Source organism: Pseudopipra pipra, chromosome 9 (assembly GCF_036250125.1).
Source record: "Pseudopipra pipra isolate bDixPip1 chromosome 9, bDixPip1.hap1, whole genome shotgun sequence".
Classification (NCBI taxonomy): Eukaryota; Metazoa; Chordata; class Aves; order Passeriformes; family Pipridae; genus Pseudopipra; species Pseudopipra pipra.
This window is the reverse complement of record NC_087557.1, coordinates 3,830,493-4,094,919: the sequence shown is the minus strand read 5'-3', so window position 1 is coordinate 4,094,919 and position 264,427 is coordinate 3,830,493. Positions and strand designations below refer to the sequence as shown.

The 264,427-nt window shown below is 46.2% G+C and overlaps 2 protein-coding genes and 2 long non-coding RNA genes across 17 annotated transcripts; 1 reads left to right on the top strand and 3 right to left on the bottom strand.

Moving 5' to 3' along the window:
- Window positions 1-24,539: 24,539 nt before the first annotated feature.
- RASAL2 (RAS protein activator like 2) lies at window positions 24,540-189,456 on the bottom strand. 13 transcript variants are annotated; one of them, XR_010432617.1, is made up of 20 exons: window positions 130,918-131,734; window positions 107,292-107,419; window positions 100,074-100,197; window positions 73,103-73,209; window positions 61,930-62,039; window positions 53,299-53,452; window positions 51,637-51,735; window positions 50,278-50,832; window positions 48,463-48,607; window positions 45,742-45,886; window positions 44,637-44,873; window positions 43,701-43,902; window positions 41,182-41,381; window positions 39,048-39,909; window positions 35,607-35,741; window positions 34,047-34,249; window positions 33,512-33,599; window positions 31,462-31,492; window positions 28,508-29,548; window positions 24,540-28,051 (listed from the first exon to the last, which is right to left on the bottom strand). XR_010432617.1 is itself a non-coding variant. In XM_064664159.1 (19 exons), the coding sequence occupies exons 1-19, from the start codon at window positions 189,373-189,375 to the stop codon at window positions 29,418-29,420; spliced, it is 3,816 nt and encodes a 1,271-aa protein (XP_064520229.1). In that variant the 5' UTR covers window positions 189,376-189,456; the 3' UTR covers window positions 24,540-29,417. The 13 variants fall into 13 exon arrangements, 12 of the variants coding, with proteins under 12 accessions (XP_064520229.1, XP_064520233.1, XP_064520232.1 ...); XM_064664159.1 differs by lacking the exon at window positions 130,918-131,734 and adding an exon at window positions 189,216-189,456 and having other exon boundaries at window positions 24,540-29,548; XM_064664163.1 differs by lacking the exon at window positions 130,918-131,734 and adding an exon at window positions 160,255-160,603 and having other exon boundaries at window positions 24,540-29,548.
- A 300-nt stretch (window positions 189,457-189,756) lies between these two features.
- Window positions 189,757-208,055, bottom strand: LOC135418672 (uncharacterized). Its single transcript, XR_010432620.1, has 3 exons — window positions 201,493-208,055; window positions 197,350-197,451; window positions 189,757-194,253 (listed from the first exon to the last, which is right to left on the bottom strand). It is a non-coding gene; the product is annotated as an uncharacterized LOC135418672 (long non-coding RNA).
- Window positions 208,056-209,130: 1,075 nt separating this feature from the next.
- Window positions 209,131-214,900, bottom strand: LOC135418669 (uncharacterized). The gene is made up of 3 exons (XR_010432616.1): window positions 214,769-214,900; window positions 210,829-211,015; window positions 209,131-209,413 (listed from the first exon to the last, which is right to left on the bottom strand). It is a non-coding gene; the product is annotated as an uncharacterized LOC135418669 (long non-coding RNA).
- A 6-nt stretch (window positions 214,901-214,906) lies between these two features.
- SEC16B (SEC16 homolog B, endoplasmic reticulum export factor) lies at window positions 214,907-237,122 on the top strand. Of its 2 annotated transcripts, none has more exons than XM_064664154.1 (26): window positions 214,907-215,040; window positions 216,319-216,653; window positions 217,881-217,987; window positions 218,519-218,624; window positions 218,741-218,855; window positions 219,986-220,115; window positions 221,045-221,202; window positions 221,784-221,845; window positions 223,537-223,672; window positions 224,227-224,457; window positions 225,123-225,220; window positions 226,170-226,251; window positions 226,366-226,483; window positions 226,782-226,893; window positions 227,081-227,186; window positions 227,852-227,992; window positions 230,862-230,975; window positions 231,645-231,717; window positions 233,864-234,115; window positions 234,574-234,644; window positions 234,973-235,098; window positions 235,265-235,372; window positions 236,192-236,273; window positions 236,376-236,473; window positions 236,585-236,662; window positions 237,004-237,122. In XM_064664154.1, the coding sequence occupies exons 2-26, from the start codon at window positions 216,385-216,387 to the stop codon at window positions 237,070-237,072; spliced, it is 3,042 nt and encodes a 1,013-aa protein (XP_064520224.1). In that variant the 5' UTR covers window positions 214,907-215,040; window positions 216,319-216,384; the 3' UTR covers window positions 237,073-237,122. The 2 variants fall into 2 exon arrangements, with proteins under 2 accessions (XP_064520224.1, XP_064520223.1); XM_064664153.1 differs by having other exon boundaries at window positions 234,970-235,098.
- Window positions 237,123-264,427: the final 27,305 nt, after the last annotated feature.

The window sequence follows — 264,427 nt, the reverse complement described above, 5'->3', positions numbered from 1 at the left end:
GAAAGGTCCAGTGTTTATAAATGTGACTTAGCTGGAGACAGTTGCTGAACTTCTGAAATTCTGAAGAGATTTTTCCTGTGTACTCTGGAAAGGCTTCAAAGTTCATTCAGGAAGCACATTCCAAAAATACAATGGGTATATTTTAGCTTGTGTTCACCTACAGTTTTACTGCAGTCTGACTGATTCTGCAGCCCAAACTGATGACTTCTATAAGGTAATTTTCATTTGCATATCATCCTTTCCCATTGAGATCCCAGGGCAGAATAAAAGAGCTATTTAAATATTGAAATCTGAGTCTTACAAACCTAAACCAGATGCATGCTGAAGATGTGAGAGGATGAAATCTCTGTTTCCAGAGTTTTCTTTTACTTTTCAATAGAGGACCCATCCATCATGAGGACAAGGAACTCGATCTGTGATACTAATTGATAGGAGTTTCTGACTCTTAGTTTGTGGTTACTACTTTCTGTAAATATGTGGTAAATTCTAAAAAGGTAAAAACATTAAAAGTAAACATACAACACTGCTAAAATCTAAGCTGGTCCCTTACAATTTCCTCTCCAGCTACTGCTGTATGTCACGTAACGTCAGAAAAAACACCCAAGGCTCAGGAGAGTATTATTGCACCTTGAAAAACTAGACAGCCATTATAAATTATCCTTTGAGAGTTGCAAGAGAAAATACTTTACTGGTTATTCCAACATAATGTAGTATTGGAGTATTTTATTCTATACCACAGTTTGTGACATCGCTTTTGCCAACACACCATCTGAACACTTTTCAGCACTTTATGAATAGCAACTAAAATTGGACCAATTTATTGTCGTCTTCTCTCCCTGCAGAAGTGTAAATAAGCTACGCTGTTTTGCTACGCTTTGTGTTTTAGTTGTATCTAGAGGTATTCTTAGTTTTCCCTAGAGAAGATAATACTGAAGAGGCACATATTGCACTTGAGTCAGAAATCAGAGAATTTCCCCAGGGTCCTTCACAAGGACCATTATGACTTCTGCATACTATCCAAACAAACTGAACTTAGGACCCCCTGTCTGAATCAACAGCAGCTCAGGTGGGGTTTGTGAGATGAGAAAAATATGATGAAATGTACGTTTGGTGGTGGGGGCAGATTTTTGGAGATGGACTTAAAATCAAGCAGTTTGCTCAATTACAGGCATATACCAATAAAAACTGAATAGGGTGCCAGCACAATATAACCAAACTGAACATATGGAAAACACGGAAAATATGACAATATTTTCAGCAATAGATCCTTAGCTTAAATACTATTTTGTGTTTGGGCTTCTGGCTTAAAATATATACATAAATATATATACATAAATATAGATATACACATATGTAAATGAAATAGGATTAGGAAGACTCTAAAAGAGCACAAGAGAAGACTGTAAAACAAGAGAAACAGTGTGTTTAAGTGCTGTGTTCTACAGGTGAGAATGAGAGACAAATTTCTTATCTGGGTCATCATCATCATCCAGTGAGACCAGGAGGCCAACACACATCCATTTGTAGACAGTGACAGTTTCTACTCTCTTTAGATGCATATTAATGCAGTGTACTTTGGCTCTGGGATTTTGTGCTAGAGAACAAATAGTTCAGCAAAGGAAACAAAGAGCTTAGAAGATTTTTTTTTTAAATGATTAGACATGTACATGTATAATAGCAACATGCTGACAGGGAGAACAACTGCCAGCATTAGTGTCAGTGGTGCTTCACAGCATAAATTGATTAGTCACTGGAGAAATTTCTCTCCTTTATCTATTTTGCATAAAGTTCAGGTTCATTATGCCTTGGTTCTCGTATTTGGGTGTTTTTATAATATATTTTTAAAAAGTCAGACTGTACCAATTTTGTTTTGAGGCAGATGGAATAAGCATGTGCATATGTGAAATTTATGTCACCGTGCATTTGGAAAAAAGAGCATTAAGGAAGGATCTTAAGAGAAAGTCTTCTGTTTCTCCCTTGTATCCTCTAATCCCATCTGAGCTAAGTGCTTACAGGTTGGATTTGTACAGGTAGGAAACATCTTCCAAGACTTTTCCATTTCAATATAATCCATTTCTTCTGTTGGTTTCTTTCTATTAAGTAACCAGAGACAGGTATTTAGAGCAATTGCTGCACAATGAGCCACGAGAAAAGGCAGCAGGTCGGATGGATGCTTACAGAAGTGCACTGAGAAGATATTACCCAGTTTCCAGCTCTTATCTTTCTAAAGCAGCAGAACAGAATGAGGGCAATTTGACTTACTAGCTGGTCTACTGACCTGCGAGAATAAAGGGAATAAAAATGCCACTGTGAGATAAAACAGGCAACACTTTCAAAACAATAAAAGAATATGCATAATAGCTCAAGAAACATCCACAGGAAAAAAATTAATTACCTTTATACTTCTGTTTTTACTAGGAAAAATATAAAGGGAGAGAACTGCCAGCAGCATGGAACAGAGCAAGCTTTTCAGGAAAATACACAGGGCCAGATCTTCCCTCCTACTTCTTCACATGTCTTCTGCTCTTCAGGCCCATGGAGACATGCCAGGAAAAATTAATTGGCAGAGGACCATATTATCTCTTCTGCATAGTTCCCATGTAGTGTCTCAGGGAAAGACCATGCAGCCAGGGAGCTGGCTGGAAAAGCTGCCTGCCTGGGGAAAACTGTCCTTGACTCCCACAGCTCCCAGAGGATATGCCAGATTGCAGCGGGACCTCTCTTTCTTGTTGATCTGAGGCAATCTGAAGAATTCTGCCGCTGGGATTTCCTTCTATAGATGAAAAGCTGGGGCTGATTTGGGTGTCAGGGTGTTTTCCATGTGGAATTGTGGAAGTTCTGGGCAGGAGGACAAATGCTGATTTAAGGACAGCTCTCTTAAACCGAGCAGTACTGACGGGTCACCGATTGAATGCGAGGTCAGTAAGTCTGCAGCTGCCTCACAAATGTTGTAGAAGAGGATTTGATCTTGGATAAAGGAAACAGGGAGTGTATAAAGTCCTGGCTTGCTCTCACACAATGCACCCCCTCCCCTACTGCTTACCCCTCTCCTACCTTTCATTTTAGGAGTTTCCAGGCTCTTGGTGCCTAGGGAGGAGAACTCATGTAGTTAAAAGTAGCTGATTCCTCGCTTCAATATACTATGAACATAAAGCTATGATCCAGCCTGCTGATTTACAGAAGAAATATCAACAACCAACCTTCATTTCAGTTTCCTATTAAGTAATGCACATCCTTCTTGTCCAGTGGAAAATCCCATGAAGTAAGAAAAAACCATTCTGGAGTTCACATTGATAAATTACTTAAAATGCCTCTCCAGTTGGGGTCTGCAAGGCATGTGGAGGGGTCACAGCCTCCATGTCCTCATCCCCTCAGCTCCTCGGGGGATTTCGGCATCACTTCCATGAAGTGTCACTGGAGTCCTGTCCCCTCCTCCCTCATTTCCTGCTCCCTGTGCTGTCTCCAGCACTCCTGCAGCAGGGCTCAGTAAGAAACTGTTCTGCCTGAGCTCCCTCCCATATGGCCATGCACTAATCCCTGCTCCCACACACAGCCATGCAAAGAGAGGAGAAACCATGGATGTGGAAGCAATGCTTCCCTGAGCAGCAGTGTCTGCTACCCACATTATGTTAGGCAATTAAAAGGTGAAAAAGAATCCTGCTGAACAGTTGCTGTTTTCTTCACCTTTCTTTGCAACATCTGCAGAGCTCTCAAGTATCCTGAATTTGCAAAGAAAGATTTTTTTTTTTTTAAAGGGAGTATTAGAATTGGGAGCCAGCTTGCAAATGTCTTTCCTCTCCACTTGCAACATCGAGGTACTTTCCAAGGTACTTTTAAAATTATTATTTTTGCTCCCTTGTCTCTTCCGTTTAATCAAAAGAAAAATCAACCCTGGAACTTACTGAAGAGTAAGAGAAGATAGAACTGACATTGAGATTCGGGAGACTTCTTGAAAAAGCTCTGCTCCTGTCTATTTACATTGAAGCTTTTTTTGTTGTTGTTTTGGATCCTGAGAAAGGACGTCAAGAAACATACCATTTGTCAGGTCGGGCTGTCAACTCAGTGCCCAGCAACCCCCTCTCCCTGCGCAGGGACATCCTGGCATTACAGGCACTGTCACATCTCATTGCCTAATGCCCTCCCTGACGCCCTCCCTTGCTAACAGCGTGTTCCATCAGGCTCCTCACTTGGGAAACACGGACTGCCTTTCGGTGCCACCCGCCCCACTGAGCTCACCTGATGACACCGATTGGATCAGCAACATCTGTTTTCTCTAGGTTGGCAGATTTACTACACTACAGACGTCACAGTGTTTTTACACAGAATCTTATGTTAAGCAGAAACTCAGCATTGGTGCAGCATGAACATCATGCTCCTTGAAATGTCAACAAGCATTTTGAAACTTATTTCTCAACACTATTTAGTGATTCCTATAAATCCATTCTTTATAATAGGAAAAAAACACAAGCATATAAATAAACCTCTTTTGCTTTACCCACACCAGCAGCTTGGTAGTGTGGTGTGGTGACTGAATGAAGTAACTTTGACTCAAGAGCTCCTGGGTAGGAAAATCTGAGGTTCCAGCCTCATCAGTGACAGCAAGTCACACAGTGAATCTGGGGCCTCAACTGACTGTCAGATGCTATTGATTGTCACCGTGCAGGTCGTGGCTTCCCCTCCCAGGGATTCTGTTCTCCAGACCCTCTGCTATAATACAGTGCAACAGGAGGAACAAAAATGAGGATCAGAACCCTCTATTATTAAAAACCTTTAAGAACACATGAGAAACCTGGAGCTGAACTCTGTAAATAACAGCCAGATCTCAGAGGTCACAAAAATGCCGATTTTGCAGGTGAAGCTCTTTGAAAAACCCACTGTGCTGTTTCCAACACAGCTGTGTTCAGGCCTTTTTAATTCCCAGAACTGAAGCATCTCAATGAGATTGGCAACTGTTACAAACAGCTAATGCTTTTTTACTTAAGTCAAGAGTTTTGAAATACAGCCTTTAATATAATACTGAAGAGATGACTTCAGTAAAAACTGTACTAGGTGAAATAGAGGTCTTTTCTGACTGCTTCTTTCACCAAACACACAATCAAGAAATATACTCTGAGCTTGTGGATTTTATGTACATACACAACTCAGTGTGTGCACATTTTTAACTGACTACGCATTTCTATACAACTGTATGGGAAAGAAAAATACAGAACCTTTCAAACATGCATTGGGAACAGTATCATGAGTGTTCAGGAAAAGAAGCATCCCTGACCAAGAGACAAAACCTGCATATTAGAGCAGAAGACTGTCTGAAATGAGTTCCTCCTGTTGGGACAGGGAAAGCTAGACAATTTTTAGGAAGCCAGAATCCTAATTAAAAGGAATCTTCCTCCCCATTAATTCTTTTGGAAATTACCCAAATATGTGCATAAACTCTTAATTATTTTCTCAGTAAGCTGTGTTTAATACAATTACTCTGAAGACTACCGTGTGCACAAATGGATTTCCCATGGGAAAATTGTTATTGATAATTATAAATTTTGTATTGATCATGTTATTTTTTATCACTTTGATTTTCAACTAGGGATTCAGTGGTACAAATAAGGGAGGCAGACACACTTGAAATACTCAAATTAAGGCTGAAGAATTATCCATGACAATGTATAACATTTGCCAGAAAATAAACGCAGGCGGTACTTGGACTCCAAACAACAAAACTGTCTCACAGATCATTCATCACTGTGCTAACCCAATTCATTTTCCAATTCCATAAATGTTGATGGTTTTTGAGCTTGTTAAAGAGACCATCAGATTTAGGGTGTCTTGAGTCTGGTGCAACTGCGTTTCAGTGGGCAACCCATCATGCTGTCCCTTCAGTCTCCCTCTCCTGTCCACTCAGAGGAGCAGGCTGGGCACTGAGGAAGAATTTTCCACCTCAGAACCCTTCGGCATCACAGAGCCTTTGCTGCTGAGCAGAATCAGAGCACACAGAGTCCAGTGGCAGCTCAGAGTGCTTGTCTAGATACCCATCACCCAGCCCCACCGTGCTGTCCGGTCTATCTCCACACAACAGACAGGCCCCTCCGTGATAACTTGATTCCTCGTGTCCCAGACAGCAGATGGGACCCAAGGAGCAAATTAAAGTTGTTTTAGCTGCAGCAGCCCCAAGGGATCTGCAGAACACAGCAGTGCTCCAGCCATGCCCTTTTCCCTCCCTGCCCTTTCCTGTGTTGGAGGAGAAATGAGGGTAATTCCCAGCTGTCCACACAGCTGTGCCCTTTCCAGGGCTCCCCTGACACCTGGGAAATCCTCCTGCAGCCAAACAGCTTTGCAACTGCTCAGCTTTATCCTGTATTACTTGAGAGTCTTGGGGCAGGATTATTCCTGCTGAACTCTGCTTCCCACATGGCACCTTTGCATGTGGCTGCAGTGGAAGTGGGGAACCCTCCGCGGGCTGACAAGGAATCCGGGCTGGGACGTGGCAGCGGCGTGACTCTGCTTAGGGCTGGCAGAGGGACAGAGCCCAGGCCTGTGCTAAAGCGCTGTGCTGGTGTGTGAGGGCTCTGCCAAGGCTTTTCTCCTGAGCCCGGGCTGAACACGGAGCTCCGGAGGCGCGGCCGGGCCTCCCCGCAGGCCCAGGCCTGTCCCTGGCACAGTGCGCACCCCACTGTGCCACAGATGTGCCCATAAACACTGCACAAACACGGCAAAATACCTGCCAACCCCGGCTTCTTGTTCTGCTGTTGCCAGAAAGAAAGGGGTGGTACATGTCTTTGATGGCTTCTGCAGCTTTTGTTTCGTGAAGCTGTGAAATTTTCCAGCGTTTTCACAAAATGATGTCAGGAAAGAGGAATATGAATATTCTCAAGTCACGCAAGAGTAAGGACCCACACCCCCTGCAGCTTTACCAAATAAGCTCACAACTGAAGTCTTACGCCCTTGCCTACTCCAATTGCTAACACAGCCAACAGTTCCAATCTGGAAGGAATTTCCTTCTCTTTTATCTTCCAGACTCTGAGCCCTCATATAGGTTACTATGCTTTCTCTAGCTCAGGTTTCAGAGATAACTGACTCCTAAAGATTTCCCAGGATCCATTCAGTTCTTGAAGAACCCACACAACTGGGACTACACCATGTTTAACTTAGAAGGAAGGGTAAAGTGTAGATTTTATATTATGTGGGTCACTCCTGTGAGTTTCCCAGTTTGGGTTAACCCAGATTTCAAGGATTGCTTGCTTATTTTAGAGAAAATTGCAACCATCAATAATAGTAATGGGAAGTTCCTTTATCTCATTTCTTCTGTATTTTTCAATTCAAATAAAAGCTTCACAAAGTTCTGATTCACAGAGCTGGAATCCATAACAACAGAAAACCATCAAAAGCACCTCTAAACCTGATCCAGAAGTGGTCTTCCCTGCAGTTTTGTCCATGACAGCTTGGCCCAAAACCATGATGGATGGTGGTGGGTCTTGTGGCTTCTGACAGTGGGTAATCTCTCTTGGAAGCACAAAGATGTCTTAATTTTTTTTTTTAAATAAACTATAAATGTTTTAAACAAAAGTTATATGAAACAGAACAATGAAGAAGGCAACACAGAATCACAACACAGCAGGATTAGGCCTTCAGATGATCTTAAGGCTGCATGGTAATACAATGGCTTTAACCCAGCAGTATGGTATTAGCCCCTTCTTATCTCTGCTATGCAACTGCAATTACAAATAGCCTTAGAGGATGTGCTCATGCTCAAGGAACAAACTGGATTTTTGAGTCGCAGAAGAAGGATATTTGCTTGGCTAGTTCTGTATTTGCCGTGCACTCCAATATGCACCCGTTGCTTACAGGAGATAAGAATAATTACTGATAAAAGTTGCATAACCCAAAAGAGTCAGTGTTTGTACAGAGGAATTATCAGGTCAGTAATGTGAAGTGAAATTAACAATTTGCCTTAATTATTTGCTGCACTTTTTACACTTTAAAACATGTGAACAGAGCAGGTTTGTTTATACAACCTGAGGTGTTGCCAGAAGTCACCTCCTCAACACAAGATGTCTGAGCTGCTGGCTGTGTGCCCTTTATGTGACAGAGAGAAGTCTGACACTCCGAAAATATCACAGGACACAGAATTTGATAAGATGGGTTATCCAGGAGTAATGAGACTTTAAAATGGGCAATTTTCTCATCCGATTTTCTCATTTATAGAAGTTATTGTGCAATTTTAAAACCATACATTCATACTCCTTACACATTCGTATCTTACAACTATTCACTTTTTCACCTATCTTAATAAAACAGGTTAAATTTGCCAGAGATGTTTAAAGTACCATATAAATTGCCACATTTCCTGTTGGCTCTGATCCCGCCACACACAGGAGAAATTGTTACTGCGACCGCAAGCTGGACAATGAGGAATATCTAACAAGAGCTAAGGGAAAGACAGTGGTTCTGGCTAAAAACACATACCAGTGTATGAAAGCAGAATGTAAGAATGTAGCTAAGCAAAGGGAAAAAGTTTTATTTGCAATGGAAGCAACAAAAAATTGTAACACATGGAAAAGGAGCAGCACAAGGGGTTCAGTGTCACGCCTGCCAACAGCCAGCAATGTGCAGTAATGCACTGCATTCACTACAAATTGGAAAGGCATTTAAGACCAAAACAAATACAGCCAGAAGATGCTCTATTTATGGTAGAAAGCATTTTTTTCTTGGGTATCCTAAAGAGTTTAAAAAAAAAAGCTTTATAACCACATAAATAAAAAAACAGGAATGGACAGAAATACAGCTACTGCAATGGCAGGGAGAGCAATTATATCAGGAGTATAATAACATTACTGGGGGTCTACTTTAAAACAAAAGAAGCCCTAATGCCCTTTCATATGTGAGCACATGGCAATCCCTGCTCCCAAGAGCAGATGTACCTCCACAGGATTTGTGAGAGCAGAACAAACAGTCCCATATGTGCTCAGGTTAAAAGCACTCCCCAGATAAAGATGATCAAATGGGTACACAAACCTGCCTGCAGAAGGGGATGCAGAAGATAATCCTAAGGAATTTGATTAAGTGCTTAAGAGCCTATAATGCATTCAGGAAGTAATACACCACATTATTGCAGGTACCAGTGTATTTATGTATTATGTAAACACTGCTGGCACTCAAAGTTAACCTAAGGAGTGAGGCTGACCTAACTCTAAAATAAGACTTTATTGAGATAATGTTAATATTGACTGGAAGAATTAATGGCTTGTAATAAAACATACAAATAATGTTAATAGTTCCACTACAATAAAACCAAGCAATACTGGGTGTTCCTTCACGGGGCCAATTAAAAATACTGATATTTTTGGATACAGAGTTATTCTGGTACATCCTCTGAACAGAGAAGCTGTAAACGTTGCACTCACAACTCACTTCCTAGAAACTTAAAGAAAGGCATCTCAGAATCTTAAATTTTGTACAATAGCACTGAAACAACAGCATGGTTAAAAAAAAAAATAAAAGCAAGCCTAAGATCTCTATCATTGTAAACACACGTGTTGGAAACCATCCAGCAGGAATCCTGCCCACCAGCTTCTATGTAAAACTGAGGTTTCAATAACATACAACACTTCCTGCTGCTCAGAACTGAGGCTGGAAAAGCACATATCAGCTGTGGAAATACAGCAGCTTCTAATATTCCCCACTGTAAAACCCCAAAGCTGCAGGACAAAAATGGGGTCTTTTAGAAATACGACTCAATACTGTTATATCTTTCTGAAACTCAAAGTAATATGATTAACTCAAATATGAAATACGAAGTGACTCAAGCCTACCAGTGCCTGGGAAAGTAACTTCCAATGCAGTTATGGATTGCACTAGTTTAGGCACTGGAGTAGAGGGAAAAACCCTCTGTGATGTGCTCTTTTACCCCAGGAAAAACATCCCCTGGCCTATAAAGGAAAGACGATAGGAGCTGGCCTACCTTCTAAACTTGCTCTATCTCCACACTCCATTTGCATTTGAGCTCTCTAGTTACAGTTATTGTGCCACCCTCTTTTTATGCAAAGAATAAAAACTTCCTACATTAGTACCACTCCAAACACCAGCCATGTTTGGAGTAATATTCACCCTGCATGCACCTAAATACATACAAACTTCATGTTGCTGAGATGTTTTGGGATTGAAGAAAAAAACCAATCAACATCAACACCTGACATCCATAAAAACACGTAAGGTGCTCCCACAACTACTTTTCCAGAGATGGATGTGCTGCTTTTATGGAGGTGAATGCTGAGTGAGAAAGGCATGTGGCTTCTATTTTGGTAATAAGTGGTTTGGTAATACACAGTTTGACCACAACAGCCCCACTGGCCACAAAGCACTAAAGGAACAGTTGCAAAGGTCCTTGAGCTATCCAGGAAAATAAAAATTGCACACAAGGCAGAGCAATTAATTGGCTGCTATATCCATGTTGTACTGCTGTATACTGAAAAGTGATTGAGCAGTGTGATTTAAGCATGTTTAAATTTAAAAGCGGTCTCTCCTTAGCTGGAATTGTGATGACATGTTTTTACAAATTGAAGTTTTGCTTTTGAACGTGATCACTGTTGAGGGATGCCAAACATACACACCCTGTGTCACAACTCTTCAACTCGGCTTCACATTTCAAAGAGTATTCATACATATAAACAATATAAATGCTCTGCTGAAAGAAATTTTAAATACCCATGATCCAAACTGTCAGCCTGAAGGGAGATGGGGGAATTAAAAAACTGAAAGGGAGAAGTATTTCTGTAATAAAAGCTACAGCAGAATGGACAGCACAGAGTGCAGCATTTTTAGAGCTGTGTCTGTCACAGCCTATACAACTGTGTATCAGCATAAACTTCCCACATTAGAGAGAATTACAATCCCTCTGAGCCAAAAGGAGAAAATGCAGATGACACTCAAAATCCCCACAGACAGACTGGCAGCACAGGGACACACTGACCAACTCCTGAGAGTGCCTGGGAGAGCGTCAGCGACCTGTCAGGCCCAGACCATCATCAGTGAGAAGCTTCATCTCTCACAGGCACCTACTTGTGCTGCAGAGCCAGGCAGAGAAAGCATTTTCTTCTTGCTAAAAATACTTCCTTCCCCTCTCCAAAATGACAAAAGTATAACTGTGCCTGACCTATTTTTCGTCCTTATTCATTCTGTGGAAATCCTACAAAATTGACACCTAATTTCCAGGTGCTGTTGCTTAGCTTCCTAAATTATTAACAAGTGTAATAATTATCCCTTTTCACCATCACCTGGGCCAGGGAATAGATGCAAAGATTACAATCACTTCACCACCCTCACATATGAGCACGTTTACAATATCAGAAGATCCCTCTACCCGTTTCAATCAATAAGCTGAATTACACTTGCATTTGATGTCATGGTCTAATGACACGTTTTGCTGGTCTACTCTAATTATATCAGCAGTGACCCAGGGTCGAGCACAAAAAGTACGGGGAAACAGGGACTAAAATGAGGCTTGTCTGACTTGTTTACTGTGGAGCCAGGTGGAGCAGCACTCTGTGTGCTGATTCTGGCATGGGTTTACAAAGGAGAGAAGAATGAGGAGCAGAGGGGAGGTGGAACTGGTAATGGGGTCTTGTCAGGGAGGTACTGACTAAGAGGAAAACATAAGACATCTTGAAAATATTCAGGACTTCAAAAGTGAAAACAAGGGATATTTCCATGCCACAGTTGTACCTGTACCAGCAGAGCTGTGTCAGCAGGGTTTCCTATTAGAATGTGGCCAACAGGAAGAGCTTTTCTGCCAGATTAGCTGTCCAGCCTCCGGAGGCCAGTGACTGACATCCTCATCCAGCAGTTCTGGCTGAGCTGAATGAAGATGTTCTGCTTCACAGGTGTCCATCAGCACCTGCCAGCTGGGAGTTACCACCCCCCAACTGGGCCCACAAAAGAAATCCTGTGAGCACTCTCTCACATTTTGGACAAAGCTGGATGAGGAAGCACTAACCACTTTCATCAGTACCTGAAATCACTCCATGGATCTCACCTGGAGCAGGCCAGAGCACAATCTCTGCTGCCTGCACATAAAGCGGGCTGGAGCCTCCAAGAGAACAGCAGTAACAAGCCATGAGAGGAGAATAAGGTCTTCATTGGTCACAGCTGTTGGCAATGGGAATATCTTCTATGGTCACAGCTGTTGGCAATGTGAGTGTCCTTTCATGGCCTGAACAAAATCGAGGTAACAAAAGCACAGGTTGTACAGTGGTCCATTTACATCTATAACTTTCCCTGGTATCAGCAAACCCTCACAGGACTAGAGCTTGGAGCCACAGTCCCTGCTGGATTCAGCTCTATCTGCTGAAGATGGTTTTGCTCTCAGAGCTGGGGGCACTGAGACATTCAGCCACCACAGCTAAATTCAACAGGCATCATTAAATGGAGCTCCTGACCAGCAGGACTCACATCTCGGGAAGTTCAGCTCACTGGTGTTATGAGCTGCTTGTCAAGGTGCTGCATGAAACAGAGACACAGCCCACGGTGCCACCTTGGCTGGGCATCTGACACCCTCTGGGAGAGGGGCAACAAGGACAGGCAGGGCAGAAAGCTCTTAAATAGCCACCCAGCAGTCAGGAGACTGGGCTCTGGTACAAGCCAGCTGTGGGAAAAGAGGGCAGTTGGCAAAACACTGAGAGGAGGAATCTATGAGATAAGGGGAGTCTGGTTGCAGGTGGAAAACAGGGAACTGGAGCCCAACTAAGCAGGACGGGACAAAGAGCAAGTAATGAGCACCAAGTGATCTGAACAAATGCCTTTGCCCTCCCGCTGCCCTGCCCATCTGCTTGGAATTTGCTTTCAAAACAAGTCCTATTTTCCTTCTATCTGTCCTGATCCAAGCTCCCATCTTGTCCTTTACGGATCCGGTGCTGTCACTCAAAATCATTTCGAGCAGAAGAGCCGCACGGAGAAACAAAGAGAACTTATTGTTTAACGTACACATTCCTCGCCCCGATAAGTTTCTTTCAGCTGTGCTTTCCCTTCGCCTATTCAGGTCAGAGCCTTTATTACGGGCACTTAAAGACAATGATGATTTCACATGACCGACTGCGCTACGAATTCATCACAAGTCCTGGCGGTGCCTGACGCGTCGGTCCGAACAACTGCGCACTGTTGGAGCACCTCCACCCCCCAAAATACATCCACTGACCTCCCCTTCCAGAAGAATGAGGTCACCAGGATAACAAGCGCTCCAAATCGATCTGTAAACAGCCCGATTCACAGTTTTTCCTCAACGAAAGCCAAGTTACGAAAGGAGCGGTACGAACAAAAAGGGCTTCAGCTCCACCCTGTGGTCATGAGGAGGTTCCCACACCATTCCTCTGCCCCTGCCCTGGGCACCTGGGACCGGGTAAACCCCGGTGGTTTGTTAAGCTCTGGGTGGACACTGCTGTCTTACAGCTGGAGCTATTCCAGGGCAGAGCGGCGTTTCTTTAGTGGCCCGTGCCTTCAAAAGCTGGGGATTAATCTTTACTCCGAGGTTACATACACCAGCCATCACCATCCTCTTTGGGATTTGCAAATTCTGGACATTTCACACACCATCTTCCAAATAACCAGCTGGTTGGGCTTAGCACCACGACCTCTTCTCTCTCTGCAGTGATTTTGGGAGCCATTAAGATGTAAAACTTCTCTTTTCTAACCCCTGTGCTCTTTAACCAGTTTTTATATTTCTCTGATGAGGCACCGCTTACTGACGTAAGTTTTGCAAATAACTTTAGGAATTGGGGATGTTTTAAGGCCAAGTTTTGAAGAAAGGAGTGGCTTTGTAAATGAAATTTGCAATTTGAATGACGGGGACCTCGAGGAATTCAAGGCCAGCTCCAGCTCTGTTGGCTGGCCAATAATTAAATAGTTCACGTCTGACCTAATTAATGCTCAAATACACATGAGCAACTCTCAGGCTCTGAGGCACAAATTTGTGACAAGTGAGGAGAGTCAGGCAGACACCATCTCCTCACTCACCCCAAACCCCCCTCAGTATCCCCATCAGCTACACACGGTACGCTTTGGGGTGGCACTGAAACTCCACTTTTTGTGACTCTCTAGGGAGCAGGTTCTGGATTACACAGACTCAAATCCTGTGTAAAATGTTAGAGCCCTTCACTCTATTTCTCATCACTGTTCTGGTCCTGCTTACCTGCCCCAGGTGCTCTTTCTTAACTTTTCAGAAGGCATGCCACATTTTTACCTCTTTATTACCCCCATATCAGTATCATTACTCTGGTTCTATTTACATTTCAAAGTGTTGAGCCTGTAGCATTTGTCTGTGAATTTTGAGATTATAATTAGATGCAGAGCCTCATTTTCAGCTAAATAGTCAAAAACATATGCAAAGGCTGAAATATATTTTAAACCAATGTGTGCTGCATGTAAGCAAAGCTGTGGGGTTTTTCCAGTCTGAAAAGCTTCCAAACCTATTCACTTCCAGCATTCCCTTGTGTGTTCTCTCTCACCTACGTAGAGAGGCCCATATTTATTTTCATTTTAATAACATTTTCACCACAAAACTGGTTTGATATGTTTAGCTATCAAATGATACCACATTCATCAATTAAGGCTTGAAAATGATACACAAACAACACACACACAAAAAAAAATTCAGCCATCTTTGCTTCTCCCACGCAAAATCTAACTTGTAAAACCAGAATTTCACAACGTTTTATAGCAGCTATTTAATTTTTCAGCTCATCCCAGATAGAGCTAGTTTTATACTCAGCAACAATTTGTAAAAAATGCATTGAATAAAGCCCTCATATGGTTTTACTTACAGGAGAAAGGGAAGTGTCCAATTCAGGGGGGCTCTGGCACACACCTACCACTGCCAGTCCAGGAAGTGGGAGGAACGTGGAGAAAAGGTGGGTTGTGCAGGAGAGGTGAAATGAGGCTTCCTGAGGGGACCTAAAAGAGAAAGTCATGCCCTGGCTGCAGCTGTGCCCCCACACACCCAGGTTGCTTCTGCTACCAGAGGCAAAACTGCCTCCATTTGAATTCATCATTTTATCATCAAAAAACCCTCAAAATCTGACCCCTTGGTAGCACAGATCTGCAATGTCAGGGGAGTTTGTGAACCCTGTGCTTCGAAATAACACTCCCTCAATCTGTGTCCATCTCCCCACCTTTTAGTAGTGCTATTGGTGGTTTAGGAGAATCCTGTCAATTGAAAGTATTTTTATAATGCAGGAATTTTATTTTTATGGAAGGCGTTTTCTTTTTCCCCAGGTTGTAGAGGGAAAACAAAACCTGTAAGAGATATGGCAGGCAAATTTCCAAGGAAAAGGATTCTTTTTGCAGCCAGAACAGTTATTATTGCAGTCTTCCCTTTGCTATGTCATTTAGCAAAGCCAGAGGATAAATATTTTGGGTTTTGCCATTTAGTCACTAGCACAAGCACCTTGCTTCTGGCCTTTAATTGAATCTTTGGCTAAACACAACCTGATGACACAGCTCCAAATATTGCTTGGAGAATTTTCAAGGAGAAAAAGACATTTCAGAGCCCCTCACCTTTCAATAAATTACCACACCTACAGTTCATATTTCATTTAAGTTCTATCAGGTAGGTTAAACTCCGGATAGAAACAAACACCCAGCTGCCAAGCAGGCAACTGTTAGACCACAACAAATGAGGAAAAAAAAAATCTCCAAAGTGAGCTGAGGGGCAGAAATGCTTTGATATTTTCATGAAACATTAACCTTCAAACATAATTACCACAGGCACAGAGACTGCACCTGAAGGCTGCACTGTTGGGGAGAATTGCTGTAGAAGTGGCCTGCAGGGCAGGAACGTGGCAGGTAAACACGGAATGTCTGCGCAGAGATAATGGGATACAGGGCAGCAGGAAGAGCGTGGCTTTAGGGGATGGAAGTGCTGCCACTGACACTTTCCACATGCCAGCAGAGGTGATGGTGACTTGTTTGACATTGCATGAACAGTAATCTTTGAAAACAGACACTGAAGCATAAACTGAACAGGGGAGCAGGAAACCAATAAAATATTGTAATGGCGAAACCACTTTAGTAGCTGGAAAAAAAAACTAAGCTAAATTTCCTCTGAACAGTTCTACATCTCTGCCTTGAGATCAGGGGTAAAAGGAGAAGATATTTCAGTCTTTGCAAGATTTCCAGCCCTATTTTGCAGATCCATGAGTTAAGGAACAGAAGTAAGCATCCAAAATCTTGTGTGGTTATACGATCCCTATCTTCTGCCTGCATTACCAGGTATCTGTAAAATACAGTGGCTGAGACTGTGCTGTTTCTTCTGAAATTACAACATGGGGAGGAGAAGACAGGACTGAAAAGCAGCTGAAAATCAGCTTTTTTTTTTTTTTTTTTTTTGGATTTCTGGACCACTGCAGTATTCACTGTGATGCCCTTCACGATGCTGGTACACTTAGATGTATACCAGGACAGTATCCAGCCCAGAGTGGATGCTTCTTCTTCAAACACAGGGGATAGAGAGGTGAGTTTAAACTCCCTGCACTTCACCACTCAGCCTGACCTTTAAAATGACTCCATCAGCTCAAAAGCATCCAGAAGGTGCATGCAAATATAAAAAGAGGTAATTGTTGAAGCTTGCATTTCAGGGAATGCAAATAAGAGTGGCATGGAAGGGGGCCAGGTCTGTTCAGGGTGTGATCTGCAGAAGCAACTGGAGTGGAAGATCCCAGTGTTAGCAGGCACGGGAGAAATGGGACACAGCAAATTCGGAACTGCAGCAATTTCCACCAGAGTTCTTCTTGGCCTTCCAACCTTTTGCTGCCTGGGGTAAGTTTTGGGGGGTGTGCCAGGGAATAAGGGCCACACAATGGGCTGCCTAAAGCTCCATCTGGGGAACACAGTGCTCTGGAAACGGAAAACTACATGAGCACACAGACCTACTTTTAGTGTTTTAGAGAAAACGTCACCACAACAGCTTTCTCCAATGCTCCACTGAACCAAACATAAAGGATCTGTGCCCCTGACAGCCCGAGCTGTGTGTCCCAGGCTGCAGGGACACCGTGGTACCACTTTGGATTTGCTTACGTCACCTCACAAATCTGCACGCTCTGATGGCTCCGATAAATTTGTGCTTTAAAACCACTAATGCTCCAGTCAGGGCTGAGCCCGGGGGATTTTACAGCACTATTCCTGTCTGCCTCCAGCTCCACAGGGGGCTCGTCTGGCTCCACACCCGAGCGTGAGGAGAGAGGCACCAGCAGCAAACACTGTCACTGGGGAGGGGACACGTCTTGCCTAATTTCTTGCCTCCACAATTTGCAGCATCTCATCCTGAGATTTGCTTCTGTGTTGCTGTTCTGTTCCTGGCAAACCGGGAGTGAATACACAAATTCGGTAATGGATGTCCTTGTGCTGTAGCTCAGCATGAAGCAAAGGTAAGCCCCACAAAGCCTCTGCTGGGAACATGCTATGAAAATCCTTAGGTTTTTCTCCTTCATTCAGGGTTTGATCTGTCCTGCTTGCCTATCACACATTTTGGACTGAGCCTCCAAGGCCAATCATCACAGGATCCTGCCCTCTTGGAATGACACACTGAAATGTGCCATTAGCAGCCTCCAAAATGTTGCCTGAGGTGGCACAAAAGCCTAAGTCTCTTTTTTAGCCCTGTTTCCAGTGAGCAAATCATCCAGCCCACGTGACTGTGTAGTTTATTCTACTCAGGATTTCTGTTGATGGAGCACATGGGAGAAATTAGAATCCCTGATATGGGTAACAAATTCCTGTCCCTGCAAAGGAGATACAAATTGGGTATTGCTCCCATGGCCCATGGTTTGCATGGCTGCATGTGGAGCAGCCTTCCTGTGCCTACTGTGTGTGTCTGTCTGATGGGCCAAGTGGGATTCCATCCCACATGTCTACGCAGTGAATCATTAATTATAACATCCAAACCCAATCACAGCATTCTTACTATCTGTACTTGTATTCTAAGTATCTGAATTTTCAGGAGTTCCCTTCCTTTTCCCCCATCTGACCCGTTCTTTCTATCCCAGCCCATTCAGTTAATTTTGCAAGATACTTTGATCCTCCCGTGTTTGAAGATGGCTCCCAAACTTGTATCCTCCACAGTCTTGCTGTCCATCCTGAGGCCAACATAAATAAATGCTAATCCAGGTTTTGGAACTGCAGTTCATGACAAATTACTGCCCTCCTTTCCAGATGGATTCTTACCTCCCAGACTGGTAGTGATCTTGTGACCTCCATTTTAAGCAATGGCTTTCCATGTGTTATCCAGCATCTGTCCCATGTTCTGGTAGCAAGATGTACTGCATATCCCTCATGGGGAAAGCCCCCAACTTCCAAACAAGAGATATTTCCACCCCTTTTTTACAGAAACATGAGGTTCTTTACTCACAGTCTCAACACTTGATCTTGTTTGTTGGGTTGGAAATCTGTCACAGGAGAGCAGGTTACATGGTGAGGCACCTTCCAAAATGTGTGGAGGCCACAGACACAAATACTGTCCCCTCTTTAAGAATTAAGATTTCTCCCGAGTTTCAGAGTGATGGCCTTGCAGGCCCAGTCAGTGAGGCTTTCTCAAAACAAATCCAAAGAATTTGGATTTATCACTAGTCTGTTAATGTGGAACCTTCACGTTATATCTCGGACCGAGTGCGTTCTTTGCACAGACGCACTGCTGGGAAGCTCTGTTCCTTTGGATCTTTTTCCCTAACAGTTTCATACAGGTCCATTTGTCCTTATTCCTGGCATATCTCCTCAAACATCAATGAAGAGCTGGGGAGTAGAAGTCAAGTGGGAAGAAAGGCATTGCAAAACGGAGGTCGGTTTGAATACTGGATACCTACTAATTCCTGGAGAGCCCGAGTTCAGAGTGACTGGAAACCACAGCATTCCACAGCGGCTGTTTGACAGCCCGAGAGAAATCCTTCACCACAGCTCCTACCAGACAACTTCCCCACACAAATCCCTGCTGCTGCAATGGGCTGTTGTGTTCTCTGTGAGCAGAAGGACTGAAATGCCCTTTAATTCTCGATATGGTTTTCCAGCTCATTCCTCCTGACACGACCGAAGCCTGTGATTATTGCTGTGTGTCCACTCCTCACATCGAGCTCTTTGTTTACATCAGTGCATTACTGCACATCTATTAATAATTAGCTCATTTCTCCTAATAAATATCACTTCTGTAAGAGAAACATTTCAGCCCAGTCTTTGGGTGGGAGGGAACAGATCAGCTGTTTAGCTGGTCAGCATCTGCTCTGTCCTGCTTTTTATGTTTCTTGTACTTCATTGGGACATAAATTAGAGGCCAGCCTGTGTGGGAAGTCTCTGTGGACTTTGTCACAGTGACAGATCTTGATGTGGTCTCAGAGAGGACTGGAATTAGCAGGGATGGCCTAAGGCTTTCAGGACAGATGAGCATTTTACTGAAAGGATTCCAAGTGGATTGAATTGCAAATGTTACCCCTGAACCAGTTTGCTGATAAGGCCTGTAGCTCTCCCAGCACTTGCACAAGTGTATTTGTCCAAGATACTCCACATACTTGTTTTTCAGGCTGATAAGGGAGCAGTGGTTAAAGAAACACTTGTAGCAATGAGTGTGTTGGTGTCATGCATGCGTAGGATCCATTTATCAAACTCATTCCAGACTCACTCTAGTAGAGGCCTCTCCAATAGCTGTGACCCTTAGAAGCCAAAAAATGCAGTGGGAATGTGAGAAATGAGGAAAAACTGGGCACCAGCGTGGGGTGTACTCACCCACCACTCACAGAGGTATTGAAGAGACTAAAATGAAATTTAAAACTTGCAAGTTCCCTGCGGGGCCCTGACAATGAAAACACCAATCCCCACATGGAGGAACCACAGGTAGGTTGAAATAATAATGCCAGAACTCCTGACTCACCACATTTTCTCCTTTCCCCAGGGGAAGGCAGACAGGTTGTCACAAACTGGGCTGGGGCCAGTTGTAAGTTAAGCAGATTCCACGTTGCTGGGCTCCTCCTCGTTCTCTGTCAGCTGATACAAGACCTTTGTGATAAGCTCACCAGGACGGGCTCTTTATAATGGCACACCTTTCATCACAGTCAACTGCAAATGCTCTACTGGAAGATATAAAAACTTCACTGTCAATATACAATTTTCAAACTGTTTAATTGCGTCCTGCTTTGTGTCTGTGGGGTCAGCAGCCAAAGTACTGAGCTGCTGGTGCTCTGAAGACTGAGGGACCATAAAACCCCTTTTACCTTACGAATGTATCTGGAGCAAAAGCTGCTTTTACTGTTTAGGGTCAGGTAGAGGCCAGGATAGTGTTTACTGACCCAGTCTGGAAGGGTGTGTATTGTTGGGGAGCATGGGCATGGCACATGCACCAGGTCTGTCCCAGTGAGAGAGAATAAATCTGCACCAGCACAGTCCTGCACGTGGGCAAAGTGCAGGGAAAGGTGTGAATCCAGGAAAGCTGCACAGAGCCAAATCACCAGGGAAATACCTGCCCCAGTCTTAGTCTCCAGAACCAGCCAAATGCTTGGATCCTAAAGGCACTTAAATCCATCTGAAATCAGATGTCTGGGTATTCTTGACCCAAGGCCAAGCTTCTTCCCAAGGGGAAAAATCTGCCAAAGCAGCTCATTCCTGACCCACAGCATTGCAGCCATTCCTGCCCTGGGCTGAGGGCAGAGCAGCAGCTGTGCTCCCCACCAGAGTAGGTGACACAACACAAACCCCTGTGTCACACAGGTCTGGGATGCTGCCATTTAACTTCCCTGAGGAATGGCTGCAGCCTGCACCCAGGGTCCAGCAGTGGCTCATGAGAATGAGGTGGGTTTAGTAGTTTTGAATGGCACTTGAAAAGCCACCATCAGCACTATTAACAGTAAATGGTGCTTTTTACCACCTATTTCTGTCTCGGGGATAACTGAGCCTCTGTCCCTGACCAGGAGAGTCCCTTCTGCATCCAGGTGGGAGCAGTAACCAGGAATATGATGCTAACTCTCCAGAGGGCAGTCATCACAGCAAAAAACCCCCTCTGGCCCCTCAGGAAAACTCCCCGGGCACTGTGAGCCCACCAGCACAGAGGGAGAGATGAGCAGAGCAGCCCTGAGTGGGGAGCTGTGAGCAGGACTGAGGACACGGCCTTCTTAGGCCTCCCCATCCTTCCCTTTGGGCACAAGCTCCTTCCAGCAGCACAGTTGTCAAGTCAGCAGTTGGGGCAGATGGACTTTCCATTTTAAGCTCCCTGTTTTTTTCCAAAGCCACAATCTGGAATCTGCCCACAGGCAGCGTATTTCTTCCATGAAAAAAAAAAACCCAACAAACCAACAAAAAACAAAATCCACGACAAAAAATATGTGACCGAGGGAGCAGCAATCTCTCTGCCCTTCAGTCAACCCCACAGGAGATGCTAAGTATTTTATCTGCTTTTTTAACCTTAATGGTTGCTGTAGCAATGACTTGCTAAATGCTCCTCAGCAGAGCAGAGGTCCTGGCACAGCAGGGAGCTCCAGTTTCCCAGTGATGGAGAAAAATCTGAAAGGGGGTGCTCCACTTAATCCCAATTATGAATCTTGAACATAGATCCAAGTTCTTGAGCCATTCCTGATCCTAAAAACCATCCAACAATATAAACCAAAATTCTGTAGTGCCTTCTGGTACTGAGGAAAAGGGAAGTCAGCCCTCCCCTTTCACTGCCTTCCCACTGGGGAAGTCCTGAGTCCTAGAAAGAGTCCTTTGAAAGTGCTGAGGGAACTAATGCACACAGAGATGTTACTGAAGAGCGAGGCTTTGAACAGCGAAACACAGGCTATGGATCCACATCTGAGGTCCAGGGAAAAGGGGACACACAGTCTAGTTATCCAGAGGCCAAAACAAATTCTCTGACTGGTAAGGACTGAAATCCCCCCGGCAGCTTCTCAAGGCCCTCAGAAAGCCATTTTTCACTGGACATTCCTAGTCAGTGTCCCTGGTAAGGACAACTCCTCCCTGCGGAGATGCTGCTGGCTCTGCAGGAGGATGTTCTGCACAGCTGTGGAACGTGCAGGGTGTCACAGCCCAGGGCCAGGCCAGGGCAGGTCCTCTAAGGAGAGAAGGGGAAAACAGCAGAACAGCCCCTCTGACAGGAATAATCCATAAACTGAGTTTCAGGTGGGGTCACGTTGTCTGACTCACGTGAGGGGAGCGAAGGGAGTGAGGCAGGAGGGAAAGGGGTGAATGACTGCATCCTGCAGCTCAGCTGTAACTCCTTCTCCCTCACTGCACACAGGACTTGCTCCTTGCCAAGCAGAGCAGGAACTGCTCCCACTGTCTGCACCCTGCTGCCAACAGAAGCCTGGACAGCAGAGAAAAGGGGGGCAGAAATGTCATTCATCCCTGTGCAGATCACCTTTCACTCTGTGTTAGATGCTGTCATCACTGTATCATCCTTCACTCCTGGGGTCAGCACTGGGTATTTGTCCCTCATGATCCCTCTCTCCCCAGTTGTAACACAACAGCCCTTTGGGTCACACTGCAGCATGAAAGCTGGAAAAACCTGGAGGGTGCTGGGAACATCCATCCCGAGTGCCCTGCCCCTGGCAGCCACCACGGGGTCTGCAATATTGGGAATAATGTTCTCTCTTTCAGCCAAGGCTGCTCTGCTACTGAAAAGTGGGTTCAGGTCCCCAGAACTCGCCTTTCCAGTCGCATCAGCAGGATGGAGCTGATTCAGGACAAGGTATCCCTACTGGCTGCAGGAAGGGCCGACAGGTAGCCAGGTTTCATGCCTACACCCAGGATATTTGATCTGCCTCTCACAGCAAACAGCAGGAATTTAATACATCTTCTGGAGACATGAGGATATCTAATCCATGGGACCAGGGGAGAGGTGAAGGGCAGCAATGTGAGATGGGTTCTAGCAAGACCAAGGGCTCTCTTCTCATGACACTCATATCTCAGTGCAAGCAAATTGCTATTCCATCTGCTAATGAATTTAAGCAGCAGCTGTTGCTTAAGTTGAAGCAGCAGCACAAATTCTTGCACCCCAGAAATCATTCAAGGTTTTACACTTGCATCCCTCGGGCAGGAGGACTCTTGGAGGGGAGCTTCCCCCAAGGAATTTCCCAAGCGAACTGCAAGAGTGACAAGGACAGGCTCTGGAGCCCTGTGCACGCTGTCCAGAATGGCTGGAAATGGGAGAAGAGTTTGCATATTCACAGTTTTACACAGTGGAGTAAAGTGGAATTCAACACCCTCTGCAGGACAGAACACCCAAGTTCGGGACAGAAAAGCCCAGACTTCCCCCAGTTTTAACTGTATTATCCCAGTGCCATCCTCACTGGCATTTGTGCAGGGCTCCTGCTCTACCCTCACCTTCCCCCCTCTGCTTCACTCAGCACACCCTTCACCTGTTTCCCCCTTCCCATCCCTCTCCTGTTGATTCTGTCCCGCTCCCTTTCCCAAATCCAGACTGAGGTTGCCTTCCCTTCTAGGTCTGCATCCCATCCCGTCCCTCTTCTCACCTGCCTCGCTTTGCCTGCTCTCCCAGGCTGGTGGCTCTGCCGGGAAGGGGCAGGATGTGGGAATTTACAGCTCTCCCTCCTGCACAGCCGCTGTCTGTGCCGCCCTCCTGCCCAGGGCATCGGGCACCTGCTGCCGTGGGATCTGCACCGCCCCGCAGGGACACAGCTCTGGGCATGGAGAACTTGCAGCCTGAGCAGGAGCAAGGTGGGACACAGCAGGGCTGGAGCAGAGCACACGGTGCAGGGCCAGGGTGGAGGCACCACACGTTTGCCGTGTGCATCCTGCAGGCTCCAAAGCTACGGAAAGAAGAACAATCGCGTGAGATGAAAATAAAGAGATTTTTCACAAAACATGCCCTTGAGTACAGATTTTACACTCAGTAAGTTCACTGTGAAAGGGTTTCCCACTCATTATATACCAGATTTCATACAGGTATCAAGAATAAATGTAAATTGCTTAGAATCCAGTGTTTTATGTGAACCTGTAAATAACATCCCTCTGCATGTCCGTGCCTCCAACTCTGCAGCTTTGGGCTGCTGGGTGAGAACCTGTAATCTGGGAATGGACTGAACAGGAAAACTGGGCTGATCACATTCACTGGGCTGGCATGAGAGGAATAAACATGTTAATTAATACAAGGGAACTCTCTTTTCACCACTTATACAAAAAAAACCCCCATGGCTAAAAGAAGCAGAGAGCAATTCTCCATGTCTCCACAGATTGTCGCTCTCTCACTCCACAATGCCAGATACTTCCCAGCTTCGGGAAGCACTGAGGTCACAGGCACAGGGAGGCAGAACTCAGGATGCTGCCCTAGGACCTGTGCTGGACAGCCCAGCACATCACACAACCCATAGCAACAGGAGGTAGGAATTAATCCCGCTGCCCCACTTGGTCCCAGACCCCTTGGATTGCTCAGGCAGCTCCAAGTGGGAGTTGCTCCATCCCAGACATTACATTACACTGTCATAGTTCCTTCCCCTCCACCCTCTGCACTTAAACACAAGCACAAACTGAGTGCAGGAAGAGCAGAATTTTAAATCAGCGTAAGTTTACCGAGTCCAAACTGTTTAAAGTTAAAGTTTATTTGTATTCTTTGTAGGAATATCAATAAAAGTCCTCAAATGTATCTATATCTGTACATATTACAAGAACCTTCAAAAATTATTCACAGAACAAAAATAAATCTTCTTTAAAACAAACCCAGGCAATGAAATGCAGAAATGGATCTCAGAGACCAAACAGTCCAGTGCTACGAGCATAAAAATACGCCTTGAAAAACAAGTTTATTCCTTTTTAAGGTGTACTTTGTTGAAATAAAAAATAAATTATTTAGAGCTATCACTGTAAAACAGTTCTGTGTAGTAACACTCTTATTAAGGCCCTTGAGACAGAAAGTCTATTTTTACAGGTAGGATTCCTGGCAGGCATGGTCTGTAAGGACATGCTCACTCTCCTGGGAGTTAACTTACTGTGGAGAAGCAAACACCTAAAAACATTGGCCTAAATTTAACCCTTTTTCCTCCGGCAGACTCAGCTGGATACCTGTGGCTGACCAAGCCAATCACTGATGGAAATACATTTTGTGGTCCAACCCGAACAGGAATTGTTTTCCAGGAACAACACAGACATTTGTGCAGAACACAAGCAGAATTCACACATACAGGGAAGTATTGCTGACACATCCCATGGGCATGGCTGGACAACTGATGGACTTCAAGTCAAAAGCTGGTGGGCTTAAGCAAGCACTAAAACATGAGATTAATATATCATGAGAAATAAAAACAAGCTAAGCCAACCCAAAGCAAATGTATGTACATAAAATAAACCCCATTTCTCAGAGGATTTATTAGATGGATAAAGAATTTGTTAGTTAATACACCTCATACTGTCTAACTAGAAAGTACACACATCCCTTTCCAGGCTCCTGTAGATCCCCTGCCTGAGTTATGCCACTGGAGAGGAACGTGGCAAAATGTGTAGCTGCATGAATCTGTGCTTTTATGCATAGCTGCCCATTTCTGACACAGCAGGGAAAAAACAGCTTGTAATTCCTGGATGTGAAATCTATTTCCCTTAAAAAAAAAAGGTCTGAATTCCTAGAGTTGCAAAGAACAGGGATTTACAGGATGCTGCCCCTAGGCTGTGCTCCCTCTGTCCTCTTAGCGCTTATCCCATGTCACTCTGGCCATCTCTCACACACTCTTGCAGACACCACACACAGTGTGCCACGAGGCCACACACAAGAGGCTGCTCAGCTTCCCTGAGCACTCAGAAGCCTGGGTGGCTTTGAGGTTTGGGAAGAATCCTCCTGGAAAGGTACTAACATGGCCAGCACTGACCGAGACACCAGGATGGGGCGACTTTCCTGTTCAGTCTGAGGAACACACAAATATTCCTTCCTCCTACAGGCTATTCCATTTTTCCTACCCTCCTTCATCTGTTTCCTTGCACAGGATTAGACACGGCCCAGTGCCTTTGCTCAGAGTACAAACCCAAACCCAGTGTCTGTCACGCTCCCCATCACACACATCACACTATTCCCTCCCTCGCTGCTGCAGAACCCACTGGCTACGAGTCTAAACCCAAACGTGCTCAGGCCCAGGCAGGGCTCCTGCTCCCGAGCAGACACGTGGTTTAGTGCCACTTGAATTTTTATCAGTCTGGATGAAATAGGAACTGGCATTTTCACATATTGTCAGCTTGAGGCGGCTGAAAATTTCTCTGGAAAGCTGCTCGGTAACAAACCAGGAGAGACAGCTGCCAGGAGCAGAGTGTTTTGTGCTGCAGCTGATCAATTTTAGTCTTGCAGCACTGAGTCTGCAACCCTCACCCCCTCCGGGGTCAGCAGGCAGCATCTCCTCGGTGGCAGGACTCGGAGGAAAACACTTTGCAGCTCAGGGGAGAAACTGGAATAGGAGAGAAACAACCAGCCCAGCAACGAGCTGTGAGGACCACACTAAAAGACTCTAGAGTCGCTACTTTTTCCTACAGGCTTGAGAAACACACAGAAGGTACATTGTTAGAGTGATGCACGACTGAAACAGGTGATCAGACCTCACCAAAACAAATGGATCTTGGGGCAGGGATCATTTCCCCTCTAAAAATCCAGGCTGGAATGCTGCCCCTATTGCATTTCGCTGCAGAAACCAAAGGGGACACCTCAGACAGAGCCTTCAGCATCAAACCACACAACTGAGCCAGCCCCTCTGCCAGTAGCAGGGCGCTGGGGAGCACAAGTGAAAGGCATTTCCCCAATTAATGCCAAACTCACACTCCCAGAACAACACATCTGCTTCTGCCTCATTCTATCAGTGCAGATCAGCTGTTTTCACGCCTTGGTCACAGCACACCCCACTATCTGCACTATGCAACAAGTCAGCAATGCACATGCCCATCCCAAAAGGCTACTTCTGGGAACACGTTTCCCGTGCTGCAGCTGTGCAATTCCAGCACATAGCTGTGGGGAGATGCGGCTCCCACAGAAATACTCCACAAACAGGGGGTTGCAAAGGTTTTGTGTCGAAGAGCCACTCACACGACAGGTTAATACAGACTCGAGAGGCTTCTACGGCTGTGAGACATGAAGGAAGGAGGAACTTAAAGGCACAGTTTGAGGAAGAAAATATCACAGGTCAGCAAGGACCTAGAGCTGGAAGACAGTTTGGAAAGTATGGAAAAGTAATCACTGCTGAGCAAATGCAGAGCACAACCCTTGGTGTGTCTGTGCTGACCCCAAACGAGCCAGGGCCGCTCCTCGGCCTTCAGCACCAAGTCACAGCCCAGCAGCCAGAACAGCTTTGATCTCAAAGAACCCAGCACTGAACACCAACCCCAACTGGCTGCAGACTAGTGAGCTCTAGAAGGCCTTGCCAGGATTGATCCGCACCCATCCTACAGTGCAGGACACGCTGGGTCTCTGCACTGATGCAGACTCACAGAACACGCTGGGGTGACAATGGTAACTCAAGTACTGTGACACAAGCACCAGGCACAGCAGTTACACACTGCACCCACCAGCTGCATTAACCACAGAGATTCATCCATTTCCAAAAAAACCCCAAGCAAACCTGACAACCAAATCTGGGTCTTAGTATTGTGCCAATAATTCATGTGCAAGAAACTGGCTTAGGAACTCCTGCATTTTTCATGACACATCCCACACCCAGGCACCTCTCGAGCTTTTGTCTCCAACTCAAGTAAACTTTTCCAATTTCCACAACATGCGTGAATGGTTAATCACACTCGTTATCAGCACATTTCTGTAATTCAAAATTTCAATTGCTGCTCCAATAACTTTATTTACTGTGAGTTTTGGGGCCAGAAATGCACAGCAAAAACTGGAAGTGAAGATTCACATGCTATTACATGACTCCAGAAAATGGGGCTTTAAAAAAAAAAAACCCTCTCAGATTAACTATTGTGGCATTTGATGAAATCACGAGAATTGACAATACAAAGTCATTTCCTGCTCACCTGCTGCAGGTTGTGAATGTCACTATTTCCCAGGAGAAGGTCACTTTGGAATGATATCCCATTCACACACAGCCTGTAAGCATGCTCCTATGAAATGCAACTGGAAGGAATTGGAGACAAAAGCTTAGTCAAAACTCCTCCAGGAAAACTGGTGTCTACAGAACTCAAAAAAAAAAATCATTCCTTTAAAGTATCCAGAGAAAGAAAATTTCAGTGGAAATGGAAGATCACACCTTTAATTGGAACTAGACTGGCTAAGCAAGTGGCTGAAACACTGAAAATAAGCGAGCGTTAAAATACAGAAATCCTCTAGAAAAAGGGAATTTTGCATATGGAATCTCCTGTGCTGGGCATGGGCACCCTTTGATTAGCCCTTTCCGAGAGCATTAACCTGGTTGTTCCGGATGGAGTGCAGAGAGGGAATTCAGGGTGCTGCTGCACAGTGTGTACAGTGGGGACTGGCTAGAAATTGTTAAAAAAGTATTTACAGGTCTGTAAATTCTCCAAACAGAAAATATAAAACTGCATTAGTAAAAAAAAAAAGAAATAATCCTACCAGGAAATCCTGCAGATTCACCCTGTCTGACGGGAAGCCTGACTGTGCAAATGCAAGGAAACCAGGTTGCTGCTCCCACTTTGTACCTTGTCAAAATCGTCAGAAAGACTCTTTTTTTTCTGGAGTCCTATTGAAAGCAGGTACAGGACACAGCAAGAGTCAGTTTTCTTGCTAAAATGTTTGCTATCAAGTTTGCGTTCAGTTAAAGACCAGCTGGGGAAGAGGGGAATGAACCCAGCCAATGAGTTTTCCTATGGAATCCATTCCACTCATGTCCTCCTATCAGCCAGCTGCTGTCTCAGGTACTCCACTGCTCACCTCTCTCACCCACAACACACACACACTCCCCTCTTCCTCCTCCCAGGACTGCAGTGCTTTCAACAAGAGAAAAACAAAATAATAATAATAATAATAATAAAAAAAATAGCAATAATTAAAAAAATCTACAGTATTCACCTCCTTTTGGTATTTTACATTGGCATTTTCTGTACACGACCCAAGAGCTCCCTCTATTTACACAGTGATCCGGAAGGACTTGTTCTCGGGAGCCTGGTTCTCCTGGCCCTGAGTGGGGAATCAAAGCCCACCCTTCAGACTCGGTTTTCCAATTTTATTAAACTGAAAAAAAATGTACAATACTTTATTAAATGTACAATACTATCTTAAAACGATTTTAAATACAATTTCTTTAAATACAATCTTAAAACGACTTTAGAATAATTTTAGAACAATTTTTTTTTTTTCCCCAAACAGTACAGTTTTTAACAATACAATTTCCAATGTACAGAACTATGTACAACAATGACAACGGGGAGGGGGGTGGTGGTATCTCGAGTCTGCTCCGTCTTGGCTCTTCCACGGAGCGGGTGGGCAGCACCGGGGGGCAGGTCAGAAGCTGCTGTTCTTGAATTCACCATTCTCCGTGATGGAAAGCTTGGGGGGGTTCCCATTCCGGACGTGCATGGTGTAGCGCTCCTTCACCTGCGTCAGGGCGCTCATCAGCCGCGTGTTGGCCGAGTCCAGGAACACGATCCGCTTCTCCTGCAACAGACACCCCACAGCGTCAGAGCTCCCCCACGCACCCGGCGGCCTCGGCGGGGAGCGGCCCCCGGGGGGTTCCAGGCGGAGGCAGGTGGGCCAACATTCCCTGGTGAGATGGGCTGCCTGCCTCTTTCTGTTTTCCGGGGGTGCCACGGGCTCCGCTCCGGCCCTCCTGGACTTCTGGCGCGACAGCGAGTCCCGGTGACATCGGTGCATTGATCCAGCCATGGGGGCTCCACCCAGCCAGCGGGATTTTGCCACAGGGGAGCCGGGGGGTGTGTGTGTGTGTGTGTTGGTGTTAATAACAACGATAGCCAATTTAAATATTGTTTTTAAAACTGTGTCAGAAAAACAGAAACAGGCAGCAGAAAACAAAAAGTGGTGGGGGTTTCGTCTGGCAGAGAAAACAAGTGGTATCTACCGGCCGTAGTCTCTGTATTTTGGATGGAGTGTGCTCAGAGTAAACTCATGGGATGCTTGAAACAAATAAATAACAATTAAAAAAAAAAAGCGGATAACGGCAGCCTGCGGTGACGGTGCAACAGCAACACAGAGAAGCAGCAGCCAAAAGCTAACGCTCAGGGGTTATTGGAGGTGAGGGGGACAGGGCAGACTGGGTGGGGGGAGATGCCATCGACAGAACACAAAGAACAAACACGGAACACGCTGCTCCTAGACCCATTCCAGCTCAGGGGGCTCCCAGGCTCCACGAATCTGTGTGCCCGGTTAGATTCTCCTTGCACAGAAGGTGCCAGCCTCCATCTTCAGCAGACAGCTCCAGGATGGGGGCTAAATTTATATAACCCATCACCAGCCCCAGCCTGCTGACAGTGGGGTATCTGCAGTGGGATACCGCACTGGAGGGACAAGCCAGAGAGTCGGTGGCACAATCAGAAATGACAATTTTCATCTTTCCTAAAAAAGTAATAACAGTGTAGCCACAGAAAGCAGCACTAGAGTCAGCAGATAGGTAACTGTGCTCTCCATGCTACCAACTGATTGGCTTTTGTTCTTTGAGAAAGGAGAATGCCTAATTTACTCGACTGAAATAAGCTGTGTGCAGGAACTCTTCCCAGTCCAGCCCATTGAGAAACAAAATGGAGGGGAAAAAAACGATGCAGGGAAGGTACAAACATTAAGGAAGCTCAGACACAGTGCTCAGGAGACCCCCAGGAGCTACCACGGGCCCTTGGGATTCAGATCCCAGCCCATCAGGGTGTGGGGTACAGCACTAATCAGCAATGTTTGCTTTTCTCAGCAGGCTCCCCCACAGGGTTAAGTGCTCAGGGGCAAAAACAAGGCAGAATTTAAGTCCTGCTTCTGTTAGGGCCCTGAAGAGACCAAGCTCTGTGTAAATAAACAGAAGAGGAAACACAAGGCACAGAGGCCTGCCCTGGCCCTCATCCTGATCCAGCTGATGGGAGCAGGGAGAACACAGAGCAGGGGAGTTACAGGCCTTTCCTCTCCTGTGCTGAAATGAACCCTGCAGAACACAACTGCCTCAGCAGGAATGTGGTCCTCAGCAAGGCAAAGCTCCTACTCCTAAATTTCACCTGGAATACATAATTTAGAATGAAAATATCTCTTGTCTGAAAATTTTTCTGAAACACTTCTGCAGAATTTTCCCCAAGGGTTCAGAATAAAAGGCTGGTTTGTTTTCTGGCACCGCTGAGCTCTCACTGAGCTGGTCTGCAAAACAGCTGGAAATCTGCACTTGGAAAATCCATCTGAAGAGGATGAGCTTGGTGAGTAGAGGCATCTTCTCACTGAAAGGAAAATTAGATCTACCAGGCACATCTCTAACGTGCTCGGATCCGGCACAGGGAGCGGGAGGAGCTGGAATGGGTAGGAGGTCAGTGAGCTGGGCCAGGACTGGGTACTGCTCAGCTAGAGAACTGAGTGGGTTTACTTGCCTGTTGGAATTATCTCATCCCCATTTATGACCTGTAATTTAACACAGCGGAGATGTCACTTGCAATAGCAACTGGGCCAGTACTCTTTTGCAGCTCCGCTGCTCCCAGGAGAGAGTTTAGCCAGACCTATCCCCTGCTTGGTCAGAGACCCAGAGCCTGGAACCACCCGAGGTGCTGCTCAGGGTCAGGAGAACAGCTCATGTCCTGTGCCAGTGCCACTAAGCACAAAATCCCGGGTCAGTGCTGCCCGTGGCAGCCTTTAACTCTTCAGCCAGGTGTGATGGGCTGGGTTACAACTCCAGGAATGTCATGTAAAAAAACCCTTTCCTTTTCTAGCCACTGAAGGAATCACAGACTAAATAAAATCTTCCAAGCACAACTTCAAGGGATTGCTACAGAACCCAGCAAACACCTGGGCTCCTCCGGCGAGTCTGTTCCGAATCTTTCACCAGTTTCCTCCTCTGCTCAGGTACCCAAGAAAGGGCAATGACAACTACACTTCCCGCATGGCCTGGCATGCCCATGACAGTGAAGCAGTTAAGGTTTGCTGGTGACCTTGCTTGTCCAAGAAAAAAAGAGTCAAATTAAAAGAGGAATCATTAATGCTGCTGGTTTGTTCCTGTTTTTTTTTATCCCCACAATTTCCACCTCAGGTGATAAATGCCGCATCATTTTATGAAGTGTGGTGGAGGATCACCCCCAGTCCTGAGGGTCTGAAGGTCTCACAAGTCAGCAGTGGCCCCTCTGACAGCTGGTGACACTGGGATCAGAGTGGTCCACGCTCCACCTTGCTAGTCCATAACCAACACTGAGGCTGGGAGCCTCCTGGCACGGACAGGTAACAACGGGAAGGGCAGGTTTCTTGCTCAGTCACAATCTCTAAGTCTTCCCCTCCAAAACTCACTTTTTATGTTTGCTCAGTGCCCCTTCTACCTTCTCGAGGCAGTTGAAAAATGTGTCACCCCCTTCGGAATCCAGGCTGCTGTCTGGATCAGCTGCCATTCCATGTGTGGAACAGTGAGATGCCCTGACTGTGCCTACCTCCAAAAAAACTGCCCAGCACATTCACATCTTTCAAAAAAAAAAAAATCTGCTATAAATATGTGTTACCAGGCTTTTAAAAACACAGCTTTTTGCTGCTTTATATTTTCCTCCAGTTCCACATGAGTTCAAACATTTCTAATACCCCAGTGCCACCTTTAAACATGTTCAACAGCCTCAACAGAGGCTCCCCCTCCACCACTCTTTGTGTAGAGAAACAACTTTCTGAAATAACTTGGGTTATTCCTGAAAAAATTATTAAGGGAAGTTTCCAGTTGGAACTCCTGAAAAGCCCAGAAGCAGGAAAGAGACCCTCCAAATGCAAATACCACAAATGTAACACGGCAGGCAGATACAAACCAGTCCCAGGTCCTGTTGTGGGATCAGCACAGACACAGAGGAAAAGCTGGAATGACCCCATAGGATACACCCACATGCACTGCCTGCTGGATCCCCTCCCCACAGCTGCCCTGGGGTGACCAGGGCAGGCACTGCAGGTCTGTGGAAAATGGGCATTTCCCCAGGACTACCAGGGATGGCCAACTGGGGTGAAATGCCACACATGACATTCCCAGAGCAATGCTCTGTTGCAGCATTCTCTTTCCTTGACCCCACTGTCCAAAGCCATGCTTGGAGCTGGCACAGCTGAGATGCATGCACATGGCAGCTGAACTATGCTGGGGTGAGGCACAGCTTTCCCAGAGGTCCCAGGCCCACACTTGGAACAACATCTCCACAATGCACTCCTGCTCCTTTACTCCCTTGGAATCTCACAAAGTAGCAAAGGTTTTGGAGAAGTGATCAGTCCTGGGATTTGTTGCCAGGCTGCCTCAAAGCCCAGGTCAGGCAGGTCTGTATGAATTAAACACCCCAATTCTCTCCCAGAAGGCAGTAAGTGACACCATGGGCTGACCCGGCTTGGGAGATAGGGAACAATGCTGGGGCAGGAGAGAGGGAGAATAAAGGGTTCTACACACGAGTTCTTGGAGATCCCAAGCTCCTTACCTACCTGTGCATCAATGATTTTCTGCTTTGCATCAATGACAGCTTGCATCTCTGCGTGATCCTTTTTCAGCTCCTCTTCAACGGCCATGAGTCTGATGAGCAGAGAGGGACAAATTAGGACAGTTTAATACTATTCCCAAGTGTTTGAGGTACTCTGTTGGTTTGACTTCTGTGCTTGTCCTGGCTCTGGCAAGGGAAGCAGGAAAGAATTCTGCTGCTCTCAGGAAAGATTATCTCTCCATCTGACACTCCCAATTGCTTAACCTTGTTATTCTCAGAATGGACACTGCCAAAAATGCAACTGCTCTGACAAACTGATCTCACGTACAGATTCCAAACAAAGGAAGAAAGATCTGCAATAAGTACAACAGAGACCAGGGTTACACAATTCCCAAACATTTTCCTTTGCTCTCCTGACAATCTCAGGCAAGCTTCCCCACCTGCATCCCCCTTTCTTCACCTCTAAGACAGGACGGGGAGAACACGTGGCACAGGGGAGCTGCTTGTCCTGCCCACTCCCGAACTTCCCAAAGCCTCACCTGCTGATGATGCTTTTCATCTGGCTGTCCTTCTCCTCCTGCTGCCTGCGCAGTCTCTCCTCGCTGTCCTCCAGCCTAGACTTGTACTCCAGCAGCAGTTTCTGCATCTGCTGCTCCTGCACCAGGAGCCGCCGCTCGTACTCCTCCAGCCGGCGGCTGGACACCCGCAGGCGCTCCTTCAGCTTCGCTATCTCCTGCTCGTACTGCAGGGGGGCAAGGAGGGTTACACTGTATTACTTTATAAATCAGATGCAAAGGAAAAGATCAGATCATCGTAATGCTCTGCTGCTCTTAAGAGGATGCTGGGTTTTTCTGGAATGAGAAACAAGTTGATTGAAGTAAAGGAAGTGACAAGCAAACCTGGGGGCAACACAGAGAGGAGCACAGAGGCTCCCACTGGGCATCAAGCTGCTCCCACGCTGTGGGGTGTCACTCTGCAGCACAATTCAAGCAGTCAGGGGGCTCTGACATGGCTCTGACTCGTAACATCTCCTGTTACTCCAGATCTGAGCAGTTCCCAGACAGATGCTGCTAATGGCCTGTCAACTGGCCTGGGGTGCCCAAACCTACAAACCAGACTCACGCAGGACACAAATAATTCACTCTTCAGGACCTAACCAGGGCATGAAACCTCAGGTGAAGTCAGAGCAAACCAGTCACTGCAGACCAGAGCCTGTCAGGTTACCTGGCTGAGGTTTTGGTCTTCTATTTCTTGTCTCTGTGGACAATCACTTCTGCAATAGTGCCATGAATCTAAACATACTCCTTTGTTTTGGGTTCATTCACCTTTCTTAACAATCTTATGTTCCGGCTTCTTTGTCCACTGAATGTTCTTCTCCTCATTCCCTGTCTTCTCAAAATACCAAAACTCTTATACAACTTCATGCCCACAGCAGCATGTGGATGTAACTGTACTTGGAAAAATGGAATCTACTTCTGAAAAAACATATGCTTTAAAAAAACCAGATCATAAAGATTTCCATGCAGCCCAGAAACGTTGCACTACCTGGGTGACAGGCATTTGCCTCAGGGGAAGCCCAAGACAATATTTGACTGCAACTGCTGATGAAGGCTGAGCTGCATTTACCGAGCCCTGTGCAGTCGCTGAGCACATCCTAAGCTATCCTCTGTCAGGTTAACAACCCTGATTTTTTTTTTTTTACAGAGTTAATGATCACTAAAATGTTTTGCAAGCAGAGAAGAATGGCAGAATGTTGTAGCTGTAGTGCATAAATAAAAAATAATAAAAACTAATGACTTGAGCAGGATGTAATACACTCGGGCAGCGTGACTCACGATGCACTAGGTGCCAGATGTGATGTACAAGCTCAGCTCTGTCAGTTTGCCCCCATTTGACATGCTGCAGCCTGTAATCTGTGCTATGGGATGCTGTACTGCAGGAATGTGTGGCAGCATGTACAGCAGGAGCTCTGCCAATACAACCCGAGTGCAAACCCATGACGCTGAGACAGCAGGGCCTGAAAGCCCATCCGAGCTCGGCTGTGGGTGCACAGGACTCACTGGTACCCCTGAGCTGGCTGCACACAGAATAAAATCTACCTTCTCAGCGTGCTTGACATCATCCAAGCTCTGTGCTGTGTCCTTCTTGGCCTCCTCATACTGCCCGTTGTTGAACACCCAGGCAGCCGTCCTTTCCACCGGTGACAACGTGGCAGAGTCCACAGGCGACTGCACCTGGGGCAGAGACAGCTGTAAGCATCCCTCAGAGAAACCACACACAAACCAGCTCTAAAATTCCCCTGATTTGGAGGAGAAAGATGCCCATGACTATCAGTCTCAAAGGATCCCCCAAACCTCTCCTGCAGGGATACACCATCCTCCCTTGACTCTGGATGTGCAGCAACTACCTGAATCCCTCTAAAACCAATGCACTTGAGAAATTTTTCTTTCTCTCTAAGTTCTCGTTTCCCAATCTTGTTCTCGCCTTTGCCACACTGTCAGTAAGGTTTTCTCACCCTGCCATGTCTCCCAGAGAGAAAACAGAGTGACAAAGCTTTGCTCACAGGTAGGAGAGGTTGGTTTCCTTGGAGTGCTGAGGAGCTGAACTTGGGAGCAGCTTCCTCAGCCAGGCTGGGACAGACTACAGAGGAGCATGGGACTGCACAGCTTGGATCTGGGACAGCACAGCAGGACTTTAACGTGGCAGGGGGATGCAACAATGTCATAGTGGTGCTGACTGGGAGAACTGTCCAACCTCTTTGGAGGCTCTCTTTCCTCTTTAAGGGAATCCAAAAAGGGAGCCAAGAAAAAAACCCCAAGAAACTCTCTGCCTGGCTGGGGAAAACACGTCTTGCTACAAATTCCAAGCAATTTTCATGGACAAAGACGAGTTTATAAGCACAGGAATTAGCATAATTACCCCTGAAAGAGCAATACTGTCTCAAGTTCTTGAGAAATGCAAAAGATCAACTCCCCCCCAACTGCAGCTTCTTTTTGTGCCCAGGCAGCTCTTCAGCTCCCTGCCTGGCCCCATGTTGAACCAAAGTGCAACATCTTCCCTGGCTGGGGCTTCTGAAGTCCCAGATTCAGCCAGGAGCTTTCCATGGGGGAGGGACAGCTTCTTTAGGAGTCAGGGATCACGTCACCCTCCCGTTGTGTTTCTCCTCCCAGGAGGACAGGGCTGGCAGGTGCTGCATCTGCTGCCACAGCCCAGCTGTCCTGAGCATCCATGGAAGAAGCCTCAGTAAAGATGGGTGTAAAGGCAAAGGAGAGATGTAGGATTAGCAAAAATCCCTGTATTTAGCAGAGGCCTTTTCCCTAGAAGGAAGTCTTCACAGCAGAAAGGCTAATAGCCCCTTAGGTATAGTGTGGCAGCCTGGCAAAGCTCCTTAATTCAGATTTATTTTTATGGCATTTGCTGTCAGGCAGCCACGGCAAGGGAGACCATGAACTGTGTGTGTGGCTCTGCCACCAACAGGCTCTTCCCAGAGGTAAATACTTTGGCTCTGTGAGTATTTGGAGAAATCAGGAGCAGCGATGGATAAGCATTCACTGGAGCTATGGAGGACTGAGAAAGCAGAAATGTGACTACAAAGTAGTCCATGCCCAGCCATGTTCCAGACTGCTGAGCAGCAGCAAACCTGGCCAAACAACCTTGCAAGTTTAGGACAGATTACTTCCAGCAGCCAAACTCTGAAAGCCAACAAAGAGTAAGTGGATGGCAAGCACTTCACATGCTAATGGGTTATGAGTTATACTCTACTAAAGGGGAAAAAAGAACCAGCCTGCTAGGATCATGTATTAATTCCCTTCTTTGCCTCTCTTCCAAAGGAACACACTGACATTTCTGTTCCCACCTACCTCCTAAATGGAAATGGAAGGCAAAAAGTGACCTCTCCCAGCAAACAAAGGGCCCAGCTCTATATTCAGAAACAAATGGAACTTGTAGAGAACAGAGTCCAACAATTATAACGCCCACAAAACATGCCTAGAAAGAACATGCCCAGAAAGAACATGCCCAGCTTCTCTCTTCTCTTTCTCTTTTTTAAGTAAGAACGGAATTCCACAACAAAATTTGCAATTAAAAGCACGCAATGGAATTTGCCTCAAAAAAAAATGTTGGCCACTTGATTTGGCAACACTTTGAGACGTTGTTCATGGGTGGGGGGAAGGAAAGAACAAATTGATTTCTCTGAACAAAGCAGGAGCAAGTACTCTAATGAATCCAGTGGAAACAATTAGTATAGAAAACAGAGTGGGAAAATAAGTGGGTGCACATCCCTTTCAAATTTATCCTTGTTACTGGCCTAAAAACGCCCTACCACCACACAAGGCCTGATTGTATTCCGTGAACACCTATCCATGCCTCTATGCCCAAATGTAAAACACAGGAGGGCACAAACATACCCACTTCAAATAATACACAATTGCTTTTCTGGGTGTTACTAACTTGGCCTATTAAAGCTTTGCTTTGTGATTCAGTGTTTCTGGTCTCGTACTTCAGTGAGCTTCAGGTATCAAAGTAGTTTTGAAGGCCTGATTGCTCCTGGGTTCCCAGGCATCATTCAGATTTTCTGCCTTTAATTGCAGCATTCAGGAGTTTGCCAAGAACGCTCCACTGACAGGGACAGCAGGAAAACCTTGGGCAGAGGTTGCTCTGCCAGCTTCACCTCACAGCCCAAAGCCTTCCTCCTGCAAAACCTCTGACCTGCACATCGAGTTTTTTACCTTCACTGCACTGCCGAGCATTTAAATTTCTCTTTAAATTAACTCAGGAAAAGATTTTCCTACACAGCAAGTCCCAACAGGATTATCATTATTTCTTTCAAAAATGGTAAAGGAATGTTGGCTTTTTGACAGGAAACCTTTGATTTAGAGTTGCCTATGAACAACTGATAAAGCGCATCAGGAGCTGGTAGATATAAGCACTCATTTCCAGAAAATATCTGCATTATTCATAGTTTGGGATGATTAATGAAAAAACAGCACTTATTTGAGGACCAGCAAGAGATTGTTTCATCATGGTGAAATATGGATTTCTCCACACTTCAGACAACCATGCTTATTTGTTACTTTGGCAGCAGTTTATTCCATGATGTTTTATCTTTGTTCGTTTCCCTGTTTTGAGGCAGCTCTGCTTTTAAATTAGCACCACAGGGCAAACTCAGTCTCACGTGGCAATCTGAACTTCCATTCGGAACAAAGCTGCTCCTGTTTTGGTTTTTTTGTTTTGTTTTGTTTTGTTTTTTTCATTTAATTCAGGGAATGTTTCCAGTTCTGTTTCTTTCAGCAGGCTTGCTGCTACCTTAGTAAATGGAAAGCAGTTCTTTTTAAATGTAGTACAAAAGCATCCCAGTGTAAGAGATAAGCTGGTTTGCCAAGCTTATGATGGTGACAAGCATGACTAGTCCTTACACTTACCACTGGCTTAAGTGCTGCTGCTCTCGATTCAGCTCAACTCCAAGGTCAGAAGGCTTTGCAGCTCAAGGAGCAGTGGGCTGAACCCCCAAGCAGAGAGGCCTGGAGACAGGCTTTCCTTACCTGCTGCGTCTGCTGCCGCTGAATCGCCCGCACCTTCGGGACGGGGCTTTCCCTGGAGGAGGAGGACTGGTGCCGGGAGCGGTTCCCGTTCTGGATGGGTTCAGTGCCCATGGCCCCCGACGCCCCGGACATGCTGCCCGTGCTGCGCAGGGAAGGGCTGTGTGTCAGGGTGTGCAGCGTTTTGGCCCTGGTGCCCAGCACGGTCTGGTCCATTTTGCGGATCTGGGCCTGGCTGCTGCTGTTCTGCCGGGGCAGCACCACCGGGACGTGCTTGTCCGTGCCCGTGGGGCGCCGGGACGAGTCCTCGCTCTGCGAGCTGCGCTTGGCAGAGTCCTCCAGGCTGCTGTTGCTGCGCCCGCTGGGCTTGAAGTCCTCGCTGTTGCTGCGGCTCCGGGAGCTGGCAGTGCTCAGGTTCTCCGGGCTGGAGTCCACAGAGGCCTTGGCCATCGGCGGGCTCGGGTTGTTGAGCTGGTAAACCGGGTTCTGGAATGAGAGAGGCCGGAGGCTGCCCTGTTGGTTCCAAGCTGGGTGCAGAGGCCTCCGAACCTGGGGAGCGCTCTGGGGGGTGCTCTGAGTGTCCCACAGCTGTTTGATGTTGGCCACCTGGGTGACGGAGAGCTGGCTGCCGGCCAGGCGCAAAGGCACGTCGTGCATCATGGAACCAGAGTCACCGTGGGTCGTGTGAGGGTCCTGGAGGTCCATGAGGGAGATGCTACGTCCGTTGGGCAAGACACTTACCTTCTCATCCTTATCCGAGCATGTCATGCTCTGGGTGGATGCCTGCTGAACCAGCAGTAAGGTCTTGCCCCTAAAATGTCCATCTACATTTTCCTGGGTTGGAGACTTCAGTCTGTTTATGTCCCTGTGGAGTGGAAAGGAATTTGGTTAATTTTTGAGCAGCCAAGACCCCAAGAGATGTGTCCCAGAGAAGTCCTTCTACCTCATGTAACCTCCCCCCACTGAAAGCTTCAAGGAACCAGACTTCCTTTTATGAGCATTTTGTGTGCAAGTCAGAACACACTCTTCTTTAATTACAGCTTATCTTGGAGAACTGTGTTTGATTCAAGAAGTGCTTCATCTTTATTTTTTTTTCAGAGGTGAAATCCAAACCATTCCCACCAAGTCCTCCCCCCTTAGCCCCTTCTGCCTCCAGCAGACATCAGATCCCATTTAACCCTTTGCCAGCATTATGTAACAAGTGGAAATGGCCTCAAGTTGTGCCAGGGAAGGTTTAAATTGAGTATTAGGTAAAATTTCTTCACCCAAAGGGTTGTCAAGCCCTGGCACAGGCTGCCCAGGGCGGTGGTGGAGTCACCACCCCCGGAGGGATTTAAAAGGCTTGTAGATGTGGCACTTGGAGACATTGTTTAGTGGTGTCCTTGGCTGTTCTGGGTCAGCAGTTGAACTTGATAATCTTAGAGGGCTTTTCCAACCTTAATGATTCTATGACTTCATGTATTATGGAGGTCTGAAAATTCAGCAGGAGTTGTGTCAAGGCTCCTGTATATCTGGATGTAAGCTCAGAGGGCAGAGAATTCCACATGACAAAACTGGCCCCTGTACCTGACAGCACAAAAATTACTCTGAGACCGCAGCAGCCAAGCTCTTTGGCAGTTCTGCCGTGTCACAGGTCCAGATTAACAGCTGTTACAGTAGAAGAAATGCTGCACTAAACACAGCAGGGACTAGTTTTGCTGTTCCACAAGAAATAAGTTCCACCTACAGCTCAGTTTTTCCATCAGCAGTAAATAAGCAGCCCGATGGCCAGAAGGAAACACAATGGCTGACTGTGCATCTGGACACCCAGGCTGGCAGTAAATCCTAAAATTGGTTTTAGCAGCTTAAGTCACTGACTCCCAGAGATGTGTTTGAGTCCTGGCTAAGTCCAAAGCTTCAGGTCCCCAGTGCCACCTTGTGCACATCTTACTGGGAGCGTGTATTCCCCCGAGAGAGGCCCAAGCTCCCCGTTCCACAGCGGGGCTGGGCAGCCAGTTCAGGTGATGAAGTGCTCGACTCTTAGAATCATAGAGCCACAGAATGGTTGAAAGGGGACCTTGAAGATCATCTTGTTCCAACTCTTCACAGGTTTAACAACGCCCCCCACACCTGCCCTCGAGCCCTGGCTGGGACATACCCATCGGTGGGGTCCTCGGTTATCTTCTGAAGTCCCGAGGAGAGACTTCCCGTGACGTTTGGACTGGAGCTGTGCTCAGTGAAGCGCTTCAGCTGCTGCTGCGTGGGTGTGGGGTTGGTCATTGATTTTGTGATATCCGCAAGAATACGAGGAAGGGGTCCCAGTTTTGCCACGGTTGCCTGTAGGAAGGAATTTTCACCCTAATTGGATACAAGCACCGCGACATCCGCCGGGTTTTTGATTTTTGGTACCGGTGCACAGAGGCGGAGGGATGGAGGTGGAAGGAAGGAGGGTGGGTGGTTGTGTGCGGGTGTGCCAGGATCGGAATGCAGTGTGTTATGGAGCAGCGCAACGACGGCGACCAGATGGATGGAGGAGACGAAACGGGGTGCAGCAGACATTGAGGAAAGAAAAGGAAATAGAAAAGAAATTAGGATTGACCCCCCAAAAATAAAAATCATGCTCAATAAAACAAAACTATTGCCATTCCAGTGCAAAACTATCATGCAAAGCACGCTAAGTCCAGGGTGGGTGAGGTCAAAGTGAAAACTACGGCATCGGCTCATTGAAGGGCATTCAAAGGCTACAGATCCAGCCAGTGTGGGGAACTTTCCAGGCAGGGGGTGTCGTGTGGTAAAGGAAATGCATGCCAACAGACAAGGGGATGCAGCATTCCAGGGGATCATGAGAGGATCACAGGGGTTGCGGGTGATGGGGAAAGGGGAGGTTTTCATCTCATAAGCCTTTCACTTTTGGCATCCTGCACCGACGCCTTCTCCTGGCGCACCGTTATCAACAACGAAGCCATTCTTCCCTACCTACATTGAAAAATAACTGCATGAGAGCACCAAAGATCCTCATCCCAATATCATCCCACCAGCATGGGATTAATTGTGTGGCTGCAGTTACAGTTTAGCTCAGTGCTGGCCAGGCCTGGGGTGAGAGCAGCGGGCCTTCAGCAAGGAAGGCTGCTCCTCCACGCTCTGGCTTTCTCACCCCTTTGGGCCACTGCTGGGATATCAGCTACAGGGCATCTCCAGGCTCTTGGGACTGCAGGAAGAAGGTGAAGGTGCTGCAGGTTTATACAAGAACTAAAACTCTGCTACAAAACCAATGTACTTCTCAAAGATAGCCTTATTTTCCTGTAAGCAGGTATTCAGTTGGGCTCCACAGAGAGGTCTCTTTACAGACACTTCTGTGGCTATTAAAATTGCTGAGGTGACTTCTCTCATCATTTCCCAGTCACTCCCTACAGTAAAGCTGTATTGCATGTAACTTTACCCCTCAGTTCTCTTTTTTGCAAACCCCTATACCAGCTCCCAAGGGCCTGCTAGGATAGATCCATATGTCTAACCTATGGAAAGGGCTATGCAGATCCATACATTTGGAATGTACACTGTGTGCACGTACAAGGGAAATGGAAAAACAAGATCACAACTTGTTATCAAACAAGAGATTAATACATAGTCTTTTTGAGTCAAGGACATTTCAATTTACTCTGATACAACAAGCTCAGTTTTTTGTTTTCTCTTTTAAGTAATGTACTGTGAGAAAATAACTATTTTGGCAAACCTTAATGCAGTAAAAGTATTGAGTGCATTGCCATTCACCTCACCTCTCAAGTTTCAAAAGAAAGAATAAGATAAATGGAATATGGACAAAATAATGCATCTCTAAAAGCTGAAATATGTAACAGTTCCAAGCACTTGGAAAAAAAAAAAAAAAGGACTCACAGCTCAGCTTTTCTGGTCCTTATCAACTACCTTTGCTATCAAGGTTTTAACGATTTTGGATCCTGCAAAGCCACATAGCTAAGGAAAAGCAAAGTCCTGCCTTTCCTCCTTCTGCAGCTAAATGGAAGCAGTGTTTATTGTTGGTGGTGAATGTTGGGATCAGAACAGAACCTGGACACTGCACCTGGACCTCAGCAAAACCCACAGCAGAAAGCATCTTGCTTTGTTACAGGATGACACTCAGGAGTGCATCCAGGTTTTCACATGGCATCCTCTTGTATGCCAAAATCAAAGACTACGGAAATGAGACCATCTCAGCAGGCTTTGGATCAGGTCCTTGATGAGAACAGTTCTGCAGGGCCAACACATTCCTCCATCAGAGCTGGGGGAGGGCCTAGTGCCCAGCAGAGCATCTCCCTCGGCACCAAAAGGGCACTGCAGCGTTGCCATTGTCTCTGTCCAAACACTTCCCTTTCTTCCAGCTCGCTTATGAGAAAGGACTGGCTGCTCAGGGAATTCCAGGTGTACTTTCAAGCGCTGCCTTCACCACCTGACCTTCCTAAAGGCTCCACAAAGTGTTTGCAGTGCTGCCGAAGCCCAACCACTTCACACGCCCCGCTCCAGGCCTTGATCCGAAACCGCGGAAGGAACGGTTGTGAAATACCCCCACCAAACACTCCCCTGCAAAGCTGCTGCCTTCAGCTGCTCCCTTGATATTTCCTGGTGTTTCCTGTTGCTACGATACCATCCCTAGATCCACCCTCCCAGGCCTCCAAAGGGCTTTACCTTATCAAGCTGGGACACAACCTCCCACAGGAGGGAATGCAGCACCGAGAGCTCTCTGCCCAGGTCGATGTAGCCGTCGTATCCAGGCATGTTGGAGATGGTATCCGGGTTAGAGAGCTCCCTCAGGAAACGCTGCATTCCTCCCCACTCGTGCTCCAAAAATTCATTCATGAAGGCCATGTACTCTTCTTTGATGCCAAACCTGCAGGGAAGGGAGGCGGGGGAGGAAACCCAGTCAATAACCTCCACACAAAATACGGAGTACAAGTGCTTGCAGAGAGTTTACTTAAACACTTAACTTTAGACCTGCCTTTCTGAAGATTTGGAGTCTTTAAAAAAAAAAAATAAAAAGAGATTTCAAAATCCGGAGATTTTGACTCCAAAATCTGGAGATGTTGAAAATCTGAAAATTTCAAAACCTTGGAGGAAAAAACCCACATGGACAATTTCTGTTTTCTTGGACTTATTTAAATACTACTGATTCACTGTTCATATTACAATCAAGGGCTCAACACATCTCTTCCCTTTCTCCCACAAGACAGTCTTTCCTTCCCTTCTCTGCACCTGCTCCCCTGTAAGAGATGTGCCATGTCCTTTGTATCATTCAGCTGGGAACTGTGGAGGAAAATCATGATCCTGGGTGGGAACAGGCTTTTTTCCTTTTGAAATAGCATAAACACTGACATGCTAACGCATGACTCTTGTTGGTTTTATATCGTGTCCCCTCCATAGAACTCAACACAGCTCCAATCTGCATGTGAAAAGGAGAAATTATCTGAGGTGGCTCAAGGGGAACAGTGTTCACACCTAAGTGAGAAGTTTCCTTCTTTTCTAAACTGGCTTTAGTTTACCAGAGAATCAGCTGGCTGTGAGCACGACTAGGAATGAGGGCTCTGCTTGCACCCCACGGATTTCAGGTTCATTGCCACCACCTACTTGGCAAAATTGGCGAGGTTCTGTATGACTTTAGCAATGAGGGTGAGCGTGCGGGAGGTCTGGTCGTCAGGGTACTCCTGCATGAGGTTGAAGAGGCTGGGGGACATGATGGCAGGGCACAGGAAGCGGAGGAAGAGAGAGGCACTGATCAGGCGTTCACTGATGTCCTGCTTGCCCCTGTTCAGGCACTGCTGCTTCCAGGATGCAAAGACCTCCTTCAGCTCACGGGGGAACACGCTGAAAGACAAGAAACCAGGAAATAAAATCAGGCTGGCAATGAGATGCAAGAAGTTGAACTGGTGATCAGTCACCTGCAATAATTATCTGTGAGAAAACATCATCAGCTCTTTTTTCCACCTCTCCTTTTTCTCTCTCTAGGCTAGGTAATGTCATTAGGCATCTATTCATAGATCCCCATTTAATCTGGTGATACTTAAGTAGTCTTTAAAGCATCCCTTGTTCATATGAGTTAAGTGAAGCCATTTCCAGACATGCTGATTTGCAAGCTAAGAACTACTTAGCCATTGCTACCCTGGAGCAGACAGGGTGGTGGAGTACTGAAAACAAACTGAACTCATCTCCATAACTGACAGTTTTACCTCGGCTTGTTAAGCTCTCAATACTGTGCATGTGCTTCATTCTGAAGCAGAAAGGCCCCTCTTCTTTCACTGCTCCTCAGAAACAGAGACTAAAAGAAATCTCTCTGCTGATGCTTCCTCCCCATGATTTCCTGTTCAATTCCACACACCTGAAGCATCTAAAAGCTTTCTGTACACATCAAAACTTGGCAGCTTTTTATGCCAAGTTCAATCTGAGCTGCTTTCTTCTCATTTTATTCCCTCCTTATCCAGTTACACTCTGTACGTGTTCCCTTGGCAGAGGATTTGGGCAGAAGCTCCTGTGGGTATGGTGTGTGGGCTGGGACCTTTCAACCTGGGCACAAATTCCACCTGCAATGTGGTGGCACACGTAGGAAGGTGGAGGGGAGGAAAAGAAGATGGATGGGTCTGTGCTCTTTCCCTGAACCACTGCTGTTCTCTCACTGTCAGGGGAGGAACAGGCACCCTCTGAGCAAACAGGGAGAAGGGGAGGGAAGATGCCTTACCAGTAGGAATTGATAATCTTGCAGAAGACCAGCTCACAGCACATTTTCAGGTTGCACTGATGATCTGCTAATTCACTCTGAGAACACCTGCTGGGATCCGCTTCACAGTTTTCATCTGACTCATACACAGCCTTGATAAACTCCCCTGGAAAAAGGGAAGAGGATGAGAAACAGGGGTAGATACAGGAAAAGCCTACTTGACACACCTTTAAATCCTGATTATGTCTTCCCCTGGCAACTGCCTGTCCTGCTGCCAGTGTCTGCAGTACAGCCTCCAGACACCAGATGTTGGGGACATGACTCCTCCCAGCCTTGTCCGAGCAGGGCACGGCCAGTGCTCTGATGCTTCAGCCTCCTGTGCCCTCACTGTCCCCAAGCACAGGTGCAAAAACAGGATGGCTTTGCTTAGCAACCCTGCAGAAACTTCACTTATGGCCTAAAGAGGAGGATCTGACTTTGTATTCAAACCGTGTTATCAACCATAAAATCATCCACAGTCTCAGAAATGAAGCTCTATGTTATTTGTCTTCATAATTTCCCCAGGAAACGCACTTGGCAATGATATTTATTTATATTATTTTTAAATATGCAATTTTTTCTAATTTTAAAAAGTGTCACCTTGCTCTTGAATAAGAGTAATACCTGAGTTCTAGCTAGATGCTGCTAATTTTCACAGCCTCTTATATCAGCACCTTACAGCATTTTTATAGCCTGCATCTTTCAAGCTCCCTGGCATTTGTCACCCTCCCCTTACGGCATCGCAGCAGAAGCTGCACACATACAAACCAGATGAAGTTGCCTTTGTCTGACACAGTGGAATGAACTGCTCACTAGTTTCCCTGTTCTAAATGCAGGCACACCAAGTGGTTTTCAAACTGTTGGTGTTCACTAGGAAAACTCTTTATTCATTGATTCAATGATTCAATGTCTTTCATCTCCTCTGATGATCTCGCTGGCTCCAAGCAAACACCAAGGCTTGTTTGTGCAAAAGGGGTTTGCTTTCAGCCTTTGTTTTCCTTAAACACCTCCCACCCCTCCCCAAATCTCAACTCAGCAGTCCTGTTGCAAGCAAAGCAGGCAGCACATTTTCTTTTATTTTTCTTTTTTTTCTTTCTTTTTTGTGATGGGATCCAAAAAATTTCAGGCTAAAGGCACCTAGATCACCTCTTTGCAAAACTCCTGGCATCACTTTTGTTGAGCCAATTCTGTTTTAACTGTTGTTTACTGGATAGTATTTTTCTTCCTTAAACACATTTGATACTTACTCATAGTGGCCCACAAGACCCTGCCTTAATCATATATAATATGTCCTTACAGACGTGTTACAACTCTAACACCAAGTGTGGTGTCATTAATCCTTTCACAGAACATGGCAGCTGAGCAAAATGACATTTAGAACTTGGTAAAGAATTAGATGGGGATATTGTCATGAGCAGTGTTGCCCCGAGATACAGACAGACTGGACAACCTTAGGGGGATGTTTCCATCTCCCCTGTCTATGATTTACCATCTTATCACTCAGTGCTAAATGATGTATTAGAAGTCATTAATGTTAAAATATTTTTATGCAATTACTGCACATTAAGGAGCTTGCAGTCAGATATAATGGAGTGGTCCCACAGCTGATGGCTCAGCCTGCTGGGAAGCACAGCACAAAGTACCACGCTGCTCGTTTCCCCGTACCAGGCAAGAGCCTACGACTGCCACTTATGCTCAGCGGTTCCACCCAGGAGAGTAAGAGCACCAGAACAGGCTCATTATGCTTCAGAAATGGCCAAACTGGATATAATCACAGACCTGACTATGCTGACCCTTGGAGCACTAATTTAGCCAGCTATCTCCTTGATGCCTTGCCAGTGTCTGGGATTGCTGAGGACAAGCGAGACTGCTGGGAAAGCAAGCTGCTTGGCTTTTTTTTTTTATCTTGTTTTTTTTGAAAGGATGTGGTGTGGGACTTGGCTTTGGCCTGATCTTGTTTCCCTTGTATCAATTTCCAAAGCTTTCCTCATCCCAGAAACAGCAGGGGGATGGGTGGCTCCTTGTGCAATTGTGGATAATGAAGACTGTGCAGAGTTGGTAAAAGCTGACTGCAGGGTTTGTCTGGGAAAGAGTGTGCTACTGCTATATTTGTGTGGACAGGAATTCCCAAGGTAGTGCCTTATGATTAGAGCAGAACCTTTTGATGGAAGTGGGACAATAATACAATTATCAGAATCCACCCCAGCACATAACTGTGGACATTAGGACTCTGTGGGGGAAACAGAGTAGGAGATTCCAGGTTGCCAGGCAGTTTTAATGAGGCAGTGAGTAAGGAGCACTTGGGATAAACACAGGCAGGAGGCTCCCCTGACAGGATACATCTTGATCTCCTGCCCTGGGATGCTCAGCAGCCCTGCAGCCTCACTCCCTGACCTTGTTTCTGTAAGGACTGTCTTTCAAAATCCCCTTTTTAAGCCTGTTTGTTTATCAGATGGAACAATCACCATTGCCCACAAAGAAACTGCAGTGTTATACCTTTTCATCACACTAGAGAAAAGCTACCCAGAAAGATATAACGTGGTAACACAAGCTTTAAGAGGGACTCAGCTACATCAAATCAAGCCTGCCTTGCCTTGGGTGCTACTCCTGCAGGCACCAAAGAGGATCCTCCTCCGTCTGGAGGAAGAGCATTGAGAGCAAGACAAGAGTGTATTTTGCTGTCTGGATACCAGACTTTCTTACCCAGTGCATCCTGAAGGTACTTCTGCCCTACCAACTTGAGGTACTCCTCAATAGCTTTGGTAGCAAGTGTGTTCTCCCTGAAGATCAAGACATCGTGTTCCCCACAACGATCCACCTCAGCCATCACCAAATCCGTCAAGAAGTCCTGAAGAAAAAAGTCAGATGGTAAAGGTTACTTTAACCAGACTCAGTGGTGCCAGGCTAACTGCAGAAGCCCAGAAGGAAGGATAAACAGGGGAGCCAGAGTATTACTGAAAATAATTGCTCAGCTTGGGACAAAGGGTGCAGCTGACACATAAAATAAGGGCCAAGGAAATAGTACAGCTCCTCCTGGGTTTATTATACTGTGGCTTTGACTGCTGAAAGAAACTGTGCTATTATATTTATATTTTTTATACAGATTATTCCATACAAAGTTGGACTTAAAAGTCCAGGTTGGAAGTGAGGCACAAGTTCTTACAGCTTGGTGAAATTTAAATAAGGAGAATGGCATAATAAATTAAATTCACAAAACCACAAAAGTGGTTCAGGATCTGGGGAAAAAGAAATTATCATACTTGCTGTGGATCTATATGACTTAACTTGAACTGTATTCAATTGCCCAGGCAGGAACTATCAGCAAGCCTTGATACAGAGAATAACCTCTTGATATAAGGTCTAATTCTACAGTAATACTTATTTCCTGAAGTGATAACTTTGTGTGAGTCAAGGACATTTAGTACTCCTGGTTTTCAATCCATTATTGCTGTTTCTTTTCAACAAAATCCAAGAGAATTCTTTTCACCTGGTGCCAATTGGGAACATCCAGCTGCATCCCCATCAGCAACTGGAAATGTACCTTCTTGGGAGCTTTAGATTATGGCAGCCTGAGCCACTCAGTGCTTCCCATAAACAGAGGTTCAAATCTTCACACACCAAGAATGCTAAGTTGTAACAGCTGGCACTGCAGGAATCCAGAGCCTGTTTCCCAGCAGGATTTCAATACAATCCCAGCTACCAGCTTCTTTTAGACAACTTGTTAAGGAACGAGCTCCCATCACACACTGTCACAAAGCACCAGCCTTCCTGAGACGTACGTCAAGAGGCAGGTGATTATGCAAACAGAAAAGGACCTTTTTGGAACAGTTAAATGAGGCTGTCCCTTGGATGTTGCTTATGGCCATCCTTCCACATCTCTGTCCCTCTGACTTGTGCTTAGTTGGGCTTAACTTGCTCTAACTGGCTTCACTGCAAGGAGCTGACTTCAGCGTGGTACTGCTCACCCACCCAGCCGGAGGCGGCACCCAGATAAATCAATGTCTCTTAATGCTGCTCAGAATTTCCCAGGACCTGCAGGATAACTGTCCCACAGTCCATTTGAAGGAATCAGTGTGCACCCAGAAATCCTAGCAACATCCTTGGGGTAGGTGGGATCACCACTAACTCAGTATAGATTCTCCAAGTGGCTGTTCAAACGCCGGCCAAATCGATGTCGGCATTGATTCGCTGACTCAGCGCTGACTCAGCACTGGCACCCGCTGCTCGCTGTATCACAGACTTATTGTATCACAGATTCTATTTGGAGAATTCTCCAGTTTACCAATCTCTTGCTTATTTATCTCTTAACCTATATCCTGACTTTAGAAATGCAGGAGGTTCCTGAACATTCAGCTGTAGCCCCTAATTTTTAGAATAACGTAAAGTTCTCAACTCCTCACGCTTACGCTTTGTACAGAGCATCTTCTGCTGTTGCCTATGGCCATGGGCTTCTCAGTTTCCACCTGAAATCACGCATCAGTAGCCAGAGTCACTCCAACAGGAGTCACCTGTGCTTACCTTTGCTCTCCCAGTGCTCTGAAGAATGTGCACCAAGGCACAAGCCATCTCCTCCTTGTTCTTGACGCTGATCACAGGCTCCAGCACGGAGCACAGCAGGGAGTAGTTGCTGGTAACATACTCCCCAAACTCTTTGTATTGCTCCATGGGCAAGATGGTGATGGTCTGGTAACGGGACTTGATCCGAATGGAAGGCCCCCCTGACTTCCCCTTGTTGGCTGTAGGTGTACTCACTGGGTACCATTTCTCCACAAACTGGCGACCGGTCACACTGGCCGTGGGAATGTTGACCAGCCCTATGTAATTGTTCTTGTCCTTTTTCTTTTTCTTCTCCACGTCCTTGTAGATGTGAACTGTGATGCTCTGAACGTGTGGGAGAGTGTAGAACTCAAAGTGCTCCCCCCAGAAGATGTTGTCTGCTTTTGCTTTGCTGGTGGTGCGGGCAAAGAGAGTGTCATCAAGGCACAGCTCACAGAAGTATTTCTTCTTGGGGGTCAGGTCCTTGGCCTCAATGATCCAGAGGCGCAGCACGTTCTCAGCTCGACGGCAATTGTCCTGTGCAGAAGAAAGAGCTCAGTTCTGATCCCAAATCCCCAAAAGTTTTGTCTTCTAAAGCAGCAGCAATGGACTGCCTTTCGTGTCCAAGGTAAGGACAGTGTCAGAATTCAGAATCAGACTGTCTGATCCAGAGAGAATAAGAATCTCTAGAAAAACTGGACACTTTCTAAAACAGAGGCAAAGGGATGTCTTTTGTATGTCAAGGGTGGGGACTAGAACATTTTTCTTCTTCAAAAGCTGTATTTGAAATACCTTGGAAAACAAACATGCAGCACAAGAGCCCCTCATAAGCTGCTGGACTGCTGTGGCACACTGCCTTGTTTACTCTTGTGAGTAACTCCCAGAGCACTGTTTGCCTGTCCCTGGAAGGCGGGATGCCAGCTATGCAGCGACTTATCCGATTCCCCTTCTCGCTTCAGCTCCAATTACTTTTATTTTTGTGGGGGGTTTTTTTGCTTGTTTTTTTTCTTTTTTTTCCCTCCCCAAACTGGGCTCCTGCAGTAAAACACGACCCTTAGGAGGCTATTGCCCCATGCTCAGGGGCACGGCACCAGCAATCCAGCGCGCAGGATCCCAGGCGGGCCCTGGGGCAGGGATGGGGCGTGTGTTTACTCGTTAAAGGTTTGACCTACTGCACTCCCTGGAATGGCACACAGCGGCTTTGGGCACACGGATGAGCGGACGGCTCCCCAGACTAAATTAATTGAGGATGCATCTGTGGGAAGCCCTGGTACACTGGACTAAAATCCAATCATACCACCTCCATTCCCCCACTAATCTTATTTCCGCAGTTTCTGTTACCTTCATCGGCTGCGATATTCGGCGTATGTTTTCCATCCACCAGTCCCTCTCTGCTGCAGAGCAACAACTGAAGCATTTACTGCCCTTGGAGTAGGTTACCTGCAACGAGTAAATGACAGGCTGAGTTCAGGCAGGCCTGGGAGACATGTGAGAGGCTGCAAAAAGCAAGGAAGGAGATAAGCAGTGCTCGAGTAACAAAGTAAATAAGAAAAAGGCAGGTAAACAGCACAGCAGCCTGAAAGGGAGAGAGGTTAAGAGGCCCACAAAATGCAAAGAGAGCAAAGAAACCCTCTGAATTTATATAAAACTAAACAAACATATGAGTAGCAGCAGAGGCTCCTCTTAAAGACTTTTAAACAAAGCTTTAATCAACCAGTTAATTTATGTTTTTTTAAACACTTGTTAATTGATCCATAGCTATTAAAGCTTGCTGTTTTTCCTGTTAAGGCCCAAAGGCAGATGACTCGGTTACCAAGGGGGTAAAGACAGGCAGAATGAACAATGCATTAATATAAGGCAAAACACACTGGCAACGATGATTTCAGTAAATAAAAAACTATTTCCAAGGGCCCACACAGGCAGCAAAAGTCTAAAACAAACTGAGGGAGTTGTGCTCTGCTGCAGCCGTGACACTCACTGCCGTACACAGCTCTGCTTTCCCACAGGAGGGAACCACCTCAGTTTCTTGCACTGTTACGTGGCCTGACAAGCCTCATTTACTCTTTCCATTCATTTGTGCACACAATTACAAAGCAGTTTGAGGCTGCAGCGTCAGAGCTAAGCTGTTGCCAGTATTTTCCACCCAACTCCCCAAACCTAAGCAAGCTGCAAAGTGCTTCCAACCAGAAGAATGAGGCCGAAGCGAACAGGAACAGTTCCTGGATACATCCCGAGGGAGAAGAGCTTGATATGCTGGTTTACTGCCAGAATTTTCCAGGCTGTAAACAGATCTGTGTTCCAGAAGTTTAGACCCATCTGACTAATCCTGCAGAAGACAGGGCCACCCGGCCCTGCCACCGCAGGTGACGATGGCTCAGCTGCATCCAAACACACACATGACTCCATGTGACAATCCCTGCTGGAGCTGTGAGGGGAGGACTGTGCTCACACACACGGCCTGTTTCCGGAGCAGAGCTCGCAGCCACGGCCTGCAGCCTGTGCTGAAACAGCAAAAGGATCTTTGGATCCTGCTCCACAGTGCAAGGGACACGTCCGTGCTTACTGAGGCTTCTCCTCTGGCAGCTGGAGAACGGGCTGAGCTAATGGAAGGGGGCTCTGATCAGAAAGTCCATTTCTCAGTTACAGTAAATTTTCTGAATTTAATTTTAGGTGAATTTGGATGTGAACACACAGTTTATGCCCATACTATTGCAGGTTCATTGCATTGCATGTATCAACCGGACATCTGCATGCAAACCACACACGCTCAGGTATTTATCGAATTAAAGAGATTTTTCAATTAGGAGACCTGGTAATTGAAAAAGATTCCTCTTTGTTGAGTGATTGATGCCATTAGCCTCAAGGACTTTAAAATCACGTGCTGGTTCAACAGCCCCCACCCAAAACTCAGCACGGCAGCCAATCTATTTTCCAGTTCCCAAGTCCCAGAGCAGTGATCTCTGAGGGCTCAGGGAGACCGGGAGCTGCGTGTTTGGAGCTCACCTCAAAGCAGAAGTCTCGCCCAAGGATGCTGCTGTGGAGTGGTTTGACATAAACTGCTTCTTCTGCTGCAAAATCCAGAGTCTCTATGGTGTTGGCGTGGTTCAGTAAAGACTCATGGGAACGGGACTCCTTCAGCTTGGGCAGCTCACGTGGTCTGCAGGACAAGAAGGAAAGGAAACATCACTTTTCTCACAATTACCAAAAGAGCTGGCAAGATCCCAGACAAAGCTGCAGCTTGTTGGTGCTTATTCAGAACAACTTCTGCAATTAGTCTGCAAACCTTATGAAAATAACATTAGGCCAGTAACCCCAGACTCCCAAAGGAATATCCAGCTACACATGCCTTGGAAGTCCATTCCCACTGACCTAGAAATTGTAGTTGCCGAGCTGTCAGTGAAAGAAAAACAGCAAAACAAAAAGTTCAGAATTTAACTGCTGAAATTTAAAGAAAACCCATAGATAGCTTTGGACATATTACTGAAAATATTTGTTACTAGCTAGTGTAGTGGAAAAATATTGTGTATTTGCAGGAAAAAGCACATGGACCTCTAAATCCGTAACCAGTGCAGAATGAGAGCAGATGACCCCCCACAATACACTTGATTTTTAACAAACAAAGCCTTTACACTAAAGTTAAAAAATGCAGATTTCTTCCCACTTCATAATTTTAAAGTCAGTCACCTACATTCCTCAGGCTTCTTCCAGTTTGAACAATTTCCCATTTTCTCCTCACTAACGCACATGGCTTCTCCTTTTCAGTCCACTGTCCTGTAAACCCCTGAGCTCCACCAGAGCTGGCATCTCCCAAATTCACAGCACCTTTTTATCAAGGCAGCCTTCTCTTTGTCCCCACCAGTTCTTGAATATTTCTCAAAGACATATCCCTCCTTCCACCATGCCACAACTTTTGGCAATCAACAGCAGCATTCGAAAACGTGTTCTAACACTTTCTGTTCTCTTCCAGTTTGATTTAATGCAACATTTGTGCATAGTAGGGAGCTCTGCTGTCACACAGTACTACAAAACATGCCCATTTATAGGTGACATGGTTCCATCTCTGCTCCTTCTGACTCCAAACTGACACCTGGACTAGAAGCTCCTGCAGTAAAGTTCTATAATGCTTGAGGCACAACTTGCATCTCAAGGTAAATGCCATGTACAGACACATCTTATTTTTCCTGAGAAAAATTCCTGGCTGGAATCCAGTCAAAGCCTTCACAGCTGACCAACAAGCAGGAAGAGCACAGAGTCCCAGCTTAGCAGAAAAGGAGCTGTTTGCCTGGCAGGTCTAGATTTTGTAAAGGTAAGTGTGACTGAGCACAAGGAACAGATGTGAAAGGAAAGAGGCATCAACCCTCTACACATCATGCAGAGAAAGGTGGTGCTCCTGTGTCCATCCTCAGAGTATTTCCTCTTTTTTTTCCCTAATTTTGAAAAGTAAGTATTTTTTGTATCCTGCCTTTAAAAATCTTATACAAAAAACCCCAAACTCATATTCTGCTTCCTTCGCAAAATCCAAATTCTCCTACCTGTGAGCAACTCTATAGGGAAACAAAGAGGAAAAAAATTCCAAGCATTTGAAAAAGGCTTCTTAACAAAACCTTGGGTACCACAAAGGGTACATGCAGTGCAGCAAGCAGAGCTCACCTGACTGCTCTTTTGTCCAAAATGAAACGCTGAAGGTATTCGAGCAGATTCACACGCGATAAGATTTATTACACAGTAAGGGAGAACTCTGTTCCCTTTTAATATATTGAATGACCTAAGTGCAGCCAGCAAAACCCTTTGATGGGAGGAATATTCCAAAGACACTGATTTCAGATGCAAAGCAGCAGCCCTGGTACGAGGCTGTGCTTTGTTCTAACAGGTTCCAGCAGCAGCTGAACCAATGCAAACCGAAAACCTCAGCCATGTATAATTGAGCACTCGCTGCAGCTAAGGTAGGGCAAGTCTAAAATAAACACACCACAATACACCACTTTAATGCCATCTCTGCAAAATCCTCTCTAATTTCTCTTCTCAGAAAAGCACTGCTGAGGTCACTTGGCTTCTGTCCCTGCCCCAAACTCTCAGTGATTCCAGTCCTTACGAAGCGCTTGGGTGCTGAGAGCCTGCAGCCAGCTCCTGGTTGAGGAAGGAAAGCAAGGAGTGGTTGCACAGAGGGGGAAGAGGAGGGAGAGATAAACAATTACCAAAGAAAGGAGAAAGAAAAAGAGATTTTGCAAATCTCAGTTCAGTGGAGGCTGCACTTGGAGCAAGACAAGGCAAGCAGACCTACACGAAACAATTGCACAGCCACTTAGCAGTGCATCCCCAAATCATTGCGGTGCCACATGCCACAGCCCTTCCCTGCAAACTTCCTTCTCTGGGCTACATCTCAGACAAGAAATTCTGCCGGGGGAGGAAGAAAGGCACAAGACAAATCCAAGAGGAGCTCTTCCTCAAGCCTCAGGTTACAGATTTCAGACGAACATCCTGCCAGGCAGATAGGCTGGGGCCAGGAGTGCAGCCAGTGAAGAAAGCTCTCTCCTCGGCGGCTGCGCTCCCACCGGCCCTGCACGGAGAGGCTCCCAGGAGAGGCTCCCAGGTCCATGTTGCCATGACATAGCCTCCCTTAAGGAGATTAGGGGGGGCTGGCAGCCTGGAGAGGCAGCAGGCGAGGGGAGGCTGCTCCGCAGACGTGGCAAAGGTGACCTTTTCAGAGAGGGAAGTTCCCTCCTCCTCATCCTTTCCTATGAATTTGATGAGATCCGGTCATTAAAGCCAGAGGGAGAGAGCAAGTCATCTGCCAAGAAAGCCTCCAAACAGCCTCTGGGGACAGGGCAGGGGCAAGGGCAGGTACACACAGTGACTGCACTCTGTGTCTCCACATCCCATCCTGCAAGTTACACCTTGTAGTAGCATCTCTTCCGCTCCATTGCTCCTCTGACTAGTCAGCTGTGAGCAGCTGGGTTTGTTGCAGAGCAGCTGGAGCACTGGTCGTTTTGTTGACTCAGGGCCCCTGTTCGAACGATCCCTTGAAGTTACTGTATTTAAAACAGCTCAATAAACTGATTAAGTGGCTTGGAATTGGCACTGTATCTTCCACAAACATCAGAGGCAACAGTCGTAAAGTTGTTGCTTAGATGCAACCACATGCATTTACAAACACAAGTACATACATTTGTAAGCACCACCGTATAGATTTCATCTATTGATAGATCTGCAAAGCAGATCATTGACTTGTGCCTAAATCAGCAGCATCCCAATCGATTTAGGCAATAATTATACAGAAGTAATAGTTCTCTGCAGCTTTAAAGCCTCATCTGATATGCTGAAGCAGTAACAAGGAAAGAAAATTGCTTGCTGGCTTCCCTTTGGCATAGATGCCACGAATTTATTTCCCAATGTCCAGCAAAGGGGCTGGATTAACAGGGTCCTTCCTGTATTAGGTAGGAAGCTACTGGTAAAATGAGTATTGCTCAGTCTCTGTCAGGAGAGAGGTAATCCCAGGGAAGCAGATTACTGTAAACAGGAAGATCACACATGCAAAAGGTGGGGGAAGGGTTGTTTGTACAAATCTGTTTCTGTTAAACAGCTCCATTAACAACACAAATCCTGTTTTAAATTACATTTAACCTCCCGTGGTCAACTTTTTATCCCGCTGCTTTTTTTATCTACAACAGAGGTCAAAAAGGAACTACATGGGCGTTCAGAGCAAACAGTTACCAAAGCACCAAATAATTCTTACACAGGTATTCTCCATAATTTCTTTCCAATAGGAAAAACAGGCGGACGAGAAGCATGTCAGGGAACATTTCAAACTTTTCACATGTTTTGGGGTACTGGTCTTCAGAGCTGCATAATTTCCTTCTAAATCAGAGCCCAGACAATGCCCCAAACCACTGACCTGTGACTGATACTGGAAAAAGAGTTCTCCAACCATCCCATCTTGCTGGCCCAGCCCCCTAGCTGACCCTCTCTCCATTTTCCACGACAGGAAGATCTCAGTTGTAAGCTAGGAACTAGGAACCTCTGGCTTTCAGTGGCCATCCATGGCACACAGCAGCCTATTAGCCAACTTCTATTATATTCCACTGTCTATAAGGCACGTAGGATAAAGGGTTAAAATACTAATTGCTCCGGTTATGAAGCTCTCCTGCTGTTTTTGACCTATTTAAAAGCCAACCTACAAGGCACAAAAGACTTCCAATTACTGAGCTTACCAGGGAGAGCACTACATTGCTTGGAAAACAAGCCTGTGGACAACAATAATCCAAAAGATAAAAAAAAATAACCATTTAAAAATGAACTTTCTTTTACCAAACTGGCGCGAAAGGAAAGAACTCAGCCCAAGCACCCAACTACAGCCAAGCCTCCACCTGGCCTTGCAGGACGCTGTACGTCCGCACGCTCCAAGTAATTCCAGCACAACCCCCATGTGTTCAGAGAGACTCTCCCCGAGATTAGAAAGGCAAATTCAATACTTAGCCACTCTGCCAAGTCACAGGAGAGAGAGCCTGGGCTGTGATGCAGTGGGCTTTCCGCTGCCTTTCCAGCTCCCAGCCCTGCCGAGCGGGACTGCACCTTCCTCAGCATCACCTGCGAGACACCTTTGCTCTGCCAGGGCTGCAGCATCAGGTTTCTCTGTCCAAGCGTTCATTTTGTAGGCACCACACCCTGCTTCGTTTTCCAACTGCCAATTAGCTGAACATCCTATTACCTGGTCAACAATTCTACAAGTCTAACCAGTTTCATTATTAATTTTTTTATTTTTTTTTTCAAAAATCAGAAACTTAGGGTAACTTATTTAGCTGCAAGTTCTACTCAGGTGAGATTAGGCTTTTTCTGAGCCTATTGTTTCGGTCTTCCACTGGGATTCTGTTTTCTGCCAAGGTCCTACCCAAAGCCTCATTGTTTGAATCCTGGATTTGCAAAGCCCTTCCACTGCCTGTCCACTGTCCCTGTGGATCACAGCTTGTCTAACAGAAATTCATGCTGAATTTCACAGAGGGAGAGTTCTCCCCACTCCTCTGTCAGCTGGTCTCTGCTATTAACGTTTCCAATTGGTTTGTTGTGATGGACCAGAGATGCTCAATTGATTCACTCACATTTCACTGCTAAACTATAGGTGAATGCTACGTGGAGGAGCTCAGGCTTTGCACAAAAGCATCAGCCATAAAGAAATATGTTTTTATTAAGGGGTCAAGGCACGCCAGCACCAAGGGGAAGGTTTGTGATAGACACTGGGATCTTGTTCAGTTTTCACTGAAAACCAAACAACTGTGTGAGGATTGAAAAACACTTGGCTGAAAGAACTGTGTCCACCAAATCAGGAGAGAGGCGTCTCTCCGGAAACAAACCACTCCTCCCCTTTCCCCATCCTCCAGCGTGCTGATAGCAACAGATATAGTGAATGAATGCAAGCTCAGAGTGACTCAAGCCCTAATAATGCATTGTGTAACACAGATTTCTATCCTGACATCTAAATCAGGGTGAAAATCCCCCACCCTTTTTCAAAAACCAGCATTAAATTAGCACGAACACGAAAAACCCGGCAAGTTTTGCCTCTGTTACTGACACTATCTGTGCTATTTTCTCACTGCAAAGACACAGGGAGGGAGGAGCGAGAACTTACCGAAAGTAGAAAAAGCTGCTGCTTGAGGAGTGGTACCGTTTCACCATGAACCCCAGAGCCATGGTTACCTGCTGCCCTGCAACCTGCCGGGGCCCATTCCGAGCCAGCACACGGCGGATCCTGCGCTCCACACAGACCCCGCGCCACGACTGTCTCGTAATGCCATGAAATGACTTTCAGCAAAGCAGGAGGATTCCCACGTGGCACTAAATCCCAACAGGGCAAAACCCTCCCAGCTGTCTGCAGGGCTTTACTGCAGTCACTGAGACCATATGCAGCCAGTCCCCAACCATCTTTGCTCCCTCACAGTAAACAAAACTGTTGGTCCTCTTGGAAATACTCTCAAATTCCTGCCCGCAAACTGAAAATATTAATTTGGTCTCTCCTTTCAAATGTAATTTTCATTAAGTCTTTTCTCGTGCTTTTTTTACATGTTTTATATATTAATGACACTCATTAATACGTAACAAACTCATTAACATGTCACAAATTAATAATGACAAACATTAAAGACGAACATGCGAGTTGCAAAGCTCAGAGGATGCAGTAGGAAACAGGCTGGAAAAGCTGTGGAAGATGCTGCGGTGACGCGGTGCCAGGTCACCTCATGGAGAGAGCTCTTGGCAACTTGGTGAGTTGCTGTGCTGGCCACACACCTGAAGAGCCTCATCCACACCTGCCGTGGGTCACAACCCAGCAGAGCCTGAGCTTTTCCATATTAGTGCCTTGTAAAGACAAGATACACGTTTTCAAGTACAACAGACCAACCCGGCAAACAACCTGAACCTGAGTGACAGAAGGGATGTGAATTCCAGATCGAGAGGCTGTGGATTTCTACAGGACACCTGGATGCCGATCCACGTTTCTGGAGGAGCACCACAGCTCTCTCCACTCCCCCATCCACTAACCCAGACACACTGAAATAGAGTTAAAAGCCAGAAAACAGAGGTTGGCCAGTTGCTTTCTGCTGAAACAGAAAATCTGATTATGAAAAATCAGCAACTCATCTCCATCAATGCTCCCTACAGCATTCCTGGCTCCTTCCTATTTTGAATCAACTTGGAACAGACAGCATCCATCCTCTGTTCCCATTCAGCATGGCATGCAGTGTTACAGTATTCCAAATCTTGAGGTACACCAGGATAAATAATCTTCCTTACTCCAGAATTTTAGAGATATTTATCTACAAACATCTCCACTTTCTTAGCAGGACCCAAAGATCTCAAAAGCATGAGAAAGCAATATGACAGTAGCCTCTATTTCCTTCTAATCCTTGCAGGGTTTTAATTTATAAAGCTGTATAATACTTTCTTTGAAGGCAGGGTTCTTGTATTTGTCAGAACAGGAAAAGAGAAATACTATCAGTCAACCTGGCACTAAAAACCTGTGTAACACCATGACATCACCTAGAACCACCTGCTTAAAATGGGAAAGGGCTGACTCACCAGGGTAGGACAGGAAAGTTTTTGCTGCAACAGATCAGGACTCATACAGAACACAGGGAGAACAGAAGGTGAGAGAGTGGCAACTCCTCCTCACCAATTCAGAGTCAGCTGCTATGTTCAATAATGCCACCATGTGACAAAGCACCTGGATTTTATGCTTTGCAGGCCATCAGAGAAAATCCATGTTTCATTCAAGTCTATTTGATAATTTGTGCCAACACCTGCAGTAGAAGGGGACAGGGAGTAGATCTATTTTTAAAGAGACTTTGCTGTGTGTAACATCATGCCTTAAATCAAAGTTGTAGGAATTAATTACAGCTACATTTGTTGGCTTTCCCAGAATGACAGCATTTCCTTGACAGTGCAGAAGCAAGTATCCAGTATAAGTACCAACTTCAGGAAGGACAACCAGACTATTTATGGCATATTTATTACAAAAATTCAAGCAAAGCTGGTTACAAACAACGGTAAAAATAACAGGTACACGTTGTAACACCCTGAAAATAAAGATTTATAAGAAAACTTGACTCAAAGCAGACTGGGTGGACATTACCATGACTACAGGAGCAAGGCCATCCACATGGACAGTCACAGCTGGGAAGCAGCAGGGTTTGCTGTAACTCCTGACGTTAGCAGACCTCCAACAACCCCAGCCTTGCTATCTCCCTGATGTTATGGTGCTGCCTTTCAGATGGAGAAGACAGCACCATTGATTGAAGCAGCACAGCATGACAGATACAACTAATGAATTCAACTCTGCTAAAGGAGAAGGGAAAAGGCACTAAACAATGTAAAAATCACAGAAGCCTGGCGTGGCCTCAAGTACGGGGCAACCTGTTTTTCACTCAGTCTAGTTCTCCTGCTGGGCTACTGTGGAATGTAACACAGAGTAATGGTTAAAAAAACAATCAAGAAACTTTACAAATAGTTAGGAAACACCATGTGTAAGAGCTTTTGCTTGCCTCATATACAGTCCATTCCCAGTCTGAATCGCCAGCCCAAAACTAAACAAGGATATACCAAATGAAGCACTAAAAGGGTCAGAAATTACTGAGTCTTCCAGTTTTCTGCAAAACAGACCGTCTGTTCATTGTAGTAACACTGCAATAATTAAAATACCAGCACTGCAATCATTAGCAAGGATCCTTGGTGTGCCTGAACTGCACTGTGCATCTCGGGGCTCTGCCAGCGCTGGTGGAACCGACCTGCTCACACCAACACAATTCCTCATCTCAGCCACAGCACTATCTGCAGGCAAGCACTGCCTGCAGCAAGGCAAATTTCTGTAAAGCTGATCAATCCCATGGCTTTGTATCCTGGAATTGGAAGTCTGCAGCTTATTTGAGACAGATGCAGCAAAAGGTATTGGAGTCCATCTGCTTAACCCGAACTTACTGACAGCTGTTCAGAGCAGTAAAGTTTGCAGTCCTGTATCAGCAGTACATTGTACACTAAACTTGTAACTTGTATCAGTCCACAAACCACCCATCTGCCAGCTGCACAATAAATCCCTTCCTTGCTCTCCTCCTGGGAGTGCTCACACGTGCTGTGTGAGGCACTGAACCTTACCTGTCCTCGGAATTGTTGGGAGATGGGAGACGGAAACTTATGTTCCTGTCCAACTTGGACTGGCTCTTTGTCCTCTTGATGGATCCTTTCAGGCGTTTACTGAAGAAGCCCTAAAATGAGAAGTTGCAGAAGTGAGGCAGGGAAATTGATGCCGGTAATAAATCAATCACTGCACTGCCTCCGAGTCCAAAGGCAGCGGCGATTCCCGGTGATGCCCATTACAGAACAGCCTGCTCTGGGATTCCTCTGAGCAACAAGAAAGGCAGAGCAGGATTGTCAGTGACAGTTCCAGGATGTGAGAGCTTCCAATTGCAATAATTAGCACTGCTCACATTACGAGGGCACTTCAATGAATTCCAGCTATTATACAAGAGAAACCCCACGATTATAACTCAATAAGGAGTATTCTTCATTATATTTGTTCCTACTTCCCCTTTACATGTCATATTTTTAATTCCTGGTGAGCTTAAGAGTACAGATGTCTTTTACTATAAGCTTCTACTGTGCCCGCAATTGCACTTAGGTTTTCCTTTTTAATTTAGACATAGAACGTTAAATCTTACAGTAATTTGAAGTTTCAATAGTCTCACTTGCCAGAATTGAAAATTTCAAGATTTCACACACCAGTGACTTCAGATATCAATTATGATATTGGTATCAAGGAAAGCTCAATTCAGAAATCTACTTAGGATCTAAAAATAAACTAAATCTTCAAGAAATCTGTCTTCAAAATACAGCTGTTCACCGAACAATTGCAGCCCAAGCCATGTCAGTTGGAGGGAGCCTCTGGGGATCATCTCCTGCTCATTGGGGGTGTACTGCCAACACTAGGTCAGACTAACTCTGACTTGGTCTAGCTAAGTCTGGAAAACCTCTGGAGATGAAGGGAACAAAGGAAAGGCAGTCTGCTTTCTGCATCTGAAGGCAGGGCTGCATTTAAGGCTGCCCTTCAACTTCTAGGGCTTGCCAGCCAGCAGGCTCCTCAGGGGTGAAAGCTGCTATCTTCTCCTGATACAGTGGAAAAGAAAAGGCCTCATATCTAAATATGGGAAAAAAACCCAAGAACCCACCTCCCAAATGTACACAGCATGCTGGGGGAAAAGGTACTGTCAAAAGGGATGAAGCATTTTCAGCGGTGTGTGGCACTCAAACTCTGCCCATGATCTTGCACTTTTCTTAGTCCTGGTATTGAAAAAGTGCCTTTGAAAAACCCCTGTAATCAATAGATGCTTTTGGGCTTCTCTTGGGGCCACTGCTGGAATTCAAGTAGAGGATGCACAGCGCTTTCAAAGGCACTTTCATATATTCTGACCTCTCAGCATAAAAGGTAACAAACCCAGCCACAGGGATTCAGACCTGGTGGACCCTGGATTCAGTCCAGCACCTCTCAAATTGCAAACATGAAATAATATGTTTTTCTCCCCCTAAGGGCAAATAAGACAAAGCTGACACAATTCAGCAGGGGTCCAAAAGTATTTATATCAAATCATTCCAAATCCCGTTCAGAGAAGGACGGTGAATATTCATTTTTGTGTGCATGTACAATTTTAAATTGGCACTGCTTTAGCATTACTGAAACATGTTCTGGGTTTAATTGAACATAATCTACTCCCCAGTGGAACAAACATGCTGTCTGGCGTTGAACAGGGCTATCCAGAGCTGACAGTACAAAAAAAAAAAAATAGGGTACAAACATATTTAAAGATAAAAGTTATTCAAACAAAGGGTGTTCTTACTGGTCATCCTTCAAAGGCTTGAAAACATTTGCAATATTTGCTCTGTGCACCTCGCTGGCAGCTCATGCAGGGCCAGTGCTTACAGATGGACAACCTGGGAGCAGCATGAAAAATTCACATGTGCCAGAACTGAGCAGAGTTTTTCCGACTTCCATTTGCCAAAGGAAATGCTTTTAAATACTGAATGCAGATATAAAAAAGGATGCAGTGATGAAAAATAAACTCCTATCTGCAACAATACCAACTAACTGGAAGTTTTATTTCCTCATGCTACTGTAGAGAAGAAATCCCTGCCAAGGGTTATAATGCAGCTTGTATCATTAAAAAGACAAAACCACCATTATTGCTTTTCTTATTGTCTAGGTATTTCGTTTAAATACTTATTTCAACACAAAACAGACTCCTGTGTGGTTCTTATACCTAAACGGAATGAAGACTCCCAGCTTTAAGAATCATCATGGAATTTCTTTAAAAACAGTGGGAATTTTACTGCTTAAGCATACACTCTCAGACAAAAAAATATGTAATTTTATTACTCAAACTGCCAGAAATGATGAGACGATGTTCTCAGTAAAAAAAGTACAAAATATTTGGTTGGATAAATCAACTAGGATGCAATTTGAAGAGATCAGTACCATGTAAACACAGTGTTTCAAGAAGAGACCAGTGAGAGAACAACTGTACAAGAACTGTGCCTTAATCCCCTGAGAGACAGATTTGAGGGTCACGCGTAGGGGGATGAAGTTCCATACAAATTCCCCTCAGAACCACAGGAGGTTTAGGGGAACAGGGATGGAAAAGAGAGATGAGGAGAGCAAGCAGTGGAACACGAGCACACACAATCTGTGGAACAGGCTCAGGGCAGGTTCGTCATCTCGCCCAAAAGCATCAAGCACTGGGGTGAGAAATCCCAATGATACAACATCTAAAAATAATTCAATCCCACTGAGAATTCTATTTGGAAGTTAAGCAACTTGACTGTCACTCTGCCAAGAATCTCCACAGGAGATGGGATAATCCACCAGGCTGTTGGAACTTCCCTCCATAGCTGCACAGGGAAAGCACAGAAACTCTGACCCCCAAATATTTGCAACCCAGGGGAGGTGGCTGTTGAGGGCAGCTTTGGCTTTAGGAAATGCTCACTCCAAGATGCCTGACAAACAACTGTCTGTTTGTCCTTAACCTCAGAGCAGCACATGAACTGTCCAACAAATTCAGACACAGGCCCAGCAGGAGCTACTCAACTCCTTGGCTGCTGCTCCCCACAGACACGACGATTCCTCGCTCTGGGGAGAACAGCCCATGCATAATAAATAATGATTGTCTTGGTTGTTTTGAAAGAGAAAGGTTAATTCAGCCATGAACAAATAAAACTGTATGTAACCATAACACAAATTATCCATCGATACAGCACAGTGGCATTAGTGGAAGTTTCAAAGCACTAAAACCAGGGTAAAATGGGTGATAAAAAGGTTTATCTCAGACTCAGTGCTGTTACCTACGTTGGCTTTTTCTGAGGACAAACACATTGCCTTTGGGAGCCCTGCAACGCATCTTGAACATCTTTAATTCTCGATGAGGAGCACCAATGCATTATTAATAACACCAGGTGGGTAACTTCATTTACAGAGCGATGAGACTTATTCTCTCTGAGGGGAAGGGCTGGATGGGTACAAAGACAACCCTCAAGTGACTATAGATGACAGCAGAACTGCCTCCCTGCTGCTGTGTGTGGTGAGGACATGAAGCATTTTATTTCTCAAGTTGCTCACAAGCAGCTATCAAGAAAAAAAAATTAATGTCATAGCCAAGTGAAAATGCTCTCCTGTGCCAGCAACATTGTAAAGCTATGGGAGGCAAAGAAGCAGGGGAAGATAGCCAGGTTGTAAAATGGAAAGATAAAACTGGTAGGATATTCCAGGAATGAGCAGCAAACATGGAGAAGTTAACAATTCCCTACAAAACAACACCACAAGGCCATAACTAGCAAGGAGGTGGAGAAGTTTGCTTACGAGCCAGATAACACTCAGTATTAAAATATTAGCAGCGACTGCCTTCAAAAAGTCTCTCAATCACTCATACAGTAGAAAAGCAGAGGAAAACAACTCTAGGTACACCTTGGAGGCAATATACAGAACAAGACAGTGACTTACACAGTCACATTCCACCATCAACCCACCCAAAAAACCTGGCACTATGTCACTGAAGAGGTGGTTTGTGCACAGGCAGAAAACAATAAAAAAGATGTTTGAATGTACAAACAAAGGATAAAGCCCGATAAAAGTAAAGTGCTGTTATGTAAATCTGCCATAGCTCTCACACTAATGCATCACTCTCCTGATTTTCTCATCTCAGCAAGAAAACTAGAACAAAACAGAACTCCAGAAGTATAAACTGATTAAAGGCAGACAAGAGGGGGATTTCCAAATGATATGTTTTAAAGACCAACTATTTATTTTAGGAACAAAAGCAAGAAGGGATTAGGGATGTATAAAACAAATAGAATGGAAATTACCAAAGCTCCTCATGCACCCTGTTACATCAGAAAACCAAGGGGCAATTTCACATGAGAGGCAGCCACGTTTCACTGATTGTCAGGAAACCTTTCCTAATGCTGTCTATAAATGAGCCCATCCAATTCTCCACCACAAGATATTATACAAATTTTTTTCATCAAGATTAAAAAAGGATTATGTGTTTATATAAGGAAGAATAACATATGTAGCTGCATTAGTCAGGTTTAAAAATAACAAGAGTGAGCAATAATCATGCTTCAGGACACAAGCTGATCAACAGCAAGGATCAGGAAAGATATTTTTCCCCTGATGGGACAGCACTGCAGATTTGGCAGGATAACAATTTCAACTTTCCAATGAAAAATGGTCTACAGCCACAGGAGGGATGCAGGATAGGATGAACAAGTTTAGGAACAGTAATAAGAAACCCAAGGAAATGCAGAGGATACTGTAACAGGGTTACGTTGATATTACACCTGTTAATAAAATGCATTATAAGATTGCTTGCATTCTGTGTGATATGCAGTCAAAAGTACTAAAGGAATCACATTTCCAAGTCACTGGCAATTCAATTGGAAAATTCATGAAGAAGCAAGAACTACCTGATAGCCAGGGAGGGCCACATCAGCTTTTCAGATCCCAGTTCAGTACGGTGTTCAGAATGGACACAACTGGGAGCAGAGCCTGGCTGCCCTTGTGGGACCTGCCCACAACAGGGCACAGCAGAAGGAAAGAGCATCCTCAAAAGCCCCTATCCAGGAATTAAGGAGTATGGGGTCAGAAGTCTGGCTGAAGAACAACTAAGGAACGGTGATAGACAACATATATGATAAGAAGCAGGTCACCTGAGCCTGTCATGAAGGGCAGGCAATGATTTCCTGACCCTGGCTCCCTAGTCCCCTGGCATGTAGCCAGTAAGCAGCCCAACACTTCAGAACACCTTCTGATAACACAGCACACATGCTAATTACAAAAATTAATGGAAATGAGCTTTGTGAAAGCTCGTAACACAAACCTGAGAACTGGCTGCAGGAATATCTAAAAAGAGTAATTACAACAAGTGATAAGGTATCAAGGTAGAAGAAAAGGGTCCAATGGGATGTGGTGGGGATAGTGGCACTACTTGCTTCTGCTTAACATCCTTGTTAATCATCCAGAAGAAAAGTTAAACAGCACATTAATTACACTGAGCTGTATTAAATTAGGAGGTGAAGTGAGGGCTGGGGAGGACAGAGAAATGACACAAAGGGTTGGAGCAATTAGAAACTGGTAACACGCATTCCTGTGAACTTCAGTTTCAGAACTTGGAGAATCAATTGAAGGGAATTAAAAGCACAAGAGCAAGAAAAGTGATAAAAAGACCAGAAGGACTAATTTGCAGAGGATGCATTAATTAAACTTTGCATAACTTGACTGTTACGGAGATGAAGAATAGACTGAGTCGGTACGTATTTAAATACTACTAACCCAAGGACAGCTGGAATGTGAGCAGTGTTTAAAGCTATGTACGTTCACAGTTCCCTACATTAACTAAGGAATAAAAGGAATTGGATAAAGTCAGATTTAAACCAAACATGAGAATAATGTTCCTGCTGTTGAGGTCCACTAGACAGTGTCACAGCCTGGATATCTCTATCATCTGACTCAACACTAAAGTTTGATGTAATGAACAAATCTGCTTTGGAGCAAGACAGTGTGAGGGTTATAAATCCTGTGAACAGCACTGTTCCAGAGTGAAGATATGGACGAGAGCTCAGTGAGCACCCTGGAGGAAGTCAGTCACCCATTTGTACCTTCTGACACAAAAATTCACAGAACAGCCACCACATCTAAGCCATCACATCACAGGTAAGTGATAAAAAATTAGACCAGATTCAAACAAAAGTGTCACAGCAAGAAAAGCTGGAAAATGGAAGGAAAAATGTTCATCTCTCTTAAGGGGACACATTTGAGCACAGCCAGCTTTTCAAGGAGGATGCCAGGCTGCCTCACAAAATCCAAATCAACAATTCCATCTCTGCACTGGTGCTGATGCAGAATTAAAAACATGTACTTGTATGCCATGGGGTCACACAGCCAGCACAGCTCAGACTTGTCCTGTCCTGGCAGCGCGGCGGGAGCAGAGCAGAGCTCTGGAGGAACAACAATCTTGCTGACTGCATAAAAGATGAGGCTGGGCAGCCACGAGATCTCATCAAGCTTTGACCTTCACTTGGGCTGGCTGCATTGTCTTCTGTTCCATTTAGCTGTACTCTTAAAGAGCAGAGAGGCAGACAGCATTTCTATAGATCCAATTATACCCTCGACCAGAAACTGACCAAGGAAGGCGATCTGCAAATATCCTCCACCAGGGTTCCTATAAAAATCATTTTATTTACTTCAAAGACTGCGTTTGGCTTTCCTGTCCCATTTGCACTTGTTTCTTTGCCTCTCTCTCATCTTTTTTTTCCCTCTTATTAGCCAGCAGACATGGATGAATCATATATTATTTGCGATAACAACCCTACCCCAAAGAAGCCAAAACCGGGGAGCGCAATGTGAGTCTGAAGAGCGGTTCAGCAATTCCTCTCCATCCTGCCACTGCAGGAGGTCTGAAGATGTGGATAACCTCATATTTACCCCTGATCCTAGATTCCAATGGCAGAGCAATGAGAGAATGTGTCAGGTTGCCACAGTGCTCCACAGTGCCACAGTAGGGAACGGGATGCACGGAGACCGAGACGCTGCCAGGACATGGTGTGTGTGGGAAGGGAAAAGCTGGTTCCTTGCCCACTTATGTGTCACGGTGCCTACTTGTAGCCAGTTCCCTCTGCCTCCCTATTTGTTCAGTCAAATAGTACTCATTGTTAAAAATATGACTTTTTCTATATATATAAACAGAACACATCTGTCTATATGTGAGGAGGCACATTTCTGAAACAGCTGAGAATTGTCAAATGGCAATTTACACAGCTCCTAGATGGAGACTGATGTTTTAACTGAGGATAAGAGTATTTGGGGAAACCGGGAAGAAAAAGAAAGGACAAGCAGTAAGAGCTCTTCTCTCTGCATGCACACCTTGTGCTGTGCAGTGTCAGCACTAGCAGAATCCCCTTTAATCCCCTCAGTGAGATAACCAGAACAAACCATAGAATCATAGAAGGGTTTGGGTTGGAAAGGACCTCAAAGATCATCTCATTCCACCCCCTGCCATGGGCAGGGACACCTTCCATTATCCCAGGTTGCTCCAAGCCCCATCCAACCTGGCCTAGAACACTTCCAGGGATGGGGCAGCCACAGCTTCTCTGGGCAACCTGTGCCAGGGCCTCCCCACCCTCACAAACACATGGCACACACTGGTCCATGTGGTGGTTTGTCCTAGAGAAGAGTATAACTCCTGAAATTCTGCTTTTCACACACTAGTAAGTTTAAACGTACATCTTTTCCTCCAGTGCACATGCAGGAGGTAGAAAGGCAAATTTCCTGAAGTTTACACATCAGCCCTTTAAAATAAATCCTTCACTGACCACAGCCACTGAAGAGACTACTTAAAAAATGTCTCGTTGAGGAAATGTTTGCTTAAAGGCAATTATGCTGTTATAAATCAAAATTCCAGATGCTAAAGCAATGCCAATTAGCAGTATTAAAAAAACAGATGCCTTGTTCTGAGAGAGCACCACTGCCTGGTGTTTGAAAGGAAAAAACCTGCACAGAACGTGCTGGAAGCCACTGTCCTATTGAGAAGACAGCTTTTAAATAGCTGTTCTGAGATGCAAACTTAAAAAGCTGTAAAAGCAACTTATTATGAAAGTCTCAGCATAATTTTCTGTCAGGATGGAAGAAGGTTAAGCTGTCCCCTGCCTTAAGCTGCTTTCTGTTAGAAATCCAAGCAGTGAGTGGAAGAGGTATGGCACAGAGTCAGGGCCATGGAAAGAACAACTGAGACAGCACTACTCTGCAGCTGCCCCTGGCCCTCCAACCTGCACTGGAGGTGACAATGTCTGGAGAAACAAAACAGCGAGTTCTCTTACTATTCATCTCCTTTATATGTAGAATAAATCCCTGTCAAATAAAGACAACCTCACAGACACAAATTCAAAGCTGTTGCAGGCACCTCTTACATCCTTGACTTGCAGCTCTTCCCAGACCACTGATCTGTAACTTCCATGAGGCACCCAAGTCACCTTTCCTACTTCTGAGAGCTGGGAAATTCTTATTATCAACCGAAGGCAGAAACATGATTCCTCCCCACCTTCTCACCCACCTATTAGGTGTGTGCCAATCCACCAAGTTAACAGCGTGTTTGGTTTCACTAGTTTTGGCCTGAGCTCATCCGTATTCTTAAGCAATCTGACTTCTAATTGCAGCTTGCTCTTTTAAGCAGATCACAAGTTGGCATGTTTTAAAACAGGGTGATCTCAACCCCCACCTGCACCACAACCTGCTAAGGAGTAACAGAGTGTAAATGGGTTACTCAGAGCAAAACCTCCAAAGCCAGAAGCCTTGTCCCCTTGAGAAGGACAGGAGGGTGCATTCTGCTCCTGGGCATACAGGTGGTCAGGCAGACAAAGCAGCAGAATCCAGCTCCACGTGGCACGAATAGCTTCTAGCTCTGTGCTGGTTTATGCCCAAAAAAAGCATCCATGTGCTGCCTCCAGAGCCTATTTGCTGGAGTCCTAAAAGCCCAGCACACCACCAGGGAAAATAAGAAACATTCTGCAAGGTCCTTGATTTGAAAGGGAGCAGGAGCTAAGAAGTATCAGAGAACTATTAGACAAGAATTAGAGAACCATTAAACCTTTACTTAAGAGATAGGATCAGCATAAAAAAGTTGTCCCAAAAAAAGGAGGCATATAAAATAAACAATACAGATAGTCATCAAACAGTTCTGATAGGCTGCTTGCAGTTGTCAGACAAAAACTACTACAATGCATGTAGACATCTAAAGGCAAGGGCTATTACTTATACATGAAGGCAGAGAGAGCAGAGAATTTCTTATAGATGAAGAAAAAGATCAGACTTTTGAAGGCTCTCAGAGTTCAGAAATCTTCCTGGAACTCTGTGGACCATGGGCTCAGGATAAAATTCTCAGAACTTGACATAACAGAATATTCGTGTAACAGCTTCACATACAACTAGACCAAGGCCCTTTTCTCCCCAAGTACCACCCAGAAAACAGGTCTCTGAAGTGACAGAGGGCTGTTCATAGAACACAGAATAGCTGAGATGGCAAGACATTCTCTGGAGATTGTCTAGTCCAACCCCCTGCTCAAAGCAGAGTAAACTAGAGCAAGATGCTTAGGAGGATCTGAGCCCAGAGTACTTTGGAATATATCTCCAAGGATGGAGACTCCACAACCTCTCCAGACAACTTGTTTCAGTGCTCTATCACAGTGAAAAAAAAAAAAAAAAAAAGGTTTTTGTTGTGTTTAACTGGGATTTCTTACAGTTCAATTTGTGTTCAGGGGCTCTTGTCCAAAGAGCCTGGCTCCATCGCCTTTACTCCCTTCCATCAGGTATTTACACACGCTGCTAACACTTCCCTCAGAGCTTTCCCTTCCCAAGGCTTTTTCCCTTCCCATTCTGCTTTAACTGCTACTTCAGGTGTCCTTTGAACTAAAGGGAAACGGGATTCATGGTCTTTCAACAAACATCAGTTAGAAGTCCAGGTTTTGTTCTGACAAGGAAGCCTTTATAAAAGGAATATTCTTCCCAAGGAGGACAGTCAAGCACCAGAGGAGGTCATTGAGCAAGACTCTGCATCCTTGGAGGTGTTCTACCCCTCACTGGAGAATGCCCTGAGCACCCTGATGTAAGTTGTTCCAGCTTTTAAGAGGGGATAGATCAGAGATTTCCCTTCCAATCTGTATTATTCTATGACTCTGAAAAGGGACCAAGTAAGGACACCCAGTATATTCACTGCATCCCTTGTCCTTTTCTCCATTCCAATAAATCATGAGTTAACAGGCTGCTTTAAATACCATGTATTCTAGAAACTCTGACCAACATTAATCCTTTAATAATTTAAACAGCTTTCATTAAATCCTTGGCTGTTTCTTCATTTTATTTTTTAAATGACATGATGTAGGATTTATCCAAAACCAAAGTTTCACACACATTTGGATCTAAAGGGAGCTCGGAAGTGTGCTTAGAAGGGATGAGTGTTATCTAAAGCAAAGCAAGGATATATACACAAAGCTGCAGAAATGGTACTTGTGTCCAGAAATGGTACTCATGTCCATAGCGAACATCCAAAAAACTCCAGTGTTCACTAGCTAATTCTTCTCCTGGTTTTCTTCAGGTTTTAAAGTAGGCAGATTACTAGCATTTGTCCTCAGTCTAATAATAGAAATACCTTTGTGCTTTTAAATACACTGACCAAAGACTGAGACAAGCAAGAAAATCCAGGCTGTAGCTGAAAAACTCTCATGCAGACTCAGAGCCAACCAAACTCGGGACAAAACCTGAAGAGCTAAGGAGGAATTAATACACCTGCAGAAATTCCATCAGCTTCTGAATAAACTATAAAGCCATTTCAATTTTCTATGTACTTCACTGGCATGAGGGGAAAATAACACGCCATCGCTAACCTAAAGGAACTTCTTTCCTAGTCAACACTGAATATGGAATGCAATCCCTGGAGGCGACTTCAAAAGTATTTATATAGGTCGCTGCCCACATTAACTCTGATGTTTCACTATCTGCAACTTTAGATCAAGGCAATGAAAAGCAGCAAGCTTGGGATCTACCAGATATTATCATTGATAATACATGACACTTGACAGCAAAGCCCCCTTGGTCAACTAGAAATATTAACTAAATATTCCCTCCCTCCCAACGCCCCCCCCCCCCCCCAGCTTGGTTTACACTGTGATATTTTAATCTCCTCCTCCCATCCCACAAGACAGATCCCCCTTTGCAGGGCAGGCACAGCACACTTACTGGTACTCGGAAGGGAGAGGTGTTGGGAACATCCATGGAGTTGGTTTTCTCAGAGGTGCTGGTCCCTGAGATGCTCCGTCTGCGAGGAGATCTCTCTGCTGGGACCTCTGAGGAAGAGAAGAAGAAGAAGAAGGTGGTGAATGGGTGCCTGGGGGTGGGGAATAGTCAGGTTTTGTGCTCTGCAGGACAGACTCCTCAGCAAAGTTTCAAGTGTGCTACTAAACTGCTGAACTAACCCACCTATTTCTCTATATCATATTTACTTACTAAATTACAGTGGCATTTTCACTGGCAGATTCCAGGTTGTGAATCTGACTTGACTGTAGGCAATTAAAATTAAAAATGCTGGTAAAGATCAATACCTAGACATATTTAATATTCTGTTACTGTCTGAGAGACAGTATTCAGAGAACTTTAATATATTTATTAAATTTAATTTTTTTTTGCGTAAGCAATGCAGTAATTAACAGATAATTACAATCAAGACCCAGGGAAGCTCAATTTTAGTCCCAGCTGAATGCAATTTGACAAAGGTCAAAGTTTGGTCGTGTGTGATCCCACTACTTGCTCAAACCATGCAACCAGCAGAAGACTTAGAAGTGCCTGGGTAATATGACATATATATCTCTGCAGATAAAAAAAAAAAAATAGGTCAACTTCTCCTCATTCTGGCAGTATGACCTTACTAAGACACGACTTTGGCATCTTAAATCCATGCAGGCTGATCTGACGAGCACAATATTCATAAAAGCTGCACTGATATGTTTTTCTAGTATAAATACTAGAATAATAGCATAATAAAGTATACACAGCATTACAACCCTCTCCACAAACACACATATACTGCACATAAATGCATTTTTATATATAGCTAGATATGCATATGTATGCATACAGATACCTTTATCACAAGTGCTGCCCATCTCCAGCTCAATTGCCAGACTTTAAGGAATCCAGCTTCCCAAAACGCCCCCCAGCACGGGGAGGGAAAAACCCACTTCCTAGCAGAAAGTCCATTGTTATCTTCCGAATCTCAAAGGGAAGGAGCGAGCCGTGACTCCAGCCAGTGACATTTTGACTCCTGCCGTTTTCCTTCCAGGAGCCAGCAGCCGCAGCTCAAACTTCCATTCCCGGCCGCCTGGCCCTGGGGATCGGTGCTCCTTCCACTCCCGGGAGCGCCGGGGCTCTGCTCCCCCTCCCTCCCCGGGGCTGGCAGGGAGCAGGCGAGCGAGGCAGCAGCACACAGGACTGCAGCTCTTCAATCAATCGCTCCGGCTGCACATCCTCATTACTTACTTTCAGGCTATTAACAGACGCCCAACTGCCGGCTTCCCTCCGCTCCCGAAAATTTCGCTGTACATCCTGATTCACAGCGGCAAAAAAAAAAAAAAAAAAAAAAAGCAGGGTTTATGGAGAGAGACAGCCAGCTGGTGCCACGAGGAGCAGCGTTTGCCTCCAAAGAGCCGAAGGGGAAAAAAGGAGAGGAGCCTTCCTCGGGGATAACATTACTTGTGATGTCTCTGCACACCGGATTTTGATTTCACCAGAGTTATAATACATCTCTCCCATGGATGCTTGAGGACCGACAAAATGGAGCATTTACCGGAGGGGAGGCTGAGTCGTCTGGACCCTGCAGTATTAGTGTCTCACACGGTAGATATTTATCTTTAAAAAAAAAAAAAACAAACACAAAAAAACCCAAACGGCTGACATTGAGCCTCTCAGTCTGCTGGGGGAAAGGACCAAGAGGGAGAACAGCCTCCTAAACTGGGCAAAGAAAGTGTAACACACTGGGAAATGGGCAGGGCACTGCCGGGCGTGGGGACGATGCACGAGCCCTTCTCACACGGACCAAGCACATCCCGGGCTGTCAGAGCTCATGGTATCCATGTCAGAACGAGACCCTCTGGGAGAGATTCCTGCAGCTGAACATCAGGCACTTTTTCCTACAGCTGAGGAAGCATCACCTGTTCCAGAGCTGGAGGGTAAGTCCCCACCAAGGCACCTTTAGAGAACAAAGCCCTTGGAGCAGGGCCAGTGCCAGCCCAAGGTTTTTAAGTCAGTCCCACCATCTCAGGAGCTTCTGCAGTGCTGCCAGTTTTATCTGAAGATGTGCTTTAGTGTCACCAGCCGCCTCCCTTGTCTATACAAAAAGGAAACTTTATTTTCTGCAGCACCTTTAAGTCCTGCCCTGCCCAGAGAGAGCTGTGTTACACAGGATTTAAAACACTGCCTCTGCAGTTCCAGCTGTCCACGTAAGGAAGGCAAACCGGAGCGATATATTCCCTTGGAACTGGGGGGTAGAGCGAGCACCTTTTATGTTACACTGCCTAGTAAAACATGTAACGTAATAGGTTTGGCTTTATCCACTTCTCACGCGCAGGAAATCACATCAAAGCTGCCCCGGTAATTTAAAACAGTCTGTTAACTTTGCTGAGTCATAAATGAAAACAGGAGCCCGAATTCCCCACCGTTTCCAACCACACGTTCTGCAGGAGGGGTAGTTTGGGAAAGAGTTTTAAGTTTGAACTGAATGGAGTTGAAAAGCTACCACAAGGAATGTGCCTGGCTCCCCTCGCCTTCCCTCTCCCCCCACATGCACCCAGCAGCAATCCAAGTCCTCTGCAAATAAAACACTGAGATTTCATCAGTAAAATGAGTTTTTTTCTTTTCTCAGGCCATCACAGAAATGTAGCATTTGGAGAAGGGAAAATAAAATATTCACTAGGTGCCTGCAACAAAGTAAAAACTACCTTTCCCTCTCTTCTCCTTCTAAAAAACAAGAGTAAATAAACATGCTTAGTCCCTAGGAAAAGGAAGACCCAGATATAGCAAAATTGTCGGGAAATGTTAACTGGAAATCAAAAGCTGAAGCAACTTGCTGTGACACCCGTAGAACAGGATTTTTGCTGAGTCGTGTAAAAGAAATCTATACTGTCACCACCAGGCAAAAAATTAGACAGTTCCCTCCCCTGCTCCACTGGTAATGCTTGGGGCTGCTCTTGCATAATCTTCACCTGCTGTAAAAATCAATGCACCTCTCACCACCTTAGTATTAAATTACAACTGCTTTCTGCATTGCTCACTCTCAGGGACCAAGGCTACAGATAAATCACATTGTTTATCCATCAAAATAATCTGAAACCCTTTTCAGCCACTCGGTTTCTGGGAAGAAAGGTGAAAAAAAAAAGGTAAAAAGGAAAAAAAAAGAAGGCAGATAGATCTTCCCCTTTTCAACCTTCAGCAAATAATGGTAGAATCCTACAATGGTTTGGGTTGGAAGGCACCACAAAGATCATCCAGGCAGGGACACCTTTTGCTACACCATCAAACAAATGAGTCATAAACATCCCTATGGGACACTTTTATCACCTCCTATACTGGTGATACGCAGTAATATTTATGTAAATAAATGTTTATGCAAACAAGCATTTACTTGCTATTACTACATAGTAATAGTCAGCTCCAAAGTAGCTGAGCCAATTACTCTGCAGTGGCAGATGCCTCCGAAGAGGGAACTGCCCAAGGATACAATGCAGGAAGGTCTCTTTTCCCATCCTATTGCACCACTCTACTCTCAGCAATACCAAAGCTTGTTTTGTTGGCCAGAAGGCAGGTTTGTGTAAGCCAGGTGCCATTTACTACTCAGAGTAGTGGTGAGGATTGCCCTCCTTTGAAGGCAACCCTCTCTGCCACAGTGGTGCAGCCTCAGAGGCCTCAGCACATGGCTCTGGGGCTTAACCTAAATTTCCTTTTGCTGGGTGCCCTGGCCACTTGAAATCCAAGCCTTGCTGTGGTGGGAGTTTGTATTCTCACTATGAAGAGCTCTTTCTCTGGGTGGAAGAAGAAGAGACTAAACAAAGTTCCCAGCTCTGCAGGACTAAGCCACATCAGGTAGGAAGGGTTGGGAGACAGAATAGGAACAAGAAGAGGAAGAAATATCTGAACAGCATCTTTCAGATGGGTATTACCCAATGAAATAGGAAGCCTCACATATAAAAATGTTAATGTTTTATCTTGCAGTAAGCACTCCCTCTCATTTTGCTCACCTGGGGAGAATTCAGACTTGGGCCCAATTCACAGACTGTCATAAAAATGTCATTAAATGCCTGTGTAAGAAGCTTAGGGTAAAAGCAAACTCAAACCCCTTGATCTGTTTTAAGTCCTGAAGTCCAAGTTTGTGTTCTGACTAGAACACATTATGCAAATCCTGCAAGGTATAACTTAAAGGAAAAAATGGAAATTCGCAGAAATAGCTTTTCCACATTTATGAAGGGAACTAGACAGGGGAAGAAAGCTACAAGAAGATACATCAGAGTGAATGCAACCAAGTCACAGCACACTGTGCACAAAAAGTGCACAAAAGCTGCCAAGCCTGGGAAGGGAAACACAAAGGGAACCCTGCAAAGCTCACTCGCTATAGAACTCCAGCATCAAACAACTGCTAGATACCAACTATGATCAAAAACTCACCCACTCCATTAGCAGGGGTTTGAAAAGGAGATACTGTGCTTTCCAAGACAAGTCTTGGAAGATGATCCAGGTAACCATAAAAGACTTTTAATTTACAGACAGGTAATTCTGTTGGTGTTAGGCACTTGCATTGTGCTGGTACATTAAAAAAGTGTAATTGAACTAGTGCCCAGTTCAGAAGGTGCAAAGCAAGCAACCTAAATGACACATAAGTCATTTAAAAGACATTTAAGTCATTGATTCCTAAAGGACTTCACAGTCTGAAAGACAAGACCTACCAGGCAAAGCAGATGAATACTAGAGGAGGCTGGAAGAAAGGGCATGAATATCATAGGAGAGAAAAGTTTTTGGGTTTCAAGTACAAACTCACAATTTCTTTTCGCTGAATGTTCAGAGGAAACTGTATATGGCATTTAGTGAGTACAACATCAGCTGTTCTTAGACTGATGCATTCACTTTGAAGGGAGGAATGAATCCTCCAGCTCTGCAAACCCAGTCAGAAATTAAACAGATGCATGTCCCTAAACTGCTCAACAAATCCTCTTGTGGCATGTACAAAATTTGGGATAGTTGTTCCTTTTTAACCTCCTCATGCAGCAGCATCTAAAGCCTCCTTTAATGTTGACTCCACACACAGCCAGACAAATTGCCTGGACAACTGTGCCAACACAAAAGCACACACAAGGAGCTACTTCCCACGACCTGGAGATGCTGATGTCCTCGTTAGTTCCTAATGATCTTGGACTGCCCCTGCTAATTCAAATTACCTTGTGTTTGCTGCAGAGAGACTGTACACACAATTAACGCCGATCAGCTGACTCATGGTAACTTGTTCCTGCAGCCTAATTTGTTTAGAGGCTTATGACTTAGACACACATTAGTATGATATCAATATTTATTGTCCTTGTTATTAAACAACAGCCTTGAGCCACAGCTTTCCAAACCAATCTTTTTACTCTCTGTAAGAGGGCTGTGAGTTGAGGTATTCTCTAAAAAGCAATCCTGTGGGATTGTCTCACGAGGGACTACTGGCTCTTGGATGCAGCAAAGCTCAACAGCTCTTCCCTGTTCCTCTCCGTGGCCCAGGAGTCTGCTCTGAGCCTTAGCACCCCCTTGGCTCACAGTGGCAGGATTTTGCCCCTGAGCAGTAAGAATTATTGTTATGGACACAGGAAAAGTCCCAATGTACTGTAGGCATCCTAGGGATGTCACTGAACCTTAAATACGGTCCCAGAGTTCAGACACCACTTGAGAATTTTTCTTCTAAATGCATCTGATATATTTCTCCTCTTGAGAAGGAAAACTTTGAGCAGTCTCCCCTGATTTATCTCACTGCCATCAATCAGTCCAGGAGTCAGGCAAGCTGACAGAAATGAGTGGAAGTGGGCTGAACCCAGTGATCAGCTCCTCAAAAGGCACAGAGAGGAAAAACAGAGCAGTAAGTAACAGTTTAGCCCAGTTCAGCTCATTTGCTGCCCTGCACGTGCCCATTTACAACCTAACCTTTGCCCAGCGTGTTTGTAACTACTTCAAACAGGCTGTAACCAAGTTTAATTAACAACTGCACACCACTTAAAAGCTTTTAAAAAGAAATAAGGTCAGGTAACTGAAGGACTGAGGAAATTAAGCACCAAAGTAGTAAAGGCTTCCCAGTAAAGTGCTAAAAACCAAAAAAACCCACAAAACACAGTCAGTACCCTACCGTACCAAGAAATGAGAGAAGGCTTTTCTCATCTTCCGTGCTGCTATCCAGCCATTCGGCCACATGCCCAGGAGAAAGAAGACTTATTCTCCAGCCAGAAAACTTTTCCATACAGAACACAATAAGTGAACGAAGCAGGGCAGGAAGGGTGGGGAGGAGCTGATGGTCTTGGGATTCCAGTACTCCAGTTATTGTCTACACTGACAACATGGGAGCGTGATCCTGCTCTGTTCCCTCAACCCTACATCTGACACAGCAGGCATGGGTGGGAGCAGTAAGTGGGATCTGTACTTGTTGTCCCTTTGTGTCAGGTTTCAGTCCAAGCAGGAACAGAAGGCAGGCAAAAAAACAAAAACAAAAACAAAAACAAGAGGAGCAGGGGAAACTGAGGTTTTAAAATCCAAAAGAGGTAGCAGGTTATGATAGAATCAGTTCAAATAAAAAGTAGAAATAGGTCTCAGTGCTGAAGAAGCTCAAAATAAGTGAGCACAATAGCTCACCAGCTACGTGCAATGCATTCCTACCATCCCTCACAGTGTTGGCTTTGTTTGAAGGCTCAGGTATTATGCTTTATGCTGGAAGAAAAAACAGCAAGCTCAGAGGCAATTTAAATCCCCTCCCCATTACTGACGAGCCTGCATTCCCCTGTTTACAAGCCCCTTCCTGCTCCAGCTATTATCCCAGCATCCCAGCCTTCCTTACAATGAATTTGTTCATGCAATGGCAGGTTGATCAATCTGTGGATAGGAAGCTCCCACCCCTCCCTCTCCCCTCCTCCTGCATGGCGGCGGCATTGATCGGCAATAATGGAATCTGCTGCTGGCTGCCAAGGGCAGGAGAGAGGAGGGAACTGCTCCTCTTCCTCAGCGCCGAGCAGCGGGAGAGAGGGAATTGCTCCTCTTCCCCCGCGGCCGCAGCACCGCTGGCTTCAGCCTCGGCTGCACCGGGGCAAAGGAGAGAGAGGTGAGCAGAGAGCAGCATCCTGGGGGCTCAGAGAAGTCATCAACAAGAACGGGTGGTTATTTATTGGAAAAAAAAATAATAATAAAAAAAGAAGATAAATGGAAATAATCCTGCCCTGTCTAGACAGCTCTGCAGTGAGGACTCGTCGCTGTGACTTTATGAAGGGTCACATTTAATTGTGGCATCATTTAAATGTTACAGCATATGATTTATTCTACACAAAAGAGCGTTTTACAGGTTTACACAGGCACGAGCAGAGACGACTCCCGACTCCTGGTAAGTGAGGGACTCCCGGGCCCCACAAATCAAAATTGCCTTTGTCCTCAGGGGATGGAGCTGATGCTCTGATCAAACTGCACTCTTTAAAGAGACAGCCGCCTTTTGTTCACCAGTTTCTGAACCTGTCTTTATTTTAAATAATTTACACAGTTGCCAATCCCTATTACAAACAAGGACATTCCCTGACCACTGAGTAAAAACCCAAGCTAAAACTACGACACCAAAAGTCCATTAGATCAGCAAAGCAAAAAATTAGATACCAACCAACAAATGAAGAAGAAGAAGAAAAAAAAGAGCTATCAAGTCCCAGCAGGGAAGAAAATTCCAATTACTAAGACAACCTGTAGCAAGTATTGTTTGTGCAGGACAGATATTTTCATAAAACACCTGCAAAGCAGGGCAGATGCTCTCCAGAATTCCCAATTAATGAGGGAACATGGGACAGGCTGTTCAGGAGTGAGGTACTACAGCAGCGTGGAAGACTGAGCTGAGCAGTCCCCCTGAACAAGCGCATCCCCCACCCCAACGTGAACTGAGGGATGAAAACCCAGAAACATTCCCTACATCACAGAAAATCCAGCAGTAGAGAGATCTATTTCCCATCTATGCAAAAACAGCTGATTTTTTTTTTTTCCCCAAAAATGAGCTGTTCCAACAAATTTCCCTCTATGTGTGGGAGGATCATGTTTGGTCCAACTTTTACAAGTAGAACCTTTTCTTTGAGACTGAGCAAACTGATGATGTAAATCTACTTGCAATAAGAATGGAATAAAAGCACTTTTAGAGAAAGGATCAGAATGTTATTTTTGTCTATCTGGTTGTTCAATATGAAATGAAAACTTTCAACTTCTTACTTTTAGTTCCCTTAACAAATACTGCGCCCACAACCACCTGACTGACTTCCCATTAAAAACTGGTTTAAATTGCAATATTAACTATCAACTCCATAAATAAAAGGTTCTAGGGAAAACACAGCTAAGAGTATTGATTTCCCATAAATGTTTACCAATTTTGCATCCTTTCTAGGAGTATAAATCATGTGCAAATCCTGTTTTGCCTCCTTAGCTGCCTCATCTTGTATCATAATTTAATTTATTAATTTCTTTCAATGTTCTATAATGTTCACGATAACAGGGGAAGTATATTAAATAGGAAATATGACACTGGCTTATTGGAGTATTTTAAAATATGGGAGCATTAAAAACTTCATAAAAATACGGAGGTAGAACTGGCAAAGACTTCAGTCAGGAGGATGTGACTAGGAACTGAAAGGATACTGAAGTTTTTGATAAGCAGAACACTTCTGTGCATTAACCTTCCTGGGGCAACCCACAGAGGGGGAAAAACATGCATAAATACTCTCCTCTTATTAATCTTCATTTTGTGTGGTTTAACAGCTCACAATACCACGCAGGAAGCCTGTCTGCAATGGACTGTCAGAAGGTGGAGATACACATCAGAACAAAAGCAGGAATTACAAAGTCCTTGTAAGAAATTAAGTCATGAACACACTCCCACTAAAAATCCCGGAGTTTTAAAGTGATAGACAGATGTAGAAGAGCCACTGACATTTAGGAACACCAAATCCGTCTAACCTGACTTGAAACACCTTCAGAACATCACCCAGTGACTTCATCCATTCATTGCATTATTCCTAGTTGAACAAAGACCTGTCTTCCAGAGAACGGGACATCCAATTGTAACCAGCCACTGAAAGACATGAAGAGCCCGTCTGATCCCTTGGTAAGCTGTTCCAATGGTTAACTTCACTCCTGCTTGGCAAATTGCTCCTTAGTTCCAAGACTGAGTTTATCAAGCCTCATCTCCCAACCACTGGGCTCTGGCTGATGCTTGTGTGCTTTGATAGTCCACTATCAAACTCTGGTATCAGAAATGTCCTCTCTGTTTACATCCTTTGAACACTTAGTTTCAAACAGTGCTTTCAAATATATCTTCAAACTCCTCTGGAGCATAGATTTTGATTTTTAAACCTCTTGCTTTGCAAGAAAACCAGAGACTGAAGTTGCTCCACAGCTGCAGGAGGGATGTGGTGCTGCTCACAGTCCAAGAAACACCGTGAACAGCTTCTTAAATTTGTCATAAAGGAGGTCTTGTGCTCTAGAGCTTACCAAAACCTATCCAAAAGTCTTGTCCAAATTTTCCAGGACAGCCAGATTGTGAGATAACATGCAAATTAGCATGAGAGGAATATTCAAAACATGACTAACTTATTTTCATGCTGTGAGACCTACCTACACTTGAGTTGCAGGAGTTTGTTGAACCAATGCAAATCCAGACACAAATTGCTCTATCAAGTGGAATTATGGAAAATATAGAGGGGTGGGAGAGATCAGCAAAGTAGTAATTAAAAAAAAACAACCAAAAAAGCAGGAGCAAGAAGCAGCTAATGTCTGCCTTGAGAGACTGCTTTCCAAAATAAGCACCAGTAGCTAATTTTGCTGTACAGAACAGCAGGTGAGAACGCCAGAAAACTTCTTCAAAGTGTTTGGGTTCATCTCCCTCACCCCTGAGCTCCAAAAGCAGATGAGTCCACAAGGCTGGAAATTAAACCAAGCCCTTCTGCTTTGGTACCTCTTATATAAAACGAATCATTTAAAACTTGTGTGCATCCCTTCCCAGTAATTCCCTGCATTACCCTCAGTGACTGAGCTCCTGCAGTTGTCACAAATGTCCCTCTCCTGCAGTTACGTGTCTGAAACCTGTGAAGTTAAGCAGCTTTGCCATGCTGTGAATTTAAAAATTAGCATTCTTGATCAGTGAAACTACCCAGAAGCATATGAATGCTCGGATTTTTCTATGGGAATTTTAGTAAGTGATAATTCACGATATATGCAAATAATAGAGCACAGATGCCTCGTGATGCAGATGCTTTGTAAGCAAAAAGTCATGGTGGTATAAATCATAATGTATTAATGTTCTCCGCATGAGGCACTTACAAGAGGAGGAAAAATGGGTCTTCCTTGCACTAGGGACAGGCTCTGACAGACTGATTGATGGATATTGCTATAGTCAGTAGATGATGTCCTCACAGCAATGTAGATTAGATATTGTACACCCAAGTCATTCTTATCAAAATGTTTTACAGATAATTTAGGAGTGAACAAGAAACAATAAACATTTGTTTCTCCAGCTCCTGGATCAATGTCATGTGTCAGGCAAAACTACTCACCTTTATACCTGCCCCTTAGGAAATAAGAATAGTTATTTGAGGCATTTTGCCACAGAAAAATGCAAAGCAGTACTAACTTCCCAATCCTATTTTCGAAGCCACAGCACAGAACAAGCAGCTGGCTCGAAAATAAGTTTCCCAGATACCTAAAAATGTCAAATCTATATCCAAAGGGCTCTGTTTCCTGCATTAAATAATTTTAAATGCCTATCCATAATGAAAGTAATTTTGCTCTGAGAAGCAGCACTGCCATGTAACAGCCTTCCAGGCACGCCGTGATCTAGTTCAGGAGCATCCCGATGGACAAGGCTGAGTAATTCATTCTGTGTCAGGAATCACAATGGAAGGATTCACAATTATTTTGGGACGTAGATAACTTTTTTGGCTTAAGCCACCTGAGCAAAGCCAGTGTGCAGAGCTGTGACACAGTGCTGTGAACACGCTGAGTCGTTCTGCTGCAACACAAATCAACGGCAGGTTTTTGTCAGACAGGAGAGGATGTTGGACTGCCCCGGTGGAGCATGGCAAAGTACACAGGAAGCCCTTTTTAATCAGGAAAACCAAAAATGGATGGACACTCAAGTGTCTCTTCAAGCCAGCGCATCTTGTTGTGGAAAGTGAAACCGTGCTGATGGAAGTACCAGCCCGCATATACACATCATAATCTAGTATTTTATCCTTTCAGATTGCTTAATGAAGTGATTGTAGCACAGCCACTGATCTCCAGCAGTCACCCTCTACAGCTGTCCCCCAGCTGCAGGTGACACCCTCAACACGCCACAGCACTGGTGTGATATTGTCACTCACCAGGGCAATGGTCCCCCTCACTTCCAGAGTGAACCCCACCAGCCTTCCCAGCCCAGCTGAGATCACAGACCTTAACTCACTGGTTACCCAAGAGCGGGGCAGAGCAAAGAATTTCCTAAATAACAATTTCTGGAGCAGAGAGGAATCCAGGGGCAGCAAAAGCTACGCCTGATGACAGCCTGGAAAGATAAATATGGACAGAAAGGCTCAAAATGAAGGTGAGAAAAACAACAAACCTTGAAGTTCTCTAGTGTACAATAACACAGGTATTTCTGCTGGGCAGAACTGACAGATTTACAGAACTTCACTGATGAATCAACCATTTTTTTTTTCCATTTCCACACCAATTTAATTACATTTTTGTACTCAATCCAACTTCAGGTATTCTCAGAATAGCCAAGGGACTCGGCTAAGTTACACTGCTAGCAGGATGGTAGGTTTGTAAGTACCTATTAATGACCACTCCAAAAACATTAAGCTAATTTAATTCCAAATTAGGGCCAAGACGTTATTTACAGAGCCATCCACTCTGGAGTGCCTTTCCAGACTGTGAACCATATGCCTCATGTCAACAGACATCTTGTACTGAAGTATGAATACACCCAGCTATATATTTAATGAGCAGTGTGCAAAGGGTACTTAATTCCCGATGCTGGTATTCACACGATGACTTTTTTCCCCAAGAATTTTTCTTGCTCACCTTGCAGGCCACATAGTTTGCACAACTCCTGTCTTCAAAAGTGCTGTATTTTGTGAAAATAATTGATGAAGGCAGTTTTGTTGGCGTGCTTCCATCGTTCCTGTTGCTCTCTAGTATTACGTCCTGACTTGCTGTTTTTCCTTGGGCATAGAGGCTCAACCAGAGCAGGGAAACAGCCAGGAGTGATTTTTCTTATTTAGGGTCATTTGGATGACACCTCCAGCAAGCAAACAAATGAAAGAACAACTCTGTGAGGGTTGGGGTTTGGGAGGTGTTTGGTTTGGAGTGTTTTTGCCTTCTCTGACTAGACATGATCACAGATATAACAGAGAGCTATGATTTTGAGGAAAACTAATGATTTTGAGAGAGAACTAAACATAAGAGAGAACTAAATGTCTTATTCAGTCTGCAATATTCTGGTGCCATCAAAATGCCTAAGACCCACACAGGTGGCTTCCAAGTGTTCTGGGATGTGATTCAACATGATCAATATACAATAGTCTACTGACCATGACTCTCCTTAAGCTTCTGCTGAGATCACACAGCAACTGCCACAACACCCCCTCAATTTAAGCACTATTTACCCTCTTCCTGCAAGGTTTAGCAAAAGGTAACAGCCTGACGTAGCACTCCCACAACGAGTTCAACTTGCTTGTTTTCAGCACAACCTAAATACCAGCGATTCCTGCAGAGCAGGGCTGAGGGTGCTGTGCCAACAGGGAGCTTTACTCCACCCTGAGGTCACTGCGCGCTCCCTCTTTATGCCAAGAAACCGCAGCTTTGCCAACACCACCAGGTGGGAGTTGAACTCTGCTTGACTGGCACAGACCAAAAAGAGTTGCCTGCACTTGTAACACCAGATAATGAGACAGAAAACCACCAGCAAAAGGCTCTTGGTGTCCAGCAGCCCAAAAGCACGTGGCTTGCACTTACCAGGTACGCAGCAGAAGAGCAGGAGCATTCGGAGAACAAGTGGTTGTGACCAGCAGTGATTCCCTACCCCTGCCCGTGAATCATGTGGTCTCCCTCCCTCTTTACTACTCAGTTCCACCTGTGTTTATAGGAAGACTGTGTTAATCTCTACATAAGCACCAAAATAAGGCAACTGCCAAAGCCCAAGGCCTTGCCAAACAACAGAGAAAGTGCAGCACATGGAGGGTTTTTTTTAATCTGTTCCCAAATTAGGGACCAAATTTAGTGATGTAACAAGGAAACACAGCAAGGGAAGAGACTACATAGTTTAGGGAATTTTTACAAGGACATACCAAGTCCTCCATCTTGTGGACATGGGCTTAATTTCTGACTGATGCAATATCTTAAAGCTTCTTCCTGGACACTCTGGTGAGAATGCCCCTGAAGAATACAGCCAACATTTCAGAGTGACCTTAGGACATCCCAGGCCAGGGCTTTAAGAGTGTGAATGACGTAAAAAGTGGCATTAAAATTATGCTGTATTTTGTACAGTTGGCATTTTTTCTGTAGCCATTATTCCTGGAATCAAACAAATGTGGAGACAATTACAGCCTCTATTCTAGAAAAGCGAACTGGCTATCACAGTTTGAGTGCAACTGAGATTGGAAATGTGACTGAAGCCTACTCCAGAAAGGACCAAAACAAGCAGGAAAATGAATAAATAGATAGAAAAAATATTTCCAATCTCCTCTTTTCTAAGCCAGATTTGCATTTTTCCATGCTTGTGGCTGGTGACACTTTTGAAGGTTGCCCAGAGACTTCATTCTGAGCAAATGTGTTGGTGGAGCTGTTTCACTTCTCTGGCAGGAGTCCGTGTCCCAACATTGCCCTCCTAAAGTCCCTGCTGAGCACGCTGCAGGTGAAGAGAAAGAAAAATGCCATGTTGTGTGTCACCACAGCAGACCCACTGCCTAAGGGGCAGTACTGTTCAGCTGTGGGAGAATGGATATCAGTAAAAATCTCTTCACTGAGAGGGTGTCAGGCACTGGGACGGGCTGCCCAGGGAAGTGGCAGAGTCACCATCCCTGAAGTGTTCAAAAAATGTGTGGACGTGGTGTTTGGGGCCATGGTTCAGTGGTGGCCTCAGAGGTCCTGGGTTAATGGTTGAACTTGATGATCTTCAAGGTCTTTTCCAACCTTAATGATTCTGTGGTTCTACACAGACTCACCCCAGCCATTTGTAGCTGCCACCATCTGCTCAGAGAACCAGCCATTTACTCTGCGACCCAATTTTTGCAGTTACCATGAGAATTTCAGCACCATTTCCCATTAAAGCCATAACATATATACTCCAAGTCTGTAGGCAATTTCATATGTGGAGATGATACTGCTGAAACCATAAGCACTGTTTGTGGCTGCATCATTTGCTTCTTGACTTCCTGTGCAGATTTCCCTCTCCCTTACCAGGAGCAGTCACCCATTTATGTAGAAAATTAAATGGAAGGGGATCATTAGGTCTCCCTTCTGCCATTGGCCCAGTTTCAAATCCCACCATTATTAGCTCCCCTTAAAAAACATTTGTGCTGTCTAATGCCAATTAGCCAAGAAACCTTGATAAACGGAAGTATTCCTTTTGTGGAGAATTAAAGCTTGGACAAGCACATACCTCTACAGGCTGGAAAATGAATCGTTCTCTTGGTGCCAACAAGCCATTTACAAATGCCACCCATACCCTGTAACTTGCTGCATCCTAGAATTCTCTGGCTTCCAATATTACACTTATTCCCAGATATCAGAAAATGGCAAAGGGGCAGGTCAAGGCTCAATATACCAGAATGCCTCTGCCTCCTGCTTTCACACAACTTAGGCTGATTTGTTCCCATGAGCTTTAAAGAGCCATGACAGATCTTTCTGACACAAGTCACCTCAAGTATTCATTGCAATTACACCATTTTCCCCTCCCAAGGGATTTCAGAAAGAGGGAGAGCACCCACAGAGTATCAGATAAAGCTGGGCACAACATGAAGAATTTGCAGGAATGTAAGTTGCTGCTCACGTCTGCCTTCCACAACTGCCCAGTATTGTACTCTTAATTCACTACCCTATTAACATGTTAATCGTATGAAAGAGCCCCAAAAAGAAACAGGAAATTCTGAAGGGAACCTCCTGGTAACCACCCCGAAATCACCTAAATGAAACTTGGAAGTGATGGGCCTTGTGGCGCCTTGAGCTTTTCTGAGCAGTTTGCCAAAAGTTTGCTTGTTTTTCAAAGAAACACGTGTTTCCCCCCCCCCAAAAAAAAAAAAAGCTAAGGCAGAAGGTTTTCATTTTCTGATCATGTAATTCAAAGGCAGCTGCAGAACAAGCCCACTGGTTCAGGCAAACAAAAAAGTCTCTCCAAGTTAGTAAATTAGCATTCACCCTGTCTACAGATGAAGAAGAAAATGAGTGAGGAGGGCGTCGTAATCAGCACCTATTAAAGGAGGTTTCCAAGGTAGAAAACATTTGACTCAGGAGATTCCACTCCCGGTTTCCTTAGACAGCATTTATTGCTTTGGTACCTGCTGAAAAATGTTTAACTCTATCAAAAGGCAGGAAATTGAAATGCTTTTCAGCTTGCTATCACTTAATGCATTTTTGGGAAAAAAAAAGCTGCCAGAAAAGCAAGTAGCATTGCTAATATAGGAAAACAAATCCTCTTGTTTCTATGAGCAACCTGTAGGATTCCCTGAACTGCTTTGATTTACTATCCCTTGCTGCAGGACAGGAAGCCAGGTTGGCAATATCCTCTGCTGGAAACATCACGCAATGCCAGCCACAAGTAAACACCAACAAATATCCCCACAGTGTGCCCTGGAATGCTGCTGTCTGGCCTTATCCAGAAATCCAATGCCATTTAAAAACGTACTGACTCGTGTGAGGTAAGTAAAGGCTTATAATGAGAGGGGAAAAAAAGCAGCCTCATGATTTAAGTGGCAATAAAACAGAATTTTAACTCTGAAAGCTGTTACACAAACTCGTTTCTCATCTTAGCATCTACATGATGTTTGAATAGTAACATTTCTGCACCTCTGAGCAAAAAAGTACCAATAATTCACTTTTCCAGTCATCCCATTGAAGCCATGCAAACAACTGTAAGAACTTGCATAATAAAGCTGAAATAACAAAGCAGAGAGTTGCTATATACATGGAACATGGATAAAACCCCTTCCAGTTTCTAGTTTCTTTGAGTTCAGTCACTTTAAATCCCCAGTAAAACACCTCTGTGCCTCCCACCCAAACCTGCCTCGCTGGAAATGCCACCCGGACGGTGTCAGGAGGAATCTGTCTCACCTGTGCACTGCATCCTGTGGGAATCCTGCTACCTCCACCATGGTCCTGCCAGGATGCCGAGCAGAAAGCCAGCGGAGCCTCTGCACGCTCCTGCCCCGCGCTGTTTCCCTGCCTCAGCCGGGCTGGAATGCGGCAAAGCCAGAGCCGGAGCCGGCCAGCGCCAGCCTCTCTATTCAGCTCCTTGGCTCGCCTTGGACGAGAGCCGCCCTCCGCTCGCTCGCCTTCCCCCCCAGCGCATGGGATGAACGCTGCGCTCCCCCAAAACAGCGGCGTGCTCTGCCCGGGATGGGCAGACGCTCCATTTTCCCTGTCCCAAGGGAGCGTGGGGAGCAGGGAGACAGCGCCAGCGCTCAGGTGGGGCGGGAGGAGACGCTCCTGGTCGGTGAAAACCCGCCCGATGCTGAGAAAACTCCGGGATTTCAAGCAGCTGAGTCCCGAGTCTAAAATCAGCTCCAAGGAAACTTAAGAGGGTGATATCACTGCATACACTGCCCGAGCTGAGAGAAGCCAGTCAAGATGAAAACATCTCGTCAGCTGGACGAGGAACTACATTCTGAATGTGTTTGAAAAGCTGCACTTCGTTTGAAGATGTTTCCCCACTTCAAATGCTTCCACAGCTTAGGAAATACACAGCACCAAAAAAGCCCCAAGAGTCACTTAAACAAACAAGGAACTTTCCCCCCCCCTTTGTTTTTTTGCACTGCCTTTTTTTTTTTTTTGGCTTTAAATTCAAAGGTCTGTGGCTTTGAAAGTGAAATGGTGAAGCTTGATACCAGATGCCTTTTCCTGAGCTCTGTTTTTTTATTATTTTTTTTTTTATGTTTTATTTAGAAGTGCTGAGAGCTGAACTTCCAGGCATAGCATTTTTATTTATTTATAGCTCTTTAAGGCACAGAAGCCAAACCCTACAAAGAGTTTGGTTACTGCTGCCATCATACTGTCCTTTACATTATAATACCCCTAACAGAAGAATGTGTCAAGTTGGATCAGTTTAAAAGTTCATGGTTTGATTCCCAGCAGATCCCACCTGCCAGTTGGGCCGGGGGGGAACCAAAGCAGACAAACACACACACAGGAGGAATGCAAAGTTGTTCAGCCTGTTGCTAAACAGGCTAAAATTGCTCACCAAGAGTTAAGGGGCTGCACACACTCTCCTACTTTCTGCTGTTCTTGAGAGCGAGTGATTTGTTTTTCTAATTTCCTGTATTTTTTTCCTAACTTTCCCTAATTTTTCTTTCTAATTTTCTCGGATTCTGCCAGCTGATTGCACTGCAACGTTCTCCTCTGATTCAGTCCTTCTTTGCACTACCTCGTTTGTCACAGGGTTACTTAAGATGAGGTTCTGCACATTCTCTCAGGCCAGCAATTTCCCACACCCTCGGTGTTTCCCCTGGAAGAAACAGTAGCTTTGGCCTCCCTACCTCTTGCCAAGGCTCACGTGAAAAATCTGCGGGAAAAGCACAGCGTAGCCCTCGGGAAAGAAACTTGTTGAATGTGTGCTTCAACAACACTGAGGGCAAAATAAATAACAGAGAATTGCAATTGCTCCCTCGCCCTCCAAAGCCAATCATTAAACTACACCCCGGGATCCTGCACCAAGAGCAGCACTGGAAAAGAAAGGGTAAAAAAACACATACCAGTGTAACTAAACAAACAGACTAAAGGACAAATTGGTTTGACCTGCTGCTTGGAAATGCCTGGAAACAGCAGGAAAAAGGGTCTTGGGATCACAGTGGAGCCAGATTCTGTAGGAGAGCAGCAACAGCTGACAAGCTACTGCATCTCCTCTCTCTCACCGCCCCTGCACCACAAAACCCCATGAATGCCATGGTAATTACAGAGCACACTTCATCCCAGAGCTCTGTACCAGCTACATCCACAGTAGCACCACAGAAAAGCATCTCTCTGAAGGGTGGAGCAACATCAGACAATCCATGCGTACCACAGGGCATGAGGGAAAAGATGGAAAAACTAAGGGCTGGGACATTAAAGTTAACCTGTACATCTCTTCAAGGGTTCTAATGCTTTTATGGGAAAATCCTGTTGTGTTTTCTTTTTTTTTTTTTTAATTTTTTTTTCATTTGTCAGGTTTTGTTTCCATGTTTTCCTTTTTCCTTTCACGTCACTTAGGAATCCTCTGTTTTAAAATCAGGTTCAAACAGAAGGGTTCAAACTTTGGATCCAGCTCTAAAATAAGGCCATCATCTGCCTATTTCTCACAAAGAAGGCATTTTTGGTGATGTGGGAAGGTTCGGTCCTAGTATCTATTTTTGTCAATCTTACAACTTGCTCTATGTACCTCAAAAAAAAAAAAGAAAAAAGATTTCTGAAATGCTGAAGGTTCTGTCAGTCTCAAACAAATACACCTGCTGAAGACTTAAGAAGAGACAGTGAATTTGGGAATTAAATCAGGGAGGAAAAAAAAGGTAGATTATACAAGTATTTGGAAGTATTCTTAATCTAATCTACCCAGATTAGGAAATTTGAAATGTAATTTTCAAAGTCTAGGAATAAAAGTTGTTTCCAAAAGACTATTACATTGAATAAAAATTATTAAAACCCCTTGATAATATTATTTGACTTTGGTTCAAATATCAAGGCTTTCCTGCTACCGTTTTAGCCTGTTCCTGCCACAGAACAGAGGAAAACCATCAGTGAGGAGGATCAAGTGAGATAACTGGAGTTTTTAATGGTCAGACTCTCACCTAAACTGCATCCAACTCACTGAAAGGTCCAGGAAATGTTTGTAGTTCCATCCAGGAAGAATAAATAAAGCAGGAAAACCCTTCAGTTCTTCCCTGGGTGACACACAAGGTAAAGTGGCCTCAAATATGCCTCAGGATATTTATGCCAGAAACGCTTTACTGGACACCAGTTGTATCTCAATGGACACTAATCACTGCTAGAACATACGGTCCTCTCCATCTCCAAGGCTGCTTTTGGGAATCAGGGATTTGCTTGCGACACAGAGGTGCCTGCTAGGAGAGTTCCTGATGAACTGCAGCAGAGTTCAACAGCCCAGTTTTCCTCTGTGGCTTCAGTATTTTTCCTTTAAGTAAATTATCTCCCTGCTGTGCTGCTGAAACATTTTTGTCCGTTCTGCAGATAAAAATCACGGGTCTAACTCTCTCCTCCCCTCGTGCTACAAAACAGGGGTCCGTGACAAAAGGGTGGCAGGTCAGTAAAGCACCCAGTATGTGCCCGTGGGGTGGCTCCTCTCCTCCTGTGAGTGCATTAGATCAAAGCTAACACATTGAGCAGCTTCACAGCACACCCAAGCTCCTCTAACTCGGGGCTGCTACCAGGGGTAATTTGGAACATCCAGCAGGTCAGATTCAAAGCCAACCCACCAACGCCACATGTCTGTGAACACGATTCCGCTGATTCCGCTGCGTGGAGTCAAATTGATCCACCTGGCAAGGAACAGAACCAGCACCGAGGGGGCTGGGAAAGCTGGGAGACAGGAGTGTGCACATCCCTGCACAGCAGAGAAAACTTTCTGTATTTAATTTCATACTAACTGCAAACTAGAGGCACCTAATCCAATCTCATAAATATTTGCATTGTCGAGTATCAATTTATACTAAAGCAATAAACTGATCAGCAACTCATACCGAAGCCTGAACCAGATTTAATTACATCAGGACTTTTAAATTTAGTTCAACAGTTCAAATTAACTCTAGACAAGATAAGGAAATTCAGGCTGCAGGAAGGAAGGCTAATTTTCCATTAAGTGGTAAGCCAGTTGTTACTGAAGGAAAAAAGGCAAGTATACATGGTTGGCTGAAGTGTAATTACTTTTTGCCACAAGATCAAACAACTATAAAAGAGAAGCTACAAAACTGAACAATCCACAGTGAGTTCATGCATGATTTAAGGTAGATCTCTCTAAAGAATTTAATGAATAACTTTTTACTGCTGTTCTTGAGAAAAAGAAGGAAAATTATAGCTTCCTTCAAAATAAACCGAGATTTGGTTAGAACACAGGCAACAAATCTGCCCCAAATGGCCCAAGAGCCACCAGGTCTTAGCAATTACTACATTGCACAACATGCTCTCCTTACAAAGTGTTCTTGATGTTCACGTCACAAAATTTTAATATCTCTAAAGTGATTTTTTTTGTGTGCTCTGGAAGTAGTGGGCAGGGATGTAACATACATTTCCAAGGGGGAAAAAAAAAAAGGCCCTAATGGATTATGTGTCGATATTAGAAAGTTAAGATTATGTGTTCATACCCATGTTAAATCTCTGCCCTAAAAAGGTTTAAGATTTAAACAGATAAAATTTGCTCCATGATGAAAGGTGGCTTTCAGCAGAGATGATCTGTGTGCAAGGGAATAAAATTTCAGCAGCCCTCAGAACAAACCAACATTCTTTGGCTTCGCTTGTGTTATAGAAGAAGAAAGATAGCAGCTTGGCAATTTTCTGTATACAAATAACTCCCATTGCCCAGGGGAATGTCACTGAGATCCAGGCATCCTGTTTGTTACATCCAGCCTCCCTGGAGTCAGTTTTAATTTCAAGCAGAGTTGTCTAAACTCTTCATCCTTCCAAGGCAGGCGAATTGCACTGTACATTGTCCAAATTTCACATTACTTCAGGGCTTTTCCCAAAGTTTCCTAACCTCTTTTGTGGATGCAGAAGATAGCAGGACACTTTTCACACAGTAGCCCAAGAGCAGCTGGATTTCACAGGAGGTTTTTTAAAAGGCAGCTCATGGCTTGCATGTATTTGGATTTTGGGATGGAACATGATGGGTAAACAGTGTCATCTGAAGACTTAAAGTTTTGGAATTTCAATTGATCGTGGCATAGCCACACTCCCTATTAATTATTCCCAAGTGACAGCACTAGGAGACTGTGACCCAAGGCACCAGAGAGTGAAGCAGGCAAAGGATGGAGTTGTTTAGCAAACTCTGTTTGGGTAATTACATGAGCCAAAGGCTTCAGATCCTGGCTCACTGAAGGCTCCCACGCATATGGGTTTGGCAACACTGGCAGGTCCAGGCTGAAGGGAAGCAGAGAACAGAGCCGTGGGGCTCCACATGCCCAGGACCACCTGGAGCCCATGGAAACACCACAAACATCATACCCTGGAGGTGCAGGATGGTTCTTTCTGTACCAACCTCATTAAAGTATCACCTTTCAGCTGCTGGGGACATTTAATTGAGATTTCTGATACAAAGTACAGGTTAAAAAGAAAAAAAAAAAGTCCCCAATCACTCACTGGGGGTTGCTAAATTACACAATCAAGGGAACTGGCAGTAAATGCAGCTGGTCCTTCAGATCCTGGGCTTGCACAGGGGAGGATGTGCAGCTCTCTCACGAGCACACACAAACACGCTCGTGCAAGCCCAGATCGGGCAAACCCAGGGAGCTGCAAACAAGTCAAGTCAGCACATCTGAATCCATCTTCCTGCCAGAGATACTGCTAAACACACCCCTCAATTTGAGGGCTAAACCCAAAGCCCTGTTTTGTATCCCTGCCATGCATAACAGTTGACAGGAGATGGATATTTTGCATATGGCAGCACGGTGAAGAAGCAGGCAGTGCTGTTGGGAAAATTACTTCATCAAGACAAGTCATAAATCTCTACAGCTGAGATACAGGGAGCTGTAAAGTACATTTTTTCATCCCTACTTTCTAACAGGTATTCTTTGTAGGCAAAGTTGAGTGGTGGAAAGTGAAGGACAGATCTCTTGGTCAGCATAGTTTTGTTAGAAGTTATAGGATTTCCATTATTTCAAATTCCTGCATATTGCCTAAGTAAATCTTTACTGAATCTGTAAAAATCTGTGCATTGCAGATTCTTCCACTGACCAGGTCACAAACAATCTCTCTTTTTCTAAAACAGACTGTCTTTCTCTCCCCTCCTCTGAAAGCAGTAGCCCTTTCCAGGTATTAATCCTAAAACTTAGTGCACAAGGATCATAATTATGTGGTGAGCACAGAGTAAATCTATTTATTCTTTCATCACCAACAGTCATTCCAGCTGGAATATAAAGAAAGCAAAGCTCAGCTTTGATTGTTTCAGTTGTAAACAACTTTGTCTCAAAAACAGCAGTTACTGAAATCACCCTAGAAATCTTTGTAGCTCCTGTCTGTTCTCTCCTGCCAAGTTTTCACCTGAAGGAAGAGAACTGGCTGGGTGTTTTCTTGGAGCAATCCTCCCCAGGAGGAGGGCTCAGCAGAGGCTTGCAGGAGCTGTTCTAAGGGATACACACCAAGCAGCAATGAAAACAGATGCTGCTGAACTGATCTGCTCACTCCATTTCCAAGCCTCTGGACTTTTAGAAGTACAGGGAGGCAGGATTTCTGCCCAGCTAACTGCTCACCTGGTAACAATGCAGTTTGGGCCTGGCATCAGAACAGATCAGTGCTTCATTCTCAATGCCAGTGACTCAAGGTGAGGGCAAAACTAAAGGTTGCAAGGAGCATCTTCACCCCCGACCTGCTTTCAGCAATCTCAAGAGCTTCATGTTCAGACTGAGGAAAAACAGGGTTAACTTGTTTCAACAAGTGAAACAGTCTTCATTTTCTTCTTGGATGACTTCGTATCCAAAATACAAAATGAAAATTTATTTGCATCGACGCCAGCCTTTCTAAAAATCAGAGAATCTCAAAAACCCTCTCCTTGATAATGCTCTTTTCTAATAGTTTAACATTTAAAAAAACCAACAAAGACCAAACACAAAGCCTTTCCTCGCTTTCAATCCCTCCTGATATTTTCACACATGCAGGCAAAAAAAAAAAATCTCTTATTAATGCCACAGAGCTGCCAGAATCCAAACTTTTTCTCTGTATTCTCTTTAACAGCTCTCATTTACTGTGAGCAGGTGGTGAGAAGGAAGCAGAGTAAGAGAGAAGAGGATTATTTCAGGAAAGGAAGTGATAACTGTTACTAGCCTGTCTAACAGTATGAATGGTGGAAATCTGAATCATGCTTTTACCGTATGAATGGTTAATTCCAATATGTTATTACAAACAATGATCCTTTTAAAGGATGTAATCTCCCTAACAGGAAAAAATACACCTGTTGGAAAAAGAGCAGGATCTGAAGCAGAAATGGAGGCAAACAGAGATGGACCAGCTTGAGTTCCTCTTCCTGTGACATTTCTTTGCTGGTCTCCAGGGCCTGCAACACACTTCATAAGAGAATTGGCCCATTGAAAATAACACTTGAAAGAAGGATAGAGACTGTCAAGCTGGAGTTAGGGAGAAATTACAGCTACATTTTTAGCTTGGAAGCTCCTCTCAGTAAGTGCTGCCAAGATGAAATCCTAGCAAGTAAATGACATATTTAGAGTGTGCCTGTTCACTCACAGAGGTATTACTACAATGATAGGGATTAGGCACCAAGGAAATTTCATGGCATATATTTAACGGATGGCTTGCTGACACAACTCCGTGTACAGTGCACCTTCCAGACAGGAATTAAGAATTCCAGCATTAGCAACAGCCTCTCCAATGCCTGCAAGCAGAGGGAAAGCTCCTAAGCCACTAGTAGACGCTGAGTGCCTCTGGAGTTAGTTTTTAAATGATCTTATTAGCTTTCAGTGTTTAAACAAGTCTCTCTCTATGCCATGTTTCATCTCTGTGTCCGCCCCTCTGGCTCTCATCCGAGGGTGACCACAGCGGCTTCTGCCTGCACAGAAGGGATGGCTCAGCTGCTCTTCTGGCAGCTGCTGAACCATCACAAATTACAGCTTACTGTACTGAAGTATGTGGAAATTGGTGCCTATCATAGTACAGGGGACTGTGAACTGTGGTGGCTCAGCAGCTGCCTCCCCAGCAGCTGAGCCAACCCTGCAGCCAGGGTGGAAAAGGAGAGAGGCGGCGGGGACGGGCTCGGCAGCCCTGGGGTGAAGCACACTTGACTTAATGCTGACCTTTGGAGGGTTACACATCTTTTCCTTCTGCTTCTCAGCTGTAACGTGGGCAGTTCCTCTCCCACACACTTCCTAGGAATGGTGCTGCAAGGATGTGTGCATAATGCTATAAAGAATGCCACAGAAATTTGCAGAATGGGTTCTGCTGCTGATTATGCAGAGCCCTTGAAGAACATGTGCTGTTCCAGTTTTTCCATTAACAAAAAGATTCTCATAGAAGTTTATTGCTACAGATGAAAAAGAGCCCCACTGCCTGGTTCCCCCCCTCCTTCTATTTATTTTTAATAAATGTATCTATTAATCACAAGAGAGACATGGCAACCTTACACAGGGAAAAAAGCAAATGCCATTGCTATGTCTTCACCTCTGCACTACAGCCATTCCTCAGGAGCTCTTCTGCAAGGATTATTTTCAGATATCATCCTAAGATGCAACACCTGCAGTTGCCATGTTATCCAGACACTTCCCTAGGACGAGCTCAATATTCTTATCAGCCCTGCATAGCAATTTCTCTGCTAGATATTGTAGCTGCCTCTGCTGTGCCTTTCAGCTTTGGGTGTCCATTCCAAAGCTATTTTAGTGCAGTTATCTGTACTGCTTGTGATATGTTCTGGCTGCCACCATCTGTTTCTTTCCCGGTATAAAGATGTTCAATGGTTCCCTCCATTAATGTGTCCTCTGGCTCAGTATCTTGACACAAAGCTATTCCCACTGCTTGCTATCAACCCACTTTTCTCCATTAGCAGGAATTCTGTAATCGTGACAAGAGACATTTTTAACCAAGAGGTGAAAACAAGGGAACTACCCGGGGCGTTGCAATCAAGGATTATATATAACCTTCCCTCCCACTCTCCCTCATCCATCCTCACAGTGTGGGCATTGCTCAAGCTCCCCCTCCCACTACAGGCCCACTTGCTTTAGCTACACACTTTGTGACATCTGTATTCACTGCAGTTGCAGCTCTCACATGGAGAAGACCATATACTCTAGTACTTTTAATATATTTTTGTCAGGCAAACATCAAATAACACACTACAAAATGCCACATGCATTTAAAACTGTAGCAAAATACATAGTAAGGCAGACACGAAATAGCAGAGTCATCCATTCTCTATGGCCATTCGAGAACAAGAATGTTACAAGGTTCCATTTAAAAACAGAACACTGGGATTTACAGCTATTGAGATGCTCAGTGAAGTCTAGAAATTCTTCTACATGTTTTCTGCATGTGGTATGGAAGAAGGCGGCATTGAAATCTCAGATTTTAAAGGCCTTTCTAGCCTATGGAGCTGCAAATAATATTCATTGCCTAGAGCAGGCTGGTTGCAATACATTTCTTCATTCATCTCACTAGCCACACACCTGGAATAAGTACTTTGCTTCTAACACTGTGTGAACATACTTAAAACTGATTTTAGTTCCAAACAAGAATGAATATTTGTTCATATGGCATTTAGAGGTGCATTTGAAATGCCACAAACAAATCCAGTCAGGGTTCTATTTATGTCTCTAATCCCAAAGTATTCTGCAGTTTTGCCTCCTAAATCCTCAACTTGCCCTGTTTCTTTTCAGACTACCAACCCAGGAATCGAAGAAATCAAAAGGAAAAACAAAAAGAACCCTATCTGCCTTTCTCCAGTAAGTAAGAGTTACATAGTGCTACTGGCAAGTACAAATAAATAAGTACTACGGTTGCAATGTGTTAATTAACTATCTACAAGAGTGAGATTTTACTTACTCATGTGCAATATACTCACAGAATAAAATTCTTTGGAAAAAACCCAGCTGAGGCTGTGAAATGCAAGATACCTTACCTGCTCTTCACCTTTAATAGCAGTTATCAAGGCTGATTTATGTTTAGAGATTCATGTTTTTTCCTCATGGCTTACTCTCTCCCGGGAATGACATTTTTCACAGCTGAACTAAGGAAAAACTGCTCCCAGTTCTCACCAGCCAATGCCAAGGAAAGCTTCTTGCACAGGTTGGGAAGAGACAGAAGAGCTTACTTGTGTGTGGTTGCTGCCTCTTCCTTTTTTTCTGGAAAGAGCTGGAATGATGCTCTTTATGCAACCACAGGTGTGGTGGAATAAAGTGGGGGAACTGGGCCAAACCTGGACTTGGGAAACCACTGCAACGAAGCCTTTTTCTCTAATTTTTAATACCTGCCCTTTCTTTTGCTTTCCCTAAATTTCAACATGGATAATTATAGCCAACAGCAGGTAGATGGTTGGTTCTTTTAGGAACTGCACCCTGAACAGGCATGAGGTAAGTTAGAGAAAAACCTGTTATTCGGTGCTTGTTGTGAAAATATGTAGCAAAGGAAATTCCAGAGGTGAGGTAAAACACAACCACCTAACAGTTCTAAACCAGCAGGAACCACTTACAGCCCTCTGCAAAAACTGCACTGCACTGACCTGCATCCAGCAAACCCTAGGGCTGCCCGGTAAGTTTAAAAACACAGCTACAAAGCTTCCTGAGTGCAATGACAGCCATGGTTCTCTGGCATCCCATAACAGTCTCACCGGTGTTTGGATACATCCTGGTGTTTGGAGGTGATTTTGCAGGAGGTATTTACACACAAAGCCTGGGTTGCAGGACCTCCCTCCCCCTCCGGCGGTGGTACCCATCTCTCCAGGCTGCTTTGCCAGGGTGCTGCCCGGGTTGACGTGCCCTCTGACACAACTCGCAGCTATCAATTAATTCCATGTCTGGTTTCTCCTTACCTAGTTGGGCGGCCCCCTCTGCCGGGTACTCGGGGAACTGGCCCTCGGAGGGGACGCTGACCGTCCGGCGCAGGCAGCGCCCGCGGGAAGGATCCTGCGGCTCCGGCATCCCTTCCGTGGGCACCTGCGGAAAACGATGCCAACAGCTGTCAGTGTGCCACCAGGCCACGCTGTTAATACGCCACCTTGATAAGGAACTTCATTTTCTGCTCACAGGGTAGTAATTCTCAGGCACAGTTTGGCATTTCTGGACTTATCACAGAATTCCAGAGGCTCCCCAGGAAAGTGTGGCAGTGATGAGGAGCACATGGTGTACAGCACCCTGTACTCCACAGGTATCCAGTCACAACACAGCCCACCCATCCAAATAACAAGGCAGTCCTGCCTTTCGAGGCTGCTTTCCCAATGCCAAGCGCAGCCTTGCCTGCTTCCACGCTGGGCAAGTCAGGCAGAGGCAGATGGCTACATCCAAAACTTTGGGAAAACAAAACTTCCAACAGCTGCCTGCTGGCCAGTGGTCCAGCATAGACAGGCCCCGGCTGCAGAAAACCTCCTCCAAAGACACAGTCACAGAATAACCTGAGTTGGAAGGGACCCACAAGAATCATCAAGTCCAACTCTTAGCCCTGCACAGGCCCATCCCCAAGAGTCACTTCATGTGCCTGAGAGGACCATCCAAATGTTCCTTGAGCTCTGTCAGCCTTGGTGCTGTGACCACTGCCCTGGGGAGCCTGTTCAGTTCCCCACCACTCTCTGGGGGAAGAACCTTTTTCCACCAAGGTTCTTGTGGTTATGACCATGGTTTTGCAGGTCTTTGCAAGGTCAGATAATAACAGATAATAACTGAGCTCAGTATTGGTGATTTACTGGATTTGCAATTGTTTTAACCTGGACAATTGTGCCACTGAGTTACTGCTGTAAGCAGCCAGGTAATTGTGCTCCTCATCTGTATTTGTCACCACAATGTTGTTTGGAGATAAACTGTTTATCCCTAAAGCTCAACAGTCTGGTGTCTGTTACCATATCTGGAACCTGTAGGCTGGTAGGGTCACCTTAAGCTCATATATTCAACAGCTGGGAGAAACCTCAGGGATGAGGGAGATGTAGAATCCAGGGGCTGGAGGGAGGCCCAAAACATCTCAGTACAACTGCAATACATGCACTACAGCAATTTCTTTTCACATAGACACGTCACAGACCACTTGCAGCTAAAGGAATAGAACCCCCCATCCCATTTCCTGTGCTGCTTATCCTTTCACATCTTACACCATCTCTGAAAAAAACCAGTATTAATAGCAAACAAAAAGATATCATTCATTTGCATTGAAGGCTGTGAAAGATGCACGAGATACTGCACTATTTTAGGAACAGGCTGCACTACAATGGCCCTCACAAACCAGTTCTGGCATTTCCTGACTTCTAAGCACTTAGCATTCTCTTAAGGTCATTTTTTAATGCTATTTATTACCACGCTGGTCTATTTGTCATTTTTCAAAACAAGTTTCCCAAAGCCCCTGTGCTTATTCTGTTCAGACTATTGTCTTTGCTGGTAGATTTTTACAGCAGCTCCTTTGCTGCACGATCTCTGGGCAAAAACACATTAGAAGTTAAACAGAGACTAATTTTGTTAGTTTATGCCACATTCCTTCAATCAAGTTCATATATTAGATTTTCAGTTCTCATATGGAGGCTCCATTTAGTCTCATTCCCTTCTAAACTCTCTTCTGGTCCACTGCCTCTCCCAGTTTCCTTCAGAGCATTTTTGGGATGCTGCGAGCTCTGTTTCCACATCAGTTATTACCAGTACCTGCTGGATGCTTTTAAGGTGTGCTGTGATCCTCCTCTGTCAGTGAACTTGCTGCACCCTTCCCTAACTGCTTGCTCCAGACCAATACAGCTCCTGTGTGATGGATTTCTCCGCTACTGGATTTTTTTTCCACCAAGAAATGAACAGTCCCTTTTTTTTTCCAAGCACACCTCTTCAGTACCTGTGTGCACTTTCAGATATGGGTTGACAGGAACATTCTTTTAATCCACTGACACAAAAAAAAGCACTACTACCACCCTGATGCCAGCAATGATATCCATGGGGACACTGTGGATGTGCTGACTTACTGCCACAAGGTAGAATGAAGACAGGGATTGAGCCTCTTAAGTCTGACTTAAAAATGCTTTGTTATTTTAAGTAAAGCTCCTCCAAAACCGTAGTCTCAATCTATACTGATAAAAAACTAACTCCAAGATTGCAGGACCAGTATTTGTCACTTAGTGTGAGACCATCCTGCTTGTAAAGATACAGCTTTGTGAACATGCAAAATGAGCTTGATCAACAACAGCTCTGCATCTTTGGGGGCTGGACGTGTTTTAAACAGGTGTATAAACTGCTGGCTTGCCTGTGGTCAGGCAAACAGATTCATGGATTGGGAGGCACCAAAACACAAGGAAGTGCACAAATGAATAGCACGCAAAGACTAAGCCAGCCATCTGCAACCTTCCCAACACTCCTCTAGCCCCTGACAGTGCAGCAAATTCGGCAAAGGATCAAAGGGAAGGACACAGTCCTGCAGAGTCAGGACTCTAATGATGATTCAGCCTTTCAGTAGGGTTTTTTTTTAACCCATCCAGCTTTGTTATCCTGTTCTTTGCTCACCAACCTGGGAATTGTCTGACCCTGAGCTGACATGCTCAAGCTGCTGGTTCAGGGCTGGACTCTGAGCAGGGTAACTCTGGGACAAAAAGGTACATAAGGACAGTCCAAATACTGATTATTTTGCTAATCTTAACAATTTTCATCACAGGTTATGTTTCCCTCACAAATTCCACAATTTATCAACGATGGGTTCAGAGCTTGGACTCTAAGCCCTTGGACAGCATCCCAGCTCACCTGACACTGAACATGCTTTTTTAAGTATAAAAAGCCTGTATTGGGGATTTCTAGTAATTTGATGACAAGGAGATTTCAGAAGAAATAGGAGTAAGAGCTTTACAAGCACTTAATGCCTCTTAAAGGCAAGTTGAGATAGTCTCTTTAAAAAAAAGTAGGGAAACAAGTTTCTTCATTGCAGATAACAATTTGCAAGATTTGAAAGAGTGGTTCAAGACAAAAACTTGAGAACTTGCAGACTTTTCTGAACTAATAGTCAGGAAGTTAGGAATCACATCAGCAAAACAGTTAAATAATTTATTTTAATTTTTACCTTCCTCCAGAAAGTCACAAGCTGGCTAAAATTTTGATGTAGAAATCCACTTTAAAAACGTTGATAGCAAACATATCTCTGGGCTTTTGGAAAATAAATGATTAAATTTGTTTGGGAATTGAAGCAAATCTTTTCTTATGACTGGGTTCGGGTTTGAGAAACTCCTGTTTACAGGTAAAACGTATTTGCTGCGAGGTCCCATGGTGACAAGTCCTTAGAGAATGGCAGTGGGCATTTCTGAAGAGCATCCCCTGGGGGCCCCACACATCAGTGTTTGCTCTTGCTGATTTCCCTTGGGATCACTGCTGGCATACCACTACTGTTGTCAGCCACAGGAGATGGAAGAGTAGGAAAATCCATCCCAGTCATCCTGCTGCTGGCCCCTGTCACCAGCCCCAGTAAGCAGCAGATCATGTCACAGCGAATGTAGGTCTTTGCTGTCCTTTGTCCTTGATTAAAATCACCCCTAAATCCAAGAAGAAACACAAGGTTTGGGTGCAGGGGGGAAAAAGGAAGAGTCTAACGCAGTGGAAAGTGTTGTTCATCTTCATTTCCAACCAAACACATGACGACAACACCCTGCAGGACCCACAGCCAAGTTACTGACAAAGACTACCTAAAAAGCAGCCATTTGTCACATCCCTCATAGAAGTGCTGTGCACAGTGTTGTCTGTCTGAAACCACTCTTCATGAACACTAACTCATCCCCAATCCCTGTTTAAATGGCACTGATTTTGCAGACATTTCTATTTGCCCTCACAGCTCCCTCCCCAAGTGGAACAGGTTTCAGACAGTATGAAAACATCTACACCTTCCTGACAGGGGGAAATCTTCCTTGTGTTAGAAATACCTGACTTGTACATGCATCAACCTTAGACCTGTTCTCCTTCCTGTCTTGGAAGATGATGTTAAATATTATCCCACCAGGATGTGTTGTAGTAATTGCAGATCTCTTGTCATTCAGGACTCCTTATTTGCTAAATAGTGTCTCATGTTCCTACTGGGATTCATTTTCTTTGTTCTTACATTTTGGGCATTGATCTCTTCCTTTCATTAATAATTTTCATTCTTCAGTCTCACCTACAATCATTTTATGAAGTTGACAAGGTGTCAAGTAATTAATATTTTCCTACACTGCACAAGGTGATACCGCCAGACTATTTCTGTCTAAGTAATTACAGATATTTTTGGATCAAGCTGTACTTCAAAATGTCTCTGATTTCCAGCCTACTCTTGTTCTTGAACAGCACAAAATCTCTCTTGCACATACTCCATTCAAACTGCCTTGACAAAAAATCCATAGCAGTGGGACACTATGAGAGAAGAGTTTTCTTTACTACATTGTTTCTTTCTGTACTGTTCTTTACTATTTCCTCTTAAAAATCTGTGCAATTCATAATGCTGTATTTTAGCAGCATTAACTGCAAGAAACCAAACTTAGCATTATACCTGAAACCATTAAGACCTCCTTCATTCACCTGTTTGCATTCTCTATCTGTTTTCCTACTTTCTGACTTGGATACACAGATTTGCAGAGTGATTTTACAAAGTACTACAAACTTTAAACATTTACTGTTCTCTTCCAGTTTCACTCTGGCCAAACTTCTTAAGATTTTTATTCCATGAAGTAACAAAGCAGATGCACAGAGAGTACAATGACATGCTTCAGACTTTCACCTCTATGTCAGCCTTGCAGTGATGCATGTGCTCCCTCTGGGCTGCAAGGGCACCCTGCTGGTCACATCAATTCCTTCTTCCCAGCCGACTGCTGGGCAGTGTTCTGTCCCTCACACTGACTCCAAGATCCTCTTCAGCAGTCCAAAGAAATCCTGACCAACTCAGTCTATCAGCAATTATCATGTTCAGAGCAGGAACCTCTCCAGCTCCTCTTGCCTATCACCTTGTTTTAACAAAACACCTCCTCCAGCATCACCTTTACAATAATTTTTCTCTAAAAACAATCTTCAATTCTCTTCTTTAAGTAACCTCCCTCTTCCTCATTCAGCTTGGTCTGTTCCTTAGGCTCCCTGTACCTGTGGTCCCACCCAGGGGCTTTTTATGATTCCCCTCCTACATACTTTTCCATCATTATGCTCTTCACAAGCATCTCTCCCCACTGCTGCCTTAGGCCTTTGTGCACTCTTACTTATAGATCACATTTCATGGAGCCTCTTTCAACTCTGAATGACTTGCCAAGAAAAATTTAACTGTGTTGCCTCCCCTTCCCTTCCTCATGAAAGCTGCAAAGGGATATTTCTACTGCAGAAAAACTAGAAGAAGGTGTAAATCCAGAGTATCAGGTCTGTGTCTCTCTCTTAACTAGCACTTGTATACACTGTGTGTTTCTGTAAGGGGCTGTCTGTACACTGTGTGTACAGACTCACAAGCCAGACTAAACCAACCCTTCATTTTCCTACAGAGCACACCTGACTGCAAGGAGTTCCCTTTTTCCTTTCACTTCACAGTAGTTACAAATTACTTGAAAATCAGAATGGCAAATCTGACTCCAGCTACAAGCTCCTGAAACAAATCACATTATCAGCATGTGGAGTCACACCTGCACCACAGGCATGTCTGCTTGGCCCATCTGCATGCAGCATTTCCCAAAACAAGCTATTTCTCACTGTCACAGGGTAGGAAGCCTCCTTTGAGAGCACACTGCAAAGATTTTCACTACTGCTTGACTTCTTAGGGTTACTGCTGCACTTAGACCTCAGGCTCTCTGTAGTCTGATATTGAATTTCCTCAGGTTCTGACAAAAAGCAGAGTGGTATTTAAACATAGTATATAAGGCCTTAACATACCAGTGCTGTATCAAACTTCCCACATTTATTCCTCAGGATCTAAGTAAAAGACTCATCTTACTCCCAGCAAAATGCTTTTCACTGTCTGTGGCAGGAGAAATTAAGAACCCTTAAGTGCATGATTACCACCTCCAGTTAATTATTTGTGATAGGAGCCAGTGTTTTTCTCAATTACATTTCTTTAATGAGATGAATCCTTTTGGCCCAGCTGTGCCTCTACAGCACAGTTTTAGGAATGATTCTCACATCTCCTTAAGTTCCCTCAGTATATACTTTAATTCCTTAGGTGGCAGTCCTGTCAGACTAGAAGAAGAATTACACAGTAAGCAAATATCATTAAATGGGCCTTCCATTTTCACTGCATTTGATCACCTCTCCCACACATTAGCATTGATGTTGTTCCCTTCCAATAAATCAAGTCCTCCTCTAAACCATTTCCTCCTACTCTCCCCATGAAAGGCAATATTTCATTGTAAAATAAATTGTAAATAACCCTGAGAACAGCTGAGTAATATTTATTGCTACACCAAAACCAGGTCTCAAGCTTCAACAGAATCAAGAAGAAACACAAAAATTCAGGTCATCTCCAAATACAAGAAACTATGGTATTAGACTAAAATTTACAGGTATATAAAAAGCTTTCACTTTTCCCCTACCTTTGTGCCTGCAGTGATGTAAGGAGGCAGCTTTACATAGCTGTGGTGGCTTTAACCACCATTAAAAGCAGCAATAACATAGGAAGACGTAACGGCAGACTTAAAGACAGGCTGTAAAACTCCAGGAGGGCCTTTGCACACAGTTTGCTGACACCTCTTCCATGCACCCGGCATCTGGGCCAGCGGGATTGTAACTGAGCCCCACACCATCCACACAAAGGACAGCTCAGCTCCCCTTTTCATGGAATCATAGGATATTAAGGAGTTGGAGTGGGCCTTAAAGATAATCTAGTTCCAACCCCCCTGCCATGTTCAGGGACACCTCCCATCAGACCAGGTTGCTCAAGGCCTTATCCAACCTGGCTCTGAACACTGACAGGGATGGGGCATCACCAACCTCCCCGGGCAACCTGTGCCAGGGCTCACCACCTACACAGTAAAAAATTTCTTCTTCAATTCCCTTTTTCTCCCTTGCACATATTTCAACAGATTCATGAATGAACTAAGGAGGAGATGAAAAAAAAGCTGTCTTTGAAAAAAGTCAGCGTGAGCTCCTCTCACCTCCTTCTCCCTGTTGAGCAGCACCAGCTGGCTGTCCGTCAGGATGCAGTACTTCCTCTCCCATGTTGTCATGTCAGTGTAGGGGGACTGGCCACAGGACAGTCTATGTGTAGGTGGTCCTTTCACATCTGCAAACAGAAAACCACAATGCCGGAGTCGTTAGCACGTGTCATTAATCAGCTCCTCCGCTCTCGCTGTTCTGCAGCAAGAGGAGAACCAAAACTACACTCTGCACTTGTTTCAGCATTTTAATGAGACAAAATGGGAATCCTGGGAGGCACCCATGTGGAACACTACCTAAGGTGCACTATGAATACTTATTTATCTACAGCATGGCTTACAAAAATGGCAATACCTGAGATGAATATAAATGTCTTTGTCAAAGGCTGAAATATAATGAAAACAAAAGACCAAGAGCGCTTATGAAAACTTAATCTTCTCTCCATTCCCTTCTCAGAACTGTCGTTCAAAGGGGTACAGCCTTGCACGTACTCTAAATCTTAATAAAGTGGATTATTTGTGTCTAAGGATAGAGAGATATAGGAAGGAAGATGGGGATTCAAGGAAGGCAGGCTTGAAGAATGGAAGGAAAAATTCAAGGGGGTGGGCATTTAATTGAGAAGGGCTTACCAGCATCTTTTGGTGGGGAATCTACTCAATTAAATTGTGTATTTTTATTTAGCCACTGCCACTACAGCGACAAAAACTATAACAAACAAACAACCCGAAACAAACAAACAAACACAAACCCAAAAAACGCCAAGACACCAAACCAAAACATAATCCAACTTGTTTGGCTCCCGGTGATGATCTTTCACAGTTTATTTTAAAATCAATTTCCTGCAAGACTCTCAGGCTCGAGCTGCATATGACAGGGTGCCTCTCACTGCTGACAAGTTTCCTCCAAGGCTGGGAAAGCAAAGCACGGGAACAAGTGCAGCAGACAGACTTCACTGCCAAGCAGCTCTGCCCAAAAGCAGAGGAAGCCACGGAACAGGAAGGTACAACTGGGAGCAGAGAAAGCTGCCCTAGGAATTCAGGTGTGCAGCCAACTTACAGAACCTCTTCACAGGAGCTAAAATGCTGTATGAATGATAACGTATGTGACATATCAACTTAGAAAACACTTTCAGAACATTTTGTACAATCGGTTTCAAGTCAGAGGGTGGTGAGGCCCTGGCACAGGTTGCCCAGAGAAGCTGTGGCTGCCCCATCCCTGGAAGTGTCCAAGATCAAGTTGGAGCACCCTGGTCTAGTGGAAGGTGTCCCTGTCCATGGCAGGAGGCTTTGAATGAGATGAGCTTTAAGGTCCCTTCCAACCAAAGCCTTTCTACAATTCTATGATTCATCTCTTTCTAAAGCTCTGAGCTTAAGTCTTGGTTGCTTTGTAAGATTAAGTTTCATTTTTATCTTGCCCTCTAGTTCTACACAATTCTGCTTGCACTGATCTAAAAATCAGCCATTCTCACTGTGGATTCCTGAAGTCCCTCCTGGAATACCTCTAAGGGGTCTAAAACAGACACCGCAAAAATCAAGGGGCTTCCTGCACAGGAGCCCAGGACCTCCTTTAGCTATTTCGGGAGCAAACTGAGTGTTCAAAACCAAAACTTTTTGCAACATTACCTTCCTTTTCGCGCACATGCCAACGTGCACAGAGCTAAACGTGCTGCTTCTCGTATCGTCTCTCCAGCGTCACCACTAGAGGCCAGCGAATCCTCAAACACCCAGCACCTTCCAGGGAGAGCCAGCCCCAACGCCAGCGCTAAACCCGGCGTAAGGAACCCCTCCAACTCACTTCACTCCTTGCAGACCCTGCGTGTGCCAAATCCCACCTCATCACTAATAAGAGATGCAACATCCTTCGTGCTCTTCTCCCACAATTTTGCCTCCAGATTGAAAGGAATGTGTCAGCTTCCAGAGCCAGGGAATTAACTTGGAATATGGCTTTCGGTGCCTTGTTCAACCTACTGTTGCACTAGGATTTTTGTGATCATTCAGAAAAATGCTTGAAACAGCCAACTTGATACCTTTAAGCAAGAAAAAGAAGAGGGCTGCATGGCTCCTACTGCTCTAAATGATAAAAAACTGCACCTTTGCTCCCTTTATTTCAGGTGCAATAATTCAGGGAAGAAGCTGAGATGCAGAATCAGGCTCCACACTGTTACCTGCCCAACACAACTCGGTTTGCAGTTGTGATGAGCAATGCTGTGTCTCTCAAAATTGCCCAAACCTCTGTTTAGGTGTAAACATGATTAAGGAAAACCACCACAACCTCTGTGAAGCAAAAGTGCTTTTGTGTAAACTCCTGGAGCAACAGAGATTCTCTCTCCCACAAGTTATATATTTGTCCATCTTACTGATGTGAACCCTCCAGAGAGATTTTTGGCACAACTACATCTCACCTTTACGTGGCGTCGAACCAAAAACCAAACCAGATGCAGAATAAAACCACCTCCGCTCCTGCTTAGACCTTGGTTTCCCAAAGAGCCCTGCCTGGGCACAACAAATGTACGAGCAATGGGCTGGTAGAGGCAAGATCAGGGAGAAGGACAAAGCCATGGGCACAAGTGTGCAACAGAAATGGGAACATGAGAGCTCTGGGGATCTCATCTCCTGGGTACTGAAAGCACATGATAAATCACCACGGGGAAAAAAAGGCTGAAGGCGTGCGTGCCCTGTCCTGCTCGTGTGGGTGGGCTGGCAGCAAGAGTGCCTCCAGCTGCTATGCTGAGCAATAACCAAGTAAACTCTATTTTGAGCTGCTGGTAGACTTTTTTACGGCAAAAAAAAAAACCCCTCCCTTCTGGACCATCAGCTCCAACGCAGAATCTACAGTCACGACTTGCCCAGCCCCAAAAGATTTTCGTGTTCTAATTTCTACTAACTAGAGGCCTTGGCAGGATACCATCCAACTGATCCATGGGCTGCACAAAGGAATCAAAGAACAGAACGACTTCTTCCACTGCAATAACAACTCCAGGACTGAACTGAGTCATCAGGCACCGCGGGCCAGCCACGGCTCTGTTGCCAAGTGGGTTGGCTACGTCAGAACAGCTTTCCACAGGCTGCTGGCAGACTGACATGCCATCCCAGTGTCTGGAGCTGTCAATCACCACCAGAGAACTCCACAGCATTAACATTTTGTGTTGGTATCGGTATCCTTTTGAACACATGTCGGGACACAGCCTCACCACCTCTGCAAGCCTGACCAAGTGCTCTCTTCAGCAAAGAGCAGTCGTAAGCTGTTTTTCTGATGTATCAGGTCCTATAACTTCAGCCCTCTGCCCAAAGCTGGTGCTGCAAGCACACATTGCAAACCACACAGATGCTGGATGCGTGTTCCAAGAAAGCTCACTGCAACAAGGACGGCAGCGGAGCTTTGGTGCATCAGTCCCACCTATTTGAATTATTTCTCAGCTCACCCTCCTGCATGGCTGATATCTTTGGAGCCTCTTGCAACAGCTGTGACTTCAAAATGTATTCTGAAGCACGTTACCAGTTTAGACAGCAGACTCTTTGGGACTTTGCACAGTATCACATTTACAGTTGGTCGCCTCACAAACCCTGTTCTGCTTTCCGGGACTCTTCATCTTCAGTTTTCACTTTACATTCTTGGCTCCAGCTTTTCACGTGAATGTAATAAAACCCACCGACCTCTTCCACTAAGGCCCCACAAAACTAATTCACCACCACTATGGAAGTGAGTGGCAAAAAGTTCCACATGTAACTAGGAGCACTCCAACTTTTCAGAGAGACCACGAGTCAGGGCTGTCCTTTCTCACTGTGGGGCTACTACCTATCAGCTCATACAGCAAGGCTTGAGCTTTGGAGATGATGAATGCAGTTTTGGACAGGAGCTGGAGGAGAAATCAGGGAGGTGCATCTGAAAGCTCTGAGTTTGCAGATGTTACTGGGATGGGCTCAGGCAGCCACACACCTCAATAGGCAAGTTCTGGTGGCAGAAGATTTCTCTTGGGTCTGATGCAATCCTCTCCATTCTGCAGCATTACAATGAGGCATTCAAGTAAGCAGATCAGCCAGTCTACACACAGGATTAAAGGTCAGGCCTTATGTGCCTTCAGATGCTAATATCAGTTAAGTAACAGCTTGGAAAAAAATCCCCTTCTTGGTACCTCCCTACAGAACTGAGAGGAACGTCTGACACCGCTGAAGACTGGAAACCACGTTGTTTTTCCTCGGGGCTCTGAAATGCCATTAACCATGTTATAAATATCCACAAAGTTCCCTTTTTTTCATCTAGATGACAATTTATACCTCATTATTTTTTAAGCACAGAACTTTTTTTTAAAAACGGGGGTGGGGGGGTGTGTGTTGTGGAATAGAGGGACAGCGATGCCATAATCACACAACAACAGAAGTGTTGAGTGGTGCAGGGCGAGGGAACACGGAAAGCAGGAGCCAGTGCCAAGCCAATCCCCACAGACAGGGTAGGACATTTCATGACAACTGACGGCACTTTAGGAGTATTTAGGGAGCAGTACAGTGCTATCAGATGGGAACACTTCTGAAACTTCCATTGCAAGCACGCAACAATTATTTTTCCTTAAAATTCCAAATGCAGAATCAGAAAATTATTTCCAAGAGATGACGGCCGTTCCAGTGTCATTTAGTCCCCAGCTGCTCTTCTACAACCTGAAGAGCTGCATATTCTCTCCTCAGAGCTAGTGAAAAGGACAGAATTACCAGAAATCGGGCCAACAAAACTACATTAAAGGTAAATTCATGCTTTCAGCCTCTTTGCCAAAAAGCACTCTACTTGCCATCAATAAAAACACAGAAATAACCCTCCATCCCAGTGATGACAACAGCACCCCTGGCACGTCTCAGAGCTTTTTTTTTTTTGAACCACACTCTTCCTATGGTGAAATCAAGGGCTCACTGAAGTACTTGCCAAATTTTCCTCAACTTTATTAGGGTCCGTATTCTGTTCCTAGTATTTCCAACAAGGAGCTGCCAAGCAGCTGAGTAACTAACAGAGTGGCCAAGTTTGTATGACGGGAGGAATTTTTTTCCCCCGAGAGAGATTAGTAGGAGCCCTAACACCTTCTGACAACAGGTCTACTTACCCAATGTCAATGTTTCCATGGTGTTTTATGTACTCACCATAGAGACAGGACTCAGAGGGAAGTGTTTTAGGTGAGTGCTGTCATCTGAGAGCTTGTCAGAACCCCAACCTACCCAGCTGTGCATGACCATGCAGTCCAGTTCAAATAATCATCACTTTGAACCTTTATCAAGCAAGTTGAGCAGAAGCTGAAACAAGCCTTACTATTGACACAAAGCTTCAAAGATAAATAGCAATTATGAGTCCTTTCACTAAACTTACACCACCTCTAAAAGCTCATGAAGGGATTCAAGGGAAAGATATGGCAGAAAGGGAAATAAACCCCATCTTGACATGTTTCCTTCCCCCAAACCTGCATCTGGTACCAAGGCAGGATTTCCACGAAAGAAGTCACTAATGAGAGAGAAAATAAACAGCAACAGCAGTTCTGTGACACACAGCTGTGTGTGCATGTGCAGCTATTTCAGACAGCTGCTGATGCTCAGATGAAGATCTGCGGGGTCTGGATATAGAAGAGAAGAGAATTCAGGCGTCAGAGGAATCCTGGCCCAGCTGAAAGAGGGACGATCTCAACACTGACACAGAGCAGATGACAACAGAGGTCACCCACCGAGGGTCTGTTAGGAAAAGCACAATCAAGACAACTTCCACTTTTTCTCATGCCGATATATATAGATTTTGTTTACATTTCTTATTTCTGAGACCAACTCCCAGTCATATGCAATGGTCTCTGATCCGAGCAGGATCAGAGCAGTGCAGGCAGACACTACAGAAAACAGCTGTTCAAAGAAAAACCTATCGTAGTGCACAAATTCACTTGGAAGAGGAAAGGACATTCCTCCTCCAAGTTTGTCCAAACAAACACCACAATGCCCCACACAGAACACACAAGGCTCATGACTAATGGTATAATACAAGGAAAATTCAGCACATACTGTGTGTGGCAACACAGAGACTCCTGTGCTACAGAGAAAACATGATGCTCTCAAGGTTGATTAATTCTTCTTTGAATCACAATGCACTCAGAGATATAACGAGCACACATTAGAAACAGAACCATTAATCTTGCCCATTTTGTTTCAAACCACAAAGTGGGCACTGACTGCAGGTTTCCTAGGAAGCTTCTCATAGCTACTGTGGGATATGGCAGCGCTCACTTGCCCCTCTAAATCACTCTGTGGCACAGCACCATTTCAGTGAAGAGTTACCTACATTTTCGTGGTCAGCAACAGATCTCTGTGGTGAAGCAGGTGGTATTTTGAGCGTAGAAAGCACGAGCAGATCCTTTGGGATGAGAGGCACGCTATTTATATAGGATGTTATTACAGAGGTAAGTATCTGGTGTGAATTCTTCCTGCTACATTTAATATCCACACTCAACAAAGTTCAGTACACAGGCAGCGACCAGCCCTCAGTTCAGCTGAATCCAGTTGCTCTCCTCCAGCAGCTGCGTGCAATGATAACCAAATTCTCACATGGACATCTAATATCGTGGGTAGGAGGCACAGAAAGCTTAAGTCAAACCATCAGGTTTCAGAGATTCCCCAAAGCTCTCACGCCAACTGGTTACAGCCAAAACGCTACCTGGAAAATCTGTTCTGCACAGAATAAAGCCAGAAAAGGTTTAAGCAGGTGAAAACGGCATTTAAGAAGCTGGCAGAAGCCATGACCAGTGCCATGACTTTCTCAGATTCCAACGTATTTGGCATTGCAACACACATTCCTCACGAGATCTTTAATTTTTCTGGTACAGGCCAATCTTGCCAATCTAAGCTATTAACTTTCCACTGCTCTTTTTTATTGAGTGGCAGTGATCAGACACAGCCTCAAGGCTGGTTTTCCACTCTTCCACTGAAGAATCTCATGAGCCACAGACAGATTAAAACAATAAAGTTCAGTCAGGTGCATTTTCGTGCCCTGTACCCTAAAAGAAAATCACTGTGGCAATTTCTGTGCTTGCTGTGTGTGCTTCCATTTCCCTACAGTCTGCCAGCTCTGGGAGAAGGAATCTCTTAAAATTTAGAGCAGGGGAGTCTGAAGGTATCTGCTGTTCACTGCTTACGGGTAAGGTTTTGAGGATTTTCCCCTCCTCTGAATGAGGACTGTGCATCTCTTCTGCCAACAGCTCAGGGCACAGCTTTTCCCCACCAGCTGCTGGAAAGCTTTGCCAAGATCTGTGATAGGATGGGAGAAGAGAGCCTCACTGCTCTGAATTTCTCACGTGCAGCAGTCTCACCTCAACAGCAAGAAAGAAAAATGAACCTTTAAAGCTCAATGAGCACCAACATTTTGTCCACTATCAGAGCTACCAGCCAGATTCTTAAATTTCCCACAGATTTTCTGCATTAAGGAAATATGTCAGGAGCAATTTTTACATGGGAAGGAATAAGCCATCAGATGAGTGAATACCTAATAGCAGCCAAGGGCTGTCTCCTTTGCAACCAGCAGGAGACAAAACACAGAGCGCTGCTGTTCAACAAACCTGGCATCTCCCAGCAGGATGAGCTCTTGCTGCCTCTCCTCTCCTTGCTGACATCATTCCCACCCCTTCACATCCTTCCCTAGGAGAGATGTGACTTGTTTGTACAGGAGCTGCCGGCAGTGAGCGAGGTACAGACGGCTCACTCCCCCAGCTGAGCTCCCAGGCAGCTCTGCCAACTTCCCTTGGTCCCAAGTCAATACATCTGCCCCGTTCTTGCAACGTCACCATTGAGCCTATCTACAGCTCAGGAGTTTTCACACCAAGGCTGAGACCACGGCAGAGATCAGCCAAGATGTCCCTGTAACACACACAATTCCAAACCCAAACCTTCCCCAAGGCCTGCGCCAACACGTTTGCCACCCTCGGCCCCTGACATTCGCTAAAAGGGCTCAGTGTTCCCCGGTACCCAAACGCTCTGCAGAAGCTCAAGAGCACAAATTCATTTAGGTCACAGCCATGTGAGCAGTTTCACTGGGATCCTGTTTTCAAAAGGAAAAACCATGGAGTCATTCCAAAAGAGAAACCGCAAGTCTTAAAATCTTACGACTAGTTTAGCGAGCAGATGCTGAGCGTGTCAACACTCCCGAGCTTTCTTGCAAAGTCTTAAAAAAAACGAGAGCTAAGGACCTAACAGGTGAAGCAAAAATTAGGCATAAAGCTCCAATTGGCCTGGTAGTTCTGACTGGAAAGCAGAAAGTTGCACCCGCTCGCTGTCGCGGTGTAGCTTCTTTGAGCAAAAGGTGTGGGAGCCCTTAATAGCAGTTTAAAGCTACCAATTAGCTTGAACACTGCTGAGCTCCTCTAAGCTTCTTAAGTGCTGCAGAGCCGATTGTTAAACTTCCAAAGGGTAACTGATCCTCACTTCCCTCAGAGACACGTCCCTGTCTCCATGACCTGTACCCTGCCAGGTTCAGAGAGGCAGCGTGAGGGATGTGCCTGTCAGGAGACATCAGCACCTTCTCAAATGGATGGGTGCCAGCAGCTCCCAGTCGTGTAATCACCTGTGGCTCAACAAGTGGGACCAGCAATCACAGCCCAATCAAGGTGGGGACCTTACAGAGCAGGCAGGTGTGCTCTGTGCTCGGCCCAGCCCCCTGAGCGCCTGCAAACAAGTGGCTCATTGTGCAGCCTCATAAATCTCATGACATCACCACAGCAGAAGCTGCCATCCCTGTAAGAAAACAATTTGGTTCCCAGGATACCTAAGATTTCAAATAACCTGCAGTTGCTCGAAGCCATTACTGTGACCCTTCCTACAATGCTAAGGAGGTTTGCCTTCCTTCTCATTCAGGTCTCGTTCCCTGTCCAGGACCACTCATCTTTGCTCCTGAATATTAAGTACATTTTCCTCTCACAGTTAAATTCCCACTTGGCCTACAAAACACTTTGGAATCTCAAAACAGAAATGGTTATTACAAACCTGTAGAGAGGATTATAAAAGATTACATGCCCCTATTACATAGCTGCCAAGTTCTGAGAAGACTCTCAAGTGACACTTCTCCCCAAAGCATGGAGAGGCTTTCATGAGGGGTTTAGAAAGCAGAAAGTGGAGAACAGCAGAAAAGTTAATTATTCGTGGGAGAAAAAAAAAATCTGCAGTTTTTCTTCTTAATTTATGCATGGTCCTTTTCTTACCCAGCTCTGTACCCCTTCCCCTGTTCTCTTCTCTGCTGTGCTTGCTCTCGCCAACCCCTAATCTCCATCTCACAGCCTCTTCAACAACAGGCATCCAGACTGGGCTGTTCCCTCTTCATTCTTTATTTTTTGCAACAGTGAAGGAATAAGAAGAAAGGGAAAGCATCCTGAACTTAAAAAGGACCTTGGCCCAAGGCAGCTGTGCAAAAAAAAAAAAAAAGCAAAACAATTTAAAAGCATATGCTGCTGGGTTCCTGCACACATTTTGGGTGCACAAAAAAATGTACCGGTGCACTTGGGGTCAAAGCTAAAGATGTGTGTGGCACAAGCAGTGCACAGAGCTTTGGCAAAAGCACCAGCACCAAAGGTTCACAGACAGCTGTACCCCCACCCTTGCCAAGAAGGCATCAGCCAGCTGACATTTATTTGTTTCAGAAAAGCAAGACTCTTTTGCTTTCTCCTGCCAAGGAGGGAGGTACGGGAAGGGCAAAGGTAGAGAAGCGTTTCTGTGGAGGCAACGAGCCACAAAAACAGACCAGGTGATGAGATGACTCTCTTTGTGTGTGGTGCAGTTTATGATGAGAAGGAATAAAGGAAAAACAAAGAATAATAAGAATAAGCCCCACAAAGCTCTCACGTGGTGTTTTAAATGCTCGGTCATACTGCACGGCCTGTCGCTAGTGCACAAGTTTAGTTATTTTCAGCCTGAACCTTTCTGCACACCTGGGTATAGACATGGGCAACTGGGAGCTTCTTTTGGGTTTGGATTTTTTTGCCTCAAGAGACTTCTGGGAAAAGAGAACGTAGGAGTTGTGAGCACTGCTGATGTCTCATAGAGGGCAGCTGATTTCCCTTGTCAAAGGGAGAGTTCACAGGACACTAAAATCTACTACAACGATGTGCATTTTTTTGCATATTGACCAGGTCTTTCAGGCATATAGGCTAAAGTTAGTTTTCTTATTTTAACCATTTAAAACAAATGACTTAGTAAGGGACCACCTCAAGGGATTCAAATAAAATGTAAAAGAAGCCCTGCAGTACTCCCCATGATGTTTATTTAGACAGACCCACTCTCTGCTTCCTTCTGGCATCTTCAGAATGTTTTCTGGAGAACCTGGAACCAGCTATTACACACCAATTCGTTGATTTGACCTACTTAAAGACAAAACCTCACACAAAAGCAGCAGAACACTCCTCATTCCATTTTCCTCCCTCACATCTGAAAAGTCTTCCTGCATCTCAGTGATTCAACACTAATATAAAAAAGGATTGGACTTTTTTCATCCTTTACAGATGGTTCAGACAGAAAACTTTAGAGGAAGGAGACTGGACCTTACATAAATGCAGTGGGGATCCTGAGCCATATTTATATTTATGCAAAGAGATGTCTTATGGCAAATAATCTGCATCCCACATTTAATGCTGTACAGCAACGACCTGTAATACCTCTTATCAGCTCTAGCCTTTAACCTTCAGTTAAAGGTTATGTGAGGTTATTTTCCCTGTGTAATTTAACCCAGGTATTGTATCTGGTTTAAGGAGGGGAAGCTGGCCTGGGGAGAAAAATCCCCTTTGGTTAAGCATAAGGAGGTTACCACCAATGTGGCCAAAGCAGGACACTGAGTGGCGGGCTGGAATCATGGCTCAGGAGCCTCCTGACCTGAAGCACTTTGCTCTCTCTCCACATTGCAACACAACATCAATATCAGCAAATCAAGCACAATTTTGTTCCAGAATTTCAGAATAGTGAGTGATTTCTCTCTTCTTGCCTACTCTGCATGATGTTGCCCAGAGAAGCTGTGTGGAAGTGTTCAAGGCCAGGCTGGAGAGAGCCCTGAGCAACCTTGTCTAGTAGAAGGTGTCTAGGTGGATCTAGATTATCTTTATGGTCCCTTCCAGCCCTGTGATTCTATGTTGGGGGAAACTAACTATGAAAAAAAGAGGCAATATGGGAAGAAATGACAGTGCCAAGGCAGAGAATTGCAAGTGCTGAGCTGACCCCGTGCCGGGGAAGGATGTCCTTGCAGGCCAGCTTGGTCTGGACATCTTTGCCATGCTCAGATCAAGGCTCCTGAGGTACCACCAAAACAGGAGGAGCAGGTTCCCTGTGCTTTTGGCAAACCCAAAGCAGCATGATTAATGCGTCCTTTGAGGATGGGCTAGCTAATTAAAAGGATCTGGAGCTAGGGTGCAGTATTTCAGGTATTCTTCAGCTAGGTTTTCCCTTTACTTAGTGTTTCCTTCTCTTTGCAGTAAAGTTAGGCTGTGAAGAATAAAGGCAACCCCACATGCTCACCCCAAACACTCTCCATCCTTGAGTGGATGGGAAAACCCTAGCCTACTTAGGGTTTTCCTCCTTACTCCTGCTATATTCCCCAAAACCTGTAAAATGTAACGCTGGTGAGCACCAAACCTCTTGATATTCACTATGCTCCTTTTCAGCTGATTTGTATTTTTAAGCCAAACTTTTGTATTGTAAATTTGTATTTAAAATTTTATTTTAATGTATATTTACATTTAATGCCTAAGGATAAACATGCACTTATTCCCAAATGTTCTGCAAACTGACAGCATGAAGCTCCCAGAGCGAATCCAAACCCCCTTCTACCCAAAGGGTAAAGCCACAGGTGCTACTCTCCCAAATCCTAGAAGGAGAACAAATGAACCCAGTAAGGATAAATAATAACCAGTGGAGAGAAAATGTCTTTCCTACAGCAATGCTGAACAGAAATTTATAGGTCACAACCTTGCAGAAACAGGCCTGATAACATCTAATTAGCAGTCCTGCTGCGCAACCGTGTCTCATAACAGTAAATCCAACCAGACCGGGGGGAAAGGGAGAGGGGAGGCTTTATACAAACACAATAATTATAATATTTTGAAGGGATTTGCTTTATGCTGCTGGTTTGTGGTGTTGCCCTCCCCAGTAGGAATAATCAACCCACATAAGTGATTTTATGAATTATTACTGAAATACATTTCACTCCTATTGGGAAACAATTTAGAAGGTCAGCACAGATCTTTATTAATTATTTTATTTTTAAACTGAAATGCTAAGAATTCTGTTTGCTGCCAGAAGACGGGTGGAGAAGGCAAGGAAAGTTCACATACCCAAGAGACTATTAACTAGAACCAACTTGGACAATGCATTTGAGAAGCACTTCCTTCCAGCTACTGTAGAGCGCTGTCCTTAACATGCCTTTACTTAAGCAGCCAATTTTCCACCACTGAGTACAATGAGATTTCAAAACACACACGAAATCAGAGTATAAACAGACACAAACATCCCACTTAGTGACATAACAAAAGAAAATACAGGGCAGAAAACTCGAGCTCCTCTATTTTCTGCTCTTCATAAAATACCTTAGGGTTTTACACACGCTCTGCTCCCCTCTTCCTTTTTTTTTCCCCCTTTAAGTGACAGTACTATCACAAAATACTCTGCTCAGCTGTCTTAGCAATGGTGTTCCTGAACAAAAAAAATTATTCCTGGGAAGTTGAGGGATGAATTCCACCATATTATGGCACAGGGAATGGAGTTTCAGAGGAAGCAAGTGGCCAACAAGGCACGAATGAGGTGGCAGCAGCAGAGACAGCAGGAAGGGCTGGTGAACCGGGCAGAGCTGGTCCCTGCCAGCAGCACAAAGCAAGAATGTTTAAAAATACGTATGAAGATCATGCCACAGACAGCAGGAATGACAAACAGATGAGAGGCAGCACCCAAGAGTGAAAGACTAAGGAACAACTCTCTTTTTCCAAGAGTTTTAGTTTGCTGGAGACAGATGGTGCTGCTTCCACATGGTTAGAGCTGGATGGTACCCTACCCCCAGCCCCTGATGGATGTCAGACTTATTTTTGTAAATCTCTGGTGATAAAAACCATCCATGGCATCTTGTTCATTTCCTCCTTACTACTTTGCCAAAAACTTAAAACTCTGCTTTCCTTGCCACATCTACAGCCCAGTACCATTTGTCCTGCTCTCTGTGACTAATGATGATTGTGCACATCCCTTGTCTTTGCAGAAGCCTCTTTAAGCAACAGCACAAGAGCTGAAAATGATATCTCAGTACCTGGGACCATTTCTGTTAGCCCTGAAGCAATCAGACACAATGATGAAAAGGAAAAAAAAAATCAATTTTTTTTCTTTCCCAAACTCTCATGTGATTAAAATCCATTAAAATGCAAACAGGCTTGAATTTTATTTTATCCATCAGTGACCACACTTTGCTGTCCCTGGGCTATGGCTGTCTCTTTGTGAATTCTCTGCACGTAAGAGGAGCCAAGCTCTAGGTTTAGGAGCAATCAATCTACCAAACCTCGCTAAATATATATGTGTGTGTATATTTTGTAACTATTTCCATTTTTCACGTTGATTTACATTGATCATTGAAAAAGTACATTCAGCTCCATGTTTGCTCAGATCTGAATAAACAAAGTGAAGGCTGTTGGGTATCCAAAGACAAATGAGACATTACAGATGTAGACAAAACCTATCATCACCCTGAAAGCATTTCTCTTTGAAATTATATAGCCATGCAGAAGTTATTTAGAGTGGAGATTGCTGTATGTGTTTTTAATTCAGCCTGGGCCCTGCTGGGGGCAGGGAGGGTGTCTGAGGAGCCTCTACACTGCCACTTTTTTCTCTGTGTGTACCTGACAAAACAGAAATGTCTGACTCAGGATGTTTTCCTTCCCCTTGCATTCTCTAGTTTCCATTTCTCAGGATAGGTCTCCTTAGGTGCATATGTCTAAGTGCACATATAACACACCCACCTGGAATTTCACCATTAAAATAAATACACCGGCATCCATGTGAACACGCGATTCCACATCAAGCACAACCATGAAAATCCAACACAGTCTGTGCCCCAGCTGGGTTCATAATGCACAGGAGTATTTCTTTCTCATATGCAGACTTTGTCTCCTTTTGCAGACAAAAAACCCCCTGTTTCAAGGCCATGTTGGAAATTATAGTTTCCACAGTAACAGCGGGAAGGTGTCAGAAGTCTGGGCACATACACTGCACAGCACAGCCAGGCTCCTGCATTTGGTGGCTCCTGGCTCTACAAGATGCTGCACATGCACCCAGTAAATTGTTTTGGTTCCTGTGCAGACACAAATTTTTCAATTAGTATGTTTAAGCCATTCATGTCTTTTGTCAAAGTAACTCAAAACTCCTGCTCTACACATATAATCCCCCCCACCCCCGACAAACCAAATAGTATTTTACAATTATATTTAAGGGCCTTCACTTCTGCTTACAGGCATAAAGCATTCACAGAAAGCCCAGAAGAAACTCCACAATAAAGAAGGAAAAACGTACTTCCTGGAAAGAAGTCTTTCCCTTTTACAGCTAATAGAATATATCCAAGCAGGAGCTAATGAACTGTCATTACAATGAGCTCCTCGGGCAGGTTCTGTGGCAACCTGCTCCCTGCTGCTGCAGATGCACCAGCTACAAACTACCTTGTTAGCACAGCTAAAACAAGGGCTGCAGCAGCCAGGGATCTGGAGGGGGGAAAAAAGTCATTAGCAGAGTGCTGTGTTGGATCTGGGTAGATCCAACAGCAGTCTCAGCTCCCCAACCCTGTCCCATGCTCACCAGCACCCAAAGAGTGTGTAGGAGGGCACCAGATTGATTTTGAACATGTACAGGATTTGTCTCTGCTGGAGCAAGCCATGGAAAATTTTGCTCCATCTTCTACTGGCACATGTTGGTTTGCTCTTCTCTGATAATTAATCATGTACACTGACTTTGCTGAAGTACCAGGGCGACTATCTCAGCCATTTCCTTGAGATCACGTATTAAAAGATATAAAAAAGACATATGAAAGGTATACAAACCTCTTGAAGCCTAACCCCACAAAGGCACAGGGGCCTCACCTCCTTCCCTGCCAGAGTCTTTGACTCCCTCCCAGGTGCCCCATGCTTTTGACAAGTCCTCTGGATTAAAATGCTTTTACTGACACAGGTCACCCCTAACACTGAGACAACTTAAAAAAAAAAAAAAAAGAGTCAAATCTTCACATGACAGTTACACATGTAAGTGGGGGTGGAAGTCACAGTTGGAATTAATTAAAACTAATGTTAAGAAAACTATTTGTCTCTGTCACAGCAGATTGAACACTTATCCCTTTCTCTCCCATTCCTTTCCAAAACTTCCTTGTATTTGTAAGAGTAGGTCTCAGTATCATTTAGTGGTACCTCAATAAAGGAAGGGACTGTCATTTCAAGACATCAGTGGCTTGAACCACACTCATTTTATCAGGCTACAGGAGGGCAGACAGGAAACATACCACTAACCACAGTGCAGCCAGAGCCCTCCCCTTGCTGAGCACCACACACTCACCACCCCAGCCTGCAAAGGCAGCACTGTGGTACAGCAGGCATGCAAGGCTTCACTGCCTCAGAAAGCTGGCAGAGGAACTGGTTACTGAGACAGGCTATTTCTACAGGGCACAGCCAATATCCTCCATGGGTAATAAAGGAGCTGTTCGGATCCGTGTGTTCACCTTCCTCCCTTCCAGGCACTGCCTGGAGCCCTGTCACCAACACAGCCTCTTCTCCTGTACAAGTGCAGCCAGAGCTAGCAGGAGAGAGAAGGTAGATGGAGACACACTGCAAGAGTTTAAAGTCTGGCAGATTTTTTTGCAGTAATTTGTCAAAACCGCTTGCCAAAGCATCTGTGTCGCTAAATGACTGTTGGAGGAAAATTGCTTTTAAGAGTGCCTATGTTAAAAGGGCTGCTATTTTTTCTGTGAAAATGGATTGTAAATTCACAGACGTAAGTAGAAGGAAATCTATAGCAACTCACGTTAGGATGAGGGAGATGCAGCTAAAACTCTGACAACATCACAGAAGTATGCAATAATCTCAGACTTTACTTGGGAGTAGTCAGAGTATGGGATGCAGGAAAACACTTCAGTACCCATAAAACATGCAAAAGCAGCTGAAGTCAGACATAAAATGAATAAGCAGGTCTGCTTACAACTTGCCATTGGACTTGACAGTGAACTTGCTTGCATTTCACTTTTTACAAAGAGGGATTTGTCTGTGACAAAGGAAAGGCAAAAAGAATCAGAGATCTTTGCACAATAAACAAATCTCAAGAACTAGAGTTCAAACTTCATACAAAGTCTAGAAAGTATTAAAAAAGCACACAACTCTGATCCCCTATGTCTCAAACCTACAGAAAACATCAATAGCAACATGTGGTGACAGCTGACACAAACAGATGCATTTTGAGTTGCAAAATTGGGTTTGTTCATTGCCTGTTCTCACACGTCACTGCCAATCGTCTGGCTCCTCTCTGCATCAGTTTTCAGACAAGTGGTTTTTCATAGAACCACCAAATCCCAGAATGGTTTGGGTTGGAAGGGACCTTAAACCTCATCTCATTCCAACCCCCCTGCCATGGGCAGGGACACCTTCCACTATCCCAGGTTGCTTCAAGCCCCATCCAATCTGGCCTTGGACACTTCCAGGGATCCAGGGGCAGCCACAGCTTCTCTGGGCAACCTGTGCCAGGGCCTCACCACCTTCACAGGGAAGAATGTCTCCTGAATATGGAAACTTCTTTCAGTTTAAAGCCATGTTCCCCTATCGTATCACTACATTCCTTGTCAAATATCCATGTTTTGAGAAGGACGCTCCTATACCAAATGCACACATTAAAATGACCATCTTATTCCCCATAAGGAATGAACACAGAGAATGCCTGCTCTCCAAAACACGAGCTGCTCTGAGTAGCTATTTCAGTAATTTTTTTTTGTCACCTTCCCTGTAGGAAATCTTTTTTGACTGCACTTGAACAAGCGGTCCCATAACTTGCAAAAAGCTCTCTCGCCCACAGAAGACCAGATGTCGAGCTTCAGCTTTCCTCAGAGTAAGAACAAAACCACTCAGGGGACAGTTGGTTTCAATGCTAACATGTCAAGAGTTTCATGCATTAGCCTATTGTTTACATAAACAGCTTCCTTTAAACAAGCGATGTTTTACAGGATTATGAAGTATTTATTTCAGAAGAGTCTAAAGAGTCTCTTGAGTAACCACCACAGAGAAAAATATCACCACAGAAAGCACGAGGCTAAACGATGATACAAGTTAATTAGTTAAGGCAAGTGATCAAGTAACTCTATAGCAAAGCAATGGGATAAATAAGGGCACAGAGAGAATCTTGCACGTGCTTGTTTACTTCTAAAATGCCATTGCTTCGAGTCCCAAATCACACACTGTTAGCATGACAAACCTACCCCATTCGTTATTTGGAAAAAAACCAAAGGCCTAAAACCCAAATACTTTCCTTGGGGTTTGTTATTTTAAGGAAAAAAGGGTCAATGTGCCTAGGAAGCGCTCGTTTTGTAAGCACGCAGGCAATTTGCATCTCGCGCCAAGTTCCATTATGGACAGAATTTGTGGAAATGCAAACCAGGGAGCTTTGCCTGAAGAAAATTTCACCACGGCAGAACTCACCCTCCCGCCACGGGCCCCAAATGTACGTGTCTACAGGAGTTAAGGCTCCCATTTCCAGTGTCAAATAAGCTTAGCAAGGACTGAACCCCTGGGTATAGTTCCCCTTTCTGCACCCTCTGGCAGCTGCGGTTTAGGCCTGTCTTTAGAACAACACAGAATTTTGAGAGAAGTCTAACACAATTTCTTTCATACTTCTTAAGCCTGGGCTCGCCAACTCCTCAAGGGAAGCACCAAGGACCAGTCTGGGCCCCTCCTGGGCTGTGGGGCAGGTGCCAACATGCCACAGACACCTCCAGTCCATGAGCATCTCCCGCTGCCCTCCAGGAGATCCTGCCCCGTTGGGTCTCACAGCTGAAGCTTCTCCTTCTGGAGAGTCAACAGCTGAAACACAGAGCTTTGCCAAAGACTCCAAATCCATCTGCTCCAGACACAGCTTCTCCTCTGGAAAGCCAAGACTGTTTTTCCTCCTCCAGCCACTTCCTTTCGACCCAGTCTGGCCTGTTATCAAAGGAAAAGCTTCTCCCACCAAAACCCCAAAGCTTGACTTCACTGGGAGCCCTTTTTCCTAATCTCTACATTTCCACTCTTTGGCTGCCTCTGAGAGAGCTGCAACTCTTCAAATCCCCTCTCTCCCTGCAAAGAAAATACAGGAGGATAAGATGTCTCTAGAACATAATTACCTTCTCCTCAGATAATTCCTGTGCAGTAATTTCTCATGATCAAGGTAATCACAGACAATATTCCTGCATGCTCCAGCTGTCAGACTCCTCTGCACCAGCAACATAAGGTACAACATCCCGACAGGCCCACGGATACAGACCACAGAAACAACAAACAGCAACCTGGAACACAACACCCTGTCAGTCACTTGTGATTTCATCGAGTCAGAAAATAGCTCTTAAAAATATAAACGTCCTCGTTCATCCCACTGAATGTGAATTTCTGGATTCTGAGGAAGCGGTCTGGGGATTAAATACATGAAAATCACCAGGCAACACTGAAATAACTGAAACTGCCTTCTTAGAGGCACCATTTGTTAAGTGTAATTAAAATCAGATAAGCGTAATTTTATTGGCTTCGGATATTATGGCTAATTATCTTGTGTTCATAAACATTCAGCTGAAGACTATTAGCCTATTGCCCACTTTAAACATTACAATGCCTGGGATGAACCAGGCAAGAGGAAATGGGGGGGGGGGTGTTAAAGTGATACTCAAAGTACTTAAATGCCAGAAATGTTCCCTGCACATCCCCACCCCCCGTAATTTCCAATATACCATTTACACAACATTAACTACCACAAAGCCACACTACAGTTTAAAAAAGAGCAACACTAGACTGCAACATGTTATTTTCATACTTTTAACTACGAAAAACTGCAGTGGTTTTAATGCAATGAGGGATTAGGTAGAAGCAGATATCTTGGATCTGCTCTGATAATTAAAGATGGAGTTTGAACACCTTGTGACACAACACTGGGGATTGCAGCACAAGGCACTTGCACAGCACTTAAATGAACACATGAATAAGCTCAATTGTGTAAAAGTTCACTTATAAAAACCCCACCAAAAATAAACTACTTAAGAGCACAAGTGATTTGGGAGTGGAGGGAGGAACATGAGTCAGTAGAAGGGCTTCTAAAAGGAGAAAGTGCTTTTAAAAACATGAATATAAAAAACCTGCTCCAATGAGTAATAAATACTAAATTCCTACTTGGACAGGAAGAAACAGCTTTGTATTTTGGGAATCGTTGAAAAAATCCGAAAAAACGGAGTTGCCTTGGCTTTGGGAAAATACAAATCTCTAAATAAGTTTCTATGGAAATACATAAGAAATAAAATTTAATAAACCCAGAGTGTAAAGATATTATAAAGAGCATAGGGTTAGGATAACTTCAGTGCATTATAAAAAACCCAAAATCAATTCTGGAAAAGCAAGGATATAAAATATTCTCTCTCATTCACGGCACAAAAACCCTCTATAAAATAAATGAAAGCTTGAAATAAAAATTAAAAGACTGCAGAAACATATTCCAGGTGAAGAAAGAGAAGGAAGTAATACTGAAGAATTGTCTTTATAAAAATATTAACAAGAGAGCAATTGTGAAAGCAAACACACACTAAACAAACAAAATCAGTGTTTATCCTCACCCCCCCAGACCAAATCAGAGACACCCAGGGAAGATATAGGTAATTGATTCTACTGAGGGATTATTTTGTCATCGATCTACAATTAAACTCACACCACCCTGAGATCCAGATAAGAAGCACCAGTGAAATAAATGTTATCTGAGAACTCTCTCACAAACCCATTCTCAAGAGTGTTAAAGGTCACGTAATACTCAGAAATAAGAACAGGTGCAGCTGCTCACCTACCCTGGGATCCAAGGCTTTGTCTCCATAGCTCCTTCCTTATCTTGTTTCTACCTAAACTGTGGCATGTTCACAATCAACAAGTTTATCAGAATGACAATTCTCCCTCCTTAAGCTGATACATTTACTAGAAATCAAAATGCTCTTAGATTTCTTAACTTGCAAATAATAATACCAGGTATAAAACCTTTTACCTTCAGGCTTTGCCCGTTCCAGTGGAAATGCTTGTTCCAAATGCTTGGCTCTAGGAGTGGTTAGAAACAGGCAGACAGGCACCAAAAGCACTTCATTCCCACCCAAACCCGGCCCAGGCTGCTCCTGGGAAGACCCACGCAGCGCACTGGGAAAGAGCTCAGCTCTTCCTGCTGACTGTCCACTCCATCTGTCCTCTTCCTCCCAACCCCACACTGCAGGGGGATGCAGGAAGTCTGCCACGCGCTCCAGGGAGTCTCTGCATCTCGCCAAAGCTCTGGGCAGAGCAGAGGGAGGCAGCTCTCCCGGGGCTCAGCATCCTTTCATCGCCTCAGAGGATGAGTGAGTCCATCCAGGAGGGATTTCCACAGCCAAGAACCGATGAAACAGTGTCTGAACATGCTTCTTAGACTGTGAGACCAACTGGAAAATATTTATCCAGATCTTATTTTTTTTCTTTTCTTTTTTAAATCCCACTTCCCTCTTCAAGCTGCCATAAAAACAACAGACCCTGTCTTGTGAGGCAAGCATTTCCTGAAGAAGGGAACTCCTCTGCCATTCTGGTGCAGAGATGAAGCAAAAAAAAAAGGCCAGCCAAGCACTGGAAGGAAGACAAACTTTTAAAAAGTTGATAATCTCCAAGTATTTCAGAGGAAAGTGGAAATACTTTTAATTAAGTGAGCTTGTGGAAGTAAAGTACTTGGCTCCTTGGATAGAAGGGAGGCAGAAATTCATCTCCAGGTTCTCCTGGCTGAACTCCAAAGTTCGCCTCTCCCACTGTGTATTTCCCAACACAGAGAAGGTCCTCTTGGGTTCGAGTCACAGTGACAAAGAATTTCTGTCCCAACTGATGTTTCCTGGTAGGCTTTTGGTCAAGCTTTCCCAAGTAAAACTGCTGGCATACTTCAGAGAAACCCCAATGTCTTACACCATCTTGTGACTAGTAAAGTGCCTCAGCACTTTTATCACAGTCCTCATCTGGCCTGAGGATTTCCAAATTCTGCTTCTCATAGAGAGGAAAAGATCCATTTTCTTGGATTTTAACCTGAACAGTAAACAGGATGGTAGGCATGGGAAGACACCTTCTGCCCACCCAAGCACCAAAACAGTCACTGGGCAATTTGGTGACACGCCCCCAGAACTAAACTAGTGTGGTATTTGAAAGGAGAACACAAGATTTGATCCCTTCTGAGCATTTAGGCTGCAGCTGAAGAACACGACAGACGAGGCACATTTCTCTCAGCCCTTTTATCCTCGAATCACCTCCCTCAGACCTCACATCTAAACCCCCGGAGCTCACAGCTTTTACCAGTGTTTCAGCAGGTCTCAGCCTACAGCACCGTGTGGGGCAGGAGCCTCTGCCCAGCAGCACAGGCAGCTCTTTAAGGAAAAATAGAACCAGTGGTTAGCAATTAGCTGTCCTATGGCTGCATATCCCACACGGCTGCACAGGTTGGACTAGTTCTCTTAAACACAAGCTGTTCTCTGCTGGAAGGATCAGAGGCTGAACCTTTGAGATGGCAAAGGCTGAAGTGAAACTCCACGGAGCAGTCTGTCCATCCCACCAAAAGCTGTGTTCTCCTGTGACAGTGGCTCAGGACCTCAAGCAGGACCTCTAGCAGGACCTGGCCATTGCAGGTGATTTTATGGGTGACTTCATTTCCCCAAACACCTTCCCAGCTACGATTTCCTCCCTCGAGAGAGTTTGACTTTTAATCTAGAGACCCATTGTTTTTCTCTCAGTTCCTGAATTATGACTCTCTTTGCAAAACCAGTTTTGGCAGGCTCAGAGGGAGGCTTGGCCGACCCCAAAGAGCCAAAAGGCTCAGTCATTGTCCCATATGTGGCACGAAGTATTTACCTAGTGGTGGCTTCTCACAGATAATCCCTTTTCCTCTGTTTACTTTTCAGACTACTAAAAGCAAAGCATCCCAATAACCTAGAGACTGGCAATACTTGCAGTGTAAGAGAGAACCATCAAAGTGCACAAGAACAGAGGAAAAAAAAGGAGCTACAGGATGTTCTGCCCTTCATATACTGTGAGATTTTGATCCACAATGCTTTTAACACATAGAATACCTTCCCAGGAAGTCTCAACAGCAGTGGGAGCCTGCAGGAGAAACCTTTGTTCCTAATCTGAATAAATACAGAGGAGGGGGAAAAACCAACCAAACACTTCAACAGAAAAGGAAAAAAAGTAGTTCTGTTACTTTTTTTTTTCATGTGTTCCACACAATTTAACAAGCATCATCAAGCCAAATTCCTGTTGGGGAAGGTCTTGGAGAAACAAATCAGTGACTGTACATAACTGGGCTCAAACAGATATAGTTCCTCCTTATTTATTTCTCCTTTTTGGCCATTTGTTTTTGTTTTAAAGCAAGGTGACAGCTTCCAGTAGCAAACACAAGCCTGTCAGAGACATTCCACAGGGACTGAAAGACTGAACACCCCTGCAGACAGAGTATATTCTTCTTTCACTACTATTACTACTGAATTTTTTGGAATACTGATGACTTGTCCAGCAGTCTCAACTGGATCCAGATGTTATCAGGCTTTTAATACGATAATCTGAAAAGTGCTGAGGTTTTGGGGAGAAGTAAGGTTGATTTTTGGTTTTGTTACAAATTTAAACTTTGTGGATGTTTTTCCAGGCACCATCAGTTACCAGGTTCAGCCCGGGTAGCCCACCACGGAGTTACAGAAAGCCCAGGAGCAGAAAAAGTAAATTTCTCCCCTTTCCTTCCCTTTCCCCCCCCTGCTTTATGAGTGTTATTATAAGCAGAGTAGATTTAAATGAAATCTCAGACTGGCATCTTGCTGACCTCAATCCCAGCTGGCTAAACCCTTGCAGCACTGCTGTCCTTGGCATCTACCAGAGAGCAGACACCGGTTCAGCCGCTTGATTATGAAATGGAGAATCTGGTATGAGGAACTAGAGCCATTCCACTGTCTGGGACATTGCTTGAAAGACAGCTTAACTTCTCTCTCTCTCTCCTTACTACTTCACTGACAGTAGCAGGCTTGATATCTCAATCAGGGCACCACAACACCACAGAGAATACCGTGCCTGCAGGACTGAGAGCACCACACACAGGGTGCACTTGAGAGGGAAATGCTACTGCTACCACCACGTGATGCTTGTTTTCAAGGGTCCTCCAAGTTTTTAAGCACCCACCAAAACATCTCATACCACTTCCTTATCAGGAAAGGCCCTTTTTCAGTTGCTTTTTAAAAATTAAGATAGAACATCAGAGAGTGACCAATGTCATGTTAATAAAGCCAAGTTAGGAAACAGTTTAAACAACTATTGTACGTCCCAAAGAATGTCCCCCTACACTTGCCTGCTACCCAAACACAAGTAGAACAAAACAAAAATGAGGTCGTTACCTGTACTGAAATCAACTTCATCATCCTCTGCCTTCCCTTCGTTTATGGACTCACGGCCAGGCTCCCCTTTTCGACTCATTATCTTGGAAAAGCCACTTGAGAGAGAGGAGAAGATGCCCCGGATGAAATATCCCTGCTGCTCGGCGTCCACCGAGCGCACGGCTGGCAGGAACGGCTTCGCACTCCTGCTCCCGGTGTGCGGCACGGGCTCAGACAGGGAGCGGCTGAAGGGAACCCGAAACGGTCTGGTCCGTGCCTGGAAAAGCGGCTCAGCTGAGTTTTCATGGAGATCATCGGCACCGGCAGCATCCACGCTTGCAGAACTTTTGGCAAGCCTTGGATCACTGCGCTCCCCTCTCAGACTGGAGGAGCCCTCTCTCTTGCTTATCCTCCAGGGAAGCCAAGGATGCGTCTGCCACCTGTGCACTCCAAGAGCTCTCTCTGAGTCAAAGCTCATTTGTTTATTCAACTTCTTGCTTTTTATTTGGTGGTACCAGTGATAGTCCTTCAAGGCAGCCGCGACAGCATCTTGTTCTGACAAAGATCTTCTGAAGGTCCCGGGAGAGAGACCGTAGTGCTTTTTGAAAGCACTCATTTTCCACCCCTTGGAGTTCAGCACTTCACTTACGTTCCTCGTTGCTCAGTAGTCACGCAGCCGTAGTTCCTCACTCACCATCTTACGTCCCCAGTCACTTTGTTCACCGCTGTGAACTGCAGGACAGCAGAAGTTCTTCCTGAAGACCTTCAGCATCAATCCCCAAACCAGGTATTCCTACATCTCCACAAGAAGGATGTGCCCTCGCCTACAGCACACCGACTTCTAAGGGCACACGAAGCCCCGCCGAGCTCGCTGCCGCTTCCTGCACTGTCACATTTCTGCACCAAGCACTCAGGAAATGACTAAAAAGAAGAGCCCAGCCATGAAAACCCACAGTGCTCTTCGGCTTTTTTCAGTCTACATTAAAGATTTGCTTAAAAAAGAAAAAGGAATGCGAAAGTACTCAGCTCCAGAGACGCAGCAAAGTCTCAGAAAAGGGTTAAAAAATTGCAATACTCGACTATGAGTCATGTACATGTTCTTCAGCTAAGCAGTAGAGCATATTACTATATACAGTTAAATATAAAGTAAAGTTTCTATTTACCACAGGTATGTTGTATCACTTAAGAATACCTAAGAGTTGCCTTTTGGAGAGAGATAAAATAGGCAGATTCATCAGAATCGAGTGCTGGAAGCACCAGAGAGGAAAGCAAAGGGGAGGAATGGAGTAAGGAGAACAAACGCTGCAACTTAATGCAGTGAGAGTGTAAATACACTGAAGGGAAATAAGTAAAGGGGAGGAGAAAAGGGACTGAGAGGGTGGGTGGGACTTTACCAAACGCAGACCAGAGGGAAGGTTTTGAGGCATGGCAAACAGAACAGGGCAGCAGGCAGTTATTCCTTTTTCTCCTCCCTCTCCCTCCTCTTTTAAGCAACAGAACGGGGGTTATTTTTTATAAATCTAGCTGGAATAAATGAGATGGAAAAAAATAGCCCTATCTGTCTAACCAAGAGGAAAAATCCCTCTTGCCTTTGCTACAATTTAAGAAACAGCTGACTGTTTTAAAATCTCATAAAGAAAATATCCGCTGGTGAACAAAGATCACGCTTGCCAAGTTTTAGACCAGAATACTTAAATCTCAAGTCTACTCAAATCTCTGAAAATAGGGGGTTTATAATGGAAACGCTGACAGACCCTTGGCAATAAAGTAACAATGAAAACTACTTCTCTGGTTAAATAAAATGATAATCTTGTCTGGCAGACCAATAAAGCTTAGCCGACCCACTCTGGGATCCTGCCTTTAAGCCAGGCTGAGTTCATCAGCCAAAGTGCATTCCTGACAGTTGCAGATGCAAACACTTCCTTACTTATGTGTATATCTGGAAGAGGGTATCATCGCTGCCTAGAACAGGGATGGAGTTACCCAAAGACCTCCATCACACCAAAAAATAATTTCTCTCTTCAGTAGCAAGTCAGACTTTTCAATCAGAAGCAAAAGAAGCAACAATTTAAAATCACCATATCGTAGAATCACAGAACACGTTTACGCAGTCACAACAAATAACCTCAGACGCAAGAACAGCTCAAGACACTGCAATGCAAATTCTGCAACAAATAATGATGCTGCCTCTTGTGCTTTGTGGAAGTCCTGCTGCTCACAGCATGAGTCCGGAGTGACAAAATGCACCTAAACCAGAACACTGCTACAAGTTCCATCCAGAGCAATGAAGTCTCAAGGAAGCACAAGAAGCAGTGAATACAGAGAGATACTAGTACTCTCAAGGGGAAAATGAGATGGAGACTCCACCAGGAAAAAGTTGGTTGGTTCTCATCTTCTGCTTCTTGATCCTGGGGGTTGCTGATCACCCTCAGATGCAGCACATCTGGCCCCATGGACTCACGTGGGTTGAGTTCTTTAAAGTGACTCCTGGCTTGACCCTTACCCACTGCTGGGAGCTGTTCTCCTTGATGCTTTCCACCAAGCACAGAGGCCTGTGAGTCCACGTTTCCGAAGACTGAGGCAAACACTGTAGCACTGAGGGCCCCAATTTTAACCAGGTCTGTTACTGGATCAGCCACCCCTTCCAGCAACGGGTTCTCCTTTTCCTCGTTGAGCCCATTCCTGCTACTGTGGCAGTGGTGCTTTGGACAAATGCTTTGAATTAGGCAGCCTGGTAAAGGAGGCTTTATGGAACTCCGGGAGTAAGTACGGATAAATCCGACAGATGCCGATGTGGTTCACTCTAATGGCACAGCCCATAATCAGCAGGGAAAGCTGAGAACGTGAGGTGGGTTTCTGGTCAGCTCTGCAAGCCTTGCTTGCACGAATTTCCACTAACACATCAACATCTACTTTTGGTTTGGGAACACAGAAGGGCAGGAGAGGGCAGAAAACGCAGACAGACAGCGCAGTAGCTGAAGTGCCCCTGGGGTTTGCTTGTTTTCTAACTCCTGCTAATATCTCAGAGCCAGGCTGAGCACCCACTCAGACCATGGTTTGAAACAGCATTTGAGAGCCCTTATCTGCCCTATCAGAGGACCTGGTATGACCAAGGAATGACTCAACTCAATATGACACCGGCTGCATCAAGACAATTCTGAAGCAGGGATTTATTACAACAGCACTTTGGACTGGACAGAACTTTAGGTGAGACACTGGTCAGTGCATGAGGAGAGAGATGATCACCAGGCTGCTCTCATCCTTTTCCATCACTATCCTGTGGATGCCTGACTGTATGGAAAGATCCCTTCCCCTCCTTCCCAGTACAGCTGGCGTTACACCGATCACCCAGACCACCCATTTCAGCAAGAGAATACACAGAAAGATTAACCACATATCAAGTTACAGCACAAAGCAACGTGCAAAACCAGTTATGGGTTAACTTCTACTTAAAACTATTTTTATTGGTGTGGCCAGGGGTTGGACCACAGCTCTGTACAGACCTAACAATACACAGAAAGGCTTCAATAAGCACTCTAAGTGAAGCCCGGGAACATCAAAGTCACAGTGTAGCTGAAGTTTGAATAATATTGAGATGGGTCTTTACTTTTTCTGATTTCACTTTTGATTTCATGTTACCCCTGCTCAGACAAATTCATTTTGTGATCAAAGAAAAGTTACCCGGCTGCCTTGGCCTCGCTGAGATTTCCCTGTGTACTCTTCTGAGGGTAAAAGGATCTTTCTCAAAGTGCTTCTAGAAAGGCATACAAGGCTTACATGTTTATCAACATAAAATCACTGATACACAAGTTTGCTTAGTCTACCAATAAGACAATTCTTTTAATTTGCTAACTCAAAAATGTTAGCCTGGGCTTCAAGTCAAACTGGCCTCTCCCTTCTTTATACACATCATCAGTAGCAATGATGATGCCCAAACAAACCCTTTGCCTACACTAATCCAAGGCCACCGAGTCAAAACTGGTCTCAAGTGGCTCCAGCATTTTTTGCGTACACAGAACACACAAGCCAGTAATTCACGTGGCAGAACTTTCTCCTTGATCCGCAGTCCAGTTACTCAGGCAAAAACCCAAGTCCTTCCAGAGCAGCAGTTTATCCTGGGAAGCATTTACATAGTCTCACTATCACAAAGAAATCAGCTTACAGCAGTGACTGCCAGTGGATTAGTGATGTGAGATCCCCAGCCACCCACACAGCTGTCAGCAGGTAGAATAATGTCAGTGGGAGAAAGGAGTTTGTCAATTAACTTGAGAAAATCTTGAGAATATTTCACTCCTGTTTTTAATACCAACTGCCTACAAACGTGATCCTCTGCTTGCAAATTTTCCTCAGATTTTTTTTTGGTAGTGTTTGCAGTTCATTGTGCCAAATCATTCATTTAGCTTTAGAAAATTACTATTTTCTTCCTAACAATCCAGTCACTTAATCATCCCACTTGACATGTTTAACAGCATATATTTCACTACTGCGAGCTATTTAAATAATTTATGCACAAAATGCAGATTTGATATGTTGGAATGGTAGCTGCATTTCAGCTTTAAGATTGTATTGGGAAAACAATCTTTCTTAACTTTGTAACATTTCACAGAGAATGTACACAAGCAGCATCACATTTGCACTGAGCATATGAAGATAAATCTTTGGCAACGGCCTCCTGCGTGGGAAGTCCCCTCTCCACCATTCAGCTTTCCAAAAGAACTACCCAGCTCTGCTCCACGGAGCTTCAGCAATTCCTCAGAGTGTCTGTTGTTTAATAAACACGACCAGTCAATTAAAAAAAATAAAAAAAGCAACACCACAAAAACCCCCAAATGCATCATTGCCAAGCAGCTGGAGGGAGACCCTGTCTCTGATGATACAAATTAATGTTTAATGCTCAGCTGATCTCTGAAAGCTGTGTAATGCTTGAGTAAAGGCACTACAACGTGTAAAACTTGAGTTCATAGCTTATATCAAGAAAAATATGAACTGCAATCACCCATGACCGAGCTGTTCTGTTTTAACTTAGTTTAGGACCAAGCACAAACTTATCACCTTCTCATTTTTAATTTTTTTTTTTGCCAAGACACGTTGGGAGAAAGGGGAAAGAGATTAGAGGTAAAAAAGAAAAAAAAAACAAAACCAAAGCCACACAGCCATAAAATCCATTATAAACCCTGGACATTTATTCACCACACTTGGGTTTTCAACCAAGTCCTCTCTTCTAGTTCAGAAGGACAGTAAGTCAAGCAAACACCACTTCTGAGAAGGTCCCAGCTTAAGTCCCAAATTACCAGCCATTAAAAGAGCTTTAACCTGTAGAAAGCAAATCAAATTGCCTCCTACATCCTCCCAGAAGAAATACAGAGGGACAGGGGATCCTGGATTTTGCAGTTGAGCTCCCCTTAACTCTTAGCCCATTCAAAACTAGCCCAAATACTCACTGCATTGGAACAGTTCACGGAGGAGTAATCAATACATAAAGCAAAAATCACCACAAAAGTTTTCCAATTGACCCAACTTGACATGTAGCTGAACAGCGCAGAAGATGAAAGATTTTTCCTTCCCTTTAAATTAGAGACTTTTCAAAATATTAAGTTTTGTTTACGCAAGGCTAAGTAATTAATGACCTAACATCCCCTTCCCATCTCCTATCACCAAGATCCATCTGTTTCCCCCCTGCAACATTTCCTGCAGGTGGATATCACTTTTCCTCGGCTCAGGGCAGAGCAGTGCACCTGACTTTCTTGACCACTTAAAAGCTAGTGTTAATTAATGTTCAGAAGTTATGCAGAGGACCAAAGAAACAGCACCTTAAAAACTGTTGCATTTGGGACTAGAGTGGCTGGAAAAGCAAGTGTTACTCTGGGATTGGAGTGACTTGGAATTAGCATGACTTGAACACAGAGATCGATTACTGAGCCCAAATTAGAGTTCCTGAGAGCAGAGCTGCCACCTGAGCCTCTCCCAAGCTTTGAGCTGGCAAAGCCTCCCACTGCAGGCTCACCTGTCCCAGATAAATCAAGATATGCTGTTTTCACTATGCTGAGAATGAAACGCCTCTGTGAACAAGCTAAATGGTGATACCAGGGCATTCAAATGCCACAGAGCACGTCGTTTTCCTCCTCTAAATTCCAGGGCCAAGTCGTGCTGTGACTGCTGTACCATCCCTGCCCTATGTTTCCAAGCCCTTTACCTTCCACTACAGCCAAAGCTGCAGAGATGCAGCCTGACTCGGCTCTGCTTTCACCACGGTCCAGTTTCTGAAGGCAGGTACCAAAAAACTTTCCAAGATGCACAGGAATTTCCACCTGAATATGAAGAAGAACTTCTTCACTGTGCAAGTGACCACACACTGGAACAGACTGCCCAGAGACAACGTGGAGTCTCCCTCACTGGAGATATTCCAGGACTGTCTGGACACAATCCTGTGCCATGTGCTTGAACAGGAAGGTTGGACCACATGAGCCAATGTGGTCCCTTCCAACCTGACCCATTCCGGGATTTCTGCTCTTTAATTCCCTCTACAATTTCCCTGCCAATACGAACTCCCCACCTGAAAGTTTCCTGCCTTCGTTTTTCCATGCTGTTCCCGTGATCCACACGAGAAGCTGCTACACCCCTGTCAACTGAGCAGAGCAGCGAGAGATAACATAAATTTATGAGATGCCGGGCTTTGGGTGGACGCCAGGAAAAGTTAGCAAGAAAACCCCATTTCAATACGTCGCGAATAAACCTGCGGAACGGCCGTGCCAGGTTTTAATTTCACCAGCAACCTTCTGTTGTCGTTGCTGACGACCAAACACACCCGTGCCAAGTTTCAAGGGCCATAAAAACGCACATTTAAGAGGCAGCCAAGCTCACACAGCGGCTGAGGGAGCCCACACACAGCTGCGAGCCACCCCAAACAGCCAAGGGTTTACCAACATGCACTGGTGCAAATAAATAAGTGTATGGCCTGAAGGTGAACACTCTGGCAATCTCTCTGCAGCATGGAAAGGTGTAACAGCAAAAAAGCCTGTGTGGAGCGACTGGTGGCACTTGCCTCAGAAATTTGGAGAGATTTAGGGGATTCTGTGAGGAAGGCAAGCCCTCGGCCCTGGCCTGTGACACGGCTGCTCCCACAGGTCTGGCTCCTCCGTGGGCTTAACGGTGAGCCACAGACACACACAGGGAGCTCAGGCTGGCAGGAAACCCTCTGGAGCCACACATCACCAACTTCACCACTGAGGACAGACAGCTACACACTGACTGCTCACTGACAACTTTTGCAATTCCATAAATAAATCGATATATTTATATAAATGCATAAACTTCAACTACATAAATAAAAATGTGCTTATGCCCGCCCTGACATCCATTTCTTGATGATTACAGGTTGGGCTTGGTACCATTGGAAATATCATATACAAGCTGCTGATTTCAGTTTTTAATGGTGTTGTTTTTCAGCAGGCAAAATTACCTTTCCATCACCCCGCTCCTTTCTCAATTGTAGTGTTTGGGATTTTTGTGGAGTGGAAAAAAAAATCATTACTGCTGCAATCCTAAAGCAGTACCAGCAGAACAGTTTTATTGCTATATGTGATCCCTCTGTGTGTCAAACCAACTGCAGTTTAAACATTACTGAGAGGAAAAATAGTTATAGTATATAGGCAAGTTAATGGATAAACATCACAAAAATGGTCTTGGTAACTATTCTTAAATAGCAGGTGCATATATTGGATATATGTGTGTGTAGAATAATTTACACAATAATAATTGCGTAAAATTTCCAGCCTTTATTTTTGTGTAACTATAAAGGAGCACATCCTCAGTGCAGACTGATGCAAAAATAAGACCTACCAGCTCTAGTCTCCACCAAGGATATCAGGAATTGGGTTTATAATTCCATTCTGCATTTTTTTTTTTTTATTAACTGCTGTAACTCTGTTGGCCTTATTTTGTCCTTGTTAGAGTGAATAAACTATCCTTATATCAACAACTCTTTCACACAATACTAGCTTTGTAAATGTATTTTAAAACAAGCTTCTCAAACACTGGAAATCCCGCTATAAAGCCAAGTAGCAGCAAAAGATAACCAGCAGCTAATTGAAAATACTCTCCAAAATCATTGGTGAGTGTACTCTTATGGTGTATATAAATAAAGAACAAACTTCAGCAACATGTAAAATTAAATTCTTGCCTTTACCATCTAAACATCACCAGTAATAGAAACACTGTGTCTGCTGTGATGGCCCTTGAGATTGAATCCAACCATAAGCCCAACGCTGCCAAGTGCACCACTAAGTTGTGGCACTGGGAGCTGGGCACACAACCAACCAGAAGAGAGAATTTACAAATCCACAACTCTTTTAGGCTCTGATTTTTGGTAGGGAAATTCCTTGAGCTGTATGAGAACTATCCTAACACCCACCTTGCAGCCTTTCCAGAATGCTGTGTTAATATTAGCCAATTAAAGCGCAACAACGCGCAACAACTGACAAATCAGTGACACCCAGAGTTTAGGATTAAACCTTTATCTAAATGGAGAAATGAATCACAGGGAGGAATGATGAAACATGCCAGGATCTCAAAATGTCAAAAGTCTGAAGTGAAAACATTTAGAAGCAGCGTGGAAGGAGGGTCTGTGTAAAATTCCAGTTGCTGTAGCACCGACTACTACGCACCACATAGAGAAAGTTGTAAAAGAAACAACCAAAAGAGGAGAAAAAAGAGCATTTACTAAATGTAAATGGCCTTCTAACCAGAGAGTTTTGTCTCCACAGGTTGTCTGTCAGCAACAGTCTTGAATCAGTGCAGAAGCCACGCGTCAGGGACAGTGATGAAGCGCTGAAATGAAGATGTACCTTCTGCCAGCCTGAGCTTGCTGCAAGCCCGGCGCCAGCGCTGGAGGAGACTCCACAACTGGCAACAGTGTGCAGAGCCACAGGATGGAACAAGGTGACCTGCAGGCACCAAAACAGCACAAGGCTCAGGGAGAGAAAGGAGCACTTGACTAAAACCTCCTGTGTTTGTAATTTAAAGAATAATTAAAGATGTCCAGCGTAGGACACTGCTTGCGATGAGCCACGTGATGTCTGAGAGCTGAACCTGTATGTCCTAACTCAAGTCTGGACTGTGAATTTAAATGAAACCCCACAAAAGTTAATATTAACATCTGTCTGATGGTAACATGTACAAAAGGAGTCTCTCCCCAGAAGAGAAAGATACAGAATAACTTCAACCTTTGACAGAGAGGATGGAAGGAGGGAAAGAAAACAATTCCTCTTTCAGAGACTACTTAGGGAACAAATTTGTGACACGTGCTCACACTTCCCCATTAAAGGGCAAAAGAAAGAAGTGAACGTTGTGAAAAAGGATTTGCATGAAGCACAAGGCACTGCATCTCAGGCAGAGTCCCCAGCCAGCAAAGCCATCCCAAGGAACGCTGTCAGTGCCAGCTGTGTAGGGAGGCTGAAGCCCCGTCCTCCAGCAAGCCATCACAACAAGCACTTCATATTTTTTTAATGTCTTTTTATTCATTATGACTGTACCAGAGATCACTTCTCTTTCAAGTTCCAGATTGACTTTGGTTTTGTTTCATTAGGTGTGAATGCTGCCATACCAGACCACAGAACTGCCTGTTTCTGAGGTAAATCCCTTCCAAACTGAGCACGCAAAGTCTTATTTGTAAGCCTGCACAAGCAGCACCTCCAGCAGCTAGCCACTGTTCTGCAATTTCTTAAAAAAAAAAAAAAAATAAATTCTCAATTATTTTCCTTGCAAAAAAAAAAAAAAAAAATTAATTCTCACCAAAAGGTTTGACAGGACCAGGAAAAACAAAGGAAACAAAACCCCCAGAATGGCACACTCTTGCTTAGAGCAAAATCCTCTCCAGCTGACATTTCTGAAATGCCTTTTCTTTTTTTGTTTTCTCACTTCGTCATTAAAAGAGAAAATGAGCTGATATTTGCTATTTTTACCTCGACCACACTAGCACTGTTAGTAAACCGTGCTCCATCCTCACAGAGTGGCACAGAACTGCTGTGAACAATAAACTCCGATTTCAAAATTGCATCTTGAAGTCTCAAACCAACCCGCCAACGAGTCCAGAATATTTGCTTTAAATACAAAACACAAAGGCACTTTGGATTTTATAAACACAAAAGCAACCACCAAAGTTAGACTAAATTAATGAGCGTGTGTATTCCAGTTCCAACAGACAGGACAGTACCCGTCTGGCTTCACTTAGGAACTTGTTACAATCTATGCCTTATAAAAAGGTTTTACACATATGAAACACTCATATACCAGTGAGACATAAAATCAGGATGTAATCAAATCTCCACAGTTTTATGTACAAATCCCTCAGGACTTGAAGCTGCAAAACCGAACGTGAATAATTGCATCTATTTTCTAATAAAGACCATGTGCTTCGGGACACGAGAACACAAGTTTTCAAGAGCTCTGCATAATATTTTTGGAGGTATTTCTACTTCAAATAAGCAATCCAGTTAAGCAGAGATAAACATGCACACACATCAGTGACCTTGTTTAAACAATGCACCAATTATTGCGATAAATCTGGTTGCCAAATCTAAATATAGACTTTAAGGAAAAAACAATGAAGTTTGAGTAGGAGACAGCCTTCTCCTATTTACTGTTTACCTAATTATCCAAATGAATGTGCAGTTTGGCCTCTCTCCCCTTTTCAAGCAGCATGACCACTTTCCACTGGAAGCCAGGAGAGCTCTGGCTGTTACAGGAATCGCAGCGTGATCCGGCACATTCGATGCTCGGAGCGCACTTGGTGCAATTTCAAAGCTTGTCTCACAGTTTGGGTATGTGCACACTCCGCTTCCCCAGACAGCCCCATGCCTGACACAGGGCAGATAGGCACCACAGGACTGAGTCACTGCTGCACAAACAGGCTTTTAAAAAAAAAAAATTTAAAAAAAATAATTTTTTTCAAGTGAAGGCATGGGGGGAGGAAGAAAAATCCCATTCCAGACCCACTCTAAGTTTCCAATTTTGGGTGCTGAAGCAGGAAGCGAGGGGAAGAGGAGGAACAGGGCAAAAAGGAGGAGAAAGTTCTTTTATTCAGGGTTATATTTTTAGACTATTACTAATTTTGTTTTGTCACTGTGCTACAGAAGCCGGACCTGTGTGAATTAATGCAGCATTATCCTTTCTAATTTTTGCTAAGTCCAGGCTGCAGTCTTAACCTAATCTCCTTCCGTGGGACACGGCAGGGCACTCGCTCCCCCTGCCCTGCTGTGGCTCATGGCTTTCCAGCACAGATACTCCTGCCTGCAGCACACAGTCCCTCTTTCCCCAAACCACGCAGGAACACGGAGAGTTCACCCCTTTTGTGCTGGGGAGGGGGGAAAAAAAACCAACGTGCTGAGGACACTGAACCTGAAATGCTGATTTGTTTTGAAGCTCACCAAGGTAACGGATTTATGACCGTAACGTATGGGAAGGAACTCTGCTGAAATGCTTTTCCTCCTTGCTAAAAATATTCAGCACTTGAAGTGCCTTCGCCCTTCTTATCTATTGATATTTATAAAAGTAAGGCCCAATTTTGCTGGGCAGGCTGAGGCTGGAGGAGAGAAATCTGTGCCTACTGTTCCACGCTCTATTTTAGTCCATCACAGTTATGCATCCCATTTATTCTTGTTGTTCCAAAACAAGTTAAAACTAACTTGGATTTTTTTAACAAGTTTCTCTCCTCATGTCATTACGAAGGTTATTGTCAAACTATTTTTTTATTTCCTTTCTCGATGTTTGCACACCACGGGCCAAACCCATTTGCAACTTCCCTCCCTAAATGCAAGTTGCCACCCATAGATCAATTACACAGAAATACAATGACTTACAGTAAAGGAATCATTTGGGAAAAAACAAACATATGGAGCTCAACTTATTTATAAATATCTTCAAAAAGGATCCTGGAAACATCCCACCCCGGGCTGGCCATGCACGAGGCAGAAGTGGTGGGGAGTGGCAAGGGAAGAGGCAGACAGACAAGGATTTTATTTTTTGTCGCATTAAAGTTTTGTTTTCTTCTTTCCAGAAAAACAAGAAAGGCCAGGAAATCCTCAGAAATCGGCATTCCCAACACCACCTCATTAGATGCATGCAAGGCCCTCGCTTCCTGTTCCACACTAAGTGAGGATGGAGCAGGACAATGCCGACCTCAGATTTCACGGGAATGCTACAAACGGAGCAAAAGCCCCATAGGTCAACCCCACACAAAACTGGGGTTATACTGTTCGCTTCTATCCCATACTAATACATCCAGTTTTTAACTATGAAAACCCATATCAGGTCTTAGGGTCAGTAAGACTCCTCCTACACTTATCTCTGAACCAAAGATTAACTGGCCAAGGCTCCTGCAAAATAGGCTGTCCTGTTACCATCATCAGCTAGAAGAATTCTGGGGTAGAGATGATAGAAGTGAAGGACTGATGGAGGGAAAAGATCCCAAAGCTCAGAACAGCTCTCTCCCCACTTGCAACCCTGGTGTAGAGGGAAGGAGTGGGACAGGGATCCAGTTAGTGCTGCTCCTGCTCATACCAGGCATGGAAAGGTAGGAAAGGTGGTGGAACACACACAGAAATCTCCTTTCCAACCCATGCCTTGAGCTCCTGCTTTGGGGCAGCTGTGCCCTCATGAATCCCAACAGCAGAGTGAGCCACGAGCAGCTTCACACTAAAAGGTGCTGGTGCACAGGACTGACACACAACTTGGAGAGCCTGGAGAAGCTGTTGTGAGTTTACCACCTTGCTGTTGGCTTGATGTCCAGCAACAGAGGCCAAAACTCACCTCCCTGTATAAACACACGCAGGGGGACAACCGAAATCAAAACAAAAATCAAGTTCCTCCTGCCTGAAAAGCTGTCAAGCATATCAAGTCCTTCCTTTACCTTCCTGACTGTCGAAAAAACTGACAGAAGAAAACTGATTATTACTCTGGAATAAACTGGAATAAAGAAAAAAGGGATAAATCTGGGCTTATCTTCTTAAAATATAAACCCCTCAAGGAATATAATTTGCTGCAATTAAATACAAAAAGACAATCCTTGAGATAAGCCTGAACAAATCACCTTGAGAGTTTAATAAGCTGTGGTTTGGTTTTGGGGGATTTTTTTCAGTTCATTTATTAATGGTTTTTAACTGACCTGTCAAACCTACTTTGGAACTTCTCACATCCAGAGAACACAGGAGCTAGGACAGAAAGTGTGCAAGACAATCTGCCCATGGCAGGGGGTGAAACGAGATGAGCTCTACAGCCCTTCCAACCCAAACCATCCTAGGATTGTATAATATATTCATCCACCAGACACAGGGATGTCACCATGGGAAGCTGCACATCTGCCATCCCACTTTTGGACTTGGACTCCCACGGATCAGGAAGAAACACTTGATACCAAAGTGCTTAAAAAGAGCTGATAATGCTAAAGGTATTTACTGTCCTACAGTAAATACACTGTTGCTTTTACACTTCAGACAACCTTAATTGTTGATATCTAAAATAACCCTTTATACACTCTTTAGGTAAAAGAGTTATTTTAACAAGTTCTCTTTTGAGCCTTTCCTTTCTGGGTCAGTAAATGTTAGATACAGGCTGTATTTCCAATGCACAGAAGGCATGAGCTCTTCTCTCCCTGTTTTCTTACTTGCTTTGTTCCACACACAGATGATGTTCCCCAAGCAGCTGAGAAGTGGAATGCTCTGTTCCCAGAGCTGACACCGTGATTCACTGTGCATGCACAAAACAGGGTACAAGATCTCCCAACACTTTCCCCCCCAAATCCCAGCCATTTTGCAAACTTGCACTGTGCCTTAATTAAGCAGGTTTATTATCAAGTGAATAAAAATCCACATTTCCTGCCAAACCACTAAACCACATTCAAACCGTGGAACACACACCCATTTTAGCATGTCTTGGTGGTGTGGGTGGAAATTCAGGTACACGGAGACCAGCTTTGCAAAGCTGCAATGGTCAGCTCGGCAGAAGGATAATTAAAGCCTGTCAAGTGCAGGGAGAATCAACTCAACATTTATTGGATCACAGAACTACAAGCAAAGACCAACAAATCCCAAGCTCGCTGCTCCCACCAGGCTGCTGTGGTACCCCAGGGAAGCTCTGGCTCTGAGGAGACCTTGTGGGAGCACTTTGGTGTTCTAAGCTGTTAAAAACCTTTCACTTGGGTGACTCTGGATTTACAGCTCCACGGTTTCAAGTGGCTCATCCAAGGAAAGTGTAAGCAAAGGTGGGAGGACACAGATACCTCTTAAACTGACTTTCTTAATGAAATCAGTCTGCAGTGGGATTTCAAGTCTACAGGAAGTTTTCCAGAAATAGTGCATGATTTATACTGAGGTGATTGCACATCAATTCCTTATTCGGAATCTTTGCCACATTCACTGGGGAAAAAAAGGTTGGGTTTATTTCTGTCCTCCATTCTTCTGCCCTACTGGGCTTTTTCAGTTACTTTTCCCACTCACTCTCCTCTGCTCTTCCCATGCAACAACTATCAAACACAGCCAATAGATGGATTAAATCACACAAGCCTTCCTGTTGTATCCACTGTTTTTTTCACAGTTGAATAGCCCATAGCCATTCCATTCCATTTCAATTTATTGTATTTTAAGAGATTGAATATCACTGAATTGAACAAAAGAGATCACCCACCTGGACCCCTGCTTTCAATCCATTTTTAGAAGTCCTTCTTATAATCACAGCTCTAGACTATCAAATGAATCACAGTTCAGTAAATTTAACAATGCCAAAAATATCTATTCTAACATCAATATACATTTTCTTTTTTTTTTTGAAGTTGACAATGAGAGGAAAATTAAAATACAAGCTGCAGCTCTTTTACCTTTAATATCTCTAAATGTTGTGCTACACAGATATTAAGGAAATTTCTGAATGAACCAGAAGGTGGCAATTTCGGGGTAATCCCACCAAAGCCAGGGGGAAGGGAAATCACTGCTTTCACATTCTTTTCCTATTATTAAATGCAATACAATTAAATGCAAGCATTCCTAGCAAAAGAACTGAAACCAATCACCACAAACTACACTACAGGGAAAATTAGGCAGAATTTATGCAGCAATACAAAAGAGAGTAGTGACACACAACACAATTTCTCACTAAAGGAGGAATAAATGGGCATTTACAGCTCAGAAATTTAGAGTCAGAAACAAAAGGGGAAACAAGACAGAGAGGAAGGGGAAGGGAAGAGAAGGAGCATGTGTTTATTATCTCAAGATCTTAACTCCAGAGATTCCAGAGGGAGTCGAGAAGCAGCAAAGAGATTCCAGTGCTGCTGCTTCTGACACAGACAGGTCTAATGCTGCCATTACCTGGCCTTACACAGTCGAGGACTGATGGGCAGCTCTTGAAATCTGACAGCTAGAAAGCTGCAATTTAGCAAGAATAGTTATTTTGAGCACTTAGTCTGGAAAAAGCTGAATTTAGCTCAGAGAAGAACTAGCTGCTGCCTGTGATTGTCCCAGAAAGTACCTGACGACGGCAAAAGTTTCATACAGGGACTTTTAAAGCTTTAAAATCTACAGACACAAGCAGGAAATTATTGTCTGTATTTTTTCTGACCAGCCTAATTATAACTTTCAGCCCTGAAGTAACCTCCAGCATTCACAGAACTCATTTTAAATTCACTCTTCCCTCTAACCTAAACTATCATCTCATTTGTTATCTCCTCTTATGTCCTACTAAGACTGGAAACCTCATATCCAAAACTAATTCTCTCCTTTACTGTTATTGGGTAACAAACCTCAGGATTATTAATTTAATCATGATAACAACAGAATACACTGACAAGTGAACCCAAATACTTCCAGTGGTTACATCAGTAGTAATAATTGGTGTTTTGTCATGTCAGAAAGTGACTGCAGATTTACCTCCCCAAAGAAAAGTGACTGGATTCCCTTCATCAAGAGGAGATACAGAGATATAAAGAACAGGAGAAAGGTTACATTTAATATCAGGTATCCTCAGAGAAAATATGATTCATTGACAAAGTGATTTATTACTAACTCAACTTTGCTTTTTAGAGGTTAAAATCTTTTCGTTGTTTAAAGAAAATGAAAAGTAAAAGATATATTAAGTTCTCAGCAAAGAGAAATAGGAACTTATACACATTATTTAAGAATTTGTACTTTACACAACTCAATTTCCTCTCCCACCTGCAATTATCTGTCCGCAGAAGAAATAACACACAACGTCCTGTGCCTGCCTAGGAGGTTCATCAGAACAATGAATATACAAGGCAATGACACATTATTTGGGGGGGGGGAAAGAGAAAGAATCTGTTTGAGAACATTAAAAGCTTTTCTGCAGACAGGATTCTGATGGCTCCATGACAGCAGAACGAAGCATTGCTAAATGCAAACCAGATTCAGAGTATTTCTGACACCTGCACTGCAAGATAGTCATTAAGCGAGATGCTTTTGTTAGTAAATACATTTTAAACATGTTCACTTGAACGGGCAGCATAAATGTCACTGCACTCAGGTGATTAGATCAATCCTGAAGCTCCCTCAGCCGTGGGTTCTGATGTGACAGCTCAGGGGTACCACCTTTAAGAGCCACACTATTTTATGTAAATGTGAAGGTCCCTGACACATCACCCTCAGCACTCTCAGATGGAAGATATTCCTCTTGCTCAGATAAAACCCTCCCAGGTACCTGAGACTCCTGCTACTGCCATTACTTACCTGCCAACAGACAGCAACTTTTCAGATGGTGCAACCATTAAGGCTGTTACTTTGCTGCTATTTGAGAGCTTTGATGTGACAACTTTAACTTTCACTTAACAGCCTCTCGCCTTCGCCGCCATCCTGCACAACCTCCAGGTGACATGGCAGCACTTTGTGGAGATGCAGCTCCAGCAATGGGCATCACAGTTAGAAAACAAAGGATATTGCTTAGCTAAGTCCTTCTCTGCAAGCTTTTGCTGCTTTGCTATTCTTTAAAGTGTTGAGTTTTCCATCCAGTCTGCATTTTTATCCTTTTTAAGGAAAACAATGGTGTTAAAGAACAACCAGTTTCAGTTGATTTATAGGGCGCAGCTCAAGCTCATTTCAGTTTATCTCCAATTTAAAACGTGGCTTGCATTTCCTCCTGCAGCCATACACCAGCAGACAGGCCAGCTAAAGAGTGTTTCAAAGTAGCAGGGATCTCAGGAGAGGAGAGATAAATACAACAGTATTTGTTAGGCTGGCAAAATGCCATTTGCCGACTTTGACCATGACACTTTATAACCTTTTTGGTTTAAATAAAGATCAAAAGCTCAGGATGTTGAGTTTCACCACCACTTCATGAAGTGCTCACAAGTTCCCTACCGTAACTAACCTTAAACATATTTATACATTAATAGGAGGCATTAAAAATATTACTTGAAATATTACATTGTATTAAAATATGACGTTATATGGGGGTCGTTCAAAATCCAGCTGTCTCAAAGTATGTAGAATATTCATCTCATCTGTTCTTATACAAAAGTCACCACTTAGAAGTTCCTTCTAAAGACTGATGTTGTTTCATTAATCCTGAAATCTCTAAAAGCTGCTGTGAGTTGTCCATGGCTAACCAAATGCATACATTTGGACCCCACAAACCCAAAATCACTTTCCGATTTCCTCCAAGTAATTATCGCCCCAGCAACTAAGAATGAAAGAAAATATTATTTTTAATGGCATGAGAAGAGTTAATAAGGAAGAGTGGCAATCAAACACAGACTCTACGTTGTAAAGACAAAATGCTCATCCAGCCTCTTCTGCAGCAGTTTTTCTGCCAAAAAAAAGTGAGAACACAGAGTAAGGTGTAGAACTGTATCCTCGCTGCTCCCCTTACTATAAACACTGGAAAATAAATACTGTAAGTATCTTCCATGCTTCTTTCTAACGTTTCCTTCCTGTGCCATTTCTTTTTCCATCTGACCGCTCACTGCAGTGTTCATTCTGTCCATGGTCTAGTAGGAAGATCTGGGCAGCAGGCTGAGATTACAGAACCCAGCACCAAAATTTCCCAAATGAAGAAACCAAACTGGCTTCAAGCCCACGCTTTCCACAGGACAGAATGAGTGCCTGTATTTATTTATAAACCCTATCCAAGTGCTTTTCCCAATAGGTTCTACCTTCCCACCAGCTGTGTTTCATCTCATTCTCCCAGCATCCTCGACTTCCTAACATCCTGCAAGTATTTAAAAAAAATGCATTTAACACACCTTTCCATGGCATAAATAATAAGATTTAAGTAAAAAAAAAAAACCTAACCAACACAACACAACTCTGCAGGGATCCTGAAATCATGCTGAAAATTATAAAGCCAAAACTTTTTACATGTTACCCTCCTGGCCATGTTTCCCTCAACAAAGAATTGTGCTTTCAAACACTGATAGGCTAAAACTTCTCTGAAGAAATCTAAGCAAGGTAAATGTATGTTCTAGTCACTGCAAGACTTGCCTATAAAAAAAACCCCTCTGTTAATTCTCAGACTGCCTTTTTTTTTAATTGAAATTTCAACTGAAATAATTCCCTTCTCCTTATCTCTGAAGCAAGTAAAAGGGGCCTACAAGGGACTTGGAGAAGGAATTTTGACAAGGGCGTGTAGTGATAGGACAAGGGGGAATGGCTTCAAACTGAGAGAGGGCAGGGTTAGATGGGATGTTGGGAAGGAATTCTTCCCGGTAAGGGTGGGGAGGCCCTGGCACAGGTTGCCCAGAGAAGCTGTGACTCCCCCATCCCTGCAAGTGTCCAAGGCCAGGTTGGAGGGGGCTTGGAGCAACCTGGGATAGTGGAAGGTGTCCCTGCCCAGGACAGGGGGTTGGAAGGAAATGATCTTTTAGGTCCCTTCCAAACCAAACCATTCTAGGCTTCCATGACATTTAATTTCCCTCACTTTCTTACTGTAAAGACTGGTTAATTTATCCAGTGTCCCAGGCTATTTACAGAGAGATCAAGGACATCTCTACAGTTTCCTGTATTTGTCACCCCACATCTGTCACAGCATAACCAAGGTGAATACTCTGTTTCAAGTCTTAGCTCCGTTTTTCCTAGAGGCAGAAATTTCTGAGAAATCTTGAGTGAGTGAAAACAGACCTGTATGTTTGGGCTAGAATGGAATAACATTGGACAACAAGACCTTCCCAGAGAAGGACAATGCAATACTTGCCACATCCAGTCCACAACTTCTACACAAGAGATGTGCTTGTGCCTGAACTGTCCCCTCCACAAACACAGAGCTGCAGCCCCAGGAGAGAAAGGCAGAAGCCAGTAATTCACCCTGAAGTCCTAATTTCCAAGAACAACCATTCATTAAAGTTCACACATTGAACAAAACTGGCACTTGCGCAAACTTCACCACATGTGGCTCAGGTTGTACCCTCCAGCCTTTATCACAGCCTGGAGCACGGAAATTGTCCTGCTTGGGGAGGGTGGTTTCAGTCTCCAGTAACTCACTTAATCAGTCCTAATTAGCCCGAGTCATTGAAGAGCCTTCTGCCCTATTAAAGATTCATTCCCTCAGATATGCCACTGCAGAAATTGTTTCCTGCTGAGGCAGTCTCTGATGTCTGCTCTGCAGAGGAGCAGCACCAAGAAGGGCACTTGCACCAGCAAGACACAAGGCTAATAAAATCAATTCTTGAAATTTGAGACAGCCTCCCAAAACCAGTCACCGGGTATGCGTGTAATCACACTCCATAATTATTTTAATTTGCACAATTAAGAGCTGGATAAACACCATAAATTTAAATGAAAAACCCCAGGCACTGGCTGGTGCTGCTACTGGAATATTTTAAAATCCAAAATATCCAACACAGCTGACGACAATTTCGGCAACCATGCAACACAAGAGCACCTTACTGAAATCCAGTTAGATACTTGCCACCAAACCAAAAGAATAAGAACAAAGCAATGAAATAGTTTTTCCTACAGCTCATTAGCACTGTTTTCTTCACAACCTCATCTTTTGGTAGAGTCGCAACCGACACAATGGTTTAAATGCTCCTGAGATGCCCGTCTCCTGCAAGCTCCCCTCTCCCCCAAAAACATCCCACAACAAAAGCCACCCTATTTAGAGAGACTGCTGCTGTTACAGAGCCAGGCTACAGCAGAAATCCCAGGGCAGGCTAAGGAACAGACTTCAAACACACATTCCTCTGGATAAACATCTTGTCCATGGACAAAGGTTTTGGCATTTCCAGGCTGCCATCTCACACTGGAGATCAAAGATGAAAACAACAGCAGCACCCACCACCTCTCTGCCTGCATTTCTCCTCCCAGGCACCCAAACCAACCCTGGGAGCAGTTATCTTTCCCATCAGGCAAGATGCTTCTCGTACTCACCACTCCACGTCTTTGCCTGCACCAGCACCTTCCTCACCAGGCTTGCCATACTGGAATTTTTACCCGTGTTGTCTAAACCTGCTCAGGGCCAAACCAGGGGGAAGAGGTAAAAAGGGACGCCTGCATCTCGTCCCTGCTCCTCCAGCAGCCCCGTGGCTTTTGCTACTAAGGCTGCTCAGCATCTGAAGGAACGAGGCTGAGCACACACACACACACACACGCGTGCATGCACACGCACAGGAAGCTTGGAACTGAATCAGGATTAAAGGGACTGACTTCCTTCTTCATGCTCCAGTATCTCGGCTGTAAACAAGCCCTGCACGTTAGCTAAGCCAAGCCGAAAAGTCCAGCAGCGAAGGACAAAAGCAGGGAGTGGCTCCGGCAAGGAATAACTATTTTAAATACACAAATATCTTCCCATCAGATTAAAACTGGGCTTTTAAATTAGGCAAATTCTGAGGCCATTGTTGGGACAGGGTAACTCAAGACAAACAGGAGACGCTGCTTCCTCCTCTGGAGAGGGCTTCTGGATTTCCAGGACGAAGTGTCCCATAAGCATTCCAAGCGTTTGGGCAAAAGACTCGAAAAGTGTTCATGGCACTCCAGGGCTGGAAGGCAAAGAAGGGAGAGACAGATGCAGAAACAAGCCCCAGAGGAGGCACCAGCAGCTACAACTGCTGCACCTTGTGGGAGTAATGGTAGGAGTCATGGGGAAGCAAGGGATGGCTGGGTCAGCCCACGTGTCAGCCAGCCCCCGACTCTCCAGGAACAAGCTTTGCCTGGCTGGAATGTGTGTGTGTGTGTGTCTGTCTGTCTGTGTGCAGGGGTCAAACACATCCTCCCCAGGTGTGTTTCATGCACAATCTGCTTGTGTTCTGGGAGATCTCCACCTCACCACACACGGCCTCAGGCTCCCTCGGGCTCCTTTAGTCTCCAAGGGGTTTTCCCCACCATTCTGAGGCATTTACCTCATGGCAGCTCCACCTCTGAGCACACAGAACACACCAGCAGCGCGCACCAGGCACACCACCAAACCCTTCTGCACAGATCCAGAGGGCTCTAACATTTGCCCTGTTGCTGGCAACAAAAGCTCTCTTGTCACAGACTGTCCCTCTCCTGATACACTAATGAAGTACTGCCTGACATCTGTGGTAAAGGCTGAGTGAGGAGAAAGCCAGCATTGGGCAATCCTTAGCCCCAAGGTGGTAGGTAACAAGTGCCTCTCTGAAACAGCTGCCATCCTATGCCTTTTCAGACATGTTTTTTATTTATCTTTCTATCAAAGACCACTTATCTTATAAAAGACCTTTATTACATCTAAACTGAAGCACAGAAAGTGCTGCAACTATTCAAACATTCTTCTTATTATCACCTTGCAAAGCTGGCTACTAAAAGATTCTCCATTTTTTCTTACTCTCTTAATAAGGCAACAGCAGATTCCATTGTCCTCCCCTCCTCTTTCCACCTCGTCTTTCAAGAAATCCAATTCTTACAAAAGTAAAGTACGATCAAACTGCTGCTATCCCTTCAGGTAAGTGTGAGATCAAGGGGCTGGGGTCAAAAAAGAAACAGTGCTGCTCTCAGAATCAGAAAGTTCACAGGAACCTTTCCAGGTGCACTGGACGAGGTTCACAACAATCCTGTCCATAAGAGAAGTCCAACTGCAGAGAGGCAGGGGAGCACAGGACAAGCAGTGTGCAAGCTCAGCAGCCTTCTGCCAAAGGGCTCCTTCTCCTTGTTCCACTGTCCAAGCTTGAGCAGCAACACTTCATTACAGAAAGAGCTGCACACAGTTCAAACCTTCATTGCCATTAACCAGGAACAAGCTGCCAGCACATAAGAGTTGGACTGAGAAATCATCCCTCTGTCTTTGCTCCCCTTCACTTGACTGGGTTTGGGTTGAAAGGGACCTTAAAGATCATCTCATTCCAACCCCCTGTCCTGGGCAGGGACACCTTCCACTATCCCAGGTTGCTCCAAGCTCTGCCCAATCCTGGACACTTGCAGGGATGGGGGAGTCACAGCTTCTCTGGGCAACCTGTGCCAGGGCCTCCCCACCCTCACAGGGAAGAATTCCTTCCCAACATCCCATCTAACCCTGCCCTCTCTCAGTTGGAAGCCATTCCCCCTTGTCCTGTCATTCCAGGCCCTCGTAAAAATTCCCTTCCCAGCTCTCTTGTAGACCTTTCAAGTACTGGAAAGGGCTCAGTGGTCTCCCTGGAGCCTTCTCTGCTCCAGGCCGAACAACTCCAGCTCTGTCAGCCTTTCTTCACAGAAGTGCCCCAGCCTCTTCTCCAGATCATCTTCATGGTCCTTCTCTGGACTTGCACCAGCAGGTCCATGCCCTACTTACAGGGGAGAGTCTTGTGTAGCCCAATAGAGCAGCCAACTGACTCAGTACAAGTGTCCATGTTATGCACACATCCACTGAAAGACGCTCAGAATTTAATTCAAGTGTAATGAAATCACTGCTGCAGTACAAAACATAAATCACTTCTTTAATACCCGTCAGCCAAAGAAGGCTTCACATTAACACTCTCGACTCTGCCAAGTACTGAAACAACTACCACATGAATATTAACAGGGGTTCCTTGGCAGGATGACGGGATTGTCACGGGGAATCTCAGGAGACGCAGCAAGACGCCTCAAATTTGTATCAGTGAACAGAGCAATTCCTTCGGGCAGCAGAGGCTCCTCAGCCTGGCTATGAGGGGGTTCCACATAGTAAAAATAACAAGCCCCAGGATGAAACTCCTCGGGAGCAAGGAAAAGAAAACGTGGCTGCTTCCAGCAGCAGCGCTCTGAGGAATCACAGCCCCTCGTGCTTCAGAAAGGGAAAAATGCGGGGGCAGCTCTGCTGCTTCCCACACCCCATAAGGGGGAGAAAAATGGGCTTGAATGTGGGATCTGTTTAAGGTCAGTCAAAAGAAGAGTCTGGTCAGTTGACCCCTTGAAGGGGTTTTCTGGGATAAACCAACACCGTGACATACAGAGATGGGACCGAGGAGAATGGAGAGCAGCACACAGGCTTCAGACCAGCAAAGCTGTGCTCAAACTCTTCCACTGGCTTCCACTATCAACCCCACTTCCCCAATAGCTGGGGCTTTCACCTCTTACACATCAAATTGAACAGTATGTTTTACACTTCTGTGGTGAAAGCTGATTACAGCTCCTCAGCTGGCGGCCCCAGAAACACAAGGAATCATGCAATTCCCTGAGGTGAGCTTAGGATTTTGGCTCTCCTGGCAGCCAAGACTTGCAAACAATCTTCAAAGGTTTAATGCTTTAAACTAAAGTTTCACCAGCAGCACCTTAAATCTAGACACTGTCCCCCTAGCTTGCCATGTGACTATGGACAGTCACAGTAAAAACTGGTTCCTAACAAGGAATAAATACAAGGTCAATGATACTTTTAATGTTACATATAAACCTAGTAATTAGAATTTTTGTTTCAATTACAAATATACTCAAACCCAGAGAGATTATCACCTCGGGTATTTAGGATCCCAGGATATATTTTAAGCTTGGGATCCACATATTCATGATACACGATTCTGGACCAAGACATATACAGAGGGTGTTGTGATTTCAGGTCACATTTGTTCTAAGGATCCACCAGCACCTCTGATTTTACAGGCTTTACCAAAAAGGAAGGACATCCTCTCCCCACCCTTAAATAAAGCTGCTTCTGCAGACTCTTAAAAAAAAAAATAAAGAAGAAAAAAAAAGAAACAAGTTGACACCCAGCACAGTGACCTGATGTTTTCCACGCTTTTGCCCTCTGATAAGCACAAAAATGCCTTCTGCTGGGCGTTTTCCCTGTTAACCTTCCTGAGTAAAACCATTAATGCTTGGAAGAGAACAGAACCTAATGCAGTAGGTAATGATACTAAATATAAGCAGTGAATCAAATCACTTTGTTTCTCGGGCATTCAGCTTAACGAGATGTTTCAGAAGTTCAAAAACCACAGTCCCCGCCTGTGCAGACCCCAGGACAGCTGATCATTCCTCATTTTTATGGGGTTTTTTGGGGGGTTAAGTGAAATGTATTCTTCAAAATGGAGTTTAACAGAACTCTGTGAAACAGATGCAGTTCAGCAGTTGCTGTTAAAAAAACTCATCATCAGTGACCACCTAACAAAACGTTCTTACAACTGGCCTAAGTAAAGAGAAAGGAGGGACAGAAGAAAGCACACAGGGCAGGGAGCGTCCAGGACACTGCTGTGATTCCTTTCAGATCGCTCCTGCCACGGGTTTGGCAACAAAACCATGGAATCACAGCATGCCCTGTTCAGGCAGGACAGATTAACCTGGCTTGGATGGTCATGCAATGGGGAATCTGCTCCCCAACTCCTCCAACTCCAGCAGAAGGACAAGAAGAGTCCAAGTGTTCAACTGCCCTTGGAAGCCAAGGCTCCAGACTGGCAAAGTGACAAAGCCAGCAGGAGATGCTTCCCACTGTGCAAAGGACAGTGGGAGGCTGCTTTTGAAACAGATAAATACACACTTGTCAAAAGGAAGAGATTAAATATCTAATGGACAAGTCAATGGAGGAAATCAATGGTGCATTAATAGTTTCGATCAAAGTATTTGCAGAGTCTGCATTCAAAGACTCTCTTTGTGACAAAAAAACAAAAAACAAACGATCAAAAAACCCCAAACACACTACAGATCAAAGACCCTTATTATTCAAAAAAATAGGAAGCTATATATTTAAAGTTTACCTCTTCAGATAATCACCAATTCCCGACCTCCCACCCCAGCAAATGATGTCCAATCTGGAAAAAATCATTTGACTGAAAAATTCAACTTTTTAAGCCTTTTCAGTGCCACATCTGTCTGCAGATAAACTAGGAATTAAGATAGACAAGGAAAAGAGCACTGAGACTACATGGGAGATCGCTATAAATCTGTCTCCAGAGATAGTCTTCATTTGGGAGCAGAAGTATATTTATTTTCTATGTTTAAATGCCAATACCAGTTCCATGTCTCTGGTTTGCTTTAGAAAAATTTAAAACACAGGAAATTATCATTAACTGCAGGCAGCAATAATGCTGCTGTGACTGATACAGGACATCTATAGCAAGAGGGGAGGAGGGGGGGTGTGGGGAGAACCACATACATTTCCAGAAATGTGCTGATGAAATGACAGATTGTCTCCTTGAATCTAAGATATCAAAACCAAATGTCTCTAATAACTCTTGATAGGACAAAAAAACCCAACAAAACACTGCAAAGAAGTCACAAACATGGAGTCACCCTTTCCTGCAGGATGAATTCTCTAAAATACAGCTCAATACTTTATCTGGATTTCTACTGCCTGCAAAATTGAACTTAACAGCAGCAGCTCTTCAAGTTCTCAGTACAGAGCTCAGCTCCTCCTTCCCCAAACAATCAAGTTCCCCATGGCTGTGGGCTCTGAACACACGTGGCACAGTCCTCACTGAGGTTTCCAAGAGCTGTTTTCTCTCAGCTCTTTCAAACCTCAGGCTCCTTCCCCAAATCCGGTCTCCCTTTCTTCCCCAGCAACCTACATCCTCTGGAAGAAGTCCCCTTCTCCCTGCAGCTTCTCTTACCCATGTTTGCACATTTCACAGTGGGAAAGAAGAGAAGGAGAAAAGAAGAGGACAGGAAGACAAGGTCAGGTCCTTTCACTCACTCAGAGCGAGTCAGCAGAGGGGATCTCATGTCTGTCCTCAGAGAAGCAGTTGTGGGTGTCAGCAGGGCAACACAGAATCCTAGAAAAGATTAGGCTGGAAGGGACCTTAAGGCTCATCTTATTCCAGCTCCCTTGCCAGGAGACCTTCCACTAGACCAAGTTTCTCCAAGACCCCTCCAACCTGGCCTTGGACACTTCCAGGGATGGGGCAGCCACAGCCCCTCTGGGCAACCCGGGCCAGGGCCTCACCACCCTCACAGGGAAGAATTTCTTCCTAATATCCAATCCAAACAGACTCTCCTTCAGCCTAAAGCCATTCCCCCTTGTCCTATAAGCAATTATCTATCTCCACACAAAACCTGCAAGGACGAGGCAAAAAAATCCCCCCAAAATACAGTCTACACAGTGACAAGTGTTTCTCACCTCTGACACGACATTCTCTATGAGCAAATTAACTTTGCTGAAGTTCATCAAGTATTTTAAGGTGCGCTCAAAAAAAGGAGAAAATAGAGTGAGGTTTTAATTTCTGTCAACCAAAGGTTTGGATAAGGAAGAATTTGCAGATTGTTCTCTCCTCTCCCACTGCCCTCCCTCCCTTGGGAGACTGACAATTGTCTGCATAAATGTGCAAGGAAAGACATATTAAAGATTGCTTTTGTGCTGCAATTTGAGCCAGACAAAAAAAAAAAGAAAAAGAAAAGACAAGAAGCTAAATTCAGAAAATGGGAAATCTGAACCGAAAGATGAAAAAGAACCGTGCAAACTGCCAGTGAAGGGGGAAAGGCTTTGTGGCTGACACACAGCCCCTGTGCCAGCCTGGCACATCTCGGCCACAAGGAGCTTTCAGCGGCCTAATTGCCTCCCTTAACTGCTGAGTGAATAACCCAGCACCCGGACAAACAGGAAATCGTTGGGAAGCGAACAACAAACAGCCAGTGGCTCATTCTGCAGGTTAAGGTGCTTTTAAATGAAATGAACTATTAAGAGATCACAGCTTCCTAATCAAACCACGTGTTTGAAAGATGAAGGGAGGAAAGAAGAGGGAGGTCAGGGAGATCGAGGATGGGAAGCTAAAGTAAGATGAGGTATCTACAACGGATTAAATGGGGTGAAAACAGAAGAAATGTGTGCTTGGGTTAGTCTTTACATACTTGCATGGTCCTTACACAGGACTCTGCAGTCCTTGGCCCAATGCAAACAGATGCACATCAGCTGGAAATGGACACGGCATCTCTCTAGAAAAATAATTCTGGGATGTGTATAAGAGACAGGAGTGGACTTCTATAACCCTGTGTTCAGCACAGGGAGGAAATGCTGTTGCACCTGCACAACATCCATCTCACTTCTGATCCCTGTTACCACAGGACTGTTCCCAGTTCTTGCCACTGGCTCTGCAGGGAGGTGAGATTAATGATTTTGTTGCCAGCACCAGTGCAAAGAAAAATACATCAGAGCTCAGCCTCCCCTGCACCTCTTGTTTTAGAGGAGGATTTCCAGCCAAAGGATGCTAAAAAGACAAAAGAGCAAGTGTTTCCTCACCCAGTTTACTTGCTGGTGTGCCACAGAAAGAGTACATAATTCATTAGTATGCTAATAAATTTCCTATTTTATTGCAGGATACTGCCAAGGCAAAATAGAAAAACTGCTATTACTCTGTTAGTGAGCTACCTTATCTTTATAAATAACCAAACATGCAGTTAACTGACAGTAATTGCAGCTTTGGCTGCTCTGCAAGGTAGAAGAGACTCAAAGGTATCCATTTCCCTCCTTCTCAGTCACCCCCTGGTGATATCAAATTTACTCAGTGCAGCTCTATTGGTAATTCTTGAGGTCTGGAATAGGTTTATTGCAGGTGCCAATTCGATAAGAGGAGGATGCAGATATTAATCTTTAACATAAGGGTTTTCTTTACCAAGAAGTTCAGCCAACTAAAACAACCCTTTAAAAAAAACCCAAAAACCAACCAAACAAACAAAACCCAAAAACAAAAACCAAAAAAACAAACAAAAAACCACAAAAAAACCACAAAAAAACCCACAAAAAACCAAACAAAAAACCAACAAAAAACCTAAAAAACCAACCAAACAAAAAACACACACAAAACAAACAAACAAACAAACACCAAAAAAGACTTTCTTTAACCCAGGACAATTTTTCTTCCTCTCACCTGTTGGAAACGGTTCTTAAAATACTAAAATACCGCCCTAAGTCTTAAGCCTAAGTACTAAAATTGCAAGAGGTATGAGCCCTTTTGCCTCCCCAGCTTGTCACCTTTCCAGGGAACTGCACCCTTGAGACAGCTCGTGGCCACCAGACAGTTTGTCCCCCCTAAAGGAAGGGGTCCTACGCTCTGTGCAGCTGACCCCAGTCACTCCTCAGTACTGGAGCATTCCTCTACCTCCCATCCCTCAGTAACAGGGACTACTGAGCTCCAGAGCCAGCAAAAGAGCAATACAGATCCTGGTGGCAGCAGGCTGTGATACTGTTTAGGTGTATTATGTACTCAATAAACAGAACCAACCCCAAAAGGCACCGTGGACTTGCGGGAGAGGACAGTGTGGAGCCACTCTCCACCTGGAGTGGTCCTGCCAGTAGGAATTTACAGTGTGGGAGGCCAGACTGCTTAGGTCCTCCTGGAGAACAGCAACAGAAACTTGCTGGTCTCTGCCTTTCTTTCCCAGGATCTCCCTCTCCCCCCATCACAGACCAGACACGTTTAATGGCTGTGAGCGCGTAAGAGATTGGACCTTTGCTGTTGGCTGCCAGAAACCCACTCTCAATCCCTAAACTTGAGCACATCTGTAAGGAAAACAGAGTTTAGAACTGCACGAGAATCTTGTAATTTGCTCTCCAAAATAACCCTAAAAGCCCATGGCAATCCACGGGCAAAGGAACGCTGTTTTCCCTCAAATGAGCATTTCGATCCCAAGTCATCCCGGGAATCAAAACTACCCTTTTTGAAAACTCATGGATTTACACATTGGCTGTGTGAAAGCCTGAATGTGCAGTTTAATGGAGCAATTGTTTTTCCTTTAGCAGAAGAGAAAGGCAGTTTTTGTCAATTGTTTCACACAACTCTTCCTCATCAGTTTTCCCAGGGAGATCTTTACATGAGCACACACACACCTCTGCCACGGGGCAGGCACTTGTATGTTAGAGTAGGTGAGAGAAAAAAAAAGCTACAAGGCATAGTAGCCCAAAAAAAGCAAATTATATCTTCACACTAGATTCCAGCCATGCTACTGGATGAAAATGTGGGAATTTCCCTTATGCCTGTAGTCCTGGGCTTTTGCTTGAACTACAATTAGAGGCTACCAAGCAAGAAGAAAAACCACTTACCTTTCTCTTTTTCCTCGTCTTGAAATGTTTGTCTGGAAAGGGTGAAAAAGCACGAAGCAGGGTGTTAATTTTACTGCAGAAATTGGAAATATCTTTAAGAGCAACAGTTGCCTTTGTTTATTGAAGCAGAGTTGATCCAAACACTTACTTGTTGCTTTCTTGCGAGTGTAACCGAGTCAACAGTCAGCTGAAAAACGTCAGGGTGCAGCTGATGTTATGCCAAAGTTGCTCAAGTTTTTCTAGGAGGGGGGTAAGTCAGGCATTTGACAGGCTCTTTTGGACTGCAACCAGGGGAAGCAATAGGCAGCCAAAAGTTTAGCTCCCAAGAGACAAGCCTTCCCCACTGGCATAAAATAGCTCTGGGATACCATTTTCGTGCAAGGCAAAAGGCACCCCGGACCCCCAAAGCGTGGTTTCAAAAGCTAATTCACCACTGGCATGTCAATGACCAGCTAGAATCATCTGTGCAAAATGGTTTTATGTAGAATGACTGTTTGAAGGGAGCAGGGGAAGGGTGAGTGATACCCACAAATGCTCTTTTTACTCATTTTACTGTCCCAAATAAAGTACAAACTTGGAAGTTGAGTGGGGGGACAGCAGAGATTGTGCCTTTGGCACAGAGAGAAGAGAAGGGAGAAGGCTTGGCCTCAGTGGCAGCTGCTGCAAACCTTTTTAATTCTCCCACAGACTGAAAAAGAGTGCAGGTAAAAGATATCCTAAAGAACATCACTATCAAAAGGATAGGAAAATCAGTAAGATGGCACCACTGCTGCACCTGGGACAGCAATAAGGAAGGGAAGCACACAGACAAAAGAGACAGGATGAGAAATACCATGAACTACAGAAGAAGGAAATAAGAGAGGAGGAAGACAAGAAAGAATACAGCCAGACTGGTTGTTCCGGGAGTGGGAGAATAGATGAAATATAGGAAGTGTCACAAGCCAAGCCAAGTGCATATTACTGTTTCTTTCCTATGAAACCATAGGGGACAAGATCATACAGGTATTTTCCACCTCAGTTAATAAGCACATATCTCCAGGCTAGTAAGTGCCAGGTGTATTTTTCCAATGACTTGAGGAAATGCTCATATTAGAATTAAAAATAAAAGGGAATGCTCAGTTAATCTGCTCTGCAACCTGAGTCCCACTTACAAACGGCAGGGGCTGGAGACAATGAGGAATTGCTGGATTACAGAGTCCTCTGCAATGCAGGCAGCAACAGCTGAGGGGTAAAGTTGGAACACCACCAGCGGGCCTCAGAATGCCAAATTAAGTTTGCTTGCACAGTTGTTGCTAATAAAAACCACAAAGCCTCTCTCTCTCTGTCCCTGCACTGCCTCATTCATCCCGCTCCATAACGCTGAAACACAACTAAAATCACAGAGTGCCTCAGGAAATAAATCCTGTCTCTAGCACCGTCCAGTATTCCCCACAGTCAAGTGAACGGAGCAGCTGCAAAGCCAGGTATGGCTTCCCATGGCATCCTTCAGCCAGGAAGTTTGGTGAAGTCCATTCCTGATGCAGAAGGGAGTTCTCACTCCAATGCATCCCAGCAGGAGAGGCACTTCCAGAAGGTGTCATTTCAAGCCAATGAAGTCATGACAACACAAATCAGTAGGAAAATATTTTCCTGTCTATCTCATGGACAAACGGAACTTGCTGATACTTATTGAAAGGTCTGTTGGGAGCTACAAAATGATTCCTCCATTTTCTAAGGGCGTCAACTCCTCGCCGAGCGTGAAGGGTTGTCTTGTGATTCCCAGGGATGCAAATGGAAAGGGATAACGTGCACTGAGCTCCAGAAGCTGCTCTGTCAGAGCTTGGTAATTACATGAACGAGCTGATCTATTAACAGGGAGTCTAAATACAGTCCCCCAAGGGGCTACAACTCAATCAATGGCATTTTGAAAGGTACTTCAGTGCTGCGAGGGAGCGGCGATGGCTGAAGGAAGAGCGGCCATGTGGTTATCAGCAGCGAGGAATTACCTACTTACGGAGTAATAAATCATGCTATTAAAAAAAAAAAAACCCAACACATTACACTACAAGGAACTTCATTTCACACAGGCCACATTTAGAAGTACATCAGTTAACTCTAATTTGCCTTTATATAGCAGATTAGCCATAGAAATTCTCAGCTTGCCTTTAAATCGAAGGGTTTCCCAACTGCATTAGCAGAGCAAAAATCTCGGCCCTGCAACTTCCTAACAGTTTTACTGTTGTGAAAATGTTCTGACTTCAGAAGGCAGCTTCTCCCGCAGTAAGGAAGATGTGTCAGGGAATTACTCAGCCCAACAGCCCTTTGACAGTTAACCCCACCAGCCATCCTCCTCCGCACGGGGAGAATCACTACTGCAGCACAAAGCATTTTGTAGAGCAAACCGATCCCAAGAGCCCCCTAATAAAATTCTGTTGTAGCCTGAAGAGTCATCTTTCAAAGAAACATGTGTTCCTCACTGTTTTCTTGTGTAAACAACACTGTAAAACAGATATTTACTTTCTCAGGTCAAGCTAACTTAATCACATAAAATATGTGCATGTTTTCTACAACTTCAGATTGATTTCACTTTATCAGAGTCCCACAATTAAAGACCGTGATTCTGGAGAAAAGAAAATATTTGGGGAAATACTTAATTTTGCTGAAGAACATCACAATCTCTTCTTTCTGCAAGTAGCCACTAGATACAATGAAATCCATGCATGGCTCTCATCCTTGTTTCAACACTCTGTAGCACAACACACTGATCTTCACAAATAACAGCCCTACTTGCATTCTGGACATGTGGATCGTTCCGAGGTTTTTAACAGTGGTTAGAAAAAGAGGAAATGCTTCTCCATTACTCACCTCTCCTCATTACAACAGGGAGAAAAAAAAAAAGCACCTAGCAGGAGCTGCTCTATATTCCATGCAACTCAACACACAGGAAAAGCTCTTTGAAGAGGAGGATTATTAGCATGTAGCAGAGCCCAAGAAGTCAGAGAGCAAACATGAGCAAGGCTGTACAGTCAGAGATGTGATGCTGCATTCCTTAGAAATACTATCATTTTATTACATTCCCCTTCAAGGAATTAGACAAAGCTGCAATACTTGAGAAGATGAACAAAAGGAAAAAGGGATCAAGAAATGAAGGTGTGGCAGACCACAGTCAAAACCAAAATTACTCACAAAGACACTCTCATAAACAAACATGCTTTGTTGACTGCTTTTTATTTTGCAACTTTGACATACTTCTCTGCTTATATTTGTGCATATGTTTGGTTTCTCTTTTAAAAAAAAAAAGAGAACTGCACACAGCTTGGACTGTGCCTATGAAAGTGTAATTCTGTATGAGCAGGGAACAGTCACAGGCCAAGTCAGCAACTTTCAACACAGCTGGCATCAGGGATTCCACACACTATGGTCCTTTTGTTACCAGAGCTGAGGGACGTCAAATATTTCTCTCATTTGACCAGCACACGTTGCTCTACCGTACTTGGATTTTATGCAGCCTAAGCTTTCAGTCTGAAACGGAGAGTAAGCTTTTAAAATTTCTAGTTTTATATTTCCAAAAAAGACTGAAGGATCAAACATTAGTCCACTGCAGTAAACAACCTGAAATGATTGATCTGTCAGGATGTTAATGCTCTAAATTTTTTATCATCAGGTTTGTAGTAAAGTAGAGTACTTGAAGTATAATTTTTTTTTAATCAGCCACTTTTATCACATTTTGTCCGAAGCACAAACACAGGGGAGATGGAAAAGCCACATAAGAATACATTTGAAAGATCAGATATAAAAGAAGTAGCAGCAGATCTTAATGGGAAACCTTTTAAGTGAGCAATGCTGACTGCAAATGAAAACAAAAGTTTAAAGAAAAACGTTGCTAAACACTGTCAAGGGGTTGCTTTATGTGAACTCACATAAGTAAGAGACCTGCTGAAATGCCAGGCTTGGGGCTGTGCTCATGGACATCCAATGCCTCGTGGCAGCAGGTGCTTGCAAAGGAAGAAGTTCACACTCCACTCCTTTGTGTTTTCAGGGGAAAACCCACCCCAAAATCACTTCCTTTCTAACACGCTTGGTGTCAATTAGTGTTTGGAGCAAACAAGATCATAAACACAAAGACCACTCCTTAGGTTGCTGAGAACAACCATCTCCACACGTGGTGACTTGGCACAAGAGGCCACAATCATAAATTATGCTTTTATTAAGTGTGGTTTGCCTTTTATCTCCAGTTATGCTGCACCACCATCCAGGGTTCTCTGGAAAGCCAAAGCTGCAAGATCCCAGGGACTCTCCTACAGTCCCTAAGGCTTTTCTCCTGCATAACACAATCCTCAGGCTTTCCACTAGTCATCCTTGGGCCAAGTCCAGCTATTTTGTTCACCATTTCTCCATGAGGAACGTACACACTGTGCTTACGCCAGAGACACTTCAGACCCCATCCATGGGTTAAAGTCCTAGAGCAGGACACGGGCACGAGCATCCAGTCAGAAACCTTCTGGGACTGCTGCCAGCAAAGAAATGATCATAAAACCAGGTTTACTCAGCAAGAAAAATCATATCACTTATGCAGGAGGCCTTCTTGCCCCGTTTGCTCTTTAGGCACTAAATCTAGACTGATTTTAAGGCACAAGACTGAGTCCTGCATAAAATGCATAAGGAAAAATCTCGGCTTGAAAATTAAAAATGAAATTCAAGATAGATGCAAGCAGGAGTGTAAAACAATGAGGAGGAGGGAGAGAAAGGGATATTGAACATTTCTCTGAGGCTAAATATTGAGGCAACTGCCCAGGGAGGTTCTCCTTTGGAGCAGTCCCTCCTCAGTGCAGAGGAACACTTCAAAGCCAAGCTACCACTTGCTGAAATTATTCAATTAAATTGGAGCAGATACTTTGAAAAGAGCTTCAAATTATAGAGATGGGCCCTGAAGGCTCCTTGTAAAATTACTTTATTTAGATAATCAATAACATAATAAAGGCTGGAGAAAAAGTGGCAAGAGCAGCACAAAAACCCTACTTTAAAAAAAAAAAAAAGCACACAAAAAAAGACACCCGCAAAAAAAAATAAACTACCAAAGCCCACACTTTAGCTTTCAGAAGTCATCTTTCTGCCTGCCCTGAAACAATAGGGCTGTGTTCTCTTTGTACTCCAGAGATGTTTTATTTCAGCCACCACACCCAGTTCTGGGAAGGGCACGGCGATAGCCGCTGACTTGTTTGCAAGATGGTGCAAGGTGAAGTCAAAGTTACTGTATCTTGTTTAATTTATTTTTTTGTTTAATTTCACACTAGTAAATACAGAGAAAAAATTCACTCATACGCTAAAAGGAAAAGGGTGGACAATGGGGTAAAAAGTTATCCTTTTCATGGACAATGGGGTAAAAAGTTATCCTTTTCATGGATGAAAACCCAAAGCAACACTGCAAAGGAGTGCAGCAGAGCTCCGGAATAGCCACAGGCAGCTGCAGGCAAAGGAGACAGAGCAGAGTCCCCTGGGATCCGAGTGTTCTCTGAGTTAACAGGGTACAGGCTGTGGCAGCCCAGGGAAGCACCGCAGCACAGCCTCCACCACGGCGCCTCACCAGCTCAGCCTTCATTGGTACGAGCTTCAAAGAGAGGAAAAATCCTCCCCTCCGTACGCTCGAGCCTCAACCTTTGCAAAAAACCAACAGCAGACACACAGCTCTTCCTCAGGAGGGAACAAGTCAAAAATCAGATTTGCTTTGCTTGTAATACCCCGAGCTTATTTTCACTGATGACCTAGATAAGTTATACAAATCCAGACTAAATGAAAATAAACCAGTGCATGGACTGCCGGGCGGGTGTGTGTATAACATTTAAGTTGTACATCACATGGTGCATCACAACCCTTAACCAAGGCTGAAGACCTGAAGAGGACGAGCAGATAAGTTTTTACAAGTCTGTTGTGTTGTGATCACCGAGCTGGCCACTCAGCCAGAACAATAAAAGGATTTCAGCCAAACAAGCATTACTTCCTCCAGACCATTCTTTAAAAATTAAACCCTGTAAAGATAACAACAGTCATGCTCAGAGCTAATTATAGCAGGAACCTTACAGTGGCTAAAAATGCTAAAAAGAAGTGGTGGGAAAGGAAGGAAGGTAGTTTAAAAGGAAAAAAAAGACCCATCAGGGAACGGCAACGTTGTCATGTGTCTGTCACACTTGGCCTTCGTGCGATGCTCACAGGGAGAGGGCAGGTAGGAAGCAAATGAGATCTGGGGACAACCAATGTCCCAAACCCTGAGAAACAGTCAGAGACAGACTGAGGGCCCACAGATGGTGCAAGAAACCTACAGATGTATGAGTAATGTGCAAATTAAGAGGAAAAATCAGGAAAAGATTCTCGCCCTGGTTTTCCTCCCAGCCGAGAGTGCAAGGGGACAACTATCCTGCTCCCACACTCGCACCCAAATCTCAAAGCCCAGTCTGGACAGAGCACAGGTACTGGGCCACTTCATTTTAGGCTAAAGGAGAAGGTTGCACTCAGGAGCAATTTTAGCAAGAGAATTGTAAACCTGAAGAAATCCCAAAGCCAGCAAACCCCATGAGGAGCAGCAGAACGTGCTGCTGGGCTCCCAGAGCAGCTCAGAAAGAATCTCATTTTCATGTTTAATCTGCACTTGGCATTTTCTTGCTGTGTGATTTTCTTTCTAACCCTATAATCACACTTTAGAAGCCGCTTCGACAGCACACACACTACTTTTTCCCTTCTATTCCTAAACTTTGGCTGGTAAACAGGTGATCCAACAAAGGACAGACTACTCATTTGTTTGGGAGTGGCAAATCAATGAATGGAGTCAAATTCACAGCAGCCTTTGCCCAGCACTAAACCAAGTTAGTACCCTTCCTTCCAGCAGGACTGGCTGTATCTTTGGTGAACCACCTCCTCCTGGGATCAGCGAGTGTGAGAGCAGTAAACTATCAAGAGAAGAATATGAGAAGCCTCTAATTAATGAAGCTTTCTAATGAAGCAGAGCATGTGCACAAACTGACTTACAACGCTGACCTACAGCCTTAAACCAGGTAGAGGATCCAACACAGGATGGAGGGGGCAGAGGGATCCAGCAGCATGAAATGACCATGGAAGTGCCTGATGCCTCCCTGCCCTCCCCCAAAAATCATGGAATCGTTAAGGCTGGAAAAGAAGTGCTATTTTTTCCTGCACATACAAGTGGCTGTGAATTCCTAACTTCTCAAACCCACACACACTAACAACTGTCCTTATTTAAAAGATTCCTCGCAGTTGCTACAAGCCAGGAATAAAGTAGATATAAAAATATTGCAAAAAGCACTGTAACAAGAAAAAAATGTCAGCAGAAAAGATTCTGGAAAGTTACAGAAAAGGTTTTATTCCTGCTAGTTACACTGTAGGATGATTTCCCCCAATATCTGTAAAATCAGGTTGTCAAACTGGAAAATAAAGTTTCACTACCTGTGAAATCAGCACAAATACCAGGGACTCCAAGTTCAGCTCTGTGCTAGGTAGATTAAAAAAGCAGAGGGTTTGGATCACTGAGGATGCCTATTCACATGGTACAGCACTCAAACAATCCGTGTCCCTGAGCTGCAGCATGTTATTGTTCCTTATTCCCCACAGGGGAAAACCAATCTGGGAGACAAGTCAGGAAAAGGAGTTGGGATAGGCACTTGATTGCAAAAATAAAACTCGAAATTTCAAACAAACAGCTGAAACTAAGAAAAAAAAATCATTTATAAACCTGTCATTTTTAGAGATAGAGCAGTGCTGGCTTTCCTCTTGGGCTGGAAGTCACTTTTCCCTGCACTTTGTCTCAAACAGCAGGTGCAGCCAGAAGGGTTATTGCTATGAGCCCACAATAAAATGACATTTATCCCTGCAAATACTAATATTCATCAATTCTCCCTGTAGATAAAACAATAAATGTTTGCTTCCACAAGTGGAGGGAACGTTATTTAAACCATGATACTATTCTAGTAAATCCGAGACAGATGGGCCAGGATTCGGGGGCCACTGAAGTTGCTGTGTTTATGATAAGGGAATTAGAGTGACAGAAAGCCTCTTGCTGGGGAATGGGGGATCTGGTAGATTTGCTTCATAAAGGCAAATGTTCTACAAATACACTGTTCAAGGTCAGTGAGCCAGAACAGTTTGGAGGTAGTGGGTCAATCCTAAAAGAGGGCACCCAAATTTCCGGGTAATTGTCCTACAGAGCACCATCCACGGAGTCTGGCAGGTCACTGCATGCAAACCTGATAAAAGTCTTTGATGTATCCTGTTTATCTCTCAGTGTCTAGGAACAGTGAGAGCCTGGGAGAAGGAGGAAAGCGGGAGAGAAAGAAATACTACACTCTCTCAGATCACAAGCATAAGAAATAGAGGGAAAATGTATTCAAAGTTTAATTTGAAGAACATTATTCTTCAGCATATTAACAGTGATGCAGAGTGTCTGTGATGCATTGATACCAATCAGACAGAGAGCAACTAAAACTTTTCCATCTCATATAACCAAAACACTGTTGAAATGAAGACAGGATTCAAATGTGCTGTACCTCCACCTCCAACTTGGCTACAGGCTACTCAAGTTGTTTGTCTTTTTTTTTTTTTTGAGCCAGCAAAGAAAGAGTCAAAGGTGCTGACGGAAAAGTGGACCTGGTACTCTGTGACCAAGGAAGCAAAATTTATCCCCTTCAGCAAATGTTGACAGAGCCATTACTCAGGCAAGGCTTCAGATAAGTCACCCCTGAAGTCCTGAGCCCTGACATAACGCAGGGGTCCCTCTCTTAGTTCACTTCCCACAGCTGATAATACACTGGGGGAAAGAAAAAAAAAATATCAGAAAATAAAAGACAAAAAGATAAGCTTGGACACACTATTGCCACAAAAAGTAGATCCACACAGGCTATGTGAAGAAGATATTAGAAACCTGGCATTTTTCTAATGAGCCTGTATATTTTAATGATGCTATCTGAAAGAAGGATCAGCTTAACAAGGTTGCAGAGCAAAAATGAAGACATGAAGGAGCCAATCACATGTATATGAACTAAGGCAGCTGCCAAAATTTATTTCAAATGTTTAACTGAACAATCAAAACCATGGTAAAATTTAGCCTAAGTAGCCAGGTTTACTGAACAGAGTCTGTACAATTTCAGGCATAGCAGATGCTGTGCATCTTCCTTCTATCCCTCTGTCAGTCTGCTTTCTGTCTATCCTCAAAACCTGACATCAGTGACTGGATCTTGCTGAACTTCTAACTTTTCCCCTCGAGAAAGATCTTTGAGCACAATAACAAAGTAATTCCTTGACACTCTGCCTATTTCTCACTTAAGTATCATCACCCTGTGAACTTCAGCCTCCTGATAATAATAGCATCAGCGTTACTAAAAGCTTAGAGCCTGCGAGAGGAAAGACAACCCCTTTTTTTTTTGGTGTATTTGAAGTAAATGAGGAGGAAGCTGAGATATTACAAGTTGAAACAGAGGACAGAAAAACCATGGAATGAATATGCGCTGCATAGCTTAAAACAAGCAAAAAATTTTGCTTCCTGATGGTCGATCTCCAAATCCAAGCAGCAGAAGAAAGAAAAAAAAAAAAAAGAGATGTCTCATTCCAACAGGAAATGAAGGTCAAAACCACTGAAATCAACAACTTAACATTTGAGATGGGGAAAAATAAACATATTATTATTGATGTTGCGAGGGACAGGGTCAATAGGCAGCGGCAGCTTCCTACACCTCTTGTTACAAACAGGGAAGTTTAAAAGGCCGTAATATTTGTATGTATTTATGCCTTCACTGATTTTACAAGATGAAATGACAAGTAAAATAAAATGGAAAACCAATGAACAGCTCATGCTTAGCAAAACAACCTCCTAAACTTGCTTCGTCACATCTCCTGACTTAATGGTTGGCGTGACATGTCAGAAGGGAACGAGCTTCTTCGTGTAATTATCACGTCTCCTGCTTTACCTCTGCCTTCCTCGAACGCTTTTTAAAAAGAAAAACGTTGCTTAAAATGCAAGCGCAAGAAGCATTTCATCTTAACAGCAAAACCTGTTTCTTCTGGTCTTATCAGTTTTTTCATTAGAAGTGCTTTTAGCTCCTATCTCCCATCTTTACTGCTTGTATCCACGTCGATGTTGAAACACTTTCAAAGTGTGCAGCAGGTCACAGGCTTAAGCACTGCTGTTTTCTTCCTACATTATTTCAAAAGTTTCTTAGAAACAATTTCTTCCTGCAGGGGTGAACACGTTCCTCTTCATCAGGCTGAAATTCCAAAGCCTTTGTTTACTTCCTCATTTGCACACAATCCTCCACCCCCCCTATTTTTAAAATAGTGCAGTTCTGGGAGTATATAATTTCTTGACAAGCTGTCACTGAAAAAGCCTCACAATAGCAATATTACTGTCACTTACCAGCAGCCGGGTAGCTTCAAAAAAAGGGGAAAAAAAAAACAAAATCAAAGCTTATCTAGGCTTTGCTGTCTCTCCTCAGTACTAACGGATGTAATCACTGCAAAAATGTCACACATTTTATCCTTACTTTATTTCTGCTACATAGGTTTTGATAGGAGGTTTTGACAACTATTAAATTATTCTTCCGTGGTTTTCTTAGGTCAGTAAATGTAGCTACTGCACTTAGTCCATCTTGCTCTGAAAATAGGTGTCCCACTCCCAAAGCCCAAAAAGCAGGGCCAAGCAGAGGACAGGAGTTGAGGGGGAACCGTGGGTGGAAAAGAGACAGGTGAGAAAAATCAGTTTTACATGCTAGCGCTGATGATTAAGACAATATTTTGCTGGGAGATTTTACTCTGATTTCAGACACTCATCTAGGCTTCCCATACACAGCTTTCAGATCTCTCAACCAACGTGCTGCAGCTCCTCTGCTCACTGACAACCAGCTTGGTGGAGTGTCAGACAAAGTGACACTTGAGCAAGAGGAGAAATATTCAAAGCTACTGATGGGAAAGGGACTCACAGGAAGCAGGAGTGTTGGAGTAATCATGGACAACACACTGTACATGAGGTTGTTACAGAAAACTGAGCCAGTAACAAAGAAAGGTTTTGGATGCAAGCAAAGGATCCCAGTAGAAGTATGTTATGACCATGCTTAGATCAGTGTGATATTTTTTGACATTTCCAGTGTTGCTGTGAGTGAAGAAAAGCAGGAGCAGAATGCTGAGCTGCAAGACTAAACCTACATGGTGCGACAGCCTGAAAGCTCACCAGCTTGAAGAAGCTAGCAGTAGTTTTGGGTTTGGAATCACAGAACGGTTTGGGTTGGAAGGGATCTTAAACCTCATCTCATTCCAACCCCTCTGCCATGGGCAGGGACACCTCCCACTAGCCCAGGTTGCTCCAAGCCCTGTCCAACCTGGCCTCGGACACTTCCAGGGATCCAGAGGCAGCCACAGCTTCTCTGGGCAACCTGTGCCAGGGCCTCCCCACCCTCACAGGGAACAATTTCTTCCCAATATCCAATCTAAACATACTGTTTCAATTTGAGCCCATTCCCCCTTGCCCTGTCATTCCAGGCCCTTAGAAATAGTCCCTCTCCATCTTTCCTGTAAGTTCCCTTCAGGCACTGAGAGGCCCCAATTAGGTCACTAGGAGCCTCCTCTTCTCCAGGCCGTGCAATCCCAGCTCTCCCAGCCTTTCCTCCCAGCAGAGCTGCCCCAGCCCTCTGATCATCTTGGTGCCTCCTCTGGACTTGCTCCAACAGCTCCATGTCCTTCTTGTGCCGGGGACCCCAGAGCGGGAGGCAGCACTGCACAGATCCCTAATCCCAACAAATCTCGGCAGTTTAACAGTGCCCCACTCCTACTTTCCAGATTCCCCCAACCTCTCGGTCACAGCATCAGCACAACAGAAAGCTTCACTTATTACTGTCAGCAAATAACACACATACGGAACAAAACACTGCAGCACCAGCCTCGGTGTTCGGGGTGTTGGGTATTTGCAACAGCAAATCGTTTTGCAGACACTTGAAAGATTTAAATACAATAAGATGCAACTCCTTTGCATTGACTACCAAATAAAATTAGAAATTCAAAGATCTCAATATCCCCCCAAGTGTTCTCTGGGAACATCTCAAATGCACTGAGAGAAACTGCTGAAGCAGCACAACCTGGAACATGAAATTAAACTGGAAATACCTATAAGCATTCTTGTAAACAGATCATGCACAGCTGATGGGGATAAAGGCTGCTGTGAAAGACCAGATAACCTACTGAAATATTCAGCTGCTGAGGATATGAGGGAAGGATATTATTAAAATGTTTATTATGGTAATCATAGAAATTAATTTGAAAAAATCAGCTCCCACTACACAAGCCTCATAATGAGCTTACAGCCTAAACACTGATGCTTTGTCAGATTAAGCAGACTTTCTTCCTTTGTGTTTTATGATGTGATGTAGCTACATGCTGGTTTTTTTTCTTTAAAAGACATCTCCTTCAATATTCTATTACCAGAGGAACAGGGCTGAGAGACAGAAGTGTCAGCCTTTGAAAGGCAACAGGATTTAAAAATGAACTGAAGGGGGAAAATGTCCCTTCTGTTAATCTGTTAATATGAGACCTTTTTTAAAATTTTTTTCCAAGCAAGTTAATGTCATTTTACAGATCAGAACTTGCTAGTGTTGGGTTACAGAGATAACAGGATTTACATGGTCGTGACAATTTCTAAAATAACCCATCACTGTTACTAAATTTTACTTGTCCTGCAGACAAGTCAAAGCAATTTTCTACTTGTCAGGGATGATAAATCAGTTGTCTGGTGACACTGACAGGTGGATTTGTCAAATCTCCCTTGAAGAACTTCGGCCTCTGCTTTCAGGCTGCCTGTGAGCTCCTAAGAGTGCAGTAACACGATGGAATAAGGGAGGGATTAGGAGGAGTTTGGATTTTCAGGGCTGCTGCCCATTTCCCCAGCTTCCTTGGTATTTTTCCTTCTGCTTTACCATCAGAGTGGGTGAACAGCATCAAGCTGCTGCTGGGTTTTATTCTAGCACTTCACCCACAGAATTCCAGTTAAAAGTAGAACAGTTAAAAAAAACCCAAACCCTAAAACCAAACACAGTGTATTTGAAAATACATTATTTGGCTCAAAAATACCAATTTCTCTTTTCTTCAAGACAAAGGTACATCTTAGGAGGGACAAAAATCAAACCCCATTTTTTTCTACCCACTCTGCCACTATGCAAGTTACTCTAAAGAAACAACTGGTATTTGAGTGAGAGCAAAAAAGCAGAGATGTGTGAATGGAAGCTCATACCTTGTGCCTACCAGCCACAAAAACATCCACTTGTTAACAATAAAGGTGGAGATGTTCCAGTGAAATACTTTAAGTACTGATGTTAAATAAGGCTGACAAGACAACTAACACAAAGTGTACTCTTTATAATCCTTTCTTCACAAATTAAGTGAGAATGATGTTAATAAGCTGTTTGGGCTGTACTGTAAAAGGAGCCATGGTGGGTGTAGAACAGACAGACTAATTTGGAAAAATAACAAGCTACAGATAAAATAGAAGAAATGAGAAAATGCAGAAGAGGAAATGTTTTTCCCTACTACCCTCAGAAGTCACACCACTTGGGCACTGTGCTTCTCCAGTGGTGGTCCTCTGCACTGAGCTTCCAACATTCTTGATCCAAAGGCCAGACAAATACAAGCAGCAGTTGACACTGATCCAGCGGATATGAAAGGATGGGAAGCCTCAAAGTGAAGCCCAGAGGCAGCATTTCCCATTGAACCCTCCTCCCAAGCAAGGGAGCCTGTTGGTGAGGCCTCTCCAGGTGCCATAAAGCACCTCCTCCTCCAGACTTTTCATAACAAGGTGGATCCTGGAGTTGAGTTTGACCTCCAAGACTTGCTGTGCTCCATCTCCAGGACACTGCAGGTACGGCTTCCCTGGGATTGCACACACCACCAATGCCTTCAGCAGGTACCTCCAATGCTACAAAAAGTTCAAAGAACCAGGAAAAGCAGCAAGGAATGTTCATCATGCCATACAAAATGTGAGCTACTCCACAACTAACAAAAGGCAACTCCCTACTCATGAGCCTGTTATTCACTGGAACACCTGAAAAGAGTAAGATTTTTCATTTCATTTTCTCTCTCTCAGCGAGGAATGCTGCAGAGCTTGCAGCTTTGAGATGGTGCACTGGCTTTGCTGTGTCCTAGGATAACATTTGTCTGTTCCTCTGAATTTTCACATTAAATCCTCAAGCTTAAGGACATTTTTATATCATTCAGACAGAAAGGTAGTTCATCCTTATTCCTGAGCTGTTTGAAAGCAGGTCTGCATGTTACACTCAGTGTGCAATAAGTGGGGAAAGAGACATTTCTGGCCGCTGACAAAGCCTGAACAAATCTCCTGGCAGCGGCTCTCGGCTCCCTGTATCCCCATTTATCCAGGGGCTGAGTCAGAGCTGTCTTTCCCCATCGTGTGCAGGCAGTGTGGAAACAATGACAACCCGTTTTAGAGGCTACAAGATGAACTAAGACCTTTGGCATTAGTGTAACGCAGACACAGTTCTAATTCTAATAAAGTCATTTATTGGAGCTGCTTAGTGCAGCTGTTCTTCCCACACTGCACTGAGAGCAGCAAGAGTGAAGCTGAGGGGTGGGACAAAGAACCCAAGTGGGAAAATGAAATAAATCATTTGGAAAACAGCTGGATGGCAAAAATGGCCAGCCCTTAGGCTGGAGAGCTACTCTAGATCCCACATTACCATTAACTTGAATCTAATTGCCATCTGGGTAAGCGAGCTACATTTTAAAACACACGTAAATTAATCTGCAGTTATTTCTAAAGATAGGCTGTCACTGGAATAATACTCCTGGCCAGAGAATCCAGAGCAGAGTTGTTTAAAATCTTTAGAGGCAAAAAAGTTTTTTTCCCTGGAAGTGCTGTGGTTCCTCAAGAAAAATTTATTGAGGATTTCTTCCTCGCATGAATAATTTATGTGCCTTGCTACTCACAATATTAGACACAATTATGAACAGAACAGCAGATAACTCTTCAATTTTCAAAGCTGCTTCTAATTCAGGCTTCAGTTCTACTGTGAGGGAAGGAGAATCATTCTATCCACTCTCCCCCTTTCTGCTGTCAGAGGAAAACTGAGCAAATCATAGACCCAGCCAATATCTCTTTTAATCCTAAACCAACAGTATTCAGATTGCAATATGGGTTTCAAGAATACAAAAGAGGAAAAAACACAGAGGAATAATACCCACGGTGGCTTGTCAGAATATTAAGGAGATTGCAGATTGTCAAAGCTCTGGAATCAGATGCTGATAATTCATCAGAGCTCCTGCTCAGCTTCCAAGCAACAAAATGCATTTGCACATGTTGGGGAATAGATTTGCATTCATTGTTTCCTATCTGCTGATGAAGGGCAAGATTAGAAAAAAAAAAAAAAGGGGTCTAAAACTCAGTACTATCCCTCGTGGGCGCTGATGTTTCACTTGCATTGGTGGATATTTCAACCGGAGAAAAAGAACATCCTAAAAACACTGCAAACCACTAACAGCTTTCACATGCCATGCCTCTGGACCCGCATGGCCTCTTGTACCGAGGTTGCTTCCAACAAAAACAGCGCCACTCCTCTTTCACCCGGCATCCTGCTGGCGAGAAACGTGGAGAAATAGCTGGTGTATCCAGTAAACTGCTGGGTAACCCAGCTTGGCACCGTCCTGCAGCTGGCACCCCAGCAGCTGCTGAATCCTGCATTTTCTCCCCAGTCCCACGCAGCTCCTTTAACCTCAGAGCCCTGGTCATGCTCAGCCCAATGCCCCAGGTTGCCTTTCGAGGGGAATTACTCCAGTGCAGCTACTTGTAGCTGTGTTTTTAGGCCCTCAGCCTCTTCCAGCGCTCCATTTACAAGCATAACTCCACTTCCAGGTCCAGTTAAACACGATACAAGGCAACAGGGAAGGCAGTGAGGATTATGACTTACACCAATGGGCTACAAGAACTTTCTCCTCCAATTCCTTGCTACTTGCAGCACCAGTGAACATCTCTTGTAGTTTAAGGTCTCCATTCACCTCCTGGTAAAGGTTTTCCTAAGAGGGTTAAGGGCACTGCACACCCAACATCAGTGGAGTGAACACAAGCTCATCTCCAGACCTTAATGGTTGCTGAACGGTCACCTTTGTTGAAATTCCTTTGACACCTCCACACACAAAAACAGTTTCCCTCATGGTTTGCTTTGCTGTTCCAAGCAATAACTGCACAGCTAAAATTAATAGCATGCTCATTTTATAACAGAGGCCCACACACACACATGAAAAAAATAAATCTGGCTACCCTTTGCTGGAAACCAAAAAGCCACCAAGGTTCCAGAAAAAGGACTGAAGTGGATTTTTCTTTAGGGTAACTAGTGTTTATACCAACATGACACCCGAGTGAAATGCAGCAGGAGGGGGAAAAGCAGCCAGTTTTACGAGATGATGATTACAAATGCTACATCCGCTTTGTGAAATTACACAAGTGAATTATTTTTTTCCAATGAGGCATTAAGCCCTCCACACGACTTAGCTAATGTTATGTATCTGCTGAAAACTGCCCATCTGCATCCCAGTAACTGGCCTTTAAGTGTGCCCACAAAGAAGTAAGCACATACCTCCTGCCCCAGACAAAAAGCAAAGGCACCACTAATTGAAGAGAGATATAGCTAAGCCTCAAACTGAATCACCACCACCAATGGAAACTACAGGAAAAAAAACAACACTGGGAGCAATGCAAAGGAAGAATACCCAGAATGAGTAAAAGGAGTAAGAACTGGGATGTTCCTCCCTCCAGCTGTGCAAGTGCTTAAGTAATAAGCACATGACACACTGCTGGCCCCTGCAAGGGCAAGAGGCCAACACAGTGCCCTCAAGAGTCACAGAGCTAACCAATTCCAGTCATGAGTAATGAGAGCTCCAAGGAAATGCAGGCATTTCCTTCCCTAATTCTCCAAACACCCACCTCCAGGGTCTCAGAATGGTCAGCAACAGAGCTTAGGAAGGAAAGTCCCCAAGAGTCAGTCGTGTCATCTATCCTGGGTGTAGGCAGAAGGCCACTCAGCCTGGTCCAGGTTTTCATCTCCCAGTATTAACGACTGCCTAGTGAGCTTCTAACATTTCTCATGGAAGGCACTTCCTTTTGGAAAGGAATGAAAAAAAGCAACCTTAAAGCAGTGCAAGTAGGTCACCAAGAAGCCACATCAATAAAATCTGGAAACAAAACAGGGAGGGATCCTGTGTCAGCTGCAGAATCGAGTTGTTATTATAAATGGAAATCAGAAGTACATTTTGACTGGTAAGCTGATGAAATGGATGAAATTTAAGCACGCTGTAAGTGATACACTGCAGCTTTTCCTTTGTAAGTCTGCAAAGCTCCTCTAAGTTTTAAACTTAATTGCATGCTTTTTAGACTGAACTCGTGATAACCTTACTGAACTCCATCACCAACCATAGCAGACCTGACAGCAAAGATTTATGTTGCTGGGCATCAAACCCCCAATACCCCTCTGTCACCACAGTTTCAATTTGAGATTCACCCCCAAGTTATCTTGAAGCCATCTAGGTACAGAATGATCTGTAAACAGGTGTGCTGGTTATGTTCTACAACTGGCTGGGTCTGTCAGCCAGGAGACCTCATGGTCTGGCCAGCAGATATCTCTGATAATCCTGCAGATCAGCTTGAATGCAGGGAGAACTAGGGCCCAGCAGTCCACTCTCACCTTTTTTTTCCCCAAAATGTTAATGAAACATCAAAGCTAATGTAACCTGCAATCATAGCAAGCAGTTTCTCAGCAAGGAAGAAGCAGGTCAATTTAATTCTTGGCACCTGTTTACAGGAATCTGCTCATATGGGAAACTACCTTCACTCCCATCAGAGCTCTTGCTGTGCCCCAGGCTGTCCGGTTTCCAGCCCATCCCGAGAAGGGGTTTGGATGCAAGGAAAACATTTATGGTCTTTGGATAGTAGTAGCTATTGCACTTCAAATTCTTCATGTTGACAGGGCCTAAACTTTTTTTTTTAAATATAAGTCAAAACATAGGACTATGGAGATAACCACCTTTTTAGTTATGGATAATTCACAGCTACTCACTGGCTAGGGCATGTAATAATTAGGCATAACTGACAATGTATCATTATATCACCATTATATATAAGATCAGGTTAAAGGTGCCAAGAGAGCCATTAAACCCAAATTAATAAAATGCACATTTCGAGATAACCGGCCAAACACCCTGATGAAATCGGGAGCCAGAGAACTTTGAGAACAGTGATTCAGGTGAGTGCTGCTCTTACACCAAACACACATTTATCATTGACAGCCACGCTGCACTTTCAGACAGTTTTTGTATTTTCCCCCTTTTCTGGTTTTTAACACAAAAAAAGCCAATGTGTTCTGACAAAAAAAAAAAAGGCAGAACAAGTTATGCCAGAATTGGGAAGATTAATGCCTTTTCATACTACTTAGGTTTAAACTGTTACTACTGCATTCCTCTCCAATTCTTTTCCAGCAAAGCTTCAGACATATTTTGACTTTTACGACATGAAAATTCCCCATTTCCAGCACCGGTCTGGAATTAAAAAAATATTTGTTTCCTTCTTATCATCCTTCCCTTCTCCTGCACATTCATCATTTCTGCGAACAGAGGCTGTTTACTTCACATTCCTGACTTCCCTATTAGTAAGTCCAAAAAAAAAAAAAAAAGAAATTAGAGCGGAAAATGCTGAACTTCCGTCTGTAAAGCCTGTCTGGGCTGACAAAAAAAAAAAAAGGGGCTTTCTTCTTCAATTTGATTTAATGGCTATAATGATTTAATGGTTATAAATTGAGAAATGAGCAACCACTAGAATCAAAATGAGGATAGCTGAGTTAGAAATGGCCTCTGTTCATACTGCTGTGCTGCTGCTGACAGAGCTTGACAGGAACAACCAGAGGAGCTTCTTCGAGCAGAGGAGTGGCCAGCCAAGGGTATGGGAAAGAAAACTGACATAAATATTTATGGCAAGACTATAAAACTTTTTTGCTACCTCACTATATGGGATATAAAACTCGTTATCTCCAAGCAGTTGAGGCTGTTTGAAAACTTCAGTGAGCAAGGCCTTCCTTAGCTAATGGAAGGATTCAGGGAAGGACCCCATGAAATCCATTCAGCAGGGTAATCCATCACCCCACACCTCACTGGCATCCTAGGCAAGTGCTGTCAGAGACAAAGAGACCCCATAAGCCTATGCCATCTAGAAGATAAATCTTCCTAAACCTGTTTTAGAAAGATGTTGATTACCTTCCTGATGTCTTATTTTCCAAGATAACCTATCAACCACCCAACCACCCTGAACAACAAAAAAAAAAAAAAGATGGAAAATAATTACAGAAACATACCTCAAAATAGGAAATACTTAGTATTATTTGATGAGGAAGTCTAATGATTTCCTAGCAAGTGTGAGCACATTGTTTTTTTGGTGCGTGGTGTACGTGTTCCAGTATATTCAAGAGAGTAGGAAACCCAGAGAAGGCAGCAGCTTGTCTGTACAGCCTGAAATATAGCCTCATAATGTAAATAAACATCTTCTCAGGAAGCTTTTTGTCTCCACTTCTTTCCTAGTGCCTGCACTGCACTGTACTCTTAAGATAAAATCCCTAAGATAGAAAACTACTATGGATCAGTGAAATGTTGGCAAATCAAACAAAACCTGTGTTTCTCAGTGGCACTGGGTCTCAAATGCCATGGGAAGGATGTTGGAGCTTGAGGTGGTTTAATCATTGCTCTGTGGTTTTCCAGTCTCAATCTGTGATATATTTTCTTCCCCCAGTCTACATTGAAGAGTTACTTACTTGAAAATAATGATTTAGGCAAACACCTGACCCTGCTCACAAATTAAGAGCAGTTAATCAGTGCTGGCTATCCAAATTCCTTCATACCAGCAGTCCAGCCTGCTATCACACTGTAGGGAGAAAAATTTATTACATTTTGAAGGTCAGTAAAACTCTACCCTTGGCTTTTTTGGGGAAAAGAAAGAAAAAAAAAAAGGAAAAGAAAAAAAAAAGAAAAAAAAAAAAGGAGTAAGATGTAATCACCTGAATGAAAGTCTCCCCTCTGAGAGCATCTTACCCTGCTGACCTACAGATCTGACAGCTAATAGGGTATTTGAGAGGATTATTAATAGTCACAGAGGATCCAAGTACAGCAGCAGGCTTAAAGGTACCCCAAACACAAAGCAATGCAAGCGAAAGCATGCAAGCAAAGCACTGTAGGTGTCTCAGGAGATCTGGCTTCTCTTGCCAAGTTTCTTGTATGTCCTTGGACAAGTTATCTGACCTACTTGTGCCTCGTTCCCTCACCTTCCCAGGTCAGAGCAGCCCTCTCCCAATAAAACCATTACTGCCCTGGATGTGCTCACACAGCAAGGCAATGAATGGTGCGAGTGAGCGAAGCTGCTCCTTCCTCCTTTGAGCCCGGAATTATTAACGAAGCAGCCACCATTCGCTGGGACAAAATGGAACAGAGAACTGAAGCAAAGCGATCATTTAATTTCTTAATGAGATTCAAGGCCCGGATTCAGCTACTGCTGCTCTCCACACATTTCCCTGGAAGCCTGGTGGCACGCAGGGTGCTGACTGGTGCGGCATTTGTACCCTATCTTGTCGAGGCGGGTATCAGTGCACTAAAGAGTCAGCTAAATGAGGGTGTGAATTACCGCCGCTTATCTCAAGCCAATCCACTGACTCAAGCAATGAGAAGCTGAAGAAAGCAGGCAGGTTTTTAACTCTATCTGCAATTCAAGGACCAAAGATTGAATACAAACCCCTTCAGAAGTACCAAACCCATCTGTGTTTCCTCCAAACCCTCGCTAGCAAAGGAGGATGTGCTTCCCAAGAGGAAAAACGCAGTTATATTATTAAACACTGTTATATTCCATGTAGCCACTGTAAGATCTCCTGTGAAGGATATCCCAAAAAATGGATATGTCATGAGTGTCCAGGCTTCCCAGCTTATTCAGATAAACACGAACGTTGCTATTCCACAGCTAGGGAACATCAGTGCTCTTGCAGGAGAGCTCAAAGATGTTGTTGGTGCAAGCTGGGTCACTGCCATCCAACAACAGCCCTGCAGCCCCCGCTGCCTTAAGAGTGTTTCCCCCCTTTCCTTCTCACTTCCACACCACAGAATACCTTGCAGCTGATAAAAGGACCAAGCTGGAGGTGCTGCATGCAGGCAGTGCTAACTCATCTGGCAGGGTATGCTGCTCCCTCGGGTGCTGGCCAACCCAAAAGTGCTCTGCTGGCTCCCAGGCCTCCACAAAGCCATGGCCAGCAGGAGACACGGAGCACCACAGCTCCAGACCTGCATTCCTCGAGCGTTAAGCTTTGTCTGGAATACTGCTAAACTGCCTTTGGTTCCTTCATGCCAAAAAAAGCCCTAAAAGCAGCGCTGACACAAAACAGCTCCTGAAGCCCCAGCAGGTGGTGGTGGGCTTTGTTTGTTTACATGTGGATGTCATGAACGCAAACTGTCAATTCCCCGGAAGTTTCTCACTCCATATAGGAAATTTCATGTCAAGTTCCTCTCTCCTTGTAGTAAACTTCACATCAAAACACAAGTTCTCATCCTCTCTTCCAATCTCCTGCCTCCCAGTACCTTGCTTCAATTCCCTGTTATCAGAGTATGGAAAGCTCTCTCAGAATTAATGCTACAATATCTAAAAGAGAATTTTCCATGCTTTTTTCATGCCATCCAGACTGGGAACAGGACCGAGGCGAAGAGCTCCTGCTGAATCTTTCGGACTGTTACATGAAAGCCTAACATTGGGAGGGATTAAGTCTGAGATCATTTTTAGTCACAGATTCCTCAACACTTCTCTTCCTCTCCCCACTGTACGGGTTTCCATTCCCACACCTCCTTGGAAGCCAGGACTGAATACACACAATCCCCTCGCAGCTCCTGATACTCCACCGTGTAATCCTCCATCCACTTCCAAACACACTTGCCATTTGTTATGTTTTCTATATCCTTTCTTCTCCGGTCCAGGCTACAAATTCCAAAAGACAAGCAAAGCAGCCTCTGTCTGTACAACACCAGGCGCATCTACAGCGCAGCACCACGTAAATAGAACGAATTATCCCAACGCAGGAGAAAACCGGGGTATTTTCAATTAAACCATTAATATCCAAGAATGCAGACACGGCACTAGGGGAAGAGAAAAGGTGCCTGCAAATTTTAATCAAGCCAGAAACTCACAGAGAAGCATGTGCATTCTTATGCAAATCCGCACCAGACGCACGGCAACATCTGCTGAAATGGGTGTCGTTTTCCCACAGTTCGCAGAATTAATGTGTTTAACTAAGTGCCTGCCAGTGCTTGCAGTGTAAGAGCTAATTTCTAATGGGGTATCCCCAGTTGTAAAAGAAAAAAAAAAACACAAAAATCCCTTTAGATAATAAAGGATCTAAATCCAGGACTTGGTTTTACATTTACTTAATGCAAAGACCCCCTTCACCTCCAAGAGCTCATTACTCGCACTGCTCCCACTTGCTTTATAATTAAAAATAATCCCAGTTCTTGGAGAAGAGCCTTTCTACGTTTTCTGACCTTTTCAAACCCCATTAAAGAGAATTAACAAACGCTGTTCCCTCCTGATCACTTTTATAAAGGCTTTCTGAGACAGGAGGGTGTCAAAGCACTCAAAGGACTTTGTGAGAAGTTTACAAACCAAAATGCAGTAATTTTTCCTTTCACTTGGTTACTTTCCTTGCAGATACAATTTGTATTTCCATGATTACTATGTGTTCACAAAGGATTTCGAAAGAATTCAGATGAGAGCCTAACTTCTGACCCTGGGGCTAAAAAGGCATATACGCCAGAAAACGCTGCAATTTCAGCTATTTTTTTTTATAAAAATCTATAAATATCAGTTAAAAGGAATCCATGATCTCATAATAAGTCAATGGGTCACAGTTACGCTCTTCTTATCTTCCCTTTTTTTTCCCCTATTGTTTAAAAATAGGAAACAGCACCACATGAAAATGTTTAGCCAGAGATAAATCGTGTGACTGAAATACAGGAGTCAGGAAACTGGTGTTTTAAAATAATGTCATCCTCATTTTCCCCAGCACACTCTACTATTGTTGATGCCTCCAAATATTTAAGTGACTTAATAAATTAGTAACCTAGGCAACATTTGCCACAACACAGCCAGCTGAAAGAGTCCAGGTAAAAACTCCTAAAAAATTTTTTTTTAAAATCCATTTGTGCATAAATTAACACAAATGTTCCTTAAAAAGAGGAAGGGCTAGCAGTTTGAACGTCAAAGGGCTAATTTTGCAATAAAGTTTGGGAGTAAAGCAACCAAAAAGAAAACAGGCTGTATCCAGCCCTCAGCTGCCCTCCAAATCACCACTGCCAATGCACAAGAACATGAGCAATTCAATAGCTGCTCTGGCACACGGGACCCATAATTCACCCCCTGCATGCTTGTAAAAATTCCCTGGAGTCACAAAGGGCTATCAGAGGAGCTGCCTCAGAGCAGGCACGAGCAGATCACCTGTAAGAGCACTTCACTCACATCTTTTGATACTCCCTGCTGCTGGCTGGCAAGGGAAAGCAGCATCTCTGCCCACAGCACACTGGACTGTTTTTCATCTGTAGCAAATGCAGTCACTTAAAACCTTGTTTTTTATTAAACTTTGCCTTTTACAAAGGGGCTCCAACTAGAAATCCCTGTCACTTATCATCTCAACAAAACGAACAAAGGCTTTATGCCTTTGGTATTTAGCGTTTGTCCTTAACGCGGTACCTGAAGGCCACGATAAGGTCAGATATCACCACAGCAGGCATTGTCCAAACACACAGGAAATGACATTTCCTAGCCCAAAGAGGTTTATCTCCCAAGCCTGCTTTTGCACCAACTTTCTGGGCGAGTTAAAAATAATCCTATTGATCTGAAGGGAAAGAAACGCTGGTGAACACTGACCTTCTCCACTTTCCAACATGAGACTGGCTGCACTCACCCTGCAGCTCTCCAGCTCCCTTCCAGCCTTCCAAGGGTCTCAACAGGATTTAAGGTGCAGGTGCAGCTAAATCTTGCCTAATAGCAAATGTTCTCCTGCAGGGAACTGCAGCTCCACACAGTCAGAAATGCAGCAGCAGACAAAACCCAGCCCACGCACCTCAAGGAGGGGAAAACCCTCTGTAACAGCCACCTCACCCATCAGCCCGCCTCGTTTACGAGTCTTTTGGGGGTTTTTACATTAAAGACACTGTTCCCACCTCCCCCTTGTCACACAGCTGCTTGTAACGGAGCTGGCAGGGGCCAGCCATAAGGTTTGGGAGCGGAGAGGAGGCGATATCCCAGCGCGTTTCGGGCATCCCGGGGCGTCCCGGCAGGTCCGGCACCACCGCAATGGAGATGCCGCCACCTGGTGGGACCTCCACGGGCTCGGGTGGAGCCCGGAGGGGCAGGCGGGACTCACACCCAACATTCCCGCATGAACACCTCGGAAAACGCCCGCCAGCAGCACGAGCAGGGCTGGGAGGAGAGGATGTGCTGACGAGGACGACGAGATGCTCCTCGTTACCAAAGCCTGTTGGTGCTCATCCAAAGCGAGAGGGTCTTAGCATTTTTAGATACAACTGCAAGACATGAAAGAAAGGAAGAAAAAAAAAAAAACAAAACAAAAAAGAAAAGGTAGGTGTCAAGCTACCTACAAAACCATAAAGAACCGGAAACCCCTGAGAACAGAGTCATTGATATAAAAGAGTTGAGCAAGGAAGACAACGGGTTGCTGGAATGGATAATTCACAGGAATTGGGCTTTTGAACTGAATTTCACTGGGAGATGCTTCAGTGCCTGAGCCACAGCTATTTTTCAGTCTCCACATGACACTGTGTGCATTACCGTGGCTTCAGTCCTGAGCCTGGTATTTTCTGAGGGCCAATACTTAAAAGCCTGGAACTCGGGCTTGAGGCAGCCAAGAGATGTTTCCATCTGGTTGCACAGGGTCTGGGGCTTTTTCTAGAGTCAGAGTCAGCAAAGCTCCACCTGCAGATCAATATCCATGAAAAGGCATGGATCACTTCTAGCCTGTGTTTGAAAAGGCTTCTCTTTCTGTCAGGAGAAAGGGGGATGAGGAAGCTCATTCCGACAGCGAGGAATGTCTCCAGACTGCCCGCAGGATTAGAGGACAAGGTGATGAAAATGTCCATATCTGATCTGCACTGGAGTTTCTACAACAACCATCATCATTTAGCACTGTTGGTAAAAGAGAAAGACATTTCCTAGTCCAGATAAAACCCCAGAGCAACAATGCTTGTTCATAGGACGAACACTCAAGAACAGACCCTTCCCTGTGCTATTTCAGCAACTCTTCTGCAATTTTAGCACAGGAGCGTTTGCAGTGAGCTCAGAGCAGGCACATTAAGAACAAATCTGACAACCACCCGTTACAGAAGTTTACAACCTGTTTAGACACAGACTGTAAGTCAGGCAAAAACCCATTCTGCCCCCATCACATGCAACATTTAACACCAATACTGTGATGCTGGCTTTAGAATTCATTCCTACAAAATCCATGGATGTTCAGTCAGCCACACCAGGCAACGTAATTACTCTGTTTTCACAGTTAGCTCTGAGAATGCTGTGAGTTCAATTATTCCCCTGCCTCCTCCTCCCAAAACCTGTTTCAAAGAGTAGAGAAAAAGACCTTGAAACACGGGTGGGTGCTTTCAAAAGTCAGTTATCCCTTGTGCTGAGAAAAAAAATTCATACCATTAATCCAGGCAAGAGACCTCTTCCCTCCTACCCGTTACACACACGCCGTGAGTCTGAATGGAAGCTGTCACCCAGAACACATGTCAATACATATTTTACAGAAACATTACTTGTGTGTCAAAACCAGTTCTTGGAAACATCATCTAACAGCACTCACATGATTTGTGTTTCATGAGCAATTAAACCTACCACTCCAACGAGCAAATCTGCTGTTCCTGTCCACTACTCAAACATCAGGTTAGAGGAACCTAATTATGTTTCAAACTCTGTCCTTCAGTAAGAAAACTGTATTTCCATGATAATGTCCTGGCTAATTCCCTAAAGCAGAGGCTGTCGAACCTCCAGAACGCAGAATGAAACAGCCACCCTTGGAACTGGTGCAGCTAAGGCAGGAAATGCAAAAATAGCCAGACTGTGATTTAGATCTCATAGTGAAGTCAGACAAGACCTCAGTGTCACACTGAAATCACATCCCAGACATTGTAAAGTCCTACTGTATTCACATCACTGTCATGCTGCTGGCGAGCCACAGAGACCAGTAATGACAGGACTTTACTGCTGAATTCTTTTCTCTGTGCTTACAGACGAAGTTTTACAGGCTCTGCAACCAGACCAGCTCCCCTCGTGCCAGTAATTACCTCCCTGGATAGACACAAAGTGGATGGCACACCACTGCCGAGCAGAGCCACACAGAAATAAACAGCTGTCTGTCTTCAAGCGCCTGCTGAACCCTTTTTCTTTAAAATACACGTTTCCACTCCTTGGGCCACTTTTCAGACAGTCACCTTTCACTTGGGGCAGCTTCCCCAACGCAGTGGTCCACGTTCATAGAGACACGTTGGAAAAGAAATGTGATGACATCAAAAGCTTCATTTCTTGCCGTGCCAGAAAATGCTCCTCCACTTCTCATGTGCTCGATATTCCTTCCCTCCCTCCCCCAGCCATTCATGGTGAAATAATTAGTGTTAGTGTTCTCATTGTTTATCAGACAATACAGACAATAAGGCTAAGCTTTCTGCTCCTGTTTTCTTTCGCTATGCTGCTGTGGTTCCTCAAACAACTGTGCAAGGCTTTACTTTTAATCCTATGAATAACACTTGTCACTCATAGGATTGTAACCCATATTTAGCTGTGCACAAACGTGGCACAGTTTCAGCTTGATTCACTGTCTGCAAACTTCTCCAGATGTGCTCATGCAAAGAAAAAAAAGGCTAATAAGCAGGAGGAAACAAACAAATAGTAGCTAATCCAATGGCAATATCTTAGGGAAGGAGAGAAGACACTACTCCATCAGATTCTTTATGAGGGAGAGGGATAATGAGCTGTTTCTAAACACAGACTAGGAATAATTAGTTATTGTCCTTGGGCTACGAGATGTATTTTTACATGCTTGAAGTCTACCCTGATTTTTATAGCCTGTGAGCTGGCTGGGCCCCGTCACAGGGAATTTTTTTCCTATTTATCTACACGTTAGTGTCAGACTACAAACACATCACAACATATGACTTTATCAACAAGCAATGTTCCTCACTGTGGCTAATTTTGAAACCGCATTCCTGCTTCCACTCATGGAAGATACAACCTTGGGTAACAATCAGATAGCCCAGTGCCAGACAACCTCTTCTTAAGTACATTCTCATTTTACCTCTAGAAAGTGTTTTCAACAAACAAACCACCTGAAGGCAATCTGCTTTCTTTGGAGCAACCCTTGACAGCAGCAGAGAGGTATTTTTGTGGAAAGCTGCATTTTATAGTCTCAGCTTTAGGCTGGGATTAACAAAAGCAAGAAGCAGCGAGCTAGACACAGTAGAAATTACTAAAAATCCCAAACTTCTATTACAATTAATTGTGCTAAGTATAACTTCACTCATTGATGCACCAGACAGAAAGTAGACAGACAACTCTGTCCCACCGCACCAGCTTTTCAAGCTTCCAAAATAAACACAAAGGTCTTTGAACAGACCATGCTCTCCAGAAAAGCTGCAGCCTGATCTTCCTCATTGGATATGTGCAAAGGCTCAGGCTGGTGGTATTCACAATAATTACCTGTCATCAGGCAAGAAACACAGCAGAGTTCTTGCAGATAACTTATTCATGTCATCTTTGTGTTTCAGGAATAATGCAACCAGTAACAGATCAATGACACGGGTAACAGAGAGCATTTGCTTCTAGTTTTACAGGGCAGGGAAAACCTGGGGAATCTCATTGGGATTCAGGGCAGGGGAGGAAAACGACAGGAACAATCATCAGAGTGACAGGGTCTGATGTGAAAAAGTACCAATAAAAAAGTGGTTTTACAGGTTCTCCACAATCATGGAAACACAGAACAGTTTGGGTTGGAAGGGACTTTAAAGCTCATCTCATTCCAACCCCTTGCCAGAGACAGGGACACCTTCCACCAGACCAGGTTGCTCCGAGCCCCTTCCAGCCTGGCCTTGAACACTTCCAGGGATGGGGCAACAATAACAATATTAGACAAAGGTAACACGAGCACACATCACAACTGGCGCCTTTTCAAGGCTTGACCATCAAATTTGTTACAGGAGGGAAAACAAGATACTGCCAGCAGTGCTCTTCACTCTGAAGCCTGGGAGTAATTATCGTTAGATTACCAAGACAAACAAGAGGGAGAGACAAGGACGAGATAAAACAGAATTTCCACTATTTAGGTGCTGATGGAGAGATTAAGCCCGACTGCACTTCAGCTGTGGGAGCCTAAACAAACCAGAGGCCAGGCCACATAAATCAAGCTAATTTTAAAAGGTTACATACCAGGGAGAGTTTGACAAAGAAGGGGAAACAACCCCGCGTCCTGCACTGCTAGAGACTTTAACATCCCTTTTATGAATAATAAACGTGCCAATTCAACACAGACCAGTAAGTCTGGGGCGACGGGACCCACCGTATCAGCACCTCCCAGGCCCTCAGTACCTCATTAATGCTAATTAGAGACGGCAGCGCTCAGCCCCGCCGGCACCCGCATCCCGGGACCGCGGGCACACAAAAGGCTTGGACGCGGATCCCACACCGCAGCATCCCGCACCCCGCCACAGGGGAAGGCGCGGGCTGCGGTGAACCGGCGGCTCCGGGAAGGGAGGTGGGGAGGGTAAAGAGACTCGGGAGCTCCGGCAGCGGGGAGAAAATAAAGGAAGAAAGAAGTTGGGGCCGGGAAGTTTTCCGCCGCTCCCCGCCCCGGCGCCCCTCTCACCGTAGACGCGGACCCAGCCCTGCTGCTGGCAGACCGACTCCCGCAGGACGCGGTCCAGCGCGCCGCCCGCCTCCAGCTCCTCCGCGCCGGGCTCTGGCTCCGCGAAAGCCTCCGCCGCCCATCCCGCCGGCTCGCCCGCCGCTCCCGGGGGCGCCTCCATGCTGGGAACTGGGGAGGGGGGGATGAGGAGGCGCCGCCGCCGCCCGCGCTGCGCCCCGGCCGCGCTTCGCCTTCAGCGCGGCTCCATCCCCGCGTCCCGCCCCTTCCCCGCCCGCCGCGTCAGCGAGGGCGGAGCCCCCGCGCCCGCCCGCCCCGCCCGCCCTGAGGGAGGGGTGGGAGGCGGCGGAGGTTCTGACCCTTCCTCCTCTCAGAGCCGCCGGCAGCCCTTTCCCTTTCCCCTTCCCCCGCCGTCCCCATCCCGGGGCCGCCTCGCTGCGCGGGGCTCCGTGTGGCCGCCCCTGAGGGGCTTCAAAATGGCCCCCGAGCGGCCCCTCCCCTCAGCCGCGCCAGGGCAGCGGTGGAAGGGGAGTTGTGGCTCGGGAGAAGCATCCCAAAGAAGTACTAATCGGGATAATCTCGCGGGGGGGGGGCACGGCCACGCGCGTCTCGCAGCGGCCCTTTCTCCCGATAGCGCCACGGGAACGTGAGGGAGATGGATTTACCGAGATGGGGTTTCCCGGGCGCAGAGCACGTCTGACCGAGACTGATAAATCTTTCATGCGCTTTACGCAGCCTGTTTCTTTCAGGTACACGAGAAGATGTGCTGCAGGGAAAGGAGGACAACTGGCTTGATAAAATCCATTTTATTTAGGGGATTTGCGGGCTGTTTTGTCCTGAATGCCTATTTACCCACCTCCCTAAGTACACCACCTTTTAGTTTTCCATTTCTGTTTTTTATTTTGGTGAATTTCCCAGTGCTTAAGGTACACATTCTCTAAAAATCTAGGATAAAATAGCTGTGAGGGAAGCACGCATCCAACGCTGTCTTTTAAATCATGGCATCGTGACTGGAATTTTCAGGGAAGATGGGCAAAGGGGTTCAGCTTGCTTTGGGTTCCATCCCTGTGATCTCTTGGACTGAATCCATGCCTGTCCGTGATCAGTATGAACTGCATAGGTTCACCCAAGTGCGTAGATTCAGTGATTATCCCCATTAGCACAGGCTGTGTCCAAGGGCTCATCTCTGCACACAACTTCTGCGTTGGTATAAAGGCACTAATTTTTTTCTTTATTGCAATAGCAGTTGAACGAGTATGGATCCCTGGCAGTTACGCTGCCATTCAGCTGCTTTAAAAGAGATCCAGCTCCCACACCTTCTCACCATGCTTTGTTTTGCACTACAGCAGAATAAGAGGGTTCAGACAGTGAGTTACTGCTGAAGAGCAGTAGCTTCCCTCAGAAAGGGCTGTAACTCCCTGAGCTCTGCAGCTTGGCAGGTCCCGATCAGCTGCCTGAGCCTGAATGTTTGTCTTAGGAATTCCCAAAAGTTCCTCTTGGGAGCTGAGGGCTTGCAAAGTGGCAGCGAACTATGCCCTCCTGATGCAACTGGGTTGGAGCACCAGTATAGTTGTGTCCACGATGGAAGGTGTATTAACTATTTCAGTGGAGGAAAAAAGTCCTGCCAGCACTATGATTAATTGATGAAACTTTGTTTCCTGTGGGTTTCTGTCTCATGCTTGGCTGAGAGCTCGACCTGAATCTTGCCCTATAATTGGGTCATTCTCTACCCAATTGGGAGAGAAACAACATGAATTCACATCACAGTTTTTCCATTCTATGTTGGGAACACGCATCCTGCTGCAATTTCCAAGCTGAATTGGAAAATGAATAAACCTCCTTCCAAATGTTTTGTTGTTTCATGATTGGCAAAACAGATGTAACCCAGCTTCCTACAAATTCACACCTGGTGTCTAGCAGAGGGCGGACACCCTCAGTGCAGAGGCTTGTAGGATCTCTCTGCTTTACCTTGCTGCCAATTTTCATTATTCCTGCAGAGATTTATTTAGCTCTTGGACCTTTATTCCTCTGTTTGTTTTCTTTGAAACAGACCAGCAAGTTCAGCACTTCCTGAGGTTGTAGGAGGTAAGAGGCAGGATCTGGGGAAAGACAGATGCTGTGAGCTTGATGGTGTCAGCCTCAATTCTTTGGGAAATAAGGATTTTAAAATTACTCCCACAAACAAGAAGAGTTAAACCAGGATGAAACCTGGTGAGGATTTATCCTTCTACCACTGTGACAGGGGTGATTCTGCACAGAAGCAGCACACCCAGTAACCTCTCCTTCCTCTTTCCCACCCTAAAATATGTTCTGCCTCGTGATTTCAAAGTTCTGGGAGCTGAGGGTGTGTGGGATACTCCTTCCAGAGCAGATATCTGCATAAAAAGCCATAATAATACTGTAAAGGAATAGGAAAAGCAATTTTTCCCTCCTACATTCTCTCTACCCCTGCTCATTCCCACTGCTGCTGATAGTATAACAACGTACATATTCTTCCAGCTTATCATTTAGGGGCCACGATCTGATAAACTCCTCAAGTTTATCCTACTCTCCCAGAGACTTCTCCATCCTTTACACAAGTCTGGGCTGTCTCCCTGCTGTGGGAAACTCGCCCAAGGCACACGGTGGGCAAGGGGGATGAAGCTGCTTTGAGAAGCAGGAGAGGAGCTGGTGTGTTGTGAGGGAAGGATGTGGCTGCTAAGCTACTGCCAAAAGTGGAGTTTTAAAAATCTGCAGCACAATCCTGGGACAATATTTATTCAGGAGCAGTGCAAGACACCAGCAACTGGTTCCCATCAAGTGAGGACCGGTTGTATCTGCAAGTATGATCAAGCCATCCTAGCAGCAAGGTCTGGAAGGACTGGCTAGTGTGGTTTCTGAAATTCACACGGCAGCGGGAGACAAAACCCATTCTCCTGCCCCATTTGTGAGGTTTGGGGCAACACAAACAATAATAAAGGGCAGGGATGACTAAAATAGGAAGGCTCGTTTTGCAGGCATGACAGGAGCAACAATAGACATATTTTATAAATAAAGATGTTCTGGAAATTAGAGACTCCCGAGTTTCAGGCTCACCAGCTCAGCTGTTCTGGCTGTGGGCCTTCTCCACCAGTAGTGCACAGGGGATTTGTGCAGGAATAAATGAGCAGTAATATAAGCACATACATGACATTCCCTTCGTGTAAACCAGACCCATTAGTTGATCTACTTGTGGATGTCACATTAACCCACAGGCTCTAGTTAAACTAGGACTGGAGGTTTGCTCAGAATAGGTCAAATCCAAGTGTTTGAAGAGAGCTGCATATGTATTTCCATTAAGCCTGAGACTGTACGTGTTGTAGAAGAAACTGAACTACACAAGAGTGACTTTAGGAAAAAAAACCTTTTGAGCTGACCTTCTTCCAGCAGAATGAATTCGTGTCTTCAGGAGTGATCAAGTCTCAGTTCAGTGATCTTATCTCAAAAAAAGGCAATAATAAAATGAGAAGAGACGTGGAGGAGGGCGGTAAGGACAGTGGAAGTAATGGGATAGATACCATATGAGGAAGAAAGGCTAGAAAAACAAGGAGCTCCAATTTGGAAGAACAAAACCTTGGGACAAACAAAGACAGAGAAGTCTGAAGAGGTCAAGAGAGGTCTGGTATGGAGCTGGAATTCTTTTCCATTTCCTTCACAACACAAGAGCGAAGGATCACGGAGAGAAATGTTCAGGAGCCAGGCCTAAAGCAGACAAAAGGAAGTACTTTTTCACACAACACATAATTACATTGTGGAACTTATTGCCACAGGATGTCGTGGAGGCCAAAAGTATAAATGAATAATAATAATAAAAAAAAAAAAAAGACAACAAAAGGGATTACACAAATTCATGCAACCTCCGGCTTAGGAAGTCCCTCAACTGCTGATTACCAGGAGCTGGGAGGATATGCCGGAGGAAGGATCACTTTATACTCTCCCTCTTCCGATATCCCTTCCTAAGCATCTGCAGCTGGCCACGGCCAGGCACTGGTTGTTGCCCAAGGTGGACGTTTATTCTGAGCCAGCCAGGCAATGCTTATATCCTCCTGGGAACTCCCTGTGGATGGGGCCTTAGGGACCAGAGGCATCTCCTGGACAGATATGGGACTTACTCCTAATTTTGTTACCTCCAGCCCGACGCGGTCACATCAAAGTCCGTCGTGGCCACTCTTTGCTGATTTAGGCTGGTGTAATTGAGGCCAGACTGAGCCCTGGAACCTTCAGAGAGACTCTTCCGCTTTCCCTGCCCCTGGGATTAAGCACTGAAATCTCTGTGCTAAAACCCTCTTTGAACGGGGATGGCAGATAATGCACAAACTGATTAAAAAAAAAAAAAACAGCACTGGGGAAAGTTAAATATTAAAGAGCCAAGGCCCAGTTTTAACTGCTGCTGCCATCCCTCCTTCATCTCATGCCAACTGCCTCCAGGATACATGTGCTGACACTGAATTTCTACCTCACAAAAGGCAGTCGCAGCATGGGCTTTAAACTCAGCCCGTTAATACCGGGATAGGAAGCAGCAAAATAGAACAAAGGCAGCGAGGGGCTCCTCCAGCTCTCACCCACTCTGACCGTCCCCAATCCATCCCTGCATCACAGGGCATGATATCCCCCGCCCCAGTGGGGCATTTTTCCCCTTTGACTTCCCAACATCAGTAGGTCTAAAACATTTTGCTGCCCGCTTCGCCCTGCTGTAACTAAACTATAATTTTCACTAGCAGAGAGCAGGGATTTGGGAGAAACATCTGGTCTCATTTCATCAGGATAACAGCCCTGTCTCTATTTATACACACACTGGGATCGTTGTAGCTCTCAGCTGTTCTTCCCTCGACAGCCCCTTTCAAGCTACCCTGTCCTACTCTGTCAAGTCGAGGCCAGGCTGCTGTCCCATGAAACAGGAACCAGGGCAATTCCACAGAAAAATGTGGACTTGTGAGAGCTTGTCCTCTCCACACTTGGTGCTTGCTGTCTGCCGGGCTGGTGACAATGTGCCTTGATGGATGGTTGCTCCTGTCCTTCCATCCTGGTGGAGAGAAAACAGGGAAAAGCCATCTGACTAGACAGTTTGTTGGAACGGGATGCTCTCTAACCCAAACCATTCTGTGACTGGGAAAATAATAGCAATTTTCTCAGTAATCCCAGAGATCTTGCAGGGATCAGACCTGCAATGAGCCAGCCTCATTGGCCTGAATACACCGATCTCAATAGCCTGAATTTTTCTCCAAAGTCACAGTGTGGATTTTAGAGGAATATTTTAGAGGAATATTCAGACCATTGAGAAGGTATTAACATTGTAAGGTATTAACAAATAAACTGTGACCCTGTAGAGACACGGGAGGGCCAGAGACTCCGCTTGGGAAAGCAACATGTCCTACTTTATTCACCACGGTGGGAAAAATCCACTCTGCTGCCTCCACTCCAGTGCTCACAAGACATCACATCTCATCCAGCATGTTTAAAAAAAACCCTTGAGTCAAATGGCCAAGTACCTGGAAAATTACCACACTGCACATTCAGCAGTGCAAGTCACTGTCTAAAAGGAACGCTCATCCCTCGAACGATGGTGGTGTGTGGGTCGGCATTAATCATCCCGAGGGAGTCTATCCCACTGCCCTGCTTTTCCCTCCAATGGGCTGTTGTCTCCTCCCATCCCGATCCACTTCTAGCCCTGCATGCCCCCAAAACACAGCTATTTCGCTGTCACTCACCCTCCTCTTTTGAGCAGGTCTGGACCATTTATTAATCATTTTCTGACACAGCTACTAGAGGAGGAACCACTCGAAGACACCGGTTTTTGTAACCCATCTAGACCAGGGTTTTCAGATGCTCCTGTTGATTATACTGAGGTTGCAAACTCCCTGGAGCAGGATTGAATTTCACCCTGCCTTTATAACCATCTGATGGGATTCTGCCCCTTCAATATACTCCCTCAGAACATTGTTTTCAGCTGTGACCTGAGGTTGGGCAGATCAATATTTGTTTACTCAGCTCTAATTTCCATATGAACTTGGTAATCCAAGTCCACCCGAACACAAGAGAAAGGGCCACTCCCGCCTAGTGCATGAATCAGACAGAAACATGGACCCTTCCTGCAACACCAGCCTTTCAGAGCAACTCTTGAGCAGGAAATATGACTCAGTCTTGGGAGAACATCATCCAAAAATAAACCCTGGTGATTCCGTGGACAGCTTGGGGTGAGGGGTGACCAACTGACCCCTTGTGAGCTCTTTACTTCTATGACTCTTCTAGCTGGGAAACATTTTTTTCCTCCTTGGAGCCAGCCCTTTTGCAGCACGTTGGATACCTTTGTAAAATACGTCCAAAGTGCACCAAAACAGCCAATTTCTGTCTAATTGCTAAGAAACATCCTCTCAACCTGAGAAAAACTACTCAGAGGAGACTAAGGGAGCAGCCTGAGATAACAGCACCTTATCCTGCCAATGGGATGCTCTTAGGGTGAAATCTGTCTTCATCCCAAGTCCTTCATGAAAAACAAGTGTGAAGGCATGCACAGCACTGACTTTTTTTTTCCCCCTCTCATGGGATTTGAGGAAGAGGGAAATGAAGAGGCTGGTGCTGGAATACAAAGTTCTGATTCTGGATCTCTTCTTTGGCCAAAAAGCTCAAGGAATGGCTGGATGTGGCCGTGCCAGGGTACCTGAAATCTGATCAAAGGCACTCACAAGTCAGCACAGGGCCTTTGTTAAAGAAGGTGGAGGTTCCTCTCCGTCTGCTGGAGCTGCTCAAATCCTCTGCTCTGACAACACATCCCCTTGCCTTGCAGGTCAGGAATATCCAGACATAAATCCTTCAGCAGTCAAAAGCAGTCAGCTGGCTTTAAAGCCAAAATGGCTTTTTCTTTTTTTTTAATTTCTCTTTTTAATAGTGGCTGTCTGTCTGCTGCTGCCCTGACTTTAAAACAAAATAACCAGCCTCCAGCAACCTTCAGAACAGATCTGTAAAACTCTCCAGCTGACTCTAACAAGCAAAGGCAAGACTGTGACAAACCTGCCAGCTTTCTCTTAGTGGGTTGGATCATCTTCAGGGAGCCCAGGACTGGCATTTAAAAATGTAGCCTTTGAACCAGCTCTTTTTTTGTGATGAAGCTGGTCCCCAGGACACTGGGGAGGTGACGACAGCAGATGCCATGATGAGTCAGTGCAGGGAAGGTCGTGGGATGGACGTGGGGGTCAGTGACAGGGTGCAGTTACTGGACTGTGCTCAGCCAAAGAGGTCTGGGTTTTAACTTTGAGCAAGAAATGAGGCCAACAAGGAAGGAATGATTTCTTTGTCCCTATTTTTCTTGTCAGTCTCCCAGTTAGATGGCTTGAACTTGGTGCAAAGAATAATCACTAGATTTATCTCCATCTCCAGAAACATGGGATTCTTTCTCTGGGCTGCCTGTATTATGAATTTAATCAACTTCTCTCTGCTATATTTTTGTCTCCCTTGCCCAAACAGATGGGTTCCCTTCCTTCCCTATTGTGAACAGAGACAAATGCAAATAACAAGGCACTTGTGCTCTGTTGTGTGGTTACCTAGAGAGGCTGTTGTTTGCAAACAAAGGCTGTACCAGGACACAAATAACCTCGTTTGGTGTAGTCTGGACATGGCTCTTCATTAAAAACACTGCTGTGGGGTTCCCCATGCTGCCCTTCCGTATTTACCATTGCAACCGAGGGGGCAGGCAGTGGAATCATCCACCAAACACGAGTGATCAAGAGCTCTGTGAGATGCTGACATTTCACAAGAAAGGAGGAGCAAACTCCTCCTCTCCCCTCCCAGTCCTCCAACCTATTGTTCCTTTAGATGTTCGAACAAATAAAGGAAGAACACTGCTCTGGAGCTCACAACAGCTCACATACACATGAAGAGAACCTCCAGCCTTCTCCCCTGTCCTGTGAGCAGACCCTGGCAGTCAATGCACATTCCCTTGCACCACAAACAGGAGCTGCTTGTGGTTTTACAGGGGCTGGATGCCAGTTTGGGGAATTTCCTCCTGGACCACACACAAGCAGTTGATTGTAGCTGTCAGCTCTCAAAGCGAAGTCCAGCCCTATCTCCCACCAGGAGGGCACCTGCAAAAATCCTGGGGTGGAGATGCACCCCTGCCTCTCACCTGGGAGCCTCGTGGGAGCAGAGCCTGCCCCACAGGGTTGATGGCCATGGTGCATCTTCACCCAGGAGCAGGTCGCAGTGACAGGAATGAGATACTCAGTCCCTGTTGAAAACACAGAGGTCATTAAAGCTACATGCCAATGCTTGTACTAGTTCAACTTGAATTAAAATAAACCGTAGGAATGCCAGAATTGGATCATACAAAAGAAAACTCAGTCTCAGAGCAGGAACTGCCTTACAGTGAAAAATAGCTGTGTGGTGCTGGTCACAGCAGCACTTTAGCCCAAAGAGTGCAACCAGGATTTAGGGTTGCAGGGAAGAGATCCAGGACATTGGAGGGGTATAGAGGCAGACTGAAAACCATAAAAACACCTTGGGCACTTGAGAAGAAACACCTGAACAGCAATACCTCCACTGAACACAAGGTTATAAACACATGACAATAACAGCCACAATCAGAGCAGTGATGTAGCTTTGCATTTCTGAGGACTGCATTTCTTTGCATTTCTTCTCTCCTGAGAAGGTCTGGGATTCCTTGGTTACCAGGTGAGCCTCAGGTCTCACTCTCCAGGCCTTTGTTTTGCCTGCCAGGGTCTCCACAAGGATTTGATCCTCTCTTTTTCCCGGGTGAGGGAGTACAAACCTACCTGGGTATTTACTTTAATAAAGAGATGGGCAGCAACATCCCTCCAGGGGGTACCTGCTGCTCCTACTGTGCCTACATAGCATTTGGGGCATCAGATATTCTACCTCAGTCAATTAGAAGTGTCCCAGGATAAACATACTGTCATTTCCTTTCAGCTTTTCCAGGAATAAAACAAGCATTTGGAGCGCAGGTGACAGCAGTGCTGTCTGTACAGGAGAGAGTCCTGAAGGTGCTGAGCAGACCAGAGCAACACTCGGGGGGAAGACAAGCAGCATAGGATGGAACCCTTTCTACAGTCCCTATTCTGCCCTTAATTACAAGCTTAAGTGATGGCTAATAAAGATGATCCAAAACAAATAAATTGAGCTGCTGCTCTAATTAAGCAGCTTTTGCTGCATGCAGTGAGCCAGATCCATCTGTGTCATAGTTCAGCAGAAGCCAGGAGGGTTCCACGAGGGATTCATCTCAATTACATCTGAATGGCTTCAAGGAGGAGCTGACCATCCTGTTTCCTACACTGCTGGCCAAGAAACACCAGTTCATCCCCCAGACAGTCATCCTAGGCAGGGGCACAGTGATTCACAGTCATTCAGGTTGGTTACATCTGCCTTTATGGCAAGCAGATTAAGGTGAGTCCTTCCTTGCCTATGGGAGGGAAGCTGGAAGCTGTTGGGAAGCAGCATTTTTTTTCTCTGGCCAGAAAATGTCACAGCAATGACACTTCATGGCTGTGCCCCTGTTTTTTAAGCAGCCCTGTACAGCAGAGACAAGAAGCAATTACCATTGGCCTTATGCTTATGTGATGGATGAAATGAGCTGACAGACCCCCCGTGGCAAAGTGCAGCAAAAGGCTTTTCAAGTTGTCCACTTCAGCGCACAGGTAAGGGCTGATGCCTGGCAAGGGCAGAGGGGAAGGACAGTGGGGAAGGACAGTGTATAATGTGGAGAGAGCCCATGCTGTGACTGCCCTGCAGTTCCACAGCTTTAATCCCAGCAGCCTTAACTCCCAAACCACAGCTAGTGCTCCCACAAACCTCCTCTCTCCAGGTGTGCAGTGCCTGATCACCTCTGCAGGTCCGGACCAAAACGTTTAGGGCTCCCTGTGCACGAGTGCAGACTGACAAACACTGAGCACTCAGGAGATATGTAGGATATTTTCCATGGGAGTGCAGTCTCAGCACTGCATCTTCTATGACCACAGCTGATATTTTAATATCCACTTGCCCCAGAGAAGAGCCAGTTCATGATCCTTTTGCAGGATTCTGATCCAAGCTGTGCACGTCTAGTAACAATACAGTATATCTAAAACCAGTACCAGCACTTAGCTTGAGCCTGCTCCCTCCTCCCTCACATCACCACAATGCACCAGGGCTCATGACCACAGTAGGAAAGGCACTCTCCCTAAGCTACTAAAATACCACTAATTGGAGCCAATCCTAGAAGGAAAAAGGGGATACATGGAAAAATCTCACATCCACTCAGTTGCAGTGCATCCCACGTTGTGGCACATCAGCTGGAGCTCTGATCAGGGCACAGATCCTGTCTGGCAGTCCCGTAGCTGTTGCTTTGGTCTTTGTAGCTCTGGCACGATTTTATTAGAGGAAATCACCTCTCTTCCCCATCCTGAGTGCCAAACAAAAGGATGATGACGTGCAAACACGTGCTTCACTTGAAGATAAAGACACACAGGTGGTGTGATCACCACTGCCAAGCAGGAGCTGCCTCCAACACAGTCAGCCAGCAAAGTTTACTCCCTGTCAAGGAACAGGCATGGCAGGACATGGGATGGACAGCCACGCTGTACACGTGGCACAGCCCAGCCCTGTGCCTCTGTGGGGTAACTGCTGTGTGGAGCAGTAACTGCTGGATGTACCATGGTCTCCCTCTTAGGGTCACAGCTGTACCAGACAGCCAACACAGGCTTCTCCAAACTCAAATTTGTTGTCTCATACTCCCTCCCCTGCATGCATTCCCATCTGCCTTCTGGACAGAGAGTTATTATAAGATGCTTCAGCCCAAGTAGCACATTATTTTCCCTGAAAATAGTTTTCTCCCAAAATCATGCGCAAAAGGCAGCACAGCTTTGGAGTGCGAGATCCCCTGAGGGGAAGGGACGAACTTGTGGTTAAACCATGGGACAGAGAGTCAGCAGATCAGGGATTCTCATCCCCATCTCTCTGTGGCTCTGTGAGCTCTGACTCAACCCCATGGCCCCTGCATATTTGGTTTCTCCATCGGGAAAACCGGTGTGATGACACACTGCGATGGTAGCACGCAGCCCTTTGCTGCTGCTGGGAACCACCACGTGCTCCTGCAGAGGAACACTCTCTCACTGCAAAAAAAAAAAAAAAAAAAAAAGGAAAAAAAAAAAGAAATCTAGCCTTTGGAATGCAAAATGCTCCTCTGCAAAGTTTTCTGCCAGTGTGGTTCACCGGAGCTGCAAAGATCTACTTAGACGCTCTAAATATTTACCCAGCATTTTTGTATTTACCCAGTATTGAAAGCCTCAGTCGGTGTTCAGTGCCCAGCTCCCTGGGGATGCATGTGGGCAGCCGTGTCCTGGGATGCTGTGCTGGGGGCAGCACTGCCAAGAGCTGCAACAACCCTGCTCTGCCTCTCAAGTCCCCCTGAGGTGGGACAAGGCACCTTTTCCTTTTCCCCCATCCATTCCTCTCTCCCCTTCAGCACTCAGTCTCCCCCAGGGGTGCCTGCAGCTCAATCCCACAGCAGGACTTCCTTTGCTTCCCCCCCAAGCCCAGCACTGAAGATCTTTGCTCCTACACCACCATGCTGGAGCACCCCGAAGATACTCCTCAGCTTTATTTGGAAGAGCTTTATGAAACACTGCCCTGGCAAGAGGACGGAGGGTTCAGCCTTACCTCCTGCAGGGTCTTGTGTTTCAGGGTGGGCATCCTGGACAAGCCTCCTGGAGAGGAGATGCTCAGGGCTACCAAGCTGGCAATGCCTCTGGTTATGCAGGATGTCCCATCCCCTCCTCTGCAGCCCCACCAAGTACAGTGATCACTGCAAAGAATTGTGGCATTTGATGGATCCCCGAGAACAATCTAATGCCCTTACACTGGGGAAGTAAATCAATCATGTTTCTCAAGGGATCCTGTACCTGCCCTGCCTGGTCTTATCTCCAGGATTTGCTGTTCCTCTGTTTCCCTCTTTCAGCTCAAATCATCTCCCTCTCCAGCACCCTCTTTTCTTTGGATCTCTCCCGCTGTTCTTGTCCCTCTGCAAACATTGCTGCCAGGGCAGTGGCCACCAGCTCCACACACCAGAGAAAGCCCTACTGAGGGAATTTGACAGTGCCTGCAGTCCCCTCTGTGAAGCCTCTGCCCCGTCCATTTGCCCTGAAACTCTCCCCAACACGAGGGGCTACCTCTTTTTGTAGCATTTGAGCAACACCTTGCAACAGCATAAGCCCTGCTTTCAAATGATGCATTAGCCCCCTAAATGATGCATTAGCAAGAAAAAGTTACCTCTCCTCACCTCTCCAGGATCTTTACAGAGAAGAGGGTCCTTGCCTCCTTTTTACAAGTGTGGACACTGAACTTACACAAGTGACATGTCCAAAACATCCAGGTGGAGAAGCAGCAGCAGAGCTGGAGGATGTTGTAAATCCCATCCTAGCGAAGCGGCCTAAGAACAGGACATGCAAACAAAGGTTACGTGCAGGTTGCAAAAGGTGTAGAAGACATAAGGAAGGAGGAAGATTAAAACCATGATGCAAGGTAGCATGATGTTCAGACCTCACTCCCATCCCACATGTCACTTCCAGTATCTGCCAGCACATCCCAGCACGCACCCCCACCACTGTGGCGTGTTCAGGACCTATCTCCCATGCCCTTGAAAGAGCAGAGCTCTGAAAGTGTGTTTTTTATTTTTCCAAATTATTTGCACTGGGGAAAGGGGATGTCCAACTTAAAATCCACAGGGCCTCACATACCTCACTCAGGAGCTCAAATCCACACAAATCTCCTATAATTATCAAAGACTAAAAGAACAAATATCCCAAACTGAAGCATAGCACAAAACTGTCCCAGCACCACAATGCTCCTCAATGTATGCTGCTCCTTTTCTACCAACTCCCACGGGACAACATCCCATGTGTCAGGAAAACCATGCTTAAAATCTGCCGGGCCTCATGTACCTGCACCCAGGAGCTACAATCCTCAAATGTCTCCGGTAATGACCAACATAGACTGGAAGAACAAACATCTTTCACTGCACGGGTGATGCTTATGTGCTCCTCCTCGCACCAAATCCTTCACGCTGAGCCACCTCCTTTGATTTTCCAGTCTGGGAGCGGCGTCTCCTGTGCCTTGATCACAATTCCGAAGTCCAAAGGTGTGAAAACGACTCCTTTCCTCTGCAAAAACGCTCCGGTATTCCCGACGAAAGGAAGCCCCGTCCCGGTGAGGCAAAGCGGTTGCTGGGCTGTTGCTGCCATCTCCTGCCCACCAGGTGCTTTGCCGCTTGCAACTTCCCCAGCCTTCGGCCCTCGTGCAAGGTGAAGGAGGTAAGAAAATGCAGGAATGCAAGAGTTTGGGAATGGGCTCGAGGTCCCTCATCGGGCACTGTGGGTGGAGAGTGAGGTTCGTGCCACGGAGGTTGCCCCCACCAAGCCTCGGCATCGCGGTGGTGGATGTGGGTGAGGGTTGCCGAGCTCTGCTGATGGAGGAGTCACATTCAAAAGATGAAGGAGATAAATACATGCAGTTAATGCGATTGCTAAGTGGACTGTTACTAGAAATAGCATGAGCTGTTCACAGTTCTTCCGGAAAACACAGGGAAATGAAATGTTTAATTCAGAGAGAACAGCAGGGCTATGTGATTTCTCTCCTGACACCCATCCAATGCGGGTTTTCTGGCAGGGACACAGAGTAAGTGGTGTGACTGGCACTAAAGCTGTGGCAGCAGAGTGTGTCCTTGATCAGAAGGTGAGGATACAGAGTCTTTGTTTTCCAAAATTGCAAAGACTTTTGTCCCTTTGTTCAAGGTTTTTGTTCTGCCTGAACCACTGCCTTGCAAACTCAGATTACTTTTTTCTCTTGCCCTGGCACCACTGCCAGAGTGGGATGCTTGGGGAGAAAGGGGACTTTCAAACAGTGGGCTGTTACAAGATGTAAAAACTATTAAACCAAACTTCCACATACCAGCTCAACAGAGTTTACTTGTGTCCCAGGTCTTCAAGCAGATGCTGTGGCAGATCCCTGAAGGTGTTTTACAAGGACATCAAACACCTGTGGCACAATCTTGCTGGTTCTTGACCACGGGACACGGATTCAACCAGGGTAAGTGGCAGCAGCAGCTGCTCAAAGGGCAGCACGTGGAGTGTAATCCCAAACCTGTGTGTTCAGCTGTCAAAAAAACCTGGCATCTTGTCTCTTCTGCACACATCTGTATAAGCTGGGGGGATCATTTCAGGTTTGCACCTTGATTTTCCCTCCCTCTAAGCAGGGGAAAGCATGCAGGTACCATGGAGGTGAGGACTGCACAGCATCCAGGTGGGATATAACCAGGGAGAGATTCAGTGAACAGCCCTGACCTGCTGAATTTCATCAGTAGGAAGTTGTAAGGGGCTGCAGGAAAGGCAACTCTTATAAGCTAAACCCACACAGATGCAGTATGAGCTTCAACACTCTTCAACACAAAGTTTCTACAAAGAATTTTGACATTCCTGGTGAACCTGTTCAGAGCTGAGAGCCCACGGGCCACACGCAGTGAGGAGTGAATTCCCTGTTCCCCTCCCTGGGAAGCATCCTGGGCAGGCACCAACACAAAGCTGTCTCACCAAAGAGGAGCTGAGCTCAGTGTCCATGTGTGCCTCCCCTGATGGGCTCCAGGACAGCAACTCTGGCTGTGAGGGGCAGGGTCTGTGCCACTCTGCCTTGTCCAGGGAGCTGTAGTGGGGGTGTCCAACTTGTGGAATTTTCCATAGCAGCTGCCAGCTGAATTGCCAAGTTCTCTGCTCCTCTGAAATACAGAAGTGGCCCCAGAGAAAGCCATAGAGATAAAGCTGTGTCCTGATATCCATGCAGAGACAGCAGCAGAGGACGGGACAGGCTACAGGAATCATGTCTACACCTTGATCCATACCACCCTCCTCCCCCTGCTCCACAGAGGAGGCTGCCTGAACAGTACAGGAGTGACATTTCCAATACAGCCTGGAGTTAATGTACTCCTGCTTGTAAAGTCAGCATCAAACACAAGTCCCTACTTAGCAGAAGGTTTCACTTCACTACATCAAAGCTCTGTGCTGGGGCAGAGGGGAGGGGATTGCCCTCCTTCCCACAGCACATCCCTGAGGGCAGGGGGATTCCTATGGCTTAGAAATATATTGTACCTTCCAGAAATGAATGGCATGTTTGTCTGCTGTGCCATCCATGTATTTTAAATATATACAGTGTTTGGCCACTGGCCTCAAGTTCCCACTTGCTATAAATAAAATGACAAACACACCTCCAGCCTGAGCAGCTCTGGGCTTCTCTGAGCAGAGCAGCTTCTGCATGGGGTGGTGGGTATACCTTTGATCTCAGGTGACAGTGGCAGCTGGGAATGACACAAAATATGAGCTGGCTCCGAAGAGCAGCACAAGCCACAACATGAACTGCAGCTGGAGCAGAGAGAGAGGAGGTGAAGATGCTCACAAGCAGCAAAGCAGTTGACATGGCATCAAGGCCATTGTTGGGGACACAGAGTCACAGAAAGCTTTGGGTTGGAAAATACCTTAAAGTCCATCTCATTCCATCCCCTGCCATGGGCAGGGACACCTTCCACTAGCCCAGGTTGCTCCAAGCCCCATCCAACCTGGCCTCAAACACTTCCAGGGATGGGGCAGCCACAGCTTCTCTGGGCAACCTGTGCCAGGGCCTCACCACCCTCACAGGGAAGGATTTCTTCCCAATATCCCATCTAAACATCTTCAAGGCAGCTCTGGAAAGTCACACTGAAATAAAAGCCCTCCTCAGCATGCAGATCATGCCTCAAGACAAGGTGCAAGACCTCTAGTAGATCTGTCTTCTTTCCTCCCTCTCCTTGCAGGTTGGTGTGGGAATGGATTTTTCAAGAAAAAAAATTCCCTCTATTCCCCATAATCTGCTGCTTCCCAAGAATCTGTCTGCCTTTCAAGTCCCTACCAGGAATATGATTTCTCTATTTTTTCCTCTGTCTCCTCCATTTCCCAGTATTGCCAGGAAGAAAATATCCATGCCCATGTTGAAGCACTCTCCAAACTAGAAGGGGTAAGCATGGAGCAGATTCCTCAGAATATTTCAGCAAAGCTCCTTTATTTTGTAGAAGCAGGGTTTTGTGTGCAATTAGGCCCCTGGCACAGAAGTCTCCAGAGTCCTGCTTCTCTAAGAAACAAAAATATTGAATCAAGAAATCCTATTTTCCCCTCACCCTTTTTAATCTCCTTTCATTGGGTTGGAGCCAGGGAGTCATTAACTCCTCGTTGGGTACTGCAAGGCCAGGATTGTGAAGTGCTTAATGGCAATGTCACAAACCCCCACTCCTTCCCTTACCAAAGGGCTTGTGTTCTTAAAGAATAATGTGCTGGGATAATACTTTAGAAGTGGATTAGTGGATCCTGATGTGCCTTCATTTGCATTTTCCCCCTCTGGGCACCTCTGAAGGTGTTAAAATAATTTTTTTACTTATTTGATGGTATTTTAATCCTTAAGTAACAGCTTAGCTCCACAGAAATATTTATATAGCCACCACCCAGCACACTCAGGGATGTAGAATACAGGAATACCCAGGAGCTGGTCTGGTCCTGAGTTATTTCAACAGCAGTAGTGGAAAGCCCAGACTCGGATGCCGAATTCTTCCCTTGCATCAGTCTGCCCTTCCTGCTCACTTACCTTCTGTGAGGTTGCCACAAAAAGCCATCCAGAGGTGACTCTGCAGCTCAACCACTGTCCACAGCCACACAGGTCTCACCTATCCTTCCTGCACCAGTCCCCACTGGCCTTTTCTTCCTATTCCTAAAATTTCTAAAAACAAACTCCAAAACCAGCACAAAACACACTTCCAAACTCCAGGAAGTTACAGCTCTGGCAGGTATCCGAGCAGCTTGACAGAAAGGTCTGATCTGACATGAGGTCCAAAACGAGAAAGGTGACAGAATAAAGGTTTGCTGTGCGTGTTTTGAACAGGGAACGAATTCCCCAGCCCATCCTGCCTCCAGCAGTGATCAGCAAGGAAAGGACACTGCTCTCCTGTCTTCCCTCCCCCTAGCCCACCACATTCCCAGGCATTTCTGCCTGGAAAGAAGGAGTGTGCTCCCGACCCTGCATCAACCCGGCTCGGTCCCAGGAGGGTCGATTGCAGACACTGTTTCCTTTATGAGACTCGCTGCAAACAAAAGGAACCCGAATCTCCGCTAACGAGCCGTCTGTGACTCTTTGAAGCTTAACGAGAGAAACCTGAGCTACAACGGACTGTGGAGTCACCACAGCCGAACAGTTTCATCTGACAGCGCTGCAATTTGTCTGTGCTGTGCCCTGCTGTTCCAGCATCACAAACTCCGGCTACACAAGCTGCTTCAGCGCTGCCTCCGGTTCACAGAGCTTCCTCTGCTGCAATGCCCCTCCTCAGCCTGCCTTGGGTGCAGCAGCGACTCCCAGTCCTGCTCGGCAGCGCCTTAGGCCCTGGAGGAAGTTATTTAACTCCCGTCCATCCTTTAAAAGCTTTGCAAATTCATCACATCACGCACAGCTTCGCGTTGCAGAAGAAAAGAAGTGGGTTTTAAGCTTATTTCGCTGGTAATAGCAGAAAATGGCCCATTGCAGCAAAAAAAAACCCGTGTCCAAATAAGCTGTAAGCCATAGCCATCCTGCAGATAATATCCAGCTCATTTTAGAGCCTTGGAAGCACTCTACAGGTATCCACTATTGAAGCATCACTGTACTTTAGATAAATGTGCTGCTTAAAGATAGCTGTCAGCACAGACTGCTGAATAATGCCTTCATTTTATACATCAAGCTGTCCCCGAGTTATTGGCAACACCTAAAGCTGGTAGTTTGACAGCAGAAAAATAGTCACTGTGATGGTGGAAGAACAGGACCCTGGCCCTGGGGCACTCACTGAGCTTCCAGCAGCATTTAAGGGCTTTTATATGTTATACCCAGGTTACTGCATTTATTAGTCTCCAATCACCATCCTTCTGTCAATTTGCTTTAGAGAAACTGTGTCTTTGGTGTGTTCAGGTCACACCACAGAAGGTTCCACACACTTATACATAGTCCATACAAAAAGCCTGAATAAGCTGATTTCAAGCCTCCTTAATGGCATATATTCTGATATTACTACAACTAGAACAGGTATTTATCAGTGAATGCTACTTACCTCTGCCATGCTTTTTCTTCATCTTCCTTTGCTCAAATAAAAGAATCTTGAAGCCTTGAGAGACTACTATGCATTATAGCATTACCTCTTCAGGGACAGAGAAACTTTTCTAAAGCTCCTGTTGTTTTTTCACACATATTATTTAAGGTGAAAAAACATTTATATTGTCTCACTACTCTGGATTATTTTTTAGGTTTTATACTATACGTAACTGCAACAATTATTTCATTTTAGCTTCCTTTTTAGCAACCAACCCTAGAGCACAGGCCCACCTTTTCCTGTTCCACCTCTTCATAAGCCCTTCCTGGGCCTCTGAGTGTCTTTATAAGCTTTGGTGGCCCTGACTGGCCTCAGCTGAGCATCCCCACCCACGGGCTGGGACTCTATATAAAGTTCCACCTGGCGGGAAGTTTTTCTTGTTTTGTAAGCTCAGTTGCAGAAACAGTAGTCTCTACCTCAGTATATCCAGCATGGCCTTAAACCCTGCTGTTCTGGATGTAGTCAAGCAAGTTTAGCCTGGATGCTTTCCCTGGACCTGATTCCAACCTGTGGACTGACTTGCCAGCTGGACTTAGGACCCACTTCATCCCTACAGAGATGCCTGATGCCTGGACCTGATGCTTTCCATCTCCTAGAGGAGGTAAATCCTTATTTTTATATTCTACTGTTAGTAATGTGTCATAATTTGTTGTTCTTGCTGAATATTTTCTACTGTTTTCCATTTTTCCTGGAGCAGGGCTCTTTAGTTATCCCAGTGTTCTCCCTGTGCAGCAGGAACTGTGGTGGAGCAATGACTCCCTGGTCCCTCTGCACACACACATCTGGATGGCAGGAGGCACCTTTGGGATGTGTTTCCCCCTTGAACTCCTGCAGTCGAGTCCTGGCACCCTACGTGGAAGCTCCTGGGCAGTGTGAGAATCTTGTGCATCCCACTCAGGCTTCCTCCAGCTCAGCTTGGGGGTGTCAAGCAGCAGGTGGAGTGCCATGATGGGTGTCTTTGTTGCTTGCTGAGCACTCCTCTTGAACAGATGCTTGTTGGCCTCACGCTGGGGCAGCTGAGCAATTTGGGAAAAGGAGTGTGTTGTTGGCCAGGGTGTATCACACCCCTGCTAGGTACAGTTAAGTGTGGTGGTGGGGAGAAGCTTGTGACTACCCACTACCTGAGAAAGGTGTTGCCTTTCTCAGGAGCTGTGAAGGATTTCTTTAGCTCCTCAAAATGTCTGGAGTTTTAGTACTTACAATCAGCAAAAATTGGAGTGGAATATCAACAGAGCACAGCTTTCAGAAACTCATTTTCTTTTGCCTTTCAAGCTGACAATAGGATTTTAAGAAAAACTTTGAATAATGGATACACTTTTGAATAATGGATGTTTCACAGCCAAAGTCCCTTGACTTTTCTCTCCGTGCCTGAATGAGAAGCCTTTTAATTGCACAACTTGTGGCGAGGAGGTACAAAATGCTTTGTGTCTTGTGCTGCTGATTAACTGATGCATATGCTCCCATTAAACATTCAGAGAGGGCTGAGTGTATCCCAGCCCGAAGCTGTGTTATACACGTTGGGTTTTTATCAGCTAAGGATCTGGCACGGGTTGTTTTCTGCTTTTCATTGTCTCTGTCATGGCTGCTCGTAATTCTCCTCTTTTTGTGTGTGTGTGTATCTTGGATCCTTCCTGCTTCTAGGGAGGCATTTTTCCACATGGAGAGCTTGTACTTTGTGCTCTGGGCTCGTGTGGTGTGGAATGAGGTGGCCTTGTGAAGGGAAGAAGACTCCTGAGCTTAGACCATGGAATAAACTTTATTTTTTTCTGAAGTAGCGGTGCCTTTTGGTGAGAAATGGTGAAAGAGCTGCTTAGTGCCTGTGCCAGGCTGGATGCTCTGCCATGGTGGGATGGAGCAATTTAAGCTCCCTAAAAATTGGCAGTGTGGGATGCAGGGAAGGGGAATTAGCAGGAACACCAGTTGTCTGGGTCTTCCTTGCTCTTACTCCATCACACTGCTGTCTGTCCCTGGAGCTGGCTCTTCTCCAACTTAATTCAGCTTTCATGAAAGTTTAACTCTGCTGCAGAAGGGAAAAGACAAGTCACTGTTGCCCCTGAAAAATGTAAAGGGTAGGTTTGGGGTCAAAGCTTTTTTTTTTGTCCTCAGTTTCCCCCGTTCTCGGTGCAGTGCCCACCGCTTTGAGTGAGCCCAGATGGGCTCAGCAGAGCAAAACCCTGCTGTGCTAGTACTTCTCTAACTTCTGTCTGCACAAAAAAAGCCCTCTTAAAACAAGAAGCTATGATCCCATCAGCTCCCCAGTTTTCTTTCCAACCACAAATCCAGCCCAGGGAACAAGCCTCAGTGAATAAACACTGCTGGAACCTGGCTCTGTCCTGCTCTCAGCCCTCTGTGTTCTGCCCGTGGGGCCCTGGAGCTCAGTTTATAGAGGGAAATGGTGTGACCTTGGGCTATTTTAACTTACAGAAAAACTATGGAGGCAGCTTGGGGTGGCACAGAGGGGCTCCCTGCTATCAGGCTTTTCTCTTTCACGTAGAGGTTCTTGGTGATCCTTGCCTCTGCACACCATGGGAGGCTGCCAGCCAGGAACCTGGCTTTAAACAGAGCTCATTCTCTCTCAATTTTGCAGCTTCTTGCCTTAGAGGACAAGTGCAATTTAGCTTTATTTCGCAAAATTTGACATGACTTGAGACTGATTTACTGGCCTTGAAGGATATGGTATATGTAACTATGGAGGGCATAAGTGGCTTTTCATGGTAGAGGACTCATAAACTGAGATGAAAAAAAATGAGGGAAACGTTACTGTCCAACTTTACAAGGTAGCAGTGGGAACAGGACACAGCCAGGCCATCTGTAACTGTCACGGGTCTTTATTGTCCCTGATTGTGTGTAATAAAGCTCCTGAATGGGCTCAAATGTGAAGGCAACCAGCGCTTGAGTGTCTGAAAAGACACAAGATGGCAATGTTTTCAAAAGGACACCCTTGGAATATCTCAGGGCTAAAGATTTCCAAGCAATCAGCTTTCCTTGCTCCAGCACTTGGAGACCTCGGGAGAGGGTCTGTGTCCGGCTTGTGGCTTTACTGTGGCCACCAATAAAGCTACCTGAGAGTGAGTGGGGTGGAAATCTCCGAGGGCATCAGCATGAGGAGCGCAGAGCTCAGTATCCCTTCCCTGCTCCTTCATGGCACAGACACCAGGACGTGCAGGAGTTGAACCCACTGGGGTTTGTTTTGACTTCTGCATCCCCCTTTTTGCCTTCTATCCCCTCTGTCCCTTCCGACAGCCACAGATCCAGAGAGACATTTCACATAGCAAGGAGATTTTGGACAAGGGAAAACAACCTCCTCTTGGGTTATTTTGTTTGGTTTTTTTTTGTTTGTTTGATGCCACAGGAAGAGCTGCAGAATTTGTCTCGCTTAAAAATTAATTTTCCCTGGCTAAGCAGGGGGTGGGGTGGGGTGGGTGGAAGAATTACCTCTGCTTGGTTTTCTGCATTCGCCCAACAAATATTTCCAGGTCCCTTGGTTTTATATGTTAATTTTCAGCTTAAAGGTTGTAAGGCATCACAATGTGGCAAGGCAACAGGGGTGGTGTGACAGTTCCCAGGCTGCTCCGTGCTCATTTTGTCTGCAAATGGTTGAATTTGCAATGTGTAATGATCTCTGTAAGGCAGTTAGAAGCGAGATAAACATCAATTTTATGGCTGGGAAAACATAAGGGGTGTTGCACAGGAAAACGAGAGGATCTGAATACTGAAAACTCTCCGACCTCCTCAAGGCTGTTGGGTTTAGCTCTGGAATCTCCAGGGGGCCTTTGTGCATTCCCAATCCCTTCCCATGGTGGGTCCAGCCAGGTGAGGTGCTGCAGAGCCTGCTGTGATGGGATGCAGGAGCAGCACAGCCTTTTCCTTTAGGGGTGGGGGATGCAAATAGCAAGAACTTGGTATTCACAGACAAGAGTTAAGAGGTTTGGCTGAAGTGGGAACGAAGCAAGGCGAAGGCTAGGAAGTTTTCTGGGATTTGCTTTGTAACAGGAGCTCATGCAGGAGGCTGGGGGTCACTATTCTGCTGCAGCCAGACTGGGGATGTGCCTTGATTTTCACAAATAACAGCTTTGTGCAGCTCTGTTTCCTCACCAGATTACAATGCAGGGTATAAAATGCTTTTTCTTATTATGCTGAATGCCTCCGGAATGCAATTAATATTCTTGCCTAAGTCTCCAAAAATTAATAGGCATGTCTGGAAGCTGGCGAAGGTGGCTGTGTGTGTGTGTGCAGAAGGGAGGTGGGGAGGGACAGCTTAGTCCATCCCAGCTGGAAACTACCTCACATGGGGAAGAGGGGTGCAAAACCATCGGTGGGAACAGCCCACAAACTGCAGGAGGATGTGGAGTGATGCTGTGATGGCTGGATCACATCCACGTGGGGGTGCTGATGCAGTGGCTTGCAGGTGGGAGCAGACCCCATCTCGGCTGCTTTAGGGGCCACCCCCCTCCCTCACAGTGAGATGTCCCTGGCCTGGGAAGCTCCAAATGCCACCCCCAGCTGGAGCTGGAGCTCCCACCGCTCCTTCCCTGTGAGCCTGGGAGGGGTGATCAAACTAATTAGTTAATTAGCTGTCATTGAGACTGATTGAGAATGAGGGCTCTCCCCATGCTGGTGCAGGTGCTCAGCCTGTCTGGGGAACCTGAGCCCTGGGTTTCTTGAGTGGGTTTGGTTTCCTTGGTCTGTGTGACATGTAATAGACTGTCAAACGTTGTGAATGCTGGCAGTGCATTCAGGGCTGATGTTTTTGCTCTATAGAATGTTCAAGATGAGTTTTCACAGTTTATGTCGCTCATTTACTGCTTGCATTTCTGCCCTGCATGATTCTCAAGACATCTCCACAAAAAAAAAAGTGTGGTGGGTTTTTTTTATATGTGTCTCACATTTCTAGAGGGCTGAATCTCAGAGATGAACAAAGCTTCCTATCAATGTTGCTTAAAAAAAAAATCTTGTCTCAGAACCAATTAGAAGCAACATAAATCACCTCAAAATAGCTTCAGATTCTGCAGCCATCTGGATTTCCAGTCTTAGGTTACAAAGGTTTTAGATGAGATTGGGTTTGGTGTGTGTGGGGGAACTGACCCGACAGTCTGGGTCTGTCTGTGATCAGGGCCCCAGTGAGCTGCACAGACACCTGGAGGGCACGAAGAAAAATGTTTTCCACCTAATCTTGTTACTGTGACAACACTCGTGAAACCCTTTAAAGCAGAAAAAACGCGATGTTTTGAAGTGATAGTGGTGTCCCTTCAGCTCTGTGACAAATGCTGTCTGTAGTGTGTGCTGCCTGTGTCACACTGCTCCTGTGAGCTCGGTGGCAGTCCTGGGGCTCAGGGCTTGGATTTCCAAGAAAGCTGTGAAACCTTTAAAATAGTGATTTCTCGGCCAGAAGCGATGTAGTTAAAGCGATGTAGATCATTTTCTTTCCCTCTTTCTAGCCCATCAGATCCTTTTATCTCTGTTTTTTCATCTGTCACTTTTCATTCCCCGGCTCCATCCTCTGACTCTCCTCTTCCAGCACACTTTCCTCCTTCTGCCTTTAAATGAGTGCTCCTCTGCTGTCCATTTTAAACTACTTTTGCTCAAAGCTTGGTGTTGCTGATAGCATTTCTTGACTCTTTCCCTAGCATGGACCAGAACAGTTTCCACCCATCTCAGTCACAACCATCACAAGTTGCAGTGGCTTTTATGCAAGTTAAGCTCCCAAATCTTCCTTGCAATTTAAATCCCCCAGGTTAGGCTGGCAACAGCAGCCTGAGGATCATAGAGTTGGAGTATTTGGGTTGGAAGGGATCTCTAAAGGTCATCTAGTCCAACGCCCCTTGCAATGAGCAGGGACATCTTCAACCAGACCAGGTTGCTCCAAGTCCTGCCAACCTAACCTTGGACACTTCCAGGGATGGGGCATCCCCAGCTTCTCTGGGCAAGCTGTGCCAGTGTTTTACCACCCTCATTGTAAAAAAAAACTTCTTCCTTACATCTAATTTAAATTGACCCTCCTTCTCAACATCCTTATGTGATGCTGATTGAACCCTGCAGGTTCCTGGTATAGATTTGTCTTCTTGCTAGAAAACGGGTTGGAAACATCCAGCAGTCACCTCTTGGCTAGAAACCTAAAATTATTGGCCAGAAACTGAGTGGAATTATGATATTTATATGTGTAAAATATCATATCTATTTATATACTTTAAAAGTGGGTTTCTCATGGTCTCTAGGAATACTTTCTAGCTTTGCCCCGAGACCTGATCTGCCCATAATAGACCTTTTACTTCATTCAAAACCTCCCAAAGTTTTGAAGGGCAGCTGTGAAATGGAGAGGAGAAGCTTACTTTCATTCTACTGCAGCAGCTCAGCAGCATGAAGGCAGCACTTCCCTGGTTTGTGTTTCTCCCAGTCGGATCTCGGTACGGCTGAGTGCTAAAGATATTTTTTTTTACTTGAGATCTTGAATTCTGCAGAGACCAAGCACTTATTTCTTAGGATCAACAGGGGAAATTTCTTAGCTCTCCCAGTAGGGTGGAAATTTCAAGGTCTGAAGCTATAATATATGTAGTCTTTCAACATCATTAAAAGAGGGGTTTTCTGACAGAGCCACCGTGATGCAAAGCAAACCCTCCTGCCTGTGAATCCCAAATCAATCAGTGCTGTGGTGTCACGGTGGAGGTAATTTGGAGGTGTTGGAAAAGGAGGGGGAAGTGGCACATCGCTAAATTGCTGGGTGGCAGATGAAGGATCTTATAAGTAGCTTTTACTGCAGTTTTCTGTGGTGCCATTTGCCTTAATTTAGTCCTTTTTTTCAGTTTTTAAGGTGCCTGGGTGAGTTTGGAAGAGGGCCTCCAGGCAGGAATCCCCAGTCACTTATAAAGCAAGGCCATTATAGTGCTATAATGACTTATTTGAGGCAGAGCTGGAGTGGATCCAGCTCCATCCTAGCCAAGTTCTGCCCTGGGCAGCATATGGAGGGATGGATGTTTTTTACTTTTCTTGTGGCTGAGTCTGAATTAAACTAACAACTAGTTAGCAACTAACAACCAGAAGGTTTTATTTATTATTTAGGAAGTGTGAGGATTTACAGGGGAGGGTCCTTCATAGAATTATAGAATGGTTTGGGGTGCAAGACACATTAAAGCTCATCTCATTCCATCCCCCTGCCATGGGCAGGGACACCTTCCACTATCCCAGGTTGCTCCAAGCCCCCTCCAACCTGGCCTGGGACACTTCCAGAGACAGGACAGCCACAGCTTCTCTGGGCAACCTGTGCCAGGGCCTCCCCACCCTCACAGGGAAGAATTTCCTCTTACCATCTTATCTAAATCTCTGCTCTTTCAGTTTAGAACCGTTCCCCTTTGCCCTATCACTATCTGCCTGGACTTACCTCGTGGCATTAAAACAACTCCACAGGAGAAATGTCTGGCTTGTTTTGAGCCTGGAGGGCTGTGTGCTCCTTATCTTGGGTGAGAGGAGTCCCAAGGGGTGGAGAAGGTGACCCTCAGGATGAAGCAGCAGCATTAGATCCCCCAGGAGCCAAGTGAGCAGCCGCTCTGGGGCGCAGGAGCAGGGGCTGCCCTTTGCCCCTGGCCCATGTGGCATTGGACTTTGGAAGTGGCAACAGGGAGTGGAAGAAGAGCCCCAGCGGCCTCTAAGCAGGTGTGTGTGGCTGCTGTGGGGGGTGGATGGTGGTGGGAACCTCTGGCTGAAAACTGGGGGGCCCCTCGGTGGGACTGAAATGGTGTTTATGCCTGGGGACTATTTAGGGCAAGGATTTACCTGGATTTCACCTAGAAGGGCACAGCCTGAGCCACCTCTGTTCAGACCTGTGTGTCTTGCAGTCCTGAAATTACCACAAAGTGCCTTAGAATTTGAGTGAGAGGGGTGAGGAGGGGTTCAGACAGTGTGTGACCATCTGCCAGTGTTTGGGGAGGCTTGTGGTGATGGGGGCAGTTTGAGTACCAATGCTGCAAGAGGAGATGAGGGGGCTCGAGGGTGACACTCCCCCCCCTGCAGCTGGAGCTTCACTCGTGTGCTGACCTGGGTTCTCCTTAGAATCTCCTCTTCTGCATGGAACTGTTATAATTAATAATTAATTCTGGTGTCTACTTGGAATTCTTTCTGGACCTGAAAGGCAGGAGGAGAAATCCCTGTTGCTACCCCATCCCATAGCTCACAAGAGCATAGCTCCACTGCTCCCTGTCTCTGTCCTTACTCATTTCTTTGCACATAACTCCTTGTCCTGCTCAGAGCTTTGACGATATCCCTTCCCTACCACGTATAAAATGGGGTTTCACTGCTGTGTCACAGAGGTGAGGGTGATTTCTCACCTGTCTGGGAGGCCTGTGACCAGTGGTGCTTTGCAGCTGGGAATGCAGGAGGATCCTGCCTGGATGCCACCTATCTAATGGGGCTTTATAAGCAAGATGGGGACAAACTTTATAGCAGGGCCTGTAGCAATATGACAAGGGGCAATGGTTTTAAACTAAAAGAGAAGAGATTTAGATTAGGTTTTAGGAGGAAATTTTTCCCTGTGAGGGTGGTGAGGTCCTGGCACAGGTTGCCCAGAGAAGCTGTGGCTGCCCCATCGCTGGAAGTGTCCCAGGCCAAGTTGGAGGGGGCTTGGAGCAACCTGGGATAGTGGAAGGTGTCCCTGCCCATGGCAGGGGGTGGGATGAAATAATCTCTCAGGTCTTTTCCAACCCAAACCATTCTAGGGTTCAAGAATGCTTCCAAAAATGGCCCATTTAATGCTGGTGTTTTATAGGGACCTTGAAGTTAAGGCAGATGTGGAGATGGCTTTTCCTTGCCTCTGGGCATCTTGGAAAGGATGCTGGTTTTCCAGCACGCTCCCAAAAGCAGAGAGTAGCTGCCATTGGGGACTTGGAGGGAAGTGAAAAGCTGTTGATCAAACACACTGTGGCTTTTCCCTTGCAGGCCGCCAAAGTCGTTTGGGACTTATAGCTCCCCAAAACCGGAGAGGATCTTGCTGGCAAGCTTGTGATGGACCCCCGGTCCCCTGCCTGGCCCCCCCAGCCCCGGGAGAGGCCTCCAGCCTGGGGGGCTTGGGCAGAGGGGCACCACGGCCCCCCCTCCCCGCTCCGGCGGCAGCTCCTCCGCGCAGGGCATCCCCCTCGCCCCGGCTCCTGGGACGGGAGCCACGTCCCGGGATACCCCCGGGAAGAGGGACACCCCCCCCGCAGGGACACCCGCAGACGGGCCTCGGGGGCCGAGCACTACGGCAGCACCTACCCCAGCCCGCCGTACTCCAGGTGAGAGCTGCTCCCGCCGACCCCTCTCCTCGAAAACCTTCCTAAAACAGGGATCGGCCGTGTCACCGCCCGCGGGTCCTGCCCTTGTGGCTGCTCAGGGAAACAGCGTGTCAGCGGGTGATGTTTGGCTATTGAAGCAACCCCTGACTTGTGTATTTAAGGCAGTTGTAGCTCTGATTTCTTCTTCCAGCTGTGGCTTCTGTGGTTGCCGTTTCACACGCTCCGTCTCGGTCCCGAGGTGCATTTTTCCCGCGGATTTGATTAAATGCAGTCCTTTTTTCTTAAGTGCAAGGTGAACAATAAAAATGCAGAGGCTAATATAGGAGCAAGAGGCAGCCTGCAAGCTCAGCTGCTGAAACAGCAGAGGGTGGATGGATAAAATGTGGGCTGGAGGATGCTCTTGGTGCTGAGAAAGAGCTTCAATGCTCCAGCAAATTTGGGTTGATTTTCCTGAGTTATGGCCCTTGGTGAGTTATGGAGTGGGCACGTGGGGTTTTGAGGCTGAACGACGCTCAGGCTGGGAAGGGGGTGTTGCACAGGGCTGACCAAATCCCTGTGTAAACTGGGAAGGGTTAAGCAACCTGAGTGCCAGGTGGGTGGCTTGGGCTGGGAGCTGTGGGCACAGCAGCTCCAGAGCTTGGCAGAAAAGACAAGGGAAGGTTCCAGCAAGGCCTCAGTGCCCCTTCCAGTGCCTAAAGGGGCTACAAGAGAGCTGGAGAGGGACTTGCAACAGGGGCATAGAGTGACAGGACAAGGGGGAATGGATTAACGCTACCAAAGGGCAGGGTTAGATGGGATATTGGGAAGAAATTCTTCCCTGTGAGGGTGAGGAGGCCCTGGCACAGGTTGCCCAGAGAAGCTGTGGCTGCCCCATCCCTGGAATATCTCAAGGCCAGGCTGGGTGGGGGGTTGGAATGAGATGACTGTTAAAGGTCCCTTCCACTCCACACCATTCTGTGATTCTCTGAAACTGGGCATCACCTGAGGCTTCAGGGCACAGCTTTCTCACAGGTGGGGATGGGAAGGTATCCAGACCTCCTACTGCTCCTTCCAGGTGCGATGCTGGATCAGTGTCTGGCCCTGCCCCTGGGCAGGGGGCCTGGCTTTATTTCCATCCCCATTCCTGCCTCCAAAGGTCCCATTCTTTGCACAGGTTTAACCCCAGATGTGGTCCAGAACCCCCAGTGGTGCCCTTCCCTCCTCAGATTATGTTGTGTTGTTTTTCAGGCAAGGCTATGAAGACCCCCACTGGCAGTATCCAGCAGCCAGCTACAGGGATGACTATCCCTACCAAAGCCACCAGAGGCAGCCGGTGGCCTGGCAGGGTGACAGAGGTATGGGCTTATCCTTTGGATCTCAGGATGGAGGCACTTGCTTGCAGAAGAAGTGATGCTTTCTCTGGGGTGGGCTCTCCTCCCAGGGCTTGCACATGTGCAGGGCTTTTTCCTGCTCACACTCCTGGGTGGTGTTCTACCTGTGCAGCACTGGCTGCCAGTTTGCATTTAGGAAACCTGAGCAGGACCTAGGTCCACCCAAGGCATGTTTGATCTTCATTTCCACAGCTAAAATCCTGTGTCATTCCTGGTTCCAGGCTGAGCTTGATGGTGCTGTGTGATCATGGTGGCCAGGGCCTCTTTTCTGTTGTTCCTGGAGTTTTGGGGCTGAACAGAAGGGAAGGGAGGAAAGGGAAGAGGACATCAGTGCTGTGTCGACAGACATGTCCAGGAGGGTGTTATACCTCCAATATGTCAGGATAATTTGGAAGCAAATGGAGTGTGCATGGCAGATTGCCAGACTCGTGGCTTTTCTTTTGCTCTTCATTGTTGCTCTGGAGGGGTGGTGCTAAATCTTGATTCCCTCTCTAGACCCAAGACAGGGAGAGCCTTATGGCAAGAGCACCAGTTACCAGGGCCAGCACTACTACAGGGGCTACCACCCCAACCTGGCCACGGGCCCCCCGGGGCAGGACAGGTAAGGGTGGGCGCTCTGGGCAACCTGGGGCAACCATTGGCCGCAAAATCAGCGGGTTTGTGGCTGGTTCCAAAATTTCGGACCTTCAGGGTGTCTCCCTTTGCTCCCACCTGCAGGATGCAGACCTATGGTTCCCACGAGGAGAACTACACCTCGGCTGCCAGGAGGGAAGGGGCAGGGGGAGAAACCCTCGGCAGCAATTCAGGGGAGGCTGGTGGCCAACCCCAAGAGGTAACCTCAGTATGGGCAGGGGTGGAGGACAAGAGGCTTGGGGAATTTCCCAGAGATTCAGGGAGCAATCCTCACTCCAGCTGAGGAGAAAAGGGACACTTTGCTATGTTGCACTCAGTGTCAAACAGTCCCTGGGGATTATTATAGTGGGTTATTAGTGTTTATGAACTCCATCTCCCGGGCTGTTGTTCCCCAAGTGAGGGGCTGTGCACTGCTCTCTCCCAGAGCCAGGACAGAAATCCAGGCTTGGTGGGATGCTTTTCTGCAACAGAGCTGGGGAAGGGGCTGTAGCATGAGCTGAGGGGGGCTCAGCCTGGAGAAAAGGAGGCTCAGGGGGGACCTTCTCACACTCTACAACTTCCTGAAAGGAGGCTGTAGACAGCTGGGGGTCGGTCTCTGCTTCTGAGTAACAAGTGACAGGACAAGGGGAAACAGCCTCAAGTTGTGCCAGGAGAGGTTTAGGTTGGATATTAGGAAAAAAGTCATCACCAAAAGGCTTGTCAAGCCCTGGCACAGGCTGCCCAGGGAGGTGGTGGAGTCACCATCCCTGGAGGGATTTAAAAGGCTTGTAGGTGTGGCACTTGGGGTAGTGGTGAAAATGGCTAGGTTAATGGTTGAACTCAATGATCTTAGGGGTCTTTTCCAACCTAAAAAATTCTATGATTCCGTGATTCAGTCCTCCCTGGGTAGCTGGCAGCTGTGTGTCAGTGTCAGCTCCATCAAACCAGTCCTGCTCCATCACGTTTGTGTCCTGATTGCTGTTTTGCCAAGAAAAAATTAAAACATCAAATGAAAATATCAAATCAAAGCTGCTGTGGTGATTTTAGTCCTGGGTGATGCTTTTTCGGGTTCCCAAGCCCCATCTCCTTGGCTGTGTTGAGGAGCTCATCTTAGAGCCAGGAAAGCTGTCAGACTAGACCAGCGCCTGATGTAAATTATTTTTCAAAACCTGTGCAAAGGTTATGTGCCAGGATAAACCCAAAATGCTGCAGGAGATGAGCTGGGAATCAGCTTTGCTGCTCCTGTCGGGCACTTTCCTGGAGCAGCAGAGCTGTCCCACTGCCCTGGGAGCAGGAAAGCAGAGGTGTCCCTTGTTCCTCAGCCAGGTTTGTGTTCTCCCTTCCTTGCAGCCCAGCCTGCTCCTGCAGTACCACGAGTCAGGGCTCAGCTCCAGCAGCCATGAGCTCAGCCAGTACATCCGTGACGGTGCCGACCAGTATGACCCTGTGCTTCCAGGGAGCTGGAACGTGGAACAAACAGGTGAGCTGTGTGGGGGGGCGATCTGACAAGGAGGGAGCAAAGGAATAAATGGCTGGGGGTAGGAGACTGGCTGTCTCACAGCTTTGGTCTGTTCCTGGAGGAGGTTTTGCAGGCACAAGGTGTGACTGTGGGGCTGTGGGGTGGGAGCGTGGTCTGGGGGCTCTGCTTGGGTAGGTGCAGGACCTATTGTGCACACCTGCTGCTTTTAGGGACAGTTCTGTCATAGGGGGGTCAAGGGAGAGCTACTGAAGTTGTGGGACAAGGTGGGAGCTGGTCATGTCCTCCATAGTGGATGTGGGGTGGAGTCATGTTTTGATCTGATTGAGAGACACTTCTGCTTGAATTAAGGTGCAAAGTAGACCATATGCTGAAGTCAATAGTATGGATTTTATTTAACAGTAAATGTGAGGTAAAGAGAGAGAAGGAAATAGGAAAGGGCCTGGAGAGGAGGAGATACGAGATACCAGGCAGAAGACAGTCACCACCTGTGGATCCAGCAGCATCCTGTTGGTCCTTCTTCACCCTGGGCTTTTTAGTGGAGGGAGTCCTGGAGTTGTTCTTCTGGGGATACCAACTTTATACAGTCCAAGTTCTGGGTATCCATGAGGTGGTTGCAGATGCTGTTCCCATAACTTGAGGTGATGTGTCTGAGCAGTTGCTTCCTTTCCCACAGCTTGCCACAGTGGAATTTTTGTCTGGATGCATTAACCAGGCTGTGCTAACCAGATCTCACCTTGCCAAGCCTGGAATTAGCACCTTCTCGTTGCAGATTCCTCCCTCCTGTGCTTGTCTTAAGTTCCCGCTGGGGTGGCTTATCCTATGGCAAGTTCTTTCTGTGGCCTTGACAGTGCTTGAGACAGGCAGCTGTGCTCTATAAGTCCTTACAGGTTGGTATGAGGGGACTCACAGTGGCCTGTGTGTCATTGCAGGGGGTCCCTTGGTGCCCACCCCGACCCCGGCCATTCCCCTCAAGTTCTCTCGGCCGCACACGTCGCTGTGCTTCGGAGCTGGAGGACACCTGGTGCTGCCACGTCCCCACCACCCTGCAGAGGGGCAACTGGCCCACGTTGAGCTGCACAGCCTGGAGGTATGACACAGCCTGGACCCCCAGACTCCCCTGGTCCCCTCACTGGAGTGGCTCCTCCTGCCCTGAGGGCTGCAAACACCGTTCATCACCCAAATAGACTCCTTAGCAGCCTTCCTGTCCCCTGCTCCCATCTTCTCTCCATCTCACATGGATTTTTGAGTCTGCATCATGCCAGGCTCTGCCTGGGTGTTGCTTTCAGCCTTCACCTCTGTAACTCTTGGCACCTGCTTGCAGCGACCCCTTCTGATGGAGGGGGACAGATGTGCTCTGTAACTCTGAGGGACAACTCCACTCACCCTCCTGAGGTGCTCCAAATACAGAGGCTGTATCCATCCCCAGAGTCTACCACAGCATTTCAGTCTCCTACTTTTCCTCCCAAAGGAGGCAGACGCCATCTCAGCAGGCATTTCTTTCCTGGACCTTAGCCCTGGGTCCGTGTGATGGTTCAGGGTTTGTGCTTGGGGGTTCCCTTAAGGCAGCACAGACAGTGGGTTCACTGGCACCACGGAGCCCTTGGCCAAGGCACTGGCTTTCAGATTGCCCATCGGAGTCCAGCTGCTGAATTTGCTTCTGTTTTTCAGGCACTCCTTCATGGCACGAAAGAGCTGGAGGAGCTGCAAGCCTTCCCAGGGCCCCTGGCCAGGTATGCTGCACCCGCAGGTCCAGGAGCTGCGTCCTCCTGGCTGTCTCCTTTCGGAGGAGACATGAGCTCAAGGCAGGCTCCAGGGTCCCTGTGGTTTTGAGTTATCTGCAAAGGCCACATCTAAGTTCAGGGTGGGATCCCAGCCCCTTTGATGCAGTGTGGGTTGATTTGGATAAAGGGAGATGTTTTGGGGTCTTTTTTGAATATTCATGGGTTGTGTGTTCTGTGTGGTTTGTATGTCTGACCTTATTTTGTACTGATGTCCCAGAAAAATGATTTTTTTTGCATCTCTTTGTAAGTCTAAAGTCCTGGGTCAACCTGTGGTTAAGCTTTTCCTAAGGTTTTTGTCCCCTGAGACTGTTGAGCACAGAATGTGCCTTCATCCAGTGTGGGCCCTGGTGTGTTGCATCAAGTTGTGTCTGTGTTGTACTGGTTACAACAGTGTGTTTCTGGCCACTCATGATCCAAGCAGGGAGAGAAAAGGAAAAACTGTTTACTGAGCAAAAGAGCTGCATATACACAGAAGCTGGGTAGAGGACCTGGAGGTCCCCCTGCACTGTGCTCTCAGGAGACCCCACTTGGAATACTGAGTATAGTTCTGGTTTCTCCAGCGCAAGAAGGACATTGGAAAGTCCAGGGAAGGCCTATGAAGTTGATAAAGAAACTGGAGCACATCCCCTATGGAGACAGGATGAGAAAATTGAGGCTGTTCAGCCTGGAGAAGACAAGGTTGCGTGGAGGCCTCACATCAACCTCTCAGTCTCTGAAGGGGGACCTACAGGGAAGACAGAGAGGGAATCTTCATTGGGAACTGTAGTGATAGGATAAGGGGGAATGGCTTCAAACTGAGAGTAGGTTTAGGTTAGATATTGGGAAGAAAGGCTTCCCGAGAGGGTGAGGAGGCCCTGGCACAGGTTGCCCGGAGAAGCTGTGGCTGCCCCATCCCTGGAAGTGTCCAAGGCCAGGCTGGATGAGGCTTGAAGCAACCTGGTCTAGATCAAGGTGTCCCTGCCCATGGCAGGGGCTGGAATGGGATGATCTTTAAGGTCACTTGTAACCCAAACCATTCTATGATTCTGGATTACCACTCGTGCCAAAGGGTAAGTTGGGAATCTCCATATAATATGTTGGTTTGGTTGAATCAGGATCAACATCTCCATCCCCAGTCTCTCTCCCCTGTCTCATCCATGCTTTCTTTCCAACTCTCTGGCAATTTTATTGTACAACAGCAATTTTGCCTGACTCGCAACCAGCTTAAAGGTTTCTGCTCGTGTTTCAGTCCCAAAGGGTTTCTGTGGTCACAAGTGTGACCCTCCACTCTGCCAGTTAAGTAACAGATTGTGCCTGCTCCTGCAGCCTTGGACATCCATGGATGTAATGGCAGCCCAGCAAAGCAAAACTGAGTTCTTTGCAGATGGATGGAGGAAAATATTACCAGGAGGGCAGAGAGAGGGCTTGAAATGCACTTTGCATCCCTGAAACACAGAAACCTGCAGAGTCGTAATAATGAGAAAATTTGGGTGGTTTTGAGCTTAAATCTGCTATGTGGTCATTGGCACAGGGGATCTTCTCCAGCTCTTGCTTGGAACCTTTGGCATTCTCATCAGTGAACCTGGGGACTCTTTAAGCCTGAATGATGTCCTAGACTGCTTTGGCTTGGGTTTCTTTGATGCCTTTCTCTGGTGCTGTAGGGAAGATCTGCACAAGGTGGATGTGATGACATTTTGCCAGCAGAAGATCGCCGTGGGCTGTGACCCCTCAACACAGAGGGGCAGAGATTCAGCTCTTCTCTGGAAACTCCTGGTCCTCCTCTGCAGGCAGAATGGGGTAGGTATCCCATGGAAGGGGATGACTTTTTTGATCTGAGAAATGAGACAAGTTGTATATCCCTTAGGTGCCTCTTGATCCAGTAGCTATTTTTAAGGGGGGCATGTACCTTAAGAGAATCCCGTTTCCATAGCACTATCCATCAGTTTGATGCTGCCTGGATATTTGGAGCAAATTCTTCTCTGTGACTGCTTTTGATCCTTGGGAACCATCAACAACCCAATGAAAGGGATTGGTGCCACCTTTGCTGAGCAGCCAGCGCTTGCATGTAAAAGGGGGTTGTTCCCTTAATCTATGGAAATCCACCCCATCTTAATCTGTGGTTGCTTGCTGGAAGCAGGTGGGTAAGATCTCCAGAGAGAGTGCAGTGAAGGTGTTCCTAGTTGTGCTGAATCGTTCTCTCTCCAAACCTGTGTGCTGGTGGCCAAGGCTGATCTGACTGGGGCGATGCGCTGGGATGAGGATGCAGGTGTTGTGAGGGTGTTGGACTGGAAGGGCCATCAACCTTTGCTTGTGGGGCAGCCTCCAAGTGCTTCATTCCTTCCCTTTCCCAGTCCATGGTGGGCTCGGACACGGCTGAGCTGCTGATGCAGGACTGCAGGCGTGAGGAGAAGTACAAGAGGCAGGAGCCTGCAGCCAACCTGGTGGGGCTGATGGACGACGAGTGGGCGTCACGGCAGGCGGGGACGCTGGACCTCATCACTGGGGAGGTCCCTCCCGTGGTGGAGACACAGGCACAGATAGTGGAGAAGTTCACCAAGCTCCTCTACTATGGCAGGAAGAAAGTAAGTGGTGAGTGGGACCCAGGACAGATGGAGCTTGAGGGTTTGTCCTCTTTAGGTGGTTTTTAAAGGGAAGGGTGGCCAAGAGGTGGTTGTGGGATCGACCCTTCAAATTGTGTTTGTATAACAGGGCTTTTGGCAGTGATTTCCCACCATTAGGAACTGGGATGGGGGACCCAAGTGAAGATGCGATGCAGAGGCTTTTACCAGCACTGCACCTTTAGTTTCATAGAATCCTAGAATGGTTTGGGTTGGAAGGGACCTTAAAGATCCTCTAGTTTCAACCTCATCTGCAGCTATGATGTCCAGGGATACCTAAGGCAGAAGGAGAAGACAGGAGGGTTGGATGCAGAGAAATTTGAGTGCCCAGGCTGGGATCCCACAGTGGTGGCATTGAGAGGTAGCAGGCAGCACAGATCGCTGGAAAATCAGGAGTCCTGCAAATCCCCAAGCGACAATATTGACATGAATGTCCAAGTTCTTGTAATTGTTCAAGGTAGAAAGATAAAGGGATCTCTCTGGAAGAGATTTTTGAAGGGTACTAATTACAGCCAGAGCAGTTATGGGCTCTTCTCTGAGCTGGGGGAGCAGAGGGTTCCCTGGCAATGGAGGAGGGCAGGGAAGCAGAGTTAATGCAAACCCTTTTTCTCCTCCCCCTTGACCTGCAGGATGCTCTGGTCTGGGCCATGAGAAACCAGCTGTGGGGCCATGCCCTCTTCCTCTCCAGCAAGATGGACCCTCGGACCTACAGCTGGGTGCTCACCGGGTAAGTGGGAGAAGCCAAAGCAGGGTGTGATGCTCCATGGCTTTGCCAAGCCTGCTGTCCCTTCAGTGCCCTCAGCCCCAGAGCACTGCAAAAAGGGCATTGATTTCAGGTGGAGCTTTTTAGAGGAGGCAAAGAGGGGAGAGAGTATTCATCCAGATAGGCCTGAGTCCTTCAGTCTTCCTGATGGACAGGAGAAACCAAGTGAGGGCTGGAAAGCAGGAGGAAAGCCATTCCCTGGATGTGTGGTGTTGATTTATTCTGAGTCTTTGGCTTCACCTCTGCACTAGCAAAGGCAGCCACGGGGCAGGGGGAGCTGAGCCATCTTCCCTGTGATCCAGCCTGGTCCCAGCTGTTCATCCCACTCGTATGAACATTTTCTGGCAGAATTAATGTACTTAGTCTGGATTGGGCTGATCCCTTCAGGGAGAGTTAAGCAGAAATTTTCTGTCTTGTGGAACCCAAATCCTTTTAAGGAGGTTTTATCCCTTGTTGTCCTGGAGACCTGCCTGCTCTGGAGGTAATGCAGATCGTCATCCCTGTGGGCTGATGATCCTCTCTGCCTCCTTTTTACAAGGCCATGGAGTGATAGGACAAGGGGGAACGCCTTAAGCTGAAGGAATGTAGATTTAGATTGGATATTGGGAAGAAATTTTCCCCTGTGAGTGTGGTGAGGCCCTGGCACAGGTTACCCAGAGAAACTGTGGCTGCCCCATCCCTGGAAGCATCCAAAGCCAGGTTGGACAGGGCTTGGAGCAACCTGGGATAGTGGAAGGTGTCCCTGCCCATGGCAGGGGGTTGGAATGCGATGATCTTTAAGGTCCCTTCCAATCCAAACTATTTTGTGATTTGCTGGAAAGCCCCTCCGGACGTCACTTTTGTGGAGCATTTGGGACATGCCCTTGGAGGTGAATGAAGGTTTGGGGTCCCTATCTCTACTGTCTCCTTGCAGGTTCACCAGCACACTGGCCACCAATGACCCCCTGCAGACCCTCTTCCAGCTCATGTCAGGAAGGATCCCTCAGGCAGCGCTGGTCTGTGAGCAGGAGGCTGCCCCTGGCACGTTCCCCTGTGCTGTCACCTGCCTGTGACACCCACCTTGTGGTGACAATCTCTGCTCACCTTTGCTCTCCTCTGTCTCCCTCCAGTGCTGCGGCGATGCCACGTGGGGGGACTGGAGGCCCCACCTGGCTGTGATGTTGTCCAACAAGGTTGGAGACATGGAGCTGAACCACCGAGCCATCGTCACCATGGGAGACACTTTGGGTGAGCTGAGACCATTGGGAGCAGCTGTCATGGGGGAGTGGGCACCTACAGTATCAGAGTTGGAGCTGCTCAGGCTCCCCTAGTTCTACCACTGAACTGAAACCTAGGTACAGAAATCAGCAGTCAGGGAAAACGGACAAAAAACATGGAGAAGGGAGGGGTCAGGGTCTGCATGGACAGAGAAGGAAGGCAGGGCTGCTGGGTTTGGGCTTTTGTGTGAGCTTGGGGGCCTCCAGCACAACACTGGCTATGTGGTGATGTCTCAGGACTAAATGTTTACTTTTTCACTCCCATCCAGCCAGCAAGGGAGCAGTTGAAGCAGCTCATTTCTGCTACCTGATGGCAGACATCCCTTTTGGCTACTTCGGGCACAAGGCAGCCCGCATGGCCCTGCTGGGCAGCAGCCACCGGTGAGCAAGCCCGGGGGGCTGATGCTCCTGCCAGGGGCACCTGTCCCACCTTCTGCCCACCCCTGGGATCTCACTCCTATGCCAAAACAATCCCTGTTTGGGGTTTTGCTGCTGCGAATGTAAGCTGTGTTGGGCTTTTTGGGCAGGGACCTCTGCTCTTGCTTGCTGACCCTACTCTTCCCTGCAGCCAGGTGTTTGCCCGGTTTGCCAGCACAGAGGCCATCCAGAGGATGGAAATCTTGGAGTACTGCCAGCAGCTACGACAGCCTGAATCCTTCCTGCTCCCCTTCCAGGTAGCAGAGACGCTCAAGTACATTTTGTGCAGCAGCTCAGACCTGCCCCAAAACATGAACCCATCCTCATAAAGCCAAGAATTCAGGCTGCTCCTGGGGCTTGTTCCCTTGCTGGGCTTTGGAAGTGATGGGGAGGCTGCTTTGGCACAGAGGGGGGGTCACCCAGGGCAGATTTTGGGGTGCACAGTGTGTGTGATCAGTGCTTGCTCAGGTCTGGTTGCCTTCCTGCTCTCTGGGTGGTGGATGGGCTTGTCCCGTGGCAAACCAGCACCTGGCTGTTGCTACCTCAGGCACTGCATGGATTGGGTGGATACATCCACAGGAGTGTTCCAGGCCAAGTTGGATAGGGCTTGGAGCAATCTGGTCTAGTGGAAGGTGTCTCTGCCTCCATGGCAGGGAGGCTGGAAAGCGATGATCTTTAATATCTCTCCCAACCATTCTGTGATTCCATGGAGCTGCTGTGCTCTCCCCACCACCTGCCTGGTTCAGGGGGTGGGGATGGATGCCCCCATGGGAACGGCTGGAAGTGCCCCTGAGTTGCAGGTCACGAGACCCATGATCTGGGTGCTCCAAGTCACACTGGGATGATGTGCCATGGCAGAGGGCACCCCCAGGCACATCCCTCTCCCTGCTCCCCTATGGCTGCTGTGCTTCCCTCTCCCCAGGTGTACAAGCTGCTCTATGCCTCCCGCCTGGCCGACCACGGGCTGCCAGCCCAGGCCCTGCAGTACTGTGAGCAGATCTCCACGGTGCTCCTGCACCAGGACCCAGCCACCCACCCTGTCCTGGCCCAGCAGGTGATGAAGGTGAGTCTGGGACATCCTCCATCCTCAGCAGGGTGTGATACCCACTCAGGAGCTGGTGTGGTGGGAAGCATCCTCGGTTTCTCCTGTGGCTGGCAGTGCTTGGCAGCTCTGAGCAGCCCCCCAGGGTTTGCTGCCTGGTGTGGGTGGAGTACAGCAAAGCCAACACCTCTTTGGGGTCTCTAATCCCCACGGATTTAGGGTAGAAAGCAAGGGAATTTTGTTGACTGCCAAGTAGGGGCAGAGTTATTTGGAAATAAAGGATGCTTTTAGTTCTGGAGGGGCTTTCTGAACTTCTAAACGGCACAGACTTTAGAAGCTGAAGTGTGAATGCTTCACATTTCCCCTCCAGTACATCACCCATGACTCTGGTTACCTCCTGTGGGCATTTTTGGGGTGACAGTGAGTAGAAGCATGTCCCAGCTTGCAGCACCAAGCACAGTCCTCTGCTTCATGAGCAGGGTGCTGGGGCAGGGAGGGGTGAAGCAAATCATCCCAGGTTCCCTGGGAAGGTTGGGAGCTGTAGGGAGACCAGGTCTGTCCTCTCTGTGCACATCACCAGGGCAGTGCCAGGGCTGCTTAAGCCTTCCTCCATCCTTTGAGACCAGGTTGGACGGGCCTTGGAGCAACCTGGGCTAGTGGAAGGTGTCCCTGCCCATGGCAGGGGGTTGGAATGAGATGATCTTCAAGGTCCTTTTCAACCCCAAACCATTCTGCGGTTCCATGAAAGGGGCACAAGCTGTGGTGCCCCTGAGGTGAGGGGCAGCAAGGATGCCCATCTGAAGCAGGTGCTGCTGAAATCACCCAAAACTTGGCTGGCACAGCCCCCCTCCTCCCCCAATCATTGAAGCCTATTTACTGTGTAACAGCCTCTCAGATCTGCTGTTCTGCTGGGGATAATGCTTCTCCTGGGAGAAAACACTTTCATCTGAAAAACTGGTGCATTCGTAGACGCTCTTGTCTTTGATGTTTTAGGCTGTGTTACAAATTATGATACACATTAGTGTTTGATTAAGACTTCCCCTCTTTTGAAGCTAGGGACTATATACAACCAGGTGCTGGTTCATTAATATTGGATCAAAGTGCACATTAGCTTTCGGATTAAACATTCCTCCCGTTTAGGAGTAATCATGCTTATAATTTCCTTTTTCCTGCAATTGATTTAGGATGAACATAGGTGTGTTTGTAAAGAGGTGGGACAGTGGGTCTGTAGGGAGTTCAAACTCCTGTCTGGGTGCTGGGTTACTCTGCTCTCCATGGCCAGGCCCTGTCCCAGGCTGGGCTCTGGCTGTGCAGGTCGTGTCTTGCTGTAACATCAGAGTTGGGAAGTGTGTTTTGTGCTCGTTTGGAGTTTGTTTTTAAAAAGTTCAGGAATAGAAAGAAATGTCTGATGGAGAATAGTGTGGAAGGTTTAGCTGAGACCTGTGTGCTGTGGAGCTGCAAAGACCTGTGTGACTTTGAGTTGCAAAGTCACCTCTGGATGGCTTTTGGTGGCCCTTGATACAGCAACCTCATAGCAAAGTGTCAAAGATAAATGAGCGTGAAGGAGCTGGGGGATAACTTGATAAACCTCCAAGAGGTGGGTTGATGCCAGCAAGAGAAAATTCAGTAAAGATGTGGATGAAGAGCAGTGCTTTGAGTGTCATCTCCCATCATCCAGCTGTCTTAAAACTGGACTCTTGTCTAAGCAATTCCTTCAGGCTGGGATTTAGCTCTGCAGGGAGCCCTTCATCTCACCCTGGACTTCTGGGTTGCTCCAAAAGAACCTCTTGCTCCATTGATGGTAGCTGGAGCCCCATGTCACTGAGAGGGCTGCAGCCAGGGCAGCAGGACTCCTCTTTTGCAGGAGGAATTAAACACACAGCAGCAATACTGCAGAGAGGGACCTGGGGGAGACAGTGGAGCATGGAAAAAATACTGAGCAGCAGCATAACAGGATGTTGATACAAAAGGAAAAAAAAAAGCCAATGTTACAGTGCTATTCAGGGTTTTAAGAGCAAAAACTGCATGTCTGAGACAAGGAGGTGATAATCCCCCTCTGCTGGGGTCTCAGGGGTCTTGGCTGGGGCACTATGTCCTGATTGGGAGACAGGGCCAAACTGGAGCAAGCGCAGTAGAGGAGAGTTGGGGTGATAAGAGATTAAGGAGGAAATGACCTCTGAAGAAGGCCTCGGGGTTATTTCTTCTAGGCAAGATATGCTGGGGGGGGGAAGGGGCACGGGGGACGAGATAACAGCCCTCTGGCACGCAGGAGGCTGCTCTTTGGGGATGCTGCCTGTCTGTCCCCGCAGCTTCCACGGGAGCAGGGATAGAGAGGCTTAATTTGTAGCAGGGAAGATTTCACTTAGATATTAAGAAAAAACTCTTTAGCTCTAAGGATGTTAAGCATCAGGGGACAGGCCTGAGAGGCTGTGAAATCTTCTCAGAGATTTGTAAGCACAGATCAGACAACCACCAGCTCCTGTCCATCCTTGTGGGGTAGGTGAGGGGCTGATGCACAGCCCTGGAAGCTGGGCTCTTTCCAGGGCTCCTGGTGGGGTGTCCTGCAAACCTGGCAGTGCCCCAGGCTGGCTGTTAGGTGGGAGAAAGATGATGATAGTTACCTGCCTGTTTGATGTGAGGAGCATTTTGGCCACAGGTATTTTGGCATCTCTGTGGACCTGCTGAGACTCCCTGCAGGGCACAGCATGAGCCAGCACCTCTGTGGCAGTGTGGGCGAGGGAAAAAGTCCTGCACAAGAGGCTAGTGTTACTTTTACCCCCATATTGTGAAGTGATGCTATTTTCCCCTGACCGGTGTGCCCAGCCATGTGCAGTTGATCCCTGTGGATCTGACATGTGTGATGATCTCTGTTGTCCTCCTGGCCCCCCAGCTGGCTGAGAGGCTGAAGCTCTCTGACCCTCTGCTCCTGGAGATGCCGGAGCAGGACCAGACACTGGAGCCCGACTGGCTGGAGCAGCTCCGAGCCTGCTGCCGGGAGCGGGAGGTGAGGAGGAGTGAGGATGGAGTGGGACAGCTGGTCTGTGTTGTTTTGTCTGCAGGAGCATCCTCCTCCTCTGTCCTCAGTCTGAGGGGATGAGGAGGGATGCTCAAAGGTTGTTTTTTCCCCGGTGTCCTCTCTCTCGGCTTGCGAGCCCCGAGATGTGGTCTCTGCTGTAGGACCTGCAGCTTCAGTGTGACCAGTGCCCGAGGGATGCAGAGCTTCACAGGAGAGAAAACACTCTTTCTTTTGGCTCAAGGGGGGCAGGCAGGGGCTAGTGCATGGGTGGGTGATAATCTCCCCTTGCAGGGAGGATATTGCAGAGGACACTGGTGGGGTGTCACCTCACGGGTGTACTCCTGGATCCTTCGGCTATACCTGGTCCTTGGATGAATGCTTTTTGTTCAGGTTTCATGCCTGCTTTTGGTTTTGTGGCCTTCCCCATCTCATTTCTCCTGGCTGCTCCCAGTGGTGCTGCAGCCCACCCTCACTTGCTAGGACAGAGCTGTCTCTGTGCTGGTGTGGGTCTCACCTGCAGTCTGGTGCAGGCTGTGAGGCCCAGACCCACAAGCACCATGCTTTCCTTTACATTGGCCTTGTGGTTTCCTTAGTTTTTGCTCTGTGACATCCTTTTCTCTTTCTGTTTTGTCATGTTTTCCCTCTGACTCCTTGCAGGTGGAAGATAACCTTCCTCCAGAGGTGGTCCCTGCTCAGCCAGAGCTCTCCTGTGCTGTTCCTCCGACAGCAGGTAAAGAAAATGAAGCAGCAGGTTGTGGTCAGCACAGCAGGCTTTTCCATATGTGGAATTGTCCTGTCACGGGCTGGGAAGCAGCTCCCCACTCCCTGGAGTTTTTTCCAGCAGCTGCTCCTTGCATCCCCCCAGAGCTCAAAGGTTGCTCTTGCCTGGATGCATCCCTCAGGCATGGGCTGCAAAGTGAGGGGTTGATACTCATGTCCTCACACAAAATCTGAGTAATTTGGGCCTAATTACCACAGCTTCAGGGGTCCCTGTGGGTGCTGTGGGAGGAGAAGAGGAGCTGGGGGTGGGTGCTGGATGAGGGATGTGCCTCCTGGCTGAGCCTCGGGGGAGATGGCCCCATTCCCAGGCAGTCCTGTGAGGGTGCAAACTGGAGCTGAACTAAAGGGATTTCACACTTACAGAATGAAGGATTCGGCAAGGAGCTCATCCTGCTGTGTGCAGAGCTGCAGGATGCCTGTTGGTGAAGCCCCAGCATTTCCCCTTCCCTGCTGCCTCTTTGACCCCTTTGCTTTGCATCTTGGTGACCCCAAGAGTCCCCTCCAGCATCAGCCCACACAGAGGGCCAAGAGACACCAGGATGAGGGACACAACCCTTCCCTGGTGTCAAGGGAAGAGCTGGAGAGCTTTCCTTTCCCAGCTGGACAGTGCATCCATTGGGATGTCCCACTGAGGAGAAGCTAGGGGCTGGTGACCCATCAGCATTGCTTCACATCCACGTCCATCAGCTGGGAACCTCTGCACAGCCCCCTGCTCCTTGCTGCTGCTTGGATCTAGCTCTCTGCTGGGGATGCTGGCACTGAAGGGTGGAGAACAGAGGCTGGTGCAGACAGGATGAAACACAACTAATTCCTTCAAGATGTTGCTTCCTATCAGCTTCCCCTGCTGCTGCCAAATTCCTTTTCAGAGAGCTTTCCCAGGCAGTAAAAAGGATCATCAATCCTGTTTGCCTTCTGCTGCTATCAGGGCTGAGGCTATGATCTTCCTTCCCTGGAAGGAAGTCCCAGGTGTGATGATCCCGTTGGCTTGGCTTCTCCAAGCAGTCAAGTCTGCTCCATGTGGTCTCTGAGCTCACTTTGCCAATGCTTGGCCCCTTTGTTCATTGTGAAGGGTGCCCAGAGTCACCACCTGAGGGACTCTGCATGCAGAGAAAGCTGGCTTGGGGCTGAATCCATCCATCTTGGAAAGACAAAGCCTGAATGAGGTGCCAGAGAGGGATATCCACATGGTCACAACAACCTCCTCCTCCATCCTTATAGCCTGGGCTGTCCTCCCTGACTTTTTCCAGCTGAGCTTGCCAGGCAGCATCAAATTGAGCATCCATCCTCCTCCCTGTGGATCTTGAGCATCTCCAGGCCATGTGGGAGCAGCTCACTGAAGCCAACCCTGAGCAAGCTGGAGGCAATGCTGGCAGCAAAGAAGAGGGTTTGGTAGCACTGCATCCAAGAGGTGCCATAGTCTTTCCCTATGGGATCTGGGTCCTGCCTGCCATGTTTCATGGCAATGGGAGAGAAGTTTTCCAGGGCCCAGTGTGTTTCTGGCAGGAGGCTGCTGAGCTGGAATAAACAGGGCTCCCACCGGGGACCAGTGTGTGTGTTAAATAAAACAAACCCCACTTGCTCAACCAGCCTTTCAAATAAAAACCCAGCCCTGAATAAATCTGCTTAAAGCAAGAAACTCATCCATGGGCGCTGCTGTGGAGCAGGAATAAAACTTCCTGGTGAATTCTCTTTCCTGCTCAGAATGTGCAGCAGGAATGAAGGAAAAGGCTCAAGGCCCCAGGCTCCTTTGAAATTCTGGAGCATATGCTGCTTGTGGGCTCTTTGCTTCCATATCATTCCCCTTCTGAGCTCCTTTGCAACCTCAGGCACGTTCCCAGGAGGTTTTTTCCCCCCCTGTCTTTCCCAGCCCACCTTCCTTGAGGCCTCTGAAAGGTTCCTGCTGCTGTGCTGTGTCCTACCTCCTCCCTTGCTTGATCCCTGGGGTCTTTCCTCCTTCCCCCAGCTCCTGCTGATGTGTAAGGGAGAAGGGGATAATTCTGTCCAGAAGTCTGATGGAATTATAAACATTATAAAAATTGTAAGCTCCTGAGGTGTGGTTTTGTTGGGTTTTTTTTGTTGTTTTTTTTTTTTTGCAGATGGAGAGCCTGTCAGTGAGCTTCCCCGGAGTGAAGGCTACCAGTATGACCCGTGGTCCCAATCTGTGCCACCCCAGGGACCCAGCTCCCAGGAGGATGTGTCCCCCTGGTCCTCAGCCCCTGCTCAGGCTGCAGAATCACCGCTGCTCAGTGCTGGCCAAGAGCTGCAGCCCCCCCCATCCTCCCCAGGAACAGACACCCCTCCAGGAGGGGGTTTTGCTGAGCCCCCTCCGCAGCCAGTGCCACCAGCAGGTGAGTGCTGCTACCTTGTTTCCCCGAAAAAAAATCACAGAATCCCTGAATGTTTGTGTTGGGAGGCACCTAAAGCTCATCTTGTTCCAGCCCCCTGCCATGGGCAGGGACACCTTCCACTAGACCAGGTTGCTCCATGCCCCATCCAACCTGGCCTTGAACACTTCCAGGGATGGGGCAGCCACAGCTTCTCTGTGCCAGTGCCTCATCACCCTCACAGGGAAGAATTTCTTCCTTAGAAATTGCCTTTAAGATGCACCAGTTCAGCCTTCACCTCCCTGGTGCTGGCAGGGACAGGGACCAGAATGGCCTTTTGCATCTCTTGGGGGGACATCTTGGCCACCACAAGGGCGACTGTGCTCTGGGATGGGATGATAGAAGCACTGGAAATACATGTGATGGATACATAAGAGCTCCTTGGGTCAAACCCTGACTCTGTCCTCCCTTCTGCTCTGCAGGAGGAGGTGGAGAGCCCTGGGATGACCTGCTGTGCCCCAGGAGCATGCAGCCAGCCTTCCCAGCAGAGCAGGTGAGTCAGAGGGGCCAGGGACACCATCCCACTGGGGGTCCTGGGGGAATCTGGGACTTGCTGGCTTATCCTTCCACACACTGAACTTGCACAGAATCCCCCCATCATGGTGTCAGTGGTCCCCATGGGGCACAGCTTCCCACCACTGGAGTGCCTGGCTGTGCCCTGCTGTGTGTGCTCCTGCTTACACCTGCTGTGTAAGGGATGCAGGGTTCCCTAGGGATGCTCTCCACTGATCCTGGCATGGAGGATTCCCGGGGGCACCCTGACCATGCCCCGTGCGGCCCCTCCGGGGACAGCACGTGGCAGCTTCAATCTGTGACAGCAGGAGGAGTTACAGACAAGGACTCGGACTGCCTCGGAGACCTCCACTGTCTCCTTGGATGACAGCCGGCCTTCCTCGGAGAGCGAGGACACTGCCCAGGAGGAGGCGGAGAAGCCGGATGAGGACAAGGTGAGCACGATGTGAGCCTTGAGCTCTGAGCTTGCATGTCCCTTTGCCAGCCCAGCCCCTGGCAAAGTGGTGCCCATTCCCAGCAGGTGTCTGGGGGGGCCCCAGGGCATTCTCACCACCTCATCCCTTTCCTCTCTTTTCCTTTGTGACAACCTCCATTTCCCAGAGCTCTGGATTCAGGTGGTTTGGCTGGTTTCGGTCGAAACCCACAAAGGAAACTTCTCCCAAAGCCTCATCCGAAACAGACTCAGACACCCCCATGTCGGAACCGCAGGTAGGGGACAAAATGCTGTCCTGGCCCTGGTGACACCCCATGTGACACATCTCCCCATCACCTGCTGCTGCTGTACTCATCCAGAGGCTGTGCCACTGCCCAGCTCTTTGTGGCTGTGTCCCTTTCTGTGTGGGGACAGAGCTTGACTGGGAGCCCCTTCAGCCTGGAAGTGAATCCTTGACTAATAATAATTGTAAATTTATAAAGCCTCTTTAATGTGGGAGGTCCTCTGAGCCCTTGGCAAACTCCACGGGGATTGCTTGTTCTGCACTGGAGCGGAACACAGCTGTGAGTGGCAGGTTTTAGGAGCTGAAAGGATGGGAAAAACTCTTTAATTGGAAGCACAGCAGCAAGGGGGAAGCAGCCATGTGTGGTTATTCCAGTCCTGGCCAAGTCCTCAGGGTGTCACATCCCTGAGGGTGGGCTTGGAGCTAGGTCCACCACCCCTGAAAGTTTCCTCCTGGTTGAGGAAGACCTACAGTCCCAGAGCAGGAAATTCTGGGATATTATTCCAAAACTAGCAGGAAATTAGGCACGGAGGGGGATCCATGGACCTGGGTGGCCCTTCATGCTGTACCCAAGCTTGGTGTCCAGCCTTCTGCCTAATTCAGAGCTGTGGGGTGGTTTACCTTTGTGGCAGGGTTGCTTGCCCTGACCCTGTAGACACTCCTTAGCTGGGTTTCCTGCAGCTCCTGGGGCACCTCTCCAGCAGGACTGGGTGCAGAGTGGGACCCCAAACGTGTGGTGTGTGGTACCTGGCACAGGGGTTCTCTCACCACACAAGGAGTTTGTGCTCTAAACGGGTGGCTGTGGTTTCAGGAGCGGACATCGCCATCCCCACCCGATGCCCCTCTCACAGCTGGGACAAACCCTTTGGCTCAGCCTCTCTCCAGAAATCCCGGTAAATGCTGTGTAGGTCCCCTCACCCCTCTCCCAAACAACCTTTTAGAATCTTCTCTTGACTTTAAGGTTTGGGCTTTTTTGTTGTTGTTTCTTGCCCCAGGAGGAACACAGGTTCAAAATACCTTTGGTTTTAGTCCAGTGCCCTTGGAGGTGACAAGCTCACAGGACAGGGATGGAGGGCAGTCAGCAGGACAGCAGGTGAGGAGAGGAGGGGGATGTGTCTGTGCATGATGAGGGGTGTCCAGGACACCTCTCTGCTTGGGGAGGCTCTGAAATTGGGGGGTGGCTGTTAAATTTCTTTCTCTTCAGCCCTTCCAGGCAGGCTACCCCGGGCCTCTCCCACCACTGGGGACAATCCCCCTCTACAACCCTGCCCAGGTCTCTCAGGTGAGAGCATCTTCCTGAGAGGTGGGTGGTGCTGGATGGGGCTGGGAGTGGTTCTTGGCTTTGGGGGGACAGCTTCTGGGTTTGGATGGGGGGGTGTCTTCTGGCTTTTGGGGTGATGCCAGATTGCAGGCTATCTGCTGTGGGCAGGGGGATTTGGGGGACACCAGCCCTGGGTCTGAGGGGTTTTATAAGAAAATAAATTGGTGGAGGACAGTGATGGGAGAGTGATAGAGGATGGAAGTGGTGGGGCGGATACATGTGTGGCTGCATCCTGATGACAGCAAATCCACGTTTTGGGGTACAACCCACCCTTACACCACCTCTCTCTTTCTGTTTCCCAGCTTGCTGCTGCTGCCAGACCCACCCAACCCAGGCTGCTTTCCCAGCGCCGCTACCCCAACCCGCTGTGAGGGGGCTGGAGGGGTGGCACGTATCAATTGCAGGAAGTTTTTTAACCAAATTGGTGTTTGTGGTTATTTTGGGGGGGGGAAGGAGGGTGGTGGCAGAGGTTAGCAGTGTCTGCCAACCATTTGGTGGGGGAATCTTGTAAAGTAAGGGGGAGGTTTGTGGGTTTGAAATCAATACGAGCTGGGGGGGTGGGATGAACAGTTTGGTGACCCAGGTGGGAACCCCACCTGCGAAGCCTCCCTTCTGCAATCATCCAGCTGGCACTGAGTGAGTTCGCCTGGGGTCTTTGGAGCAGGGGGGAGCCAAAGGGTGAGAGTTTAAATTCCCTGAGGAGATTCTGTGTAAGTTACGAGGTGGATTTGTGTCTCCCTGGCAGTGCAGCACTGAGTGCAGATTTGGTGGAGTTATTGGCGCTCAGCTTGATCAGAGGAGGTTTGGAGACCCTCCTAAGGCACAAGGGGAGGATCCATGGCACAAGGGGAGGGGGCACGAGTCTCTTCTATGATGCAGAAGGGTTTTGGAGACCCACATAACAACAAAAACAGGTGTCTGGGGGCTGCCATCCATTTGGGGGGGGTTGTTGTAAAATAAGATTGAGAGATTTAATGTAAATGAGTGTGGGGAGAGACTTGGGGGTTTAAAGTCAACAATTTGGGCAGGATGATTAAAAAAAGGGTATCTGGCTGCTGCAGGCCCAGCCTCTGTCACCCATTTGGTGGGGGATGTTGCAAAATAAGATTTGGGGATTTCAAGTCAATAAATGGGGGTGGTGGTGGTGTTTCACAGGACAGGTCAGGCTGGAAGGGACTGCAGTGGTCCCACCTCCCTGCTCAGGCAGGGTCATCCCAGAGCACATGGCACAGGATTGTGTCCAGACAGTTCTGGAATATCTCCAAGAGAGGGAGACTCGGCACCCTCTCTGGTTTCTGTTCCAGTGCTCGGTCACTCGCACAGGTAAGAAGTTCTTCCTCATCAGTTTCTGTCTGTTGCCTCTCACCCTATTGTGCGGCACCACAGAGCAGAACCTGTCTCCATCCTTTCTGGCACCCCCCTCTCTTTAGATATATGTAGATATATGTACACAGATATATGTACACGCCCCTCTCAGCTGTCTCTTCTCGAGGCTCAGCGGGTGCAGCTCCCTCAGACTTTCCTCCTAAGGGAGATTTTTTTCAGTCCCCTTATCTGTCCCTCCACTGGAGCCCCGGTTTGAGGGTTTAAATTCAATTAAAGGGCGGTGTCCGGGGGAGGTGCGGAAGGGCAGGAACGACGGAAAAAAAAAAAAAAAAACGGCGTCCGGGGGAGAGTAGTCTGAATTGGGTTATGGGGCGCTGCCCCACCTCACCCATTGGACTCAGCGCTGCCGGCCGTGAGTCTGTCTCAAAGCGCCGCGGGGCCACGAGCATCCGCCGGGCACTCCCGCCAGAGAACCGCCGCGGCTTCTCCTGCCCGGGCCGGCCCGCGCGGCGCCCCCCCTTGCTGGTGGCTCACCCGCCCCTCGCGGGCGGGGCCCTGCTGGGGCCGCGGGCGGCCCTTCCCTCAGACCTTCCCCGAGGCGGGGCGAGGGTGACGCGCACCCCGTGGTGGCCTCGGCGGTGAGCTTCCCCCGGACGCCTCAACGTCTGCTTCTCTGGCAATATAAACCCTCAGGGTCTTGTTTCTTTCAGCTCAGGGTGAGGGCCGGCGCTTCCCAGCGCGCACTGCGGTGTATGCTAATCTCGGACCGCCCATTCGTCGGGAGAGGAGCTGGGGGCGTGTCCCCGCGCGGCTCGTGACGGGGCTCGGCCCTTCCCATGAGGGGCTGTGGGGACACGGCCCGCTGGGGAGGGGACACGGCCCGCTGGGGAGGGGACACGCCTGCGGCAGAGGTGTGGCCAGGAACGGCGTGCAGCCGGCGTGGGGCTGGGGTCCCTTTGTGATGGACCGTGGGGCCAAAACCTTTCTGTGATAGGCTTATGGGGTTGGGTCCCACTCGCGACGGGCTGTGGAGCTGGGACTGAAACCTGCCTGTGATGGGCTGTGGGGTTGGGACCCACTCGTGACAGGCTGGGGGATCATGACCAGCCTGTGATGGACTGTATAAGTCCAAGCCCTGTTTGCTGTGGGGGCGGGGGAGCCAAAACCTGCCTGTACAGATTGCTGGGGTTGTGGATCACTCGTGACAGCACGTGGGGTTGGGACCTACTGATGGCAGACTGTGGGGCTGGTGCCCTGTGGTGCCAGGCTGGGTTCCAAGCCCTGTAGGCTGTGGGGCTGGAGCCCACTGGTGATGGGGCTGGAGCCCACTGGCTGTGGGGCCAAACCCTGCCTGTGCCAGCCCGTGGGGTCGGGTCCAGCCTGCCTCGGGCAGCCCCGGGGAGGGCAGGGGGCAGTGGGTGAATGTGCGGGTAGCTTTAAAACTCCCCCAGACCCACAGCCTCTGCAGCGCTGGGGCTGTTGACTTTTAATAAAAACGGAGTATCGAGGTCGATGCAAACTCGGGGCACCTGCCTGGGTAGATATAGGTGCCCCTACCTGGCTTTCCCTCTTTCCAGGGTCGCTTGCCTCCAGGTTTGGCTCCCAGGACTGCAGAGCTGGGAGTGACCGGCTGAGCCCGGGATGCTGTGCTGGTGTGAGTCGGGCTGACTGCAACACACAATTCCGGTGAGTTTCCTGAGGATGGGGCTCTTAGTTCTGGGATGCTTCTGCACTGTGGGTGCAGGGTGAGGGACCCCCACCTTGCTGTGTGTCTCACAGCCCTGTGTGCTGCAGCCCTGCACCCACAAACCTCTATGTCCCTCAGTCCCAGCTGCAGGATGCTTTGGGCAGCCCTTTGGAGGGGGCAGTGTGTTGTTGCCTTTTGGCTTTGTACAGGCTTTTTGCAGCCCCTCAGACCTTTGAGCTGATTTAAAGAGGCTGTGAGTGTGTAAATCTCTCAGCTCGGGCTTTAAACATCCTGCTTTTCCAAGACTGAACATGGTTTGTCCTGTTCCTCAGGCAGTCTCTTTTTTGGAGGAAAATGGTAAATGCAGGGCTTTTTCTTGCTTGAGGAAGTTGCAGATCTGGCAAATAATTTTAGAAATAAATCCTGTGGTTTTAGGATTGCTCCTCAGATCTTTAGTTTCTGACTCTACACTTGATCCCCGAGGTTATAAGGAGTCAGATAGCAAAAGTTTTCTGAAGTAGAGTATAAGTAAGCAAATCCCCATAGAGGCAGCTTAGTGTGCAGCTATGCACACAGGGCTCAGGAGGTTCCTTGCTTGAACGTGGCCTGTTGCACTCTCCATTCCAGGGGGGTTTGGAGATCAAGAGTCATAAAAGATTAGAGGCTGAATCAGCCTTACCTGAGTTGGGGATCAACATCAATGAAGGAACTAAAAAACAAAGAGGCTGTGAGTGACGGTGGTGTCTCGGTTTTTTGTGAGAGGTGATCTTCCATTAGGTTTTTCCTGTGGAAACGTGGAGGTAGTCTGTCTGCTTGGACTAGGAGGGCTGGAGGAGCAGATTTTTTCCTGTGGGGCTTTGGTTTATTTGGAGGAATCCTGGGGGAACCTGGGTGCCTGGAAGGTTTGCCCGTGAGTTGCTTTCTTATGGCCTCCCGGTGAACTCGAGGTAAACCGGGACTAAGATTCCCTTTTTTCTTCCCGTCCTCTCCTGAGAGCTGTGGAAATGCATTAACCTGATGCTAATTGTTACCGTGACTGATGGCAGCAATTAGGGTCTGTAATCCGAGATCCAGTCTCCGCACGTGGAGTGCTGCAGTGCTGCCTGGGGAAGCTCTCTGCTAAACACCCTGAGCTGGGATGCTTCCAGGAAGCCCTGGGGTGCTCCTAAACGCTACCACCCTTAGAGGGAGGTGCGTGTGTTCCCTGGGCTGGGCTGACTGTGCCCAAAGCAGTGATTTAATTCAGAATTACACACCTGGTCTGCTGGAGTTTGTTTCCTCCGGCAGCATCCTGCTGTCAGGGTTGCTGAGAGGAGGCACTGCCGTGCCCGGCATTGCAGTTCGGGCATCTCTGTCCGTGATGCTTCAGTCCCACGTGGGTCCCGCAGGGCACGGCAAGGCCACGCTCATTTAGAGCTGTTATTTATTAAAAGAAGTGCTGGGTGATGACCCTGTCTCTGTCCCTTCAGCTCCCGGTGACATCGGTGACGCAGCTGGTCTTACGAGGTCACTCATTTCCCTCTGTTTAATGATCTGCCGGCGAAAACGAGCTTTCCTTGCTCGCTGGAGTGTCACTGGGACATGAATATTAATGAAACCCCGGTGGTCCTGTGGCGCTGTCACGGCCGTGGAGGGCTCATTTGGAGCTGCTGGGCGGCGCAGGGAACACCATGATGGAGTGATAATAAAGTGTTGGTGAACTTTGCTCCCAGGTGCTGCTCAGGACTCAGAACTTGCAGGCTCCTGTCGCAGCAAGATGAGGCTGGTCTGGTGTTTTCCAAAGCAGGGGCACAGCACCGTGAGCATTAGCAAGGGAGGGATCCATCCCTCAAACATCCATGGGCATGTTTTGGGTGCTGCAGGCGCAGGAGAGTTTGGTGGTTGCAGCTTCAGGTGGCAAATGATCTGGTTAACGGAACTTAAAAGTTTTCCGAGGTGGAACTGGGGAGAGGGCAGATGCAATGCAACTTGTATTAAAAAGGTCTTTTTGGGCTACTGGTATGAAAATCACCATTAGGAATGGGATGTGGCTGTTATATAAGTACAAGTGAAGAGCATGATCTTAAATCTGAAGGCTGCTTTAGTCCAGGCAAGTCCCTTCCAGCTTCTGTTACCCTGTGTGGAAAAGTCAGGATAACTGAGCTTTTGTGAATAAAACAATTGGTTTTTGGAAAAAAGAGGCTTTTTACATGCTATTGTGGAATATATCACAGAGTACACTGTGCTTTTAAGAAGAGTATATATTATATCTGTGCTCGAATGGCAGCAAAATTGCTCCCCAAAAGATAAACAGGGAGAGAGAGCCACAAATGTTGCTCTGAACCCTTCTATGGCTCCTGCAGTGAGGGCCCACGGTCAAGCTGTGTGGGGAAGAGGGTTGGTGACTCTTATTTTCCTGTTTGTGACGAAGGATCTGCTTCTCTCGTGCTGTAATGCAGACCTGACTTGCCTCTGCTTTTGCTTAGAGCAGTATCTTCCCCTCCTGCCTCAGGTGTTCCCTGGCTATGGAGGTTGCAGGGGAGCCCTTTCTGCAGGGATTTCTGCTGAACTGAGGCCATAAGATTTTGGCAGTGCCTGGTTTTAGTAATGGGCACTCAAATATACACGTTTCTCTCAAAACCTTCAAATACTGGTGCCTGTAGGAACTGCCCCTTCCTGACCATGTTATATTGCTGTGCAGCCCCTTGCTGTGTTGAGGGACCATTCCAAACTCCTCTGAATCAAAAGGAGCACTGCCTTTCTGGCATATCCTGCTGGATGTGGCACAACTGAGCTCATTTAGGCTTAAAAAAAGGTGGGTGTTGGCCTATGTGATCTCCAAGCCTATGGCCAGTGCAAGTTGTTGTGTCTTAGCAGTGTGGAAAACCTGCTGCAGTAGGAAGACTAATGGGCTGCATTAGGGAAGGATGCACATGGATACAGATACTGTTGGACTTGATGGTCTAAGAGGTCATTTTCAACCTTAGTGATTCTATGATTCATACTTCTCATCTTTGCTAGGGCACACTGGAGACCCTCAGCCCCCTAAGGATCTTAGGAAAGACTGACCTCCCAAATCCTCTCAGACCTTTTGCCTGTGTTCTGGAGCATAATCCTTATGAGTAAGAAGCGGGAGGGGCTGCTGTACCTGTGAACCCTGAGGGATCTGTGCCACTGCTCTTGGAGATTTAAAGGTCTGAATATGACTTTGAGGATGTGGATTATATTCATGAAGGGGAGAAAAAAGCAAAAAAAAAATAATTACTAGAAGCCTTTGGGTGCATAGGGTAAAAGCATCATCTTTCCTGTCATGCTTGTCTTGAGCAGAGATGGTATCTAGTGGTAGGGTGAAGAGAAGTTGGATGCTGTCTGGTGTTAATTACAGAGGGAAAACCACATGAAAATCAAACGAAACTGAATCCTACTGCATTTGATATTCCCAGAGTTGAAGGCCTTGGTATGTCTCATTAGTTTAAAACCCCTGATGGAGAGAGCTCAGCTTCGAACGGGGAAATTGATATGACACTGAGACCTGGGAGAGGATTAGCTGCCTGCCTCGGAACCTGTCCAGAGGAGTCGAACATGCAAATGTTCCCTGAGAGCAGCTCCCTGCGAGAAGGATGCTGGATAATTAAGGCCCCTGGGACCACGCAGTTGCAGTGAGGGAGGGATAAGGTCTGTGCGTGTGGAAAGTCCTGCCACTGTGTTCTCTCTGTGGGGGAAATACTGCATGGGCTGTACAGACAAGCCCAAAGCTTTGTGTGTGCTTGGCTGCTGGTAAAAGAGATGCTCTGTCTCACTTCTTAGTGGGATTTGTAGGTGCTGGATTAGGATTGAACTACACAGAGAATGGCATTCTGGGCCTAATGTGTTGGGCTGTCTGGCAGAGGTGTCTACAAGGTGTGTGGCTGAGGCATAAGCCTGGGTTTGGCCAACAGGTGACTTGAGCTTTTGTAGCAAAGAGTTTGGATCCATTCTGGGACCCTGCAGAGATACTGAGGGCCTAGAGCTCAGTGGCCAAACACATCTGATTGCTGTGACCTGGTGCCTTTACTCTAATGGTGTGAAAACCGGAGCACTGAGGCAACGTGTGGAGAAAACTGCAACTGCTTTTTTTAGTGCTCGAGCTGGTGTTAGCCAGGGAATGCTGGCCATGGGATGTGCTGTGCCTGCCGGTTTGCACCTGTGAGCCCCACTGCTTTGGGCCCTGCTGGGTTTCCCCTGCTGACAAAGCGTTCTGTAACAGCCATGCGTGGAGAGAGGACATTTCCCGTTTGCTCCTGCGAGCCCCAGCTGTGCCGTGTGCGCTCTTGGGCGAGGTGCTAATGATGAAGAATCGGCGGCACACCGGGGTTTTCAGCAGTACTTTGCTGCTTTTGAAAACAATGTGTTTGTGGGCTGGCTGTGATCTCTGTGGCAGGTGGAGATTGCAGACCATACCAGCATCTCTGGTACTCGGAGGGCAGTCTGGGGCTGGAACGTTGCAGTCCTCAGGCAGGATTACTGGAAGGGAGAGCAAGACAGGACCCACTGCTTCCAGCAGGGGGATGGAGGCTGTGGAAGCCTGCAGGGATCTGGCTATCAGCACCATGCCTCTGCTTTGGACAGAAACCAAGTAGCCAGGAGGTGAGGATTTGTGTCCCTCCCTCGGAGGGAAATCTTATCTCTGACTGAAGCAGTGACTTGGGGCAGGGATCCTCCTTGCCTGTCCTCTGCCTGGGCATGTCCAAAGCCCTGCTTAAAATAAACAGACCTTCAGGTTCTCTGTGGGAAGAGCAGCTCCAGTGAGGAGCCCCAGAGGAGAACACTTATCCCACCACAGGGCATTGCTCCCGCTGATGTTGCCATGCTGGAGAAGAGACTGGCAAGAGCAAGGAGCTGTGTTTTATGTAACTTCATGGTGTCTCAGCTCCCATCTGAGGGTAGCCTAGGTCAGGACTCACCAGCTTGGAAAACATATCAATGAGGAGGACTTCAGACACCAATAAAATCACCCAAAAAGGTGATTAGGAGGAAATTGTCTGTTGTTTCCTACAGGGTAAGAAAATAATGGACTGCAGGTTTAAATCAAACAGCTTTACATGCTCTGCATGTGTGGGAACTAATTCAGCCCTGGAAACTTGTCCTGGGATTTTGTGGTGGCCAGAAAAATATCATGAACCTTTAAAAAGGAACTTGGCAATTTCATGGCAGATAACTCTTGATGATGGGCCTAAACACAGCCCTGAAGCGATTTACAGCTTGGGAGTTTGTAAGTGCTGGGCTGCTAGGAGCTGGAGAAATGTCCTGGGAAAACACCTCCACGTTCCACCTTCTGTTCAGCTCTTTGCATTAGCATCAACTCGGTTGCTGTGGGAGACAGGAAGGAGTTAGAGGGACCTACAGTCCCTTGGCTGACGGCTGTCACGATTGGACAAGGGTGGGTAAGTGACCTTACCACACTTCCTCTGAAGTGAGACACTCCCCCCCCCCCCTTTTTTGGGAGGCCAGGATCAAAAGAGCCATTTCAGGTCTAAGACTGGTGCCATGTGTTCCTCGGTACAGGCAGATGCTCGAGTGACTCCTCCAATGCCCACGCCTCCCTGTGCAGGAGTTGAGGCTGTGTTTAGGGAGTTGCTCGGTGACAGTTCTTCTGGGCAGGTTTAGAGAATTAAACAGTAAGTAGGATTAATAAAAACACATCAAAATATGTAAACATATGTATCACATCTCTTTTTGATAATGAAGGAGCAGTTAATAAGTATTTGCAATCAATGTTCCTACCTGGAAGCTTTTTCTGAAAGCATTTCTGAGGCTGCTCAAACAACCCATTTATTTCTATCATTTTAACAATCTGTTTTCCCAAGGCAATTGAAATTATTAGCTCAGAGAGCTGTTTCCCCTCCTCTCCACCCACGACAAGCTCCATTTTACAAAGCCATTGCTTGGTCTCTGGCTTCTGGCTGTGTCCTGAAAGGCTGGGGAAGATCCTGGACCCGGTGCTGGCTGGGATCCTGCTCTGCTGGAGGTACTGGCAGGGCAGGGGGGCAGCCTTTAGTGACAGTGATTAACTGGGTTATAATCACTCATGTTGAGATCCCTACCTAAAAATCAGCTCAGATGGGAGCTAGGAGTTGCCTTGATGCCCGGCCTGGGTGTAGGTGTGCACTGGAAACACTTGTACTGGCTGAAGGAGCACGGGTTTGGCAGTTTTGGGAGCAAGGCACTTCTTATGCTGTCTTCCTAAAGCAGCACCTCCCACTGATGTGTCCTGAAGACCTGTAGTACACTTCTTAGTCATCCAACCTCTGTGCCTGGTGCTTTGAGTGCCTTGATGAGCTGTTGTATACATCCCAGTTCTCCTCTGGTGTAGAGAGAGCTCCTGCTGCTTCCAGGGTGTGTGAGCATCACGTAGGTGTGGATGACTACTTTGGGCTGTTGGATCAATATTTCTTCCTCACAGCAGTGTGTGTGTGGGTGGCTGGTTCCCAGAACAATGCTGTGCCTTCTTGAAGACTCGGGTTAGTTGGGGGTGGTGCAGGAATAGTCTAGGTCTCCCAGCACATCCTGACCTGGGCACATCCCAGGACAGGGCTTGAAAAGGTCAGTGCCAAAGGTGTGGGATCATCCCTGCCTGTTAACAGAAGCAATTCATTCTTGGCTAAGGAAAGATGACAGGTGATGAGTGAAAACTTCAGCTTCCAGAGCTCTTCCCCATGTACTAAGGATTTCAGTTCTCAGGCTGTACTGCTGCTTTGCCTTTCCCTAGGGAGATGGGAGCCATGTGGCTTTGGTGTTCTGCTGTTCCTTGGGGTTATTCCCTGTCCCCCTCTCCGAGGATGTGTTCGGGCTCTGCTTTGCAAGATAACTAATAGGGCTGTCAGACCCCTTGTCCCAACAACCTGAGAAGACAAATAGTCCAACATGTGCAGCCACCTTCCCAGGTCCTCCGGCCCCGTCGGGAGCCGGCGTGGTGACGGATGTGCTGACAAGAGGGGCTGACACAACTGGGTCGGTGTGAGTGTCGGAGGGGTGGAAGCCGTGCCTCCTTCTCCCCTCTGCTCGGCACCCCAGCGCCTCTGGGCCAGACAGTGGCCACTTATCACCCCCTCCTTCAGTGACTGCTCTAAGCTGGCAGCACCAGAGCCTTGTCTAGAAGAAAGACACTAGTCATGGTCCTAACACTCTGCTGTGGAGCTGCCATCTGTCCTCTCCTTGGATATCGCTGCCAGGGCAGCCTGGGAACATAACCCAGTGCTGATGTTCTGGCAGGTAAACATCTGCTTAGACTGTGCTCTACGCCTCTGCCTTCCCAGCTCACCGTGGTGCTGCCTTCCCTCCAAGAAGGTGAGCTTCGTGTACTTGTGTATACAGATGTGTGTCTGTATGTATATATTTTTAGAGAGCTCCAACTTTGTGCTTTGCATCTTAATGCCTCTTTCCTTGCCCAGCCTCCTACAGCCTCTCCTCTCTCATCTGAAGCCAGCCCATGTGCTGTGGGAAGGGTTGCTTGTTTGGAGAGGGACCGTGCAAATAATCTTATGAGTTTCTCCCTTTGTAGACGGGTGAGGAAAATTTGGCAAAGCAGCTGCGAGTGGGTCTTGTGAGCGTCCTGGAGCGATGAGCTGAGAGCCCTGAGCCAGTCTCACTGTGCAAAATCCATTAGCCACAAGCAGAGCTGCTTCTGAGCTCAGCATTCAGTACCTGTTACGGCCTGAATTAGTCCCTAATTTCTGTCCCTTACAGTTAAAATGACTCAGACATTTCTTTTTGAGACGAGGTATTGCTTCTGACTAAGTACCCTACGGTCATGGCTCTACTGACTATTAAATTGTTCTCAGGAATGCAGTGATCGTCTCGTCTCCGGGTCAGGGTGGGCTGGTGCCAGAACTGCGCCTTGCTGTGGGGCTGGAAGAGGCTCTTTGCTTTGCTGTAGGAGAGCAAATGCTGAGATACATCTGAGGACTCAAAGGCTGCAGGTTTAATAAGATCAATACCACCTCTGCAAAAGATTACATGGTATACTAGGCAGCAAATAGACCACTTCTGCTGGATTTGGAAACCGTTTATGGAGTCTATTAGGGACGGTGAGGTAGAAGGGACGTATCCAGAGTGAATTGCACAGTCACAGTAGTTGAGACCAAGGATTTTGCAGTCTGTTAAATAATGGAATTAAAATCAAAATAAATTAGAAAGTTGTGTCCAGGAAGCCATACCTGCAGCCACATCAACAGCAGAAGAACACAGGAGAAAAATGCTGCCCGAAAGATGAGTGTTTGCTCCTGTATCCGTTGGCCAGTGCTGTCCTCCTTTTGTTGGGATGAAGAGAGAGTCAAGGGGGAAGCTTGGAGAGATCCTCACTGCTCCCACCCAGCAGGCTGTTGGGTCTTCCACCCCTCAGCTGGCAGGTCAGAGGGTGTCTTGTGCTGTGGAACATCCCCTTTTCCCTGACTCCATCCCATGTGGCACACCATGTGTTCTGCAGCCAGGGTTAATGCTGCAGTCCTCAGTGGGCTGGCTTGAGCTGAGGAGCAGCTTTTGGGAGCAGCCACTCTGTTGGCCTTGTTTGTGCTGCCCTTGTGCTGCCATCAGCTCCTGTGGTGTGCCCTCGGAATAATTAACTCTAATAACACATGAGCAATGGCCTGCCTGGTCACCCTCCCTGCTCCTGGGGAGCTCAGCTCCTGTCATTCCTCCAATGCTCTGTCCGGTCTCATTTGAAATGCCTTGCAGGATGAATTACAGTGCTCCAAGGGAATCTGCAAAATAGGATCACAGGCCAATTGAATCCATCCGCAAAATGCGGGAGGATGATATATGGCCCTATGGGTGGGTTCTGCCCCCTTCCTTTTTTTATTTTATTTTAAAGCTCTCGATAGTAAGAACAACACATACTTAAGGACCAAGCTCTGTGGTGTAACGAGGAGCTGGATTGGGCCTTGCTGACTGAAGGTGGGGGATGCAGAAGGGAAGTAGGGAAGCAAGGGGGGATTCATACCATCTTCTGCCCAGTCTGGTCTCTCCAAAAGCAGAATAGTGCCTGGGAGTGTTCCATGGGGTAAAGTGTGCTGGATTTAATTCTGGGAGAGGCTGGAATTACCAGCTATGGGGGGTGGGGTGGCGTTTACAGACAAATAACAACATGCCTGAGTCAGTCAAAGCAGCCTCAGTAGGAGCTATGCAGGAGCTGTGACCCACGTGGAGATCTTGGTACCCCAGACCACCTAAGGGCACAGGGGCAGCTGAATGCAGCCCTCAGGGTCTCATTTAGCAATTCCTGGCTCCGTGGGGAGCGTGGCCAAGGTTACCCACCCTGGCCCTTGGCCCTGATGTGGTCGGGCTGCCAAGGAAGAGGTTTGACCCCCTTGCATTTTGGGTGAGTTGAGGTTGGGCTGGTGTTACCTCCTCCTCCAGCTGGGATGCTCCAGCCATGGCCCAAGGGGGAAGGGAAATGAATTAAACCCATCTTCAGACACGTTTATATTGATTCTGTCACATTCTTGCTGCTTGCTGACAGGTGATGGATGGCTCATAATGCGACCGGCACAGTACATTACGTTTCCCATCCAGGGACTCCTAAATCATTTCAAATTTTCAAATTCCCTAATCAATATTTTATCAGTAGCAGAAGAAAGCGGAACAGACCCATTTCTCAAGAGGTAGGAGAAGGAGCGTGTGTGGACGCGTGCCTGCACATACATAGGCATGGGAGTTTGGGTATTTATAATCACAGCTCCGCTGCCCTTAGTACAACAATTATATCTGCAACCAGAAAAAATAAGTACACAAGTAGGACCTGAAGTGATGCTTACATTTAAGTGACTTCAGGATAAAGTAAATTAGAGATTTGGGGTTCTGATTGGAACGTGGAGGGTTAATGCTAAGTGGTGTTTGGGCTCATCTCTCAGCCAGTTGCTCCATCCTTACCTGGGGTAGAGGCAGGTGGAAACACGCCTAGTTTTTTGAGGAGGAAATTGGATTTGCAGCCACCTGTAAAGCAGTGGGGCTCAGATCTGTCACTTGGCTTTGAAGCAGTAGTAGGGAAATATCCCTGGCAAGGCTGTCTGGAGGTGGCTTATGTGGCCCAGGTGGTTGGTTGTGTGGAATTTTATCTGAGCATGATGTTGCTTTCTTGGGACTGGAGTGCAGTGGGCAAGGAGGGATTCTATTGCTGCCATGATGTGTTGACTCCTGGTGAATGCTGAAATACTGGAAGGCTAGGTGGGAATGTGCTTGCAGTCATGTGCTTGAGCTGGTGCCTTTCTACTGCTCTGCTGACACTTGCTGTTCCAATAGGATGTGATCCAGGTGGGACCTGGTGTGATGGGGCTGAATGAGGAGAGAGAGGGAAGTACTGGGGCATTTCAGAGGAGGTGCAGGTGGTCTCTGTGATGTTAGGCTGCTGTGGGAAGTGGCTGGTTCCAGACTGAGACTTGGTTTCGATGACTTTGCATGTGTTCCACATTGGGCTACCTTCACCAGGAGCTCCTAGTTCCTGCCTGGTATCTGGCTTTCTGCTGGGCTTTGGGGTGGAAGAGTTCAGGGAAGAATGAAGCTGTTTCCCTCTGTTGTGGGAGAGGGGTGTGTGTCTGTGAGAAGTGGAAACAGCTCAGGGCTTCATTCCTTCCCCTTCAGAAGATGACCCTGGTGAGAAAACCAGGCAAGGGGTGCAGGGGCATGTCTGTCTGCCCCAAGGATGGCTGTTTTCCCCAAATCTTCCCTGTGCTGGTGGTCCTGCGTGTGCTCCCTGCATCCCCTGACCTCTCCTGTTCAACAATCTCTCTCCGTTCAATTACTCATTCTCTTAGACTCTTGTTTTGTATTCCCAGGCTGGATGTTTTCCAAGTAAAAGATTTATTCTTAAGCTATTTTTTTTTCCTCCCTGCGAAGACAGCCTCCAAACAGCACAGATGTGAGGCTAAACATAACCTTCCTTGTTACTGTCACCTCTCCTCAGTGTTTGCCTGGCTGATCTGGTGTTGTCTTTGCTTCCAAGTGTTGTTTCACAGCTTGGTTGTGGTTTGCTGCTGGAATACATGGGGTAAGCTGGCAGGAGGGAGCAGGGTCACTGGTCTTGGGAGCGTGCAGTGGAGCTCAAGGATGGCACTTTCAAACCTCTGCTGACTTCCTGGCCCTTTCCCAGGCTGCGTGAGGACCCTTGGCCCTTTTGGCTGGTGTGGTGGCATAGGTTGCACAACAGGAGAGTCAGACTCTGGTGGTAGAGGTAGTTTAAGTGAAAAGCTGTTTTTTATAGAAAAAACTTTGTGCCTTTCCAACCTCTGCACAGTTTAGGGGAGAAACACATGCTCTTTCCCCAAGGCAGTGGTTGCTTCACCACCAGCGGGGAGGTCTGATGCTACTACATTTTCTACCAACATTTTTCTCTCTATTCAGAGTTTTCTGTGGGCTCAGTTTCAGAGACTAGATCCCTGCTGTGCACATATACAGGTGGAATTTGCTGCTATACCCTTTTCTCTCCCTATTATGCTCAGGGTTTGGCAGGAACAGGAGGGCCTTCGGTTTGTGCTGTCCACACTGCTCCCTTCCCCAGAGGCGTTATGTGTTGCAGGAACCTGGTTGAGTGTTGCAAAAAGACGTGTGGAAATAACTGATTTTCCTCTTCTGAAAGCCTGTACCTGATCTGCAGGAGCAGAAATCCTTTTGAAGAGCTCCTACATACTTTGTGTGTACCGGTGGCAGGTTGTAAGGCTGTTCTCCTTTTTCCTTGGTTAAAGATAAGATTTAATTGAACGAGGGCCACGTTGCTGTTTGCTGTGTCATTTCCTGGTCTGGTGGCTGTTTGGAGCTGGGTGTGAAAGGCCTGTGGTGCAGTGGAGCTCCTTCAGCCATGCTGTGCTGGGCAGTGTCTGCTGGAGCGGAGCAGGAGACGAGGAAAAAAGCTACTGAGCCTCCCGGAGAGACAAGGTATTTGTCACGGAGCTGCCACCAACTGCTCTTCAAAGCGAACTTGGTCACCTAGACTGCCTGCTGCCTTCCCCTCTTTAATGTACAATAGCACAAATTGCCTTCAGCCCCCCACACTTTGGTGTTAACCTCTGCTTGTTCTGCTGCTTTTTGAGGATCCATCACGTGTCTCAGCGTGAGCAGGACAAGAGTCAAACCCAGACCTTGGTGCTTCACAGCTGCCACCTTTCCATACAGGTCTGAGTCCCCATCAACAGCTGATCTAGACAGTGGCTGTATTCAGCTGATAAACTCAGTCCCTTCAGCACAGGAGGTGAAGCCCATTGTTTGGGCACAGGTGGCCTTAAATACTGTTACCCTGGATGAGAGATGTTCTGCAAAACTGTGTACCTGAGGGGGAAAAACAGGCACCTGAAAAACTTTGCTATGGAATTGTGTGATTCAGTTCTCATCTTTACAGTCGTTGTGTCCACGAAAGAGCAGAGAGGCTGGGGAAACTCTGCAAGCAGTGTTGTGAGGTGTAGCTCACACAGGAGGGGATGGGATGAACTGGCTCCCCAAAGGGCAGTGTTTAACCCTCATTTGTCCTTAGGACAAGGAATATGTTCAACTCCAAAGCTCCAGGACACAGGTCCACCCTGTATCTTAGAGATCTCTTCTAACCTAAATGATGCCATATCTTGCATTGTTTAAAACATACTTTGGGTTCCTGGAGGGCTCTTAGGGTAGGAGTTGGGATTATGTCCCTCGGGATAAAACCCTGTGGCAAGCAGATGTCAGCTTGGCTTGTTATCTCCCTCGGCTGGCAGAGCCAAGGTTTTGTTGCACCTTGTGCTTTGGAATGGAGCTGGTTGTGGTGGTAAGGACAAGGAGCTGCTTGGGCAAGGAGGACATGGGCTGAAGATACACAGAGACTTCGTGTCAGAACTGTCACTTTTCAGCCTGACCAGAATACCTTGCAGGGAAGTGAATTTTGGGTAATTTAACAAAGCAACACAAAGGCTCTGCGTGGTTTTCAAACGAGCTGTGATGGCTTGAAGGGGAAATGCCCAGGTGGTTTTAATATCTAGCTTAAGGGAAGTCCCTCTGTTCATTTAGTCTTGATTTAAAGTGTTCTGAGGAGGTGAAATCCTCCTGCCTCATCTGGGTCTAAGCTGGGTGCTGATAAGCAAAGAGCTGTTTTTCCCTGCCAGCTGCTTCTGCCAAGCCAGAAATAGCCTGCCCGAGTAAGCTCACCATAGCAGCATTTCTCATTCAAAAGTTAATAAGCTTTGAAATTGGATTTTAATCAACTAATCTTTGATCCTAGACGCTGGAGCTCGATTAGGAGCGTCCAGTAAACCAAGTTACATCTTTCTTCCCCGCTGTCTCTTTTTTTCCCCAATCTAGCAATGAAAAGACTGGGAAATATTTCAGCATTTGAGGACCTGCGTGTTTTAAGGTTTGTGTTGCCCCTGTTCTTTTTCATCTGATCCATTCCATAAATGAATGGAAAAACTGATCTCTGGTGGACATCTACTCTTCCAAGGTTGTAAATGTCTTTTAACAGCTCCTTTTGGGGAAAGTGCTGGAGCTCTTTTCTAACAAAGGTTTGGATTCAATCAGATGAGGTGGGACAAGTGATAGAGGATCTGCTGTGGCCCTAACCATATCCCTCCTATTCCCAGCATCAAAATAGGGTACCATGAATCCTGCATCCAACAGAATCACAGAGTAGCTGATGTTGGAGGGACCTCTGGGATTTTGCCAGGCTGCAAAGGAAATTGTAGCTGGACTTCAGGGTTATGTAGTTACACTTCCACTCAAGGGGATGGATTGGGTTCAGACCTCTCCAACTTGTTATTCCACTTCCCCATAAATCTAAGCAAGCACTCCTGTCTTAGTTTACCCTGCAAACACTTTTCTCTTGATCTGATAGAGTAGAGGCTGATTTTATTTTTTTTGAAGCTATATTTAGACTCTGGTGCACCGGCACCCGCTTCCCACAGCAATGCTGGCTTAGTGAGCTCCCTGGGGACCACACAGTTCCTCCTGTGCTTCTGGAGTGGTCAAATCAAATGGGAGAGCTTTCTTTTGTCAGCAGGGTAGTCTTGTTATCTTGAGCCACTCCAGACACTGCTGTTTTGTCCAGGGTCAGGGCTGGACTCTGTAATGAGCATCTCATTCCCTGACATCTCAGCACATGAGCTGCTGGGAGAGTGGTTCAAAGGCTGTGGTGTGGGTTTGCTGCAGGTGGTTTGGGTCTGACAGTGTATTGGTGCTGGGCAAGCTGATGGTGCTGCCTCTGAGCAGAGTCTCTGTTTGTCTCTGCTCTCCAATACTTCTCCCAGCTGTTCCAGAGGATGTATTTCCCTTGCCCTGGGCTATGAACATCCATCTAGACATTTATCTTCCTTCGTCTGAGGAAGGGCAGCGGTGGGGGTGTAATGGTCCTTCTGAACACTATTTACAACGTAGAACATCTCTCCCATATAAAACTGCCCTAATGGCCAGGTTTTACTGTTTCCAATCCTTTTCAGGGGGTTTAAGCCCTGTGATGGTACTTGCCAGGAATATGAACTGTGGTATGTGAGCTTTAGGGGCTGTCCAGCCTGTGCTAGGTTGACAGGTAGCTTGAAGGGAAGCTGGTCTACTGGACAGGACTGGCCCTATGGAAAACAGTGTGCTTAGGGTGAGTCAGCCTCCCCTGGAGGTGATGCTTCCAGCCAGCCACAGCCACATGATAAATGAAAAGTGACATTAATCTACCAACCCCCAGGCCAGTGCAGTTAGAGAGCTGATCATACCAAATTGAAGAGGGATGAAGTTACCCTGGTTGGTGTCCTCCAAAGGCTCCGGGTTTTACAGATCTGGGGGGTGCTGATCCCCAAACCTCCCCAGGCTGAAAGTGGCTTTCAGTGGTCCTCAGCTGGGCTGATCCTTAGAGGGAGTCCAGAGCAGGTTTGATGCCCTGCAGAATAGCAGATGGGGTCCCAGAAGCTTTTCCCAGGGCATGCTCAAAATAGAGGGGGTCTTGCCTTATATAGCCCCAGCTGTGAAGAGACTGTGGCCTTGCACAAGGCAGTCTGCTGAGCCTTTCTCAGGTTTCTTTCTCCCCTCTTTTCCCTTCTTACTTGCTGTGTCTAGCTAGGGCTAGTTTTCTGCTTCTTAAATTCAGATAAAGAGCCCCCCAACGAACCTCAGCCCTTTTCTGGGTTACCAAGGACCGAAGTGTCCTCACTCTGGTGGCATTTGGTGGTCAATTATTTTGTGAAGCTTTTTGGAGTGAAGCTGCCCAACCCCACAACACAGCAGCAGGTCTGGAGTGGCTAAACAGCATCACAGGCCTCAGCTTGTCCTCCAGGCTCTGTGAGATGTGTGAACAAGCTGCCAACAGCCATGGTGAGTGTGAAGACCAAATCCCATGCCTGCTTTGGGATGTGTGAACAGTTGCTTTGACCTTCTTAGGGCTTCCCATTGCAGTGTTTCAAGGCCTGGTTTCTGACAGGGCTCTGCCTCTCCCAGCTTGTGTCCAACTCTCTTGCCTGCTTGACCCCAAATCTGAGCATGAAATCAGGTTTGGACACTTCTCCATGTGCTGTTATCATGTGTGTGAGGGAAGACAACAGGCATAGCTCAAAATAACTAAGAAGAGGGTACCAAGCTCTATCCCCTCTTCCTCATCCTCTTCTCAAGACATTTCCTCCTTGTTACTGCCAACCATTGGAAGGACTGGGATCGCTGGAGACATCCCTTCTGGAGAGTGAACAGAGTTAGAGCTACAACTTTCAAATCTGAAACTTTTCAGATGGTGCTTGGATGGAAAGGCTCCATGTCCAGTGAGTGGTTTCCTTATTTTTTTTCAGGAAAAAGGGAAGGCTGAATGAATTGTGTTGTGCAGTTAGAGGTAAGAAGCTCATGGAATTTTGAGTTCCTGAGGGTCTGCATGAGTTGAGAATAGAGGAGACCCAATTTTTAGTCCTTCTTCCACATGATTTGGAACAATCTTGAGCTTTTTCTCCCTGCTCAAGGCCTAAGGAACCCCTGATTTGATCTGTGCTCCATCTCACCTAATGTTTTGGATACATCTCCTTGAGAAAGGTTGGCAATATTGAAATAGAACTTTTAACCGTCTTTTTCATGGTTGTGTTGTGTTGTGACAGGTTTGGATATGGTTATGGGCACTAGTAGGAGGATGCTATAGAAATGCTATGTGCTGTGATTGTGCAAGCCTGGGCAAGTGGGAGGAAGAAGGATGGAAATCTATTGTAAAACCATTGTTCCACAGGAAGGAGAGGGTGTTTCCCTGGGAATGTTTTGAAGGGCTGGTGCTCTGTGGGCTGACAGAAGCCAGTCTGTCCATTACTGTGGTTTTGGGGTGGGTCCCAGGGGTCCAGCTGGGATGAACCACTTGAAAGATTTGATTATGCTTAGAAGTTTAGACTGGGGACCCACCAGAGACATTATTCTTTATTTTTCTTTTAATGAGGACAGAGCTTTTCTATATCCTTAAGGACCAGACCCTGGACTCCCTTGCGTATGGATGGCAGTTCCCAACTCTTCCCTGGAGGGCTGGGGCTGTCCTGGGTGAACTACAGATTTTGATTGCCCTTCTCCCTGTCCTAGCACAGAGTCACCACCAGCTCAGCCCAGGATGTGTGGCTCATCCCTATCAAAGGACAGAACTCACTGGAAGGAAGTCATGTCCAGGTGGCAACCCCCAGGGACTGGTTTGCAAAGATTTGCCAGAGCTGTGGCAGCCACAGAGTCACTTAAGTTCCAACAGCAAGCTCTTTGGTGCCAAATCCCATTTGTATCACTGAGAAAAATGGTAAAATCATTGTTAGGTGTTCACTAAAATACTCTAAATTTTACAGAACACGAAGCATGAGTCAGGCACTGAAACCAGCATCCAAAGGAGGGAGGGAGTGGGGAGAGGCAGCAGGAGTGCTTATGAAATATTTTGTTTCACTGGCAAGAGGACAAGAAATAATTGGGCCCTAAATCAAGGAAATGGGAGAATAGGAACAGCAAATCAAGGGAAATGGTGGAAAATTAGGTCTTAGAGTAGAGAAATGTGTACACATGATCACCTGGTGGTTCTGGCAGAGATATATGCCCATAAATCTTCTCTGTTAACCTCTTACCTGCTGCTTTAAGGGGAGTAGTGTCAGGCCTGCTGGCCCCAGCCATCTTTTCTAGAGACTACTGGATTTGGTTTCAACTTGCCTGGTGCTGAGCACCCACTGAGTGACCTGAACCCCCTTCAGAGCTGGAGAGGGAGCTCCTAGGGTGCCTGCAGTCCTTGGGGCAGCCTGGAGACTGTGACCCCCAAGAGAGGATCCACTGTGCAGATCCGTCCTGTGTCTGAGATGGTGTTGGATGGATGGGGTGAGTTATGGAGGACTGTCTTCTAGGGCTGTACTCTGTGTGTGAATATCTTGGGGTTCCTGCTGGCAGGTCTGGTTTACTCCTTGTACCCTGCAAGTTGGTGCAGGTCTTGATTCCTAGAAGGTGAGGTCTAAGCTTTCTCTCTCCAACCATGACTGCAGCTGCATCCCCAACAAGACCCACTAATATAGGATAAGGGGTGTCTCCCTTCCACATCTTGACTAGAAGAGCAGGGTAACCTGTGATGTCCTGCATGGAGCTCCTGCTATTAACCTCTGGGCACGGCACGTCTCGGCAGGTTCTTCCAGCTGCAAATTCTGCTATTAAAAGAAAATAATTTAAAAAATCCCCTTTATGCCTCCCTTAAGATCCCTGGCTTATTTTTCTTATAAAAATAATGAAATGTAAAAATAAAGCTTTCCCTGTTTGCTTTCTGCCAGCCCTCCCTCCCTCTGCACAGTGCTCATTAACTCCCCAAACGCTCGAGTCAGACGCGGCCTCCGGTTAAAAACAGCAACCGCCCTCGTGCCTTTGCCTGTTTCCCAGAAGCTGCAGCCAGACAATAACACCGATGGGATCATCTCCATCAGAAGATGTCAGCCCCTCTGTGAAATTTAAATAACTTGAACTTGGAGTCGGGGGGGGGGAAAAACCCAACCCCAGATTAAAAATAAATAAAGAATGCTGGAAAAAAAAGAAGCCGAAAGAGGAAAGCTGGTGTTTGGAGGAGGGGGCTGAAGAAGCTACTTCTCTGCCTGTCCCTGCTGGGGAGCTGTTTTGGGCAGGCAGGAGTTTCTGCTCCTGGATCACAGGTGATGTGAGTTATGTTGCTGTGTTATTGGTTGGGCTCTGTGATCTTGGAGGTCTTTTCCACCCTTAATGAATCTGTGCTTGTATGATTTTCTGATCGCTCTGGTACCTGGGGGTGAGAGTACTCAGTGAGAGCAGGGTGCTAAATTATTCTGTCGGAAACAAAAGCCTCAGCTGAATGTTGTTTTAAAATAGCCAGCCTGGGCCACGTGGTTTCCAGAGCTCGATTAGGCAAATGAAGACATTGTCTCCTGGATATTTAAGCAGAATGTCTTAAATACCTTAAGGAGTCTTATCTTAAATGTCATAAGGGGTGTCAGGAAATGTCTTAACACAAAAACTGCTCTTGCAAAGCCTTTAATCTGATTTTGTTTGGCTGTTGGTCTGTCTCAGTGGGAATCTGGTGTTGGCCCACCTCTGGCTGCCCTGGGGCAGCTGCTCAAGGAAGGCAAGCCCAAACCCAGGGACTGTTAGGGTGGCACTGCTGATCCCCAAGTCCTGCTTGAAATGGATGTGTGCTCAGGGTCAGGCTTCCCCAGGGGTGTTACTGCAGGGGAAAAAGCCATTGCTCACTGCTTTGGTGTGGGAGGGCTCTCATCCTATTTGGGCATCTGGGCTGAGGGTCCTGGAGGAATCTCTACTTGTCAGCATAGCTCTGTCTGGTGTTACATGGCCCCAGGGCTGAGAGTGCTTAACTCCATCCTGCATTCCCTTTCAAGGCCTGTACACTGTTGGTTTTTTTTTTTTTTCTTTTCTTTTTAGTTATCCTCACTCTGAAGTGATGCAGAGGAGTGAACATTTGTGCCAGCATCAGCTGAGGGTGTCTGCAGCTGTCTGGGGCCATTATGCAGAGGTTCAAGCCCTGGCCATCGTGCTGCGTCCTAAGGACCCCCGACTGAAGGCATGTCCAGGAGCTGTCAGGCAAAAACTTATTCTTTATTAGTTTATGCCCTTTTGAACGTGGAAGATGCTGTTTGGAATGTATGTCCAGGCACAACAGCGTAGCTATTCCTGCCTGCTTTTCCCATCACTTCGCTCTCAGCTCGTGTTTGCTGTTGTGCCTGTGTTATTTTTTTTCCTCTCCCCCCCCTTTCTTCATTTCTAGGATACAAAAGTTATTTAGCCCCCGAGTGTGTGGGAGCCTATTGCGCACGGAGAGCTGCAGCACAAAGGATTCCAGAGGCAATCTCGTTCCCTCTCGCCACCACAGGCTGCCCAGCCAGACTCAGAAACACATCTGCAAGTCTTAAAAGCAGCTGTGCTCTGTTTGACTGCAGCTTAAAGCACTGGGAATAGGGGAGGGAGAGGCCTTCCAGGAGCCTGGTGGGTTTTATCAGCCCACTCATGGTCCTGTGGCACAGCTGCAGCCTGGCCCATGTAGATATGTTATGTCCCTGAATGCCCATGTTTGAGCTGGGGCTTTAATTTGCAGCTGGTCTGTAGATTAGCAAGGGGCAGACTTTCCCCTTGGGAACCCCTGGTTTGTGGGGTGTGGAGATGCTTCCCCAGGCAGGCTGCAATTTTAGCACAGGAATGGCTGCCCTGGTGGTGTGTGGATACCCATTGGTCCTGGTTTTCAGCAGGGCTCAGAAATCTGGGTGCAGACCTAGTGAACTAGTTCTGCTTTCCTGCAGTGGCAGCTCTCAATAGCACCGTGATGTAGGGACAGATCTGCTTTCTCAGCAGTAGCTTCAGCTTTTCCAACGCTCCCCTTGCCTGGAGAGGTGCCTCTGCAGGGACCCCATGGTGGCTGTCAAGGGGGTTGGAGAACCTGAGGTGAGTTCAGGAGATTGAACTCGGTATGGAACACTTCCAGGGATGGGACAGCCACAGCTTTTCTGGGTAGCCTGTGCCAGGGCCTCACCACCCTCACAGGGAAGAATTTCTTCCCGATATCTAATCTAACCTATTCTCTTTCAGTTTGGAGCCACTCCCTCCTGTCCTTTCACTCCAGGCCCTTGTCCAAAGCCCCTCTCCAGCTCTCTTGTAGCCCCTTCAGGCACTGGAAGGGGCTTTAAAGTATCTCTGGAGCCCTTTCTTCTCCCAGCTGAGCAACCCCAGCCTGTCTCCACAGCAGAGGTGTTCCATCCCTCTGAGCACCCCGGTGGCTTCCTCCAGACCTGCTCTGACAGGTTCACATAAACCTGTGGAAGACCAGGGAAACCCCTCCCAGATCTCATCTCTGCATCTGCACAGTTGGTTAACCCCATGCCACAAACCATTCCTTCCAGTCTTGCGAGACAAAGCATTCCCAAGCCTACAGATCAACCTCCCAGCTGAGATATGCTCTGAAATGCCAGAATTTGGGTGACCTCTTCCATTTCACCTTGGATACTTTTGGAGTTCAGGACTGCACCGAAGTGGGAGGAGATGTCCAGCAAGTGGCAGGGACAAACAGCTTTAAAAAAGCTCTGTGTTTGCAGGGTGCTGTTTCTTTTAACCTTTAAAGACTCTGCTTTACTTCTTTTCAAAGCCTCCTGCTTTGATTTCCCGTTCACAGTTGTCTTTCTGGCAGCCCCTGGAAGAAAGGAGACATGGATGAGGGTTAAAGAACAGCTGCAGGAACATAATTAATGCTTTGCAACATTTCTGAAGGCCTTTAGCACCTTGCCGTGACCCAGCCTGTAACATCTGTGCGTTGGCAGCAGCCAAGCTGTAAAACTTCCCTCCTCCAAGTCCTGCACAAAGCAACTGTCGCCTGCCCGAGGCATGCAATCAGGGCAAAAACTTAACAAATCAGTACAAAAGGCAGGCTGCAACACAGATGGCAGGTCCTTGGGTGCTGGGTTTGGCAGTGGTAAGGGGCTTCCAGCTGCTGATCCTTGTTGGGTGTCCAAGGGGGGAGGTGGAAAACCGCTGCTTTTGCGGAGATTTGATGGAAGAAATAGGACAGAACCAAATCTGAGTGTAACACCAGTCCCTGTGCTTGTTCTTACCCATGGAATGGATGTGGGCTGAAGCCAGAGCCCAAGCCCTGCCTGGTGCTGTCAGGATGATTGCCTGCACAGCTGTCACATACTCTGAGGGATGCCAAATGTGTCCCTATTTGGACTGTGTTTTATCAAGGTCTGTCTTTTGCAGCACTTTTCCCTTTACGTGGCTAAAGGGCACCTTCAGGGCTTGCCACCCTCATTTTTATGTGAGCTGTAACTCTGTACAAAGAAGACACATAAGTGACTCCAATTCCCAGGGGTTCCAGCTACCATTCTCCTTTCAGCCCCAGACCCAAGCCACAGCTGGAGTTAACTTGGTGACCAAAGAGAAGATGAACAAAAACCACTTTGTTTTTGAAGATAAACTTTTTTCTTCTTCCATATTTCCATTTTTTCTCCCTGTTTCACTGCAGCCAACCCTGCTGAGTTTCCAACCTTCAAAGCCCATTGTATCCAGCTGGACAGGAGCGAGCTTGCCAAGGGGAAGTGTTCATCCTCTGCTCTTTCTGGTTTTCTGAGAGGCCCCTGACTGTAACGGATGCCAAGCAGCCCTGACCTTCACCTGCCTGGAGTTCCCAGCTGCTGCTGTGTTACTACAGCATCTCTGCCTGGTAGAAATTCAGCTTTGTTCCTCATACCTGGAAATTTTATATGACAAGTGTGTCTCATTTCTGATTCTAGCCTCCCTTTGGACTGGGCTGTCTGATACCTGGGAGGGGTTTGTAGATCCAAAAGGCCAGAAAGAAGCATTAAGTTTCTCTCCTTTGCCTCCTGGTAGCAGTGTGCCAGAGATGCTAATCCAGCATTTGGATTTCAGCCAGGTAGCTGGAAGGGGCTGCACGTCCTCTGCACCCTCCTCTGATGGACTATCCAGCACTGCTTCTCTTCATGCCTCCCTGTACTTCTCTTGCCTTTGGGCAGGAAGGAGGTGTTGCTGGAGAGACCAATTTGCTTTAGAGAAATCTCTTGTTTCACAGGTCAGATGAGGATGTTTTGCTGCATCTGTGATAAAATTTCTTCTCTTCATAAGGAAAAGTGGTTGGGTTTGCAGTTGGCTCCCTCCTGGTCATAAAAATGGTGGGATTACTTCAGGGGCAGAGGCTGGGGAATTAGGGCTGAGTAACAGTATGTTCTAACATCTCAGACATCTTTGTTTATGCAGCTTAAACAATGCCTGGGCCATGACATCCCCGTGGGTTTGGTGAGCCCTACCCGCTGTATGGGCATCTAGGGCACCTCGGAGACAGAGCTCTGGTTTTGCAGCAGATCTGGGTTTGACTCCATGTCTGTTATTACATGCCTGTGTGCTGCTTTCCTTGATGGAGAAGAATGGGAATTACTGCCTTGCTGAGATTAGTTTGGCTGTGTTTAGATTTCTGGTTCTGAATTGTTTTTTCTTTGCCTGGCATTGTGGTTTTTTTCTGGAGGTAGCGCCTTAGGGTCCTAATTTTGGACCAACTCCTTTTGCTGGATGCTGTGGTAGTCACTTCTTTCTCACCCTACACTCAGTGTTTGTTTTTTTTCCAAGGGATTGGAAAAAGCAATAGAGTATTATTTTATTTTGGGAATTGCAGCTGAAATAGAAAGTGCCTTGCTCTGATGATCAGTCCAGTGTCAGGCATGTCCAGCTGTGCTGGCTGGAAAATGGTGAGCAAGTTGCTGCAGTCTGCATGAAGGTGAAAAGGAGAGAGAATAATCATGGGGAAGTGAAAGCTGAGAGGGCTCTGCAGGTCTGGTATCAGCAGTCAGGACTATGGGGAGACTGGGCTCTGCAGCCACACCAGAGCTGAAGAGGAAATAAATGGGATGCCAGAGAAAAAAGGGTAGTGGATTAATAAGTTATACAAATCAGATTGCCATGACTCCTGCTCTTGGTCTTATTCCCCTCAGCTCCGAGACAGTGATATTAAACATAAAATGAATGCTGAAACTGTGTGCGGAACGTACACAAAATCCCAAGTGTTTGGTGAGGAAGCTTCTCGTTTCTCTCAAGAATATTCTTTCTCTCTGTGCAAATGTATATGCTCTGGGCAAATCCCCTTAAAGTTATCCTATGGTGAAGGCCCTTGAATACTGGTGTTTGAAGGAGAACATATTTCATGTTTGCACTGGAATTTCTGATTGTGTGGGGAAAAAACTCATGTTTCCAGCCAATTCTCCTGAAGCAAGAAAGCTTTACATTCTTCTCCTTTGCCTCCTATTAACAGGGTGCTGAGCTCCTGTGTGGCCTACTGACGTGAGCAGGGCAAAGAAACCCTGAAAATAAGGTGTGAGAGCTCTCCAAAGAGCTTCCTTGCTATTCCAGTGCATCCTGCAAGACCACAGACAAGAGACTTGGAGTGTTTGCTGTGTGCAGGCTTGCCTTAGGAATTCCTACCTACTTTATATCCATGTGTGGTGGGATCCTCAAGCCGGTGAGTCACTGATCAAACCAGATAATGGGGAACTGACCTAAGCACTATTACTTTTGGGTTGTAGTCATCTCCCTTTGACTGCTGGGCATAAATGTCCCAGGGATTTCAGGAGGAGATAAATATGTCAGCGAGACCCTGGCTGTGGAGTGGGAGCGAGTGTCTGAGGCACTGCCCATGAGTTCGTTCCCAGCCCCGTTGATGTGACAGGGTGCAAAGGACTAGTTAACCAAACTGGAGAAATTAGGTGCCACCAGGCCCGTTTTTCAGTTGTCACCTGGTGATCAGACAGAGCAGCTGCTCCGACAGCCCCAAGAACTCAGCCTGTGGTGTTTGACAGTGAATTAAGCAGCAGGACCATGTTTTCTGCTCCTTTGCTCTTACAAATTGGGACTGAGTCCTCAAAGCCACTATTTACCTGCGTGGGGGAGGAGGAAAAACCGGGGTTGTAAAATAAAATGAAACAGACCAGTCAGGTAATTTAATTCTTAAATCTTGTCTCCCTTGGGCTAATCTCCTCCAAGCCATTCTTTGCTCAGGTCAACTGCTTTTAATTAGCAAGCTTCATTGATCAGGGCAAGAGTGGGAGCTGGTGAGTTGCTGTCCAGGTCTTTTTAATTAGAGGCTTTTCTTCCTTGCTGGAGGGATGGTATTACCCAGAGAGGAACCTGGCAAGAAGACCCTGGAATTGTTTGAAGAAGGCTGACCCACGATCACCGTTACTGCAACTCTCCTGGCAGTGTCAGGGGTTGGCGGCTTTTCAAGTGGAGAAAGGGGGAGGAGAAAGAATCAAGCCTGAAAGCAGGTTGTGGTAACACTGGGAATTACTCAATAGATACATTTGCAGGCAGGGGTGTGGGAGTGTGTTTTTTTTCCTTCCTAGGGAAAGGCAGAAAAAACAAGGGTCGTTGCAGACAGCACCAGCCTCCCCAGCATCTTCAGTCTGCTTTCTCAAACATGGCTGCCCAACCACAGGAGGAGTACCTCTGTGAGAGGGAGAATGGCTGCTGGTATCTCCTCCCTGCCTTGGGGAGGGATTCCCTGCAGTCTAACAAGGTAGAGGTTCCTACCATGGTTTTTCAGCCTCTTACAGTGGTTCTCTGGGGCACTAATAGTAGGGATGGAGTTCACCATGTAACTGTGCCTTTGGGCAGGGGTGGTGCTGGTGCTGACTGGCTTCTCTAGCTGGTGTTCCCTTAGGGTACAAGGCTAAAAAATGAACCCCTAAACTCTTCCAGTCTCCTGAAGGAAGACACTTTACTCTTCTTCCCTGTAAATAGATACTAAGCTGTCTTTACTCCATTAC

Coding starts and splice junctions, on each gene's coding strand:
- RASAL2 (XM_064664155.1), bottom strand. CDS start 131,512: ATGAGTGCTTTCAAAAAGCACTACGGTCTCTCTCCCGGGACCTTCAGA. Junction 48,608..50,277: donor AGAGCACTGGGAGAGCAAAG/GTAAGCACAGGT, acceptor TTTTTTCTTCAG/GACTTCTTGACGGATTTGGT. Junction 43,903..44,636: donor AACCTCGCCAATTTTGCCAA/GTAGGTGGTGGC, acceptor CCTTCCCTGCAG/GTTTGGCATCAAAGAAGAGT.
- SEC16B (XM_064664153.1), top strand. CDS start 216,385: ATGGACCCCCGGTCCCCTGCCTGGCCCCCCCAGCCCCGGGAGAGGCCT. Junction 217,988..218,518: donor GGCCTGGCAGGGTGACAGAG/GTATGGGCTTAT, acceptor TTCCCTCTCTAG/ACCCAAGACAGGGAGAGCCT. Junction 226,484..226,781: donor CACCATGGGAGACACTTTGG/GTGAGCTGAGAC, acceptor ACTCCCATCCAG/CCAGCAAGGGAGCAGTTGAA.